Consider the following 269,739-nt stretch of genomic DNA (forward strand, 5'->3'; position numbering starts at 1 on the left):
CATGGGTTCTTATGAGACTCCCTTGGGATGCTTGCACAAGATGGCAGTTATACATGACTCCTTATGAGATGCCCTAGGGATGCTTGCTCAAGATAGTGGCTGCTCTTATAGGACGGCTTAAGGGTCCTTGCACAAGATGGCTGAGACGCCCTAAGGATGCTTGCGCAAGATGGCGGACACAAGATGGCGGCTATACACAACTCCTTATGAGACGCTTTAAGGGTGCTTGCGCAAGATGGCTGCCACTCTTATGAAGAAAGCTAGCTTAGAGATTAACGTGTCGTGCTAGTTCGATTCATTAAATTTAGGGCTTAAATGCAAAATGTTAAATATCTCGAAAACGGTGCACCGTAGAGCAAAACGGACAAAATTTTTCCGCCCAACACGTAGGTTCGCAGTATGAGGAACAAGAAAACCATAGTCTAATGATGGGATCAACGGTTCGGTTCCTACTTAGGCCCTTTGGCATTTGCTCTGTTTTGCTTGTATTGACGCGAGTCTTCGTAACATGATCAATTCTAGCTATGGTAGAGAGTATAAAGTACCGTGCTGGTTCGATTCATTAAATTTGGAGGCTTAAATGCAAAATGTTAAATATCTCGAAAACGGTGCATCGTAGAGCAAAACGGACAAAATTTTTCCGCCTAATACGTACGTTCGTAGTATCAGGAACAAGAAAAACATAGTCTAAGGATGAGATCAACGGTTCGATTCCTACTTAAGCCCTATGGCATTGGCAGCTATCTATTTCTACAAGATGGTGGCTGCTCTTATGAGACACAAGATGGCTTGAGACGTCCTAGGGATGCTTATGCAAGATGGCGGACACAAAATGGTGACTATATATAGCTCCTTGTGAAACAGCCTAGGGGTGCTCGCACAAGATGGCGGCTACTCTTATGAAGAAAGCTAGCTTAGAGGCTACTGCGCAAGATAACAGCTGCTGTTATGCATGCGGTGGAGGGCAATTTGAAATTCTATGTGCTTAATCAACAGAGCACCCTGCTGCCCTCTTTAGCTGATATGTGGTGGCGGATAATTTGAAAAATTCTTTTGACAGCTGTCATCTTTAAACAATGGCGACTATACATAGGCTGTTAAGGCCTTATCATTCTCCTCCTCATCCTCCTTCTCTACCTCCTCCTCCTCCCCCGCCTCTTATGTCAAGGCATAGCTTTATATCGAACAAGTTTAAACCTGTATCGCGAAGGTAAGCGTGTGCAGCGATAACATTATTGTGCATGTTTAGATTTTCGAAACATAAGAAGAGTAGAATCAAACGTTGTACTCGATACAACATGTGATCAGAACATTGATTGATGTATTCAGAACACAAAATAAGTGATCATGACTAGAATCGAACACTGTACTCGATACAACATATGATCAGAACATTGATCGATGTGTTCAGAACACAAAATAAGTGATCAAGACTAGAATCGAACACTGTACTCAATACAGCATGTGTTTAGAACATGTTAGGGGGTACCCTTGTTCTAAGAAGATCAGAATGAAACATAAGAAGACTAGAATCGAACACTGTAATCGATGTTGTTAACTTCAACATATGATCAGAACATTGTTTGATGTGTTCAGAGCAAAAGTACAATTTTGATGATTTGCTTAGTGTAGAATAAAAACTATGGAAACACACTGTGCACATATCGCGTAGCTAACTCGCTCAGTAAGCAATATTGCAAAACTACAACTTCAATGATTTGCCTAGTGTAAAAATCAAAAACACACTGTACCCATACTGCGCAGCTAACTCGCTCGGTAAACGATATAGCAAAAGTATAACTTCAAATTATTTACCTTCCATCATTCGTCTTGTGTGAAAATCAGTCGAACAAGTTATCGCATAAACATGTAACGTGAAATATCAGTCAATCTGTTGGCATGGGTTACAAGCATGTAGCTTATGCGGGAAGTAAAATTAAACAGAACGCTAGTACTATAAGAAATACTCTGCTTACATTTAAGTCCCTAGCTGTTGAACAAGTTATTACATAAATATGTAACATGAAATATCGGTTCGGAAACATATTGTTTCAATCTGTTGACATAGATTACAAGCATGTAGCTTGTGCAGGCGAGGGCTACTATGCAAAATACTAAGCCGAAAATAAAATCGTGATAGGGTATGGAACCCAGGGGTTACATCTTATCAGAAGGGCAAAATGGATGAAAGGACTCATCCTCCTACTTACCGCACATTCCTTGTAGGGCTAATTGGCTAAAGGGCTAATGGGCGAAAGGGCTAAAGGGCTAATGGGCTAAAGGGCTAAAGGAGCAACAACCTCATCGATCGCTATCAGCAAGAACGCTTGTACTTTGTTAAGTGTAGAAAATTAATCTTTATTGGTAAATGGTTTTATGTTCAGAACAAGGAATGGAACCTAGGGGTTACGTCTTACCTAATAAAATCCCCGAGGTGCGATGAGTTACGTTTTTCTAACTAGTGTTTGGAACACTGAACTTTTCAAGATGGCAAGAGTGAGGTTAGCAATGTTCTGTTGTTGGATTTTAAATTCTACGCTATAACATGCATAAGGTGGCAGCCTTGAGGTTTACCGCCGTAAAGATGGCAGCAGTGAGGTTAGCGACGCTCTATTGCCCTCCAAAGTGAGTTTAGGGTTCGTCAAGGAGACAGCTGTCAAAAAAGCACGTGGCTATGTTTACCAAACAATAGCACGTGGCTGTGACGTCACGGTCACGTAATCAATCCTTAGCTCTACGTCGTTAAAAGCAGCATTAGGATTAGCTATGTTTATAAAACTTGGGAACAGAGCAGCAGTATGAATAGCCATGTTTTAAAGCGTGTACATATCACCTATCGATTTTACATGCATCGACTATCATACTAAACTTCTTCCACTAGATTGTGCTGCTATCTTGGCATATCCTATACCCATAAATTTAAAGTACAAAGAATAGCCATGTTTGAAAGCCTGTACACATTACCTATCGATTTTGCATACACCGACACTCGTACCAAACTTCTTCCGCTAAATTGTCCCACTATCTTAGCATAACCTATACGCATGAACTTAAAGTACAAAGAATAGCCATGTCTCAAAGCGTGTACGCATTATCTATTGATTTTGCCAGAATCGAATATCATACTAAACGTTTTTCACTAGATTGTACTGCTATCTTAGCATAACCTATACGTATGAACTTAAGGTACAGAGAATAGCCATGTTTCAAAGCGTGCACACATTACCTATTGATTTTATATGAATCGACTCTCAAGCGTGCACACATTACCTATTGATTTTACATGAATCGACTATCATAGTAAACTTTTTTCACTAGATTGTACTGCTATCTTAGCATAACCTATACGCATGAACTTAAACTACAAATAATAGCCAAGTTCAAAGCGTGTACACATCACCTATCGATTTTGCATGCATCGACTTTCGTATTAAACTTCTTCCACTAGAGCGTGCGATAACCATATAACTATGCTGCTAACTTAGTATAACTTATACGCATGAACTTAAAGCATAAAGAATAGCGATGTATAAAAATCTTGTGAACATAACAGCAGCAGTAAGAATACCAATGTTTTAAAAGCGTGTACGCATTGCCTATCGATTATACATGCATCAACTAGAGTACTAAACTTCTCCCGCTAGAGTGTGCTGCTATCATAGCATAACCTATGTGCACGAACATAAAGCACGAAGAATAGTTAAGTTTCAAGGCGTGTACACATCACCTATCGATTTTGCATGCTTCAGCTATTATACCAAACACATTCCGCTAGAATATACAATGTTCACATGTGTTTGCGCTGCTACTTTATCATGACCTATGCGCAAGAAATTAAAGCACAAAGAATAGCGATGGTTAAAAATCTTGCGAACATAGTAGCAGTAAGAATGGCAAGGTTAAAAAGCGTGTACATATCACCTTTTCATAATGCATACATCAACTATCGCACTAACAACTTCTACGCGAGCGTGCGACCATTGTTTGTACGTGTGCTGCTATCTTAACATAACCTATGTGCACGAACTTAAAACATAAAGAATAGTTAAGTATAAAAATCTTGTGAACATAGCAGAGTGTTAACTACATAGGTGTAGACATTGAACTTTGCATGGTGAAGCAGCATACTTCGTGACCGTGACGTCACAGCCACGTGCTCTTGTTTGGTAAACATAGCCACGTGCTTTTTTTTCTGACAGCTGTCTTCTTGACGAACCCTAACCTCACTTTGGAGGACAATAGAGCGTCGCTAACCTCACTGCTGCCATCTTTACGGCGGTAAACCTCAAGGCTGCCACCTTATGCATGTTATAGCGCGGAATTTAAAATCCAACAACAGAACATTGCTAACCTCACTCTTGCCATCTTTACGGCGGTAAACCTCAAGGCTACCACCTTATGCATGTTATAGCGTAGAATTTAAAATCCAACAACAGAACATTGCTAACCTCACTCTTGCCATCTTGAAAAGTTCAGTGTTCCAAACACTAGTTAGAAAAACGTAACTCATCGCACCTCGGGGATTTTATTAGGTAAGACGTAACCCCTAGGTTCCATTCCTTGTTCTGAACATAAAACCATTTACCAATAAAGATTAATTTTCTACATTTAACAAAGTACAAGCGTTCTTGCTGATAGCGATCGATGAGGTTGTCGCTCCTTTAGCCCTTTAGCCCATTAGCCCTTTAGCCCTTTTGCCCATTAGCCCTTTAGCCAATTAGCCCTACAAGGAATGTGCGGTAAGTAGGAGGATGAGTCCTTTCATCCATTTTGCCCTTCTGATAAGATGTAACCCCTGGGTTCCATACCCTATCACGATTTTATTTTCGGCTTAGTATTTTGCATAGTAGCCCTCGCCTGCACAAGCTACATGCTTGTAATCTATGTCAACAGATTGAAACAATATGTTTCCGAACCGATATTTCATGTTACATATTTATGTAATAACTTGTTCAACAGCTAGGGACTTAAATGTAAGCAGAGTATTTCTTATAGTACTAGCGTTCTGTTTAATTTTACTTCCCGCATAAGCTACATGCTTGTAACCCATGCCAACAGATTGACTGATATTTCACGTTACATGTTTATGCGATAACTTGTTCGACTGATTTTCACACAAGACGAATGATGGAAGGTAAATAATTTGAAGTTATACTTTTGCTATATCGTTTACCGAGCGAGTTAGCTGCGCAGTATGGGTACAGTGTGTTTTTGATTTTTACACTAGGCAAATCATTGAAGTTTTAGTTTTGCAATATTGCTTACTGAGCGAGTTAGCTATGCGATATGTGCACAGTGTGTTTCCATAGTTTTTTATTTTACACTAAGCAAATCATCAAAATTGTACTTTTGCTCTGAACACATCAAACAATGTTCTGATCATATGTTGAAGTTAACAACATCGATTACAGTGTTCGATTCTAGTCTTGTTATGTTTCATTCTGATCTTAGAACAAGGGTACCCCCTAACATGTTCTAAACACATGCTGTATTGAGTACAGTGTTCGATTCTAGTCTTGATCACTTATTTTGTGTTCTGAACACATCGATCAATGTTCTGATCATATGTTGTATCGAGTACAGTGTTCGATTCTAGTCATGATCACTTATTTTGTGTTCTGAACACATCAATCAATGTTCTGATCACATGTTGTATCGAGTACAACGTTTGATTCTACTCTTCTTATGTTTCGAAAATCTAAACATGCACAATAATGTTATCGCTGCACACGCTTACCTTCGCGATACAGGTTTAAACTTGTTCGATATAAAGCTATGCCTTGACATAAGAGGCGGGGGAGGAGGAGGAGGTAGAGAAGGAGGATGAGAAGGAGAATGATAAGGCCTTAACAGCCTATGTATAGTCGCCATTGTTTAAAGATGACAGCTGTCAAAAGAATTTTTCAAATTATCCGCCACCACATTTCAGCTAAAGAGGGCAGCAGGGTGCTCTGTTGATTAAGCACATAGAATTTCAAATTGCCCTCCACCGCATGCATAACAGCAGCTGTTATCTTGCGCAGTAGCCTCTAAGCTAGCTTTCTTCATAAGAGTAGCCGCCATCTTGTGCGAGCACCCCTAGGCTGTCTCATAAGGAGCTATGTATAGTCACCATTTTGTGTCCGCCATCTTGCATAAGCATCCCTAGGACGTCTCAAGCCATCTTGTGTCTCATAAGAGCAGCCACCATCTTGTAGAAATAGATAGCTGCCAATGCCATAGGGCTTAAGTAGGAATCGAACCGTTGATCTCATCATTAGACTATGTTTTTTTCTTGTTCCTGATACTACGAACCTACGTGTTAGGCGGAAAAAGTTTGTCCGTTTTGCTCTACGATGCACCGTTTTCGAGATATTTAACATTTTGCATTTAAGCCTCCAAATTTAATGAATCGAACCAGCACGGTACGTTATACTCTCTACCATAGCTAAACCTGATCATGTTACGAATACTCGCTTCAATACAAGCTAAAACAGAGCAAATGCCAAAGGGCCTAAGTAGGAACCGAACCGTTGATCCCATCATTAGACTGTGGTTTTCTTGTTCCTCATACTGCGAACCTACGTGTTGGGCGGAAAATTTTTGTCCGTTTTGCTCTACGGTGCACCGTTTTCGAGATATTTAACATTTTGCATTTAAGCCCTAAATTTAATGAATCGAACTAGCACGACACGTTAGCCTCTAAGCTATCTTTCTTCATAAGAGTGGCAGCCATCTTGCGCAAGCACCCTTAAAGCGTCTCATAAGGAGTTGTGTATAGCCGCCACCTTGTGTCCGCCATCTTGCGCAAGCATCTTTGGGGCGTCTCAAGCCATCTTTTGCAAGGACCCTTAAGCCGTCCTATAAGAGCAGCCACTATCTTGAGCAAGCATCCCTAGGGCATCTCATAAGGAGTCATGTATAACTGCCATCTTGTGCAAGCATCCCAAGGGAGTCTCATAAGAACCCATGTATAGCAGTCATCTTGCGTAAGCACCCTTAAGGAGTCATGAATAGCCACCATCTTATGCAATTAGCGTCGAGAGATGGCTGCTGTAGAATTTTTCTTTTTCAATTATCCACCACCACATTTCAAAGGTATCTAGCTAAAGATGACAGCACGGTGCTCTCTTGAATAAAGATGGCGTATGACAGCTGACGAAATTACCCGCATGATAGCAGCACGATGCTCTGTTGATTAAAGATGGCAGATGACACCTGTCAAAAAAGCACATGGCTTTGTTTCCAAACAAGAGCACGTGGAATTTGCCGCCACCACATTTCAAAGGTATCTAACTAAAGAGGGCAGCACTATGCTCTGTTGATTAAAGATGGCGGATGTTAGCTGTCAAAAATAGCAATTGAGTTTGTTTCCAAACAAGAGCACGTGCAATTTTTCAATTTGTCGCCACCACATTTCAAAGGTATCTAGCTAAAGATGGCAGCACGGTGCTCTCTTGATGAAAGATGGCGGATGATAGCTAACAGAACTTTTCAAATTGCCCGCTACTACGTGCTTAAGGTAGTAGCCATAAAGAGGGCAGCATGGTGTTCTGTGAATTAAAGATGGCGGATGACAACTGACGAAATTGCCCGCATGATAGCAGCACGGTGCTCTGTCGATTAAAGATGGCAGATGACACCTGTCAAAAAAGCACATGGCTTTGTTTCCAAACAAGAGCACGTGGAATTTGCCGCCACCACATTTCAAAGGTATCTAGCTAAAGAGGGCAGCACTGTGCTCTGTTGATTAAAGATGGCGGATGACGGCTGTCAGAAAAGCGCGTGAGTTTGTTTCCAAACAAGAGCGTGTAGAATTTTTCAAATTGCCGCCACCACATAGAGGGCAGCACGGTACTCTCTTGATTAAAGATGGCTGCTGTCATGTGGAATTGCCTGCCACCGCATTTCAAAGGTATCTAGGTAAAGAGGGCAGCACGGTGCTCTCTTGATTAAAGATGGCTGCTGTCAAAAAGCATTTTTCAAATTATCCGCCGCCACATTTCAAACGTAAGTAGCTAAAGAGGGCAGCACTGTGCTCTATAGATTAAAGATGGCGGATGACAGCTGTCAAAAAAGCACGTGGATTTGTTTACCGATTCAAATCTCGCGCTAGTGAGGTTAAGTTGGTAGCACTAATGTTTAGGCCCGTAAAGATGGCAGCACTGCGGATGACAGGTGACGAATTTGCAGCTACTGCGATAAAGAGGGCAGCACAGTGCTCTGTGGTTTAAAGATGGCGGATCACATCTGTCAAAAAGCACGTGGATTTGTTTACCTATTCAAATCTCGCGCTAGTTAGGTTAAGTTGGTACTACTGAGGTTTAGGCCCGTCAGGATGGCAGTACTGAAGTTAGCGATGCGTTGTTGTCTGTCAAATAGCACGTGGCTGTCAAAAAACACGTGGATTTGTTTACCAATTCAAATCTCGCGCTAGTTAGGTTCAGTTGGTACCACTGAGATTTAGGCCCGTCAAGATGGCAGCAGTGAGGTTAGCGATGCGTTGTTGTCGATGACAGCTGTCAAAAAGCACGTGGCTTTGTTTACAAATTCAAATTTCCCGCGGGAGGCGGAGGATGCCTCTGGGAAAGCCCCTCGGGAGGCGGAGGTCGAGGAGGCCTCTGGGAGGGCCTCTCGTGAGGCGGAGGCGGAGGGGCCCCTGGGAGCCCTGAGGCGGAGCCCTCGTCAGAACCCGCTTATTATTGACGACCGAAACGGGGGAGGAGCTTACGGTCAGCTGTTTCCAATATGGCGACGAGATATTGACGGGAAGTAAACACGACAGTAATCGGGTGTGCGTCTGTAGGGTTTATTAAGTGTTTTAAATGTCTTTGGTGTCGTATGCGCAACTGTTGAGAGTTGTCGGAGATTTCACGCGTCCGTTAGTGGAAGGGGAAGAAATATTCAAGCGTAATTACTTGATATGTGTAGGTAAAAAGTTTGAAACAGAAGATGAAACTGGTGTTGTAGCGTTGTGTTTACAATCATCTCACATCGATTCAAAACCCTACAAAGTTAATGTTATCTTGAACAAGGGGGTGAAAATGTGAAGTGCAACTGTACATGTAAAGCGGGTTTGTTCACCTTAACAGTTAAGCTACTGTAATTTTCCACTATTAGAGGTTATGGAGTGATTTCTTGATCATTTGGTCCATGCCAAAGCCTTAGCCAGGTGACGGGGGAGTTACCTGTTTTGTAAACTGTAATATTGGGGAAGAAAGAAAATAATAATTCTACTAAGTAAATGTTGTAAAGCAAATAAATCCTAGGCTTTATACAGGCTTGTGTTGGAACAGCCCCCATGAACTTAATGTTCTTCCATTTTTACCATCAGCACAAAAGTTAGAACTCAGAACCGATAATAAAAAGTAAAAAAATTATAACTACCTACAGTATATGCAGAGCAAAGTTGGAAAATTATAATTTAAGAGTACTATAACCTCTACAGTCACAGCTGTTTGGGGTTGAAGAATACTTGGTTTGTCCAATTCTACCAAATAATTAGGTTATGGCTTCTAATTTATGAAGACCGGGCGAGTTGGCCGTGCGGTTAGGAGCGTGCAGATGTGAGCACGCATTCGGGAGATAGTGGGTTCCAACCCCACTGTCGGCAGCCCTGAAGATGGTTTTCCGTGGTTTCCCATTTTCACACCAGGCAAATGCTGGGGCTGTACCTTAATTAAGGCCACGGCCGCTTCCTTCCCATTCCTAGACCTTTCCTGTCCCATCGTCGCCATAAGACCTAATTGTGTCGGTGTGACGTAAAACAAATAGCAAGAAAAGCTAACTTATAATGGCAAAATATTACATATTTTCTTTCATTGATAGAAGTATTTTATAGGCAATTTAAATGTAGTGCTTAATTACTACCAGTGAAAGATATTACTCACATGTAGATAGTTAATTTACTGTCTGCTGTTACACATATGAAGAAGTTTACAAAGAGCGGATTACATTCTATGTGCAGCACAGAAGTATTAGGCTACAAGTTTCAGTATTTTTGATGTAGCTAAATCTTTGTGAATACAAATTAGAGACAATAACTATCAATGAGTACAATAAACAGTACCGGTACCTACGCTGTGGAAAGAAGTCGTCTTCACGAAAATGCAGACTGCAGACTGTCATGTACCGCGTAACGCGTTTTCCAATTGACAGCGCGGAAGCCCATCTTGATCTCTGAACTTTTTGTATAGGAAAGTAGTGAAGAGATTTCGCATCCGTTTTATACGATTTGCAACCGTATACAGAGCAGTACCTCCTCAAATTTGACAATTTTCTTTCTGTTTCCATCACGACGTCAATGCTTCGCCATGTAAAGAAACCTCACCAGTCACTATGTTGCAGCTTCAACATTCTACCGCGTGGCTGCGCCATCCAACTTTTCTGATGACAATACTACTTCTCTGGTAAGACCCCTACTAGAGTATGGTTCCAGTGTTTGGGACCCTCACCAGGATTTCTTGATTCAAGAACTGGAAAAATCCAAAGAAAAGCAGCTCAGTAGTATAATTGGATGGTTCGGGCGCCTCCTCCTCCTCCCGCGGGAAATTTGAATTTTGGCGGGAGATTTGAATTTGTAAACAAAGCCACGTGCTTTTTGACAGCTGTCATTGACAACAACGCATCGCTAACCTCACTGCTGCCATCTTGACGGGCCTAAACCTCACTAGTGCCAACTTAACCTAACTAGCATGAGGTAAACAAAGCCACGTGTTTTTTGACAGCCACGTGCTTTTTGACAGACAACAACGCATCGCAAACCTCAGTACTGCCATCTTGACGGGCCTAAACCTCAGTAGTGCCAACTTAACCTAACTAGCATGAGGTAAACAAAGCCACGTGCTTTTTGACAGCCACATGCTTTTTGACAGATTTGTAAACAAAGCCACGTGCTTTTTGACAGACAACAACGCATCGCTAATCTCAGTACTGCCATCTTGACGGGCCTAAACCTTAGTGGTACCAACTTAACCTCACTAGCGCGAGGTAAACAAAGCCACGTGCTTTTTGACAGCCACGTGCTTTTTGACAGCTGTCATCCACCATCTTTAAACCACAAAGCACTGTGCTGCCCTCTTTATCGCAGTAGCTGCAAAATTCGTCACCTGTCATCCGCAGTGCTGCCATCTTGACGGGTCTAAACCTTAATGCTACCAACTTAACCTAACTAGCGTGAGGTAAACAAAGCCACGTGTTTTGTGACAGCTGTCATCCGCCATCTTTAATCTATAGAGCACAGTGCTGCCCTCTTTAGCTACTTACCTTTGAAATGTGGTGGCGGATAATTTGAAAAATGCTTTTTGACAGCAGCCATCTTTGTACACCGTGCTGCCCTCTTTAGCTAGATACCTGTGGTGGCAGACAATTTCACGTGACAGCAGCCATCTTTAATCAAGAGAGCACCGTGCTGCCCTCTATGTGGTGGCGGCAATTTGAAAAATTCTACATTCTCTTGTTTGGAAACAAACCCATGCGCTTTTTTTGACAGCTGTCATCCGCCATCTTTAATCCAGAGAGCACCGTGCTGCCCTCATTAGCTACTTACCTTTGAAATGTGGTGGCGGCAAAATCCACGTGCTCTTGTTTGGAAACAAAGCCATGTGCTTTCTTGACAGCTGACATCCGCCATCTTTAATCTATAGAGCACAGTGCTGCCCTCTTTATCGTAGTAGATGTAAATTCGTCACAGCTGTCATCCGCAGTGCTGCCATCTTAACGGACCTAAACCTTAGTGCTACCAACTTAACCTCACTAGCGTGAGATAAACAAATCCATGTGCTTTTTTGACAGCTGTCATCCACCATCTTTAATCTATAGAGCACAGTGCTGCCCTCTTTAGCTACTTACCTTTGAAATGTGGTGGCGGATAATTTGAAAAATGCTTTTTGATAGCAGCCATCTTTGAGCACCGTGCTGCCCTCTTTGTGGTGGCAGGCAATTCCACGTGACAGCAGTCATCTTTAATCAAGCGAGCACCGTGCTGCCCTCTACGTGGTGGCAGCAATTTGAAAAATTCTACATGCTCTTGTTTGGAAACAAACTCACGTGCTTTTTTCTGACAGCTGTCATCCGCCATCTTGCATCACAAACCTCTGTGCTGCGCTCTTTAGCTAGATACCTTTGAAATGTGGTGGCGGCAATTTGAAAAAAATCTATGTGCTCTTGTTTAGTAAACAAAGCCACATGCTTTTTTTTGACAGCTGTCATCCACCATCTTTAATCAATAGAGCACTGTGCTGCTATCATGCGGGTAATTTCATCACCTGTCATCCGTCATCTTTAATCCACAGAGCACCGTGCTGCTCTCTGTAGTAGCGGGCAATTTGAAAAGTTCTGTTAGCTGTCATCCGCCATCTTTAATCAAGAGAGCACCGTGCTGCCATCTATGTGGTGGCGGCAAATTCCACATGCTCTTGTTTAGTAAACAAACTCACGCGCTTTTTTGTCAGCTGTCATCCGCCATCTTACATCGCAAACCTCAGTGCTACACTCTTTAGTTGAAATATGGTGGCGGATAATTTAAAAAGAAAAATTCTACAGCAGCCATCTCTCGGCGCTAATTGCACGTGATGGTGGCTATACATGACTCCTTAAAGGTGCTTATGCAAGATGGCTGCTATACATAGACTCCCTTGGGATGCTTGCGCAAGATGGCGGTTATACATGGCTCCTTTTGAAATATGGTGGCGGATAATTTAAAAAGAAAAATTCTACATCAGCTATCTCTCGACGCTAATTGCACAAGATGGTGGCTATACATGACTCCTTAAAGGTGCTTATGCAAGATAACCGCTATACATAGACTCCCTTGGGATGCTCGCGCAAGATGGCGGTTATACATGGCTCCTTATGAGACGCCCTAGAGATGCTTGCGCAAGATGGCGGTTGCTCTTATGAGGTGGCTTAAGGGTCCTTGCACGAGATGACTGGAGACGCCCTAAGGATGCTTGCGCAAGATGGCGGACACAAGATGGCGGCTATACACAACTCCTTATGAGACGCTTTAAGGGTGCTTGCGCAAGATGGCTGTTGCTCTTAGCTTAGAGGCTAACGTGTCGTGCTAGTTCGATTCATTAAATTTGAGGCTTAAATGCAAAATGTTAAATATCTCGAAAGCAGTGCATCGTAGAGCAAAACGGACAAAATTTTTCTGACCAATGATTTAACAGCTGCTGTTATGCATGCGGTAGAGGGCAATTTGAAATTCTATGTGCTTAATCAACAGAGCACCCTGCTGCCCTCTTTAGCTGAAATGTGGTGGTGGATAATTTGAAAAATTATTTTGACAGCTATCATCCTTAAACAATGGCGACTATACATAGGCTGTTAAGGCCTTATCATGCTCCTCCTCCTCCTCCTCCTCCTCCTCCTCCTCCTCCTCCTCCTCCTCTACCTCCTCCTCCGCCGCTTATGTCAAGGCATAGCTTTATATCGAACAAGTTTAAACCTGCATCGCGAAGGCAAGCGTGTGCAGCGATAACATTATTGTGCATGTTTAGACTTTCGAAACATAAGAAAACATAAAAAACATGTAAGTATCTCGGAACATTCTTATCCGTGTGTGTTGCAATTACTAAGCGAGTGAGCCGAGCGAGTTGGCTACGCAGTGTGCTTTCTTGATTTTCGTATGAGTGTATTCACAATTACTAAGCGTCTTAGCAGTGTGATGAACGAGTTAGCTACGCGGTATAGATTTTTTTCGTGCCGAGCGAGTTGGCTACGCAGTGTGCTTTCTTGATTTTCGTATGAGTGTATTCACAATTACTAAGCGTCTTAGCAGTGTGATGAACGAGTTAGCTACGCGGTATAGATTTTTTATTTTTATTTTCGTACTAAGCAAATCATTTGAAGTGTTAGGTATGCGATATGTGCACAGTGTGTTTTTAGCTATGTGATATGTGCACAGTGTGTGTGTTAATCATTGAAGTTGTACTGAACACATCAAACAATGTTCGATTCTAGGCTTCCTATGTTTCAATCTAAACAAAGGTATCCCCTAACATGTTGTATCGGATCACATGTAACGACATCGAGTGCAGTGTTCGATTCTAGTCTTGTTAGTTTCAATCTAAACAAAGGTATCCCCTAACATGTTGTACAGTGTTCGGTTCTTAGGATAAAGGTATCCCCTAACATGTTGTATCGGGTCACATGTAACGACATCGAGTGCAGTGTTCGATTCTAGTCTTGTTAGTTTCAGTCTAAACAAAGGTATCCCCTAACATGTTGTACAGTGTTCGGTTCTACTTGTTTCGTGATTGTGCTGCTATCTTAGCATAGCCTATGTGCATGAACTTAAAGAATAAAGAATAGTTATGTGTAAAAAATCTTGTGAACATAGCAGAATGTTTACTACGTAGGTGTAGACATTGAACTTTGCATGCTGAGGCAACATACTACGTGACCGTGACGTCACGGCCACGTGCTCTTGTTTGGTAAACATAGCCACGTGCTTTTTTTTCTGACAGCTGTCTTCTTGACGAACCCTAACCTCACTTTGGAGGACAATAGATGTCGCTAACCTCACTGCTGCCATCTTTACGGCGGTAAACCTCAAGGCTGCCACCTTATGCATGTTAGAGCGGAGGAATTTAAAATCCAACAACGGAACATTGCTAACCTCACTCTTACCATCTTTACGGCGGTAAACCTCAAGGCTGCCACCTTATGCATGTTATAGCGTAGAATTTAAAATCCAACAACAGAACATTGCTAACCTCACTCTTGCCATCTTGAAAAGTTCAGTGTTCCAAACACTAGTTCGAAAAACGTAACTCATCGCACCTCAGGGATTTTATTAGGTAAAACGTAACCCCTAGGTTCCATTCCTTGTTCTGAACATAAAACCATTTACCAATAAAGATTAATTTTCTACACTTAACAAAGTACAAGCGTTCTTGCTGATAGCGATCGATGAGGTTGTGGTACCCCCTAACATGTTCTAAACACATGTTGTATTGAGTACAGTGTTCGATTCTAGTCTTGATCACTTATTTTGTGTTCTGAACACATCGATCAATGTTCTGATCACATGTTGTATCGAGTACAGTGTTCGATTCTAGTCATGATCACTTATTTTGTGTTCTGAACACATCAATCAATGTTCTGATCACATGTTGAAGTTAACAACATCGATTACAGTGTTCTATTCTAGTCTTGTTATGTTTCAATCTGATCTTCTTAGAACAAGGGTATCCCATGACATATTCTAAACACATGATGTATTGAGTACAGTGTTCGATTCTAGTCTTGATCACTAATTTTTTTTTCTTTTCTGAACGCATCAATCAATGTTCTGATCACATGTCGTATCGAGTACAGCGTTTGATTCTACTCTTCTTATGTTTCGAAAGTCTAAACATGCACAATAATGTTATCGCTGCACACGCTTGCCTTCGCGATGCAGGTTTAAACTTGTTCGATATAAAGCTATGCCTTGACATAAGCGGCGGAGGAGGAGGTAGAGGAGGAGGAGGAGTAGGAGGAGGAGGAGGAGGAGGAGGAGGAGGAGGAGGAGGAGGAGGAGCATGATAAGGCCTTAACAGCCTATGTATAGTCGCCATTGTTTAAGGATGATAGCTGTCAAAATAATTTTTCAAATTATCCACCACCACATTTCAGCTAAAGAGGGCAGCAGGGTGCTCTGTTGATTAAGCACATAGAATTTCAAATTGCCCTCTACCGCATGCATAACAGCAGCTGTTAAATCATTGGTCAGAAAAATTTTGTCCGTTTTGCTCTACGATGCACTGCTTTCGAGATATTTAACATTTTGCATTTAAGCCTCAAATTTAATGAATCGAACTAGCACGACACGTTAGCCTCTAAGCTAAGAGCAACAGCCATCTTGCGCAAGCACCCTTAAAGCGTCTCATAAGGAGTTGTGTATAGCCGCCATCTTGTGTCCGCCATCTTGCGCAAGCATCCTTAGGGCGTCTCCAGTCATCTCGTGCAAGGACCCTTAAGCCACCTCATAAGAGCAACCGCCATCTTGCGCAAGCATCTCTAGGGCGTCTCACAAGGAGCCATGTATAACCGCCATCTTGCGCAAGCATCCCAAGGGAGTCTATGTATAGCGGTTATCTTGCATAAGCACCTTTAAGGAGTCATGTATAGCCACCATCTTGTGCAATTAGCGTCGAGAGATAGCTGATGTAGAATTTTTCTTTTTAAATTATCCGCCACCATATTTCAAAAGGAGCCATGTATAACCGCCATCTTGCGCAAGCATCCCAAGGGAGTCTATGTATAGCAGCCATCTTGCATAAGCACCTTTAAGGAGTCATGTATAGCCACCATCTTGTGCAATTAGTGCCGAGAGATGGCTGCTGTAGAATTTTTCTTTTTAAATTATCCGCCACCATATTTCAACTAAAGAGTGTAGCACTGAGGTTTGCGATGTAAGATGGCGGATGACAGCTGACAAAAAAGCGCGTGAGTTTGTTTACTAAACAAGAGCATGTGGAATTTGCCGCCACCACATAGATGGCAGCACGGTGCTCTCTTGATTAAAGATGGCGGATGACAGCTAACAGAACTTTTCAAATTGCCCGCTACTACAGAGAGCAGCACGGTGCTCTGTGGATTAAAGATGACGGATGACAGGTGATGAAATTACCCGCATGATAGCAGCACAGTGCTCTATTGATTAAAGATGGTGGATGACAGCTGTCAAAAAAAGCATGTGGCTTTGTTTACTAAACAAGAGCACATAGATTTTTTCAAATTGCCGCCACCACATTTCAAAGGTATCTAGCTAAAGAGCGCAGCACAGAGGTTTGTGATGCAAGATGGCGGATGACAGCTGTCAGAAAAAAGCACGTGAGTTTGTTTCCAAACAAGAGCATGTAGAATTTTTCAAATTGCTGCCACCACGTACAGGGCAGCACGGTGCTCGCATGATTAAAGATGACTGCTGTCACGTGGAATTGCCTGCCACCACAAAGAGGGCAGCACGGTGCTCAAAGATGGCTGCTATCAAAAAGCATTTTTCAAATTATCCGCCACCACATTTCAAAGGTAAGTAGCTAAAGAGGGCAGCACTGTGCTCTATAGATTAAAGATGGTGGATGACAGCTGTCAAAAAAGCACGTGGATTTGTTTATCTCACGCTAGTGAGGTTAAGTTGGTAGCACTAAGGTTTAGGTCCGTTAAGATGGCAGCACTGCGGATGACAGCTGTGACGAATTTACATCTACTACGATAAAGAGGGCAGCACTGTGCTCTATAGATTAAAGATGGCGGATGTCAGCTGTCAAGAAAGCACATGGCTTTGTTTCCAAACAAGAGCACGTGGATTTTGCCGCCACCACATTTCAAAGGTAAGTAGCTAATGAGGGCAGCACGGTGCTCTCTGGATTAAAGATGGCGGATGACAGCTGTCAAAAAAAGCGCATGGGTTTGTTTCCAAACAAGAGAATGTAGAATTTTTCAAATTGCCGCCACCACATAGAGGGCAGCACGGTGCTCTCTTGATTAAAGATGGCTGCTGTCACGTGAAATTGTCTGCCACCACAGGTATCTAGCTAAAGAGGGCAGCACGGTGTACAAAGATGGCTGCTGTCAAAAAGCATTTTTCAAATTATCCGCTACCACATTTCAAAGGTAAGTAGCTAAAGAGGGCAGCACTGTGCTCTATAGATTAAAGATGGCGGATGACAGCTGTCACAAAACACGTGGCTTTGTTTACCTCACGCTAGTTAGGTTAAGTTGGTAGCATTAAGGTTTAGACCCGTCAAGATGGCAGCACTGCGGATGACAGGTGACGAATTTTGCAGCTACTGCGATAAAGAGGGCAGCACAGTGCTTTGTGGTTTAAAGATGGTGGATGACAGCTGTCAAAAAGCACGTGGCTGTCAAAAAGCACGTGGCTTTGTTTACCTCGCGCTAGTGAGGTTAAGTTGGTACCACTAAGGTTTAGGCCCGTCAAGATGGCAGTACTGAGATTAGCGATGCGTTGTTGTCTGTCAAAAAGCACGTGGCTTTGTTTACAAATCTGTCAAAAAGCATGTGGCTGTCAAAAAGCACGTGGCTTTGTTTACCTCATGCTAGTTAGGTTAAGTTGGCACTACTGAGGTTTAGGCCCGTCAAGATGGCAGTACTGAGGTTTTCGATGCGTTGTTGTCTGTCAAAAAGCACGTGGCTGTCAAAAAACACGTGGCTTTGTTTACCTCATGCTAGTTAGGTTAAGTTGGCACTAGTGAGGTTTAGGCCCGTCAAGATGGCAGCAGTGAGGTTAGCGATGCGTTGTTGTCAATGACAGCTGTCAAAAAGCACGTGGCTTTGTTTACAAATTCAAATCTCCCGCCAAAATTCAAATTTCCCGCGGGAGGAGGAGGAGGAGGAGGGAGGAGGAGGAGGCGCCCGAACCATCCAATTATACTACTCAGCTCGATTTGTTCTGGGTGATTTCGGACAAAAGAGTAGCGTTACAAAAGTGTTGCAATGTTGTAGCTAGGAGGAATTGGGAGAAAGAATGGGGGCTGCTCGACTATGTGGTATGTTACATGTTAAAAATCTCATGTTGTGGTCCTATTGAAATGTACTTATTGTCAAGTTATAATACTACATTATGAATTCCATCTGTTCAATACATAAGAGTTTTTTATTTTAATTTAAGAAATAGTTCTTAACATATTATATATCAGGCGCAGTTCTGCCGTTAGGTCACATGGTCATGTGCCCCTCTACCGATTAAATCTATTATAAAATCAGAACATTACGCACGATTACTGTCACGGCCACCTTCAATGAGTTCAAGAGGCTATCTTTCACCATGGTTGTTATTGTTCTAGCAGCCCTGGACTAAACTAGGCAACATAGTAAAGGTCTAATCCTGGATGGGACCGACTCGATCTTATACCTGAACATCGTCCCCTCATTCTGCGAGCTGTGAGGGGTGAAGGAGATTGTTGAGTTTGTAACATATTTTAAATTAAATTTAATATGATGGGGTTGGCAGTAGAGAGAGATGTCTGGGTTAGAGAGTGTGTCTGGGTGTTGAAAAAAAATGTGAATGGCTGACATATAGAAGTGCTTGTTTTTTCTTCTGAATAAATAGTAAAACTATATGATTTCAGCGGGGTATAGAAGTGCTTGTTTTTTCTTCTGGATAAATAGTAAAAAATATGATTTCAGCGGGGTGTTTTCTGATCTTTAATTGATGAACCTAACATTTACTGGCGACCGTGACAGGACACCATTAATAAAGGAAGACCCCCGTGAAAAATAAAAAAAAAGATGGAAAACCTCACGAAAGCAAGGACCGTAAAGCGGCGGTTATTTACACGAGTATACAACGAGGTTATGTCATCATTAGAAGACGGTGAACCAGACACAGAAGAAATTCAGGTACAACTAGAAATCCTTCAAGAAAGGTATGATACTATCGCTAATTTCGATGGATTTTTATTTCAACAGATGATAGATAATAATTATGAGGTTGATCAAATAGGAGATGAGGAAGAATCAACTGATGAATATAGACGTAAATTCTTGAGCTGTAGGGCTAAAGCAACAAGATTTTTGAATACCACTGTGCCGGCTTCCTCTACCCAAAGTGTAGTAAATGAAAATATAGCTGAAAGAAAGAAATACAGGCTTCCAAAAATAGAATTGAAGAAGTTTTTGAGGAAATAATTGACTGGTTATATTTTTGGAGTCAGTTCCGTAAAATACACGAAGATGAGGACATGGGGGAGGAAGATAAATTCCAGTATCTCATTCAAGCTATGATAGAAGGTTCTAGAGCGTACGAGTTAGTCACAAGTTTCCCCCCGACTGCCGACAATTATCATAAAGCGATAGACAGTCTTCAAGCTCGATTTGGTAGGGAAGACTTACAGGTAGAAGTTTACGTTCATGAAGTACTGAAGCTAGTTTTAACCAATGCAGTAAATTCTACAGAAAAACCAACACTTAGTAGCTTATATGATAAATTAGAATCACATCTCAGGTCTCTGGAAAGTTTAGGAGTTACTACAGAAAAGTGTACTGCAATGCTATACCCCTTAATTGAATCATCCTTGCCAGAAGACTTACTAAGGGCCTGGCAAAGGAATACTTCTTTCAGATGTGATTCTGTCTCCAAAGATCGTTTGAAATAGCTTATAGCTTTTCTCCGAAGTGAAGTTGTTAGTGAGGAAAGAATTTCATTAGCAATGAAAGGGTTCAACATTAATACATCCCAAGGACTCAAGATTAAGGGAGGCAAAAAACCAAGGGAAGCCTCTGAACCAAATGTCCCCACCGTTTCTGCCTTGTTATCTACTGATATTTCTAAAAGACAGGAGTGTATATTTTGTCTTAAACCTCATTCAAATTCAGAATGCATTAAAGCTCAACAAATGACTGTGGAGGAAAGAAGGAAAATCTTGAGTAACAAGCACTGTTGTTTTAATTGTTTAAAGAGAGGTCATGAAAGTAAGGCTTGTAAATCCATTATTAGATGTATTGTTTGTGGTGGGAAGCATGTGGTACTAATGTGTTATAAACTTGGTAACAAAGACAAAGAAAGTGTTTCAAAAAATAATTTTGAGGGAGAAAGAAAGTCGATTAGTGAGGATGCCACTCATGTAGATAAGTCTATGGCTAACGTCTCTTGTTCTCCTGAGGTATATTTGCAAACTCTGACGGTTGTTGTTATGGGTAAGAGTAAACAAAAAACAGTGCGAGGGATCATTGATACCGGGTCTACTAAATCTTACATTGTGCGTGGCTTAGCTGAACAAATGGGGTATCAGTCAGTCGGAAAGGAAACTCTAATACACACTTTGTTTGGTGGAGTACGTTCCCAAGAGGTAAAGCATGATTGTTACAACATAAGTTTAAGAAGAGTAGAGGGAAACTATTCCAAGGAACTGCAAGTTTTGAGCCATGAAATAATTTGTGAAGATGTCCCATATGTTAGGAATGGTACTTGGAATGATGAGATAAAGGATCTGAAGATTTGTTTAACAGACGTACAAGACCGAGGACCCATACAGATTCTACTGGGGGCAGATGTCGCAGGTGAATTGCTTACTGGGAGGACACATCAACTGTAGTGTGGTCTAGTTCTCGTTGAGACTGTTCTAGGGTGGACACTAATGGGAAAAATTATAATAAACCTAGAAGGGATGCGGCGTCACTGTTGGTGACATCATTGTTTTCAAAACAAACAAAAATTTGTGATCTCTGGGATTTAGAAATTCTTGGAATTACTGATCCTGCAGGAAAGGAATCTACCATCGAGAAGAATGAACGAGTTAGGAAGAATTTCCTTGAGACAGTGAGGCTGAATGAAGACAACAGATATGAAGTGTGTCTACCTTGGAGCGAGCAACATCCACCTCTTCCGGACAATAGCGAAATAGCTCAGCGCAAATTAGAAACAGTCACAATGAAACTACAAGCTGAGCAACATTATGGAGGATACGTTGACGTCTTACGAGATTGGATGGGGCAAGGAATTATTGCAATGGTATCCGAAGAAGAGCTGGCGAATGGTGGACACTATTTACCACATCGACCTGTCTTGAAAGAGAACAGCACCACCAAGATAAGACCTGTATTTGACGCCTCTGCGAAACAGAGGAACGCTCCTTCTCTAAATGATTGTATTGAAAAAGGACCTAACCTTATAGAGTTGATTCCTAGTTCATTACTGAAGTTCAGAGAAAATGATATTGGAGTCATCGCAGACATAGAAAAGGCATTTCTCCAAATAAGCGTCCATCCTGGAGACCGTGACTTTCTAAGATTTTTTTGTGGGATAAGGGAAGTACAGAAAAGATGAAAGTGTTTCGTCATAAAAGAGTTGCTTTCGGTCTTGCATGTTCTCTTTTCTTGCTGTCGGCAACAATAGAATTCCATTTGCACGAGATGAAGAGAGAAGCAGTTGATAACAATCCCTACTTGGTTCCGACAATAGAAAGGCTGAGAGAATATTTCTATGTAGATAATTGCACTACAAGTGTTAACAATGAAACTGAGCTCAGTTCATTCATGAAAGAGGCAAAAATAATTATGGAGAAGGCATCTTTCAACCTGCGAGGGTGGGAGTATTCTCACGACAAAACAACTGAAAACCTGTCACAAGTGTTGGGACTCGTTTGGAATAAAGAAAACGATACTATTGAGTTGAATCTGGCACATGTCATTGATATCATACCTGATGTAATAACAAAGAGGGCAATACTAAGAGCTGCTCATAGATTATTTGATCCTATTGGTTTTTCATGTCCTGTATCTCTGTGCCCTAAATTAATTCTGCAGGAACTTTGGGCTTCTGAGTTGGACTGGGACACTGAGGTAAATGAATTGACAAAGAAAAGGTTTCTGAAATGGTTGACAGAACTACCTCTCCTGGCTGAGATTAAGATTCACAGATGTCTGATTGGAAGGCTGCAATCGGTTGAAGATATCTCTATACATATATTCTGCGATGCTAGTCAAACCGCATATGCAGCAGTTATATTCTTGCGAGTACAGAGGATTGTTAACGTGGATCTACGGCTTGTACAAGCAAAAGCACGAGTGGCACCCAAGAAGTAGATCACCATACCACGTCTGGAATTATTAGCAGCTACTATAGGTGTTAGACTTGCCACGTCAGTGTTACCATCATTAAGGTCAAAAGAAATTATTGTTCATTATTGGAGTGACTCATCGACAGTGTTATCCTGGATAAAATTAGACGAACCTTGGGGAACTTTCGTATGGAATAGAGTTCAAGAAATCCGAAGATTATCCAGAACTGAACAGTGGCGACATGTTCCTGGAACCATGAATCCAGCTGACCTGGCATCAAGAGGATGTGATCCAAAGCATTTACTGGAACAGAGATGGTGGGAGGGTACGAAATGGCTGAAACAATCCCCTACTCAATGGCCCTGCTCCGAAGTTACAAGAAACGATGAAGAAGTGTTCGAAGAAAAAAGAAGAAAAGTCAACACTATGATCGCAATAGAAAAATAAGTCGAATACGCAAGAGTGGCACCTCGACTATTTCTCGAGTTTTCGGAAAACAGTTCGCATGAGGGGTGGATCTTGAGATTTCTCCACAATTGTCGACAGCAAAAATTAACTAGGATATATGCAGAACTATCAGTTGAGGAGACGACCAGAGCGGAGAAAATTGTGATGAAGTTCATACAAAAAGAGTGTTTTGTAGATGTAAAGGACGAGAGATTTAGCACACTCTGTGTTTTCACTGATGACGAGGGAGTGATGAGACTGAAAACAAAGATAATAGCACGTCGGGATGATTACGCTTTCCGCTGTCTATTATCCTTCCTGCAAAACATGCTTTAGTTCGTGCTCTCATTAAGGAAAACACAAAGAGTTATGTCATGCTGGTACACAGATTCTGCTCAGCGGGCTCCGACAGAAATACTGGATCCTCGGTGGAAGAAGAACTGTGAAGAGTGCAATCGCATCATGTGTTGTCTGCCGAAGATACCATGGAAAACATCTTGAAGCGGAACAGGCTCATCTACCCGTTGACAGAGTGAGAGAGGCTTCGGTTTTTGAGATATCAGGGGTAGACTTTGCAGGACCTTTGATTTTGAGAGGAGTAGAGAAAGCCTGGGTCTGTCTGTTCACGTGTGCTGTTTTTCGTGCGGTCCATCTGGAGCTTGTGACATCTTTGGCTACCTCAACATTCCTAGAAGCTTTTCGCTTTTCGACGCTTTGTATCCAGATGTGGAAGGCCAGAGATAGTCTACAGTGATAATGGGACGAATTTTCATGGCGTCTGTAATGCCTTGGAGACGATTCAGTGGGATAAAATTGTTGAATATTGTTCTGCAAATGAAATTGAATGGAAATTTAATCCTCCCGCTGCACCATGGTGGGGAGGTTGGTGGGAGAGGTTGATTGGTGTTTTCAAACAAATGCTCAAGAATGTTCTGGGAAATTCGTGCTTTTCGTACCAAGAAATGATGACAGTGTTGTGTGATATCGAAGCTGTGATGAATTCTCGGCCGCTTACCTACCTGTCCAATGACGGGAGTGACCTGATTGCAAAAACCCCTGCAATGTTTCTGCAAGAGGTCAAGGAGGTTGGAATGCCCGATATCGACATGATAGAAAATGTAAGATTCGACCAAAGATACAGATATAGACAGAAAATAAAATAAACTTTACGGTTGAGGTTTAGGAATGAGTATCTTGGACAACTAATTGAGAAGAACCACCCTACAAAAAGTCGGTACAAACCCTTCGTGGATGAAGTAGTACTAGTAGACAATGACAACCGCAAGAGACTGAATTGGCCGTTGGCAAGAGTGATGGAAGTTATCCCTGGCAAAGGTGGTGTTGTGAGACTTGTTCGTCTGAAGACTGAAAGAGGGGTACTCGTGAGACCGGTGCAGAAGGTATACCCACTCGAAGTGACATCTGCAGAAGACCACGCCTTCAGACAATTTAAGCTGTGTGAAAAGAAAGAAAGTGACCGAAGGACAGTTAAATCATCGACCGATAGCTCCAAACTGAAAACTAGTAGTGGGAGACTGGTGATTAAACCCAAAATATTTGAGGATTGAGTGATATTTTTTCACAAGTGTTCATTTATTCTATGTGATATTTATCTCAAGTGTTTTTATTTATTTTGAGTTCCAAAAGAGACAAGAAATGGGAGAGGTGATCTTGCTGTTTTGTATTGTCATGTGGATAAATGAGGTGTTGAGTTGCTGGTGGGAGGATGTTGAGTATGCAACATATTTGAAATTAAATTTAATATGATGGGGTTGGCAGTAGAGAGAGACGTCTGGGTTAGAGACTGTGTGTGGGTGTTGAAAAAAATGTGAATGGCTGACATATAGAAGTGCTTGTTTTTTTCTTCTGAATAAATAGTAAAAATATATGATTCCAGCGGGGTGTTTTCTGATCTTTAATTGGTGAACCTAACAGGGATTATGGCAAATTCCATTGACCCGGTCACAGTATTTCTACGACGTGACACTTCAGCGCTAGTTCGTATTTTGAACTTACTTCTCCTACAGCCTACTAGATAGCACCCAGCTACACTTTCTTGTCGGCATAGGTATTATTAACGCGCGCAGAAGTAGTGTTTGTAGCGAACCTGTGCTTACCTTGTACGTCTGTTAGATTATTCGTGTCAATCGGTGTCGATGTTCATTGTAAGTCTGAAAAGTGTGTGAAGATTAGTGTGATGCATCTGAGTGTATTCCTGTACGAGTATAAGTGTTTTTAAAAAGAATCAAGTGAGCTACTTACAAACAAAATCTCTTAATTACGAAAACAGATTATTAGCTAAAGGAATGAGTGGACCAGGACCAGAGCTTAGCATAAATCAAGTGTTCAAAGATAAAAATAGAACCTACAATCACAGTTTTATATGCAAGAAATAAAAAGGTAAGATTAATTTAATTGATTTAATTGATTCCTAGTGTTCCTAATATGTTGAATGTGCCCCACCCATTTTTATCATCACGAGCCGCTGTTATATATAGGGACATGTTTCACACATAATGAGGGCATCATCAGCCTAAAAATCTCATACCTGTAAGAAAGATAAATCAGGATCCTGATTGTTCTTGTATTTAACCAAATTGACATCACAACTGTCGACGGGGTAAGTAATCTTCATATACATTGTTTTTCTTCGTACTTTCCTTAACATTTCACTCTCGTCTTATTTCAAACATAACACCACAAGCTCTACACAACCTTCTACCAGCTATTTATAAATATAGCTACGTTTTCTGACGAGCACCTGTCCTCGCTCCTTATTGCTTCAAGAAATTTGTCGTCTTATATTTTCATATATGATTAACAACTTCAACAGACAAACAACTTTGGATTTTATCTTATCTTTAACCAAATTAACATAACAACTGACGAAGAGACATAACACCACAAGCTCTATTCAACCTCGCACATTTTCCTTTCGACTTTTAATACAAGAAGCTACAAACACGTCTACCAGCTAATTATAAAAATAGCTTCGTTTCTGACAAATACTTATCCTCGCTTTTAAGTGCTTCAAGAAGTTTGTAGTATTATATTTTCATATAAAATTAACAACTTCAACTTTGTATTTAAATTTAACTACCACTAAGAGTGACTTTTATCCCAAATATTAAGGCACCATATTTACCAAATTTCATTTCAAATCAGCAATTTATCTGTTCTGTTCGAACTTATAACTAACTAATTGCTACCACATTTAAAAAACAAGACATTCGTAAAAATTGATTATAAGACTTTGTCATAAGAGTGCTTATAACTAGTATATTCTACTTGCTAGTCATTTTAAACACATTTGTACCTAAAAGAGTATCCTCTTATTTACGTATAAGAACAATCAGGATCCTCATCTATCTTCCAGGTATGAGATTTTTAGGCTGATAATGCCCTCATTATGGGTGAAACATGTCCCTATATCTAATACGTTAAGACGTATTTCTTAAATTTAAATAAAAAACCCTTATGTGTTGAACAGCTGGAATTTATAATCTAGTATTATTATTTGACTTTATCTGGTATGTTCCGAGATTTCAGCCAAGACATGGCGTGGAATGACATTAGTAAACGAATAAGTTTGATTGACATCTTTTAAAGTAGGAAAGATCACAATATGAAGGTAAAGTTGGAATTCGAGAGGACAAATTGGGGCAAATATTCATTTATAAGAAAGGGAGTTAGGGATTGGAATAACTTACCAAGGGAGATGTGCAATAAATTTCCAATTTCTTTCCAATCATTTAAGAAAAAGCTAGGAAAACAAGAGATAAGAAATCTGCCACCTGGCCTACTGCCTAAATGCAGATCAGTATTGATTAATTGAATGAAAGATGTCCGCCCAGGGACAACAGTTGGTTCATTGCGAAATCCCATTAAAATACACCCGGAAAGGCCCTGTTTTCCATAAAGAAAGGGAAATTAAAGTCCCCATATGAATAATATCAATTTCTGGCATTACTTATACGTCAATTGTCTCTTCTGTGAGGAAAGTCCAATACATTCACAATACATAAAAACACTCGTAGAGAATTATTAGGCCAGAAACACAAATCAGCTCCTCTCTCTCCAGCAGGCCCGAGTATGGTCTCCACCGAGAACAGGCACGAGGTAGAATAAATAGTAGTTGGAGAGCAGGCGTGGCGAAGGCGAAACACTGATACAGATGCGCAAATGTACAAATGAATAGACTGGACGTATGAAGAACCTTGTGGAATGATCAGTGTGACGTCACAGGCTTCGATGTATGCATCCAGTGAAAGAGTAGTGATTGAGTGATGCTTGAGTGAAGATATGGGGTAGGCTTTAAGAAAAAGTGGACAGATGACAGAATAATTGGTGACAGGTGAGTAGGGTCCATTTCAGCATTGAGCCACCCCCCCCCCCCAAAAAAATCAAGGGATTTATTTTGTCGACAAAAAAGTCAGGAATAGTAAGAGCACAGAAGCAAACGGCTGCCGAGGGATCCACTGTGGGGGGTAACCACCCGAGGAAATCCAAGATCTGGTGATCTCGCAGGCCACGGCAACTGGTCAACACATGTAAACCACGTTGGGTGATAGCACCGGTTTGAGGAAAAACGTTATCCCGTTGGAAGACATCCCCTTGAATTCTTTTAATCATTAAACGGAAAATCCTTCCATAAAAAAGTTATATTTTCGGTGTTCTCATTTCATAGAACGAGGAACGTCATAATGATAGCCTAGATTTAGATAATAATTAGTAGTGGTCTCTTTACGTTAGTCGAGTCGACATAGGGCCAGCCATACGATTCTGTGACCCAGCTCAAGAACTTTCACCTCTTTTGAGTGGAGACTCATGTTTCTCCGCATACCACTGGCCGAGGCGCAACCTGAACATCGAAAACCCTAACCTGAGATATTCGTGAAAGGTCTCAATATGAGATTCGCCTTAATTTTCGAGGATACAGCGCTGTTATCGTCGTGAGACAGTGTATTTTTTGAAAAAATAGGGAAACATTGTGTAATTCAGGTTTTCACCACTATACCCTATAGAATGCGCTGTAATTGCCCCATGTCAATCTCAATTATGAAAAAGTATTACCGTTCTAATTCAACTTCCACCACTATCACACATTGAATGAATGCGCTACTATCTCCCGAACCCTATCCTAACACGAAGCATTGTGGGCAGGAGTAGTATAAGTCAGGGGTTCTGCGGCCTCCACCTCCGCACCCTCCGCAGAGGCCTCGTCCGCATTGACTGCACTGGCCAAGACTGCATGCTTATCCTCACATCCGCCATCTTGGAGGGCCTTAACATTACTTTTTACGCGTAAGATCGCAAGCCTAACCTAATGGAGGGGCCTAATCTCAGTTTAACGGCCCGATGGCCTTTCCAAAGCTATTTTGAGTAGTATGGCAATGGGTATTCTCGAGACGTTATTTTGATTAGTAGGGCAATGGAGATTAGCATAAGAGAGCACACCTTACCGCATGGAGGAGGTTAACCTCAGTTTTAAGGCCGGATGTTCTTCCCGACGCCAATTGCATAATATGGCGGCTCTACAGAGCTCGTTATGAGACACCTTAAGGGCGCTTGCGCAAGATGGCGGCTATCTAATTCTACAAGATTGCGACTATGCATAGCTTCTTATGAGACGGCCTAGGGGAGCTTGCGCAAGATGGCTGCTGCTCTTATCAGAAAACCTAGGGACGCTTGCGCAAGATGACGGTCGTACATAGGCTCTTATGAGACGGCCATAGGCGATCGCACAAGATGGCGACTATACATGGGCTCTTATGGAGAAAGATGATGGCTGTGGACGCTTGTGTAAGATGGCGGCCATACACAGGCTTATATGGAGAAAGCTAGCTTAGAGGCTACTGCGCAAGATGGCGGCGGCTCTTATGAAGCTAACACCTAGAACGTGGGCCAGAGCAATACCGCGACTATACATGGGGTCTTATGGGGAAACCTGGCACAGAGGTGACATAGGAATTAAAGTGACGGCCTAAAGCTGATTGCGCAAGATGGCGGCCGCGTATAACTTCCTAGTGCTAGGGACCCCGAAGCAAGATCGTCGCTATACATTGGTTATATGAGACTAATTTTAAGGAGATGGAGCTGGAACTAATGGCGATACATTGTTCTTATAGGCCTAATTCCACAGAGCTGCCTCAGGGACTCACAACTTGTAACTAATGACCTATTAGATTGATCAGCTTACCATTCGAGAAATGAGACAAGGGCTACTATGCAAGATGACTGTTATACTGCATTCGTATAGGCCTTAAATAGAGGGCTGCATCAGGGGTTCACAATTTGTAACATATAACCTATTAGTTTGATCAGCCTGAAATTCGAGAAATGAGGCAAGGGTTATTATGCAAGGTAACTCCTATACTCTATTCGTATAGACCAGATGGTGACTGCTCTTATGGAGAAAGCTGTCTGAGGAGGCCTAACTGTACAAGATGGCGGCTATACACAGGCTCTTATGAAGAAAGCTAGCTTAGAGGCTACTGCACAAGATGGCTGCTATACATAGGCTGTTATGACTTCCTGCTCCTCTTCCTCCTCTGTCAAGGCATAACTTTAGGTCTCTATCAAACAAGTTTAAACATGCATTCTACTGCGCAAGATGGCGGTTATACACAGGCTCTTATGAAGAAACCTAGCTTAGAGGCTACAGCACAAGATGGCGGCTATATATAGGCTGTTATGACCTCCTCCTCCCTTTCTGTCAAGGCATATCTCTATCGTAGAAGTTTTAACATGCATTACTATAACGACGCGAAGGCAAGAGTGAGCTCGTGCTATTATTCTGTTTTTAACCTGCAGCGATGACGTCAGCATAGTTGCACATGTTTAGACTTGATCGTTTTCTCAAGCCTTTATAGATAGAATGAGTAGGTGTAAGGAGGCAAAGAATGCAATAAGTACAACATTTTGAATGCAATAAAATATTTATTTACAATGTACTACAACAGTTTTCGTTTTGCTGCTGACAAGGTTGCTATGCTTCTTAACAGGTTTCTGCGAAGAGATAGCATGCTTCCGAAATTGTAATACCTCCTGCAACATTGAAATTGAACAAAACATTTAAAAATATATCATACTAAGTGTGTTATGCTTTACAAAGAAGATAATGCACTTCTTACCTTGTTGTTATTCATGTTGTTTGTTCCCTTTCTGAATCATCATCATCATCATCATCTTGTACTAGGAAAAGTTCATCCATACGCTGTGTGCAGTGTTCAATCCTCTGATTTGGTCCATTCCAATCATCATCACCATTTTGTCCTCGATGCTTGTAATGACGTTGACAGGTTTTGCATAAAGCTACCTTGATTGACATCTTACTATGGAGGGGAAGGATGTCTCGAAAATTATTTTTAAAATGAGCAGCGTACGTAGATTAAAATCCTGGTGGTTCTGACGGTATTTGAAGAGTTTAAAGGTATCTGAGTACCTGGGGATGGACTCATCTAATCAAAGTCAACTTTCCAACAACGTCACGCCCCGTTGATTGTAATGGAACATCACTTTAGATTTTGCATGTGCCCGCAATCTCTTGAGATCTGCGTGATTCACGGGAGCCGTATCCTGGCGTGAGACACGCTATCTGCATCGGTCTGCCATCTAGCGGCATTCTCCGTACTCAACTTGTTCTCGTGATCTCCGACCTCCGTGGATATCTATGTACACCGAGCGGTCTTTGTTTTTGGTTATTGTAGTGCTTGTTGAAGTTTGTTGACTAAAAGATTGGATCTCATCGCTGCTGGTGAAAAAGGATATTGAAAATTAAGTGAAGAAGAAGCAGGAGTCATGGTGTTCGACACTGGGTGAATTACTCGCCATCCGGCGAGAACCAAAATGTCTGCATTTCCTTTTGTTTTCTTTATTATATGTTCGGCGAGACTGTGAGTATTGATAACCCTAAAGTCTTGATCTGGGGTCTGGATTCATCTCAAGAAATGCATGCTAACTGAAAGTCGAATTGTTTTGGTCCTTCGAAGTGGGAAAATTCTTAATTATATCGTGCATGATCTTTCTATAACCAAGGATTTACATTTGAATATGTTTCGACATGATGTTACACTTCGTAATAACGATATAATTTAAGTTATTGGGGTTTTCTTTAATGTAAAATGTTGGCTATGTTTACGCCTATTAATCATTTCAAAACGAGTTATGTTGTACTTTTCATCATAAAATTCAAATGAAATGTAACTGCTAAAATCTGATGTTACTCATTGACTGTGGCATCTAAATAGTATTTTTCAAGCATTATATTATGGGTGGGTTTATTCTTATTGTTTTCGATTTGTGTGTATATTAGCAGTTCATTCTGGAAAAAGGTTAGTTAGTGAGAAGAAAACGGTTCATTTGACTTCCTTGGTTGTTGATGAGCAGCCATTTGCCTTGGGTCATGTGACGCGGTTACTATGACTGCAACTTGTAAACATAACTGTGATGGGAGCTCTCTGTTAAGGGGCTAACAGCTGACTCGTTGTCTGTCGTGAGTATTATTTGGGGTTGTCAAGGATATGATGTTGATTGATATGGATGATCGTGAAGACTGCTGAGTCAACCGCGGGATCCGTGTTACGAGTTTAATGTTTATTTCCTTTCACGTTTCGTTCTTGCTAATTCTTAACTTGTGAATTAATTCTATTTCTCTGTTTGCCCTTGATGGAACTTATTCTGAAGAGATATTGCTTGGAGTTTACTCTTCTATACCAGTGATTGTCTCATAAGGAACCGTTTTCTCCTCTCGTGTTGCAGTCAAGTTTTACCTTTTGCTGCATTAATTTACTGTAATTTACTAGCTGTAGTTCTGGGATCCCAAGGTCTGTTTAAGGGTTTTCTTACTTTTTACCCTTTTAAAAGGGAGATCTCGCCACATTTTATCTTTAATTTTTTTTTAAAGAATTATCTTAATGAAAGACTTTTAAACGTTTCTTTTCCAATTAAATACCTAATTTCCTTCAAATCGTTGTTTTTATTTTAGTCGGTAGTAATTTATTTTATTTTCTGGTAATTTATTTATTCTTTTCCCACCTGTCCTCGGTGGGCCCTAGTAATCTTCCACGTCTTGCTACGACCTTCTATTGGGAATTTCCCTGTTCTTACTGCCCTGGGTCGGGCAAATACTATCGTGCTATACCTCCTTGAAAGTACGCGATATGGTAAACATTGAATCAGATGTTTCGGGATCTGAGATAAGGTTCCATGTTTATAGAACATGTTAATAGCCTTACTTACTCGTGTGAGATAAATAAGATATTGCGTATGAGCATGCGAACAGCATGCACATTGACAGTTTTGCTTGTTGCTCTCTTTCTGTTCCATAGCGTGCGATGTCGAAGCACACACTAATGTTGATGATAAGGGGCTACTCCGTAGGAGGAGGGATTGAGCTTACCTCAGTAACTGCGACGAGGAGGAGGAACGTAACTGACCTGTGAGGAGGAGGAGAAGGAACACGGCTATGTCCGGGAGGAGGAGGAGGACGAGGACGAGGAGGAGGAACGTAGCTGACCTGTGAGGAGGAGGAGAAGGAACACGGCTATGTCCGGTCGGAGGAGGAGGAGGAAGAGGAGGAGGAGGAGGAGGAGGAGGAACGTAGCTGACCTGTGAGGAGGAGAAGAAGGAACACGGCTATGTCCGGGAGGAGGAGGAGGAGGAGGAAGAGGAAGCTCTTGTCTTAACAGCCGATACATTTAAAGAAATAGTGTCGGGAAGGAATTGTGTTACACAATAATACGCTTACGGCGTAATTCGTCTTCTGTTTCTTGAATCTCTCGTTCATATACTGTGCATCCAGCAACTTGATAAGTTATAGGAGTTGTAATCGTTCAACGATTAAGTTAACGTCTTTACAGAATCTTACGTGTGCATAGAGTAACGGAGTTTTGCTAATACGTGTAGATAGTTGATGTGTAGAAAAGGAAAGAACTTGTTTTGATGCGGTATGTGCTCCGCAATGTTATCAGCAGATAAACACTTAACACGGTTTATTGAAAAGAAGCGGTTAAATCTTCTTCTTCATTTCTCCCACTGATGCACCTTGCTTCTCTTCTTGAGATGTTTGCTTAGCTACAGAACTTGTTTCTGGGTTAGAAAGTAAAGTAGAATGAAAAATCTCTGATGCAATAGAAACGTTGTCTTCTTCTTATTCGTTATGCATCTCCTCTTTATCTGGTAGTGTGAGGTTAGTAACAGAAGTTGTAGTAAGCTCTGACGATGTTATATTGTTTCGATCACGCTTCTTTATACAGCGCTTTTGACATTTAGTTAATGTTTCTATGCGTTCTACTGGTAAATTACTTAAACAAATGTGTTCAGAATTTACGTGTCGTGTGAGACTATCACGTCTGTTGAATATAGCAATACATTGTTTGCATGCATATATTTCGAAGTTATGCTTTACAACTTTATGTCGTTCAAGATTGTCACTTCTTGAAAAACTCGTACTGCAAAGATCACATAAACATAATAGATGTTTTACAGGTAGATATGATGTATAGTTTTACACTGCAACCGGAAAATAACAACACCGGCAAATAACAACTGCATATCTATCTATCTGTAAAACTCCATATAATATAGAGGAGGAACTATGTCCTGTCAGAGGAGGAGGAGGAGGAGGAAGCTACTATATTTACAGCTGTTTAAGGTACGCCCTCCTACACCCGTCGTTAATACCGCTAGAGCGTGTACACATCACCTGTCTATTATGCATGCATCGACTAACGTACTAAACTTATTCCACTAGAATGTACAACGATTGCATATGTGCGCCGCTATCTTAGCATAACCTATGTGCACTAACTTAACTACGTAGGCGCAAAATTTAAAATCTATGTGCTTTTTGACGAGTTCTAACTATGCAGGCGCGGATTTTGAACTTCACGCGCTGACGTAGCATACCACGTGACTGTGACGTCACGACCACGTGCTCTTGTTTGTAAACAAAGCCATGTGAATTTTTGACAGCTGTCATTTTGACGGACACTAACCACACTTTTAAGGGCAATAGAGCATCGCTAACCTCACTGCTGCCATCTTCACAGCACTAAAGCTCATAAGCACGTCGTAGCGCGGAATTTAAAATCCAAGAGCAGAACATCGCTAACCTCATTGCTGCAATCTTGAAAAGTTCAGTGTTCCAAACACTAAAATGCTATCAAGCAGATACTGATTTCTGTTAGAAAAACGCAACTCAGTGCACCACTACTAGGTCGGGGATTATATTCTTTATTAGGTAATTCTGATAAGACGTGCCCCGCAGGTTTCATTCCTTGTTATGTGTGGCATGAGTTTCTTCGTTCTGATCACAAAATTTTAACTCATGATCATTAGAACGGTAACTTTTCGTTTTAGGACGAGACAGTTATAAGATTTTCCGCGTACTTGTAGTAAGAATAATACAAATGTTAAGCAGTTTAGGTTGTAACTACTCATCGTAGAAGGACTATAACAAAACTAGAAGTGTGTAGATCATTCAATGCAGTAGTTTATTGAAGAATAACCACAAATACACAACGCGAATAGATTACATTACTGTAAAATACATTGTAAACAATCATTGATCATAAACAATAGAAGTTAAACACCGTTGCGAGTTTGAAGTTAGAAAAGATAAACCATTTACCAACAGAGATTAATTTGCTACATCCAACAATGTAGAAGCGTTGTTGCAGATAACAATCAATGAGGGTATTGCTGCTGTCAAAAATGTACCAACTTCAGCTAACTCCTTCTGGGAGGAGGGGGTCTCGGTAAGATAGAGGAGGAGGAGGAGCCCTTTAGCCCTTTAGCCCATTAGCCCTTTATACCTAGGAGGAGAAGGAAGAGTCCTTTCATCCTTTTGCCCTTGTGATAAGACGTAACCCTTGGATTCCATTACCTATCAAGTGTGTAGCACGATTATTTTTCGGTTCAGCATTTTGCAATCATCTTGCACAGTAGCCCTCTCCTGCACAAGCTACATGCTTGTAACCCATGCCAACAGATTTAAATAATGTGTTTCCGAACCGTAATTTCAAGTGACATGTTTATACGATAATTTATTCGACTGCTAGGGGCTTAAATGTAAGCAGTGTATTTTGTATAGCAATAGGGTTCTGCTTAATTTCACTTTCCGTGTTTGGGATAAGGGAACAGGGTTTGAATCTATGTTCTTTCTATTGTAACTAAATCAGAGTTCGGAATCTATACAGATTTTTCTGTTGCATGTGTTCGAATCCCGGAAAATTTATCTCCTTAAGACAAAAGTATCCACACAAAGTAAAGTAGTAAAATCATTTTATCTGCAGTGAATATGAAGAAGTATGTCGGATAGAGGCATACAACATTTGCATTTCTATGTGAGCGCGCTGATTGCATAAGAGTGCGACCGTATCAACACAGAGATTAATCTTATAATGTTTTGCGTTATAAGTTTTTTCTGTTCCGAACATTGATAGCAACATGTTTCGTCTTGTTCTACAATCAATTCTAGTGAGTGCTAATTGTAACTTGTCTTGACGAAGCACAGCAGCGATAAACGTTTTCTGTTTAATAGTTCACATGTTTTGTCTTGTCGGATAAAGACATTCTGCATGTCAATTCTATTTAAAATATATCAGCTGTTGAGATAACAGCTTCCTCCTCCTCCTCCTCCTCCCGGACATAGCCGTGTTCCTTCCCCTCCGCCTTACAGGTCAGCTACGTTCCTCCTCCTCCTCCCGGACATAGCCGTGTTCCTTCCCCTCCGCCTTACAGGTCAGCTACGTTCCTCCTCCTCGTCCTCGTCCTCCTCCGACCGGACATAGCCGTGTTCCTTCTCCTCCAACTCACAGGTCAGCTACGTTCCTCCTCCTCGTCCTCCTCCTCCTCCTCCCGGACATAGCCGTGTTCCTTCCCCTCCGCCTTACAGGTCAGCTACGTTCCTCCTCCTCGTCCTCGTCTTCGCAGTTACTAAGGTTAGCTCAATCCCTCCTCCTAGGGAATAGCCCTTTATCATCAACATTAGTGTGTGCTTCGACATCGCACGCTATGGAACAGAAAGAGAACAACAAACAAAACTGTCAGTGTGCATGCTCATACGCAATATCTTATTTATCTCACACGAGTAAGTAAGACTAATAACATGTTCTATAAACATGAAACCTTATCTCAGATCCAGAAACATCTGATTCAATGTTTACCACCAGGATTTTAATCTACGTACGCTGCTCATTTTAAAAATAATTTTAGAGACATCCTTCCTCTCCTTAGTAAGATGTCAATCGGGGTAGCTTTATGCAAAACCTGTCAACGTCATTACAAGCATCGAGGACAAAATGGTGATGATGATTGGGATGGACCAAATCAGAGGATTGAACATTGCACACAGCGTATGGATGAATTTTTCCTAGTACAAGATGATGACGATGATGATGATGATGATGATGATTCAGAAAGGGAACAAACCACATGAATAACAACAAGGTAAGAAGTGCATTATCTTCTTTGTAAAGCATAACACACTTAGTATGATATATTTTTAAATGTTTTGTTCAATTTCAATGTTGCAGGAGGTATTACAATTTCGGAAGCATGCTACCTCTTCGCAGAAACCTGTTAAGAAGCATAGCAACCTTGTCAGCAGCAGAACGAAAACTGTTGTAGTACATTGTAAATAAATATTTTATTGCATTCAAAATGTTGTACTTATTGCATTCTTTGCCTCCTTACACCTACTCATTCTATCTATAAAGGCTTGAGAAAACGATCAAGTCTAAACATATACAACTATGCTGACGTCATCGCTGCAGGTTAAAAACAGAATAATAGCACGAGCTCACTCTTTCCTACGCGTCGTAACAGTACATACATACAAACATGCATTATCATTATAGACTGTTATGCCTTTCAGCGTTCAGTCTGCAAGCCTCTGAGAATTTACTAAATGTCTCCACAATCCTCGATTTGCAACTAGTGTTGTGGCCTCATTTAGTTCTATACCTCTTATCTTTAAATCGTTAGAAACCGAGTCTAACGATCGTCGTCTTGGTCTCCCTCTACTTCTCTTACCCTCCATAACAGAGTCCATTATTCTCCTAGGTAACCTATCCTCCTCCATTCGCCTCACATGACCCCACCACCGAATCCGGTTTATGCGTACAGCTTCATACATCGAGTTCATTCCTAAATTAGCCTTTATCTCCTCATTCCGAATACCCTCCTGCCATTGTTCCCACCTGTTTTACCAGCAATCATTCTCGCTACTTTCATGTCTGTACTTCTAACTTATGAATAAGATATCCTGAGTCCACCCAGCTTTCGCTCCCGTAAAGCAACTTTGGTCTGAAAACAGACTGATGTAAAGATAGTTTCGTCTGGGAGCTGACTTCCTTCTTACAGAATACTGCTGATCGCAACTGCGAGCTCACTGCATTAGCTTTACTACACCTTGATTCAATCTCTCTTACTATATTACCATCCTTGGAGAACACAACCTAAATACTTGAAATTATCGACCTGTTCTAGCTTTGTATCACCAATCTGACATTCGATTCTGTTGAATTTCTTACCTACTGACATCAATTTAGTCTTCGAGAGGCTAATTTTCATACCATACTCATTGCACCTATTTTCAAGTTCCAAGATATTAGACTGCAGGCTTTCGGCACGGTCTGCCATTAAGACCAAGTCGTCAGCATAGGCGAAACTGCTTACTACATTTCCACCTAACTGAATCCTTCCCTGCCATTTTATACCTTTCAGCAGATGATCCATGTAAACTACAAACAGCAAAGGTGAAAAATTACAGCCTTGTCTAACTCCTTTAAGTACCCTGAACCAAGAACTCATTCTACCATCAATTCTCACTGAAGCCCAATTGTCAATATAAATGCCTTTGATTGATTTTAATAATCTACCTTTAATTCCATAGTCCCCCAGTAATGTATGTTTAAAATTCTTCGATAGAGATATGCCTTGACAGTGGAGGAGGAGGAGGTCATAACAGCCTATATATAGCCGCCATCTTGTGCTGTAGCCTCTAAGCTAGGTTTCTCCATAAGAGCCTGTGTATGACCGCCATCTTGCGCAGTAGAATGCATGTTTAAACTTGTTTGATAGAGAACTAAAGTTATGCCTTGACAGAGGAGGAAGAGGAGCAGGAAGTCATAACAGCCTATGTATAGCAGCCATCTTGTGCAGTAGCCTCTAAGCTAGCTTTCTTCATAAGAGCCTGTGTATAGCCGCCATCTTGTACAGTTAGGCCTCCTCAGACAGCTTTCTCCATAAGAGCAGTCACCATCTGGTCTATACGAATAGAGTATAGGAGTTACCTTGCATAATAACCCTTGCCTCATTTCTCGAATTTCAGGCTGATCAAACTAATAGGTTATATGTTACAAATTGTGAACCCCTGATGCAGCCCTCTATTTAAGGCCTATACGAATGCAGTATAGCAGCCATCTTGCATAGTAGCCCTTGTCTCATTTCTCGAATGGTCAGCTGATCAATCTAATAGGTCATTAGTTACAAGTTGTGAGTCCCTGAGGCAGCTCTGTGGAATTAGGCCTATAAGAACAATGTATCGTCATTAGCTCCAGCTCCATCTCCTTAAAATTGGTCTCATATAACCAATGTATAGCGACGATCTTGCTTCGGGGTCCCTAGCACTAGGAAGTTATACGCGGCCGCCATCTTGCGCAATCAGCTTTAGGCCGTCACGTTAATTCCTATGTCACCTCTGTGCCAGGTTTCCGCATAAGACCCCATGTATAGTCGCGATATTGCTCTGGCTCACGTTCTAGGAGTTAGCTTCATAAGAGCCGCCGCCATCTTGCGCAGTAGCCTCTAAGCTAGCTTTCTCCACATAAGCCTGTGTATAGCCGCCATCTTACACAAGCGTCCATAGCCATCATCTTTCTCCATAAGAGCCCATGTATAGTTCCCGTCTTGTGCAATCGCCTATGGTCGTCTCATAAGAGTCCAAGTATAGTCGCCATATTGTGCGATCGCCTATGGCAGTCTCCTAAGAGCCTGTGTCTAGCCGCAATAATGCTCAAGCCTCCCTAGTTTGTCTCATAAATGCAGAAGCCATCTTGCGCAAGCACCCCTAGAGCGTCTTATAAGAGCTCATATATAGCAGTTACCTTGTGCAATTAGATAGCCGCATTTTGCGCAAGTGCCCTTAAGCGGTCTCATATCAAGCTGTGTATAGCCCCCATCTTGTCGAATTAGACAGCCGCCATCTTGCGCAAGCGTCCCTAGGGAGTCTCATAAGAGCCTACTTAGAGCAGCCATCTTGCGCAGGCACTCCTTGGCCGTCTCATTAGAAGCTATGTATAGTCGTCATCTTGTGCAATTAGATAGCCGCCATCTTGCGCAAGCGCCCTTAAGATGTCTAATAGGGAGCCCTGTAGAGCCGCCATATTATGCAATTGGCGTCGGGAAGGGCATCCGGCCTTAAAACTGAGGTTAGGTTCCTCTATGCTGTTATGTATGCTCTCTTATGCTAATCTCCATTGCCCTACTACTCAAAATAACGTCTCGAGATTACCCATTGCCCTACTTCTCAAGATAGCGTCGGGAAGGGTATCAGTCCGTAAAACTGAGGTTAGGCTCCTCCATGAGGTTAGGCTTGCCGTCTTGCGCGTAATAAGTAAGGTCAAGCCCCTCCAAGATGACGGATGTGTGGTTAAGCATGCAGTCTTAGCCAGCGCACTTAATGCGGAGGAGGCCTCTGCGGAGGGCCTGTGGAGGTGGAGGCGGCAGAATCCCCCAAGCAGTCAATGTGGAGGAGGCCTCTACGGAGGGTATGACGGCTGTGAAACGACGCGACATGTTGCGGTGAAATATTTTGTCTTCTGCTATGTAATGGCGGAACGAGTCGTGTCTTTGAAGAGCTGTTTTCTAGCCGTGTACTTATAAAACTCACCGTGATAAAGACGTGTGATCACATATTCCTTTACTTTATACTACAAAACTTGTCCAAACTACGTACGGTAATCACGTTTTATAAAAATTGTGTTCAGAACACTTGATTGTACAAAATATATTGCTTACAGTATACCTCCTCTCTTATTAGTGCACATATTGAGTGTGAGGGAAGATTAGGTACATTCTTTGTAGCAATAGAGAATTTAATAACATTAATTAAAATCAGCATACTGTCTAAAAAAGTCAATGTAGGCGATATGTACAGTATTTAATAATACAATTAAATAAATAAAATAAATAAATAATTAAATAATTAAACAAATAAATAAATAAATAAATAAATAAATAAATGGCATGGGGCCTCCGGAGAGGCCTGGTTGAGGTCTTCCGATTTGACTCCTGATAGGCGACCTGCGCGTCTGTGAGAATGGAGCCCTACCTGTCATGAATTCTAATGCTCAGGACGGCACACACACCCAGACCCCGAACCATCGGAATTAACCCAAGAATGTTAAAGTCCCCAACCTGGCCGGGAGTAGAACCCGAAATCCCTTGTACCAAATTCCAGCACTTTAACCATTTAAGCATGGGACTGGACAGTATACTGCACACAAACTACGCTAGATATACAGTGTTTAATAACATTCATTGAAGTAATCAGAGTGTGCAGAAAAGTGCCGCCTGTGAATACATTACAATACAATGGATTTATTTTGTCTGGCAAGATTAAGGCCATTAGGCCCTCTCTTCCATCTAACCAGAAAATACAGTATCTACATGTGCAAAATTGAAATATACTGAAGAAAATGGAAATTGCAACACCCAGAAGGAGTGGTGCTACAATGCTGCAATTGAACATGGAGGACGAGTGTTCGATTGTGATTCGATGATTACACTTTCAGGTCCCTCTGACTGCAAGTTTGGACAACAATCAATACAGGATGCGCCCACCACGAGCTGCAATACATTGATGAATTCGTCGAGCCATGGAGTCAATAAGGCCCCGGATCGCTTCCTGAGGAATTGTGGCCCATGCTTGCTGCACTGCACGGGTAAGCTGTTCCAGAGTTGTGGGTGGCTGAGGACGGTTGGCCAGTTGTTGACCCATCATGCCCCACACATGCTTAATAGGACTGAGGTCCGGGGATCTGGCGGGCCATTCTAAGGTTGTGATGTGGAGAGCTTCTCTGGAGATGCGCGCAGTGTGAACCCGGGCATTGTCCTGCTGAAACATCCCATTAGCAATGTTCACCATCATAGAGACAACCACTGGATTGAGTACCCTATCAACGTGCTGTCGAGCAGTCATAGTGACCTCAACAAGCACTAATTGTGATTTTACATTAAAGCCAATAGCTCCCCAGACCATAATGCTTGGTGTTGGCCCTGTGTGCCTCTCGACAATAAGATCTGGGTGGCCACTCTCCCCGGTACGTCGGCGCACACGATTCCAGCGATCACTGCGGGCAAGACAGAAACACGATGCATCACTAAAGACGACCCTATGCCATTCGTCGACCCACGTCGATCTTTCTCGACACCAGGCCAGCCTTACACGTCGCTGTTGTGGGGTCAATGGAACACCTTCTGCAGGGACATAGGCTCGTAAGTCAGCTGCACGCAGGCGATTACCAACTGTCTGTTGTGTAACGTGGGGTGCCACAGCTGCTCGAATTTGTGTTGCTGCTGCATGGGGTTCCATCCGGACCATCCGAATGATGCTGCGATCCTCTCTCATAGTTGTCCGCCGCGCTGGGCCTGTGCCAGGTCTACGAGTGTGGGTACGTTCATTTGACCACTGATGCCATACACGTTGTACCGTAGATGCCTGTCGGCCAACACGTGCAGCGACAGTCCTTAGCGATAATCCAGCCTCACACAGCCCAATAATCCGAGCCCTCTCAAACGGCGACAGTTGTTGATAGCGTGCTCTTCTCTGTCGTCGAGGCATCTTTGACGGGGAACACTTAACTGCACAGACTGCAAGTCAACTACGATACACCAAAGTCCGTATACTGGAGTTGATTCCTCCGCGACCAATCACGTGGGGAGACCTGTAGCAACAATCCAATGGGTCTGAAACTTTGATCGCTTACATACTTATATGGCATCGTTCCATATCTTGAAAATCAACACAAACGAAGAATGCATTCATGGTGTTGCAATTTCCATTTTCTTAAGTGTAAATACACTTACAATTGAAACATCTTGCAACTACTAAACAATACAATATTATGATAATAAAATGAAAATAGAAAAATAGGAGAATGATGATGATGGTGATGATGATGATGAAGATGATTATTTACACAATTATGACATGATTAGCTAATTTCAATTTTCCTGGTTAATAACAGTGGGATTCTGTAAAGTCTATAGTTTGAGGAAGGCTAAATCTACAATATTTCCGTAGCATTACTTAGTAGGTAGCGGTGACAAAGTTGCCTAAAACTAGCAGGTGAGGTTCCTCTGACAGATACGGGTAGTGCATTCCATTTTCGTGCCGAAGAAACAACAAATGAGTTTGTGTATCGTGTGGTACGGTGAGGTGGAATTTATAAGAGTGTATCAGATTTTGACCGTGTTTCGAAACTGTGATTGGATGAGAGGTGATGAAATTGCCTGTACAAGTAGGGAGGTGAGCATGAGGAGAGTATTCGACGAAGAAGGTATAAGGCATGAAGATTACGGCGCTGTTTGTGTTTTAGCCAACCGAGTTCATCGTAGGCAGGTGTAACATGGTCAAACTAACGTAGGTTATATATATATATATATAGCGAACACAGACGTATTTCGCGCGTTGTTGTTTGTCGTTAAGAGTAGCAGTCAGGTCGTTGTATACGGCGTCACAGTAGTCGAAATGAGGTAATACCAGAGTGCAAATGAGGCGTTCTTTTAATACTCGAGAAAATATGTTGCGGAATTTTCTAAGTGAGCTAAGTGTCGCAAATACTTTCCTGGAGATGCTTGTAACCTGCTGCTTCCAAGAATGATGTTCGTCTATCATAACGCCGAGATATTTGACATATTCACTGAAATCAATGGGTGAATTTTGTAAGTAGAGTTTTAGTAAAGTGAAGTTGCTTATGGTTTTTGAACAAAGCCGAGGATGTGAAATTATTATAGCTTGAGATTTTACGTTATTTAATCTAAGTCCATGCACGTCAGTTCATCACAGATTTCTTGTAAGTCTCTACTGAAATTTTTAATTTCATCGGTTAGTCTTTCTGGTTCACAGTGCAAGTATAATTGTATATCGTCAGCGTACATGTGGTGTCTGCAGCTGTTTACCAACGACGTAATATCATTGATGTAGACAGAAAATAGAAGCGGTCCTAGGACAGACCCCTGTGGATCACCAACCTCTACGGATCGCCAGGATGAATATTCGTTATTGTTATTTCTTACACACTGCAGACGACCGCGGAGATATGAATTCATCCACTGAAGACTGTTTGTCGAGAACTGGAGTTTTAATAGATAGGAAAGTAGTATGTCTATGTCAACTGAGTCAAAAGCTTTAGAGAAGTCAAGAAGAGCTAGGATGGTAACTTGTCTTTTGTCCATCGCATTGCGAATGTCGTCTGTAACCTTAAGTAGTACAGTACTAGTGCTGTGGTTACGTCGAAAACCACACTGGTGTTCGTCAAGAATATCGTGTATTTGCAAGTAGTTGTTGGCGTACAATGAATTCTAGGGCTTTTGAAAGTACCGCTAATATGCTGACAGGTCTATAGTCAGTTACATCATCAGGCGGTGTTTTTAGCGAGTGGGGCGACAACGGCAGATTTCCACAAGGAGGGATACGTGCCAGTCATTAGTGAATGGTTAAAGATGTGAGTTATAGTAGGTAAAATTATGTCAATTATTGTCTTAATAAGTTCTATTTCTATGTTGTCTATCCCTTTGGACTTTGATTTTATTCTAAATATGGCTTGTTTAACTTGCGAGGGTGTCACATGTGAAAAATAGAATTTTTCTCTGTCAGGTGCAGGGGAGTTGTAATTGCTGTATATGTTTCCTTTCTCTGTCAATGGTATGTCCGGGAGTGGTAAAATACGTATTGAGGGAGTCCAGGGATATGTCAATAGGATGATCGTCTCTTTGTTTACCTGTTCCCGTGTGTCTTAGTTCTTTCCAAGCCATAGCAGGTCTGCTTGATGATGCTTGTTGTTTAAAGGGGCCTAACATCGAAGGTCATCGGCCCCATAGCAGGTCTAGTATTTTATTTTAGCCTTATTTGCCTTCATGGCTGACGGACGTGCGTGAGATCAGCTCCTCAGTCAAAGTGAATTAGCAGTTGTTATTTCCTAGTAATATATACCAAACTTTGTGCTAAAGTGTTCAAACATAGCCTGAAAGTGTTTAAAGTGAAAGTGTCTCCCTGTTGTGGCCATATTTTTATCAATTCATTAAAATATTCCATTGTAAAACAAGATGACCAGGAGCAACAAGCGCAACAGCAAGGAAGCGAACGGTAGTGCCAACCTCGTGGAAGAGACCGTCACGAGGATCCTGAATGAGACTCTCAGCTCGGGTAAGTTTCTGGACAGAATTATAGAGGCGATATCGTAGCGAGTGACCACACTCGTTGTTAAGGAACTAGAGAAATCTCTCCAGTTCAATGCTGAACTTGTAGCGGATTTAAAGAACAAACTTGAGTGTCGGGACAAGGAAATCCAGGCACTTAGGTCAGAATTCGAAGCTAGAAGCGACTCTCTCGAACAATATAGTAAGAGAAATAACCTTAGAATCTTTGGAGTGCAGGAGAGCTCACAAGAAAACACTGACGAACTTGCAGTAAACGTCTTCATAGATATATAAACATCAATTATATTGATAGAAGTCACCGTGTTGGGCCTAAATCAGTAGGGAAAACTCGGCCTATCATTGTCAAGTTTACTTCATATCGTACACGACAAGAAGTATTCCGCAACAAAAGGAGACTAAAGGGCACACATGTTACCATCCGCGAAGATCTCACTTCTGCTAGACTCTCCATACTGAAGGCCGCCATTCACCGTTTCCATGTAAGCAACTGTTGGACTGCAGACGTTGATATCATCATTAAGAAACCAGATGGGGGCAAAGTGCGCATTAAGCGGCTGTGTGACTTACCGGAGGATAGATATAGCTACTAAACGGACAATTCACTTGAATGTTCTGATCTCTATTTATTATATTTCATTTTATTTAAATACCACCTTTGTGTAATTTAATTAGATCAGCTCACTATAGTTAGATTATTCCATTCACATAATATTAATTTTTCGTAAGGTAATTAGATTAGCTCACTATAGTTAGATTATTTCATTCACATAATTATTAACATTTCATAAGGTGGCTACGTGGACTAATGGGTTACTCTCCTCTGGCAGTACCGGACATTCCTTCCCAGCCACAATCCCTTTCAAGGCCTCACTCACCCTTCCACTCTCCACAAACAGAACACGACCTTGTGACAACTGTCGACTGACCCCTCCTGGTATAACCCGCCTTCATTCTCTCACAACTAGAGACCTGCTCCTAGCTATAGTTTCCTCTTTCCCTAAAGGTTTCCATATAGCTCATCTAAATGTACATTCATTGTATGCCCATTTCCGCGAACTTAAAGAACTTGTCCTGGACGTATTTGATGTTTGCCTTCTCACTGAAACCTGGCTACATGGTTTGATCCCTTCAAAGACTTTCAAAATACCTGGCTACTGCTTACTTCAGAACGACAGAGCTGGAAAGAGGGGAGGAGGTGTAGCAGCGATAGTCAAAGCCAGTTTAAAGCCTAGGATAATTGCATGTTCAGATATCGAATACAATAGACGACCCGAATTCCTGCTCTTGGAAATAATCGAAGCCCATCAGAAATGTGCTGTCTGTGTGGTGTAAAAGCCACCTGCGATTGGACATTTTGAGGACCTAGAGAACGCATTTTTACGCGTACTCCCGCAATGTGAACATGTACTTGCCATGGCGACAGACACCCGAAACAACAATGCCGAATGTCTGCAGCTTATAAGCATGACTTCATCTTGCGATATGAGCATTTTTCAAACATTTCTTACTCACCACACCGCCACGTCACACACGACAATCGACTTAATGTCGATTGGTACAGACACCTGTACCAGGAATTTCAGCTCATGATATAATATATATATCCTACTCCTTAAAGATCCGAAAGACAAAACCAAGGACTATTACTTTCAGAGATCGCTCTCTAAAATTGACTACAGCATGTTCACTGAAGACGCACTAGATGTTCCATGGCACCATATACTGACAGTTGACGACATTGACATAAAAGTAAACATATTTAACGAATATCTGACAGCGCTCTATGATCGACACGCCCCACCAAGGACAGTACGGGTAACACGAGCCCCAGCACCGTGGCTAAACTTAGAACTAAAGGAGTTAATGGCAAGACGAGCTGACGCACATAGAAAGTTCAAACGACAACCGACACAAGACAATTTTGACGCATTTAAACGGCTACGAAATGAAACGTCACAGGCAGTACGCAACGCAAGAAATAGACATGCACATGCATACATACATTATCATTATAGAGTGTTATGCCTTTCAGCGTTCAGTCTGCAAGCCTCTGAGAATTTACTAAACGTCGCCATAATCCTCGATTTGTAACTAGTGTTGTGGCCTCATTTAGTTCTATACCTCTTATCTTTAAATCGTTAGAAACAGAGTCTAACGATCGTCGTCTTGGTCTCCCTCTACTTCTCTTACCCTCCATAACAGAGTCCGTTATTCTCCTAGGTAACCTATCCTCCTCCATTCGCCTCACATGACCCCACCACCGAAGCCGGTTTATACGTACAGCTTCATCCATCGAGTTCATTCCCAAATGAGCCTTTATCTCCTCATTCCGAGTACCCTCCTGCCGTTGTTCCCACCTGTTTGTACCAGCAATCATTCTTGCTACTTTCATGTCTGTTACTTCTAACTTATGAATAAGATATCCTGAGTCCACCCAGCTTTCGCTCCCGTAAAGCAAAGTTGGTCTGAAAACAGACCGATGTAAAGATAGTTTCGTCTAGGAGCTGACTTCCTTCTTACAGAACACTGCTGATCGCAACTGCGAGCTCACTGCATTAGCTTTACTACAACTTGATTCAATCTCGCTTACTATATTACCATCCTGGGAAAAAACACAACCTAAATACTTGAAATTATCGACCTGTTCTAGCTTTCTATCACCAATCTGACATTCGATTCTGTTGGATTTCTTACCTACTGACATCAATTTAGTCTTCGAGAGGCTAACATTCATAACATACTCATTGCACCTATTTTCAAGTTCCAAGATGTTAGACTGCAGGCTTTCGGCACAGTCTGCCATTAAGACCAAGTCGTCAGCATAGGCCAAACTATTTACTACATTTCCACCTAACTGAATCCCTCCCTGCCATTTTATTCCTTTCAGCATATGATCCATGTAAACTACAAACAGCAAAGGTGAAAGATTACAGCCTTGTCTAACTCCTGTAAGTACCCTGAACCAAGAACTTATTCTACCATCAATTCTCACTGAAGCCCAATTGTCAACATAAATGCCTTTGATTGAATTTAATAATCTACATTTAATTCCATAGTCCCCCGAACATCTTTTCCCTCGGTACCCTGTCATATGCTTTCTCTAGATCTACGAAACATAAACACAACTGCCTACTCCTCTCGTAACATTTTTCAATTACCTGTGCATACTGAAAATCTGATCCTGACAGCCTCTCTGTGGTCGGAAACCACACTGGTTTTCATCCAACTTCCTCTCAACGACTGATCGCACCCTCCCTTCCAAGATACCAGTGAATACTTTGCCTGGTATACTAATCAATGAGATACCTCGATAGTTATTGCAATCCTTCCTGTTCCCTTGCTCATAGATAGATGCAATTACTGCTTTTGTCCAATCTGAAGGTACCTTACCAACACTCCACGCTAATTTTACTAGTCTATGAAGCCATTTTATCCCTGCCTTCCCACTATACTTCACCTTTTCAGGTCTAATTTCATCTATTCCTGCTGCCTTATGACAATGGAGTTTATTTACCATCCTTTCCACTTCCTCAAGCATAATTTCACCAACATCATTTTCCTCCTCCCCATGAGCTTGGCTGTTTGCAACACCAAAGTGATGATTTCCTTTTACATTGAGAAGATGTTCAAAATATTCCCTCCAGTAGTATAATAAGCGGGTTCTGCCGCCGCCTCCGCCTCCGGGCTCCCAGGGGCCCCTCCGCCTCCGCCTCACGGGAGGCCCTCCCAGAGGCCTCCTCCGCCTCCGCCTCACGAGGGGCCTTTTTAGAGGCCTCCTCCGCCTCCCGCAGGAAATTTGAATTTGTAAACAAAGCCACGTGCTTTTTGACAGCTGTCATCGGCAACAACGCATCGCTAACCTCACTGCTGCCATCTTGACGGGCCTAAACCTCAGTGGTACCAACTTAACCTAACTAGCGCGAGATTTGAATAGGTAAACAAAGCCATGTGCTTTTTGACAGCCACGTGCTTTTTGACAGACAACAACGCATCGCTAACTTCAGCGTTACCATCTTGACGGACCTAAACCTCAGTAGTACCAACTTAACCTAACTAGCGCGAGATTTGAATCGGTAAACAAAGCCACATGCTTTTTTGACAACCACGTGCTTTTTGACAGCTATCATCGACAACAACGCATCGCTAACTTCAGCGTTACCATCTTGACGGACCTAAACCTTAGTGGTACCAACTTAACCTAACTAGCGCGAGATTTGAATCGGTAAAAAAATCTACGTGCTTTTTGACAGCTGACATCCGCCTTCTTTAATCCATAGAGCACAGTGCTGCCCTCTTTAGCTACTTACCTTTGAAATGTGGTGGCGGATAATTTGAAAAATGCTTTTCGATAGCAGCCATCTTTAATCGACAGAGCACCGTGCTGCACTCTGGTGACAGACAATTCCACGTGACAGCAGCCATATTTAATCAAGAGAGCACAGGGCTGCACTCTATGTGGTGGCGGCAATTTCAAAATTTCACATGCTCTTGTTTGGAAACAAAGCCACGTGCTTTTTTGACAGCTACCATCCGCCATCTTTAATCAAGAGAGCATCATGCTGCACTCTCTAGTTGAAATGTGGTGGCGGCAAATTCTACATTCTCTTGTTTGGAAACAAACCTATGCCCTTTTTTTGACAGCTATCATCCGCCATCTTTAATCCAGAGAGCACCGTGCTGCAGCTACCATCCGCCATCTTTAATCCAGAGAGCACCGTGCTGCACTCTCTAGTTGAAATGTGGTGGCGGCAAATTCTACATTCTTTTGTTTGGAAATAAACCTATGCGCTTTTTTGACAGCTATCATCCGCCATATTTAATCTAGAGAGAACAGTGCTGCACTCTTTAGTTGAAATGTGATGGTGGCAAATTCTACGCGCTCTTGTTTGGAAACAAACCCATGTGCTTTTCTGACAGCTGTCATCCGCCATCTTTAATTCAGAGAGTACAGTGTTGCACTCTTTAGTTGAAATGTGGTGGCGGCAAATTCCACGTGCTCTTGTTTGGAAACAAATTCTACGTGCTCTTCAACTGTCATCTACCATCTTTAATCAAGAGAGCACCGTGCTGCCCTCTTTGTGGTGGCGGATAATTTGAAAAATTATTTTTTGACAAGCAGCTATCTTTAATCCAGAGAGAACAGTGCTTCCCTCTTTAGCTACTCAACTTTGAGGCGGTTAATTTCAAAAATTATATTTGACAAGCTGCCATCTTTAATAAAAAGAGCATCGTGCTGCTATCTTGCGGGTAATTTTTACGTCACAGCTGTCATCCACCATCATGCATTGCTAACCTTAGTGCTGCCCTCTTTAGCTACTTACCTTTGAAAAAAATTTATTTGACAAGCTGTCACCCGCCATCTTGCATCGCAAACCTCAGTGCTGCACTCTTTAGTTGAAATGTGGTGGCGGATAATTTGAAAAATCTTTTTGACAAGCAGTCATCTTTAATCCAGAGAGAACAGTGCTGCCATCTTTAGCTACTGCCATCTTACATCGCTTACCTCGGTGCTGCACTCTTTAGTTGAAAATTGGTGGCGGTAAATTCGAACAAGTTTAATCATACTCGGGGGAGCTAGAGTAAGCACGTGCTGCAGTGATGACGTCATCAGGCATGTTTAGACTTGTCCGTTTTCTTAAGAGTAAGTCGGTGTAAAGGAATGCGGTGGCGGTAAATTCGAACAAGTTTAAACATGCATCGGGAAAGCTAGAGTAAGCACGTGCTGCAGTGATGACGTCATTGTGCATGTTTAGACCCGTTCGTTGACTAAAAACTTTAGTCTTCGAGAAACAGTGATATAGAGAGTGGAGTGCAAACTTGACGAAAACTTTAATAGTTGATGTGCAAGGCTTTAAAGTAAACGGAAACAAATTTGTGTTTAAAGAGGTGGCTGTGTTAGATTGCAGTGTGTTGTGGGCATCAAAACTTGTTAGTTTAGTATTTAGTCCACCGTTCCCTTACTGTTTGCAAACAGATGAAGATAAAAAGCAGACTCAGTGGATTGAAAACAATTTAGGTTCGAAGTGGGAAGAAAAAGGAATATCTTATCGTTTTCTACCTTTAATGATGAATGCGCATTTGTCAAGAGCAGATCTTGTTCTTTTAAAGGGTTGTGAAAAGAAAGAATGGTTGCGTGATTTTCTATCATCATCGTGTGAAATTATCGACATGCATGAATTGGGGTGTCCATCATTTAAAACTCTTCCGAAAGAGCATAGTAGAGAAACAAGTAAACAGTCTTTACAACATGTATGCATGCTCTTTGATTGGTTGTGTTGCAGTGCATGTCGGGAAGTGAACAACATATGTAAACTGCAGTGTCGAAATAACCTTAGTGTAAAAGAAACATTTGTAGAGTAAAGACATCATGTCATTTCTAACAGATTCTAAGTGTAACGCAGTTGAAAAGGCGATAGTAAAGTTTTATGCATGCAAAAAGAAACTAAACACTTTTACTGAAGAAGAGTTAAATGCATTACCAAAGGCATTTTTGGTTAATGTAGCTGCGAATGCTGTAAAGAAGATTTGGGATAAGGTGCCTCGTGAGTGGACTCAAGATCCTGTTTTGCCAGAGCTTCAAATGTGTAGTTTACATCATGAACACGTGAGTTTAGGTAGAAGACCTTCTGTGAGACAGTGCCGTACATGTCAACTAATTAAACTGTATCACGGACCTAAAACTAACGAGTTGTCTTCGCTCATAAACACTTTTCATGGCTGTGGAGAGAGTAAACAAGGAAAAGGTGAAGAAACGTGCTGGGAAAAAGATGAGGAAGCATGTTGGGCGTGGACTCATCAATAGAGTGATTGATCTTTTCTTCGTGATTCATCTCGCCTGCGGCCCTAGAACACGTTCGCCTGACACGTAGTTACTTGCTGCCTGCATAGAGTATGTCGTGTAGCTGTTAAAATCTGCTTCGTACAGTTATGCTGTGTGTGTGTGTGTTATTACCTAGTGATTTAGCTGCTCAGAAGAATATAGCAGCACTTGTCGTTGTTGGTGTAATAAAACGAAAACTGAGTGACAAAGACCGTAAAATAAACAAAGGATAAAAATGTATATATATTCTAAAATAAATATGAATTGTCAAAACATATTACAGGTGTTGTTTAATCCTACAGCATGTCCTAGTGACTTAGAAGAAAGGAGAGGTAGAGGATTAAAAGAAAACACACATAAGATTTAAAGTACATCCTCTTTATTAATCCATGAATTAAAGCTGTTATTAAAACCAAGCCATTTAACATACAGTTTATTGCCACGACGTCGAATAACACGTTCAACTAAATAGTGATCAGGATATTTTGTTTTCTGCAGTTCTTCAATGTAGAATCCTCCTTCAATAGGCTGTCCTCTGAGATCGCGAAGTAAATACGTAACTGGATTAGTAAGCTTAACACTTCTGATTTGAAAAATTTCAGTACTCCAGTTAGGTGTGTATCCTTTTGCAAATATAGACTTGTGTTTGCTGATGCGAACAAAATCACCTTCTTTAAAGCGATGGCGACGTGGATCAGCTGTTTTAATTACACGATGAATAGCATTTATACGAGGTGTATTCTTTGTAACAGGACGTGGCTTTGTTCCGATAGTGCGATGAGGTGTATCGTTGTAGGTAGATAAAAGTTTAAGTAGCAGATCAATCCAACGATATGAACCTTGCGCTGTAAATTATCGACACATCGTTGTTTTGAGTGTACGATGAAAGCGTTCTACAACACTTGCCTTGAGATTGCTGAACGTAGAGTAGTGTTGAATGTCGAGTAACTTATGTAAGAAGAAAAATCCTTGTTGTAAAACTCTTTATCTTGATCAGTTTGAAGAAGCCTTGGGCAGCGTTTCGATTCTTCAACAATATGTTTAAATGCTTCTTTAACTTGAGCTGCTGTTTTAGAACGCACGGGTTGTGCAAAAGCAAACTTCGAGTACACATCGATAACAGTAAGTAGATACTTATACCCCTTATTACTAGAGGCATATGGAATCATTTCTACTAAGTCTGCTTGCCAGAGATCATCTTTTCTTCGTGTAATAACGCGTCTGCGACAGTAGGTGCGACGTGCTGGTTTATGTAATTCATGTGCGATGTTTACCTTTACAGGTGAGATCTTCTCTTGACGAGCCATTACAAAATAATACCGGCATAACGTAGTTCTCTTTCTATTTCTAGAATTTCTGATCCGTGTCCAGTGTGACCAGCCTCTTGCGATGCTCTTAAAAGTTGTAATCGTTCAACGAGTGAGTTTGGGTCATTCCAGTATCTTACATCCACATACGGCAACAAAGGCTTGTAGATAACATCAAGTCTACGTGCAGTCGGAAAGAGCTTAGAAATAAACTCACGATACTTATAACTCTTATTCGCATTTACAGCTTCTGTTTTCTTGTAATTACGTCGTGTTGCGTCAGTAGCAAACAGTATTGCTTTATATTTTTTAAGATCATCTTGTAAAATTATATCCTTGTCAGGTATTCGTGAGAAAAGAAGTTCTAAGAGTCCTTTTGTAGGTTTATAGGTAGCACCTTTTACAATGAGTTTGTTGTTATTAATCTTAACATTTGAATTTCCTATCCGGAAACAGTCATCTTCGTAGCGAATACCGTAGGTAGTGTCAGTTTGTCCTGTAAAAAGTTTTTCTATATAAGGTGCAAAGAGAGATCCATAGGTATTTTGAATAAAAGTTCTAAACTGATTGCGATACTCTGGTGTAATCATAACCTCAGACAAAGATGGTAGATTTTGCGTCGATGTAGTAGGTGTTTCAGCAATAACATCTGTAGTTAAAAACTCAACACGCTTAGATGGTGATGTATCATTAAGTTCTTCTTATTATTATTATTCTTCTTCCTTATCTCCCTCTTCCTCTTCTTGATCTACATCCTGCTTCTTCTCTTCCTTATCTTGTTCATGCTCTTCTTCTTCATGCTTCTCTTTATGATATGATGTTTGCATAGAAGCCAAACTTGAAGTAGACTGCGGTAATGAAGTAGAATTAAAAATTTCTTTGAGTGGTGTACTTAGTTGTGTTTTTAAAAATAAATCCGTGTCTGCTTGAATACGTTTAAGCTCTTTAAATTTCCGTCGAATATTGTTTCGAGCTTGGATGATATGTTTTGTGATCTCCTTGCTAGATGTTAATATGATGATGGTTTTTAATCAAGTAGTTACTGTAATTCTGTGTTAATGCATATAAAATGATCGAAACCCATGCGATATCGTCCATGCTGTACATCACTTTCTTTATCAATAACTAAAAAGCTGTAACGGTGTAATGACCAACATTTAGCACACATACGTTTAAAGTCATCCAATGTCATATCAGTGTTAACATGATCGTTATACACATGTCGCATGTTGTGCTCATCTTGCCGAAAAAGCACAATAACATTTGCGTTGTCGCGTATCAACTGCTTAGGCACACGAGAATAGGTTTGGCACAAATAGAGCAATCAACATATTTATGCCGACCCATACTAAAGAATGCACGAATAACGTTTTGCTGTTCTGTTGCGACATCATCAAAGATCATAAGAGAATTAGGAAGCACATCGTCTGGTGATGGTACTTGCTCATGCGAATTAAATTTAAAATATCTTATTCCATCTTTAACTAGATCGTGCATTACAGTTTGTAGAATAGTATATAGCGGCTGATAGAGTGACTTTGCGAAAACGTAAATATTCTCGAAGCGTACACCATTTACAGAAGTAATAAGTGTGAGTAAAAGATTTTTTTCCCCGCATCCCCACGGACCTGATATAATACATCGAACAGTAAAAGGAAACAACGTTCCATGACGTTTTCTTGTAGTTGTACTAGAACAAGGTAAGAGATGTGGTACAAAGTCGGTGACAGGTAGTGTGTTTTGCTGCTTTATAATCTTCATGATAACTGAATCATAAAGTACGTAATAGTAATATATATATTAAACGAAACAAGAGGCAACGGTTAGTTTATGATTTGCTCTTGACTAGTAAAGTCGTGTACAGCATGGTGAAACAACGATATCCAAACGACATGAAGAAGAAGAAGAAAGTAAAAACTGTTGGATGGAAAGATGTTATAAAGGCTGCGCAAAAAGCTATTCGAGGGGAATACAATCCTCGTGTAGCTATTAATAAGGCGTTACGCGCAGCAAGAGCGAGAATTTCTCCAAAGTGCAGAGCAATATTTTGTAAACGTGCATGAATTATTCCTGTACCAAAACGAGGAGGATTTCTTCCTGCGCTGTTTATTGGCTTAGCAGCTTTAGGGTCATTGCTAGGTGGTGCTAGTGCTGTAGCGAGAACTGTCAAAGCTGTAGAAGAAACGAAACAACAGTTGAAAGAGAGTGAACGTCATAACAACACGATGGAGGCAATTGCGTTACGAGACAAAGGTGTGAACATGAAGCTAGCGCCATACAAGAAAGGGCTCGGTATCTACATTTCTCCAAAAAACGTCTACTGAATGCACTGCCATATCGAGCTCTAACGCATGATGAAGTTTTTACGTTTGCTAAACAACTAGGAATTCATTATTTTCGAGGAGTGTATATGCGCGATCAACTACCAGCGCGCCCACGTGAACGTGAAAGTGCCGTAATTAACTTGGACGACAGTCGTGGACCTGGAACTCATTACGTTTCTTATGTAAAACGTAAATCTAAAGTATGGTATTTTGATAGCTATGGAGACTTACCTCCTCCTTTTGAGCTCATACGTTATTTCGGAAGCAGTGCAGACATTGTTTACAATAAAAACCGTGTGCAAAACTTTAATACACGCATGTGCGGTTGATTATGTCTTATGTTCTTATATCAAACCCAGACAGTAGAGAAAGTGCATTAGTGTCTACGTGACGACGAACAGTGAAAGAACGTTTGCTGTACGTAGAGAAGGACCTGAAATAACCGTCTATTTTAATCCACCAATCGAACTTGGTTATCAGCCGCATAGTCTTGGACTAGTATCGTTTGAAAGCTACAATAAAATCTATAATGTGCGTGATGGTGTAAACAAGTTCCATTACGATGAGTATGTGCTAACACTACCCTCAGGTAGTTATACAGTAGACGATATTCAAGACTATATTGAATGTACGTTAATTGATCAGTTTGGGGAAGATAGTTTTAGTAATCAATTATAAGTTCTCAATCACTATAAGCAACATTACGCATAAATGTGTTATTGAATCATCATTTAAGATTGACTTCAAATCACAACCTGATTCGACTGGACCACTGCTTGGATTTTCATCGAGGGAGCTCCTACTGAACGTACGTTACGAGTCTGATCACCTATAAAACTCTTCGATGATTATAATGTGAACATTCTTGTAATATTATTACAGACTTGAATAGTAATCTACAAACTTCGCACGTCCTGCACGACTTTATTGTTACAGAGGAACGTGGATATACTATTTGTGAGAAACCAGCAGTAGTTCTTTATCATCCTGTGTCTGTAAAACACATTAGCAACATTACTCTTAGACTTGTAAATAAACATAATCAGCTTATTCATTTAGATCAGCACGCGTACGTAGCTTACAAACTACATCCTAAACCAGTATGAAAACCATCTATAAAACACGGTGTACATTCCGAAGACTCGCGATCTCAGAGGACAGCCTATTGAAGGAGGATTCTACATCGAAGAACTGCAGAAAACAAAATATCATGATCACTATTTAGGTGAACGTGTTATTCGACGTCGTGGCAATAAACGGTATGTTAAATGGCTTGGTTTTAATAACAGCTTTAATTCATGGATTAATAAAGAGGATGTACTTTAAATCTTATGTGAGTTTTCTTTTAATCCTCTACCTCTCCTTTCTTCTAAGTCACTAGGACATGCTGTAGGATTAAACAACACCTGTAATATGTTTTGACAATTCATATTTATTTTAGAATATATATACATTTTTATCCTTTGTTTATTTTACGGTCTTTGTCACTCAGTTTTCGTTTTATTACACCAACAACGACAAGTGCTGCTATATTCTTCTGAGCAGCTAAATCACTAGGTAATAACACACACACACACACAGCATAACTGTACGAAGCAGATTTTAACAGCTACACGACATACTCTATGCAGGCAGCAAGTAACTACGTGTCAGGCGAACGTGTTCTAGGGCCGCAGGCGAGATGAATCACGAAGAAAAGAAGATCAATCACTCTATTGATGAGTCCACGCCCAACATGCTTCCTCATCTTTTTCCCAGCACGTTTCTTCACCTTTTCCTTGTTTACTCTCTCCACAGCCATGAAAAGTGTTTATGAGCGAAGACAACTCGTTAGTTTTAGGTCCGTGATACAGTTTAATTAGTTGACATGTACGGCACTGTCTCACAGAAGGTCTTCTACCTAAACTCACGTGTTCATGATGTAAACTACACGTTTGAAGCTCTGACAAAACAGGATCTTGAGTCCACTCACGAGGCACCTTATCCCAAATCTTCTTTACAGCATTCGCAGCTACATTAACCAAAAGTGCCTTTGGTAATGCATTTAACTCTTCTTCAGTAAAAGTGTTTAGTTTCTTTTTGCATGCATAAAACTTTACTATCGCCTTTTCAACTGCGTTACACTTAGTATCTGTTAGAAATGACATGATGTCTTTACTCTACAAATGTTTCTTTTACACTAAGGTTATTTCGACACTGCAGTTTACATATGTTGTTCACTTCCCGACATGCACTGCAACACAACCAATCAAAGAGCATGCATACATGTTGTAAAGACTGTTTACTTGTTTCTCTACTATGCTCTTTCGGAAGAGTTTTAAATGATGGACACCCCAATTCATGCATGTCGATAATTTCACACGATGATGATAGAAAATCACGCAACCATTCTTTCTTTTCACAACCCTTTAAAAGAACAAGATCTGCTCTTGACAAATGTGCATTCATCATTAAAGGTAGAAAACGATAAGATATTCCTTTTCCTTCCCACTTCAAACCTAAATTGTTTTCAATCCACTGAGTCTGCTTTTCATCTTCATCTGTTTGCAAACAGTAAGGGAACGGTGGACTAAATACTAAACTAACAAGTTTTGATGCCCACAACACACTGCAATCTAACACAGCCACCTCTTTAAACACAAATTTGTTTCCGTTTACTTTAAAGCCTTGCACATCAACTATTAATGTTTTCGTCAAGTTTGCACTCCACTCTCTATCACTGTTTCTCGAAGACTAAAGTTTTTAGTCAACGAACGGGTCTAAACATGCACAATGACGTCATCACTGCAGCACGTGCTTACTCTAGCTTTCCCGATGCATGTTTAAACTTGTTCGAATTTACCGCCACCGCATTCCTTTACACCGACTTACTCTTAAGAAAACGGACAAGTCTAAACATGCCTGATGACGTCATCACTGCAGCACGTGCTTACTCTAGCTCCCCCGAGTATGATTAAACTTGTTCGAATTTACCGCCACCACATTTCAACTAAAGAGTGCAGCACCGAGGTAAGCAATGTAAGATGGCAGTAGCTAAAGATGGCAGCAGTGTTCTCTCTGGATTAAAGATGGCTGCTTGTCAAAAAGACTTTTTCAAATTATCCGCCACCACATTTCAACTAAAGAGTGCAGCACTGAGGTTTGCGATGCAAGATGGCGGATGACAGCTGTTAGAAAAGCATCTAGAGATTAAATTGCTCGCTACTACGATAAAGATAGCAGCACGGTGCTCAAAGATGGCTGCTTGTCAAAATAGAATTTTTCATATTATCCGCTACCACATTTCAACTAAAGAGTACAGCACTGAGGTTTGCGATGCAAGATGGCGGGTGACAGCTTGTCAAATAGATTTTTTCAAAGGTAAGTAGCTAAAGAGGGCAGCACTAAGGTTAGCAATGCAAGATGGTGGATGACAGCTGTGACGTAAAAATTACCCGCAAGATAGCAGCACGATGCTCTTTTTATTAAAGATGGCAGCTTGTCAATTATAATTTTTCAAATTAACCGCCTCAAAGGTAAGTAGCTAAAGAGGGCAGCACTGTTCTCTCTGGATTAAGGATGGCTGCTTGTCAAAAAATAATTTTTCAAATTATCCGCCACCACAAAGTGGGCAGCACGGTGCTCTCTTGATTAAAGATGGTAGATGACAGCTGAAGAGCACGTAGAATTTGTTTCCAAACAAGAGCACGTGGAATTTGCCGCCACCACATTTCAACTAAAGAGTGCTGCACTGTTCTCTCTGAATTAAAGATGGCGGATGACAGCTGTCAGAAAAGCACATGGGTTTGTTTCCAAACAAGAGCGCGTAGAATTTGCCACCACCACATGTCAACTAAAGAGTGCAGCACTGTTCTCTCTAGATTAAATATGGCGGATGATAGCTGTCAAAAAGCGCATAGGTTTATTTCCAAACAAGAGAATGTAGAATTTGCCGCCACCACATTTCAACTAGAGAGTGCAGCACGGTGCTCTCTGGATTAAAGATGGCGGATGGTAGCTGCAGCACGGTGCTCTCTGGATTAAAGATGGCGGATGATAGCTGTCAAAAAAAGGGCATAGGTTTGTTTCCAAACAAGAGAATGTAGAATTTGCCGCCATTACATTTCAACTAGAGAGTGCAGCATGATGCTCTCTTGATTAAAGATGGCGGAGGTAACTGTCAAAAAAGCACTTGGCTTTGTTTCCAAACAAGAGCATGTGAAATTTTACAAATTGCCGCCACCACATAGAGTGCAGCCCTGTGCTCTCTTGATTAAAGATGGCTGCTGTCACGTAGAATTGTCTGTCACCAGAGTGCAGCACGGTGCTCTGTCGATTAAAGATGGCTGCTATCAAAAAGCATTTTTCAAATTATCCGCCACCACATTTCAAAGGTAAGTAGCTAAAGAGTGCAGCACTGTGCTCTATGGATTAAAGATGGCGGAAGTCAACTGTCAAAAACACGTAGATTTGTTTACCGATTCAAATCTCGCGCTAGTTAGGTTAAGTTGGTACCACTAAGGTTTAGGTCCGTCAAGATGGTAACGCTGAAGTTAGCGATGAGTTGTTGTCTGTCAAAAAGCACGTGGCTGTCAAAAAGCACGCGGCTTTGTTTACCTATTCAAATCTCGCGCTAGTTAGGTTAAGTTGGTACCACTGAGGTTTAGGCCCGTCAAGATGGCAGCAGTGAGGTTAGCGATGCGTTGTTGTCGATGACAGCTGTCAAAAAGCACGTGGCTTTGTTTACAAATTCAAATTTCCCGCGGGAGGCGGAGGAGGCCTCTGGGAAGGCCCCTCGGGAGGCGGAGGCGGTCTCTGAGAGGGCCTCCCGTTAGGCGGAGGCGGAGGGGCCCCTGGGAGCCCGGAGGCGGAGGCGGCGGCAGAACGCGCTTATTATACTACTCGCTCCACCTCTCCAGTAATTCCCTGGGATCTATTATGAGTTCACCTGAATTACTCAAAACACTGTTCATTTCATTTTTCCTTCCCTTCCTAAGATTCTTTATTACTGTCCAGAAAGGTTTCCCTGCTGCTTGACCTAGCCTTTCCAGGTTATTACCGAAATCTTCCCATGACTTCTTTTTGGATTCAACAACTATTTGTTTCGCTCTGTTTCTTTCATCTACGTACAACCCCTGTCTGCCTCGGCCCTTGTTTGGAGCCATTTCTGATAAGCCTTCTTTTTACGTTTACAGGCTGCTCTCACTTCATTATTCCACCTAGATTTTCGCCTTTTCCCATCTTTACACACAGTTGTTCCTAGGCATTCCCTTGCTGTTTCTACTACAGCATCCCTGTATGCCACCCATTCACTTTCTGTATCCTGAACCTGCTTACTGTCTACTGTTCGAAACTTCTCACTAATCTTATCCACGTACTTCTGTCTAATTTCCTCGTCCTGGAGATTTTCTACCCTTATTCGTTTGCAGACAGATTTCACTTTCTCTACCCTAGGCCTAGAGATACTTATTTCATTACAGATCAGATAGTGGTCTGTATCATCGAAAAATCCCCGAAAAACTCGTACATTCCTAAAAGATTTCCTGAATTCAAAGTCTGTTAAGATATAGTCTATTGTGGATCTGGTACCCTACGCTCCCATGTGTAGCGGTGAATAGCCTTATGCTTGAAGAATGCATTCGTAACAGCTAAGCCCATACATGCACATACCCTGCTAAAAACAGGGAGTTGTCGTACGAGGCCACTAAAACGGACGCCAGTGGCTCCTAACTCGGGAGCCTTGGTTGGCGACCAAAGGCCCATTAGACGAATCGTGGTGGGAAAAAGAGTCTGTATTTTCACTGCATACCTCAAGAAACTCTATGAGCTTGTCAAGAATTGTAATACATTCCTTTGTACACATTCAACACTAATACTACTAGAAGTAGCTCCTGTACAATTTAATAAATGTGCATTTCGTTGAGATCGCATGGATATTTCACCATCTGCTAAACATTTCATTTCTTTTACGAATATCTGATAACTATTAACATATACATATGGCTTATATATGGCAAATCATCCATCTTCTTATGTTTCCTATCCTTCGTTTTACGTCTCCTCTCTTAGGATCTTTTCATTTAACACTTTTCGATGACGAATATTTTGACAAATGAGGGAAAATACTTGGCATGCATCAGGAAGAAGCTCATTAGGTGTAGATGGTAGTATAATTACGTTGCCTTTACTGTCACACATTGTTTTCCCTGTTGAAAGTCTTTCGTCTGTAGAATATTTTATGCAAACGATTATTCACGATTATCCCGTTTGAAGAGAAAAATGGCTTTTTGTTATTTCCTCGTCTGAAGGAAACCTAAACTAGGTAACAAAGCTTTTTAATGATATAGTTGCTACGATAAAAATTCAGTAATACTATTATTGATTTAAACTCCAAATAACTAATTTAACTGTTTCGGGAGACACCAATATGCCTGCATTTTGTCCCACAGGAGTTTTTTAACGTGCCAGTAAATCTACCGGCATGAGGTTGACGAATTCGAAAACCTTCAAATACCACTGGACTGATCCAGGATGTATCTGCCAAGCTACACAGTCCTGTTGCTCCTTCACATAAGCTTACTTCGATCATAGGTTCTATGCATTCGTATTCAATCACTTATCTTGTTATATACACTCGAACATATCCGAGAAAAATTAAACGAAACACAAGACTAAGTTCGCTACACATCAACATACGCGGATAGCTCGCACGCTTTCACTTTGGCCTCTGCTGCACGTAGCCAAGTTTGCATGGCTCCGTTTTGTTTCTGTACACTAAGTTCCCTTCCTCTAAGCGAATATTTGCCCCTATTTATCCTTTTGAATTCCAACTTTATCTTCATATTGTGATATTTCCTACTTTTAAAGACACCACTCAAACTTATTCGTCTACTAATATCCAATGCCATCTCTCCACTTACAGCTCGGAACATACAATTTAATCCAGCAGGTCGTATCCGTTTTCCCAACTGGTGAGGTTGGCAGCCTTATCGATCCCACTCACCCCGTCTCCGGCCACGTCCGCCACAAGAAACCGCAAGAAGGTAACGAAAGACATTCCATACGCTGATGGGTGGAAGTAGCTCTTTTGAGGGAGCTAGCTCATTCGCTCCCGCTTCCTAACTGAGAGTCGTTCAAAAGAGTCGACTCTTGGGAGTAGGAAGGACAGGGGCGAAGCGTCAGGGGAGACAGGGTAGACAGCGTGTACCCTTAATATTTTGTGAAAGAAATATTGTCTAGTTAATTCAATTACCTTTTAGAACATTAGATATTTCCAGATTCGTGACATTATTGTATTCCCCGTTTTACTTATTTTCGTCTCACTTCGGCAATGCTAAGGCTCGCGTTAAGTTACACGAATCACGTAGGGAAAGTAGACTCTGTCCATTCTGTGTATTTTCCCTTCGATTTTCAAAGCTTTCAGATAGAGCAACACTAACGCTATCTGTAGGTGCTGACTGTAGAACTATGACTTTCCTATAGCGAGATGTCTTCGTCCAGTAGACAGACTTACCAGCGTCTCTTCTTGCTCTCATTGGCAAGTATTTGGATCTCTCTTATAAAAGGTGCTCTTATTGGCTACCATCTTAGACATGCTTTTAACGTTATTAATTTGAATTTAATTTATTATAAGACACGTCTAAAAATAAATTAATAATATTTAAATACGAAGTATAGTAAACTTACACCTAATAAATGCCAGCATCAAAACCCTTCAAGTACGTGCATTTTCTTTCCCGCCAATATTAGTTGCGGTATTATAACCCCAATAACTATTGGCTTCCAGTCTTAATAAGGTACTCCAGAGTACGCATACGGAAAAAATTGCTTAACGTGATGCTGAATATTCCGTTAAAGTCAGTTTCTAGTGAACGCGCTATGGGTGCATTCAAACGAATTAAAACGTATTTAACGAATTGGATGACCAACCAGAGACTGTCTAACTTGGGAACTCTAGCTATAGAGAAGAAATTTCTGTGGAATCTTAGCAAGACGCCTGACTTCAAGACGAGAGTAACAGATATATTTGCCGAAATGAAGGACAGGCGGATTAAACTCATTTACAAGAATATTGTTTAAGTTGACTAATTATTTCTTATTTCTCTTATTAAATCTACATAACAATGAAATATAGTGCTATTTTTATTCCATAAGTACATTGTTATTTGACAACTCTCGCGGCCTATTTCGTCTATATTTAAAAATAAAGTAAGTGCACGTAGGGTTATAGGTTGTTATAGGGTTTGTCTTATTTTCAGAGTCATTAATATAATACTGAATACAGATGTATGCGTCGAAAACAAAATTCCATATAATAATATGATTAAAACAGTTTAAATAAGAGAAATCTCTGTCTACCCCCTTACGTGGTTCACGCTTCGCCACTGAGGGAGGTTGGAATAAGACTAACTAAAACATGTCAGACCTTAATGCAGAATCCACATTGGGCCATTCTCTGCTGTGGGACGCAGCTGGGCATTAATTCCTGATAATATAACCTACGCCGATAACATTCATAATCTTCGTAAAGAAGATGTGGAATATAAATCACGCTTCCATAGTTAGAAGGCACGAAACGGTCTAAAATAATATACTAAAAAACTATTCGACCGACTTACGTAACCCTACACCAGTACATTTGGCAATGGAGCAAGAACAGCTACAATGATATCAGACCTGAATGCATATGTCGGTACCTACTCTCCTGAACTACTGATATGGACTGCGACATTCTCGTATTATACCAAACGTCGATAGAACATTTGCTGTTTTAAGTGAAGTGGTAAATGTTGATATTGGTACACAGTCATTCTGTAAATTTACAACTACTGAGGCCAAAATTTCAGACCTTAAAGAGTTGTTGCTAAAAATGGCTCCCAATTTGTCTAGAAAGCCTTTGTACGATATCCAAGAAAAATACAGAGAGAATTGATCATTAGCAGTAAAGTCTTTGATCATAGTGTTGATTGTTTGGAAATGCATAAAAGTTAAGGTGTGGACGTTTCCGATTGCACAATCTAGTTTTTAAATTAATTTAGAAGTGGTGGTCAATCTGTAATGTACAGCATCCCAGGTACATATACCAGAAATGATGATGCTAGTCCAATTACTGGTCCTGATGACATAAAACTTTCATTCTTTACATGTTTAAAAACAGACATACACGTATGGTACATGTCATAAACAGAAGGAAGATTGACAAGTGAAACATACACTGCTTTGACTGTTGACACACACACTCTCTCTCTCTCTCTCTCTCTCTCTCTCTCTCTCTCTCTCTCTTACCATAGTGATGGAACTATGTAAATATATTTTCAATAAGTACCACTAGTCTTATGTGCTTATCTGGTGTCTACCAGAGATTGAGTGGTTGCACTTATGACGCTTCTGTGGAAAAAAATTCTAGTGTCTGAAGGAAGAAATAGTTTTATGATCATGAACTTCTCTGACATTGCACTACCTGTTGCGAGTAAACGCAACACCTACACCTACTGTAACCTGTACAGTGTTTGAGGGAGTCCTATCTTCTGTGAGAATGGGTGTTTGGGTGTATTATATGAATTGTATTAACATTTTCAGTAATCAATGATGCATTTCTTAATAGATGTAAATTTACATTAAAATGCGAAAGCTGAAACAGCGATACAGGCGAGCGTAATATGTGGAATGCCAACATAAAAATACGGTAATTGAAATGTACTTTCCTAGTAAAAGACGGGAGAAGTTTGTTATAATACTTTCCTACCGAAATGCAATCAATGTCTCTATCACAATTAAAATTTTAATCAAGTACCGTAACTGTAATTATCCATTTTATTACAAGGTACTATCGTGGTATTTATTTCCTTATGTTGGCTAAGAAAAATGTGTCTCTGCAGTTTCCATGACCTTTTTTACTCAGAGAACTTTATTATACAGGGGTGGCGGATCTATTTCTCTTATATGATCCTTGGTTACATTCAATCCCAACCAATCTCTTCAAGAAAGAAAGAAAGAAAGAAAGAAAGAAAGAAAGAAAGAAAGAAAAGGAAGAAAGATTCTTGGTTCGAGCAGGCAGTGGTTGGTATAGATGGGAGCTGAAGAGAAGAGTTTCGCTAGGAATGTCGCCGGGAATGCATTAGCCCTCACTTCTCCCCTCGCCTATGGCTTCTCGTCACCAAGCTTGTGTACGTACTTGCGTTTCTGAAAACGTTCGCCCTCGCAGTTCCAGTGTCCTCAGGTGGTCACTTCCTGCAAGGCACTCGATGTATTTTTGTATATCGTAGGTGGGTAACATTATTCATCTATTAATAGACTACATCTGAACAGCGAAATATTAAGACAAGGCAGTTTCCAACTAATAGTAATCTAGGTGATTTTCCACTGACACTGGGAATTTATGCCATCTTCAACGTTAGATTTAATCACAGGCAGAGTCCATCCTCAAGGTGCAAATCGAAAGAGCTTCTGTTATTATTTTAATTTATATATATATATACACTGTATTAATTATTATAATATTTGTACATAGTTTTACAAAATGATCGCCAGTGTCCTATGCCGGTTACAGTACTAGAAGAAGACGATATTTATTTCCTATATTTCAAATGTAGTAAGTTACATGAAGTGAGCTACAGGCAGGTCAATTTCGTTCGTCAGTGTGCCGAGTTACGAATGCATTCTCTCTCACACACATGTCCCGGCGTGTTCGTTACGTGAAGATAATAATAAACCAGATTGAATATGTGCGCGTATAACAATTTTATGATTACGATCCAATCATGCAACTCATTCAGACATGCAGTCATTCACTCATTCAGCCATTCAGTTAACTTATAATGTCTATTGTAAGCTAAGGAAAAATCTGTTCGGACTCTTAAAAAACCTACACGCATTAATAATAGGAGTACCGGTAAGATATATGTTGTCCTAGACAATATAACACTATTAATGTCTAGAACGAAAAGAAAAAAAGAAAAAACTGCAATTTAGAGATTGGGTGTAAATAGTGATTAGGAGTAATTATAATGTTTAATGTAGTAATAGATACAAGGAAAGAATTCATATAAAAAATAGCAATAAATGATTACTCTGTCCCCAGTTCCAGGCGATCCGGAACTCGGGGATGGGAGTATTCTATTCTACTGTTCTGTATAACAATGTTCTCGCTTGTGCGTCACGAATTCTGTGCCGCAAGGGTTATTTTACGTGTCGATAAAACTGTCCACATGAGCTGACGTAGTTCAGCACCTTCAAATACCATTGCACTTAGACGAGAATGAACCCACCAACATAAGCTCAGAAAACCAGTGCTGTACCGTCTGAAAAGGTTGAGAAAGGGGAGAATTTATTCATTATTCGAAGATTTAGTTTACTGAAGAACTCAATTTTATAGAATTTTATTTAATCACAAAATATTTAAAAATACTGTAGGCCTAATTAGCTTCATCAATCCTTGTCTCCCTATGTCACTTTACTTGATGAGTCACAAAACTATGAAATAAAACTACATTTAAAGCAATAGACTGTAAGCCTAAATTAGTTTCAATTCCTGTGTCTCTATGTCACTTTTCTTGATGATACACAAAACTATGAAATAAAATAACATTTAAAACAATAGACTGTAGGCCTAAATTAGCTTCATCAATCCTTGTGTCCCTATGTCACTTTTCTTGATACACAAAACGATGAAATAAAATAACCTTTAAAAGAATAGACTGTAGGCCCAATTAGCTTCATCAATCCTTGTGCCCCTATGTTACTTTTCTTGATGATACACAAAACTATGAAATAAAATAACATTTCAATAGACTGTACACCTAAATTAGCGTCATCAGTCCTTGTGTCCCTATGTCAATTTTCTTGATGATACACAAAACTATGAAATAAAATAATATTTAAAACAATAGACAGTAGGCCTAATTAGCTACATCAATCCTTGTGTTCCTATGTCACTTTTCTTGATGATGCACAAAATAATGAATTAAAATAACATTATAAACAATATTTCCTAAGGTGGAGACGGACTTAAAGTTATGTTTCTACACGAACGAATAACCAGAAACTCTACGAAGAAGTGTTTGAAGAACATCTTCGATGGGTCACTCACTGTCTGTTAGGGGATGAGCAAGTTCGGATTCGGACGAGGAAAACTGGTCATCACTAGATTCATTGGCGTCACTATCCAGAGATATGATGAATTCTTCGAGCGTGTCTTCCATCAGTCCATAGTTCTGCCAGTACTCTTCCCACGAACGTGGGAACAATATCCTTCCCAGTCTTCTTTGCCAATAAGAGAAATAGCAGTTCTCGTTACGGCTTCGAGCTTTGTCATGGAAATATCATCGGTAACATTGCTTTCCCATACAATCCTCTTTGCCTTCGCCCAAGCCAGTTCAATGTCATTAAAACTCGTACATGTAAGGCGGCAAACGAATTACGTTATGCCCATGCGACCTTAAAAGCTCATCAATTCGGAAAATTTTCTCCGGACCATTATTAATTTCAATCAAATGAAAGAGTTCCGTTTTTCTCATGTCCTCACCGTATGGCACATTGTTCCTTTCTAGCCAGCTTTTCATTTCCTTCTTAACAGCATACTTCGTGGGGGTTTGTTCTGTTGCACACAATTATACGAAGCATTATCTAACACTATAACGCTGTTCTTAGGGAGGTTAGGCAACAGCTTCTTACGAATCCACTTCTCAAAATTCTCTCCGTTCATCTGGCCATGATAATCTCCTGACGATTTCCCGGCCTTAAAAAGAAACAACGCTCCTTCCAGGAACCCATCTTCACATCCCGCGTGTTCGATGAGCTTCTGTTGGTCATAACACCAGGTTGATTGTCACTTTGCCAACACTTATTAAATGTTAAATTATTATCTACCCATGTTTCACCTATATAAACAATGAAACGATTATCTCTTCTGTAACGCCGCATAGCTCTTAAATACCTGCAGCACCAACTGACGATGTTTGGGCGCTCCACCAAATTTTTTCTGAAATTCTGACACTTCTTCCACTTAAATCCCATATCTCTTAAAATTCGCCTCAAGGTATGAACGCCCCACGGAAATTCGATTTTCTCCTTGATGGCACTCAAAAGCTTGGATCATGTAGGCACTTTCTTCTGGACTACATAAAAGTCTTGAATTGCTTCCCTTATTACCCCTCTATTAAACTCATCACACTGCACTATTCTTTCTTCGGGCTGTGGGTGATGTTTATCTGGTGTTAGTAGTGACGTATCGCCAGCTGCTGTACTTTCCTTACGAATTCTTCTCACTGTGCTGACTGAAATGCCTGTGTAATTACATACACGCAAAATAGTTTGCCTCAGTAAGTGTTTCAGTTGCCCCTCTCGTGCCTCTTCATCACATTCTTGGATAACATGTCTGATAACCTCCCTAGCTTCGCTGTGGATAGTCTTTCCTTTCTTCCGACAGGTTTCCATTCTAGTAATACAAAGTAGCACTATTAACACAGTTATGTAAGCCTCAATATATAAATCGCTGATCAACACTTACAACACACAGACAGGATCAACACTACCGAACTGTTCGGCTGGCCACTTGTATCATCAAAGGGAGACTGGCTGCTGGCTGGCTGACGATACTTTTAGGAAGAGCCATAGCCGAGACGACAGAGAGAGAAAGCTGCTCCCCAGTGTCCCACCTCACGTCCCGCTAGTCTTCTCTTCAGCTCGCATCTATACTTGGTGTGCGCGTTATGAAGTACCGATCAGTTTCATTGATGTCATGCTATCAATCAATATTTGGATGACTCTCATATTCATTTGTAAATTACTGTCTTTTTATTGTTCGCACGTTACATACTCCTGCTTCCACTGTTTTTTTTTTTGCTTCTGCGCACTTCCTTTGTTATGTTACGCGCTACTTAAGATGTGTACTATCCGCACACTTTATCTTGGTGCATTTGTATACGGGATGAGGAGTAAGGAGGGAGCTGTCCCGGTATCGATAGTGCTGCCTGGTGCTGCCAACTGAATGAAAATGAAATCTTAATTGAATCGAGAATATGATCGATCGATATGAAATTTCTAAACCGTTATCATCTTAAGCCAACAACTACGTCACATACACATTATATAACATTATAAAACATTTCTCGATGCGAATAGTGTTCCTAGCATGAATTCTATACTTTGGCTTTGTTGTGTAAACAACAACAGTACTAGTACGTAAAGTGTACGCCAGATGTCGCACAACGATGCTTAAGCGATTCATAGTTTGTGTTTCAAAGGTTGCCAGTACGAATCTCGAAGATCGCCGAGGTCGACCGGTTCAGCACTGGGGTGTAACGGCAGTCACGCAGTGACCGTTGTACGGTACACTACCTTAGTTGTGCGAGTCAGTGGTGCGCGGTTGTGGTAATCACTTGTGTTTGCTTAAGTGTGGTGAAGAAGTGAGAAGTCATGGAGACCGATAGTGGCGGAACGTTGAAAGTGGCCGGGCATAATCTACGAGTGGAGCGTGAGATTGTCGTCCCCATGGATGAGGAATCCATAACTGATTCACATAGTAATACGACACAACAGCAAGGTTCTCAAGCATCTGATTCTACTGAACAGAGGCGTAGTACTGAAGTGGCAGACCGTTCTAATCCAGAACAACTTAACAATCAATCCGAGGCGTCCCCAGTAACTTCTCCCCCGGAATATTATAATCGCTTTCATCATGGACCCTTCTTTGTGTTCGTTGAATCCATTAACGATCAAAACATAGGCAGCTTACACCCTATGGCACTTGGTCGCCGATTCTATGAAACTAAGCTCAACGTCAAATCTATCCAACGTAAGGGACGCAATAGACTACAAGTCACTTTCCATACGGCTTCTCAAGCCAATGCCTTTTTGAGTAACCCCATGCTTGAAACCCTCAAAATTAAAGCCTATATTCCATCTTCACAAGTGTTAAGAGTAGGAATTATTCGTGGAGTTGAAAAAGGCCTATCGAATGATGAAATTTTACAGTATCTGGAGTCTGAGGCACCGGTTAAAAGCGTGCAACGTCTTAATCGTCGTGCAATTCAAGATAGAGAAACCCAATACCTTCCTACAGGTTCTCTAAAAATTGTTTTCAGGGCTCAAACACTCCCATCCCATGTGGCCTTATATAAGGTGTATTTGGCTGTTGAACCTTACATCTTTTCACCTATTCGCTGTCGTAAATGCCAGCGCTATGGACATACAATTCGGCAATGTCAAGCCAAAAACGCCCGTTGTGGGAAATGTTCGCAGCAACATGAAACCCACGCTTGTACTGAGCAATTCACGCAGTGCGCCTACTGTAAGAAAAATCATGTTACGGGTTCCTCAACTTGTCCTGAACACAAGTATCAAGTTAACATTAAAAGGTTAATGAGTACTGAATACCTGTCTTTTCCCGAGGCTAAAGCTCGCATTGCCCTTCCAATTTACCACTCCGAACAACAAGAACATCAGTTCCCTCCACTACCATCGAATCCCTCATCTCCTCCGACACAAAACCCCCGTAAACGAAAGTTTACTCAAGTCATCATGCCATCACCCCCTCCTACACCCGAGCCAGGCTTCGATCGGCAAGGATACGTGGCCATCCTGCGAAATGAACCTCCGGTTCCAGTAAATTCATTCCCGTCAACGAGTGCCATGCAACAACCTCTGCACTTATCATACCCATCAAGTTCGTCACCTTCTAATGGGCAGCAACCTTCCGCAGCCCCCAAGACATAAGCTATCCTCCTACCAAGGAACGACTTCAACAAGAAATCCAGCAATTGCTGGTAATGTTAATCCAAAGTATGAGCCACGAGCCTCAGATTCACCATGTATTATATAAACTACGAGATTCTATCATGAACATCCTTGCATGATTACAATACTCCAATGGAATTGTCGAAGTGCCACCTCTAAACGACATGAATTACAAATATTAATAAACGAAACGCAAGCTAATATTATTTGCTTACAGGAAACGTGGTTTCAACCACATTTCATTTTCAGATTACGAGGTTATCAAGTATTCCGATACGATGGTAACGGTTGTGATGGAGTCGCCACATGTGTACAAACTTCATTACCCTTTACACAATTCCCTTTGCAATATTTCATTTCACACACTTATGCAGTAGGGATAGTACACCATAATACTTCTTTTATAAATATCTATCCCCCCCACATTTACATTACTCAGAGTCAATGGACGCAATTTTTCCAACAATTTGCAACATTCCAACACCTTTTCATTCTCGGTGATTTCAATTGCCATCACACTGAATGGGGGTGTATCATAGATACAATAAAAGGCTCCAATTTACTTGCTACCTCAAATCATCAGAACCTGTTTATTTTAAGCGATGGTTCCCCGACCCGTTTAACTCCGCCTGGATCTCCACCCAGTGCCGTTGACCTTACATTATGTCGTCCAACCATGGTCCCTGTCACCACCTGGCACACTTTATCCGATACCTACACCAGTGACCACTTCCCCATCATCATAACATATGGTAATCGCCCAATAATTTCCCAGTTTAAGACACCTTCATGTATACGTAATGTCCGATCTTATAAAAATTTCAATATTTCAAACTATCAATCATATCTCAATCATATCTTACAGCAGGAACACGAGTCATCTATTACCTTTATAACCTTATTCCCTTATTTAATTCAATATTTAAATATGTTTCATCCGTGTCGACCGCTTAACGTGACGACCCACCCACAGAAATACGAAATAAAATGGTGGGGGATAAAGAATGTCATGATCTCATTCAACAACGAAAAAATTATTTAAACAATACCGCCAATCAATGACTCAGCAGCATTATTTCCAATTGCGAAAGCATATTGCAAAAACAAAGCTTGTCTTTAATGCCAAAAAACGAAAAGCTTGGCAGTCTTTTTTTTTCTACATTAACTCCTCAATTACCAGCAGCGAAATTTTGGAACGTGATCCGTATGATAACGCGAACATTCCAATACCAAACGTATTATTCCTATCCGCGACAAGTTTTAGAAGATTTTTTATATACCCTCACCCCAGTATCAGTAAACCCGCCATTTCTACCCACCTCACAGGACATTTCTCGTTCTTTTACTTCATTATTAAAGCCATTTACATATAACGAACTACAATCTGTATTATGTACCATTAATAGCTCGTCCCCAGGACCTGATGCAATTACTTATCTCATGCTCAAGGCCCTACCCCCTCACGCCCAAATTTATTTACTACAACACTATAATAGTATTCTTGAGACATTACACGTACCAACAACATGGGACGATTTTTTCATAACTCCTATATTGAAACCGTTAAAACGACCTACCGAACCTGCAAATTTTCGTGGCATAGTTTTGGGATCATGTATACAAGTCTTCTGTAAAATCCTCATGAAACGAATGGCGTGGTTATTGGAATACCACTCGCTATTACCTACGTATCAGTTCGCTTGTAGACGTGGTAATAGTACACAGGAACCTATCATTATTTTCCTACTCGACATCTTATTGGCAAAATGGCGGAAACAATCTACCGTGGCAGTCTTTTTGGATATTAAAGGTGCCTATGATGCTGTGTTATTGCATATTCTCTGGGAGAAATTATTTATATATGGATTTCCCATTAAATTCCTTTCTATTTTAAATCAACTATTTACCAATCGCCGGTTAACCATTAAATCAACTCAACACACAATTGAAAGCCGCTATACATCAAATGGATTACCACAGGGTTCGATACTAAGTGGAATTTTGTTTGCCCTTTATATGAAAGATCACAAATCTATTGTGACTCCATACGCTCGAATTCTAGCTTACGCGGATGATTATGTTATTTATTGTTCTCACTCCAACATTGATCATTGTAGAACCACAATATCTCGCGTTTTAAGTTTAATCCTTCGGTGGCTAACAACCCATGGACTTTCACTTTCACTCGCTAAATGTGCAGCGATGATCTTTACAAATAAATGAACCTTTGATAAAAGCCCTATTAACTTTGATACCTATAGCATCCCCTTTGTCCCACAACACCTATATTTAGGCATATATATCGACCAAAGACATACATGGCAACCCCAAATACAGTATTTAATTCGGAAATCTTATCGTTATATTACTATCTTACGAACAGTAACGAAACGTGCATGGGGTGCTGACCCCTTGTCAGCAATACAACTATATCGGGCAACCATTCGGTCCATACTTGACTATAGCGCCCATATTATTGATTTAACCGCTAAACACAGTTTACTAGCTTTGGATCGTCTTCAATTTTCAGCACTACGTATCAGTGTGGGTGCCCTCCGAACGACACCAACTAACGCTTTACTAGTAGAAACTACAGAAGAACCACTGTATATTCGCAGGATAAAAATTTCAAAAAAAAAATTCCTACTCAAATATATTAGCAGATCGAACTCCCTTATCGTACCTAAATTAAAATTATTATATGAGTATTATCAACAGCGTCCTCCACCTTATCATCAGTACCCCGCCATATATATGGCGTATGCTGAACTCCACCATCTTACTGAAACTATACTTCGCACACCAAGCGTAAATTTGTATTCATATGACTATGATATTCAAACATTCCGTCCTTCTATTATCATTGCACCTTCTGAATCATTAAAACAATCAATGTATTCACCTCATACCAAATTATACGCTCTTAAGAAATTTAAAAGTTCAATAACCTCACCAAATTATCACCTTTTTACTGATGGGTCAAAATCGACTACTGGAGTCGGAGCAGCATTTTATGATCCACAAACACAAACTATCTTTAAATATCCGTTGCCTAATAATTTAACTATCTTTACCGCAGAATTAAATGCCATATATCAAGCTCTTTTATATGTCCAACAGTTACAATCCAAAAAAATAAATATATTCAGCGATTCCCAAAGTGTATTACAAGCTCTCCAATCCTTCGCCCACAGTCAAAATACATATGTCTACGAAGTTAAACACCTTATTTTACAACTCGAAACATCCGGTTTTGGTATAACGTTAATGTGGATTAAAGGGCATAACCGACACGCAGGCAACGATATGGCCGATATAGCAGCAAAAGAAGCCAGTGCAGATACCACAAACTTATTACAAATCAAAATCCCGATTTCTGACTTCTTTCCATATATCAAAAATGAAGCTAAACACACATGGTGTACAAAATGGCGTTTATCAGCTAGTACGAAAGGCCATTATTACTATCAAATTCAACCGAATATTCCCACACTTCCGTGGTTTGCAAATGGTACGTATACACGACGTCACATTACTAACATCAGACTACGTTTTAATCATGCCTTAACCCCGGTACCTATATTTATCTCGATTTCAAATTACGAACGATCCAACTTGTTCCTGTGGCGAACCTCTGGGCGATAGTGACCATTTGTTTTTTCATTGCCCCCAATATGCACGCCAACAGGCCATTTAATGCAGAAATTAATTCATGTCCACGTACCTTTCCCTACACGACTTTCAGCTTTGTTGTATCAACCTTCGCCTAAGATCATTGCTATCTTAAACGAATACCTTGATAACACTCACATCAAATTGTAATTACGATCTAGATTTTCAGTTGTTTTTTCCGACATGTTGGTGAAGTGGCATTTCTATATGTTCCGGGTGAGTGGATCTCGTGCCAAGAGTTTTATTACTCTCCAATCTTGTACAGTGCAACACGTTTCTATTGCTCAAGATTAATAGGTTATCTGTGTATTCGCCCAGTGCAGATAGTTTACTACTTTTATGAACTTACATATACACGATATCATAGTGCTTCGTTCAGTTTATCTATCTAAGTGTAATCGTGCTAAAACTGGTTATTAATGATGTAAACGTGTGCTGTTGTGATACAAGTGAAAAAATTTCATTGGACTCGTGACTGGGAAAGAATATATTTGGTTCCCAAATAAATATCCGCAAGACAAGACAAGACAAGACACTAGGGTGTAAATGCACCAAGATAAAGTGTGCGGATAATACATAGACATGATGCTCAACTCTGTTCTTGTGACCTCCGTACTAGTGCTGGGAAAGGAGCGGTAGGAGCGGAGCAGTTAAATAAATAAATAAATAAATAAATAAATAAACGTTTCAGTCAAGAAGAAATGAAGTTCAAGGCTATATGCGTTACTTGAAGAAATATTTTGAGTTTCCACGTAAGAAAAGCAAAGTGTTTGCTCGTTCTGGCGATAAAGTATTTCTTCTTGCTGTGATTATTTGTCCGGCAGTAGAAAACATTCTCTCCGCTGCGACAGAGGTGGCTGGAATACAAAGGTAGTATTCAGCTATTTCATGAAGCGGATTCGATTGGTTCGCCATTTGAGCCCAGTACTTGACAGGGTCAGTCAACCTATGCTCTGGCTCTAATTCTACGTACTGCCTTAGGGGTATCGTGGTATTCGACGTAGGCGTCGCAACACGTCGCTTTTGGGCCAGCTTTGTATCCAAAAACGCTAAGAGATTACATCTGCCTTCGTTTCTTCCTGCAACAGGCTTTTCTTCCAACGATGTTGAACTTTCTGCTGCTGCTTGTAGCCTATCACGCCTTTGGATCGTAGTCCTTAGCTCGACTTCAACCTTAAAAATTGTCACATGCTTGGTTTTGTGAAAGGGATAGGCTGTATAGACAGTGAACACATCGTGCTTTTGTTCCATTCAAAATAGTAACACTAACCTGTTTTCGTGCTTCTTCTGCATGATCTGGTATTCGAAATCCATCCTATTTGTACCTAGGATCAAGGAAAGTTGCCGCCCTTGTCACAGAACGAGTTTCATATGCAAAAAGTCGCGTTGCTACGGCTTCCAGACTTGCTTCGAGGACCATCTGTCCGACAGTGGTAGCTGGTTTTTCTACTTCCGTAGAAAGAGAGAGAAATAATCCTTGTACCAAAGGGATCACGTGAGAACACGTGGTGTATAGTTCTCCGGATAACATGGTAGTCATCGTTTCGAATCGTTCTAGAATTGCTACACACTCCTTTAAGGTCAACCATTCGTCAGCTGGAAAAAGTTGAGGTCATACATTATATTCAAATGTTACAAAAAGACAGAATTTTCAATACATTACACTGTATTCGTAGTTCTCACCTGTTAGCGCTTGCGGCGCATTCACAAGTTCCGACTGAGCCACTATGAGTTGGTCCTTTACCTCGAGCAGACGGCGCATCATGGCAAGCTGACTGTTCCATCGGGTCGAACAGTACTGAATAAGCCGGAGTGGCTGCTTACCGGACTCTAACTGTTGATGTTTTAATTTATGGCTTGCAACAGTACTTTGCCTAGAAGAAAAATTAGGAAACAAAAACTAGCAGCGTTGCAAGAAGGCGTGGAGCAAATATACTTTTATAAGCCATAGTTCGGCAATACCTTGAGTTTAACATTTCAAAACTTAGAACCCTAATCTTACTTTTACTTCTGTTGTGGGCATACTTACTTGAAATGCGTGACAATATTTGAACAAGTATCCAAAAGCGTACGAAAAGGGAACGTGCTCTTTACCACATCACTTATGGCCAAATTAAGTGTGTGCGCTACACAGGGAACATGGCGGATATTTAACTTTCGTACCGCAGCTACCATATTTGCAGCGTTATCTGTAGTAATTGCTGGCACTTTACCAGACAGCTGCCAAGAATTAATGATGTCTGACAAGCGGCTAGTGATATGCTCCGCGGTATAACTTCCTTCCAGAATTTCCGTTGCCAGACATGCGGACATCAGTGCATTTGACGCCTCTGATATAAAATGGGCAGTCACAGTTATGTTACGGGTCTTGTCTATTAGATGTCCAACAGTCCGTCGTTAAAGCGATATGTTTTGCTGCCAGTTCTATGTTCAGCTTATTGCGGACTTCGTCATATATTTCGCCTAGAATTCCCTAAGAAAAAATAAATATAACGTAGGTATCGATCACAGAAATAGCTGGCAATTAATTGTAATACTGAACAATAAATGGTGCAATATGAGTTCATTTTCCACCTACCTCAGACAGAGTTCGGCGACATGGTAGTTCATGCCTCGGATTTAAATCGTTAACAAACTTCCTGAAGCCTTCATCCCGGACAGTGTCGAGCGGTTGCATATCTATAGAAACAAACATAGCCAAACTCCGATTCAACCGCTTATGCTCTTCACTGCCTGGGGCGTACACCTCGCTACTTTGCTCAGTTGTTGGTTCCAAACACTGCTTATGACTCCTCTTTAAATGATCAAGTAAATTAGATGTGCCGCCTCCCGTTGAAAAACTACGCACACATAATTTGCACTTGGCAGATTTCTTCCGATCGCCTTCTGCATCGAAAAAATTCCAAACAACTGATGGTTTTCGTGGCATTAGCTACACAGTGAAGTTAACGGTGCCAGAAAGTTCACCCGTCACACGCAGCAACTGAAAGCAAGGAGTGTTTTGTCTGCATGAGCAGAGCACGTTCGCTCCGTTTCTTCCGCCACCCTCCGTATACCTCCGCAATTCTCCGCAGTAGTACCGGAGAATACCGGTAGAGCGCTTCACTTGCTACTACCGATTCAATCACTCGGAGGACTGCCTCCTCTCCCAGCACTACTCCGTAGTGCGACTCATTGCGTGTGACCTTCGTAGTGTGAATAATTGCGTGTGATTTCGCATTATAAGTGTAATATCACGATAATAAGTGTAGTGCCTCAGTCTTCGTTTGAACGTCGAGGTTTCTGGACTGTTCCGGATCTTGGCGTGTACGTGTTTCGGTCGTGCATCGGTGGTGTTTTGTGAGAACGTCGATGTGTGTGACGAGTTTTAGGCAATGGATGCTGAAAGTGGGGGTGGCGGGACATTAAGTCCACCTAAACTTCTGGTGAAGCGGAAGGAAAAATCAATTAATTCCAACCCTACAAAACCTGATTTAACATCTCCTACTAACCTCAGTAGCACTCAGCTAACTAACAGTATGGATTTGGCTACTAATACCCCGAGTGACATTGGAAGCACTCAACAACCTAAAAGTATGGATTTGGATACTAATACTCAGGAAGAGGTTCAGGAAACCTATTCTCGCGAACATTTTGGCCCTTTTTTGGTTATGGTAGAATCCATAGATCAAAAAAATGTGGCGGGAATTCACCCTATGGCTCTAGGGAAATTATTTTATGATAAAAAAATTCCAGGTGTTAAGAAAATCGTTAGAAAAGGGCGCAATAGAATACAAGTTGTTTTACTCAAGCAGCAAAAGCCAATGAGTTTCTCAATAATCCTCTCTTACAGGAGAAAAAGCTAAAAGCCTATATTCCTACATCCAATGTCTATAGAGTTGGTTTGATAAAGGGAGTTGATAAGGATATAACAGTACCAGAGATACTTGCGCACATTGAGTCCATCTTCCCAGTGGCCAAAGCGCAAAGGCTTAACCGAAAAGTTGTCACAGAAAATGGAATAGAATACCTACCAACTGGCTCTGTGAAAATTACATTTCGGGTACAAAAGTTGCCAAGCCAGGTCAGTCTCTTTAGTGTGGTTCTGGAGGTCCAACCATTTATCTTCAACCCCTTAATCTGTAAAAATTGCCAGCGTTATGGCCATTTAGCAGCTTATTGTCGTGCGAAATCACCTCGATGTGGACGCTGTGCTATGTCACATCTTACCAAGGATTGCCAACAGGATTGTTTAATATGCTTCCATTGTCAAGGGAATCATCAAGTGGGATCGAAAGACTGTTCGATGCATGAATATCAGGTACATATCAAAAAAATAATGTGTACAGATAACATCACTTTCAAAGAGGCAACTGAGCAAATACAACCTGCAACATATGCCCCAACCTTACATCCTCAACACTTCCCCCCACTTCAGGTACCAGCATCCCAATCAGCAATTGATACACCCAGGAAAAGAAAATTTACCTCCATAGTGGCTAGGGAGCCTCGACCTATTCCGAGGCCCGGCTATGATAAAGCTGGTTATCATCGTATTCTTTTTGGGCAACAGCAGCCATATAGCCATTCGAGTACTTTTCCACCAGCGACCCAGAATGAAACTGCGTTTGTTACTCACGAGGCCTCAGCCTCACCTCTGCCAGTCACACTACCTCAAGTAGGTACAGCATCTACGTCTATGACACAACATAAGCAGTTGCAAACAGAAATTATTAACACTATTTTGCAGCTCCTACAACTCCTAGGGCCAAATGATCAGACCTTCCCCGTGGTAAATAAGCTGCGGGACACTGTCACTAATTTTTTCAAGTTAAATGCTCAGAATACTACAATGGAATAGCAGAAGTATCCTGCCAAAACAAAACGAACTACGACTCCTTATACAGGAATATGTGCCGCATATTATTTTATTACAAGAGACTTGGTTTCAACCATACTCCAACTTTAAGCTGAAGGGCTATAACATTGAAAGGATAGATGGATATGGATGTGATGGAATAGCTACTTTCATAGCAACCAACTTGTCTTACAGAGTGATTTCATTTCCGACTTCTATCCCCAATCTATATGTCCTTGCGATCCAGCTGCTTAATCTACTAGTTGTTAATATTTACTGTCCCCCGGACATATATCTTACACGCGCTCAATGGACCACCATGCTTCATCAATTTACACCCTATCCACAGCTTATAATTGCTGGTGACTTCAATGCGCATCATACTTACTGGGGTTGTGTAGACAACTCATCAAAAGGCAACAATCTATATCATATGTTAGTTGAACAACAACTCATAATCCTGAATGATGGCTCACCTACCAGGTTATCTGCCCCGGGATCTGCCCCAAGTGCAGTTGATTTATCTTTGTGTTCAATCCCTCTCGCTCATAACATATCATGGACAACCATTAAGGATACGCACCTCAGTGATCATTTCCCTATCCTTATCTCAATTGGTGTCAGCAACTCGCATCCGATTAGAGCATGCCAAACATATCATTCTTACCATCGATCACTCACCAACTTCGATCCAGATAATTTTCGAAATTATATTTGGGCTCGCATGACTGAAACCAGAGAGGATGTCCTCACTTATGACTGCTTATTAACTATGATCAAGCAATATTTGGATCTTCATCACCCTTTGGTGATGACTATTCCAAAGTTTGTAACAGCCTCCACAAAAATTCATTGGTGGGATCAACAATGCCATAATTTAGTCCAAATGAGAAGGCAGCTCTTCAAAACCTATAGACATGAATCTACTCCCCAAAATTATTTTGTCCTAAAGAAACATCTTGCTGTAATGAGACGAATCTTTAACAACAAGAGAAGAGAAGCCTGGAAAGCTTTCATTTCCAACCTTACGATGAAGACCAATGCCAAAATCATCTGGAAGGCCTTACGTTCTCTGACCCATAGAAATCATTCCCCAGGAGCTAACATAATTGAACCACATACACTTCAAGAGTTCTATCAGCAACTCACGCCCGACACAGCATTACCTATATCTCCTCTCATTTTACAACCGTCGAGTAGCCACTTCAATACTTTATTGCATCCCATATCCCTTCGAGAGTTGGATTTCAGTATTATTCACAACAAATCAACCTCTCCGGGACCTGACTATATAACCTACTCCATGATACATGCTTTGCCTGTACCAGCCAAGCAGACTTTGATTGATCATTTTAACTTTATTCTAGTTACTACATTGATTCCCACTGAATGGAATAATTTTTTTCTAGTCCCGATACCAAAAACAAACAGATATCCACCGACCCCAGCTGACTACAGGGGAATTGTTTTAGGTTCTGTTTTGCGAAAAATTTTCTTAAAGATTTTACTCTATCGACTGTTATGGTGTCTCAACTTCCACAACCTACTTCCTCGTAGTCAATATGCCTTCATTCCAGGAAGAAGCACTCAAGATGCACATAATGTGCTCATAACAGATATCCTACTAGCAAGAGCTCGAAAACATACCGTCATGGCAACTTTTCTCGATATACAGGGAGCGTATGATAATGTCATACTTGATCTTCTCCTACGTAAGCTTCAAGATTTACTGCTCCCCTACAATTTCCTCATCATTTTGAGTAAGTTGTTGATGGATCGACGATTATTTATCAAAACTCCCTGCTCCCCAATGCCACTCCGGTCCTCCTCTAAAGGCTTGCCTCAAGGAGATATTATGAGTGGGATCCTTTTTGCATTATACTTACATGATCTAGAACGCTTAGTTCTCCGGACATCACGTATTATCTCATATGCTGACGATATTTTGATTTATACTAGTCACGCACATCTGGACCCATGTAGGAGAATATTAACAAATACTCTACGGGAAGTTCATATATGGCTAACGGATCATGGATTGCAGCTCTCTCCTTCCAAATGTGCCACGATGGTTTTTACACATCACCGGCAATATGACACCTCCCCTATTACTTTAGATAATATCAACATTCCGCTCACCACCTCACATCGCTATTTGGGACTAATTTTGGATAATAAATTATCATGGAAATACCACTTTCAAACCTTAACCCAACAGGCACAACATTGTTTACATATTCTGCAAGCTGTAGTTAGAAGGCAATGGGGAGCGGACCCCGTTATTGCCCTTGCATTTTACAAAGCTACCATCCGCTCAAGATTAGAATTTGGTGCTCATCTTTTTGACATAGCTAAGAAAACTCAACTTCAAAAACTAGAGCGTATTCAATTTCGAGCCCTAAGGTTGTGTCTAGGAGCCCTCAAAACCACACCCACCAATGCTCTGTTGGTAGAAGCAGGAGAACAACCACTACACATACGCAGATTATTTTTAGCTAAAAAATATATCCTTAAGAAGATGGCCCTGACTAACACTGGTATTCTGCCCAAACTCCAACTTTTGTATGAAATCCTACAGCGCACTAAACAGAGTAACTTCCCTCAGCCGGCTTTGATTCAAGCATTCTCCCAATTGTTGCAGTATGAAGGTGATATTCTAAAGTGTATGTCCCAGCCACATTTTGCTTTTAGTTTACATATGTATTTTTATACTCCCTCGATCATTTTTCCTTCAACAAATTACAGTCATACACCAAACAAATATTTTCCACTTCCACCGGCATCTACAAAGCGATTGCGGGTTGCTAACCCGTCCCCCAGTCTGGAAATTTACACGGATGGTTCAAAAACTGCGACGGGAGTCGGAGCAGCAATATATATGCCCCAAACGAAAACCCATCAAAAGATGTCACTACCTCATACAATATCCATTTTCACTGCAGAACTATTTGCTATAAGACAGGCTATTTTATTTTTCAAACAATCACGACACAATAAAGGTCATATTTTTACCGACTCACTGAGCTCACTACAGGCCATATCGTCCTTAAAACCCTCTACCAACTGGTACGTGTACAACGTTAAAAAACTCCTTTATGACTTACAAACAGCAGGACGACACATCACGTTAGTATGGATACCCGGACACTCGGGAATAACTGGCAATACCATTGTCGATCAACTGGCTAAGGATGCGGCACATGCGACAGATAATATCAGAAACATTGCCCTGCCATATTTGGATTTACTAACCTCACTACGGATTGATAGCACCAATACCTGGAATGAGCTTTGGCAGGAAACATCCAAATATAAGGGTCAATTTTATTATCAACTTCAACCGCAGGCAGGGAAAAAACCCTGGTACTATACCGGACACTATACTAGAAGACATATTATAAATATCATACGATTACGTTTCAATCACGCCCTCACACCTCAATATAAACACAGGTTTCATCTTCCACCACATGCTAGATGTTACTGTGGTAATATAGCGAGCGACGCTAATCATATTCTTTTCAACTGCACAAGTTTTCATACATCTCGGCAGAAATTTCTGTACAATTTAACACAATTAAACATTCCGTTTCCTACAAGTTTATCCTGTTTATTATATAAGCCTTCTCCGCAAATAGTTAATGTCATCAATCGCTTTCTTGATCAAAACAAGATCCACGTATAGTCAGTAGTACCAACATGATTCGGAGGTAAACTTCGTGAGGATTAAATCAGTATTACGTTTTCGGCGCATTTCTCCGGCTCGATATATAATTACGTTTTCGTATTATATTGCAGCCACGGTACCGTGTGAATAAATTAATTAATTTCATGCTTTTTACGCATCCCAATCTTTTCCCCGGTAGTTTGCTAACTTTGTGTCTTTGAGTGTGTGTTTTTGTGTTTTTGTTCCTCTACCCTACACTTTGTATCCCTTCTTCATTAACCGTCCCTAACCTTTCTATGTAGGCCCGGTCTTGTGTGTGAAAGTAGAAAAGACGTCGAGACGGGTCACTCTGACGTGAAGACTAGAACCTTGTGTCCCTGTTATTATGTGTGCTCCTTTAAGACTATCTCGTATAATCCCCACTCTGCGTAATGATACAATAATTGGGTTGGCATTCCGATAGGAAGACAGATGAAGAAGAAGTTACTCTTGCGCAAGTGCTACTAATGTTTCGCTTTTCCTGTGTATCTTGCATATCTAACTATATAGTTTCCATTCGTAGTGACCATAAGGACTCAATTGCATGTTTTTCTTTTCTGTTGCTACCTTAATGGGCATAAATGTAAACCAAGAAGCCCAATATATATCAAGAAGAAGAAGAAGAAGTGTAGTGCCTGGGTGAAATAATAGAGCCATAACCTCTCCAACAACAACAACATCATTTATGTTGGTGTAATATCTTATTATATCCCTATACTGTGTATATCTTTTGTTGTGTGTGGAATAAGTAATACCTGTACTAGAGCCATAACCTCTCCAACAACAACAACAACAACAACAACAACATCATTGATGTTGGTGTAATATCTTATTATATCCCTATACTGTGTATATCTTTTGTTGTGTGTGGAATAAGTAATACCGGTACTATTTGCATAGATGTTCTCAATGTTGTTTTATTTAATATATGATTATGTGTAAATATTCCATTATATTTAGCTGTAAGTATAGTACAGTACATTCCAAATCTACAATACGTTTGAGCCTAATACAATTTGACAGGCTATTTGATCCGCATTTTATTTTTGGAATATTTTAGCTGCTGTGATTTGAAGAGTGTTCTAGAATATTGAGTGCGTGCCATTACTACTATAATGCTTTTCTATTCCGCCAGATTCGTTAAAAAGAAATATATATATATGACGCCATACTTGAGGGTTTGCGTGGCTGGTAGTTGGTTTCAGGTGGGGAGAAAGCAAACTATCGTAGTTATCACTTCACTCTCCTTTTCCTGCCGCCTTCAGTCCAGCTGCCTCCTTTTGTTCCAACTTACTTTTATTTACATTAATGTACATACATTTGCATTGTATACAAATTTAACTTTATTTCTAACCTGTCCTGACTGGAGGTAACTTGAATTATCATTAACCTCTTGTTTGACAACGATCCCAACAGGTAGTATTGTTATAATTCCAACAGTAGGCAGTGATGATAATTACATATAAAGCTAATTTCGATCGTGCAAATTTAAAAAAAAGTTCTATTATGTCACATTTCGGACTAATAATCGGAGATAGGCATGTGATTCGACTTAGAAGCATTGTTATCAGAGGTAGGCCTATTGCACCGTCTGCACGAAATGTAACTTGGAAGATTATATCATTTTACGGTTAAATTAAAGAAATATTGAATTTCGTCCACTGTTCGGAAAGAAAGGAGAAGTTTCCATCTCGAGCTTGCCGTTATGCTGTTAACCTTCCAATCAATCAATCATTACTGATCTGCATTTAGGGCAGTCGCCCAGGTGGCACATTCCCTATCTGTTGTTTCCTAGCCTTTTCTTAAATGATTGCAAAGAAATTGGAAATTTATTGAACATCTCTCTTAGTAAGTTATTCCAATCCCTAACTCCCCTTCCTATAAACAAATAGTTGCCCCAATTTGTCCTCTTGAATTCCAACTTTATCTTCATATTGTGATCTTTCCTACTTTTAAAGATGCCATCCAAACTTATTCGTCTACTGATGTCCTTCCATGCCATCTCTCCACTGACACCAGGGACAGCTGATCTCTGTTTACCTACACCAGCACCGTGTAGTGTACGAACATATCAAACAGCAGAAGTCATCACACTATGTACTTCTGTTCGTCCTGCCTGTATATCGCAACGCGTATATCAATTGTCAATCTCTTGTTCTGTGTGTTCATTCGCAGCAGTCTAATCACTAGATTTGAAGTCTTCTTTTAGTAATTTAGTAACATCATTCCAAAGATAGTGACTAGTGACTTTTCTAGAGATTTTAGGAGCCATTTGGAGGCAAATCTGGCAAATTTTAATTTATTGCTTGACTAGCTGTTACCCGCGGTTTCGTTCACATGGATTTCGTAATTTGATAATGGTAATCGTTCCACGGTACTGCACTAAGACATTATCTGAAAATCCCTAAAATAGAAGTTTTTGAGATAAATGTATCGGAATTCAAGCCCTCCTTCACATCTTATCTCCCCCTTATAAGTGGATTTTCTTTATTATTAAGGGAGATTCCAAATACCAATTTTCAATATGTGTTACTTTTTTGAGATATCTGTAAAATAGTCTCATTTAAAAAATGTACCCAATTTTTCAATTATTTCCACCCCCTTAAGTGGATTTTCCGAAAACAAAAAAGTAGGTGTTTATTTTAACTCTTTCGCTGCAGAAGTCGACTTTTGTCGACTTACTTCCCTATAGCATTCGCTGCGGTAATCTACTTTTGTCGACTTGGTATTTTCCTGCTATAGATTCCGTGCATTTCTCTAATAAAGGCACATTTAATAATACTAACATCTATAGTCATGTATTGACTATGTACTAAGCATTGTTTGAAAACGTTGCTGCCACTACTGGACCTATGTTTATTTGTAATATTTTACCCGCCCACCCGCCAACATTCCTGTCAGCTGTCTTGCCGATAGCAGGCTTCACTCAGCAGCTATGAGCGCACAGAACAACATTAGTAATGACAGTGAAGTAATCTTCAATCTTTTAGTGGGGGATTCTGATTCAGACTGTTCAGTAAATTTGGACAGTGAAACAAGTGATGATGTGCATAGTGATTGTTCGGAAGAAACTGCCAACAAGGAATATCCTCATTTTGTGTCAGACTAGCGGGTTATTAGTGATGATGTTGAAACGGCGCTAATTAAAGGAAGAATATTGTTCAATAAGCTTCAAAAAAGAGTAATTATTGCTCCTGACTTCAGAAATTCTGTCATAATGGGACTTCTACAAAAGTATCAGCGCAGTCCCCTGGCGAAACAAGGAAGACCATCTGATTATATACCTCAAGTGCGCCTGATGGAGAGGCAATTTCTTGGGGAGCAGCAGGATAAGAGTCACAAACCTAATTGTGTTGTTTGTTCCATCAGTAGCCATTGTTACTCAGTATGATATATATTTGCAAATACTTAAGGTTATAATTTTAACAAGAATAAAATTTTTTGCTTATGATTGAATTTCCTCCTATGCAGTCATTATTTAATTAATTTATTGATTTAAAACTTTGTATGTACAAAGTGACCATGTCGTACTAAAAGCACAGACTGGCAACTTTGTCGCGTGACAGTCAATAGCAACATAACAAGCAACCGTTTTATTCCCACCCAACAAATCTCTCATGTTCTTTCTGATGAATACCAAACTATAATATCTGCATTCTTACATTTGATCATTTGTTTTGCAAGAACAGTATTTAAATGGAGAAATATCAACATCTTGTCAAAAAATGCTTTCACAGCCGCAGATCTTAAAATCACAGCAATAGAACCAGCTTTTGGGTGGTTAGGCCGTGTGCATTATGCAGAGTTTCGTCCAGACGTGCCATTTGGACTCATCAGCTGGAATGGCACGCCCCTCCAGGACTCTGCTTAGCAGGCAGACCAAACTGTGTGGCCCCGCCGAGTTAGCAAATCAAGTTTGCTAACCTGCTAAAGGAGAAATCATTTCTCCGTTCAAAAAATGCTCCCCCATTGGAGATACAATGTCAAAAAATGCTTTCACAGCCGCAGATCTTAAAATCACAGCAATAGAACCAGCTTTTGGGTGGTTAGGCCGTGTGCATTATGCAGAGTTTCGTCCAGACGTGCCATTTGGACTCATCAGCTGGAATGGCACGCCCCTCCAGGACTCTGCTTAGCAGGCAGACCAAACTGTGTGGCCCCGCCGAGTTAGCAAATCAAGTTTGCTAACCTGCTAAAGGAGAAATCATTTCTCCGTTCAAAAAATGCTCCCCCATTGGAGATACAATGTCAAAAAATGCTTTCACAGCCGCAGATCTTAAAATCACAGCAATAGAACCAGCTTTTGGGTGGTTAGGCCGTGTGCATTATGCAGAGTTTCGTCCAGACGTGCCATTTGGACTCATCAGCTGGAATGGCACGCCCCTCCAGGACTCTGCTTAGCAGGCAGACCAAACTGTGTGGCCCCGCCGAGTTAGCATTTTTTGACATTGTATCTCCAATGGGGGAGCATTTTTTGAACGGAGAAATGATTTCTCCTTTAGCAGGTTAGCAAACTTGATTTGCTAACTCGGCGGGGCCACACAGTTTGGTCTGCCTGCTAAGCAGAGTCCTGGAGGGGCGTGCCATTCCAGCTGATGAGTCCAAATGGCACGTCTGGACGAAACTCTGCATAATGCACACGGCCTAACCACCCAAAAGCTGGTTCTATTGCTGTGATTTTATCAACATCTTGTTCTTGGAACAAGATCTAGTGAATCTTCATTTTATACATTGTTGTAATGTGTGTTGACACATTTAATATCACATTTCAATTTGTTTTGATTTACACTGCAGCGGTATTTAGCTAAAATTCTTTATTAATTTCTCATTCCTTTCTAGGTTTCATCCATGAATAAATTTCCTGGTAATGACAGTACTTTAAACGCTGAACCTCTGACTACACATGTTCCAAAGACAGTGAATGATGCGTTAGCTCCTAGATCTGACGATATTGTAACAATAGTAAGTTCAGTTATAAGAAGAAAACTTGTACCTTCTTCCTTGTTTTTCAAAGGGCTTTTATTTTCCTGGATTTTTTCACAGTTATTCTTTCGATATACTCAACATGGCAGTAAACAGTGATCTATTTTTCTTTCCAAGTGAAATATTCAATAATAATGTGTGTGTGATAGGTAGTGGAACCAAAGGTAGAAGTTATGAGAGTCTTAATGCTTGTTATGCATGCGTATTTAAGAATATGTTTGGTAGCAATGTGTTGGATTCGGCAGACGATCTTGTTTCCGAAAACCTTACTTTGGACTCCCCGTATTTGAGGTTCAGGATAAGATCTCTGGAACTTGAACTATCATCTAAAGATGAAATAACCAAATGTTATCCATTGATATATAAAATGCACTCCTTGAGTTGAAAAACCTAAAACTATATAATGTTGAAATGCCAAGACAATGTGGAAGCGACTTTGAAGAGGTTAAGTCGAAGCTTTTAGGCATATCCGGCAACATGTTGCATTTAAAAATACTGTAAGTAATAATTCAGTGACACAAGACAGTTTTTAAATGTTAGAATTTAATGATAAAAAGGTAAACATAGAATGTGACTCAGCCGCAGTGCCAAAAAGACAAAGAAAATCTCATCGGCGACCAAAACAGAAACAAGTCCGTGCATTAATAGCAGGGTACTCTATGAAATGTTGGACCTGAAGATGAAAAGGTTATTGTGTACTGCTATCCAGGCAAATGAGTGGGTCAACTTGCAGAACATATGAACAGTGATAGTATTAAAGAAAATCCTGACACCTCGATTGTTCATATTGGCACAAATGATATTTACAATTGCCAGGACCCAGTGACATAATGGCTGAGACTGATACACTTATTACTGCAGTAAAAGGGAGGTTTATAAGTCAGAACTTTGTCTTGGCACCATTTTATATAGGAACAATGTTCATTATCATTATATAGATGCTGTAAACTTCACTTTTGACTGGTTACACCATAATGGGGATGTCCTCTAAGTCGATTCTAATAGTTGGCTTAGAGGCAGTGATTTTGGAAAAGATGGGTACATCTTAACAGAAAGGGAATCTTTAAGTTTGGTAAATTTCTGAATAGAATACTAGGAGAATGCTTTTGGGAAACAAATGAAGAAAATGATAGGGGGGGGAGGGAATTGCAAATCCTAATGGCCAAAACTTAAGTGATACAGTAAATGATTAAAGTAAATACAAAATTTTAATATTCCACCTTCTCAATACTAAAAAATCATGTGATGTTTTTACAAAAACATTACAATGACATTAAAAGGTACTAGTTTCGGTCCACTGTGGACCATCATCAGCCTAGCCAAATTACAACAGTAAAAGACATAGTGATAAAAATAGTATGGAGAAATGAGAGGATCTAAAGGATGGGATGATGGTGGAATGACAGATTAAAGTGAAAAAACCGTATTTGCAAATAATGATAAAAGTAACAGAAGTGTTCACAATGACAAGTAAAATCTTGTGAAGTCATGTAAAAACTCTTGATGAGATAGTCAGGTTGGCAGTTGCTCCTCTGTTGCACGATTGACAAATATAACTACGTATATGCTTCTAGAAAGTTGTAGATGTGAGTTCCACTTTTGCGTAGAGGGAAGAATTGTCCAATGAGACTAGCACCAGATTAAAATTGGCAAAGTTGAACCTGTTCTATGGTGGAATTAAAGGCTTTCTGTGTTGAACAGAAGTCTCAGTTCAATCGGGACCCCAATGAACCTGGGGAAAGAAGATAGTATTAACGCGGTAATCGGATAGAGAACAAGCGAGGCACCGGAAAATATAAACGATGACTCACCTTGCGCTGCGTGGAACAAACTTGCTGGATTGAATGCAACTTACGGAGTGAGCGTGGCGCGGAGTAGATCAGCAGGAAAGGGGTAGGTGAATACGGAGGGGAGGAATGACGTAAGTAGTGGAGGGTGGGAGGGATGGGAAGGTTCAAGGCGGGGTGGACGGGAGAGGAAGTGAAGGTGTTTGTACTGTAGGGGGACCCTTGATTGACTTAAAGAAAGAATTTTGAACGACCGATTTGTTTTTTCTGTAATAAGTAATGAAAAGGTCAAATAAAATATTGGGTTTCTCAGTTATTTCGTTGAGGTTATAGTTGGCATTAAAGTATTGATCTAAATTAATGTAAAAGTTCTCTGTTATATTGAGTAGAGGTCCTTTCTTAGCTATTTTGAGAATGTCCATGTCTGTTTCAATATTCGTGAATTTGTGGTTATAGTCGACCATATGTTGGCCGATAGCTGAAAATTTGTTGTATCTGACTGCATTGAAATGTTCTAAATATCTAATGTTGAAGCTCCGGCCGGTTTGCCCCACATAAGAAATATTAGAGCATGTATTACATTTAATCCTGTAGACGCCTGATTTTGTGTACCTATTTATTTTATTAACACGTGATGTGTTATGTAAGATTTGTGTGTTGTTGTTGTTGGTTTTAAAGGCTATTTTCATACCTTTTTTCTTTAAAACGTTGGTGATCTTGTGAATTCCATTGACGTAAGTGAAGATGGAAAAAGAGTCATGTTTCGGTGGTTCTTTTTTAAGTGTGGTTTTGGGGCGAAATTTATGTTTGTTAATGATGTTTTCTATGAAATGGCTATTGAAGCCATTGAATCTGGCGATGTAGCGGATAGTATTCAATTCGGTATGAAGATCATTTTTATTCATAGGAACGTTGAATGCTCTATGTACAAGACTGTTATATGTTGCTTTTTTGTGGGGGAGGGGGTGAGTTGAATCTTGTCGGATTGTGACGGCTGATTGGGTGGGTTTTCTGTAGATCTTGTAGGTTAAAGATTCCTGTTGTCTAGTGATTGTAATATCCAGAAAATTGATTTTTTGATCTACTTCTGACTCCAATGTGAATTTAATATGCGGATCGACGTTATTAAGTGTTTGGAGTGTGGTGTGAGCATCTTCCAAGTTCTCGTTGATAACTACTAGGACATCGTCGACGTACCTAGCCCAAAGGAGAATATTGTTGAATTTATTGTCGATTTTAGTGTTCTCGAGAAAGTCCAGATAGATTTCTGCGAGAATGCCTGATGCAGGTGAACCCATTGCCAGACCGTTTTGTTGATAGATGGTATCATTAAACGTTAAAAAGTTGTTATTTACGACTAATTTCAACAATGTAATGTATTTGCAAATACGGTTTTTTCACTTTTATCTGTCATTCCACCATCATCCCATCCTTTAGATCCTCTCATTTCTCCATACTATTTTTATCACTATGTCTTTTACTGTTGTAATTTGGCTAGGCTGATGATGGTCCACAGTGGACCGAAACTAGTACCTTTTAATGTCATTGTAATGTTTTTGTAAAAACATCACATGATTTTTTAGTATTGAGAAGGTGGAATATTAAAATTTTGTATTTACTTTAAGCATAGTCTCAACTCAATACGGAACCTAACAATGAAGTTTATTACTTTTAATACAGTAAATGATTTAGAAAGTATAACCTATATCAGGAATGAAAGACAATATGTAGAATGGGAATCAGTTTACAGAGGTCAGATACACAATCCTAGGAAAACACCGAAGTTATCAATAAAAAGTTAAGTTGAACGCTTTAGAGGATACTATCAAAATGCAAATGGACACTGAAACAAATTAACTGAATGTGGAATTTCTTCATGTTTAGCTTACTACAACTTCATGATATTAACCTAAACAAACTTAAATGATGAAATTAGTGATGAGGAACTCGGACTCGAGACATATTCAATTTTCAGATGTGATAGGTCTTCTTTAACAAGTATGAAGGTATCCCAGGGTGGTGTAATGATCTGTATTAGCAAGAGGTTTAAACCTACTCTGATACCGTGCATTAGCATAGTTGAATAGTTGTTTGTGTCTCTGAATTAACATCATTGGTGCTGTATACATTCCATCCAGGACTCTTGTCTAAAAATATTTCGATCATTGCATTTATGTTGAAGAAATGATCTCAAATCTCGACAACCGTTCATTGCTCCTTGCTAGCGACTACAATCTACCACATCTTAATTGGATAAAAAATGTAGAAACATTTTCTGGCCTTGTGTCAGTAGGTAACCACAGGATGCATTCCAGTTAAGTTATAGACGCACTTTCCTATCTCTGTTTAAATCAGTTTAATGATATCCAAAATTTTCTGATTTCTTGATTTGCTTTTCAGTTACTACAGTGCCATTGAAGTAAAATCTAGTAATTAAAGTATTGTCTCCCTTGATATACTCCACCCAGCATTAGGGATTTCTTTTACCGAGCTCGATAGCTGCAGTCGCTTAAGTGTGGCCAGTATCCAGTATTCGGGAGATAGTAGGTTCGAACCCCACTGTCGGCAGCCCTGAAAATGGTTTTCCGTGGTTTCCCATTTGCACACCAGGCAAATGCCAGGGCTGTACCGCTTCGTTCCCACTCCTAGCCCTCTCCTGTCCCATCATCGCCATAAGACGTATCTATCGGTGCGACTTAAAGCAACTAGCAAAAAAAAAAAAAAAAAAAAAAAGATTTCTTTACCTACAAATGAGCTATACAGTTCCTTACCTGCTGATAGGTTTTGACTTTTAAAAAGGTGATTATAATGGACTAAAGAATTACCTGCCACAGTTCAGCTGGAAGGTGAAATGAAATGGCATATGGCTTTTAGTGCCGGGATGTGTTCAAGGACTTCGGCACACCAGGTGCAGCCAGGTGCAGGTCTTTGTATTTGATACCCGTAGGTGATCTGCACGTCGTGATATTTCAGAATGTATAAATTGATAAAGCTGTAGAATCCTTCTATTCAATACTGCATTATGGTGTGGAATTTTACATCACTGTAGCAAATTTTAAGTCTCCCAAATTCCCAAAGTGGTATTATCATAAATTGAAGTCACTGATTATTTGAAAGAAGAAAGCAAACAAGCTGTACAAAATATCAGGTCTCAATAGTGATTATCAGTAATTCTCGAAATTAAGAAATGAATGCAAGCCTGAGTCCAAATCTTGCTATGCAGACTATGTCTCCAACTGTAAACAAAGTATTAGTTTCAATCCACAAGAATTCTGGCAATATCTAAGTTGTAAAAAGTCATGTAATAATATTCCTTCAACAATGCATCTTAATGAAGTTACAGCAGGTAGTGGAGAAAACATTGTGTACCTTTTTGCTAAACACTTTTCATCTGTTCATTCCTCTTATCAGAATAGTAATAGTATGCCATACGATTATCCTTTTTCTGCCAGTCTTTCATTTATCAACATTGTCAAGCGGAAATTTACAACAAACTGGTATCTCTGGAATTAAAGAAAACTGTATGCCCTGCTCAAGTACTGCTTCATTTATTTTATGTGAAGCACTCTTTTATCTGTTCATCTTATCAATAAACCAAGGTATTTTCCTGAGGAATTGGACAAAGGATTTGTCAGTCAAGTTTTCAGAAATGGTGATAAAACTGACATAAAACAATATAAACCAGTAACAATTTCTTCTCATATTTCAAAATTTTTGACAAGATCACAGATCGTTATTGGAACATCATCATAGATGAGCAACACAGATTCTTTTCAAGACTGTCAACCTGTAGCAGTCTCCTTTTATTCTATCAGTTCCTCTTAGATGCAATAGAGAACCACTCTCAAGTGGACTGCATATATAAAGACTTCTCAAAAGCTTTTGACATTGTTGACAATGATATCTTGCTGCAAAAACCAACAGGATATGGAATTAATGGACGTATGCTCTCCTGGTTTTAATTGTATCTTAAAAATTGCCTACAGATTGTTAAAATAAGGAATAATTTTTCTGTGCCTATTATTGTTACCAGTGAAGTTCCTCAAGGGTCTCACCTTGTGCTCTTACTTTTTACTCTCAACATAAATGACATTAGAAATTCTGAATTGTTTTTGTTTGCTGACAATGCAAAAAAATTTATTCAAATTAATTGTTCACTTGATTTTTCAAAACTTCAAGAAGATTTACATCATCTGGAAAAGTACTCTATTCAGCATGGATTGAAACTTAATCATGAAAAATGTAAAATAACATTGTTTTTTAAAACAAGAAGAAAATATCATTTCAGTACAAATTTAGTTATGACAAAATTCTATCTCCCGTGTTACGACCTTGTGGTTTTATTCCGTTATAATATAACATTTAATGAACATATTAAAAATATTTGTAAGAAATCATTACAAAACTTTGTTGCACTACTAGATATTCCAGAGAATTTTCAATTGCTGTGTGTATCTATGGTATGCCCCATACTTGAATACTGTACACCTGTATGGAACTCTTCTCACGAGACCTCTATCCATAGATTAGATTCAGTACAACGTAAATTTCTTAGTTTATAATTAAGGGCCTTATTTTTTGGTGAAATAAAACTGTTGATTTCGGTGTTAAAACTAACACTATTTCGGTAGGTATTTCGTGAAATAAATTGTCATACTGATCGATGTTTCTTGTGGAATATTCCTTATGGTATGGGGTAAATCTAACCAATTTTGTGATTAGTGGTTTTAAAGTGAACACTTGTAATGTATTAAATTGTTATTAAACCTTAGAACAACCAAATATACAAAATGTTATAGAAGTAAATACCGCTAGGCCTATATAAATCACTGAAACCTCAAAACGAAGTTAGGCGGAAGTTAGGAATTTATACATAGCCTACACTTTTTTGCCGGTCATGTGGTGTAGGGGTTGCGTGCCTGCCTCTCGCCAGGAGGCCCCGGGTTCGATTCGCGGCCAGGTCAGGGATTTTTCTCTCGACCTGAGGGTGGTTCGAGGTCCACTCAGCCTACCTGATTAGAATTGAGGAGCTATCTGACGGTGAGATGGCGGCCCCAGTCTCAAAAGCCCAGAATAACGGCCGAGAGGATGTGTCGTGCTGACCACACGACCCCATCATAATCTGCAGGCCTTCAGACTGAGCAGCGGTCACTGGGCGGGCTAAGGCCCTTTCAGGGCGTTAAGTGCCGTGGGGTTTGGTTTGGTTTGGTTTTACACATTTTTACATTTTGAATGACTTGTCTCCAAAGTAAAAACTACGCATGGTTTCAACATTATCAGGATTCAGAGTTGTGCGACAGTCAGAAAGTATATTTTTGTAAACAAAGCAGCCCCTATCACTGACCCCATTAGACGTCGGAAACCATAATGCTTGCGAACACTTGGTGCAAATTTACTGTAGTCTTCTGTCGAACCTCCTAAAACTTCACTAACATTCTTTCTTCTCTTCTATTAGACGTGCTTTCACTGCATTTTGCAAAGCCATATATCCCTGGAGGATATTTATGGATATGCTGGTGCTGCCCGGCCGGGAATGAGTAACTCGGACAGTTAAGGCGTTGGCTTTCTGAGCCCAAGTTGGTAGGTTCAATCCTGGCTCAGTCCGGTGCTCAAATACGTCAGCCCCGTGTTACTAGTTTTATTGGTGCGTAAAGATTTCTTGTGGGACAACATTCCGACATCTCGGCGTCTCTGAAAACTGTAAAAGTAGTTAGTGGGACGTAAAAATAAAAACATTATTACAACTCAACCAGTTTTTTTTTGCTATTTGCTTTACGTCGCACCGGCACAGATATGTCTTACAGCGATGATGGGATAGGAAAGGCCTAGGAATTGGAAGGAAGCGGCCAAGGCCTTAATTAAGGTACTGCCCTGGCATTTGCCTGGTGTGAAAATGGGAAACACGGAAAACCATCTTCAGGGCTGGCGATAGTGGGGCTCGAACCTACTATCTCCCGATTACTGGATACTGGCCACACTTAAGCGACTGCAGCTATCGAGCTCGGTGCGATTTCTTTACAATAGACCTACTAATATCGTCATATTTTATAATAAAGTCGATATTATTTATCTTTCCTTTTATATTCATCCATGTCCTCATGCCAGGATTATCCAGTTTTTCTATAGAAATGCTGGTTTACATGAATGCTTTTGTTATGTCTATTACAAATTGCTCTCTACCACTTTTCAACTCCTTTGCGATGTGTAAAGTATCTCCGATTGTTATTTGCCGCTTAAAATTATGTTCATTTGCTTCATTCTTCTTCCTTTTGTGTGTTTCTGATTCTCTACAGTATTTATCGCACGTGTCTCTTCGTTTTCACATAATGCGAACATTACAGTACTTACATATTAGAATCTTTCTTGCAGTATCAAATACACAGAAGGCCCCACTGTTGTATTCCTCGGCCCTCGGAAAAACTGTTGTGACTTTCGTTTTCAGCATTTTTGTACTTAAATGCTGGACATTTGCTGATGAAGTTTCATAAGCGGCGAACTCTCACTGCGAAAGAGTGTAATGCCCACTTCTGTATCTACAACCGATCTTGCTACGAACACAACGCCATTTGCTGTAATCGATAACAGATATAGATTTTTTTAAATGATTGCCTTAGAGATCGCGGAACTGAATACACATACCTCCGATACACAGGGCTCATCGCTTTGTGTGCATTTGTGTAGACAATCTACAGCGCTATCAATCAACTGAGAAGGAAACTACTATAGTCAAGTTCTCAGAAGCTTTTAAACATTTATTGAAGATCTTTTCCGATACGATTTCGCTTTTTTCGTACCAAGTGGGGTATATTTCATGATTATTTGCGTGATTTGCATAATAAATCAGATTTTGCGATATTTTGCGAGTTCATTTTGCTAAAATACGTTACGGTACGGTACCTACAAGGTCATATATAGGCTAGAAAGAAGATATGAAAAATTTTGTGCGTATCGCTATTACCAAAAAATACGGCCCCTATTTATAATCATTTAGAGCAGCATTCTTGTATGAAAATATTGATTATTCAGCTCTACAACAGTTTTTAAATCTGCATTTGTTTCTATTCAGATTGCAGCCATATTTAGCTGAAATCTTATATTAGTTTTTCATTCATTCCTAGGATTCATCCATAAATAAGACAGCTGGTAAGGACAGTATTGTAAAGGCTGAACCTCACGCTACTGTCGTTACAAAGACAGAGAATGAAGCTTTAGCCCCTGGAACTGAAGACGATATAACAATGGTAAGTTCATTAATCATAAGGAAACTTCCACCACTTGTTTTTCAAAGGAAGTTTGTTTTCCTGCATGATTTTTTTTTCTGCTTCCACAATACTATTTTCAACTGGACTGATCATTAGTACTTTTCTAGTTCAGGTTAGGTATGCAGAAAGTTTTGTGTGTGTGAGTTTTTCACACTTGGTGTCTTTTGGTGGAGAAAACAAATTCTGTTTTCAAGTTACACGGTTGATGAGAATATACAGTTTCTGAAATATGGCACAACTCATTAAATGCATGATGGAAAGGAGTAAGGGAAATTTCTATAATATTATCTTCCTACCATTTGTCAGTTATGGTGTAAAACTTCAGTGATGATTTATTATTGGTGAAGAGCTATGACATTTATTAATATGCGTAATTGTCTTCTTTGCACGTTTGCATACAATTACTCCATTTGAAAATGTGTGTGAGAGTGCAATTGTATCTCACTAGGGTTAAGACTGTTAGAATAATTTATGAAGCAGATTGCATTCAAGTAACAATATTCTGGGATTCTTTTTTAGCTTCCTAAACTATTCTTAGGTCTTAAATTCATTAATAGGGACTCTGCCACCTTAATGACAGCCCTTAATGCAGATCAGTTGTAATGTATTTAAACTACCTGAAAACATAAAAGCTGTTTCTGTGAACATAAACATGAACAAAATATCAATACTGCAATAATCAGTAGTAATAGAAACACACCTAATGTTACATATCATACTTGTGTTTACTGTTTGATTTTTGTGATTTGTTAATCCTTGTATTTTTCAATGTTTGAAAGACTTTATGATTTAATTTATTTGGTCTCTTTTGTTTCTCCATCCTGAACCTAACCATGATATGTATTGCTTATCCTGCCAGTATGTCATCTTGTACTTGGACTGTTGTTACGTAAAATGCTGTCTTCATCTTTGACATCAGAAGTAGAACATGCCTTAATTCCCTGTAATTAATATCATCAAAAAATGTGTGCTACTTATAAGTGCTTAAAAATGTGTTTCAGCTACCAAGAGCAAAGTATTTTAGTTGATATAAGTCATGCCTCATGGTAATAATATTTTATAACAGTCCACCTTGAACCCAACATAAGATTTGGTCCGACCGTTCTGGTTTTGACTTACAATAATCGTTCCATGCAAATGTTATTGCATGTGTGGGGTTATAAATATTTCCTCATGAATGGGAAAAATCAACCTACAATGGGTTGAACTTCATCAGTTGGATGGACAGGCTGCATCATTGTCTTACGTCTATATCAACACAGCACATATGAACTGCAGGCCAGCTAATCTTCATCTGTCAGCCTTTAATCAATCAATCAATCACAGTCACTACTGATCTGCATTTAGGGCAGTCGCCCAGGTGGCAGATTCCCTATCTGTTGTTTTCCTAGCATTTTCTTAAATGATTGCAAAGAAATTGGAAAATGATTGAACATTTCCATGGTAAGTTATTCCAATCCCTAACTCCTCTTCCTATAAACGAATATTTGCCCCAATTTGTCCTCTTGAATTCCAATTTGATCTTCATATTGTGATCTTTTCTACTTTTAAAGACACCACTCATACTTACTCGTCTACTGATGCCCTCCCACGCCATCTCTCCACTGATAGCTCGGAACATACCACTTAATACCAATATAAATGATCCGTTATTGGACATTATAAATTTTCCAGCTAACTCATTCCTGGTTGTCAGCTTTTCGCCCTTGTGTGCTATGTTGGGCTCATCAGTTGGTTCCTAGCACACCTACCAAGACGCTGGCTAGTGCATACCGTGGAGGCCACTGCGTAGGCTACTTAGAGCCACCGGCAGTGGCAATACACTATGAGAGACTTTGTCTCTCTACCAAAAATTGATGCCTGCTTGGCCATCAGATGATCAGATCAATCACATGATCAGATCAATCACAAGGAAATCGACACTGAAAAGCAGCCGCTGTATGCAAAACAATCTACAAAGAGTATTTTATGACAGAACTAACTAGTATTGTGCAAAATTTGTTGTGTAATATGAAACACTTCAGAATAGATTGTTGTCGTGAAGGGCAAAGAGGATGTCATTATCGAGAACGTAGGTGATACTTTGGATTTGACTCGAAAGTTCCGGGGTAGAATGGGGGGGATTACTGAAAACCCACTTCAATGGTTGGCACCTCTGATATGATTTAACCATTCATTTAAATTGAGACATTCTAATATCGTTGCATTGACTATTATTGAGCTTTGGTCTGTTAAACGTTCCTAACTGCAACCCATTTTGACTTTTTCAATTTTCTTTCCTTAGGGGTTTTTAGAATGTGAATATTATTCTTGAGCATAGCAATTTTAGACATCATTTTTACTATATTTAGAAGATAATCTTGGTTAAAAATTAATTAGCTAACAGAAATACCGTATTCCATGACATGCAATTCCTAACTCATATAGATATGAATTATCAATCAAACATACCTTTTTTACAGAGTTATAAAACAATATACAGTATATGTACTCATTGTGCTTACATTACAATTAGGGTTATTCCCTGGACAGTGACATAGTTACCAGCATTCAGGGCTGAGTACGGCAACAGCGTAGTTAGCCATCATTGTGATGCTGCTCAGATCTTGCATTACAGCACAGCTTCCTGTTTTAGCACTTCACTTTTCATTAGCAAATAAATATTTATATTACAATATTTTAAATGACACATGTAATATTTTACTACTTCATTTACACTCACATGCATGGAATCACTATATAGGACCTCTTGCTTGACTGCTACACCTATATGCTGCTTGCCTTCCTGTCTAAAGCATTTGATAGGGAGGATCATGGAAGACTACTGGCAAAAATGAGTGCAATTGGACTAGACAAAAGTGTGACCGAATGGGTTGCTATATTATTAGAAAATAGATCTCAAGGAATTAGAGTAGGCAAAGCTTTATCTGACCCTGTAATAATTAAGAGGGTAATTCCTCAGGGCAGTATTATTTTTTTCTTTTTGCTAGGAGATTTACATCGCACTGACACAGATAGGTCTTATGGCGACCACGCAGTATTATTGGACCTTTAAGTTTTCTTATATATATAAATGATATGAGTAAAAAAGTGGAATCAGAGGTAAGGCTTTTTGCAGATGATGTTATTCTGTATAGAGTAAGTAAGAATAAGTTACAAGATTGTGAGCGACTGCAACGTGACCTCGATAATGTTGTGACATGGACAGCAGGCAACGGTATGTTGATATACAGGGTTAAAAGTCAGGTTGTGTGTTTCTCCGTTTTAATTACTGCATTGATTGGGTGAAGGTTCTTTCGGGGATCATTATAGGTATCTAGGTGTTAATATAAGGGAAGATCTTCATTCGGGTAATCACATAAATGGGATTGTAAATAAAGGGTACAGATCTCTGCACATGGTTATGAGGGTGTTTAGGGGTTGTACTAAGGATGTAAAGGAGAGGGCATATAAGTCTCTTGTAAGACCCCAACTAGAGTATGGTTCCAGTGTATGGGACCCTCACGGGTATTTCCTTATTCAGGAACTGGAAAAAATCCAAAGGAAAGCAGCTCGATTTGTTCTGGGTGATTTCCGACTAAAGAGTAGTGTTACAAAAATGTTGCAAAGTTTGGGGTGGGAAGAATTGGGAGAAAGAAGACGCGCTGCTCGACTAAGTGGTATGTTACAAGTAACTAATCCCATTTTGGTCTGTATTGAAGATAAAATAAGTAAAACAATTTTAATCTTGAAAGTGTTCAAAGGTGGACACAATTTTAATCTTGAAAGTGTTTTACTTAAGTGGTATGTTTCGAGCTGTCAGCGGAGAGATGGCGTGGAATGTCATTAGTAGACGAATAAGTTTGAGTGGCGTCTTGAACAGTAGGAAAGAGCACAATATGGAGATAAAGTTGGAATTCAAGAGGACAAATTGGGGCAAATATTCATTTATAGGAAGGGGAGTTAGAATTGGAATAACTTACCTAGGGAGATGTTCAATAAATTTCCAGTTTCTTTAAAAATATTTAAGAAAAGGTTAGGAAAACAACAGATAGGGAATCTGCCACCTGGGCAACTGTCCTAAATGCAAATCAGTATTGATTGAATCAGAAACTATCCAAAAACTCGTACCATATAAATGCACGTTCTCCTAAACCAGATCTGTGACCTGTTTAGCCCTCCTATTATAACTGCTTACTTGTTGCATGCTTTCATTGTCCATTCAGCTTTGTTGTACATATATTTGACTATTTTAATATAATATTTTGACAATGGTGATTATTTACTTACTTTTTTTTTTTTTTGCTATTGGCTCTACGTCACACCGACACAGAAATGTCTTATGTGACGGTGGGACATGAAAGTGCTAGGACTGGGAAGGAAGTGTCCGTGGCCTTAATTAAGGTACAGCCCCAGCATTTGCCTGGTATGAAAATGGGAAACCATGGAAAACCCTCTTCAGGGCTGCTGACTTTGGGGTTCGAATCTACTATCTCCCGAATACTGGATACTGGCTGCACTTAAGCGACTGCAGCGATCGAGCTCAGTGATTTATTTACATTAATCACTGTTCAAACGTTAGCAAACTTAAAGAAAAACTGTTCATTTGGTTTACCTCACTATCTGAGAATGTGGGGTTAAGAATATGTTTGCAACTAACTTTGTGACATAACCTCAAAATATCACTAGTAAGCTGACCGACCACTAAACACAGGGAATTATTGTCAATTTATGTTATTATACTCCCCTGTAGTATCGGTTTCATTCCGTTATCAAAATGTCATTCTGATGGCTACTAGCAAATTAACTCTTTGAAATGCAATTTTTTCAAAATAAATATAGAGTACATTGATTGCAATTTAATCCAGCTTAAAAGAGAACACTTTTGCTATAAGTTAACACACTGAAGCACAGTTCAGATTCTAACAATAGTTCAACACAGTGATGTAGATCTTAAAACATTCATCTACAACATGATTCACCTGTGTTCTTTCCCTTGGGATTATTTCCTCTGCAGTCATCTTTCCTGATGGAGATGCCTTCTTTGCTGTTACTGTTATTTTAAGAGGGAAGTGACTCCAATTTTTCCCTTTAACCTCACTGGTGTACTTCCTGCACTGGGCCAGCCTCTGTTTGAATAATCAGGCAGAACGACACCCTCCAAAATTTGCTCCGCAACATCAAACCTGAAATTTGAAAAGCTGGGCCTCCTTTTTTCCAGGATTCAGCATGTGATGAATGATGCTAGCATTTTGCTTTGCCTTGTCGAGCACATAGAAGTACATTTTCTTATTCCCTTGGCATATTGTCTCATTAGGGGTATGATGCAATGTGATGGTCATGTGAATCAACACCACCCATTCCAGAATTGTAGTCCACAACCATGTTTGTTTTCAGAACAAGTTTGCCCCTTTTGTTTCTAGTTTCCACAAAAATCTGGTCTTTGATACACTGTTGAAAGAAGATGTACATTCCTTTTTAACCACCCATTTTGTGATAAGGATGGCATTTGCTGAGACAAAAGTCAGTTCACCTTTCTTGAGGTTCGTTGCTGCAAGATGGGGTGGCATTAATTTGCAGTTTGGACGTACAGTTCCAATGGCATTGGAATTTGTCACTATAAGGTCCCTGAAAAGAGTAGGTGAACTATACCAATTGTCCATGTAAGCAGACCTGCATGATCCTAGCAATTCGTCACACAATAGGGAATATGCATAATTTTCAAAAATATTTTTTTTGAAAAGTAGACCAATGAAATAGTACGTAAACGTATTACATTGTGGTAAGTTGCCTTGTTTTCTACCATTAAAAAAATATTTAAAAGTGCCTTTCCGCAAGGCGAGTGAAACGGCCTCTGACGTAAACGGCGCGCTGTGACGTCACGATCCAGTAACTCATGCAACTCTACCAGCTATTGTGCATCAGCCATTACTAAAAGCCAATTGTTTATTATTCGTGATCACGAATAAGTTCAAAATGACAGAAGAAAGGTTCAAAACAGCACAGTCAGACAATCGACCATGTGTAGATGACATCATTCTTGAAAAATAGTGACTTTTGTGGCCTCAGAAATTCGCGGATAAAAAGCAAGTTTGTAAGTGGCATCTATATACGTGCAATGTACCGTAACTCATAGTATTAGGATAACAACGAACCTGGATAGAAATCACATCACTTTCAACATTTCCTTCTAGACTGATTCCCATATTAAAGAATAACATTACATTTTCGGGCTTTCACCATTAGTAAAGTAAGAAATCGGATTTCAGCACTAACATAAACATATAGATAGCATTATAGTACTATTCCGCCTCTGTGGTGTAGTGGTTAATGTGATTAGCCACCACCCCCGGAGGCCCGGTTTTGATTTCCGGCCCTGCCATGAAAGTTGAAAACAAATAGTACGACGGCTGGAACAGGATCTACACAGCCTCGGGAGGTCAACTGAGTACAGGGGTTTCGAATCCCACCTCAGCCATTCTCGAAGTGGTTTTTTGTATTTTCCCACTTCTCCTCCAGACACCCAAGGCCACGGCCGTTTCCTTCCCTCTTCCTAGTTTATCCCTTCCGATCTTCCCATTCTCCAACAAGGCCCCTGTTGAGCATAGCAGGTGAGGCCGCCTGGGCGAGGTAATGGCCCTCCCACCAGTTGTATCACCATACCCAAAGTCTCACGCTCCAGGACACTGCCCTTGAAGCGGTAGAAGTTAAATCCTTCGCTGAGTCTGAGGGAAAAACCAACCCTGAAGGATAAACTGATTAAGAAAGAGAGAAAGAAAGAAGGAAGGAAGGAAAGAAAGAAAGAAAGAAAGAAAGAAAAATCATAGTACTATAGGTCTATAATCTATCATTCCCGAAAATATATATTTTTATGGTTGGGGCAACTGGCCTACCACTTCCGGGGCGCATGAAAGAGAAACATTAAATAACTTGGTGGAGGGAAAAGTTAAACATGATAAAGATAAATATGACTTCATCTAGTTTTCATTAGTCGGGCTGAGTGGTTCAGATGGTTGATGTGTTGGCCTTCTGACCCCAACTTGACAGGTTCGATCCTGGTTCAGTCCGGTGGTAGTTGAAGATGCTCAAATACGTCACCCTCGTGTCGGTAGATTTACTGGCATGCAAAAGAACTCCTGCAGGACTAAATTCCTGCACATCGGCGTCTCCGAAAACCGTAGAAGTAGTTAGCGGGACGTAAAGCCAATAACATTAATTACATTTGGCTTTTAACAAGCTGAGCATATCACTTAAGGAAAGTGTCTTGGTGACATTTTAGTCATTCAATACAGGAATGTCTTTGGGTGCTGTGACTTTTACTCTTTTTTTTTGCTATTTGTTTTACGTCGCACCGTCACAGATAGGTCTTACGGCGACGATGGGACAGGAAAGGCCTAGGAATGAGAAGGAAGCGGCCGTGGCCTTTAAGGTACAGCCCCAGCATTTGTCTGGTGTGAAAATGGGAAACCACGGAAAACCATCTTCAGGGCTGCCGACAGTGGGGTTCGAACCCACTATCTCTCGGATGCGAGCTCACAGCCGCGCGCTCCTAACCGCACGGCCAACTCGTCTGGTATTTTCACTCTTCGGTTTATTGACTTGGCTTGTATAACCTCAAACTTAGACCAAGTTGGATAATATTTTAAACACCAGCATCACTATTTTCACCTGTGTGCGATTATGTTATTTCATTGATATTATGATAATTAATTATTATTGTAATTGAGCATTGTTCACTTATAAGACCCCAACAAACAAGCATTGGTTTTGTGTAGAGATATACATTGTTACATTCACGTTGTTTTCTTTTATGATGTACACGCCCATTTTTGTTATATTATAGAGTATTTAGGTATAACCTAAATTTCTTTACAAATGTAAGCTCTTCAATAAGGACATAAATAACTGTCGCATGCCAAGATAAATTGGTATAATTAGAGCTGTCAATGTGGTTCATAGCCCCTTTGATTTATTACCTTGACATGGATCACCCAAAACATAGGTTAGGTTTGGAGAATACTTTAATAATCAGCATTAATTAATGCACTGTTTATTACTTTCATATTTCAAGATGTAATTGAAGCATTTAAATAAAGCATCATACATTAAAATTTAAAGTTTTACCACTAGAACAGCTGGAAAAGTGATTGAAAATTCAAACAAATTCAACTTATAAAATGATCTTCAAAAAAATAAACTGTAGACTTTTCCCATATATCACCAGCATTTCTCCGGCTAGCCAAAATACTTTTCTCCCTATTTTTAGCGTCTTTGGAACATTTATAAACAATTTGTTTGGAGGAAAATGTTGTTGGTGAAATTATGTTTGAGGAAGTGGAAAGGATAGTAAATAAACTCCATTGTCATAAGGCAGCAGGAATAGATGAAATTAGACCTGAAATGGTGAAGTATAGTGGGAAGGCAGGGATGAAATGGCTCCATAGAGTAGTAAAATTAGCGTGGAGTGTTGGTAAGGTACCTTCAGATTGGACAAAAGCAGTAATTGCCCCTATCTATAAGCAAGGGAACAGGAAGGATTGCAATAACTATCGAGGTATCTCATTGATTAGTATACCAGGCAAAGTATTCACTGGCATCTTGGAAGGGAGGGTGCGATCAGTCGTTGAGAGGAAGTTGGATGAAAACCAGTGTGGTTTCAGACCACAGAGAGGCTGTCAGGATCAGATTTTCAGTATGCGCCAGGTAATTGTAAAATGCTACGAGAGGAATAGGCAGTTGTGTTTATGTTTCGTGGATCTAGTGAAAGCATATGACAGGGTACCGAAAGAAAAGATGTTCGCTATACTGGGGGACTATGGAATTAAAGGTAGATCATTAAAATCAATCCAAGGCATTTATGTTGACAATTGGGCTTCAGTGAGAATTGATGGTAGAATGAGTTCTTGGTTCAGGGTACTTGCAGGAGTTAAGACAAGGCTGTTTGTAGTTTACATGGATCATATGCTGAAAGGTATAAAATGGCAGGGAGGGATTCAGTTAGGTGGAAATGTAGTAAGCAGTTTGGCCTATGCTGACGACTTGGTCTTGATGGCAGACTGTGCCGAAAGCCTGCAGTCTAACATCTTGGAACTTGAAAATAGGTGCAATGAGTATGGTATGAAAATTAGCCTCTCGAAGACTAAATTGATGTCAGTAGGTAAGAAATTCAACAGAATCGAATGTCAGATTGGTGATACAAAGCTAGAACAGGTCGATAATTTCAAGTATTTAGGTTGTGTTTTTTCCCAGGATGGTAATATAGTACGTGAGATTGAATCAAGGTGTAGTAAAGCTAATGCAGTGAGCTCGCAGTTGCAATCAGCAGTATTCTGTAAGAAGGAAGTCAGCTCCCAGACGAAACTATCTTTACATCGGTCTGTTTTCAGACCAACTTTGCTTCACGGGAGCGAAAGCTGGGTGGACTCAGGATATCTTATTCATAAGTTAGAAGTAACAGACATGAAAGTAGCATGAATGATTGCTGGTACAAACAGGTGGGAACAATGGCAGGAGGGAACTCGGAATGAGGAGATAAAGGCTAATTTAGGAATGAACTCGATCGATGAAGCTGTACGCATAAACTGGCTTTGGTGGTGGGGTCATGTGAGGCGAATGGAGGAGGATAGGTTACCTAGGAGAATAATGGACTCTGTTATGGAGGGTAAGAGAAGTAGAGGGAGACCAAGACGACGATGGTTAGACTCTGTTTCTAACGATTTAAAGATAAGAGGTATAGAACTAAATGAGGCCACAACACTAGTTGCAAATCGAGGATTGTGGCGACGTTTAGTAAATTCTCAGAGGCTTGCAGACTGAACGCTGAAAGGCATAACAGTCTATAATGATAATGTATGTATGCCCGATGAAGTTTATTTGCCCAAAACTGTGATCTTTTATATATTCAACTTGCTGGGCATGAAAATCACATAAGCGGATCCAATTTCTAGCTTGCGTAGTGCGCAAAATTTGACTATTAGCGTCCCTTGAACTTTGCCTAGAACATTAGGCCTCTTGGAGTTTAAGTTGTGTTACAACATTGTTCATAAAATTATGAGATAACTATTGCACTGCTTCAATACCTTGAATAATATTCAAATGAATATATTTTCATTTATGAGGATCCGCGTAGCTGAGTAAGTCGGCGCGTCATAGCTGCCACGCTGGCATGATTTATATTAACATCGCTGATTTCAGTATTTTAAAATGTTGAGGATTAGTCCGTGAAACGCATCATATTTATATATTTCATGCCATCATTAGTCTTCGTAAAATTGTACTTGCTGAGCTACTGTGTCAAAATGTGAGTTGGTAACTGGTGACATATGTGCATGTTGATTGGATGATAAAAATATTGCCTGATAACCTGAGATTTCAGAATTGGAGTGGACACTAGGTTATGGCCAGAATTATCCTTCACAGAGTAAACATTATCCTAGTTAGAGGGTGCACTACCTAACATTTCAACACCTAAGACCTTGTTCCCTTGGTATTTTACCACTTTTAGTCACGTGAACCTAACGTGTATTGTCTCCTAAACAAAGAACATGCTGGTATCAGTCTCTATGGGTCAAAGAGATCCATGTCTCAAGGACATGAAATTCATGTTTTTCAAGATATTTACTAACCTACCTTCACCTAATGGGTGCCAGAATTCTATAATCTCTTTAATTTTGCTACTCTTCATATCATTTGTATGTTGAGTATGATATGGTGGTATCCTCTACATTTTCTCTTGTTAATGTACTTCTACTTAGTAAACCTATATCTATTAGATTACTAGTTTCTGCCTTGCATCGGATAAGTTATGTGAATCTAGGTGACATGGAACAAAAGATGTACTCTCTAAGTTAGTTAGAGAGAAGAGAATGTGGAGTTACCTGGCAGTCTCATTCACATGTGCAGGCCTTGAGTAATTTCATAAGACAACAGACATTTTTGTCTCTTTTTCACATTCATTTATCTTTCTAGTCTAATCTTCATGTTTTTCTCATATCTGCAGTATGAGATACCATTCTCAACTATCAAAATCCTATTCCATATCAATAACTTGTAATGGGAGTGATGGATGAGATGTATTTCATGCTGAGCTGTAGTTGCTGGTGTTTCATGTAAAAGATGTCAGTAGTACATTGTGAAATCCTGAATTTTTGGGTAATATTATGTGTAGGACATGTAGAATAACTAGTAGCATTATAATTATCAGCAAAAGTGTGTATATTTTTGTGATATTTCTATATCTTACAAGCTTTTGTGTGCGATGCAGTTGCATCAATCTAGAAGATTATCCCTGGGAATTCAAACAAGACACTTCTCTTCTTCTGCAAGACTCATGCTAACATCCGTTTAACACTTTCAACACTACCCTATTTTAACATGGATCCTGGCTGTGAACTGGGTCTTTTTGCTAAAATTTACCGCGTTATTATGGAACAGCGGAACATATTACATGCCTGATTTTTGTACCATATGAAAGTGTCAACCATCCAAAATGAAGATGTTAATCGACAAGGTAATATCTGAAGTAATTTAATTATACTATTCTTATGAAAAACATGAAAAAATAGTATAGAAAAAGTTTACATTGAGGTTATACCAATAAGCTTGCTCAAACAATAAAATATAATCATTTAATGTGACTACTTAGGCCACAAATAAACACAAATGCAGTGGAATAAAATATTTACCTATTTAGGAATAGTTTGTTATCGTATGGTAGTCCTGAAAACATTGGACTGTACACAGTCCTACTTTGCACTCCTTGCTCCACCATCTACTCTCTTTTCTGACGCGCTTACCACTTTCCTCCTTGCCCCTGTCAAAGCATAGCTTGCAATAACGAGTAGCTTTCACACATATGCAAAATGTTTGCAAAAAACCAATACATTTTGTGAAGTTTTACTGCATACCACCGGTGCCACATGGAATTTTCCTTCAGTTTGCCCTGACGTTTCATTGCCGCAATTGTCGTACCTGCATATCTCTTAGTTCCTGTTTTTATATTTTTGATCACATCGTCACTAAAAAACTTACTGAAACAATCCATTCGGTCACTTCCCGCGCAAAACTGAGTAGAACCAGATGCCGACTGGAAGACAGGTAGCTGTAATTGATCATCTGTTTCTGACCATTCATCATCAGGTTCAGATGATCTAGCAGATATTCCCGGCACAGGTGAATCATCAGCCTGCGTCCCTTCGTCTAAACGAAAAAGGTAAACCCAAATTTCTAGGCGAAGTATTTCTATCGTTTGTAGGCCTATTCGGAGTAAAATAATACAGCTAAACACTTCCGTTCCAAAGTGACGTAATAAATAAAAATCTTACCTGAACTATCGCTTGATACGTTATCCGGTTCGTAAGCAGGGTCGTAATCACTTTCATCCATCTCTGAACCCGCTTCTCCCGATAAAATGTCACTATCATTGAGCCAGCGTGAGACATGTTTACACAGTAACACAGCTGACAGCGTGACAGATTTGGCGCGCGCAGTACACGGCACACCGAGTGCTTCGGTAGAGGTCACGGCAAGGAGAAAATACCTTGTTCATCGTTTCATTTCGAAATTCCCGAAAACTGCTGCATTCTAGTGGTCACTAGATGAACTATTACCTCCAACCAAGTGACGGGAACCGTACGTGATACGTGCAGTTGGATATAAACACACGAGAAAATCACGCCCGTATCAAAGACGGGCGCCGTCCAGAAGCAGGAAAGCAGCGCGCCCGTATCCTATACGGGCATAGTGTTGAAAGTGTTAAGGATACTCCAGTGTAGAAATTTATTTAAAGCATAATTGAAGCTGTGAAACTTACTGCAGTGTTATGAATTCCCATGCTCATTTCTTGGCGGCTAGGTTGCCAGTTGTAAGTGAAGAGGAAGCATAATTTAAAAACTTTCCCTCAGAAAAATTTAGAACTTCTGTCGGGAATTACACCTTTGAAAGAACATATCATATATGAGTTGACAGTGCCAGGACATAGACAGAAAAGCACATTTCAAGTAATTTGTGTATGTGGTGTGGCCAAGTAAAACATGTCATAATTCTCTATGATATAATATTTATAGTATTTTTTTGTCTCTGGTTATATTAATATCTTATGTTAAACCAACCTATATCCATTGTTGATATTCAGAAAGACATAATAGTACACTTTGACTGAACTAGTGGCTGTTGGGTCACGAAGCTACCAGTTTGCATTCAGGGGAGAGTGGGTACAAAGCCTACTGTTGGCAGCCCTGTACATGGATTTCCTTGGGTTTCCCATTTTCAAACCAGACAAATTCTGGGGCTATACCTTCATTAAGACCAGAGTCTCTTCCTTCCCACCCCTAGCCCCTTCCCATCCCATCATCGTTGTAAGACATTCCTGTGTTGGTGCGATTTAAAGTAATATGTAAAAAAGAAAAGGAAAAAGTACAAGAGAGTCATACATTTAATCATAATTTGTTTGTTTCTCTCATGTACATGTCACCTCGCATTCTATGTCACTCATTAGTTTACTATACAAGTTTTCTAACATTGCAGATATCAGTGCACCCTGAGTATTATGTGTTTCCTGTGGTTTACGGGTGATCAAATACTCGTTTCTAATCTCATCCATTTATTCATCTTCAAATGTCAGCCACCTTTTCTGTGTACAATATTTCTTCAGTGCAGTAGTCAGATGCAGGCCCTTATTGGTTGCAACTTGACTGCTAATAATGTGTTTAAAGATATAAGCTTCATTGTTGTTTCCATATCGAACTGAGATCTCAGAGATAAGTTATTTATAAGGTTCAGCCGTTTCAACACAAATTACGTGTTTTATAGATATTATTTACAACATTTATTTAATATAAAATTAATTATTAAATTAAATTAAACTTCTAACAATAAATTAAGTAATATACAAGCTGTGAATGATTTGCACGTAAACGCTGTTGGAAATTTCACAGCAATGAAATCTGTTAGACAACTGTGCGATATACTTAGAACACGCGAATTTGAAGCCTGGTGTGCATATCCACAGAAAGGAAGACGTGTTGAGTTATTTGCTCAAGTTCCTGCTGCTAATTCTTGGGTTACCAGAAGGGATGGTTTAACTTGTTCGGAATGGAGGGGGATGCTGAAGATGACTGTGATGGTTGCAGCAGTACGTACTCTGCCAGGGCATTCTACCAGCACAGGACACTGCAGTGAGTATGAAACCTTGCCACATGTGCTGGGGAGTTGCCCTCAAGGAGAACTGCTTAGGATCAAATGCCCTAACGCCATCTGAAACTTGATTGCTAATGCTCTTTGTCTCAAAAATCTAGAAGTGTATGAAGAAGTCCACTGCATCACCGATGGAGGCAGCACTCGCAGGATTGATATAGCGATTGACAGACGGAGGAACGAAGCAGAAATTATTGATCCTACGGTACGCTTTGAATCTTCAGCTTCTCAGCCGACTGACGTAGACAATGAGAAAAAGAATATCTATAATCCAACCATCCCTTTCTTTCTTGAGTCGTATAACCTTAAAGAAATTATTGTGCGAGGAGAACAATACCCAAATCTTTCGTTACATTGCGACAGAAATATAAACTAGCGAGAATGCTACAAGTTGAAATAGTCGTCTCGCTCATCAAATACTCAGTTTCGATTCTTCGATACCATTTATATGGAGTTCATGCCATTTAATATGGTTAATTGTAACCAATCATTTAAAAAAAAAACATTAATCTTCTTTATCTTCCCTCAAAATTGTTATTGTGTATTATTCTGTGTCTTACGGCAAATCTAGGGTGTCCTGGATCAGATTAAATAAATAAAAATCTCAATAAAATAAATGCAAATTTACGTGAACGGCACAAATAGAGGAAAATTCAAGTAAATACAACAGAAGGGACAGTGGATGCAAGATCAATGGGAGAAAAGTTATGATGTAGACATCATTCTCATTTCTTGTTTGAAATTAATTTAATATTAATTTCCATATTAAATAAAAGTTGTAAATAACATCTATACAACACATAATTTGAATTGAGAAGGTTGAACCTTACAAAATAACTTATCTCTGTGATCTCAGTTCAATACGGAAACAACAATGAAGCTTATATCTTTGACCTTATTAAATAAATGTTGTAAATAACATCTATACAGCACGTAATTTGTATTGAAAAGGTTGAACTTCATAAATAAGTTACCTCTGCGCTGATGAGGTGCACGAAAAATTAGCCTCGGAGCTCTTTCAGCCAGAATGATGGTACCTTACAAAGTTCGTAATTTTGTTTGTAGGTCACTTAATTCATTTCTTTCTTTCTCCTCCAGATCCCTTCCCGTAACACTAGATAGTAGCGTCCTTCCATATTTCCTACTCCACGTTTATGTTAAGAGGGAATTGGATTGCTCCTTATCATATCTTTCCTTTATCATAACTTCAGTTTTCTTCCATTGATCATGCATCCACTGTCTCTTCTGTTGTATTCACTTGAATTTTCCTTTATTTGTGTAAATTTTTCACTGAGATTGTATACTTGATTTTCTGTATGTTTGTGTCGTTTGTTTATTACTCAATTTATTGTTAGAAGTACGGTACTTTACATGAGAGATTTATTACAAATCTATATTTCAGTGAATGCATTTTCTGCTTTCAATCTCACAATACTGTACTTTGTTATTGCTATTCTATAATTACATAAACTTAGCCTAATGTCTACTTTAGACTTAGTTTAATGTCTAATTACTACATGTTTCATCTCAATCTGCAAGACATCTTCACCCAAAAAGTGTGCATGCAAAAAAAAACTGACACAGACAATGGAAATATTAGGTCCGCAAAATACCTTCTGCATGGGATGGGAGTTTGATAATGTTTCATTGATAATATTAATCATAATAGGTATTTGTTCTTGTATTGACTTGTGTAAGACATTAAACACTAATTAATATGGTGTATGTTTGAATCCACCTTGTCTACACACTTTTATCATTGAAATCAATTGATTCCATCCAACATGTTTTGGGAAACTTAATGAAGTCCCTTCATCAGTAATTATTAAAGTCCAACTTATTTACGTATATCTAAGAACAAAAACAATATAGTGTTTTCTTTTGTTTAGCCCAAAATTTAAGTAACTATTATATCATAATTCACCATATCTATAAATGAACAAATGTTTTATACTCATTATTTTAATAGATTTTAACATATACTGTGTATTTCAATGTGTTTAATGTATTTGTAAGTTAGATTTAAGCTTAGGTTAGGTTTCACAGACAAATTCTAGTCCTGAAGAAGATAGCTTTATAGCCAAGTACCTGAATGCCAAAGTTATAATATATAATCATTTTACACTTAAAATGCCCAATTTGGACACTCGGATGTGATGCTTTCCTACAGCATCTCCCTTTAGAAAGGGCAATACCAATTAATGCTTGACACATATGTAAAGGTATTTGTGTTCAGCTGATGATGACTTTTTAAAGTCGAAACCGGTCCTGTAAGCTAATTCTTACAATAAAAACTGTATTCATAAGGTGGAACCCTTTCTTGTCTATACGTACATACCACTTAATCGAGCAGCTCGTCTCCTTTCTCCTAAGTCTTCCCAGCCCAGATTTTGCAACATTTTTGTAATGCTACTCTTTTGTTGGAAATCACCCAGAACAAATCGAGCTGCTTTTCTTTGGATTTTTTTCCAGTTCTTGAATCAAGTAATCCTGGTGAGGGTCCTATACACCGGAACCATACTCTAGTAGGGGTCTTACCAGAGACTTATATGCCCTCTCCTTTATATCCTTACTACAACCCCTAAATACCCTCATAACCATGTGCAGAGATCTGTACCCTTTATTAACTCTTACAGTGCCAAGGTGCCGATGCATCAGCACTTACATTCTGTACGAAAAATGCCAGGATGCCGATTCGATCGGCACCCTCTTATAAGTGGTGTAGTTATGAAGTAAGGTGCTAGATTGCACCACAAATCAATTAGAAATAAGGTAGAATGTTTGTAATTTCTTCTTATGTCATTAGGTGGCACTGACATAGCTTAATTTTTGCTAGTTTACTCGTCGATTGTGAGTGTATGATCTGTGAGCGCTTGACGTCTATGATCCAATATGGCAGCCTCCTTGTTTATGTCCGCTTGTTGTGACTTGTTTTCAATAATTTTACGTTCTAATTGACGCATTTGAGTTACTTATCGTAATATATTAAGTTTATTATTATTTCTACTGTAGTTTAGTTACTTAGCAATTTATTTAGGTCGTAGTAAAATTGTAAATAGTTCATTTATCACAACAAGGCATGTCGTCACATAGGCCTAATTCGGGAGAAGAAATTGAGGAACTTTTGGGTTGCTTTGAAGATGTAAGCGACTCTGATTTTAGCGGAAGTGATGATTATGATGTTTTTGGGGTCTTCAGATAGCGCACCAGGGAATGATGGATCCGTGCCATTGGCTAATGGGCTTACAACATTTCGTGAAACGTCGAAGAGTTATAGTGACAGCGCTAATGAAAATGTCAGTGACAGTGAATTAGATGATTCTTAGACTGAATGCATATTCCCTGAAAGTAATGTTGTCCATCCCCACCATTTTTATCAAATCCCAGGGACAAAACATGTAGGCCTACCTCATCCTGATGCTCCAACCATAGAATATTTCAATCTGTTCTTTACACTTTCATTCCTGACACTATTAGTTGATTTTGTATGTTGTTCTGATCTTCTGAACTGTTCTGTAGTAACAAATACTGCTACTAGACACAGTTCTCTCAAATGATTACTATTACTCTCCCAAAATTCATAAAATATCCAATCGTTGACAGGTTACACTGTTGGTGTCTTTCTCTCCACATGTTCAATGTTTTTGGAAATTAGTTTATAAATTGGAAAATAGACCTACATTAACAATATAAATTGGTATATAGGCACCGTGCGCGTCGCTCTAGCGGCCGGGCGGAAAACAACACGTGAGGCAGACTCCAAACTCGCAGTAGCTGTTCTGTTATGACTGAGCGTGTAGTCACTCAGATGATAATGGCAGAGAATAGCAGATCAAGTAAACGCAATTATTGTGTTGTCAGATGATCCAATACTTATGCAAATACGGGAAGTGAAGTACAAATTTATTGTTTTCCAAAACGAGCGATAGATGTGGACCGAAGGAGGCGATGGATAATACAAGGAGTTAACCGAACGAAGTAAGTAGGCGTACACATACGTATTGCACATGTTTGTAATAAGTTCAGTAGATCCGATTTAATTGAACTTTTAGCACTGATGGATCACTTTGGCAACCTCAAGAATATGTAGTTCACATTTTATCGGAAACAAAAGATCTGGACACCCACTAAGTCCAGCCTATGTTCCGACAATATTTCCGGATGAATCCAAGAAGAGGAATGTGTCGCCGGGACCCAGCTTACAGCGCTTTCACTGACAACTCAGGCGATTAAAAAAGGAAGAATCAGACGGAAAATTTTCAAGTACAGTTTGCCCAAGTAACATAACCAAGGATGCATCTGTGGGAACAGATGCATCTGAATTTCATTGTTCAGACTTCATGTTTTCTTGTTCAAAAAATGAAACCGACGTAAATACACAAGCATTTATTCCACTTAAGTCTGGGAGGGGACATTACGAAACATGATAAAATGTGTGGAACGGAAGACGATCATGCAGACATCAAGGGTCCAGGTTTCCAAGGCTACAGTTCCATAAGGAACAATACACAAATGCGTGATTTAACAGGTGTGAACTTCAACGTCTTTGCCTTGCGTTATTACCAAACTGTAATGTTTCGAAATTATGTAAAGAAACCAGATTATTCATTTTCCAAATGAAAATCGGACTGTCCTATTCTGCTTTGAGAATGTTCACAAGACAACAATTTCATGTATTTTTACGACCGTGCTTATGCAACTTGCACTGCGTATGAAACATTTCATATTCTGGCCTAGTAAGGAAAGTGTTCAAGAAACAATGTCTCCAGCATTTAAAAGAAATTACGGTAATTGTCGAGTCATTATTGACTGCACGGAATTTAGAGTTGAACAGCCTCCCCAAGTAGATCAAGAGATTGTATTTCTATTCTCAATACAAGGGTAGATACACTGCAAAAGTTTTAATTGCAATCACGCCTAATGGTATGATCGCTTTAAATCTAAGTGTTACGGTGGAATAGCTAGCAACTCATTCACAACAACCGTCAGTGGTTTACTTTCCTTCAACCTGGCGATGAGGTCATGGCTGATAAAGGATTTAGGCATCAGAACTAACTTATCTGGCCACGGTATCATAATCGTGACACCACCGTTCTTACATGACGGGAGATTAACAGCTGAGGAAGTTGAGAGTACTTACAATATTGCGAGTGTTAGAATTCACGTAGAAAGGTGTATTCAAAGAATCAAAATATACAATATATTACAGAAATTGGCAACAGAACTTTTTCCACACGTGGATGACATGTCTGTGTGTTGCATGTTAACGAATTTGCAACCTCATCGAATAACACGAACAACAAATGAACTTCCATAGCATTCTATTGCTTCACTTTCCATTTCACTTCCGTAAGAATGTTCAAAGCAGCTCCCCCAATTGGAGATTCATTTACAAATGCGAGAGCCTAGTTTTGATCCGATTTGCTTTCGTGCTAGCAGATCTTCTTATCTTTTTTTTTCTTGAAACCATCGAGGGCTTCCTGATTGAGATAGTGTCCAAGGAGATTTTTATTATATGATCTGTATCAAACTGCACTTTGCTGGTAAAAAAAACATTTCGTTACTCACAGTGCGAAAGGTGTATTTGTCTGGCAAGCGCACGTCGTTAGAGACTTGTAAATGTAATAGCTGTGTCACAATTTCCTCACATTCTTCTCTCTCCAGTCTCCACATCATTCACTACCCTGTCTATCAATAAGGTGACTACGGCTCTGTACGGTTGTTCGATTTCAGTACTAGCTTCTGCTCGATGCTTTTTACGAAGACTGCAAGGGATGTGTTTTAAAATATCCTCAGTTGATTCAAAGGGGGAACGAGATGTCCTCAAAGTCTTTTTACCAAACAGTTCTTCACGCGTTTGCCTTTTCTATATTTTTCTGTTGACATTGTTTTCGGACTCGGTTTTCCCCACTGTTGCGGACGGTCTGTTTTGGAAACAACACTTTCATTATTAATATAATACACTACCGCAGCTGCGCGTTTGCAAGTTCTTCTGGCGCCGGCAGGACAGGAACATTCGCTGGTAGAGACATTACGATTCTGGTCAACCTGAACACAAAATAAAAATGCGTACAACTTAGCAAACATGCATCAATTAGTCCTTACTAAATAAACTATATAAATTTTTACCTAACTACACCTTGCCTACCTCAAGTTTCACGATATAAGGCGGCAAATTGCCAGATGTTTGTCGGGTGACTTTTCCTGTGATCTATCCGAAACCATTCGAAATTAACTCTTCAACGCCGTTCACGTGGCCGCTGACAACAAGGTTTCTTCCTTTATTGCATGATGATTCAGTTAGATCCCCGAATTGAATCGCTTTAAACCCACAACTTGTTCGAATGTTACACACGTACTGAGACTCTTGCACTGCGCCTCACCTCTTGTTTCAGAACAGGCCACTATGTAGCGCTAGTAGTAGCATTTCGATCTATCTGCACGGTGCCTATATCATCCCAGATAAGAGTGAAGATGAAATATCTTCATTTAGTCACTTTGGATTTAGTGTAAAACGTGCTAATTACTTTCAAATTATGTTTTTCCTTTTTTTAAATAAAAAATAATATTTTTGTGCACAATATTCCACAAAATTTTGTTTTTTGAAATGCAAGTCACATGATTATATTCCTTGGAGTATGTCAAGCTCACATATCAAATTTTACCTCCATATCTTTTAAAATGAGACGTAAATAACAAATTTTATATAGTAATGGAAAATCCATTGAAACATGCTTGGCATTCTATGCATATCATGCCCTACCTATTATGGGTGGCATCCAAAGGGTTAACAATCATATTTATGTGATTACCCTAATGAAGGTCTTTTCTTATATTAACACCTAGGTACTTACAATGATCCCCAAAAGGAACTTTCCCCCCTTCAACGCAGTAATTAAATCGGAGAGGACTTTTCCTATTTGTGAAACTCACAACCTGACTTTTAACCCTGTTTATCATCATACCATTGCCCACCATCCATCTCACATCACTATTGAGGTCATCCTGCAGCTGCTCACAATCTTGTAACTCATTTATTACTGTGCAAACAGCCTTATCTCTGATTCCACTTCTTTACACGTATCATTGATATATATAAGAAGACATAAAGGTCCAATAATACTGCCTTGAGGAATTCCCCTCTTAATTATTACAGGGTGAGATAAAGCTTCGCCTACTCTAATTCTCTGATTTCTATTTTCTAGAAATATAGCCACCCATTCAGTCACTTTTTTTTTTCTATTCCAATAGCACTCATTTTTGCCAGAAGTCTTCCATGATCTACTCTATCAAATGTCTTAGATAGGTCAATTGCAATACAGTCCATTTGGCCTCCTGAATCCAGGATATCAGCTATATCTTTCTGAAATCCTACAAGCTGAGCTTCAGTGGAATAACCTTTCCTAAACCCAAACTGCCTTCTGTCAAACCAGTTATTAATTTTGCAAACATGTCTAATATAATCAGAATGAATGCTTTCCCAAAGTTTACATGCAATGCATGTCAAACTGACTGGCCTGTAATTTTCAGCTTTATGTCTATCACCCTTTCCTTTATATACAGGGGCTACTATAACAACTCTCCATTCATTTGGTATAGCTCTTTCAACAAAACAATAATCAAATAAGTATTTCAGGTATGGTACTCTATCCCAACACATTGCCTTTCCCCAGAAATTCAATTCCAGCTGCTTTTCTAGTTTTCAACTTTTGTATCTTACTATGAATGCCATTGTTATCATAGGTATATTTTAATACTTCTTTAGTATAACTCACATCCCCTACCTGGACCTTATTCTTGTAACCAACAATCTTTACACACTGCTGACTGAATACTTCTGCCTTTTGAAGATCCGCACATACACACTCCCCTTGTTCATTAACCACTTGACGTACTTTGACAGATCTCTCCGCCCTGGCTCTCAACCGCACTCCGGTACAAAGACGGATCTCTCCGTCTGCGCGTAGTGTTAATTTCCGGACACACTCCAAGCTGGTTTCCTTTGTGAAAGGATTTGATATTAGTAAGGTAACCTCTTGACAGATGGAAGCACTGTTTTATTCCATTGATGCATTCGATAAACACTTCTGTGCAGTTATTCCGTGGAAAGAATAACCTGTAGCTTAGCAAGCTCATCGTAAGCGAAATCATGGCTGCCTCCAAGTTGAGTGACGAAGTGCGTATAGGGGAATTTTTAGAAGAGAGTGACATTGATATTGAAATAAGCGATGAAGAATTTAGTGGAAGTGAATGTAGTGAAAATAGTTCGTGTGACAGCGACATGAATGCTGGTTGGGGTGAACAAAGTGCTGTTTTGCCGTCAAATGTAACACTGAATTTTAGGCCTACATCTGATGCAACACCAACGGCTTCTAATTAATCTTTCACTCGATAGGGAATGGAACTGGGAGCATGTAAGTAATACTCCCGACTATCATTCGTGCATCACAACTGGTGAAATAAAGTGTTGTTCAAGGGTGCTTATGACAATGCCCTAACGAACTGCAAGTTGTGAATGAATTTCTAACAGCAGACTTTTGGGAACATCTAACAAACGAGACAAATGCTAATGCAAGTAAATGTCTTGTGTCTGCTGTTGAGGATACAAATAGGGTAATGTCATATGAAAAGGAACACTGGTTGCCTGTATCTGTGGATGAAATGAAGGCCCATTTTGCTTCTGTGCATCCTAACACCACAAAATAAGAAGCCCGTACTCCAAGACAATTGGTCTAAATGCAGGGTTATGGTGACTCCAATTTTTGGAGTAACTATGCCTTTCAGGAGGTTAAAATCTATAAATAAATTCCTTCACTTGTCCAGTGATTCCCCTGAAACTGCTGGTGATAAACTTAGGAAAGTAAGGCCTGTGCTTGATTTACTTTTAGATAGATTTCAAAAGGTCTATATGCTTGGAGAAAAAGTGTCTACAGATGAAAGTCTGATTAAGTTCAAAGGTAGGCTTTCATACGTACAATATAACCCATCAAAGAGGGCCAAGTTTGGCATAAAAATATACAAGGTGTGTGCATCTGATAATGGGTACTGTTGGAACTTCAAAATTTATACTGGGAAGGAGAATGGCAGTGAAGTACCTACAGTGGGATTACTTTCAAGTGAAAAAGTAGTTATGGAAATGTGCGGAGAGCTTTTGGGTTGCTGAAGAACGCTGTACGTGGACAACTGGTACAGTTCACCAACATTATTCAGAAATCTACTGGATAATGGGACTTATGCTGTTGGTACAGTGAGACCAAATAGGAAGTTCATGTCCAAGGAACTCAGCAGTACAAAGCTGAAAAGGGGGGAACTCACCTTCGTTTCTGGTAATGGGGTTTTGGCTGTGAAATGGGTAGACAAGAAAGTGGTGCACATTCTCTCTACACAACATAGCAGGCCAGATTACCTTGAAGTGGTGAAGTATGGTGGAAAGAAGAAGTTCAGCCCCAATCTTGTTGACTACAACTGTGGAATGGGTGGTGTTGATTCTCATGACCAGAAACTCTTATCATTCCCCTTGAAGAGGAAGTACAGTAAAACCTCGTTAATTCGAAGTCCCTGGGACTCAAAAATCAGACTTCGAATTACGTGATTTCGAATTAACCGCCAATTCGCAGTTCAGAAGTACCAACCCTTGTCACGTTACAAAAGGCCTGTTACTGCATGCAGTTAACCTTGATTCACAGTTTATACCTTTCAAATGCTATGAAAAAAGAACTATTTCCGAAATGTATCGAAGAAGGTGCATTTACAGTATTCAAATAATGCACTCGGATATCTCACTGGTAAACATAACCTCACGCAATGAAAGAAAGAAAAAAAAGCACGATTCAAAGACGAGGAGTAATCTATGCTCGCTCCCATGTGCAAGTGCTTTATTAATTGGATTACTATACTGTATGCATTTTAGATGCCTTGTATTTACACAGAAAGTACCCGATGCCCTTAAAATAGAACTTTCCTATGACTCTATCCTTGTACGATTTCCCGCCATGGCACTTCTCTCGTACTTCAGAAATGTAAACACTTGCCGCGTCACGAAGTATTCTAACACCCATTAATACATGCAATCACCTCGATTCACAGTTTAAACCTTTCAAATGCCATGGAAAAAAAAACTAGTTCCGAAATGTATCCAACAAAGTGCATTTACAATGTTCAAATAATGCATTTGGATAAATCACTGACAAACATAACCTCACGCAATGAAAGAAAAAAAATCGCACAATTCAAAGACGAGGATAAATTATGCCGGTTCCCCTGTGCAAATGCATTTTTTTTGGATTTCTTTACTGTTTGGATTTTTATTATAGATGCTTTGTACTGGCATGGAAAGTGTCCGACGTTAAAACACCGTGGCTTATCAAAGTTTCCTATGACGAGGGGATAAACTATCTCGCTTCCATGTGCATTGCAACGCACTACTATGACCCCCATCCCTCACACTGTACGATTTCCCGGCTGGCAATTTCTCCTTTAAAACCATAAGACCGTTTGGGCTCGCATTAAAATAAAGCAATGCAGTTTCACCGGCAATGACAATATTGTTCGGTGCCTACGAATTTATTATATTTGCCACGTTTTTTCATCAACTGTAGGCATCGCCAGTGTTTGTGGATTCTGTTTTACCGCACACTGCCTGTTGCGAGATATTACGTCGTTCCTTAAAAGGTTGAACACAAAAGAATTCCGATTTCATTCAACTTAGCAATCATGAAGCGCACTGTACACCCACCGAAGTGAGTGTAAGTGCGAAAGCTACCCCTCCACGTTCCGGAACGCACGTTCTATTATGACGCGGAGCGGATAAATTTTGAGTTGAAATTGCTCTGTGACATACTATTGTTTTAAAATGTAAAGGCAGTTTCGAATTAAAAGTCTGAATTTCGGTAATGGGGCCGATATTGTACTTCGAATTGCGAATTATCTGTATTTCGAATTAAACAATTGAAATAACATGAAAAACTCTGTCATGTTTCCGGGAACGAGAGCTTCTTCTAATTAGGCGGGATTTTGATTTAACCGATTTTGAATTATCGAGGTTCTGCTGTATGTAAAAGGATTCAAAAAAAATATACTTCTACATACTAGACATGACACTTCTGAATTCCAACTTCATCCTTCGCCTCCTCAACCCTGAGAAGAAGTGAGTAGGCTTTACCAATTTCCAGATCAATTTGGCCGAACAGCTGTTGGCAAGTGTGACCTTGCTTGACTATCCAAAACAAGGACGACCAAGTCCTGGGAATACACCACTGAGACTTCAGGGAAGGCACTGGGGACACTTTCCAACCATAATAACCCCAACAACGAAGAAGGTTATCCCGTCACGGAGATGCAAAATCTGTGTGACACCGGGTCTGCGGAAGGAATCTTCATTTGAATGCCACCGGTGCAAGGTGGCACTCCACGTAGATGAATATTTTATGATCTACCATACACGTAAAGACTTTACAAAGTGCAACTGACAGTAGTTTGAAAATTGCCTCTCATTAGGTTTCTGTAAAATATTCTTTTTCAGTGTCAGTGATAATATGTAATGTAATAAAAATAATTGGTACACCAAGGCATAAATAAGTTGAATTAAATGTGAATGGGTTAATAATTCCTGGAATGTCCTTCTTTGAAAGTGTTTCTGCCTTAAAGTACCTATACATACCCTTCTATTTTTCACTAAAATTTGTATGACCACCAATTATGCTTGCCATCATATTATCCTTAACTGTCTTCTTTGCTAGATTCAATTTCCTAGTAAGTTCCTTCCATTTCTCCTTACTTCCATAACCATTTCTAACACTATTTCATTCCAACCTGCACCTCCTTCTTAGACTCCTTACTTCCCCGTTATAATATAGTGGATCTTTACCATTCCTTACCACCTTTAAAGGTACAAACCTATTTTCACATTCCTCATCAATTGCTTTAAACCCATCCCAGAGTCTGTTTACATTTTTATTTTCCAGCGATCATAGTTACTTTTTAAAAACTCCCTTATGCCTGTTTCATCAGCCATATGGTACTGCCTAATAGTCCTAATTTTATTACCTTCCTTTCTTTCACATTTATTTCTAACTACGACAAAAACAGCTTTGTGATTACTAATGCCATCTATTACTTCGGTTTCTCTATAGAGCTCATCTGGTTTTATCAGCACCAAGTCCAAAATATTCTTCCCTCTAGTTGGTTCCATCACTTTCTCAATCAGCTGCCCTTCCCATGTTAACTTATTTGCCATTTGTTGTTCATGCTTCCTGTCATTTGCATTACCTTCCCAATTGACATTTGGTAAATTGAGATCACCTGCTACTATCATGTTCCTTTCCATATCATTTACAACATAGCTGATCATCTTATCAAATAATTCTGATTCTGAATCAGCATCAGCGCTACCCTTTCCCGATCTGTACACTCCAAAGACAAAGTTGCCTATTATCTTTAGAGATGAGCCTTACACCCAGAATTTCATGTTTTCATCCTTAACTTTTTTGTAGCTTACACATTCTTCTTTCACCAGAATGAATACTCCCCCTCAGTAGTATAATTGGATGGTTCTGCCGCCTCCTCGCGCGGCGCGGGAAATTTGAATTTTGGCGGGAGATTTGAATTTTGGCGGGAGATTTGAATTTGTAAACAAAGCCACGTGCTTTTTGACAGCTCTCTTCGACAACAACGCATCGCTAACCTCACTGCTGCCATCTTGACGGGCCTAAACCTCAGTGGTACCAACTTAACCTAACTAGCGCGAGGTAAACAAAGCCACGTGTTTTTTTGACAGCCACGTGCTTTTTGACAGACAACAACGCATCGCTAACCTCAGTACTGCCATCTTGACGGGCCTAAACCTTAGTGCTACTAACTTAACCTAACTAGCGCGAGGTAAACAAAGCCACGTGTTGACAGCCACGTGCAGCTGTCATCCGCCATCTTTAAACCACAGAGCACTGTGCTGCCCTCTTGCGTCACCTGTCATCGGCAGTGCTGCCATCTTGGTGGGCTTAAACCTTAGTGCTACCAACTTAACCTCACTAGCGCGTGGTAAACAAAGCCACGTGCTTTTTTGACAGTTGTCATCCACCATCTTTAAACTACAGAGCACTGTGCTGCCCTCTTTAGATGTTAAATTCTTCACCTGTCATCGGCAGTGCTGCCATCTTGGCAGGCCTAAACCTTAGTGCTACCAACTTAACCTAACTAGCGCGAGGTAAACAAAGCCACGTGCTTTTTGACAGACAACAACGCATCGCTAACCTCAGTACTGCCATCTTGACGGGCCTAAACCTTAGTGCTACCAACTTAACCTAACTAGCGCGAGGTAAACAAAGCCACGTGTTTTTTTGACAGCCACGTGCAGCTGTCATCCGCCATCTTTAAACCACAGAGCACTGTGCTGCCCTCTTTAGCTAGATACCTGTGGTGGCGGCAAATTCCACGTGCTCTTGTTTGGAAACAAAGCCATATGCTTTTTTGTCATCCGCCATCTTTGAGCACAGTGCTACCCTCTTTAGCTACTTACCTTTGAAATGTGGTACGTCACAGCTGTCATCCACAGTGCTGCCATCTTAACGGGCCTAAACCTTAGTGCTACCAACTTAACCTTACTAACGCGAGATAAACAAATCCACGTGCAGCTGTCATCCGCCATCTTTAATCACAGTGCTGCCCTCTTTGTGGTAGCGGATAATTTGAAAAATGCTTTTTGACAGCAACCATCTTTGAGCACCGTGCTGCTCGGTGGCGGTAAATTCCACGTGCTTTACAAACCTATATGCTTTTCTGACAGCTGTCATCCGCCACCAGAGAGAACAGTGCTGCCCGGTGGCGGCAAATTCCACGTGCTCTTGTTTGGAAACAGAGCTATGTGCTTTTTTGACAAAAAATTCTGCTCTCGAGATACTTACCAATCTAGACGATACTATACTTACAAATCTGCTCATCACCTTCTTTCTTCTATGAGTAATAAACAAAAACTCTATCTTGCAAATAAGGAGCGGGAGGAAGGTAATACCTAACCCAAAATAAAAGAATATGCCAATTCTACATTATTTATTTACATCTTGTATGTACAAGTTTTATCTTGAATCATTTTACCCTAGTGATGTCTGCGTACTTCTCGATGCAATTCTTGAATGTACAAGTTTAAACTCGCCGTCCTACTCTCTCTCAGCGTACCTCTCCCCTACAATATGTACAGTGAATTGTGATGTAAGGCAGCGTAACGTAAGTACACACCTCTAACATAATGTTTACATCTGCTTTATGTAAAGTAGTACCTATCAATACTACTATGCCCCCAGGCTAGCGTGTTGGTAGAATTTGGAATGACAAACCGTTTACAATCATCGCTATTAAGGGCTACCTTACTAATTAAATGAGTGTACAACTGGTGCTTCTTGCTTCTAATGACAGACATTTGCTTATGCAAAACAGGCGGATTACTTTTAATGCAATTGTTATAGTTTTCAAAACTTAGCTGATTCTGAACGACATTCTTTTTAACCCCCTTCAATCTCTTTATTTGTAATTCATTTAAGAGTTTTATGCAATATGACTAGGATTTAGTACCTACAAATGAATCGATAATATTCCCAGCACATTCATCTTTCATTTTACCTAGAACCTTTTTGTTCACTAGCGGTAGATGATATTGATTATCTGCAGGATAGTTACTTGTATCAAACCTACCCAAGTCCGGCTTTATATCATTGTAATAGTCATCAGTTTTGATTAGGATAAATAAACGAATCGGTATCTGTGTAGAGCAATTGCGCATTATGCGCGTACTTCTTCATCATATAATCGTAATGGAATTCATACATGAGTGTTTTAGCCAATTCAAGTACTGCAAAGCCGACGTAGGTAGGTTTGTCATACTTAACCTTAACACGATTCATCTGTATAATAACTAAATTCTCATGTATGATGGTGCAGCTGTGGAAATTTGGTTTACTTATTAAATAGTTAGCACCATACCTTTTCTTAATATTATCCCAGTTTGTAATCAATTTTACATCAACGCGTTTGTCAACATTTTCCATAGTCTTACCAAACACACTGTTATTCATGAGTTTGTAGAAATCTTTTTCAAACTCGTTAACCGCATTCGTTCTTAAATTATTGTTCAGATCGATATATGGCTTTAGCCACGGTGACTGATTAAATTCTAGTACGCGATGAATTTTGGATAACTTCAAACCATGCTGCAAACACTGTTTTAAATTTCGGTAATGAATGATATACTTAGATTTATCGCACAAATTAGCAATGAGCATTTTCGTCGTTGATGCGATGTACGGGGGCTTCATATTTTCAGGGCAGAACGGTAGGTCATTATGAGAAGTGTGTAACTCTTTAGGATACTGTAAGTCAACTTCGAGGAAATAGCCTTTATCAGCTTCATCACCTAGGGCGTGTAGCTGTAAAGCATCAATTTCGCACTGCGTTAGCCAGCGGAAACCACTCACCGGTAGATGCTGACTCATCGCCCACCCATACTGATTATTAGCATCGAGGTAAACGATATACCGAGATTCCTGACTAGAATCGAAACTCGGCATGTACTTATTATTCGCCTTCGAATACCGCCCGCTGCACTGACTTAGACCACCTCGAATAGATGATTTTATAAAGTGCACCATATCAATATCAGTTAGCAGTTCCAAATTCACATGCGTGTGTTTTAACATGGCATCCCAACTTAACCCAGGTGCAGTAAAATACTGACATGGGTCAAGGCTGTAGGTGTTCATGCAAACACAGCGAAAATTTTCAAAAACATCAGCTAACAAAAGTACATCTGTCTTTAAATATAAATCGGAGTATTCACCCAGCGTTTGAATGTGGAACTGCTCCCAGATATGTTGTGCATGTAAATAGTCATCATCACTAATATCTGCTGAATTCAGCGAGCTGTAAAAGGATTGTTTCGATGGTAAGGCACGTTCTTCGAGGCGGTCTAAGCAGTCGAGATATTCATAACAAAAAACACCCTTACGCCGAAGTAAATTAAACTGCGCTTCTTCGGGAAAAACGCGTCGAATTTTCGTAAATTGTTCAGGTTGTATATGACTAGAAAGTTTATCGAGGCTACTCGCCATAAAGCGAAACGAGTCAAGGAATCTCAGTTTTATAGAATGCTCAGCATCTACTTTTACAGACTTTGCAAACGCAATGTACCGCTCTTTATTCTGAGGGATTATATCTACTTTTTCATCTGAAGCTCCAAATTGTGAAATGATGAAATGAGAGTCGTAACCAGATAAGTTATGAAAAATTACAGGGATAAATTTAGGAACTCTATACTTAAGATTACAGCTATAATGAGCGGCACATCTGTAGAAACCAGTTAAATGATCATGATCAAAAACTTTAGGGTCATTTTCGGAAAATTCCCCATCACAAATGCTACACTTTGTAGCACGTTCATGATCATTTAACTGAATTTCGGTGAGTGGCTTCATAGGAATATTACTATTCAGAATACGACCAAGACGAACTGCATCACTTTCAAGTCTTTCTAAAAATACTTTAGCAGCATCATGTCCTCGATACAGCTCTAACTTGTTAAGCGTACTATCGTAACTACACTTGATGTAATACGCGAAGCTATACGGGACATGCATGTGCGTAGTATTAGTGAAAGAGTTGTCAGGATTAGGTGAGCATGTGGTGCATGGCGTGAGGATGGCTTCAAAGTCTGCATAAATCACGAACGGTACCCACATCTGCTTGTGAAAATTTGTAAATTTTAAAACATTAGTGCCTGTAGTAGGTATCTCTGTACGTACATGATTGCAGTCATTCTTGGAATGCTTCGTTAACTGATCTTCAGTTCTAAAATACTGCAAGCATCCATCACATAGCCACTTTTTGTTACACCTGTTTGACACCTGACTGCTAACAAGTCTACTCAGATTTTTAATCCAGCAAAAGTGGCTATTTTCTCTGTTTTCAATATAGAGTAAATTAACATGAGTACTCTTCTTATGACATGTATAATACAGAGGACCTACTACAGACTTTTCTCTACACCATACACATTAATACTAATGTTATTTAGTTCCTCAAAGCCCTTAATATCCTTTATCTGCACAGAAAATTCTATACTATCGAAATTTAGCTGCGTTGAATAGTGTGGATACGATGATGTTCTATTCGCTACATTCGATTTAGCAGGATTTAAAGCTGACATCTCCGCCCATGCAAAACATGCTTCGTCATTGTTTTGGATGTTTACAACAGCTTTTCTTTGCTGAATCCATGTCGGCAGCTCGATGTGCGAAGATCCGCGCATAGGATTGTACTTATTGATAACTTCTAGATACATTATTTCAACTAAAGCCCACCCTGATTCCTTTTCCTGAAATTCCTCGCTCTTAGTTGAAATAATGTTGGAGACATCCCTAAGTACATCACCAAAATTAGTCGACTGACTTATGACAAAATTCTTCGTATTAAATGATTTAATGTCCGTTATTTCAGATTCATCCGTGCTTTTAATGTACAAGGCGAAAAGTTCAAAATCAACTTTAAATAAATTATGATTGGACAAAGATTTAGCAAGAAGCTGTTGTACATCCGGTTGAACGCAATTTAAAAAGTTTGAAGTGCTCTGAAACTTTTGACTGGTGCGAATTCTGTAACTAGCAATCCTACTTTTAAATGCTGTATTAATTTCCTCGATGTTTGCGTTACTATCACTTCTACACGCATTATTTTTATGTGCATTACTCCGTAAGTGTCCCTGAAAATGCGAAGATGGTACATCAGTGTTACAGTGCTCGCAGTGAATAGTTTGAAGTTCATGATTTTTTCTAGGTTTTTTACTACTAGTACTTTCTACAGCTACATCAGTAGCTGCACGCTTTTTCCCTACTACTACCTGAGGGCAAGTAGATATTTGATGTACCTCTGCTAAGTGAGCCTCGTATCGCACTACGTTAGCGAAATACACACTACAAACTTTACATAAAGCAGATGTTATGCTAGGGTGTTTTGATTTCATATGGCGCATGAAGTTATCACGCCTTGTAAACGATACATTACATTCCTCGCAGCAGGGGAACATCTGAAAAGAGAACGACCTATAGAGATTAGGTGAAAGTTACGGAAGAAACCAAGTTTCAACGTATAGAGGTTGGATATGGCTGTGAGTTAGGCCTATAGCATGAGGATTGAAGAGAACGACTATTTATCAATAGACTAAAGTTACGATGTTCGGAAGAAACCAAGTTTCAATATATGGAGGTCAGACATTGCTGTGAATTTGAAATTAACCACGTCTATAGTATGAGGATTGAAGAGAACAACTATTTATGATTAGCTTAAAGTTACGATGTTTTAGAAGAAACCAATTTTCAGCCTGTTGAGGACAGACATAGCTATGTGCGCCTGTTTGAAATTATACCTCGTCTATAGTATGCGGGTTGAAGAGAACAACTATTTATCAATAGCTTAAAGTTACGATGACTGGGCGAGTTGGCCGTGCGCGTAGAGGCGCGCGGCTGTGAGCTTGCATCCGGGAGATAGGAGGTTCGAATCCCACTATCGGCAGCCCTGAAAATGGTTTTCGGTGGTTTCCCATTTTCACACCAGGCAAATGCTGGGGCTGTACCTTAATTAAGGCCACGGCCGCTTCCTTCCAACTCCTAGACCTTTCCTATCCCATCGTCGCCATAAGACCTATCTGTGTCGGCGCGACGTAAAGCCCCTAGCAAAAAAAAGTTACGATGTTTTAGAAGAAACCAAGTTTCAGCCTGTTGAGGGCAGACATAGCTATGTGCGCGTGTTTGAAATTATAACTCGTCTATAGCGTGAGGATTAAAGAGAACAACTATTTATCAATAGACTAAAGTTACGATGTTTTAGAAGAAACCAAGTTTCAGCCTGTTGAGGACAGACATAGCTATGTGCGCGTGTTTGAAATTAACCACGTCTATAGTATGCGGGTTGAAGAGAACAACTATTTATCAATAGCTTAAAGTTATGATGTTTTGGAAGAAACCAAGTTTCAGCCTGTTGAGGGCAGACATAGCTATGTGCGCGTGTTTGAAATTATACCTCGTCTATAGCGTGAGGATTAAAGAGAACAACTATTTATCAATAGACTAAAGTTACGATGTTTTAGAAGAAACCATGTTTCAGCCTGTTGAGGACAGACATAGCTATGTGCGCGTGTTTGAAATTAACCACGTCTATAGTATGCGGGTTGAAGAGAACAACTATTTATCAATAGCTTAAAGTTATGATGTTTTAGAAGAAACCAAGTTTCAGCCTGCTGAGGGCAGACATAGCTATGTGCGCGTGTTTGAAATTATACCTCGTCTATAGCGTGAGGATTAAAGAGAACAACTATTTATCAATAGACTAAAGTTACGATGTTTTAGAAGAAACCAATTTTCAGCCTGTTGAGGACAGACATAGCTATGTGTGCGTGTTTGAAATTATACCTCGTCTATAGTGTGAGGATGATAGAGAACAACTATTTATGATTAGCTTAAAGTTACGATGTTTTAGAAGAAACCAAGTTTCAGCCTGTTGAGGGCAGACATAGCTATGTGCGCGTGTTTGAAATTATACCTCGTCTATAGCGTGAGGATTAAAGAGAACAACTATTTATCAATAGCTTAAAGTTACGATGTTTTAGAAGAAACCAAGTTTCAGCCTGTTGAGGGCAGACATAGCTATGTGCGCGTGTTTGAAATTATACCTCGTCTATAGCGTGAGGATTAAAGAGAACAACTATTTATCAATAGCTTAAAGTTACGATGTTTTAGAAGAAACCAAGTTTCAGCCTGTTGAGGGCAGACATAGCTATGTGCGCGTGTTTGAAATTATACCTCGTCTATAGCGTGAGGATTAAAGAGAACAACTATTTATCAATAGCTTAAAGTTACGATGTTTTAGAAGAAACCAAGTTTCAGCCTGTTGAGGACAGACATAGCTATGTGCGCGTGTTTGAAATTATACCTCGTCTATAGTATGCGGGTTGAAGAGAACAACTATTTATCAATAGCTTAAAGTTACGATGTTTTAGAAGAAACTAAGTTTCAGCCTGTTGAGGACAGACATAGCTATGTGCGCGTGTTTGAAATTAACCACGTCTATAGTATGAGGATTGAAGAGAACAACTATTTATCAATAGCTTAAAGTTACGATGTTCGGAAGAAACCAAGTTTCAACGAAGACTAAAGTTACGATGTTTTAGAAGAAACCAAGTTTCAACGAATAGAGGTCAGACATACCTTAAAATCTTCGCGCTGCAAACTGTTACTCGGATGAATAAAATGCGTGCGTTCAAGCATGAAAGTCGAATGATAATATTCTGGTCGTACCTAAAAAGAAGAAACATATATGAATGTAGTGTAGGGTACATCATCTAACCTAGTTATCTTTACAACTGAAAGTTCGAAAACATACCTTTAAAAAAATGCACGTGCTGCAGACTGTTACTGGGATGAATAAAATGCGTACTTTCGAACGGTACCTAAAAGAACAAACATATATGAATGTAGATGTCTAGTGTAGAAGTTGCTGTGCAAAAAAGTAACTAACAGTTCTACCTTACCTTAAGATAAAGGCTGAAGAATAATATTCACAGCAGACGGGAGATGTGTGTACGTAATAAACACATACAGAGAACTGTGAGCACTTCGCGCAGACTGCAGCGAGTAAATATGCTGCTTGTTACCAAGCGGATGTGAAAAATCGCTGACAACTGCAGTACAGTCGGAACGAAGTGTTTATGCAACAAGAGCTCCCCTGTAGTCCCGCAGGCTAATGTATTTAAGCCGGAATCGAACCTCCTGTTGATGCCGAGGTGTCAGAATTTAAGAGTTCTGCAGCGGATCGAGCCTTGGAAAGTTAGCGCGCGATCCTCGACTTCTCGAGGGTACTAAGCTACATACGCGGTATTCCTTACTTGTAGGCACTTAAAGGTATTGAGCTAAAACTACATTTAGCTAGATCATGTAATGACGATCGCGCAGGCCCCCTCGCCTAGCATTTGCTATTTTTCACGGCTTCTAGTTCGAACCCGCTATCTTCCGAAGTAGCGAGAATGATTGAAGAGTGTTGAGGGTGATTCATTTGTCGGATGGAGGCGTTAAACTATGTGCAGGCTTCTTCGGTAGGAGTAGGCTATGTCGGGACATCTAGTTATCGATTTAAAATCCTAGTCAGGAAGGGCAACCGGTCGTAAAACTATGGTGTATGATCTAAGAGGCGGGGTGTGCAAAAAAAGCCAGCAATAAGTGAGGGCTGTTGATAGGGGGTGTTAAACCTTGTGCAGACTCCTTCGAAAATGATTTTTGAGTACAAGACGTTGATGGTGATTCATTTGTCGGATGGAGGTAATAAGCCTTGTGCTGGCTTCTTCAGTAGGAGTAGGCTATGTCGGGATATCTAGTTATCGATTTAAAATCCTAGTCAGGAAGGGCAACCGGTCGTATAAAACTATGGTGTATGATCTAAGAGGCGGGATGTGCAAAAAAGCCAGCATTAAGTAAGGGCTGTTGATAGGGGGTGTTAAACCTTGTGCAGACTCCTTCGAAAATGATTTTTTTGAGTACAAGAGTGTTGAGGGTGATTCATTTGTCGGATGGAGGCAATAAGCCTTGTGCTGGCTTCTTCAGTAGGAGTAGGCTATGTCGGGATATCTAGTTATCGATTTAAAATCCTAGTCAGGAAGGGCAACCGGTCGTAAAACTATGGTGTATGATCTAAGAGGCGGGGTGTGCAAATAAGCCAGCATTAAGTAAGGGTTGTTATGGGGGCGTTAAACTTTGTGCCGGCTCCTTCGAAAATGATTGTGAGTACAAGAGTGTTGATGGTGATTCATCTGTCGGATGGAGGTAATAAGCCTTGTGCAGGCTTCTTCGGTAGGAGTAGGCTAGAATCGAACTCGGACCTCCGGGGGTAGCAGCTAATCACACTAACTACTACACCACAGAGGAGGACTATTTCAGTTTTACAGAACAGAATATTTTACAACCTTAATTGGTACTGTGTTTTAACCTCTCCGTACAATCATAATATGTTAAGAGCTAGAATGCTACTCAGCTAAGAAGACGTTCGTGAGTTACAAGTCGCTTATCAGCACACCGTGTCTTCGTTCAAGGTTAGTCGAGCCGGAAGATACGTGTACAATTTCAGCTAACACATGCATTCCACAACTCGCTCAGAATGACTGCGTCGATACAACTTTAAAGACTGTAGAACAAACCCATAGCCTACAGTATGCATGCCTCTCACCCGGTAGTCTCGGGTTCGATTCTCTTGGGAATAAAAATGTGTTTTACAGATTTTAAATAGCAAGAATTTGTTGAGTTGTCCTTCCTGACGCAAAACTAGCAGTATCTAACCTCTTACATCATACACTATAGTTTTCAACCGGTTGCCCTTCCTGACAACTCGGATTAAGAATCTGTTTTGTTTTAAGACTAGTTGTCCTTCCTGACGCAAAACTGGTAGTATCTAAGCTCTTACATCATACGCTATTGTTTTCGACCGGTTGCCCTTCCTGACAACTCGGATTAAGAATCTGTCGAGAATCGGGGGATTTACAGCTAGATGCTCTTCTTAGATTTTAAATCGCTGTATCACGAACTATTGTTTTACTGCCGGATGCCCTTCCTGACTAAGATTTTAAATCGGAAGAATTTGTTTTAAGACTCAAGTCTTGTTATGTTTCTTTCGTAATCTGCAAGTCTAAACATGCATATCGCTGCACACTCTTGCCTTCGCGATGCATGTTCGATAATTGTTTTCAACCGGTTGCCCTTCCTGACGTCAAAGAACTCGGATTAAGAATCTGTCGAGAATCGGGGGTTTTACAGCTAGATGCTCTTCTTAGATTTTAAATCGCTGTATCACAAACTATTGTTTTACTGCTGGATGCCCTTCCTGACTAAGATTTTAAATCGCAAGAATTTGTTGAGTTGCCCTTCCTGATGCAAAACTGGCAGTATCTAGCCTCTTACATCGTACACTATTGTTTTCAACCGGTTGCCCTTCCTGACGTCAAAGAACTAGGATTAAGAATCTGTTTTACAACTCGAGAATCGGGGATTTACAGCTTAAAGATGGCGGTTGACAGCTGTCAGAAAAGCATATAGGTTTGTAAAGCACGTGGAATTTACCGCCACCGGGCAGCACGGTGATTAAAGATGGCGGATGGCAGCTGTTAAAAAAGGGCATGGCTTTGTTTCCAAACAAGAGCACGTGGAATTTGCCGTCACCACATAGATTGCAGCACTGTTCTCTCTGGATTAAAGATGGCGGATGACAGCTGTCAGAAAAGCATATAGGTTTGTAAAGCACGTAGAATTTACCGCCACCGGGCAGCACGGTGCTCAAAGATGGTTGCTGTCAAAAAGCATTTTTCAAATTATCCGCTACCACAAAGAGGGCAGCACTGTGATTAAAGATGGCGGATGACAGCTGCACGTGGATTTGTTTATCTCGCGCTAGTAAGGTTAAGTTGGTAGCACTAAGGTTTAGGCCCGTTAAGATGGCAGCACTGTGGATGACAGCTGTGACGTACCACATTTCAAAGGTAAGTAGCTAAAGAGGGTAGCACTGTGCTCAAAGATGGCGGATGACAAAAAAGCACATGGCATTGTTTCTAAACAAGAGCACGTGGAATTTGCCGCCACCACAGGTATCTAGCTAAAGAGGGCAGCACAGTGCTCTGTGGTTTAAAGATGGTGGATGACAGCTGCACATGGCTGTCAAAAAACACGTGGCTTTGTTTACCTCGCGCTAGTTAGGTTAAGTTGGTAGCACTAAGGTTTAGGCCCGTCAAGATGGCATTACTGAGGTTAGCGATGCGTTGTTGTCTGTCAAAAAGCACGCGGCTGTCAAAAAACACGTGGCTTTGTTTACCTCGCGCTAGTTAGGTTAAGTTGGTAGCACTAAGGTTTAGGCCTGCCAAGATGGCAGCACTGCCGATGACAGGTGAAGAATTTAACATCTAAAGAGGGCAGCACAGTGCTCTGTAGTTTAAAGATGGCGGATGACAGCTGCACGTGGCTTTGTTTACCACGCGCTAGTGAGGTTAAGTTGGTAGCACTAAGATTTAGGCCCACCAAGATGGCAGCACTGCCGATGACAGGTGACGAATTTTACATCTAAAGAGGGCAGCACAGTGCTCTGTAGTTTAAAGATGGCGGATGACAGCTGTCAAAAAAGCACGTGGCTGTCAAAAAGCACGTGGCTTTGTTTACCACGCGCTAGTTAGGTTAAGTTGGTACCACTAAGGTTTAGGCCCGTCAAGATGGCAGTACTGAGGTTAGCGATGCATTGTTGTCTGTCAAAAAGCACGTGGCTGTCAAAAAACACGTGGCTTTGTTTACCTCGCGCTAGTTATGTTAAGTTGGTACCACTAAGGTTTATTCCCGTCAAGATGGCAGTACTGAGGTTAGCGATGCGTTGTTGTCTGTCAAAAAGCACGTGGCTGTCAAAAAACACGTGGCTTTGTTTACCTCGCCCTAGTTAGGTTAAGTTGGTAGCACTAAGGTTTATTCCCGTCAAGATGGCAGTACTGAGGTTAGCGATGCGTTGTTGTCTGTCAAAAAGCACGTGGCTGTCAAAAAACACGTGGCTTTGTTTACCTCGCGCTAGTTAGGTTAAGTTGGTAGCACTAAGGTTTAGGCCCGTCAGGATGGCAGTACTGAGGTTAGCGATGCGTTGTTGTCTGTCAAAAAGCACGTGGCTGTCATAAAACACGTGGCTTTGTTTACCTCGCGCTAGTTAGGTTAAGTTGGTAGCACTAAAGTTTAGGCCTGCCAAGATGGCAGCGCTGCCGATGACAGGTGAAGAATTTAACATCTAAAGAGGGCAGCACAGTGCTCTGTAGTTTAAAGATGGCTGATGACAGCTGTCAAAAAAGCACGTGGCTTTGTTTACCACGCGCTAGTGAGGTTAAGTTGGTATAAGTAAGGTTTATGCCCACCAAGATGGCAGCACTGCCGATGACAGGTGACGCAAGAAGGCAGCACAGTGCTCTGTGGTTTAAAGATGGCGGATGACAGCTGCACGTGTCTGTCAAAAAACACGTGGCTTTGTTTACCTCGCGCTAGTTAGGTTAAGTTAGTAGCACTAAAGTTTAGGCCCGTCAAGATGGCAGTACTGAGGTTAGCGATGCGTTGTTGTCTGTCAAAAAGCACGTGGCTGTTAAAAAACACGTGGCTTTGTTTACCTCGCGCTAGTTAGGTTAAGTTGGTACCACTGAGGTTTAGGCCCGTCAAGATGGCAGCAGTGAAGTTAGCGATGCGTTGTTGTCGATGACAGCTCTCAAAAAGCACGTGGCTTTGTTTACAAATTCAAATCTCCCGCCAAAATTCAAATCTCCCGCCAAAATTCAAATTTCCCGCGCCGCGCGAGGAGGAGGAGGAGGTGGCAGAACCATCCAATTATACTACTCCCCTCCTACCATTCCTATCCTATCTCTACAATACTCACTCCAGTTCTGTGAGAATATTTCTGCATCCATTATATCATTTCTCAGCCATGATTCAACTCCTATTACAATATCTGGTAAGTATATACGTATTTTCTCGCATATTAAACCCCTTTTTTTCCCCACTTTTACAGCCAAAAATAATAAAGGGGGGTCCAGTATGCGATAACCTCAAAATTTTGTGCAGCGTACACATGACTTCTAGGTTATAAAGAGCTATAAATTGTGCGTGTAAACATTCTATACTATTATTTAACAAAATTACTTAATTCGATCCCTTTGTTTACAATGCTGCTACAATTGAGCACTAACATTTTTATGTCATCCCTACTTGATTTCCAGTTCCCTGTTCACTTAAAACCGCTTCCTAGGCCACCCCGTTTCCCTGAATGTACCTGCCTATAACCCTTCTAAGTAAGTTTCCTAACTTATATGTACTGCTGCGGTTTAAGTGAAGGCCATCTGAGCGCAGATCCCTGTCTCCTACCCACCCATTAGGATCTAGAAATCTTACTCCCGGTTTCCTACATACCTACTCCACAGTTTCATTTAAATCCCCAATCACCTTCCACTCAGTATCCCTTCTACCCACTTCCTTAAACTTTATCCGTGCTGCATTTACCAGATCCCACATATCCCCAACTATGTTGGTACTTATACCTGCTTGCCTTACGTTGTTAGTACCAACGTGAAACACTACCACCTTCTCCTTTCTCTCTTCCTTCTCTTCTACTTTCCTCAACATCTGCCTCAACCTAATTCCTGGATAATACTCTACCCTGGTTCCCTTTCCTCCATACACTTTCCCCACATGTCTAAGAATGAAATCCCCCATGACCAGAGCCTCAACCCCACCCACCTCCTTGTATCCCCTCCCCTCCTGGTCAGCCCTATCTTCTCTCACTGCTGCAGAAGCTACTTCCTCCTGCCTTTTCTCCCTCCCATGACCCTGTTCCTCCTGTCTTTTCCTTTCCACTACACTACATTTCCCTTTCCTCCCTTTTCCCTTCCGCCTACTTCCACACATCTCGGAAACAGTTCCCTGTTCTTCATCTTCCCTCAGTTGTTCTACCTGCAGTGACTCTTACCGATTTCTCACAGACAACTGTCCTGAATTCTGATCTTGAACAGAGCCCTTAGCCTGCAATCTCCTTCCCCTTAAAACATTAGATCAATTCCTGGCCAGGTCAGGGATTTTTACCTGGACCTGAGGGCTGGTTTGAGGTCTACTCAGCCTATGTGATTTGAATTGAGGAGCTATTTGGCGGTGAGATAGCAGCCCTGATCTAAAAGCCAAGAATAACGGCCGAGGGGATTCATCGTGCTGATAACACGGCACTTCGTAATCTGCAGGCCTTCGGGCTGAGCAGCGGTTGCTTGGTAGGCCAAGGCCCATGAAGGGCTGTAGTGCTATGAGGTTTGGTTTTTTATGTTATCATTAATGTTTCTTTAGAAATTATATTTTCAGGTGTTCCTTTGTTTTGTACTAGAGAAGGAGAAGTGCTCTGTCCCAGATCTACCTGTGTGTTGAGTGGTGTCTGACTTTTCAACACTGTGTAGAGGATATTGATGGAAGCAGAAGCATCTAACCAATTCCAGGCTTTGATATAGATTTTTATCAATAGAACACTATATCAAAGCCTTGTTACCAGATCCCTTCTGTACATATGATAGGTGATTAAGCTTAGCATATTAGGCTTGTTAAACATTGGCTCAGTACATACTGTATCTTTGTACATGTGCTGGACTTACGATTCTGTGACTCAATCAAGAAGGTAAGAAGGTAAAAATCAGTTACAAAGATAATAGTTTTGATTAACTTAAAAAGCCAAACATACAATTTCCTGAGCAGATATTCTTACCCTTGAAACATACCTTAGCTGTAGGCTTCATTATGAACCCATTGTTCACATTACTGCAAGTGAATACAGATTTACCGAGCAAGTGGCATGGTCTGCAACACGAGGAGCCAGTGTGCTTCGTTCAAAAATGACTCTGTTAGTGTTTTGAGTTCTCTGGTCTTGAATTGAAAGCTGTTTAGTTAGTTTCAATTCTGTGTAACTTTCTTATGCTGTATTACTATGATTTTCCTTATGTGTGACACATCTTCCCCACCTGACGGCAGCAATTCCAATTTGACAGATAATTCCTTCTCATCACTGTTGTAGTAATTCTCGGGGGATTTCTGTCTACGGTTTTCAAAGAAGGTAAAAATGGATGCTGTACTTTATAAGGTTGCATTTTTTAAGCTATCATCCTATTTTCTCACTATTTAAGCAATTTCTATGTTGTTGCCTGCATGTACTTGCTAGTTGTCTGCTTTTTCAAGTTTTGGAGTATTGTAAGCCTAGTTGGAATTTGATTTCAATGCTTATTTAAAATATCCTCAGTTATTTTTGTTGTGTTTTGCAACATCACTGTAAATAATACGTAGGCACAGTAATATGGCATATGAAATATTAATAGTAACGTGAGATGTGGCAGTTAATAACAAATAGTGGTAGAGAAATAAACACAGGACAGAATGAATTAAAATAGTAATGTGGTTGTTTAAAAAAAATTGTGACGCCTCACCGAGCACTGAGACGGCAAGATAAAATTAATACACCATACAAATACACTGACAGTGACACCGAGAAAGAAAGTGAACAATAAATTGTAACACAGTGTCACAAGACCCAAAGCAGTAAACAAATAAAGAACAGAAGTGGAATGGTACATACAAGGTGAAGCAATAGGAACCATTTTACCTCAAAGGGGTAAATACGTGGAAGACAAGCTCATGCATGGATCATTGCAAATGTAACCTTAAGTGAAGATTATCAGTAAGTCAATTTTCCGTTAATTTTAGAGAATAGTTCAGAACCGTTATTATGAAAGCATAACACCTAGTTTTGAAATAGTAAAATTTAATAAACAACAGTATATCAGTATAGAAATAGGAAACCAACAAGCTTAAATAATATTTAAAAAAATTTAATATCCCAAATAGAAGAAGAAAGGAAATGGTTGTTTTAACAATACAAGGATAACTGATAGAGATAAATGTAGAGAAATGAAACTAATATTTCAGTACGGTATTAACAGTAAGTGCAGTTTCCAGGGAGCAGAGACCTAGAAGGAAAAGTCATCAAAAAATTATTCACATGAAAATCAATAGCACAATGGGAATCAGATAGAGCCCATACCAAATTTGCAATTACGTTAGAAGTGAAGAATTAATTAACTGAAAAATTCCGGACAGCAAGGTGAATTTAAATATAATTGAACTGCAAATGAGGAGTAAGTATTTGCATGACCAAATGTCAAGTAAGGTAGAGTAAATTTCACCACCAACACCTTAAGACTCAGTTCAAGTCAATAAGGAATAAATCCTTAATGAAATAAATTTCTAATTGTAATTTGACAGAGTGAGATAAATGAAAGACATCATCAAGCATCCAGTGAAGTAGTAAATATTCCCACGACCAAACGTGAAAGTAAGGTGGAGTAGATATCATCACCTTAAGACCAGGGTCAAGTCCGTAATGCTAACCTTGAAATCCGAGACTGATTCCATGTGCAGCACCCATTTCTCGTTCTTTATAACACAGCATTTCATGAGAAACGGCTTATCTGACGTTGCATAAAGAAATCATGTATTTAAGCAGATCCTCCTCTACTTACGGAAACTTTCTGCTTTTTGATCCGTGAAATGCTATAAGACTTGTTGGTCACTGGAAGTGCACTTCTGTTAACATGGTAGAGCATGTTGCATTCAGGCACTGAATACTAGCGGTCCGCTGCCCCATTCCTGTATGTTTCGGCGTAACTGATCACCCCGAGGTTATATGATGCAGTATTAGGTTGACTAGCAAACAATTTTGAGATCACAGGGAACTCATGTCCTGTACCTGAAACACTCATAAAATATGTTTGTATCAGACTGGAATAGAGCGTCACTAATCACTTCTGGGCTGATTCTCTCACTGAACTAGTGCAGTGGGATTTCCTGCTGGCAAATAACAGCACGTTTCCCTGTATTTGGAATGTCCGCTTTCGCAATAGGAAGGCTGCTACTTGAGTAGTTGACATCTTCATTTTCAAACGCATCTAGAGCTGCGTGATGGACCCAAAAATATTGGGATGCATAAATTATGCAAGAGCGTTAATTATGCGAGAAAGTACGGTAGATAGAAGGAATTTAAAACATACAGGAATAATAACTAGACGTTGGAAAAATACCAACGGATACCGAAAAAGAAATGGTAAAGAACAAAATGATAGCCTTCGTAACAGAAGGACAGAGACAAGATTAGTGACCACAGGGAGTGAATGAAACCGAAACAAGGAAGTATAATAGGATTTAGGAAGAAAGTCAGTAATGAACTAATGGTAAATATTTGCTCCCTGTGACTAGCAAGTATGACGATAATACATGAGTAAAAGGAGAAGTAGAGAAGCCATATTTTGAACTGAAAAATATTAACACAGAAGGTCAATTTACCATCAAAGAAAAAACTAGAAGGCAGAAGAAGGTAATATAAAAGGGACTTAACAAAACATTTCTCCCAAAGGGGATGGGAACCGGGAAGATCCCTGGTAAATATAGAGACTTACATCATCGCATGTGTATACCATGAAAACCAGACAAAGACTGCAAAATGGCGTCCAATCTCCCGCTAGATGAAACAATTTGATTAGTAAGTACATTAAAATCTTAAATTACTTTCCCATGGGAACTTATAATTATTGCTTAAACCGCTTGAAATTTGGGAGAGGGGGGGATAAGTTGGGGGGATTTTAGTGATGTGGTGTGTAAAAAGGTACTTAAATTACAATTCACATGTATGGTAATATTAACAAATTTATTCTAATTGACCATATTAAAAAAATCTTAAAACATCTGTAATTGGGTACTTTTTGTAAAAACACAAGGTGGCCTGATCTTGCTCATGTTAAAGTCGATATGTATAGCGGTCTTCAAGTTTCTAATTGATTGTCTGTTGTGTTGATTATCTTCCTTTAATGTTGCTTTTTATTTTTAGTTCCAGGTTGTGTTGAACTGTTAATTTACAATGGTCCTATGGTGACTGTAGGAACTGTTCCAAGGGGGCAGAGTATAAACATCATTCCATAAAGAGCATGAGGCAAGCTGCCCGTTATTTGACGCAACTTAATAGAGAAGTTAGATTTTTTTTTTTTTTTTTTTTTTTTTTTTTTTTTTTTTTTTTTTTTTGCTGATTAGTATGATAACATTTTTCCTGGCCATGGAAATGGTATTTGTTATCCCTTGTGATAGGTGCTAGATTTCCAACTAAGGGTAAGAGAGAGTTGTGTGATATTGGGAAAAAGACCTTGAAATCCAGAACTTCACACGATAAATTGTAACTCGGGGGGTAAGCCGTTAGCTTCAGGAATCTACAGTTTTGCTTGCTGCTTAGCAGCAAGATTCCTGAACAACACAGCAAGCCTGTTTGTGCTTGCGTTTTGCATTCCATTCAGATATTAGGAATTTATATTGTTTTGAGTGGTACAGTGAAGGGTAGCGAATATTTGTCATCTGTTTGCCTACATCTGGATTAGGAACATAATCGTATGAAGTTCATTAGTGTGGTGCATATTTGTCTTATGACACCCCTGTTATGGATTCTGAAAAAATTGTGAAAATCCTTTGAAAATCTTTACTAATGAAGACAAAATTAAAAACCATCATAAAGTGGACTGGCATCCTCATCTTTAAGCGCACAGAGGTGTCGTGAATATTGAAACTCGCACCTTCGAGTTTCGACTCCATTGAATCAAAGTTTTGTCTATTCAAAGCGGCGCCCAAAGTCGCAGTGGCGTATGGTCAAGGTCGAGTGCAACATCCAATTAATTGTCTAAGAGTGTGACCAGAAAATAATGTTTAATAACCTACTGGTCAAAAATAACAGGCTTCTACTATCATGTGTTTTAGAAACAGTGTAATCTGCAATAATACTTGACATTTTCATGGGCCCCCATGCAAATGTTTTCATATTTGTTGTGTGGTATTTCTTTTTTTATACCTTTTAATATTCTCCTCTCATGTTTAGTGGTGGTGGTTACAGTTTTTTCTGTAACTGCGGATACACAATGTAAAATGCCATCCTATTGGAAAATATCGAATGTAGTGTTTCCATATTCCGGTTGAATAGTTGTATATTCAATAGTACGTTTTCTCGCTTAACATGTTCTTTTCCCGTGTCCACTGCAGAAACATCTTTACAACATTTTACTGTATTCAGGTGAATACGGTATGTTGTAAAAAGGGTAAAACTGTCTTTTGTAGTTATTAACCACATGTTTCTTCTCATAGCGGTGGATGTTCACATGTTGTATAGTACCTCTGCCTGGGGTGTGGGAATGTGTAAGCATGTTACCAAGGAAATTTAAGAGTTTGAAACTATATCTGAACCATTATTTCAGTATAGCTGTTTCATCAAGACATCATGGCTTGAGGAAGTTGTCTTATTCAGTAGCTGTTGTTACACAGTACGATAGATATTCGCAAATAAGTTTTAACCTACACGAGAATAAAATGTTACTTACGATGGAAAACTGATCCTATGTTGCTCAGGCGGCAACGCTTTGGCCTCTCACCGCTGGGTTCCGTTGTTCATATCCCTATCACTCTATGCAAGATTTGCCCCGGACAAAGCGGAGGTGGGACAGTTTTTCCCTGGGTACTCCGGTTTTTTCTTGTCGTCTTTCATTCCAGTATCATTTCATTTTATTGGTTAGTCATTAATGATTGGCCCAGAGGAGTGCAACAGGCTTTGTAAACCAGCACATATTCTATCTTCACAGCTAGATGGGGCTTCATTTAATATTCATTCACTGGCCGAGTTGGCTGTGCGATTAGGGGCACACGGCTTTGAGCTTGCATCTGGCAGATAGTGGGTTTGAACCCCACAGTTGGCAGCCCTGGAAGTGGTTTTCCGTGGTTTCCCATTTTCACACCAGGCAAATGCTAGGGCTGTACCTTAATTAAGGCCACGGCCGCTTCCTTCCGAGTCCTAGCCTTTTCCTCTCCCAATTGTTGCCATAAGACCTATTTGTGTTGGTGCGAAGTAAAGCAAACAGCAAAAAAGAAACAATCTTCATTCATTTGTTCATTCTTTCCAATTTTTGGCCCATTCAGATGATGGGAAACAGCTTCTGTATCATCATTTTTGTTTTGGAAATTTGGCAGAATTTTCACCTGCACATTCAAAGATTAGTTAATAATAAAATCTTTGTAACTACGAAGGGACCGTGTGATACAGCACAGACTGGCAACTCTAGCACTTGACAGTCAATAGGAACTTAGCAGGCAATCATTTTCAGTAACACATAACAAATATGTCTTATTCCTTCTTATGAATACCAGATGATACTATTTGCATTCTTACATTTAATAATGTGTTATGCAGGAATGTTATTTGAGCATAGAAATATGAATATCCTGTTCTTGGAACACAATGTAAGGAATGTTCAATTTGTGGATTGTTATGATTTCTGTTTACACATTTAATATCACAGCCATGGATTTGTTCTCATTCATATTACAGCATCATTATCTGAAATACTCTATTATATTTTCATTCCTCTTTAGGATTCACCCATAAATAACGCTGGTGGTAATGACAGTTCTGTAAAGGTTGAGCCTCAGACTTCAATTGTTCCAAAGACAGAGAATGATGCATTAGCCCCTGGCTTTGAAGATGATGTTACAATGGTAAGTTCAGTTACAACAAGGAATCTACCATCAGTTTCTTTCTTGATTCTCAAAGGAAATTTATTTTCCTGCACATTTATTTTACATTGTTGAATGCACTTGTGAATGGTCAGCTCTTGCATTGTTGTAGTGATAAGGTAGTTAAAAACATATTGAAGTTGTGTAATTCTGTGTGTGTGCAATCCATTTAGTGCTATTTATATATTGGTGTTTAGTGCTTATTGGTAAAAATTGGGAGTGGTGATATTTATTTAAATTTTATGTCAAGTAGTTCAGATGATGTTCAGTAGATTATGTTTTCTGGGTTAGGTAGGCTAGCTAGGTGTACTTTGTTTCAAATTTAGGTTTAGAAAATAAGTTAAGTAATAATATTAACTTTAAAAATATATATGTATCTGTAGGTTCATTGCTATAATACAAAGGCAGATTATCAAAAGGAGTTTTAACTTCCATGGCTTTCACATTCAAGCAGACAATAGACCCGATATTTTGTATAGATATCCATCCAAACTGTCATGAAGGTAATAATTTATTCAATTAAATAACACAATATGCTTGTAAACTTAGATTTTTTTTAAAGAAGTTAACGAGAATACACAGTATTTCACTGGAGAATCACTCGAAAGTCTTTGGATTATTGACGATTGTTTTCTGCATTCCAATGAGATCAAAAAAATAAATATAAAAGAATCAGCAGATAACTGTATTCCAATAATTTGTAGTTTTAAATCCCCGGCATACTTTGTACTCTGCACTTTCGTTTATTCATTGAGTAAAAGTTAACAAGTTAATCAAATTCCTTTATCCCAATAATATTGCAGTCCAAGTCCCCAGCGTAGTTTTGACAGAAATTATTGTAGACAGCCTCTTAGTTTTCAGCATTTAAGGACACTTTTGTTCTCCATCCTGCATAACAGGGAAAATAATAGTAATCCACCAGTTATAAAAATCATAGACCTATAGTGTTAACACATTTAAGTTGAGAATTGTGTTATAGATGTATTAGATAGATAGTAGATAGATAGTATCTTGCCCTCTATATTCGTGTGTGTCTTTGTATGTGTATCTTTCATGTGTGTCTATTAGAGTGTAGTAGGACAAATAATAATCTGTCTACGCATTTATCTTTGTTGATAATCTTTGAGTATTGCTTGCAGCTTTCAGACTTGCAGTTTTTATTTCTGTTTGTGCTTAGTAATAACATATTGTAATTAGGATACTTCTGAACATAGTTAAAAATTATTGTAGTGTATTGTAGTATCTTATCAGGCATTAGCATGCTTATTCTAATATTGTCAAATATTTGTGTAATATAGTAGTAGTGATTATAAAAACCCTCTAACTAGTATTCTGTTGTAGTAATTCAGATAGGCTTAACTGCAGTTTAGAATTGTGTATTCCTTATGGTGTTCAGTAATTAACAACAGCTTTTTCCTGTTAAGGTGCTGTAGGGAAGAAACGTATTACGACTAGGTAGTATTGTAGTATATTAATTACGGGGCCAATGACCTTCGATGTTAAGCCCCTTTAAACAACAAGCATCATCATCAGTATATTGATGACCATATTGTTGTGTGATTCATGTGTACTATCCTAGACTGTATTTCTTTCCTTTCATTTTTTATGCACAGAATAAGTTATCTTAATTTTCCTTTTTCTTTGATTTTTTCATAAAGAATGGCTAAGGAGTGCAAGTGTAGGAACTATAAATGTGGCCAGGCATCAAGGGGTATGAGGGACAAGTTGGAGAGTTTAAAAGAGATAATTAGAATTCTCTCAGAAGACAGGACAGAATGTAGGCCTCCCTGAAACAATGCACAGGATGCAGTAGATGTGAAAGAGGGACGGAAAAGAAAGGGGGGAATTGTAGAAGACTGGTGGTCTAATGTTTTAAGGGGAAGGAGATTGCAGGCTATGAGCTCTTTTTAGGATCAAAATTCAGGAAAGGTGTCTGTCAGAAATCTGTATGTCACTGCAGGTAGAACAACAGAGGGAAGATGAGGAGCAGGGAATTGTTGCTGAGAAGTGTGGAAATAGGTGGAAGGGAAAAGGTAGGAAAAGGAAGCATGGAGTAGAATATAGGAAAAGACAGGTGGAACACGATCTTGGGATGGAGAAAAGGGAGGTAGAAGTAGCTTCTGCTGGTGTCAGGAAAAATAGGGCTGACTAGCATGGGAGGGGATCAGATGAGATTGGTAGCGTTGAGGCTCTTGTCATGTGGGATTCCATTGTTAGACATGTGGGTTAAGTGTGTTGAGGAATGGGAACCAGAGCAGAGTGTTACCTGGGAATGAGGTTGAGGCAGATGTTTAGGAAAGTATAAGAGCAGTAGGAGGGAAAGGAGAAGGTGGTAGTGTTTCACGTTGGTACCAACAATGTAAGGCAAGCAGGTATAAATTCCAACATCGTTGGGGATTTGTGGGATTTGGTAAATGCAGCACGGGTGAAGTTTAAGGAAGCATAGATTGTTATTAGTGGAATACTGTGTAGGAGGGATACTGACTGGAAGGTGATTGGGGATTTAAATAAGACTATGGAATGGATAGGTGGAAAACTGGTAGTGAGATTTTTAGATCCTAATGGCTGGGTAAGAGATAGGGATCTGTGCTCAGATGGCCTTCACCTAAACTGCAGTGGTACGTATAAGTTAGGATTTTTGTTTAGAAATTTTGTAGAGAGAGACATTCAGGGAAACAGGGTGGTCTTGGGAGCGGTAATAAGGGTCCAAAGATCTGAAAGTTGAGTAGGGGTGACATAAAAATGTTAAAGTTGAACTGTAGAAGTGTAAAGAAAGGAATAGAATTAAGTAATGTAATAGATAGCCTAAATACTTACCAGATATTGTAATAAGAGTTGAATCATGGCTGCGAAATGATATAATGGATGCAGAAATTTTCTTACAGAACTGGAGTGTGTTTCATAGAGATAGGATAGGAATGGTAGGAGGGGAAGTATTCATTCTGGTGAAAAAAGAATTTGTAAGCTACAAAAAATTTAAAGATGAGAAATATGAAATTCGAGGCGAGCGGTTCATGTCTAAGGATATTAGGCATCTTGGTGTCTTTGGGGTGTACAGATCAGGAAAGGGTAGCGCTGGCACGGATTGATAAGATAATCAGCTATGTGGGAAATGGTATGGTAGTGAATGTGATTGTTGCAGGTGATGTCAGTTTATCAAATGTCAATTGGGAAGGTAAAGCAAATGACAGGCCAACAAATGGCAAATAAGTTAATATCGGATGGTCATTAGATTCAGGAAGTGAAGGAATTAACTAGAGGGAAGAATATTTTGGACTTGGTGCTGATAAAACCAGATGAGCTCTATAGAGAAACCGAAGTAATAGATGGCATTAGTAATCACAAAGCTGTTTTTGTCGTAGTTAGAAATAAATGTGATAGCAAATAAGGTCTTGAAAGTAGGACTATTAGGCAGTACCATATGACTGATGAAACAGGCATAAGGGAGTTTTTAAAAAGTAACTATGATCGCTGGAAAATAAAAATGTAAACAGACTCTGGGATAGGTTTAAAGCAATTGTTGAGGAATGTGAAAATAGGTTTGTACCTTTAAAGGTGGTAAGGAATGGTAAAGATCCACTATAACAGGGAAGTAAAGAGTCTAAGAAGGAGGTGCAGGTTGGAATGAAATAGTGTTAGAAATGGTTATGGAAGTAAGGAGAAATTGAAGGAACTTACTAGGAAATTGAATCGAACAAAGACGTCAGCTAAGGATAACATGATGGCAAGCATAATTGGCAGTCATACAAATAAAATAAAAATGGAAGGCAAAAACAGGTTCTAAGAAGGACATTCCAGGAATCATTAATGGGCAAGCAGAGTGTGTATGTGAGGATCTTCAAAAGGCAGAAGTATTCAGTCAGCAGTATGTAAAGATTGTTGATTACAGGGATAATGTCCAGTTAGAGGAGTTGGCTAATACTAAAGAAGAATCAAAATTTAATTATGATAACAATGATATTTACAATAAGATACAAAAGCGGAAAACCACAAAATGGCTGGATAAGATTTCGGAGGATACACTAAAGGCAGTTGGTTGGGATATAGTGCCATATCTGAAGTACTTTTTTGATTATTGTTTGCATGAAGGAGCTATACCAAATGAATGAAGAGTTGCTGTAGTAGCCCCTGTGTATAAAGGAAAGGTAGTTATACATAAAACTGAAAATTACAGGCCAGTCAGTTTCGTATTCATAGCATGTAAACTTTTGGAAAGCATTCTTTCTGATTACATTAGACATGTTTGCAGAATTAATAACTGGTTTGATAGAAGGCAGTTTGGGTTTGGGAGAGGTTATTCCACTGAAGCTCAACTTATAGGATTCCAGCAGGATATAGCAGATGTCTTGGATTCAGGAGGTCAAATGAACTGTATTTTGACTGACCTGTCTAAGACATTTGATAGGGTAGACCATGGGAGACTACTGGGAAAATTAGTGCAATAGGACTAGACAAAAGAGTGACTGAATGGGTGGCTGTATTCCTAGAATATACATCTCAGAGAATTGGAGTAGACGAAGTTTTCTCCGACCATGTAATAATTAAGAGACAAATACTCAAGGCAGTATTAGTGGACCTTTCTGTTTTTATATATTTAAGTGATATGAGTAAAGGAGTGGAATTAGAGATAAGGCTTTTTGGGGATGATGTTATTTTGAATAGAGTAATAAATAAGTTATGAAATTGTGAGCTTACCGAGCTCGATAGCTGCAGTCGCTTAAGTGCGGCCAGTATCCAGCATTCGGGAGATAGTGGGTCGAACCCCACTGTCGGCAGCACTGAAGATGGTTTTCCATGGTTTCCCATTTTCACACCAGGCAAATGCTGGGGCTGTACCTTAACTAAGGCCACAGACGCTTCCTTCCCATTCCTAGGCCTTTCCTGTCCCATCGTCGCCATAAGACTTTAAGGCTGCAACATCTGAAGAACAAAAAAGAGATAATTTCACCGTTAGGTACTCAAATTCTTTATTGGATTAGAGGTAATAAAATTTGTGCACTTAAAATACATGACAGGCTATACAGGCTTACCTCTGTGTCGGTGCGGCGTAAAACAAATAGCAGCAGCAGATTGTAAAAAACTTCAAAATGACTTCACTAATGTTGTGAGATGTTCAGTAGATAATGGTATGATGATAAACGGGAATTGAAAGTCAGGTTGTGAGTTTCACAAATAGGGAAATTCCTTTCAGCTTTAAGTACTGCATTGATGGGGCAAAAGTTCCTTGTGTAAGTACCTAGGTGTTAATATAAGGACAGGTCTGCATTGCATTAATCACATAAATATAAGTAAGGGGTACAGATCTCTGCACATGGTTATGAGCACGGCCCGGAATTTGATAACCTAAAAATGTTTAAAAAGTGGCCTATAAGATGACTGCAAAATATCCCATAAAATGACCCAAAAACTGAAAAGAAAAAAAACCCCTAAAAATTTGGATTAATCTGGCATAACATGATCACACAAGAAATGTTAACAGGCTACATCATTGTATGTTGAAATGGTTTCAATAGGTTGCTAATATAATTTAATTATTAACAAATTATTGGCACAGAAATATTGGTTATTATTTCGGTCTGTTGTTTGGCACTCCAAGTTCTATGTTCTTTTCTTCAAGGTAAAAAGCACTTCATGCATGGTATATGGAACTTTAAGGCTGCAACATCTGAAAAACAAAAAAGAGATAATTTCACCGTTAGGTACTCAAATTCTTTATTGGATTAGAGGTAATAAAATTTGTGCACTTAAAATACATGACAGGCTATACAGGCTTACCTCCCTCTGTGTTACAGTAGATGACTGTGACCATTCGTAGATTATCACAGGAAAAAGAATGACAGTTGTCAACCAGCTCATTTTTGTACTTTGAAAAGCTCCCTTCAGTGTGTACGGATGCTATAGGAGCATACTTCATGTGCACAAAATCAATGGATGGAAGTTGTTCTTCAATGACAATAATGCTGAAATCTTCACCTGTCAAAATCCAACAGATGGAGCACAAAACATTAAAACTTGATTTCTTGTCAAGACCACATTTCAGTTTGTCTGACACTGCCATACCAGAATCACCATAATTACATTTTAATTCATCTGTGGCTGTTCTGACTAAATTGATCATTTTTTTTCTAGAGCCACGCCTCTCTCCTCTAGACATGTAATAATTGATGAGAAGGAACTGAAATTTGCTCTTATGTACACTAGTTTTCCCTCCATTTGCATATCCGGAAGCATTTCTTGAGCCAACTGATTGGCCTGGGCATCTTGTACGTCGAAGGAATCTATTACATGATTCACTGTCTGAAAGTGGTCACAATAGTAAATACAGATGTTGATCCACATCCTCCACCATGTGATGCAAGGTTGCGGTAGTAATAGGATGTCAAGTGCTCGGGATCTGAAAAGTTCCCAGCGTGAAGGAGCCTTTGTAAATACCTTCTTAGTTAGGGTGTTACAGTACATTGAGGCGAAGTCTGAGTTCAGTGACAGAGTTCAGGTTTAAGATCAATATAATTGACTACAATAGTGATAATAATAATAACAACAATGAAACACTATTGTGTGCAGTGGAAAACAAAGCCCAGAAGGATCTGGGACATAAAAGGGTGGTAGCAATGTATACTATTAAAGGAAAAGATCAGTTCGACAGCGATAACAACTACCTTTACTTCAATAAATATATGTGTACATTACCAACCAGCGGGGTACAAAAGAATAACATAAATAATTCGAAAGGGAATTTGAGACAATTTTCACAATCGATGTTTAGTGAAAATAGTTTAAATATTTGATTCAGATCCCTAGATGTATAAAGACTAATGCCAAAAATCGTTCACAAAGAATAATCTACCAAGAGAATGTATTTTAAATAAAGGTGGAATAAAGAGCAAGAAAGTTTAAGTGAACAAATGTCCCTGTTCAAAGAGATTGACAGTGACATTAATTAAGATAGTTAGACAACGGAAGCTAAATTGTTATAAGAGTCTATCATAAATATGAGCAAGATACGGGGTAGAGGCAGGACGGGAATGAGGGAGACTGAGAGACACGGCCAATAAGAAGAATGTTCTGATTAGATGAATAGGATGTACCCTACAAGACTTTTCATAAAAAAGCTCATGCCAGAATTTTACGCCAAATGACGATAACTGCCAATGAGTTGAACCAATTGTACTTATATTTGATATGCCTTTTCAATGTAAATGAATTGTAAATAATTTTTAAATATCTGACTTCATTGAATAATTTACGCATCTGATGTTTTTACCTGTATTTCTCGTCAAAAATGTGTGTTAATTACGTGAAAAAATATAGTAAATAAAATTCAGAAATTATCTGAAAAAGGAAACGTATAACAAGACAGTGAACCTCAAAAAGAGTGTTACAAGGGAGGTTACATTCTTGAAGGAATGTCGTCAGTTCTATCAAATCACAAACTTCATTTTTAATAACATATGAAATGATTCATTTTATTGATAAGTGTAAAACCATTTATGTTGAAGCATTTGTCCACTTTTACAGTAATTGCTGGCATTGTATCTGGCGTTCAATGCTTCTTCCAAGGCTTTCATTGCTTCTGTTCTCAAGAACACATTCGAGGACTACTCTGTCCAGGTCTTAAAAACCGCTATCCTTTGGACTATGAAATACCTTCCACAATGTACTGGCATATTTTAATGTTTCCTTCATCTTTTCTAATGTCAAAAATAAGTTTCTGTAGCAATGCAAGTTTGCGAGCACCTTCTGTTGTTCCTATCCGAAAAAAGTTGTTACTGTTAGTTTCAAGTTTGCATCGTAACTGCCACACATTGATTTATGTAATAGCAAAGCTACAGTAGCACTCTTCTCAACGTGAACACCCAACAAAAAAAACACACACACACACGCACGCACGAATGCACGCATGCACGCACGCACGCACACACACTCTCTCTCTCTCTCTCTCTCTCTCTCTCTCTCTCTCTCTCTCTCTCTCTCTCTCTCTCTCTCTGCTTCCATTTCTGGCAGAAAGCAGATACAGGAAGGCACGCCACAGGCTTACGCTACATACTTCTGATTAAATGGGTGATCGAGATAGTTAACGTACCTAATCAAACAGTACAGAACTCTGCCAAAATATTTATGATCCTGGAGTGGAATCTAACAGATTTATTAACATTTATGCAACTTCATTGAAGAACACGATATTTTGTTCCAATGATTGGCGGCAAATGAATATCAGTTCCAGCTGTTATTTTGTTGAAGTAAATCGCCTCATGAATAACAGATACCGTCAAACGGGACGATTTCGGACACAGAGGTGGTTTCGGACAGTATGGTAGATTTGCCGTATTTTGTCGCATAGCAATGAGCCGCCGTGGTTTGCACTTCCGCGCACGTTTTAATTTGACCTTGAGGTTATGTTTCCCACGTTCTGTGCTTTTTATTATGAATCGATTTCATACTTTGGAAAAATTCCCGTGTGCACTGGCATTGTTTAAAGTTCATGCATTATAATTAAGTGGATACTTTCGATTGTCGCGGTCGGAAGGAACACATTATAATTATGGTTCTTAGTGAGATCAACTGACTGAAGTGTTGATAAACGATTGCTGTGGAATTTTGGTGCGATTTGGTGAAGAATAGTGTTTTACGCACATTTTACTGAAAATTGAAAGCAGTCTGGGTGATTTCGGACAATGCCTGGAAATTATCAGAGGCAGAAAGAAGCTGCTTCGAGGGGTAATTCCAAACCAGAATTATTAGAAAAAGTCGTACGTGTTATTAAAAGTGGCAAGTTGTCTTATAGGAAAGCATTTGATTTCTATGGTATGCCTTGGTCCACCCTACAAAATAAAGTGCGGAATGTACATCCAAAAAATGGGAAGCTAACCAATGCTAAATGAGGAAGAAGGAAATGCTCAAGGAAGCTTGTCACCCTCCAACCATACTCCAACCCAGCACAACCTGCTACTTCCCGCCGCCGCCGCAAATAAAATGTTCTTTTTGGGAAGTTGATTTTTGGCCGTGATTTCCGCTGAGATGAAAGCAGTGCAGAAACAAGTGATGGCGCTCGCAGCAGCAGTGAAAAAGAATGCGATGAAGCACACAATGAATGTAATGACTTCCTGGTGTTGCAAGAAGAGGCTTTCCTTGTTGCAGATTATAAATACAAGTTGAGGAACAAAGAGCATACAGGCAGTATTTTGGCCTGGCCTGAAATATTCGTTCAAGGGATGTGGATGTCAAATACTTGCTCCCATATAAAAACAGCAGAAAAGTGTTTGTGTTCCCTAACATGCCTGCTGAAGATACAATAGCTAAAGAACAAATTTTGAAAATATTTCCAGTCCAAGTTGAGAAGAGAGGAATGTTTATTTTCAAAGAAAATGTATTTTAGATTTATAGGCTATGGCAGCTACATGTTCATTGTATCAACCTTTTTTTGCTCTGAGATTTGTATCGTTTGTAAAAAAAAATTAAGATTTCTCAGTAGGATCTCTGTACAGTTTATAACTATTAATATTTCAATTTAGACCAGAAAACTTTACATTTACCTTGTCAGAAAAAAAAAGGATGTATCAGTAACACATTACATTTATCACCACAATGATTTTAACTAGCTAGTCATATTTTGGACACCCTCAGAACCCTTTAAATATCACAAAACTAAAGCAAAAAGAACAAAGAATTGAAATAAAGGACTTTTTATGACCGAAATCACTTAATACGCTTTGAAACCTCGGACAGCGGTTTAAAATGCATGTGTGTCCGAAATCACCCTGAAGTACGGGGTGAATTCAGACATAACTTTATGTTTTCTCAGGAAAACCTGCGTTGGCGTATATTTTTCGTTTGTAGGGTATGGCATTAATTGGATATATTCCTCATTATTAGGATGATAAACAATACAATTTAAGAGTCCCTTCATGAGTTAAAACGAAAATAACCTCAAAACCGTCCGAAATCAACCCGTTTGATGGTACAGAAAAAGTATTAACTTGTAGATGTGGTATGGGCTTTTGGGCTGATGGATTGTCGAGAAAACAAAGTGGACCTCTTTATGTTTCACCGAGAATTTCAAGGGTAATGGTTACACCAATTTACAGATCTCTGCATCCCAGAGGGACAACTAAGCTAAGCTGACAGAAAGAAGTAGTGAAGGCCTACCTGGCTTACATTCACAACGCCACAGACAGAACTGCCATGGTACTACACAAGCATGATCCATAAACCGTGTTTGGCACCATCACTAAAACTGCTCATAGTTTAGGTAAACACAAGGATAAATTGTCCCCACTATTACACCCTGGGGTGTACAAAATTTCCCGTACTTGTGTCAAGGTATACATTAGCCAAGAATCCCGGTCCATTGACATTCGCATTACAGAGCACCAAAAAAAATCCATCTCAACCCGCCAGAGAAGTCAGCAATAGCTAAGCATGCCCTATCGTTGGGTCATGATGTCGTGTTCCAAGATGTTCGAGCTCTTACCCACACTAAACACTACAGGTCTAGGATTATATGGGAAGCTATGGAAATTGCAAGTAACTAATCACATCTTTTAATCCATACTGAAAGTCTGTTTAATTACAACAAACAATGTTTTGTGATAAACCACCTGTTCGATACATCAAAATGTTATTACATTTAGAGTTTCCTCATTAATACGAAGTCACATGTGGGACATGTTTTGCACCTTTATAGATCATCATCAGCCAATCTAGAATCTCAAAGGCTGGTTTATGTTCGTAACTAATCCTGGCTCAGTCCGGTGGTATTTGAAGGTGCTCAAATACGTCAGCCTCATGTTGGTAGATTTACTGGCACGTAAAAGAACTCCTGCGGGACTAAATTCTGGCACATAGGCATCTCCGAAAACCGTAAAAGAGTAGTTAGTGGGACGTAAAGCAAGCAACATTATTATTATTATTATTATTAAAAACTAGCAAGATACCCGTGCTTCGCTACGGTATTATATTGAAATTTATAATTGAATTCTTATTGTTTTAGATATATAATCTGCCGAAATTCGCGATCTGACTCGTTTCTTGCGAGAATCCACCAAAATTCCCGATCTGACTCGTTTTCTATTAGATTATGGCACGTTTCCTCCCATTTTTCAATCTTCCTTTCCAGCAATCCATTTCATACTTCCCGGGCTAGGCTCAGGTATTCCTCCTGGTCAGTTGGGTCCGTAAATCTTTGCCATCTCTTCCTATAATCATTTTTAATATGGATAAAATCCTTCAGAAGATACGGCGTGGTGTCATATTGGGTGCCTTGGCGGCACTGAACCCACGACTGGACTTCATTCTTAGTCATTACCCATCCAGGAGCCGTTTCTAGCGCGGTCCGCACATTTGACGACGGTTCGGTACATTCTTCTTCTTCTTCTTCTTCTTCTTCTTCTTATTATTATTATTATTATTATGTGTTGCTGGAATGAATGATGACAGGGAAAACGGGAGTATCCGGAGAAAAACCTGTTCCGCCTCCGTTTTGTCCAGCACGAATGTCACATGGAGTGACCGGGATTTGAACCACGGAACCCAGCTGTGAGAGGCCGGCGCGCTGCCGCCTGAGCAACGGAGGATCCTTGTAAGTACATTAAGGACAGTAAAATCAATTGGTCTCACCTCCTTTTACACCCCACCGCCGTTAAGTTTATTTACAGCCAATCTCCCCCACCGCCAACAAAAACACTTAAAAGAAGGCGTGTTTTTTTAAGTTTAAAGGAGATTCCAAACACCAATGTTCACGTCTATTACCTCCAGTTTTGAGATATATGTATCCCCATAAAAATAATTCACTTTTTTCACTTCATTTCACACTGCTCCCCCCTCCCCCTAAGTGAATGTTCCCGCAAGAAATACTTATTTGTTTAATAGTAAAGGATCTTCTAAATACCAATTATTGCGACTTTAACTTCTTAAGTTTTTGATTTATGTGTCCACATGAAAGGAATTCAACTCCTTTACACTCCCGCCCCCAAAAATGGTTTCCCACCAAAACACGTTTTTCTTTGTTTTTAAAGGAGATCCAAATACGAATTTTCACGTCTGTAACAACTTTAGTTTTTATTAGATGTATGTATTCTCATACAATTAAGTCAATTAATTTTTCAATTCTTTCAGCCCCCCCCCACTTCATTGGATTTTCCGAGAACACGTGTTTCTTTACTTTTAAAGCAGATTGCAAATATCAAATTTCACGTCTGTAACATCTTCATTTTTGAGATATCAGTAGCCTAATTAAAAGGATTCAACACCATTTTCAGTCACTTTTACCCCCCCCTCCACCCAAGTGGTATTTCCGAAAACTAAAAATACACGTTTCTTTATGTTTAATAGAGATAAAAAATACCATTTTTCACTTCTGTAACATGTTAAGTTCTTTTAGATATACTGTAAAAATTCTCATTTTAAAATGTCACCCCTTTTGAGTTCCCCTTCAGTGGAGTTTCCAAAAACAAATCACCTATGTTTCTTTACATTTACAGGAGATTCCAAACACCCACTTTTTACGTCTGTAACATTTTAAGTTTCCAAGATATTCTGTAGATATAGTCTTTCAAAAAATTCACCCCAATTTGTCACTCCTACTTAACCGCCATTAATTGGATTTTCCAAAAACTAAAAAAATATGTGTTTCTTTATTTTTAAAGGAGATCCCTTATACAAATTTTCAGTTCTGTAATATCTTCCGTTTCTGAGATATATGTATCCCCACTAAAAGTATTCAACCCATTTTTCATCCTTTTACACCCCCCCCTATTGGGATTTACAGGAAACAAAAAAAATACGCGTTTCTTTATTTTTAGAGGAGATTCTAACTACCAATTGTTACATCTGTAAATTTTAAACTTTTAAGATGTAGACACACTCATTTCAAAAAATCAACCCCCTTTTCACCCCCCAATATTTGGATTTTCCAAAAACGAAAAAATATGTGTTGCTTTACTTTTAAAGTAGATCCCAAATACCAATTTTCAGGTCTGTAATATCTTCAGGTTCTGAAATATAAGTAGCCTCATTAAAGGCATTCAACCCATTATTCACCCTTTTACAGCCTTCCTATTGGGATTTTCCGAAAACAAAAAAAATACGTGTTTCTTTATTTTTAAAGGAGATTATAAATACCAATTTTCACATCTGTAAACTTTTAAAATTTTCATATGTAGATACACTCATTTTAAAAATTCACACCCCTTTCCCCCCCCAATTACTTGGATTTTCCAAAAACGAAAAATACCTGTTTCTTTATTATTTTTAAGTAGATCTCAAATACCAATTTTCAGGTCTGTAATATCTTCAGGTTCTGAAATATAATTAGCCTCATTAAAGGTATTTAACATATTTTCACCCTTTTCCACCCTTCCTATTGGGATTTTCCGAAAAGAAAAATATACGTGTTTCTTTATTTTTAAAGGAGATTCTAAGTACTAATTTTTACATTTATAAACTTTAAAAGTTTCGTGATATGTATAGATACTCTAATTTTAGAAATCACCCTCTTCTCACCCCCCATTAATTGGATTTTCCAAAAACAAAAAAATACGTGGTTCTTTATTATTAAAGGAGATACAAAACACCAATTTTCAGGTCTGTGATATCTTCAGTTTCTGAGATATAAGTATCCTCATTAAATGCATTCAACCCCTTTTCACCCCTTTCCTCCTTTCCTATTAGGATTTTCCGAAAACAAAAAAATTAGTGTTTCTTTATTTTTAATGAAGATTCTAAATACCAATTTTTACATCTGTAAACTTTCAACGTTTTGAGATATAGATACACTGATTTTAAAAATTCACCCCCCTTTTCACCCTCCCATTTACTGTATTTACCAAAAACAAAAAATACGTGTTTCTTTATTTTTAAAAGAGATCAAAAGTACCAATTTTCAGGTCTGTAAAACCTTTAGTTTCTGAGACATAAGTACCGGTATCCTGATTAAAGGCATTCAACCCCTTTTCACCCTTTTTTGCCCCTCCTATTGGGATTTTCTGAAAACAAAAAAATACGTGTTTCCTTATTTTTAATGAAGAGTCTAAATACCAATTTTTACATTTGTAAACTTTAAAAGTTTTGAGATAAGGATACACTCATTTTAAAATTTAACCCCCCTTTTCAACCCCTTAGCGACGGAATATCAAAAAATCCTCTCTTAGCGAGCACCTACATCTTAATATGAATGTATATCCAAAATTTCATTTCATTATGTCCAGTAGTTTTGGCTCGGCGATAATGAATCAGTCAGTCAGTCAGGACAAGTTATTTTATATATATAGATATGGTAGAATAAGTTTGCTCTCAAATATTTGCATACAGTTATTATGTCTAAAATCTTGAGGAATGACTTGTGATTCAGTCTTAAGAATTAATAATTAGGGTATAGTTATTTGAAATTTGAAAATGACATTGAGCTGAATTTTTATGTTATCCTTTGAGGATAAGAGTCTATAAATTTCTGAGATCTCGTCACATTGATAATTGGAACATGTGACGTTCGAAGGGCATACTATTCTTCTTTTATCGATTTTGGCCAGCTGTGGACTACGTAAATAACTCCTCATGATTTAAACTTTCTTTGGCGCCAGTACTCCTTCATCCTCCTGCTTGCTGCTTCTTTTCTTTCAGCCGTCCATTGTTGTTTCTTCTTGGTCGCTGTTTCTGGCTCTAGGAAACCCTTAAATGAGTGTAGCTTTTTTCTGAAGGTGGTTCTATTGCAGATGTCTTGTTGTGTGATGTTTATTTCTTGCAAATCCTTCTTCGTGTTAACAAACCATTTTTCATAAGAGCTGCCTTTCCTATTGGGCTTATTGAAGTGGTTAAAGATATTCTTGGCAAGTCTGTCATCAGGCATTCTTGAAATATGTCCAAAAAATTTAACTCTTCGCTTTCGAATGACATCTGAAATCCTACTGCATGTTTTATATATTTCTTTGTTACTGCGTAATCGATATGTGTCAGTACATTTCTTTGGACCGAGGGCGTACTATATTTTTTTACACTTTATTTTTTCCTACCCAAATGAGGTACATTACACATCAGTTGTTACGTCCACCTTCTCAACATGATCTCCTTGTAACTGTATCCACTTTTGCCATCGATATGTCAGTCTCTCCAGACCTTCCTGAAACCATTATTCTGGAGTGCTGTGTACCCATGCATTGACAGCTGTGTCCAGTTCTGCAAATTCCACAAAATGGCAACCATGCAGAGGTTTCTTCATGTTCCCGAACAGGTGATAATCACTTGATGCAAAGTCGGGAGAGTATGGTGGGTGTGCCAGCACCTTGAATCCCATTTGATCAATGGCTGAGGTCTCTCTGCTAGTGTGGGGCCGGGCATTGTCATGTTGCAGAAGCACAGCTTTAGCCCATTTTCCTAGCCGCTTAGTTTGAATGGCACGACATATGCGCTTAAGGGTTGCCACATATGCTGCATTGTTAATCATGCCCCAAAATTCCAGCCAGTCAATGAGGATGATGCCCTTTGTGTCCCAGAACTCTGTTGCCATTCGCTTGCCAACTGATGTCAGTGTTCGACAATTCTTTGGTGGTGGACTGCCCTTATGGTTCATTGCATCGATTGTTTCGTTTGTGGCTCATGGTAATGGAGCTATGTCTCATCACCAGTCAGAAGCCTAGCCACGAAGTCAGCTGAATCTTGATCATGGTGTTGCAAAAGTTATGTGCACAACTCCACACGCCTCTGCTTTTCGTCTGCAGACAAGAGTCTAGACACCCATGTGTATGACACCTTCCCCAACTGTAAGTGGCTCTGTACAATCCGCTGCAGGGTCTTTGGGCTAATTTCTGTGGCTGCATCCATTTCCATAAGTGTCATGCATTTGTTTCCCTGTTGGCCTGTTCGATCCAGACAAAGTTGGGTGGTGTCGACTCTGTCATATTCCTTCCAGAACTAGTTCACTTTTCCACCGATTTCCGCCCTGTTTTCCAACCTTGCACACAGTTGTAAACTGTCTTCAGTGATGGCGCATCTTCTCCACAGACTACCAGCAGGTGCCGATGAATTTTGGCAGTGGTCATGCCTTCTTTCCATAGGAACCAAGTCGTATAGCGCTGTCCCTGACGATTGCTTTCCATATTGTTTGCACCTACGCTGACAGTGTTGTTATGAAATGGCTATGGCGAGTGCATTCATTGGCCCCTGTGCATGTGCTGCTACCAAACTCTGGAACAAGACACTAGTTACATGTCAGCACCCTTCAAAAGTGAAATTTGAACCATACACAGACATAAAAAAATAGCATAAAACAATTTAGTACACCCATCGTATATAATTTATTAAATCTAGTACATGTGAATAGAACAGGAATGTGGCTTGTTTACAGGTCTCCTTCTAAGAACTTATACCGTAATTTATTGCCCAATTGTAGCCGCTGAAAGCACAAACATTTCATACAGTGTCGGTCAACCTCATACCCATAGTTCCAGCCATAGTAAAGGCCAGTGACAGCAATGCTAATGCTGAGTAAATTGAAAGGTTTATAGACAACAGCTCCATGGACATTGGTGGTGATTATGATCATATTGAAGAAGTGATTTCAAGTGAAAGTGACAATTCATCTGATATGAGTTACTGTGAAATCATAGCTGATGACCCGCATGCGAAAGCAAAACATAGTGACTGGGTGTGGGTTAATAGTAGTGATAACCAACACTTAACAGGCTCCCCAGGAGTGTTAGGAAAACTGAGATATAAATTTTTACATAATTCTGTATTGGTGTTGTCTGCAGTTTTGGAGTTTATGAACCCGTTGTTTTGTAATGTGCGGGAAACAAACATTTATACTACAGAACAATTATCAGACCCAAATGGGAAGAAAAAGAATAGCTGATGACAAGTGGTATGATGTAAATGAGGATGAAATTAAGGCCTACTTGGCCTCTGCATTCTGACGTTCCAGGTTCATAAGCCTCGCATCAAATTGCATTGGAGCAATGATAAATATATTGAGACCCCAAAAAGTGTGAAGTGCCTTTACAAATACCCAAATGTTTTAGGATATGCCGCACAGCATATTCGTTCTGACATCATTGATGGCAAGTAAAATAATATTTTAAATCCTTTACTGAAAACTGTGCATTCAAATTCTGGTTGCTCTTCCCTTTATGGCATTTATTTCAGAGCGTAGTGGAGTAGTTCTGATGGGGTTGGCTTACTCATGTTATGGGGCGATTTAAATCTGTTTCTAACCAAGCGAGCAGGACAATTAATCCTGAAGCGATTCAGTTAAGCACAGTAGCAAGGAACAGTAACATTTCCGAAGGTTTCTTGGAAATATCTCTGAAGCATATTTTTAAATGAAATGTGTCATTGAGCCATTATGGCTCGAGGAGTACCTCTCATTCGGATGGTGAATTTCACCCGTCCTTCTTCAGCAGCCATTGAAACTCAGTACAATATATTCACATATAACACGTACACTGAGTGGCCAAAAGTCATGAGAAGGGGTGTCCCGTTAGAAAATATGCCGTGTATGACCCCTGAGCATTGTGGATAACTATGGAGTAGTCCAGCAGTCTGTCACAGACACCAGTGTCGTGAGAATAGAAACCTGTCGCGAGTTAACTGACTTTTAACATGGGATGGTCAATGGCGCACAGCACATGGGTCATAGTGTTGCCAGGATTACACACGATTTCGGGTTTCCGAGGTCAACAGTGTTGAGGGTGGATCTTCAATATCGCAAAGAAAATGTTATCACCCACATAATCCATTACCGGTGCACAGAAAGACCACAGATGTGTAACCAATGGGCATCCCGTTGCCTCTGCAGAACCATACTGGGTGCTTGATGGGCTACTGAGAGTCAGATCACCGCCCAGTTGAATGTTGGGAGTCAGGAACCTATTTCTACCAGGACTTAAAGGAGGCAACTGCACCTCATAGGCTTCACCAGCTGATGACCAACTCGTGTCTATTTCCTGACACCTCCACACAGAGCCCAGTGAAGTGCATGGGCCTGCGAACATCGGCAGTAGACCATGGAATAGTGGTAGCATGTGATATGGTCGGACGAATCCCGGTTCTAGTTGTATCAAGCTGATGGAAGCGTGAAAGTGTGGTGTAAGCCCCATGAAGCTGTGGACCCTGAATATCAAAAAAGTTGTGTCCAGGGGGGTGGTGGCTCAGTTCTAGTCTTGGTGGCATTCTCAAGGTAAGAATTAGGCCCCATTGTCCAACTGCAGGGAACGCCTGTTGTAGGGCAGCTATCCTAATCATGATAAAACCTTCAATAATCATATTTTTTATAATAGAAAAATATTATCACCGAACGTATATGAGTGGAAAGGAGTTGCTCTGAAGACTTGTAACATAGCAAAAGATACTCAGACATCCAATATGGCGGCAGAAACATCACCATTAGGTCTCTGATATGAAACATGTATATTTTCTTTGTAGATTGTTTTGAGTGAACAATTGTTTTCTTCTTCTGGCAGGAAGGAAATAAGGTTAGGACTGTGGTGTTTTAAAAGAGAGTTTGACGAGACTAGGATATGTTTCATAGTGATAATAAAGTTGTTTAGAAATAAATAAACATGTTCTCGTGTGATATTTTTATTTCGTAAAATAAAAAATCGCATATAGAGAACGATAAATTGGCGACCGCAACAGGATTTCTGAAACTTAACGATGAAAATTGATCAAGTGACCATATTGATTTTACGAAAGGTGCTGATATCCCGAGGGTTACCGACGGCTGGGATGCACCCCACACACACCCGACCACACACACTCACTCATGCCTTACACACACTCTGCTACCGTAGACACGCACACGCACATACGCACACACGCACGCATACACACACCAACAGGTCCGTGAATACTTGCCAACTTACCTCATGAGACGAGGCCGTGGACGGGCTGAAACAGACTAAAACAGTCTGGAGCTGGACTCGAACCAAATTAAACTAAAGGGAGGAACGGGAGACGGAAAGAACCCAGAACCCTTCCCGATAAATGAAAGAACGGGGTCAAAATACATGGGGGTTTATTAATGAAAATAAAGCAAGATAAGGCAATAAAAAAAAATCAAGTTTGAAACATTACTCACGGAGATATGCGTAGAAACTTATCGTGTAGGTTATTCATCCAATCATATCAAGAGGCAGATGAAAACATACAAAACATGGCCACACAAGCTTCTTACAATCACAAACTTGTAACATACGATTTACTTCCTCCACATAATTTCATACACGTGACGTATGACACATTCGTCCTCGCAATGAACTAATATCAGTGGACATACATCGAAAGAACTTACACGCACATCAAATAAAAACATACACGTTACATCTCACACATCTCCATGTATATGAACCAGCATCCCAGGGAAGAGATCCATCACGCAACAATCCCCCATTTAAAAAAACACAGCATCCCAGCAAGGAAGAAAAATCAAAGAATAAATATGGCTGCCATAGTTACGAGGCGAGTAAACAATGCTAACAATGAAAGAAGACTCATTCAAATGAAAGCAACAAACTTAAATATATAATTAGGCCAGCAAATAGCCCCATGAATGAAAATAAGAAAATGTAAATAAAACCAGGAAAATTGGCAACGTCGGCGGAATGAAAACCGATCTGAGTATTCTGAGCAGGCTTACATTTTTGGCAAACATCACAGGTTTTGACATACTCGAAGACTTCCTTTTTTAAGTTCGGCCAGTAATAATTCTGAGAAATTTTACGAAAGGTTTTTAACTGACCGAGATGGGCGCCTAAATGAGAATCGTGATAATAATTTAAGATCATGGGTCTCAGATTCTGGGGGACAAAAATTTTAGAAGTACGGTTGTGAAGACTTTTGTGACACAAAAGGCCCCTTTTTATTTCAAAGGATTCCCAACCTTGTTCCTTCTTCGAAAGTCTATCGGCTAGACGGATATATTCATCGTCTTTCTTCTGGAATTCAGACAGTTCGGTAAAACTAAAGGGGTAGTTTCGAAGGATGCAGACCGGGAGATGATTATCGGGGCTGCACCCGATCTCGTAATCAGTTGTCTCGCCACCTTCAAACATGCGCGACAAACAATCGGCAACAATGTTATCTTTACCTCTTACATGAACAACAGTGAAATTATAAGACGACAGTCGGAGAATCCAACGAGCAGTCCTCCCTAACCTTTTGACATTGGCAGCCATCCAAGATAGTGCTTGGTTATCAGTATGAATCCAGAAATGTCGGTGTTCGAGGTACGAGTGAAATTTCTTGACACCAAGGACAACAGCCAGACATTCTTTCTCGTACGTGGAGTACCTGGTTTCAGAGTCGAGCAATTTCTTACTGAAATAAGCAATGGGGGCAAGATGATCGTTCTCCAGCCTTTGGTTCAATACAGCAGAGACAGCAATATCACTAGCGTCACACTGAAGGACAAATTCCCCGTTAAAGTTAGGGTTGTGCAATACGGGAGCTCGACAGAGGGCATCTTTAAGTTGGCAAAAAGCTTGCTCTTGAGCATCGCTCCAGAAAAAACGAACATTTTTCTTTTTCAGCGAGTTCAGGGGGGCTGAGATTTCAGAAATGTTGGGGATGAATCTAGAATAAAATCCAATCATGCCAAGAAATCTATGGACAGCTCGTAGGTTCTTTGGCCTGGGAAATTCACGAATGCATTTCACTCTCTCAGGATTAACAGATATGCCGGAGCCGGAAATGATATGTCCTAAAAACTTTATCCTTCTAGAACACAAAGATGCCTTCTCAGGATTGACAGTGAATCCGTGCCTCTTCAACCTAGTGAAAAATTCGCGAAGATGAGCGACATGTTCCTCGAATGTGTCAGAAAAGATCACGACGTCGTCTAAATACGAGAATAAACAAGAGAACTTTAAATCACCGAAGACGGAGTCAAGAATGCGTCTCAGCGCTTGGCCGCCTACTGAAATACCCATGGGAACTTTATTAAATTGATATAAGCCAAAGGGGGTGGCAAAAGCCGTAAATTCTCGGCAACTAGGGTCGAGAGTAATCTGGAAATAGGCAGAATTGAAGTCGAAAACAGAGTAGAACTGGGCCTTCCCGAAGGATTGCAGGGCAGATTCGATGGTTGGGAGAGGGAAACTGTCAAATATAACATTGCGATTCAAAGATCGATAGTCAATCACAAGACGAGGTTGGCCATCCTTTTTGGGAATCAGAAAGGCGGGGCTACTAAAAGAAGACTTTGATGGGCTAATGACGCCTTTCTCCAGCAGTTCATTGATACACTTTCTCATAGCAGCGAGCTTGGGAGGGGAGCAACTGAAAGGTGGGTGTCTGACGGGAGTACGATCTTTCAGTTCGATGCAGTACAAAAATTCTTTCGCACACCCTAATTTGGCAGTAAGTACCTCAGGGAAATCTTTTAGAAGATCATTGAGCACGGAGACTTGGTCATTGGAAAGATCAGATGGATCGATAAGGGGAACGCCGTTCGATACAAGGCATAATGGATTATTACCAGAAGGAACCTCAAAATGGAAGTTTTCATTGGATCGAAAGTGAAAGGCAAATGAACAGCTGATAAAATTGATAGATAACCCGGCGGCTAACATGAAATCAGATCCAAGGATGAAGGGAACAGTCAAATCGGGAACAACGTTAAAATTCCAGTCCCAGGAAAAGTTGTGAATTTTGAAATGGATACGAACACGTCCGGTGGGACACATACGATGGCCATTGGCAGACACGTAAGTTGCGGAACATTCACTATCTCGAAGATGTTTCAAAGCCATGCCTTCTACCACAGACTGATTTATGAAAGAACTCGAGGATCCGGTATCCAAAAGGGCATATAGCGAGCGCGAGCCGGAAATAATTTTGGCCCAAGGAGACGCAAAGGGAAGACCACAAACTTTGCGATTAGAAGAGGTTTGGGGCACCAGCGGCGGGCCTACACGCTGGCGCGGGATCAGTTTCCCTGGTTTCCATTGCATCGAGGACAGATATCACGAAATACGCCAACTAGGCCACACTGACAGCATTTTACTAGGGGCTTCGAGTTACACTGCATGAAGACGTGTCCATCTTTTCCACAATTCCAGCATTTAATGGACCTAGACGTACTCCTACGGGGTACGTTTTGATTTTGAAGACTGCCTGCCATATTATTTAAAGAGTGAGGAGGTTTTGACCGATAATCAGAACGATCAGTGCATGACGCAGAAGAGAGCGGTCGGGCAAAGGAGACCGATTTAGACACAGAGCGACAGGCGGTATCGGGCGGAGGAGGGGGTTGGTATAGGTGATTCAGTTGAAGAGTAGACTCATATTCGCGCCCTAGATTGATTATATCATCCACACAATTTACCTCAGATCTCTTTATGAAGAGTTTATAGTTAGGAGCCAAATTACGGTAAAATGTATCAAATATTTCAGTCTCATGAATGTCAACATCAAGACGGTTAAACAAGGTAAGGATACCAGTCGCATATTCATCAATAGGTTCGTTAGGACCTTGGGTTCTCCGTAGGATCTCTTGTTTAAGAACAAAATTCATGTCTGATAGACCAAACCTAATTTTAAGTTCCTTCCAGAAATCGGACCAACATTTGACTTTAAATTTATTTAATCGGAACCATTTACTTGCACGCCCCTCTACCATACCGGGGATGACAGTGACAAATAGGTCTAGGGACATAGAAGCACACCGAGCGACGTCTTCGACTCTCTCTAAGAATTCGATCACGGAGAAACCTTTTTCTTCGCCGGAAAATTTCAAATTCCATTTTCGAACAACATCAAGTGCAGGATTAAATTGAGATGGCCCACTCGCAATAGGCTGAGGAATGCGATTTACAGTATGAACATCCATGCTAGAGATAAACTCATTAGGGCAATTGTTTACAGCAATACTCGCATTGTTGTAATCAGAGTTTGAATGAACGGAATTACCTTCCATAGATGTGCCTGAATTATTATGCATATCAACACTGGGGAGATTTTCACCTGCATTGTCTTGTATGTTCTCCATTGTTTACAGATAAGATAAATAATGCAAGAGCAACAGTCAACAATGACAAAATCACAACCAAAGTTATACACAAGATTTAACGAAGGTATGCTGTGAAATAGCATCAGTCAATATATATATTATTCATGGCACAGTATAAACACAAAAAGGAGGACTTAATTTTAAAAGAATCCAGCTCTGCTCCACCGAGAATCAGCCCCTCGTTGAAACTTTCCAGCCACGAACCACGCTCTGCATAGCATCTGCACCCACACACACCCGACCACACACACTCACTCATGCCTTACACACACTCTGCTACCGTAGACACGCACATACGCACACACATACATACGCACACACGCACGCATACACACACCAACAGGTCCGTGAATACTTACCAACTTACCTCATGAGACGAGGCCGTGGACGGGCTGAAACAGACTAAAACAGTCTGGAGCTGGACTCGAACCAAATTAAACTAAAGGGAGGAACGGGAGACGGAAAGAACCCAGAACCCTTCCCGATAAATGAAAGAACGGGGTCAAAATACATGGGGGTTTATTAATGAAAATAAAGCAAGATAAGGCAATAAAAAAAATTCAAGTTTGAAACATTACTCACGGAGATATGCGTAGAAACTTATCGTGTAGGTTATTCATCCAATCATATCAAGAGGCAGATGAAAACATACAAAACATGGCCACACAAGCTTCTTACAATCACAAACTTGTAACATACGATTTACTTCCTCCACATAATTTCATACACGCGACGTATGACACATTCGTCCTCGCAATGAACTAATATCAGTGGACATACATCGAAAGAACTTACACGCACATCAAATAAAAACATACACGTTATATCTCACACATCTCCATGTATATGAACCAGCATCCCAGGGAAGAGATCCATCACACAACAATCCCACATTTAAAAAAACACAGCATCCCAGCAAGGAAGAAAAATCAAAGAATAAATATGGCTGCCATAGTTATGAGGCGAGTAAACAATGCTAACAATGAAAGAAGACTCATTCAAATGAAAGCAACAAACGTAAATATATAATTAGGCCAACAAATAGCCCGAGGAATGAAAATAAGAAAATGTAAATAAAACTTAAAAACAAAAAACACTGTAAGAAAAGGAGAATGCTGTTAATCAGGAAGCCATACAGCACAACCACACATACACACACACCGTAGAGACCCAAAATAAATGTATACTGGTAGAATAATCCGTTTTGTCCAGACACATAACGAACACAGGGAGATCCGCACAGCAAGACAAGTGCTTTCATGGACTCATGAGCTCAATACAAGACGCGTAATATAACGAAGGATTGCCGCATCATGGCAAGGCATATCCCCACATAATTCACAGTAGCTTCATCGTAACCATCACGCTTGCAACGTATTCATATCGCCTCACCATGGACGAACACGAATACCAGTCATAGCGTCAAACACAACGTCACGCATCAAGAGCTCGGCCATGAGAGAATTGACGAATTTTTAAAAAAAGGAATAGGTCTCGAACTTCAGATCACATACACGCCAAACAAACACACCACTGACTAAAACCATCCTCCATTCTTACAGGTTTAAGTCACACAAAAACAGAACACACAAGATCAGAGAAAACTAGCAATAAGGCAAAATGCAGCATTAACGGTTAAATGTACATAAGTAATACGCCCACGCAACCATAGCAAGCCAAAGAAAAAGGTTACCTTAATAGTCGGGCGTTGCTCAGAGCATTAGGTAGTCACAAAATAGCGACAGAGATAAAGAGTCGGGCATTCAAGTAGGTAAATCCACTGCATTAGAAGTAAACGGCACAGGTCAAAGATCACGTATCTCAAAATGTTCATTGTTGTATCGACCGCCATGTCGGCTACAACCGTCCCGCAAACTTATTTCAAAGAAGGCGAGCACAAGACTGACTGAAGAGACTTCGGCTGATGGCCGGAAGCGCACTCTGTCAAGGAGAAAATGAGTCATACGTCACGTCCAGGGATAAATCGACCGAAAGGTCGATAGTGGTCAAAGAATGTATTACATACAGAGGAGTGCGCCACCAAGGGAAGCTTGGTGCGGCACAGGGAGCAATGATATAGATTTTGATTCCCATAGGGAATCTGAAATATTTGTCCTGAATGAGTAAATTTATAATACCAATATAAATGGTCCGTTATTGGACATTATAAATTTTCCAGCTAACTCATTGTTGGCTGCCAGCGTTTCGCCCTCATGTGCTAGGGTGGGCTCATCAGTCGGTACCTAGCACACCTACCAATACGCTGGCTAGTGCATACCATGGAGGTCACTGCGTAGGCTAACTGGAGCCACCGGCAGTGCCAATGCACTAAGAGACTTTGTCTCATCGCCAAAAATTGATGCCTGCTTGGCCATCAGATGATATAGATGTTGATTCCCATAGGGAATCTGAAATATTTGTCCTGCCGGTGGCTCCAGTTAGCCTACGCAGTGGCCTCCACGGTATGCACTAGCCAGCGTATTGGTAGGTGTGCTAGGTACCAACTGATGAGCCCACCATAGCACACGAGGGCGAAACGCTGGCAACCAAGAATGAGTTAGCTGGAAAATTTATAATGTCCAATAACGGACCATTTATATTGGCTGGGAGCAAGTCGAAACTACAAGAGAGGCTACGCCAGGATCTGATAGAAAATGAGGAAGACCCAGGCAGTTTCGATTTTCAAGTCGTTTTGGGGAAGGAAGCCAATGACCGGGTAGGCATTATGCTAAAATTATAAAATCCTTTTAATCACAACCACCTACTCAATACATTATATTACTCATTGAATTATAAAACAATCATGAGGTGTCTTAAATAAAGGAACATGTTTCGTTCGACATAGCGAACATCATCAGCCTTAATTTACAAGGATTAGGTCAGGGCCCTGAACTGAATGATAAAAATTGTTAAAAAGTGACAATACCATAATAAAAAGTAAAATGATAACATTAAACATGAAATTATAACGATATGTACAGATTAACAGCAAGAATGCAGGGGAATACTTTGAATGAAGGTAGTCTATAGAGTTAAAACAAACATGAGGTTGTAAAAGTAAAAAGATACAGATGTAGTAGATCCCAAATTATAAGTCAATGAGTGAAGCGTGGACCAATCGCCGACCATGGAGCTCCTAATTGAGCAAACCAAAAGTTAAAATAGAGTCTACTGAACAGCGCGAGCCAAGCTGAGTCAGTCAAAAGGCGCAAAGCGACGAAGCTAAGGTTGAAATGACGTAAACTTCAGTAGTTAGGAATTCTGTAGGAGAGCCAACACAATGCCAGAAGGAAATACAGGTTGAACTAGTCCGTATTTACACGCTAGCAGTAGAATTAAACTTATACAACGTAGGACACCAATGTGGACTCGTTAAGTAACTATAACTTGAAAGTAGGGAGAGTTCCAGCAAACCAGATTGAATGGAGCAGATTATGGCGCAATTGGAGTTAGAAATCTGAAAAGAAAGAAAAGGGAGGAAATATAAAAATATGTTATAATGAAAAAAAGGTTAGTAAAAGTTAGACGGAGGCTTACCCTTGGGACTAGTGTGAGGTGTTCACTAACGTTGGCTGCGCGAATCAAACTGGCGAGTAACCTTATTGCTGCTTCTAGTATTGTATGTATGTATACGTAGAGGCGGGGAGTGAGTCATGTGAGGAGAAGGGGTGACCGATTCCTTAGGCGGGTCGGGTAATCGTGGAGGGGGTGTCGCATGAGAGGGCAGTAGAGTAGTAGTTGTTGTAATATTAACAGTTGTATAATTAAAGATTCTCGTAAAGTTATTATTATTTATATTGAAAAGAGAGAGTAGTTCTGGAATTTTCTCGATTATTGGACTTTTAATTTCTGAAGTATCATTTAAATTTTGATGCCCGTTGAAATGCTGGTCTAGGAATATGTAAATGTTCTCAAACTCTGTCATAAGTTTACTTTTATTGACGTATTTCAAGATTTGAAGGTCTTTTTCAATTGTAGTAAAACTGTGGCCAGTCTCTTCCATATGGGTGCTCATGGCGGAATACTTTTTATGTTTCGAAGCGTTGTAATGTTCAAGGTATCTGGTCAAAAAGCTACGTCCAGTCTGTCCGATGTAGGAGAATCCACAATGGGTGCATTTAAGCCTATAGATACCAGAGTTCGAGAATTTATTGTGATTAATGTTAACTATATTTGAATTGAAAAATATGTTACGGTTCGTATATCGGGTTCTATAAGCGATATTAATATCGTATTTCTTTAGAGGGTTAGTAACTTGAAATAGGCCTGGATTTGTGTAGGTGAAGGGAGCATATTTCGTTTTTTTAGGCTTGTCTGGAATCAATTTTGTTGCAGTTTTTAATTTTATCTTGTTAATGATTTTATTGATCATTAAGGGGTTATAGCCGTTAATTCTGGCTAAATCCTTAATATAGTTTAGTTCTTTTTTGCGATTATCAGTTGTCAGCGGGATTTTTAATGCTCTATAGACAAGACTAAAAAATGCAGCCTGTTTATGAGATTGCGGATGTAAGGAATCGTTTCTTATAGTGATGGGGCCACAAGAAGGCTTTCTAAATATTTGAAAAATGAACTTATTATTCTCTCTTGAAATGTTTAAATCCAAAAAGTTTAGAGAACCATTGATCTCATCTTCCTTAGTGAATTTGACATCATTGTCAAGCTCATTAAGGGATGTTAGCACACTATGACTATCGTTTTTCTGTGTATCTATAATGGCAAAAGTGTCATCAACATACCTTAACCATAATTGAAGACCATTAATATTATTGATTATTTTGTTATTTTCCAAATCATCCATAAAGATATTAGCTAGAATGCCCGAGATCGGGTCACCCATTGCTAGGCCCTTTTGATGATATATTCTATTATTGAAGGTGAAATAGTTGTTATTAAGTACAAATTCTAACAGACTGATGAAATTATCTATTTCGCATTTGCTAAGGTTACTGTGTTTTAAAAGGTTTGATTTAATAATCTTGACAGTTTTGCTTACCGGAATATTGGAATACATATTGGTAATATCATAGGATACCATTATATGATTATGCTCAAGATTGAATTTCGATAATTTCGATAAACTCCAATTGCGCCATAATCTGCTCCATTCAATCTGGTTTGCTGGAACTCTCCCTACTTTCAAGTTATAGTTACTTAACGAGTCCACATTGGTGTCCTACGTTGTATAAGTTTAATTCTACTGCTAGCGTGTAAATACGGACTAGTTCAACCTGTATTTCCTTCTGGCATTGTGTTGGCTCTCCTACAGAATTCCTAACTACTGAAGTTTACGTCATTTCAACCTTAGCTTCGTCGCTTTGCGCCTTTTGACTGACTCAGCTTGGCTCGCGCTGTTCAGTAGACTCTATTTTAACTTTTGGTTTGCTCAATTAGGAGCTCCATGGTCGGCGATTGGTCCACGCTTCACTCATTGACTTATAATTTGGGATCTACTACATCTGTATCTTTTTACTTTTACAACCTCATGTTTGTTTTAACTCTATAGACTACCTTCATTCAAAGTATTCCCCTGCATTCTTGCTGTTAATCTGTACATATCGTTATAATTTCATGTTTAATGTTATCATTTTACTTTTTATTATGGTATTGTCACTTTTTAACAATTTTTATCATTCAGTTCAGGGCCCTGACCTAATCCTTGTAAATTAAGGCTGATGATGTTCGCTATGTCGAACGAAACATGTTCCTTTATTTAAGACACCTCATGATTGTTTTATAATTCAATGAGTAATATAATGTATTGAGTAGGTGGTTGTGATTAAAAGGATTTTATAATTTTAATATATTGTCCTCAATACGGTTCCATTATGAGATTAATTACATGTAAGGCATTATGCTTACGGAACTAACTACTTTGATTGGGACACAATCTGACAAACTCGAAGGGAAAATCGAGGCCCAGGCTCAAGAGATAAAAGGCCGAATCGATTCCTTAGTAAGAGATCTGACAGGGGATATTTCAAAAATTAATGATAAAATCAACAGCGTAGAATTAGATGTAGACAAAGTAGTAAATGATATGCATACCTTGGAAAACAAAGTCGAAGAGAAGATTGGAGAAATCGAGCGGGAATCCAACCAGTTTAAAACCGAAGTAGGCCAGAAACCTACGAAGTTTGAGGTTTAGAGAAAAATTGCAACCCTGGAGGAAAACATTTCTGTAGGCAGTGGTCAACCTAACAGGGGTAGGGACCTCTCCCTTGGGATACCGGTCGATCCCAGAGTAATCAGAGATGGCCTACCAGAATTTCATTGGAGACTGGAGGAAGAGTGTCCTAAAGCATTTCTAAAGACATCAGAATCTACTAGGTAGGACAAATATACCTACGGAGATATACTTACAAATTGTCAGTCAACAACTAAAGGCATCAGCACGGACTTAGTGGCAGAATATAAAAGGACTCAGCCTCGACTGGGAGGAATTTAGGAAGGAATTCATCCAGAGATTTGACTCGGAGTCTGTCCAAAAGTAGTTCCTCACTGAAACGCAACCCAGTGGGATGAGAGCAGAAGCTTTCGTAATTCAAAAACTCCAACTATTTAAGCGAGTCCATGAAAAGGAAAATATTGATACGAGCATTCCTTATATAATCAAGCTGCTACATGCTAAGGTACGATCACTTGTTAAAGTGGCACAACCAAAAACTTTTGAAGAGCTCCGTCACATCATAGCAAAACTGGACGAGGAAACAAGTTACCATTCCTCAAAAATGAAAACCTCAACAGCGGAGGAACCCAAGAAATGTTACCGTCGCGGGCACTTCGGGCATTTTAAGGGACAATGTCCAGAGAACTAGCTTGGGACTGTTCGAGCTGGCGGAAGGAGGGTTCCGGAATGAAGAAGCCCCAGATACATGGCACCTGGCTGGAAGGTAAACATATTGGTCAAATCTATAGTGACGATGAGCCCACCCGGCTATTAATTTGACGATTGATGATAAGCCTGTAATCGCTATCCTTGACACTCAAGCTTCACACTCGTTTGTGAGCATGAATGTGGCTGAACCTATCTGTCCTGATTAGGGGGTAACAGTCAGAGGGGCAATTCGCCACATACATTATCAGATTGAGGGTTGTACTTTTCTTCAAGCCAAATGCTCCACTGAAGTCGTAGACATACCGGTGAAGGTTACCAAGGATTTGATACCTGACATAATATTAGCACATGACTTCTTAACTAAATATGGGGTAGTGATAGATTACACAGCTAATGAAATATTCTTTGGTAATAGGAAAAGATGTAGACTGGCATGGGTTGAAAATAAAGCTCTCGAGTCAGAAACATTAGAACCCAAGGTATGGGCGAAACTGAAAACAGGACTGTTGAGGGTGGAGGAGAAGGAAGATCTTGAGAAGTTACTGAATAAGTTCCCTGAGGTCATCACTGATAAAATCAGGTTTACCACAACGGTAAAACATAAAATAACATGCAAGGATAATACCCCAGTTGAACAAAGGCCCTACCCACTTAACCCAGATAAACGAAAATTTGTAATAGAAAAGGTCAAGGAAATGGAGAACCAGGGATTGATTGAACCTTCACTATCAGGATGGGCTTCTCCGATAGTATTACCTAAGAAAAAAAGTGGGGATTACCGACTTTGTGTAGATCTGCGTCAGGTAAATAACAAGACTATATCAGATGCCTACCCCATGCCGGATCTACACCACCTGATAAAGCAAGTGAGTGGGGCAAAAGTCTTCAGTACCCTCGATTTGAACTCTGGCTACTGGCAAGTAGAAGTCGAAGAAGGATCTCGACCGATGACTGCTTTTTCTACCCCGAGAGGACTTTATCAATTCAGAGTCATGCCATTAGGTCTTAAGAATGCTCCAGCCACCTTTATGCGTCTGATGGACGAAGTCTTATCAGGATACACAGGAGAATTCTGCCAGGTCTATTTGGATGACATTCTCGTGTATAGCAAGACATTTTCGGACCATTTGGAACACCTAGCTAGAATATTAGAAAGACTGAGGATTCACGGACTTACTTGGCAAGTCAAGAAGTGTCAGTTCGCATCAAACTCGGTTGAGTGCTTAGGTCATGTATTGACGGACAAGGGATTAGAGAGACAAATTGAGAAGAATAGGGCCATTCAGGAACAAGAAAGACCTCGAACAAAACGCCAGGTACGTCAATTTTTAGGCCTCTGCGGGTGGTACAGTAGTTTTGTGCCGCACTTTGAGACGAATGCTCCGTTAACCGACCTCCTCTACAAAAACTTGCCATTTAAATGGACTCAGAGGGAAGAAACAGCCTTCCAGGAGATAAAAAGATCTATTTGTGATGCTCCATGCCTAGCCTATCTAGATATGAACCGGGAAGTCTGCTTACAGACGGATGCGAGTGACATCGGTCTTGGGGCTGTACTGTTCTACGAGAGAGAAGGAGGAAGCAAGGATATAACTGAGTATGCCAGTAGGAAACTTTCTGCTCCCGAGAGAAACTATTGTACAGCCGAGAAGGAAGCATTAGCATTGGTGTCGGCTGTCGGGAAGTTTAGAGGTTATCTAGAGGGAAGGAAGTTCAGGCTATTTACGGATAACTCTTCACTTCATTGGTTGAACCAAGTATCTGGATCGAAGTCCAAACTGATGCGATGGGTGTTGATCCTTGCCGACTCTGACTTCAAGATTTGTCACGTTCCTGGGGCAACCAATCAAGTAGTGGATAGCCTATCAAGAAATCCTGAGGACGGGCAGGTATCAGCGACGAATTTATTAGAGAGAGAAATTCCTATGCCAACTAAGAGGCCCCAAACCGATCATGTGCTTCTTGCTATCCAGCGAAGGAATAATGAGATCGATTTAGAATTAATAAGGAAATGGCAAACTGAGGACATGTCCTGTAACCGAATGAAATCCTGGATCAGCAAGTGCAGCACTAATTGTCGATCTATCCCAGTTCAGTTTAAGATGTGCTACAAGAACTTTTGACTCGAATACGGCGTACTTTAATACATTTCACATCTGCCTGGATCTTCTCCGGTCATCGCCATCCTGAAGTCGCAAACCACGAGGATTTTGAATAAATATCATGATGATCCAGAAGCCGGACATCCTGGTCAAGAGGAAACATATTCTTCGATTTGGCGACGTTTCTTCTGGATACACATGCGTCAAGAAATTAAGAGCTACGTCCAAGCATGTGATATCTGTACTCGCACTAAGGTGAACAATCAGAAGGCGAGTACCAGCATGAGAGGACGCCGACCCCATTAACCTTGGGAGGTACTCGCCATTGACCTTATGGGACCCTACCCTAGGACATCTCGGGGAAAAAACGGGAATTCTCATGGTGATTGACCTATTCACCAGATGGGTGGAAGCATTCGCCATCCCTGAAGCTACATCAGGACGTATCATACAACTCTTAAAGACAGGAATCTTCAGTCGTTATGGATATCCTCGGTGTATACTCACAGATAATGGTAGTCAATTCACTTCGAGACAGTGGTTGCAAACTTTGTCAGATTGGGGAATCGAACACTGGACGACACCGATCTACCACCCACAAGCGAATCCAACCGAACGGAGAAATCAGGAGCTGAAGAAGATGTTTCGAATTCACTTGGTTGACAAAGAACATACCAAGTGGGACCAACACCTACATGAGTCCCTTCTGGCCATCAGACAGCAGATTAATCGCGTCACAGGTTTCTCGCCTGCAGAACTTTTTCTTGGATGTCCAGTCAAGAGAACCGGCGACTGGAACTTCATCCATGGGCGAGAAGAAGAACTGGAGGGTCTTGATACATGGCATGTGCAGAACCAGCAGCGAATTCAACAGGTGCATAGCCAAGCCAAAGAGCGTTCCAGGAGAGAAGCTGAGAACAATGATACACCGGAAGAAACAGAGTTCAGACCGGGAAAACTAGTTCTTCGTCGAAACCAACCCCTCAGCAACAAGCTTCAAAAGTTCCACGTTGGGATGGCTCCAAAATGGCTCGGACCTTTTGAGGTGGAGAAAAGGTTGGGAAATGGTGTGTACCTTTTGAAAACTATTCCGCCGACAAAGGTGCATACGTCAGAATTAAAGGTATTACCTCGACCCCTAAAAGAAGGTGGAGGGACTGGCGATTGGGCTCTCTCTAAAGGACCCCAGAAGGACACGGACTCCAGAGAGGATCAACATATATCGGTACCTACCTCGGAGGATGAGAGAGCTGAAGACATGGAGATCAGGACCCCTAGGTATAATTTAAGACCTAGAAAAAGAAAGGTCTAGGATAGGTATTGAAGGTTTTAGGGGGAATAATTGTCATAGGGCAGCTATCCTAATCATGATAAAACCTTCAATAATCATATATTTTATAATAGAAAAATATTATCACCAAATTTATATGAGTAGGTCCAGTGGAAAGAATTTGCTCTGAAGACTTGTAACATAGCAACAGACACTCAGACGTCCAATATGGCGGCAGAAACATCACCATTAGGTCTCTGATGTGAAACATGTATATTTTCTTTGTAGATTGTTTTGAGTGAGCGATTGTTTTCTTCTTCTGGCAGGAAAGAAATAAGGTTAGGACTGTGGTGTTTTAAAAGAGAGTTTGACGAGACTAGGATATGTTTTGTAGTGATAATAAAGTTATTTAGAAATACGTAAACGTGTTCTCGTGTGATATTTTTATTTCGTAAAATAAAAAATCGCATATAGAGAACAATATGCCGTCAGGTGCACATTATGTGGACATTCTTTCAGACCATCTCCATCCCTTTCTTACTCTAGCATAACCTGATGGAGATGCCATGTTTCAGCAGGAAAATGCGCCATATCAACGCTCTGTGGGGGCATGCAGGTGGTTGGAGGAGCACTCTAGTGAAGTTACGACCATGAATTGGAACCCAGATCCCCCGACGTTAATACAATTGAGCATCTATGGAATGCTCTCAATGCTGGTGTATGCTCTATGAATCTTGCACCAACTGCACAAGACCAGTTGTGGGTAGCAGTGCAAAATACGTGGGTCCAGACCACTCCAGAATGATTCCTACACCTTGTAGATAGGATGCCTCACTGAATTGCTGCTGTTTTGAGGGTTCGTAGAGGAGTAACTCAGTATTAACATCAGATTCAATTTCTTCCCAAAACTTTTAGCCTCTCAGTGTACAGCAGAAAGCTTAACTTAAAGATAAATGTAATTTCTTACGTGTGATGAAAAACTGCAGAATTTCTCATTACACAGTCAGTAACTTTTTAATTAATGATAACTTTGTACCTACTAAGTGACCACGTCATACTAACAGCACAGACAGGTGACTCTGTCACCGGACAGTCAGTAGGAACATAGCAAGCAGCCGTTTTAATCACACCCAACAAATCTATCATGTTCTTTCTTATAAATATCTGTCTATAATATCTACGTTTGTATATTTGATCATTAGTTTTGCAGGAACGGTCTTTGAACAGAGAAATATAAACATCCCGTTCTTGGTTCACGAGATAGTGAATCTTCATTTTATACATTGTTATAATTTCTGTTAACACATGTAATATCACAGCCATGGATTTGTTGTGATTCATATTGCAGCAGTAATTTAGATAATATCCTCTATTACGTTTTTCTTTCCATTCTAGGATTTATCTGCAAATAACTCTGCTGGTAATGACAGTATTGTAAAGGTTGAGTCTCAGGCTACAGTTGTTCCAAAGATAGAGAATGATGCATTGGCCCATGGATCTGAAGATGACATAACAATGGTACGTTGAGGAATCTTCCACCAGTTTCTTCCTTCTTTCTCAAAGGAGATTTATTTTCCGCATGATATTTTACAATTCTCTCACAATACAATTTTAAGTAGACTGATCATTGTATACATTTCTTTCGAGTAGTCAGGATAGCATGAAGAATGTTTTATGCATGAGCGTTTTTCATGCTCAATGTCTTTTTTTGGGGAAGTAGAACTCTGCTTTAAATTGCAAGGCTAATTCATGGGTATAGGACCAGAAAGCCTTATCTACAATAACTTTACCTCCCAGGAAGCAAGAATTGATTTGTGTATAACTGATTTTGTATATATCAACAACATATTCCCAAATCATTTTATGTCCTTATTTCTTACATCCAATGTTACTTGCTATGGTTTAGAATTTTTTTAGTTCCTATAACAGAGATATGATACTTTGGTTCTAATAATGTTTCAATTGAAATTATTTTACACTAGCCTATATAAGATACATAATCATAAAACAGTCAAGTTCAGTGCAAGTGTATATTTATTATGAATCATTTTATAACCACGAAGTATCATTTGACATTATCTCTTAAAAATGCAAGTGTAATAGATTCCAAATAAACAGTGTATCATGAAATTAACTACAATGCTAAGTGCAAATGTATTGTTTTATTATTTCCAAAGACTATTTATTATAACACACATTATTATTATCCTCTGGTCTCACGTTTGGTGGTATACATGTATCACTTTCTGTGTGGTCTACATTGACCGTATTTCTTTTACTCAGTGCAGTTCTCACAAACATTTCACTCATGTTTATAGTTGCTATGAAAAATGCTTGGTAAACTTGTATCCAGATGGTATCCTTAATCATGTGATAAAAGAGTGTATTTTGCCTCATAACACCGCAGTCGTCCTCTGAGTACGACGTGATCTACCTGCACTGCTTATGCACATCTGATAATTTCCAAAATGAGAATATTTTTTGTCTACTTTCTTCATTAAAGTTACTTGTACACTTTCTCGGGCAACTCGAACAGTCCCTTGGTTTTAAGAACCTACCTGGGTTTAGAATGTTCCCATCACTTTTATAGGGCTGTCAACTTTGCCTGTTCATTTTTCGTTTTTTTCTTTTCCAACTCAGTTGAGCGATTTTTCTTCTTGTCCTTTTCATGATAGTATTGATGTTATGACTTTCTGGAGTCATAGTCTGTTCCTTAATCTGACGTACATTTCTGGGAGTGCTAATTGTATCACAACTCCTACCAACCAATGAAACATCAGTACTGATTTTTCTTTTCCTCTTAATAGTGTGGTCTTCCATATCATAAATTTCATCATTTGTTGTAATACTGTTAGAGAATGATGGCATAAGTACGTCTTCTGAAGTTTCTGACATTGCATCGTGACTTTTGTCATCTGAATGAATACTAATCCCTTCTCCAATGGCAATTTCCGCCCCTTGTTATCGATCTGGTAATGTATTGCATTTTGTAGTACTTATTGTTGACTAACCACAACACACGAATTTCCTTCCCTAGTCGAAACTAGTCCCTGTTGTATAGGATAATATACAAACTAATAGTATTGAATAGGTGGACCCTTCCTACCCTTTGATAGTGATCAATTGTCAATATGGACCATAATGAAATTCATAACTTATGACGAGTAATGAACTCGCAATCTTGAATGTGTACTCAGGTAGAACTTAGAATACAAGTGTTAAATTTGCCAGTTTCCAGTGCGTTATGGACTTTGCTAGTTCGATGTATATTTGAACTCTGTCGTCATCATGTACGGTGATAAGAATATTAGATGAAATATGCGCGATAAATTAAACTCATGACTATTGACAAATTCTTGAATTTTGAGCCATGTGTTTCATTTGTAAGTACGATTGTTAACTATTTAAAGTGTTAGAATTGTCTGTGATTAATGAGATTAAATGTAGTCAATTTTCACGTATTTTCATGAATATTTGAACAGTATTGTTAGAAAAGGGACTGAACATTAAGGACATTTTATGCCGACAATAGGAAATATGAACCCTTGTTATGAGAATTCACACATAAAATCCACTTAAGCAGTGAATGCTAGAATTCTAGAGACTGTTGTAAACATTGTGTTAATTGAATTTATGCATGAATTTCATAGTCTGCGACACTAATACTCATGCAGAATTTACTACATGATTTGTGAATATTCTGAACTGTGCCTAGTGTCTAATTCCATGTCATACGAACTGTGTAGTTAAAGATTGTGCTTTTGACTTCGTAACTGAAGAAGTGATCTCATTTTTATCGTAAACATTTCCACAGAGACCTGACGTGTAGTTCAGACTGTGATAAAATACGGTGCTATTACGAGTCACCTATTAACTGCTACATTATAAAGTGCAAGTACGAACTATGGTTTCAAAACCATCCAAGTGTAAAATGCAACTCATTACTATTAATTGACAGTGCTACATCTTTCATTATCATGCCAATTGAACTTTCCCGTGTGTTTTTATTTCTTTCTAATAAACACCAGAAATCTTGGCGAAGTGTCGTAACCTCACATTACTTTAAACATCGTATCCAGCGTGGTACAGAAAAATCAAAGAAAACAAAATATGTCCACCCACATTCTGGCTAAAAGCAGAAGTATAATTTCAGTCGACCAAGACAATAGGATACGCCCACATAAGCAGAAAACAAAAGAAGGAAGGTAGTGGGCAACAATGTCAGTAAACAGCAAACCATGAAAGGCAAGCCTGTCAAGACTTACCAGGAAGCTGTGGCGAATGCCAACTCAATCATATCCCTTGATAATATGAAACACCCTCAATAACTCACATGATCAGATGATATGATTTACTGCGCAGGTAACAAAATTTATTTTAAAGGAATTCAGGGAAAATTTTTAAAATAAAATAAAAGACTAGCTGGAAAAGAAGTACATTAAATCAAAGGTAATGCAAAGAACATGATGGGGAAGTTATGAAAGTGAACTTAATATTAGTACCTCATTCATGGCAGTTCAAAGGGAATGCGGAGGAAGTAAATAGGAGTATAATGCCCGAAAGCAAATTTAAACCTGCTCTAATGTAAAGCTTCCAACATTGACTAATATCTCACCAACAGCGAAAACAGGAAACGGATATCACGATACGTGGATAACCATATTATTGAAAGAGATAATTGTATAAGTTATACATTAGAGCTACTGAGTAACTAAATATTGGTAGTTGAGTAAGCTAGTTACGAGACATTCCATGTGAGGTTAAAATAAATAGATGCTTAGATATTTCTCATACCATAAGAAATATACGAAGGTGATAACCAAATATCTTTAGTATAATTTAGGATGTAAAGTCTTAACTCATTATGAAGAAAAGGGTAAGGCAACAAGTCTGCAGTCCCTACTTAGATAGTAGTGGGGAGCATCCACACACTTTTGAAGTAAAATAGAGGAACTAAATTAAATAAAAATATTACATATTCTCTAATTGAAATTATTAGGAAATCAAACCGAGTAAATCATTCATAATAGGTTAAAGTATCCAGTAGAATGAACACAATTGGCACTGGCTCTCATTGCTAATAATAACATCCCTTCTTGGCGCTAACTGGCTTACATCTGTCAGATACGAAAATGATACACCAGTTTAAGTGATCCTCTGATTAGAAAAGTAAAATTCATTTGAATTTAGTCGCAGTACATTTAGTGATTAAATAAAATGTAATGATGCCTTACAAGAAGTAGTGAATGAGTTTTCACATTCACTTATCTATCTTCTTCAATCGTTTTTTTCTTACTTGTAAGATAAGTGTTGTATGAGAATCCTTCTCCATACCAATAACATACAACAGGAGTGATGGAAGCGATGTGCTGTACTCACTGGTGTTTCACGTAAAAGATACCATTAGTACAGTGCAAATTTCTGATCTTTTGGACATGTAGGTTTACGATATGTATAGAGTTCGTGGTTTATAGCATAAAAAAGTCAGAGATTAACATTTTGATTTTTAAATTTAGATTTTTGTCGCACCTGTACTTCTCAAATTTAGTGTTTTGTAGCAAATTAGTTTAGAAGAGGCGTAATTTGCGAAAGTGCGCACGCGCGCACACACACAACAGTTAGGAGTAACAACACGATTTTAAACACACGTTGCTTGTCATGCAGTTTTGAATAAGGTAAGGTAAGGGTTTGTTCTGCCCGAAGGCAGGTCCGAACCTCTGCAGAGGTGTACCTGAGCCGGAGTTTACGTACGAGTTTTGAATATACTATGGAAAATATGACAAACATCAACATAAGACTGCAAGAAGTATTAACACACACACACATATGAATAAGCAAATTTACACATTTACAAACACAATTTCAAAGTGAAAAATGCAATTCTGAACGTATTCATTTATCACAGTATAACAAATCTACAAGGAAGAGAATATTCAGTTACAGTCATGTTGTACTGGCTAAAAACACTCTCTATCAACACTATTCGTAGGGGTCCAAATGCACTGCAGTGCTGCCGAGGCAAAGGAAGGGAACATTAACCTAAGTGCCAACAACATTTTAAGAGTGTGAGTGTTCTTTCCCATTTTAATGTTTAGCAGCATCTGTTGGTGATGTGCTTCGCAGCCCTTGACAAACTGATCAGTGTTGACATTCCTAAAAATGGCAACTTATGCTTGAAAGACACATGTGATTTGGGTTCCAGAGTACTGTTTGAGCTGCAACTGCAGGATTAAATAAATTGCACACTTCGTTGAAAAACGCGGTAGTATCACTGACACTCGTGTACTTGGAGAGCCTAGTTATGCATTTAAGCATACACTACTTAAATTGCACATTAATTTCTGTGTATGCAGTGCGGCTTAGGAAACCATGCCACATGTCAGGTAACCCCTGTATGTGGTGCGGCCTAGGAAACCATGCCACATGTCAGGTAACATGTGTATGTGGTGCGGCTTAGGAAACCATGCCACATGTCAGGTAACCTGTGTATGTGGTGCGGCCTAGGAAACCATGCCACATGTCAGGTAACCTGTGTATGTGGTGCGGCCTAGGAAACCATGCCACATGTCATGTAACATGTGTATGTGGTGCGGCCTAGGAAACCATGCCACATGTCAGGTAACATGTGTATGTGGTGCGGCTTAGGAAACCATGCCACATGTCACGTAACATGTGCATGTGGTGCGGCTTAGGAAACCATGCCACATGTCAGGTAACGTGTGTATGTGGTGCGGCTTAGGAAACCATGCCACATGTCAGGTAACCTTTGTATGCGGTGCGGCTTAGGAAACCATGTCACATGTCAGGTAACATGTGTATGCGGTGCGGATTAGGAAACCATGCCACATGTCAGGTAACCTGTGTATGTGGTGCGGCTTAGGAAACTATGTCACATGTCAGGTAACCTGTGTATGCAGTGCGGCTTAGGAAACCATGCCACATGTCAGGTAACGTGTGTATGTGGTGCGGCTTAGGAAACCATGTCACATGTCAGGTAACGTGTGTATGCGGTGCAGCCTAGGAAACCATGTCACATGTCAGGTAACGTGTGTATGCGGTGCAGCCTAGGAAACCATGTCACATTTCAGTTAATCTCTGTATGTGGTGCGGCCAAGGAAACCATTTAAGGACTAGTATCAGTTTTAATGGTCCACCCAATCAATATGCTTCATTTTACAGGTAAGCTGTATCAATGCAGATCTATATGTCGAAGTTTGTAAGTTGCAATAAGGAATCCATGCCGCATTTCAAGTAATCTGTGTATGTGGTGTGGCGTAGGGAAACATGCCACAATACCCCACAATTGCCAAACCAACTGATATTAACTTTTAATAATCAGATAAACTTGTATTACACTTTGATGTTAAATTAGTGTTTGTTTCTCACATATACTGAGTCACCTCGCATGTCATGTTACTCGTTGGTTTACCTTACAGCTGTTCTGACATCGCAGATGTAAATGCCCACCCAGCATTGCACTATTCCTATGATTTATTGTGGTCATATATTCCTCTCCAGTCTGGTGTGTGTGTATGTATATATACAGTAAAACCCCTCTTTTGTGTTTTTACAAATATTTGAATTTTTTTCACCTTAAATGGTGGTTTCAGGGTTTCAGTAGAAAGCACACCTTTCCCAGAAATATTTACCTTTATTATTATAACTTGCTTCATCACACATTATTTACACAGGTGCTATTCGAGGATCCAACCAGCCTCTGGGCTGATGACCTAACAGACAGACAGACAGATGATAGTAATAAACAAGGAGATATCTACCCTACAAACTATACTGTAGTTACATCTTGTACTGTTTGTGCTGAAGATTACTCACTTGTTAACCTGCCCTGCTATCTAAACAAGAGACCTATATTGCACCAAAACTAGCTTTGGCTCAGATCATTCTTTGAAAATAAATAAATTAATTACATACATACATACATTATCATTAAAGACTGGTATGCCTGTCAGCGTTCAGTCTGCAAGACTCAGTGAATTTACTAAACATCATCATAATCCTCTATTTGTAAGTAGTGCTGTGACCTCATTTAGTTCAATACCTCTTATCTTTAAATCATTAGAAACTGAGTCTAACCATCGTTCTCTTGGTCTCCCTCTACTCCTCTTATCCTACACAACAGAGTCCATTATTCTCCTAGGTAACCTATCCTCCTCCATTTGCCTCACAGGACCCCACCACCAAAGTCGGTTTATGCGTACAGCTTCATCCATTTAATTCATTCCTAAATTAGCCTTTATGTCCTTATTCTGAGTATCCTCCTGCCATTGTTCCCCCCTGTTGGTACCAGCAATCATTCTCACTACTTTCATGTCTGTTACTTCTAAGTTATGAATAAGAAATCCTGAGTCCAACCAGCTTTCGCTTCCATAAAGCAAAGTTGGTCTGAAAACAGACTGATGTAAAAATAGTTTCGTCTGGGAGCTGACTTCCTTCTTACAGAATCCTGTTGATCGCAACTGCAAGCTCACTGCATTAGCTTTACTACACCTTGATTCAATCTCACCTAATATATTACCATCCTGGGAGAACACACAACCTAAATAGGTACCTGAAATTATCGACCTGTTCTAGCTTTGTATCATGAATCTGACATTAATTCTGTTGAATTTATTACCTACTGACATCAGATTAGTCTTCGAAAGGCTCATTTTCATACCATACTCATTGAACCTATTTTCAAGTTTCAAGACATTAGACTGCAGGTTTTCATCACAATATGCCCATTAAGACCAAGTCGTCAGCATAGGCTAGAATGCGTACTACATTTCCACGTAACTGAATCCCTCCCTGCCATTTTATTCCTTTCAGCAGATGATCCATGTAAAGTACAAACAGTAGGGGTGAAATATTACAGCCTTGTCTAACTCCTGAAAGCACCCTGAACCAAGAACTCGTTCTAGCATCAATTCTCACCGAAGCCCAGTTGTCAACATAAATGCCTTGGATTGATTTTAATAATCCACCTTTAATTCCTTAGTCCCCCAACATGGCGAACACCTTTTCCCTTGGTACCCTGTCATATGCTTTCTCTAGATCTACGAAACATAAACACAACTGCCTATTCCCCTCAGCATTTTTCAGTTACCTGGTGCATACTGAAAATCGGATCCTGACAGCCCTTCTGTGGTCTGAAACCACACTGGTTTTCATCCAACTTCCTCTCAACAACTGATCGCACCCTCCGTTGCAAGATGCCAGTGAAACTTTGCCTGGTGTACTAATCAATGAGATACCTCGATAGTTGTTGCAATCCTTCCTGTTCCCTTGCTTATAGATAGGTGCAATTACTGCTTTTGTCCAATCTGAAGGTACCTTACCAACACCCCATGCTAATCTTACTACTCTGTGAAGCCATTTCATCCCTGCCTTCCCACTATACTTCACCATCTCAGGTCTAATTTCAACTATTCCTGCTGTCTTATGACAATGGAGTTTATTTACCATCCTTTCCACTTCCTCAAGTGTAATTTCACCATCAGCATTTTCCTCCTCCCCATGAGCTTGGCTGTTTGCAACACCACCAGGAATATCTCCTTTTACGTTGAGAAGATGTTCAAAATATTCCCTGCACCTCTCCAGAGATTCCCTGAGATATTTTATGAGTTTACCTAAATTACTCAAAATACTGTTCATTCTTTATTACTATCCAGAAAGGTTTCCCTGCTGCTTGACCTAGCCTTTCAAGGTAATTATCAAAATCTTCCCTCGACTTCTTTTTGGATTCAACAACTATTTGTTTCGCTCCGGTTCGTTCATCTGCCTTGGCCCTTGTTTGGAGCCATTTCTGATAAGCCTTCTTTTTACGTTTACAAGCTTCTCTTACTTCATCATTCCACCAAGATGTTCGTCTTTTCCCATGTTTACACACAGTTGTTCCTAGGCATTCCCTTGCTGTTTCTACTGTGGCATCCCTGCGTGCCACCCATTCTCTTCCTATATCTTGAACCTGCTTACTGTCCACTGTTCGAAACTTCTCACTGATCGTATCCATGTACTTCTGTCTAATTTCCTTGTCCTTGAGATTTTCTACCCTTATTCGTTTGCAGACAGATTTCACTTTCTCTACCCTAGGCCTAGAGATACTTAGTTCACTACAGATCAGATAGTGGTCTGTATCATCGAAAAATCTCCGGAAAACTCGTATATTCCTAACAGATTTCCTGAATTCGAAGTCGGTTAAGATTAGTCTATTATGGATCTCTTACTCCTAGCCTTCCATGTGTAGCAGTGAATAGCCTTATGCTTGAGGAATGTAATCGTAACTGCTAAACCCATACTAACACAGAAGTCCATGAATCGCTTCCAATTCCCATTAGCTTCCATATCTTCCCCACATCTACCAGTTACCCTTTCATATCCTTCAGTTCTATTTCTAGCTCTTGCATTGAAATCGCCCATTAGCACTATTCTATCCTTGCTGTTGACCCTGACCATGAGGTCATGAGGTCACTCAATGCTTCATAAAACTTGTCAAATTCATCCTCATCTGCACCCTCACGTGGTGAATACACTGAGACAATTCTCGTCCTAATTCCTCCAACTGCTAAATCTACCCACATCGTTCGCTCATTTACATGCCTAGCAGAAACTATGTTGCGTGCAATGGTATTCCTGATAAACACCCCTACCAAGACTCTGCCTTTCCCTTTCTAACACCCGTCAAGTACACTTTATAATCTCCTATCTCTTCCTCATTATCTCCCCTTACCCAAATATCACTTACTCCTAGTACATCCAGATGCAACCTCTTTGCTGAGTCAGTCAGTTCTACTTTCTTTCTTTCTTCCATAAACCCCATTTGTATTGATAGCTCCCCATCAAATTCCATTTCTTTCGCCAAGTTGTTTGCAAGGAGTCCCTCGCCTGTCAAATGCGAGTGGGACTCTGTTACACCCATAGGTCTGAGGCTTGCTTAAAATGTTCTGAGCTCGTTAAATTCATGAAGCAGGATGCTACCCTACTTGCACATCGTCCAAGTGAGGATCTCTCCTCTAATGGGTTGTAGACCACCGGTGGATTGTATAGTCCTAGCCGCCTGAGCACAAGGAGGGCCATGACTCAGAATATGTCTCAGATGCCCACTCCCATTCCATAACAACTGATATCCCGACTCTCAGGACCACTTACTAGGCCACTCAGCCGTTGCCCATGGTTCACGAACTAGGACATGACTACAGTAACCCACACCATGAACCATAATAATTAATTAATTAAATAAATAAATAAAAAGCTGGGTTACAGCTGAACAGATTTATTCCTTTAACACTGTTTTCAGGTTAACAGACCTATGCTATTTTCAAATCCCAACTGAATGCTGAATCCTTATCACATACATAGGGAATTCTGGTTCCTGGATGTTGGATCATCATCTCATTGATCACTGTTATACCTTTTAGCCTCTGTGAATTAACGAAGAGCTTTGTAACCAGCTCTTTTAGTTCCGCACCTCTTAAAACTGATTGCCTTGGTCTCCCTCTACATCTCTATCATTACTGATAATTGTGAGGCCATGGTTAACCCTTCTATTTGACATTAAATTTTGTCATTGAATGCAGAACTATTCTGGTTTAAGGTTGTACGTTTTCCATAAAAGTGATAAGATACCTCATTCACATAAAAATATGTAAATTGGTATGAAACAGCTATCAGTTTGTTAAGAACATTTTGCCGATGTTTTCCATATAACTGCTTACTAATTAGTACCTTATTTTCTAATTCTGATAGTCTGTGAACGGGCATGTTTAGTTCCATTCGTAAGAATTATCATAGCATCTCTCCAAAGGCTATTGTGGCAAATGTTTCCTTTTTCAAGTTGACCCTGTGGATAGGGGCGCGCAGCTATGAGCTTACATTTCGGAGATTGTGGGTTTGAACCCCATTGTCAGCAACCCCAAAGATGGGTTTCTCATTTTCACATCAGGCAAGGTCATGGCTGCTTTCTTCGCACTCTTGGCCCTTTCCTATCCTAGCATCAGCATATTAATTATCTGTATCGGTGCAACATGAAGCAAGTAGTAAATTGAATTCAATTTTCTTATTTCAAACATTGTCACCTAACGTAGGTTTATATTTATTATGAAGACATATTTCAAGCCTCCTGTGGAGTATTAATAACCTTTTCACTACATAGTCTACCATATTTACCCTTTCTGAAGTATAACCACATGAGAGTATACACTGACTGACAGAGCAAATGCAACACCAAGAAGGAGTGGTTCGAAAGGGATGAAAGTTGGGGAAAAAACAGAGACGGCACGGACGAATAATTGATGTTTATTTCAAACCGATATGCAGGTTACACAATGCGCACGGCATCGACTCAGTAGGATGTAGGACCACCGCGAGCGGCGATGCACGCAGAAACACGTCGAGGTACAGAGTCAATGAGAGTGCGGATGGTGTCCTGAGGGATGGTTCTCCATTCTCTGTCAACCATTTGCCACAGTTGGTCGTCCGTACGAGGCTGGGGCAGAGTTTGCAAACGGCGTCCAATGAGATCCCACACGTGTTCGATTGGTGAGATATCCGGAGAGTACGCTGGCCACGGAAGCATCTGTACACCTCGTAGAGCCTGTTGGGAGATGCGAGCAGTGTGTGGGTGGGCATTATCCTGCTGAAACAGAGCATTGGGCAGCCCCTGAAGGTACGGGAGTGCCACCGGCCGCAGCACATGCTGCACGTAGCTGCACGTAGCTGCACGTAGCGGTAGGCATTTAACGTGCCTTGAATACGCACTAGAGGTGACGTGGAATCATACGCAATAGCGCCCCAAACCATGATGCCGCGTTGTCTAGCGGTAGGGCGCTCCACAGTTACTGCCGGATTTGACCTTTCTCCACGCCGACGCCACACTCGTCTGCGGTGACTATCACTGACAGAACAGAAGCGTGACTCATCGGAGAACACGACGTTCCGCCATTCCCTCATCCAAGTTGCTCTAGCCCGGCACCATGCCAGGCGTGCACGTCTATGCTGTGGAGTCAATGGTAGTCTTCTGAGCAGACGCCGGGAGTGCAGGCCTCCTTCAACCAATCGACGGGAAATTGTTCTGGTCGATATTGGAACAGCCAGGGTGTCTTGCACATGCTGAAGAATGGCGGTTGACGTGGCGTGCGGGGCTGCCACCGCTTGGCGGCGGATGCGCCGATCCTCGCGTGCTGACGTCACTCGGGCTGCGCCTGGACCCCTCGCACGTGCCACATGTCCCTGCGCCAACCATCTTCGCCACAGGCGCTGCACCGTGGACACATCCCTATGGGTATCGGCTGCGATTTGACGAAGTGACCAACCTGCCCTTCTCAGCCCGATCACCATACCCCTCGTAAAGTCGTCTGTCTGCTGGAAATGCCTCCGTTGACGGCGGCCTGGCATTCTTAGCTATACACGTGTCCTGTGGCACACGACAACACGTTCTACAATGACTGTCGGCTGAGAAATCACGGTACGAAGTGGGCCATTCGCCAACGCCGTGTCCCATTTATCGTTCGCTACGTGCGCAGCACAGCGGCGCATTTCACATCATGAGCATACCTCAGTGACGTCAGTCTACCCTGCAATTGGCATAAAGTTCTGACTACTCCTTCTTGGTGTTGCATTTGCTCTGTCAGTCAGTGTATAACCAACACCAGCAACTTCGGTCACACCCGAGCAGAACTTGCAGCCCTTCCTTCTGTTTTCTTCTATGTTGCATGACATATCAGCTCACAGATGTCCACATCTAAGTCATGCACATTTTGCAGACTGTGTTCCTCATTTCAGTTAGACTTAAGAATAGAGCAGCATGGTGATAATTTTTTGAAGCGTATAAGGGATCAATTTGCAGGCAAAGATAAGTACATAGTCGCCATGATGGATAATATTTATGTGAAACCAATACTGGATTACGAGGAAGGTAATGTTGTTGGCAAAGCATTTCATAATGAACAGCTGGCAACAAGTGCTTATTGCTTTATGGTTGCTAGCCTGTTGTCACATTTTAAGGGTGTTGCACGAGTATTACTTGTTAAAGCAGTATCAGGGGAGCAGTTGTACTGTGTGTTGAGGAAAGTAATTGTAAGTTTAGAGGATGCTGGATTTCAGGTTGTGTGTGTTGTGAGTGAGAACAGTACTGTTAATAGGAAATAATGCAATTCTTTCCACCAGACAGAGAACTGAAATGTGTTTATTCACATCCTCCTAATCAAACCAGACCACTCTTCTTAATCTTCGATAGCATTCACTTACTTAAGAATATACATAATAATTCGATCAATAATGATGAGAACATGGATATGAATTTCCCAGATTTAGACTCGGCTGATAACAGTGAACCATTAGAATATTGTATGATCTGGAGTATGGTAAGCTCATAAAATATGGTTATGGTTTGTGTCTGAAAGCTCTAATTCCTTTTTATCTTGAAAGACAGAATGTAAGCTTAGCTTTACACATTTTTAATGAGGATATTGTTGAAGGTTTGATAGTTCTAGGAGGGAAACATAATTTAGTGCACTGTAGAGAAACTGCCGTGTATATTCCATTAATGTTAAGTTATTGGGTTGTTGTTAATGTTAAAACACCAGGTAAAGGATCAAGACTGAACAACTCATTAATGTTTCATATATCATCAGTTTCAGATGAATGTGTGAAAGAAATTCTTACACTGGTTAAACCGGACGAGTTGGCCGTGTGGTTAGGGATGCGCAGCTGTGAGCTTGCATCCGGGAGATAGTGGATTCGAATCCTACTGTTGGCAGCCCTGAAGATGGTTTTCCGTGGTTTCCCATTTTCAGACCAAGCAAATGCTGGGGCTGTACCTTAAATAAGGCCACGGCCGCTTCCTTCCAATTCCTAGGCCTTTCCTATCCCATCATTGCCATAAGACCTATCTGTGTCGGTGCGAAGTAAAGCCACTAGCAAAAAACACTGGTTAGAAAAGTGGAGAGATCTTCATCGTATGGGATCATAGTCTTCTGAAACATTGACTGCTTTGGTACTGACAGTCAAAGGGTTTTTAATATTACTGGAGTAATGCATGTCAGAACTTAAATTGTCATATGTCCTGCTAGGGTAATTCCAAACAGACCTATTAGATGACAGGTTTGGAAGATATAGACAGTTGACTGGAGATCAGTACAATATTTCAATCAGACAGGTGTTAGAATTTGAGAAAAAGCTCAGGTAACAGTCATCAGTGTCACTAAAGATAAAATCAGATCTATTTAGTCAAATTGAAATAAGTGAATAGTGTGACCCTCCTTCAGAACCTTCAGAAACAACTAGCAATAAATATAGGTTTGCTGATTCTTTATATGTAGATGACAAAGATGTTGAGAGCTGTAATAATGACTTAAACAATTTTAGTGTACCTAGCAGGATATTACTTTTATAGTGTTTCAAAGCATACGACGTGTGATCAGTGGAAAGAGATTCTTGTACCAGGTGAATTTATTGATGCTGACAATGAGTCATATAATCTCATAAGAGATAAAAGCAGAGGTAGGCTACTGTATCAAGAATATTTGTTGTCAATATCATTGTGCGTATTTAGTTAATAGTAACAAAATTATGTAGCAACTGCAAAGCAGAGTTTCTCATAGTGGACAATCATAGGGGGCTATGTGTAACATCATCATGAAAATTGTCAATTGTGGTAGACAGAATCTTGCAGAAATGCACATACCCCACAATGCGTGTGCAAGAACAATTGTTGTAAGAGAAAAAGTGCTTTCCCAAAGACTCAATTGACAAGAAAGCCGACTATTTTTCATCAACACTGAAATTTCTCAACTCAATTAATTTAGGTGCCTGTAGACAGTGGTAAAGCCAGAAGTTTTGTCAAGAGCATGGGGGATAGTTTGAAAAATTGTTTACATTATTGGTATTTCAAATTGTTATTATTAATGTTAAGTTTATTGTCACACTATTATTATTAGAACATTTACATAAATTGCCTTCAAAATAAAATTCCTTTCGGGCCAGCCATTTTTATTAACTCTTTTAATCTGTATTTAGAATACTGCAGTATGCATATAATGATAGAAATCCTTTGCTTATTTTCTTGTATTGCAGGAATAATTCAGATATTATCCTTGAATTTTTTTATTTTTTTTTGCTTGATTGAAGGGCTTTGGACATCATAGGTCATCAGCCTGCTGTATAGGTGCATGTTGAAAGCTATCTGCTAAATGATGTTAGTGTGTGGGCTGTAGAAGTGCATGTTGTTGTATTTTTGGGGATAGGGATTTAGGGAAGTTCCCCATGACTTGAATAAGGCACTATCCCAGCAATTTTCGTTTTTTTGTTTTGCTAGTGGTTTTACGTCGCACCGACACAGATAGGTCTTATGGCGACAATATCCCCACATTTGTCTGGAGGGAGTGTGGGGGGAGAAAACATGGAACAACTGAACAGGAATCAAACTTACTTGTTTCCCAAATCCGAACAGTCACAACTAGTGCTATTATGCTCTCGGCTTAACAGGTTGGGATCATTTTTTTTTTTTTTTTTTGTCATAGAGAATGTTACTCTGATGGTGGAAATTACAAACGGAGAGAAATGTGAAGTATACAAGTAATGTTCAAATCTAAGTATGCGTATTCATATTATTAAAATTATTTTCAATGTGTTGTTCAGAAATTCAAGATGGATGTTTAAATCTGGTAATCCTTCCCCCCATTTTGCCCACACCACCATCTGTAACTATAATGTCTTATTTTATTATTACAGTTAATTATTTAGTACGTTTCTTGTGACACTAAAATTAATAAATCTTGTCTTATTGGCAGCATTTCAGGTTTTTTCCTTAAGCCTAATTTATCTCTTGATATTTGCCAGAAAAATTTAATGAAGCGAGTAATCAATATTGAGGATTATTGATCGCATTCACATACCTGTCAACCCTTCCAGTTTACCAAGAAACTTCCCTTTTTTTTTTTTTTAAATTTCTTCTAATTTTCCAATTTGTTTTTATTTCTTCCAATTTTTAACCAATATAACTTCCAGTACAGTTAGTACTCTACCCCTAGGATGAATTCTTTGTACTTGTGTAATTTGTACAACCTCATTTTCAAGCGTATTTATTTGGTGAGTGTATCATGTTTCCCGCTCACTGCAGCAGCTTGTGTGCTTTACAGCTGGGAATTCAGGACAGCAATCATCCTACAAGCGAGAGAGTTTAGCTCGCGCTGGCGACTTTATTAATCGGGACAAAAGAATGAGTTTGTTATTGTGTGGCTCGCACGCTGTTAAAATTGTTTCTGTGCTTAGTTTCTTTGGAGTTGTAGGCCATGTGTCTTTTCCTCTGGTTGTATGCCTTTCCCCTGTCTAAGTCGTATGAGATGTTTTCATGTGTTTTGTATGTGGTAGTTTCACGTATTTCAGTGCATTTTTGTTCATTCTTACTTAATAATTTTATTGCAGTGATTGTATTTCAGAGAGTTGTGTCGGTGACAGTTTCTGGTATTTTCTCTTTGCATTATGGCTACAAAACATAATAAATGTTATCTCCAAGTGTTCAGAGATAGCTATAAAATTGAATTACCATTCATTTTACAGTCTAGTAACGGAAACTATAATGTATTTTGTTCTGTGTTTGTTACATTTTCTTGTAACCATTTTTTTGTTTTCTAAGATTAAGATTTTAAGTTTAATGGGCAATTCGCATTGTAGCTCTAGATGTGTATGCCTTTTATCTCACCACTTTTCACTGAGACCGTGGCGCAATATACGTAATGTAATCCAAGAATTAAAAAGACCTTCCTATTTTTGGTTTCTAAAAGTTGGTAAGTATGCATTCTATGTAAATGCTGAAGGTGGATGTATGAATACTGATGGCGGTAAAACTAATGAGCGCACGTTTGCTCATAATAATGGATGAATCGGCAAAAGGGTTCTCATTGTAACTGAGGAATATTGCACAGAGTACCATATAGGAATTTCCCAAGGGCATAACAATATTGTCATTACAAAGGGGTTCTCTTGTGTTGTATTACAGCATCTGCGGTCAGGTGTGTATATGAGCCTGACATCTCACTTTAGCGTTCATTGCCAGCACATTTAAATTGATCTTCTGCCTTCAATAATCCTTAGCAAGATTATGATATCTTTTCCTATGTCTTAATGTGCCATAACCATCACGAATAGGAATAAACACTTCGGAATTTTAACATTCCCTAACGATAAATGCAGGTTCTGCCCTAATGTAAATTATGTTAAATCGAATCTAAAATTGCATTGCTCTTACGGAATAATTTTCGAGGCTTGAAACTTCTTCCATTAAATGTAGGCTTACACTAAATCTGTCACGCAAAATTGGGATTATACTGTATATATATGTAAACACTTCCCCAAAGTACACCGATTACATTAATGACTGTATGGACGATGCCTCATTGTTGATAGTGAGTCTTTCAAGTCTTTGAGAACCGTATTCTTCGTCAACTATGCTGTTAGGTTGAATCTTTATATTTCTTTTCCGACGTCGAACATTCGTTTCTGTAAACAGTATGATTACACTGCAAAGCTGTTGTTTGTTTCTGCAAATCTCACCACTTAAAATTTCAAGGCTGCATCGTAACTGCGATGCATTGTTTTATGTAATGGCAACACTACAGTAGCGCTCTTCTCAATGTGGTCGCCCATATCATTGCGTATACTAAGGGAATCACAAATTATTACAAATAATTTGGATACAGGTACTGGATATGAATCACTGTTAAAGGGACGAAAGTCCTCTTCGCTGTAGTTTATAATCCTCCAGATATAGTGAACATGATGGAGTTGGAAGGTTGTTTATTCAGCCTAGTACCAACTTACATATTGTACTATTAGGAGACGTAAGTATAAACTTACTGAAGGAATCAGCTCAGAAGGACAAACTACTTGATATACTATTTTCCTGTAACCTTGCGATTCTCCCATTTAATCCTACCAACCATATATATAGCAATAATCACACTTCACACTCACTAATCGATCTAATCATAACTGACCATCCTCAGAAAGTCTTAAATCATGGTCGAATTCCTGTTCTATCGATCTCAACATATGACCTAGTTTATTTATCCCATTCTCTTCGCATACCCAAATACAAACCTAAGTTCACCACTTGTAGGAATATAAGAGATATTTATTTAGATCACCAAATTGTGCACGTGATCACTTTGGGTTAAATCGTGTCTGGAGCCAGGACGGTTGCATCGTTGTGCTATGTGACAATGGACGAAAAGTGTTTGTTACTACAATGGTACAACTTATTAGTTATATGTAAAACACGAGTGTTTGTTACTACTATGGTACAACTTGTTAGTTTAATATAAAACACGAGTGAGCATTGATACGGGCTCATTTATGAGATGCCATTAATGCGTAATGTTATAGTTTTAATTAAATGTGCGTGTATGTGTGTGAGTGAATGTGATTTTACCCCTGCAAGTACTTGTGGAGAAAACAAGGTGAGTAAGCAGAAGTATTTTCTAGACAATGGCTAGTCACAATACAAGTGTTATTTCTACCAATTATAGTGCCCTTGATGTCAGTGACCCACTCCCGCCCCCTCCCTAGTCGCCCCTCTCACCCTACCCTTCAACAGCGCCAGTGGGAAACATTCTCAGAGAAAGTCTGCAAGCTAACAGCGAGCCCTACAGTGTTGTCATATTAATGCGCAATCGTTGATGGCTCACATTGACGAAATACAATTCCTCATTGATGATAGTAATACCTTGCACTGCATATGTGTAACTGAGACTTGGTTGCAACCTTCACTAAATTCAGGCCTTGTTGAATTAAATTATATGGCTTTACACCGTCTAGACTGAAGAAAATGTATAGGGGGAGGGTGTGCTATTTACCGTCATTATGATCTCAAAAGTAAAATAGTGGCTACTTCAGACCAGACAATTCCCAATCGACCAGAGTTTATGTTTGTAGAAGTTTCGGCTAACAATCAAGAAGTACTGATCGGAGTAGTTTATAAACCCCCAGACGTAAGACATATATCAGACCTTGAACTTTACTTAGCTAATTCCACTGTACAAAAATATAATTATACTGGGAGATTTTAATACAAATCTGCTGACTGTGACAAACGACACATTACATTTACAAAGTCTCTCATAGTGCATTGGCACTGTCGGTAGCTACAATTAGCCTACACAGTGGCCTCCATGGTATGCACTATCCAGCGTCTTGGTAGGTACCAACTGATGAGCCCAGCCTAGCACATGGGGGCGAAACGCTGGCAACAAGAATGAGTTAGCTGGAAAATTTATAATGTCCAATAACGGACTATTTATATTGGTATTATAAATTTACTCATTCGGAACAAATATTTCAGATTCCCTATGGGAATCAACATCTATATCATCTGATGGCCAAGCAGGCATCAATTTTTGATAATGAGACAATGTCTCTCATAGTGCATTGGCACTGCCGGTAGCTACAATTAGCCTATGCAGTGGCCTCCATGGTATGCACTATCCAGCGTCTTGGTAGGTGTGCTAGGTACCAACTGATGAGCCCAGCCTAGCACATGGGGGCGAAACGCTGGCAACAAGAATGAGTTAACTGGAAAATTTATAATGTCCAATAACGGACCATTTATATTGGTATTAAAATTCATCTCTCACGAACAGCAATTTTGTGGATGGGTACATCACCCTCTCTCATGCCAATAATATGCCCTCTTTCAAACACACTCATTTGATGGTACGGTTCTGGCATACATTTGCGAGGCATCCTGCACATCTTCTCAGGTCACACTGATCCATTCATCGCCATAAGACCTATCTGTGTCGGTGCGACATAAGGCAACTAGCAAAAAAAAAAAAAAAACATTGATTCATTACCTTTGGTTTATAGTGATAACGAGAACAGCAGGCACATTTTACCAGTTGGTTGTTATGCGCAGAGATATCAATCATTTCATCCTCATCACAATGCACAGGTCGCCTATGGGTGTCAAATCAAAAGACCTGCACCTGGCGAGGCGAACATGTCCTCAGACACTCCCGGCACTAACAGCCATACGCTATTTCATTTCAAGGTGTTCTGGTTTTTATGATAACGAGTGTAGTTTCTATACCTCCGATGGAGAAATTTTTAATCACCATACCAAGGAACAATAACAGTTCAAATCCTTCTGCACAATATATCTAAACCATTATTTTCAATAACCGTGTTTCTTGCAGACACTGGTATGAAGAATATCTCGCATTCACATTCAGATGACAAATTGTACCCCTCTGTGTACAGCAGCCATCATTACACAATGCGATGGATATTCACAACTAACAAATATATGAAATGATCTGTCTTAAGCAAAAATATAATTCTTTTTTGACAAAAACTGACACAATTTCCATCTGCGTAGGCAGTAATTACTTAATAATGACTTTGTACCTGTGGCGTGACCACGTAATACTAAGAGCACATCTAGCAACTTTGTCACTCAACAGTCATTAGAAACATAGCAAGCAACTACTTTATTAACTTGCAACACATCTGTTACGTTCTTTCTTATGAATACCAGACTATACTTTCTAACATTTGATCACTTCTTTTGTAGGAACAGTTTTTGAATGGAGAAATGTCATGTTTTAGAACAAGGTCTAGTGAATCTTCATTTTATACATTGTTGTAATTTCTGTTAACACACATATTATCACAGCCATGGATTTGTTTTGATTCACGCTTCAGTAGTAATTTTGCTGAAATCCCTTATTACTTTTTTCATTCCTTTCTAGGGTCCATCTGTTAATAAGACTGCTGGTAATGACAGTAGGCCTACTGTAAAGGTTGAGCCTCAGACTTCAATCATTCCAAAGGTAGAGAACGATGCATTGGACCCGGGAAATGAAGATGACATTACAGTGGTAAGTTCAGTCATAAAAAGGAAAATTCCACCACTTTCTTCTTTGTTCATCAAAGAGAACTTGCTCTTCTGCACAAATTTTTGTAATAACTCTCTTTCACAATACAGTAAAATACCATTGTAACAAACACCAGTTTAATGAAATGTTCCGAATAGCAAAATTATTTTCAGGCCCCTTCCCTTTTCCCTATTTAATATGTGTTAAAATATTTCATTGTAACGAATTTCATACTTTCCAGTATAATGAATTGACATGTATCTGTTTTGCTTATATTTTACATCCTTTTTCTTCAAAATATATTTGTAATTCATCCTGTTTTATTCACTGGGTATTTTGCACAACATGTCTCCATGCAGCTAATACCAGACGGCACATTCTATACAACACACAGGTGAAACTACCAGACTGCAAATCAGGGGAAGATAAACAAACACATCACAATTCTGAAGAGCAGGTTACCTACCCAGTAGCACATGAAAACTTATTCAGTTTTGGTGTACCGGTACTGAATGTCATTATGCATGATTAATTTCTTACACATACAAAGCAAATTAAAGCCAATTTTCTGTTAATAAAAATATCTTCAAGTATGGGAGTGCGCAGATTGGATTACAATATTCGCGTTTAGAGGATACAGTTCAGATAGCCATTTTCATACATGTATGTGATTGGCCGAGCAGTTTATTGATTTCAAAGTAACCATTACATAAGAAGTATTGCTGTTGGCTGGGAAGGAACGCTATATTTACAATCGACCACATCTTTACCTTCAGTACTGCATTTCATTTATTCATGTCTCATGACGCGTTCGTTGTTTATCTTTCATTCATGAAGCAATGTGTGTATTAGTGTGCCAGTTAACTCTTTCGCCAATATGGTTCAAAAGAAGCGAAAGCAGTTTTCTTGAAAAGAAAAATGTTAAATACTTCAGGAGGTGGAGAAAGGAGAAATGGTGAAGAAGTATGGCATTATCCCCTCACAGTCGTGAAATTTGTTACTAATGAAGACAAAATTGAAATGTGTCATATGGTGGATTGGGCGTCCATGTCTTGAAGCATGCAGAGGTCATGAATATTGAACTCACATCTTTGAGTTTCAACCCAATCACTCAAATTGTTTGGAGCAAGAACGACTCCAGTCCTCAGACATTAATCAAGACCGACTTCGAGTCAGTCTTGGTTAAAGTTTTGTTCAATTGAAAATGGCAGCCAGAGTCAATCCTGCCAGTTTCACATTGTCTAGTCTAACCTCCATTTCATTGTCAAAGAATGTGAGAATAATGTGTAATAACCCCCTACTTCGAACTAAGAGACTTCTACTAACATTTGTTTTTAGAAAGGGTGTGATCTGCAGTAATACTTCGATATTTCTATTGACCCCCATGCATATGTTTCCTTCTTTGTTGTTTGGTGCTTTTCACAACTTTAAGTGCACTTGTTATTTTATAAGCCCCAGCAGAAAAGGTTTTCGTCTTTGTTCTCTCATGTTTTTCACATCTTCACTTCCCTCTCATCTTTAGATATGGGAAATATCTTTCATTTGTGAAGTAACGTGTTGTATTAGTGTGCCAGTTGACTCTTTCGCCAATACGGATCAAAAGAAGCGAAGCATTACCCACAGATACACAATGTAAAATGCCCTCATAAATTGCATACAATTTTTATTTTTGTTTTCCACCTAGTCAATACATAATTGGTTTTTTGCTAGAAATTCTTTCTCCTAAATTACTACATTAACAGGGACATGTTTCGCTCGGTCCTGGCACCGTGTGATGATTAGGAGGAAGAAGATGTGCCTCACAGTTTTGAACAGAGTTTGACTCTTGTGCAGACAACAAACATGGCATGTAGTCTTCAGGATTTCCTTCCGTTATAAAGTGATGTGCCAGAATTTTTGTGAAATACAAGTGCAGTGGCTGCTGACTTCCTTGAATATTTGTTTGTGTTTGGGATTGTTCAGAAGAAAATCAAGGACTTTTTCAAAAAATAAAGTCGAGGACATAATGTACCAGTACAGGGTAAAATTTGAGTGCTGAAAACTTCTTGCAAGTACCTGTACTTTTATATCATTACTTCATGTATAGATATATGTATCCTAATTTTCCTCACATTTAATAAATACATTATTAAGGTTTTTTTATGTGTAAATTCATGTTGAAATAACATAGATTCTTCAACAGGTTTAGCAGTGGGCAAGTTCTTAAGACTTGACTTATTTCAGTATAACATATTTATATGTTCACATTTGTGGGACCGGTTTCGGCAATAAGGTATGCCATCATCAGCCTAGCAAAATATAACAAAGAAATTGAAGAAAGCTACATTAACATAGGTTCTTAAAAATAATATATACAAATAATATTAAAATATTCGTTTACGAACTGAAACATTTGCGTATTCATTAATTCATTAATCTTTCCAACACTAACTTCAATGATGAGGAAATTGCAATTCTGTCTAAAGCCCCTAAGCATAATTGGCCCAGTTATATTACATCGAACGTTGTTAAAAAGCTAGTAATAGAAACAAAAGCAGCTATCAATAAAATGCCCCATGATACCCAAGATGAGCTCAGACATGAAACTAAAAAACAACTAAATAACATTTTCAGTTCACCTGTTCATACCATAACCACATCACGACTCGCAGATAGAAAAAAGATTCTTCAGCTTAGAAATAAAATTAAAAACACAAAAAGGACTGTTGCCAAGGCAGATAAAAGCAACACTACTGTTATAATGAACCAAATAGATTACACCACAAAACAAAAAACTTGTTCGCAAATAGTACCTTTACAGTAATCGAAAAAGATCCTACACAATCCATTCTAAGACAGCTTAAACAGACACTTAAAAATACATCCTTTTAGCTAACTCACAGTGAAGAAAACAAACTCATTAACATGAACCCACGACTACCCACCATCAAAGCACAACCCAAAATTCACAAAGCTGGAGTTCTTATATGACCTATTGTAAATTTTAGACTAAGCCCCTTGTATAAAACAGCTCATACCATTCTGTCGTCAAGATGGCGGCTACTGTGTGTGAGTCTGTATTATCCGTAGTGGATAACAGTGTAAGATGAAATGAAAAATGTGGCAAATGCAGAAGAGTAGTAAAAAATGGGATTCTGTGTCAAAAGTGTACTGAATGATACCATTTTTGTTGTGCAAATATTGTAAATAGGATTGATATAAAGAATGTGTGTGGCTGTGTCCAGAGTGTAAACAAACTGATAGTGAGGCAGAGCAACAAGAAAGAGAGACTTACGAAACTATACTTAAGATTTTAGGCTTGCTACAAGAAGACTTAAGTGCTCTGAAATTTGAAAATGAAAGTTTAAAGGACAGAATAAAGAAACTGGAAGATGAAGAAGGAATTGGAGAAGAAAGATTGCCATGGACAGAAGTGACACGTAGCCATTTTAGGCCTAATGTTAAACATATGGAAGAAACTACGGACCACTTAAAACCGGGAAAAATCTCTTTGCAGTGCCAAAATATATTTCAGGCATTGAAAGAAGTCCCAGAAGAAGACACATCAAGTTTTCCAAATAATCTTAAATCCAGTGGAGGTAACCCACAGAAGAAGAAAACCAATGGAAAGTCAAGATTGCCAAAAATTCATCTCTACACAGACAGTCAAGGGTGGGGTATGGCAGAAGGCATCAAGGATGAGCTGCAGAATTCAGAAACTGAGGTTTTAGGACTAGTAAATCCAGGTGCCAAAACAGGAGATGTCCTTTCAAGTTGTGATCCAGTGTTAGAGAAGGACAGTTATATGGTGATTGTGAGTGGTACAAATGACATTGCTGCAAATGAAGGCGAGGAATTAATTAGGACCCTCAGAGGTAAGATTTCCAAACTATCTGACTCAAAAGTAATTGTAATTAATGTTCCACTCAGGTATGATGTGTTAGAGGACTCGTCTGTGACAAAGCTGTACATGATGTAAATATAAAAATCAGGAGATTATGTAAAAGTTTTAGAAATGTCTATGTAGTAGATACTTTAGGTCTTGGCTGGCAAATGTTCACTAGGCATGGGTTACATCCGAATGGTAATGGAAAAGCAACTCTCTGTAGACAAATTGCTACATTTATCAACAGAGATTTACAAACTTATTTGCACTTAAGAAAACCTGTACCAGTAAACTGGCATATATAGGAAAACCGGCCAGGAAACCCAGATCCGTAAATCAAGAGCTGTGTACAAGGATCTGTGTTCCAGGGAAGGTCTCAACTCATGAGTCAAATGTAACACTAGGAAATACCATGAATATTAATACCAGACAACATCTTTCGGTAGACCAACCTATACCAGCAGTCAAGGTTTCAAGAAAACATTGTTTTTACAATGCTTAGTAAAGCTAAAGGTTCCACCTATTCAATATGTTATCGTAATGGTCTACTTGGAACATCACATATTTATTTAACTTATCATAAAATACATCTTTGGGACCGGTTTCGGCAATCCACTATGCCATCATCAGCCATTGAGGTTTTTTTTTTTTTTTTATAGCAAGGAACATTCAAAAATTTAAAAATATGCAATAGCAAGTCCTATTCTTACATGAAAAACATTAAAAATATAGCTAAATAGCATAGGCCCATTGGTACTATACACATAACATGTCTTTTTTGAAAAATACAATATTGTTTAGTGCATCTAAATTTATTTTTTATATATAATTGGTAAAGTCTATGATTTGGTGTAGCTTATGTACAATAGAATCATGTAAAATTGATAAAAGAATCTATCTTTGCCATTTAAACCACAGTAAAAAAAAAACAAGTCCCATTTTACATGGAAAATATTAAAATTGGCTAGTTAGTATTAACCTTTTTTTATGTTATACAAGTAACATGTCTTTTTTAAAAAATATAGTATTATTTGGTGCGTCTAGAATTGTTTTTAGGTGCTTAAAAAGACTATGGTTTGACATAGTTGATACACAGGAAATTTTCTATAAAATTGATGAATGATTCTATAAAAACCTCTGTCATTTTTTAAACACAGTTTTTTAGTTCCTCATAATATGCGACTTGTACTGTTTTAGATAACAAATACAGGTTCTTCTTCCTTAAAACTTATTGACATAACAGTCTGTTTGACTATGTAAGGAGTAGCAGATTCTGATGTGTTTTTTCTTGTTTGAGTATTTGAACCATGCTTCTAGTATTTTCCAATGTAAATAACTGAGTGGCTGAGGCCGAAAATATGGTTAAGATCTTGAATATTATTTTATGTGCCAGATGGAAATGGGCCGTAAATAGTGTTAATCTCGAACCAGTACGGACCTCAGGTTGAATGTAACAGCGTGCAGAGAGAGTGAGGAACAACTGTTGAATGTCAAACGCCAACCAGCCGGCTCAGCTGTAAGGCGGGGCGTATTATGTAGGGGAAGGGGACGCAGGAGAGGTTGCGTTCGCGTGTGCCTGTGTGTCAGGGGGGCGTGGGCTTTGCCTGGGATAGTAGGCTAGCGCGCTACGTAATATTTTATGTACTGATTGATGTTTAGGAATTTTTAAACTGTTAATCAATGAAATAAGCATGTCAAATAAAATTGTAGGTTTTTCCGAAATATCATTTAGATTGTAGTTGGGATTATAATATTGATCTAAAGTAATGTAACATTGCTCTGTTAGGGCTAGGAGTGGGCCTTTATTTATTGTTTCGATGATATCCAAGTCCTTGTTGATACCTTAAAAATTGTGTTTGTATTCCTGTATGTGCTGACCTATTGCCGAAAATTTTCTATATTTTATGGCATTGACATGTTCATTGTATCTGATATTAAATGATCTACCGGTCTGTCCAAGGTAAACACTGGTACAGTCGTTGCAATGAAACCTATATACACCTGATCTATCGAATGGGTTTTGTATATTAACCGATTTGGAATTGTAAAAAATATCTAAATTTCTATTATTATGGGTTTTGAAGGCAATATTGACATTTCTTCTTTTAAAAATATTGGTTAAACAGAAAATGTCAGAGTTAAAAGTAAAAGTAGCATATGTTTTTGTTTTGGGTGTTTCTTTTTGTAATTTAGTATTGGGTTGATGTTTAAATTTATTTATTATGCTTTCTATAAAGCATTTGTTGTAGCCATTATAAGATGCGATTTTGCGTATAGTGTTGAGTTCCTTTTTACGTTCTATATTGGACATGAGTACATTAAATGCTCTCTGTATTAAATTACTGTATGTAGCTCTTTTATGGCTAGGAGGATGTTCAGAATCATGTTTGATGGTCGTGGCTGTATGTGTCGGTTTTCTGTAGATTTTGTATTCAAAAGAGGATGGGCGCCTGGTAATGGTTAGATCTAAAAAATTTAGGGTTTTATTGCTTTCAGATTCTATTGTGAATTTTATATCATTATCGATGTTGTTGAGATGTATTAAGGTGGAAGGGGCGTCGGTAGTGCGTTGATCCATTATTATAAATGTATCATCTATAAATCTGGCCCAGAAGTCTATATTATTGAATGTCTTATTATTTATGATTTTAGTGTGTTCCAGAAAATCTATATAAATGTTAGCTAAGATACCTGATGCCGGCGAACCCATTGCTAGTCCGTCCTGTTTATAAATTACTTTGTTGAAAATGAAATAATTATTGTTAGTTAGGAACTTCAAGATTAGTATGAAATCGTCTATTTCAAGTTGACTAAGTTTGCTGTGAGTGCGCAAATTTTTTAGAACGATTGGTATAACTTTTTCAGGTTTGATGTTGGCGTACATATTGGTGATATCGAATGAGTGCATGGTATGATGTGCCTGTAATTTGAAATTTTCTAGTTGCTTAATTACTTGTGAAGTATTTCTTATTGATTTCTTAGCTTGAAATGTATAATGCTTGCTTAAAAATTGTTGTATAAACTGCGCTGTTTTGTACAGAGGGCTAGGTCTGAAGTTTATTATGGGGCGTATAGGAACACCATTTTTGTGTATTTTAGGTTGTGCTTTTACTGTTGGTAGACTTGGGTTCATATTAATTAATTTGTTCTTTTCGCTGTCAGTAAAGAGGCATGTTGTATTTTTAAGAATTTGTTTAAGTTGTCTTTGAATAGCTTGCGTTGGATCTTTATCTATGATTGTGAAGGTTTTGTGTGTAAAGAAATTCTGTGTTTTTGTAATGTAATCTGTTTGGTCTAAAACAACAGTGGCGTTACCTTTATCTGCTTTTGTGATGACAACATTTGAATTTTTTATTTTGTTTTTAAGTTGACAGATCTTTTTTTCTATTTTCAAGCTGTGTTGTGTTAAAATCTATAGCTGGTGTGCTAAAGATGTTTTTAATTTGTTTTTTAGCTTCATACCTAACTTCGTTTTTGAATGTCTGTAGGCATTTTACCGATGGCTGCTTCTGTTTCGATAATTAGTTGTTTAGCCTTATTGGCGATGTTGTAATTAGGCCAATTATGTTTAGGTCCTTTGGAGAGCATTATTATTTCTTCTTGTTCGAAGTTAACTTTTGATAGGTTCACAAATGGCTGATGAAATTGGGCTAGATTTTGAGGTAGACTTTGAGTTTGTATATTATATAAGGATGTGTTTCTAGATGGCGCTTTGTTCAAGTTGGTTTCATTGAGAAGAGTCTGGAACTTTCTATCTAGCATGTTTTCTTTTTGAGAAAGTATTTTATTTAATGCATTTTGTACTGTATTTTGGAAAATATTCCACTGTGCAGCTGGTAATAATTTAGTTACTTCGAGATGAGTTTCATATAATCGGTTATTTAAAAAGGATTTTTTCTTGTGTAGAAATTTCAATTCATTTTGAAGCCAAAGTTTGTTGGTATTTTCCTGTACCTTTCTTTGATGTGTTGAAACATACTTCCTGTTCTTTAGAAATTTTGGAGTTAATTTATTTGCAATACACTTTTTAATAAAGTTAATATCCTTGCTCAATTTCCCTATTTTAATATGTAAGCTCTTATAAAGATAGGCTTTTCGTTTTGCTTAGTAGGCAGACTTATTTAGTATTAAAAACTTCATTTTTTGTCCGTATTGACTCAAGATTTTACAATGCTTAGTAAAGCTAAAGGTTCCACCTATTCAATACGTTATCGTAATGGTCTATTTAGAACATCACATATTTATTTAACTTATCATAAAATACATCTTTGGAACCGGTTTCGGCAATCCACTATGCCATCATCAGCCATTGAGTTTTTTTTTTGGTGTAAATTCATACATTGTTCTTCATATCAATCTTCAATCGTATGAGCCTTCATGGCTCAGGCGGCAGCGCGCCGATCTTTCACCGCTGGGTTCCGTTGTTCAGATCCCGGTAACTCCATGTGAGATTTGTGCTGGACAAAGCGGAGGCGGGACAGGTTTTTCTCCGGGTACTCCGGTTTTCCCTGTCATCATTCTTTCCAGCAACACTCTCCAATATCATTTCATTTCATCTGTCATTCATTAATCATTGCTCCAGAGGAGTGCGACGGGCTTTGGCAGCCGGCACAATTCCTATCCTCGCCGCTAGATGAGGGCTTCATTCATCCCATTCCTGACCTGGTCGAATGACTGGAAACAGGCTGTAGATTTTCATCAATCTTCAATCCATTAGAAATAAGGTAGGTCAACATGAAATATTCTTGAATTCATCTCCAGTTGATATTTTATGCATTAATGAACCTTGGCTTGTAAAGGATGAGGTTGGTTTTTATATCCCAGCAGGATATGAGATAGTTACATATTTTTGTAGAAGTAAGACTTCAAATGGGGGAGTTGCAATATATGGGAAAATAACTGTAATATCAAACACACTGTTTTAGATTTAGAGGAGTACTGTATAGAAAAGTTACTTGAAGTGGCAGGGGTGATATTTACAAACACTAAATTGATTATTATTTCCCTGTACTGAACACCAGATTCTGAACGTGTGGGATCATTTTGCAGAGTACTTAGCAAGGTATTGGAATTACAAAGTCTATTGCATAGGTGATATTAATATTAATATTTTAGTTGAATTATCCATCAAAAAACAATTTTGTGATATTCTCGGGTCTCATTATTTCTGTCTTGCCAATGATCAACCCACCAGGAAAAATTCTTGTCTGGACAACGGAATCACTAATGTTCGAAACAGTGACTTCACATGTGGTGTTACAGAGCATATGTTGTCTGATCATAGTAGTCTCTGGCTAAAATTAAAAACTGATTTGGAAAAGCAACATGACAATAGGCAATTTAAACATTTCAGGAGGTGGGAGAAAATAACACTTTAAAGCTAAGAAATGCATTAGTTCACATCAATTCTGAAAACATTATACTAAACTCTAATAATGCCTCGGAAGCAACTGAAAATTTTATACAGTTACTAGGTTACTGTGTGGAAGGGTGCTGTCCTAGAACTACAAAGGTAATTCTTTGTGACTGAAGTAATTCAAGGCTTTGGGTCTCACCTCAGCAAAGCTTTTGATTCAGTACCGCACAGTATACTAATAAGTCAGCTTAGCTACTATGGCATGAAAGATTTAGAGTTATTATTAATTACATCCTACCTCAGTGACAGGTATCAAATTGTACTGGTAGAAAATCAATGATCTTGGACTCTCAAAGAAAAAAACCGGAGGTGTTTCAGGATTTAGTCATAGAAACTTTCCTCTTCCTTGTGTATATAAATGATATTGTTAGTAATTTACCCTGTAGGTCAGTGCTCTATGCAGATGATATTACTATCATAACAAGCAATAGAGACTTACAACATGTTGAGGAGGAAAGGATAGAAATGCTACACAAATCATCCTCTTGGTTGCAGGCAAATAAACTTATCCTAAATAATAACAAGACAGAAGTGATCTACTTCCATTTAATTAATTCAGGTCTGGGTAATAATGATCAAAATTCTGTCAAATTATTGGGATTGTATCTGGATTGTAAATTAACCTGGAACACACACATGCAAAAGTTATGTACAAAACTCGCTACAGTGATATTTTTGCTTCGCAGACTTCAAGGATCAGTTAGTAGTAGTCAGATGATGAATGCAGACTATGCCTTCTTTTACTCGCACTTATCATCTGGTACCATGTTATGGGGTAACTCAACAGTGGCTCAAGATGTGTTCAAGTGGCAAAAGAAGGCAATAAGATGTATTAAAGGTAAGACCACAAGGGAGTCTTATAGACCTATGTTCCAACACCTTGCAATTATGACTCTTCCTTCATTATACATTTATCATAGTATACTCAATACTAAAGAAAATCTCATTGACCTAACAACTCGCAGCAATGTACACTCATATGGCACAAGATATAGGAACGATTTAGATTTATCACATGTTAGGCTGAGAAAAACACAAGAGAACTATAGGTATAATGGTATTAAATTATTCAACAAACTACCTGCCCAAGTAAAGGATATGCCCCTATGTAACTTCAAAAGAAACCTTAAAAATTGGTTGACATCCAATAGCTTCTACTCAGTATCTGAATTTGAAGAAAAAAGAACACTGTTTCAAGGGGGGTAATAAAGGCTAATGCCATCCTAACACAGTAAATTAGTAGTTAGTTATCACTCCCTTGGACGAATAATGTTTATTTTAGCTTTTGTGTATATAGTTGTATTTATTTTCTGCGTGTAATGAGATACTTATAATATTTTGTAACTATGTACCTATGACTCTGTCCATTGCAACTGCCACCTGCCTAACAACAATAAAAATTATTCTATTCTATTCTATTCTCAATTCAATCAACAATTTCTTTAAAAACACTACACCTTTTAATCAAACAAATCCATCAAGTATACACTAGAACTAATTAAACAATTAGATAATTTTAAAGTTCAACCATACCATTCAATACATTCCTTTGACATCACTAATATGTATACAAGTATAAAATCAGAAAAAATCCTACATATCATCCTAAAAATCTTATGTACTCATAGCCAACTTAGACAACTAGAAATAGCTGATTTCATGTCCACCGGGCGAGTTGGCCGTGCGCGTAGAGGCGCGCGGCTGTGAGCTTGCATCCGGGAGATAGTAGGTTCGAATCCCACTATGGGCAGCCCTGAAAATGGTTTTCCGTGGTTTCCCATTTTCACACCAGGCAAAAAAAAAGATTTCATGTCCATCTTGAAGCTTATAATTAATAGTAATTATTTCACTTTCAACAAGCTAATATACAAACAAGACGGACTAGCCATGCGTTTACCAGCATCTGGTATTTTAGCCGAAATATATTTGGTATTTTTTATAATGCACAAACATAGAAAAAATGGAAAATTTAATACCATACACTTTTGGTCCAGATTTGTGGATGACATATTCTTTATTACAGACCAATGCACCACTGATGCATCTACCACTTTAGCACACCTTAATAACATTGATACAGATATCAATTTTCAATAGAATCTGAAGTTAATAACACCATTAACTTTTTAGATCTAACTATCATTATGCTCCCGTTTTCTTTTAAATGCAAAATTTATAGAAAGCCTACACACACTGCTACAACTATTAAACAAGACTGTGTACACACCCCTAATCATAAACGTGCTACCTACAGTAGTCTAGTATTACAAACCATTACTCTTGTCATTATTCCGTATTGTAAAATAGCTAATCACAAAGTTTATTCAAGGAGTAATTTTAACCTTCTTGGAGCCAAGAGCCGATCTAGTCGGCCGCTCCCCATCAGCTGGAAGAGGCCAGAGCTCCGCCTCCACTCTACTACTGTAAAGTGCCAGGCCGTTTTCAGTGGAAATACATGTATTTTAAAATTTGCGTATATCTACCGGTGCATAGCAAATACCGGCATGAAATTTTCTACATACCGACTACGTAGAATAAGAAACTGGTTTGAAGTGATATAAAGAGTCAAAAATGTTTTATTGTTGATTTATAGTTGTCGAAAACGTTTATTTTTAGGAAGAGAAAAATATTTTCGCACTTTATCTCTCAATATCTACTTTGAAAAAATAATTTTCGATACAAAAGAATATAAGTAATTATGTATAATGTATTTCTAAATACAATTCTATAGAATAACTAATTTGAATGAGAAAAATAAAAACGTAAAAAAAAATAAAAATTCAAACATATGTCACTAATAAAAACAAGACAATTTTATTCACCGATAAAATTCGCGTGTATGTATCGATGTTTGGCAAATCCTGACAACAAATTTTCTATGTGTGGACAACAGAGTATTAAAATAATTCTGAATTATTAAATAAGTAAAAAAATAGTAGTTATTATAGTTTTTGTTTTCAGAAAAAATAGTTTCTCGTTTTCGGTTCTGGTATATATTAGAAAAATAATTTTACAATACAATAGAATTTAAGAAATTAAGAAATGTATGGCACTAAAGCCGTGATTTGCTTTGACCTACTAAGCGACCGCTGCTCAGTTCGGTACCTGCACTTTACGAGGTGAATCATGGTCAGTCAGACATATCCTCTCGGTAATTATTCTTGGTTTTCCAGACCGGGGTCCTCTCACCCTCAGATATCTCCTCAATTGCAATCACTTAGGGTCACGTAGATTGAGTGAACCTCGAACGAACCCTCAGGACCAGGCAAAAATTCTTGACCTGGGCGGGAATCAAACCCATGACCTCCGGGTGAGAGGCAGGCACACTACACTTGGCCTGTGGAGACCGGCATTTAGGTAATGATAGATGACTATATGTGACTATAAGGTTTAGCAGAGAGTAAGTGAAAAGTAAATTGAAGTGTGATATGGGCGGAGAATCAGACGGTAGGGCATGTTTAGGTCCAAGAACTTCCTTGAAGGAGACAGGAGGTTGAGGAACGTTGTCAGGTTCATTGGGACAAATTTCCACAAAATGTTCTCCAGAGACATCATCATCATCATCATCATCATTATCATCATCATCATCTTCATCATATTTGTTATCACTAGTTTCATCCACCACCATATTCAGAGTAGCTTTAGTGCTGTTAGACACAATTAAACGTCTCTTCTTTAGCTGCGGTGATTCCGCGGACGTGTCCGGTATAATTTCGTCGCTACTCTCTGAACTAAATTCCCTATCGCTATCCGATAAATCATCAGCGTTAACTTTGCACTGTTCTAAATACTGCATTAATTTATTGTCATCAATACCTGCTGAAAAATTATCACGTGAACAACATGCCATTTTCCTGTCACAAATCCACTCACTGCAAGGAGCAATCTCTTACTGACCAGTTAGCGGTATTTGTAAACGACTCTTGTGAAAGGTATGACACCCTCTTAGAACTGCCAAAGCAAGGCCAGGCACACAATAATGTGTAGCCCCTTTACTACAGGTTATAACAAAAGTATGCACTTCACTATAGGTTGCCTCAAAATTGCGTATATCACAGAATTTTAAGCCAGCCGATGTAATCGGCTCTGGCAACTTCCAACTGGATTGTTAACAGCCGACCAGATCGGCTCTGGCAATTTAAAGGGCGGATGCTCGCACTACCGCCTGGCACCAAGAGAGTTAATACCACCTATTCAATACAATTTACTCCACTATTGTGTGGTTAAATACACATAGAAGTTACCAGAAATTTGAATGGTACATGTTTTGCCCACTATTTATTGGGCTTCATCAGCCTCAATCAATCTTAAAACACACACTGGTCTAAGGAATCATAATAGTTTACATAAAACGTATTGATGAATATTTACAAGTGTTGATACTGTGGATGCAAAATGATTACAGCACAAAAATATTGAATAAAACAGAACTTATACTTAAAACATTTGAAAAATTGAAATGTTCTTCTAAAAGTAATTGTCACACATTGTTTTTAAAAAAGTAATCCATGTCTGACACTGAAATGGATCTTTTTGATAAAAAGCTTGATCAATATAAAGATCACGTTTGGAAAACAGAATATCGAAACTAAAGCATCACAGGTCAAGAACAAGACAGTTAAAAGATACAGTATTTGATTATGTCTGAGTCCAATATTTAAAATTAGGATGAAAATATGTAGTCAAATTGGAGGCGGTATAGATTAAGATGTCTTGGAAAGCTGGATAAAAGTCATCAGCCTTTCTATGATATAAAGTCATAGTATGTCATGAAGTGCTAAAAAACATTGAAGAATTTGCTGAAAATGCTCTTAAAATTATCCAAATAAAAGAAGGTAGGTCGGGCGACAATTTCGTGTAACAGAAAATGCCTCATGTAGATGTGGATATCCGTAGTAAACAATGTTGACAATTCGTTCTCGAGATGTAACGTATGTCCTAACGTATCTGCAGCGTTAATCTGTTTGAAGTTCCTACTTCTAGTGTAGTGTCGACACTGTACTTCTAGTTAAATACTATATGTAATATTGCACTTCACAATGGCTAAATCCATAGCTTTATAGACCACATAATTAATAAGTTTAGGCACTGGCCGAAATCTAATTTACAAAAAGAAATCACTAAATCCAAAACTTTCTCATCCTTCACCTTCAATTCCAATATTTATAGGGTCACAAACATATTTAAAGAACAAAACATTACAATTTCCTTCAAAACCAATAATAGAAACTTCGACATATTGCACAACTCCAACTTAATTAACACTTCTAACCCTTTTGATAAGTCAGGTGTATATACTGTAGATTCCACTGTAATGACTGTGACAGCACATACATCGAACAGGCAGGTAGATCCTTTAAATTAGATACATGGAACATGTAAATGCAATTAAATACAGGAAATTTTCTCCAGTAGGTCAACACACGAATGACTATAAATATGAATTTTGCAGCATCAGTCATGATGTAGATAACATTGAAATTATAAATAAGGCATTTTACTCAATCTAACTGAGCATTGTTTCATCCTACTTGATCAGTACTATAATCCAAACCTTAATCTCAACGACTTATCTGAAAAACCCAGAATTTTGTTTGATACACTCATAATCAGTAACTCAAAATACATAAAAATCGATCATTTCACAAAATATTACATAACACGCTTGCATATTACCCCTGGCACAGTCCACGCCTTCCCGATTAGTGCCCCTCCTCTACCGCAACCTCCCCTCCTCCGACCTAACACCTTGCCCCTCCCCACCTTCTCTGGCAGTCTGCTGCCTGTCACTCAGCTCGTCAGTTCCTCTCTAACTTTTCATCCTTCAACTTGGCGCTCGAAGTGAGTTTCTATTTACAAAAATTCCCCCTGTCATTTGCTTCTTCCGTCGTGCTAACACCCGTCTTAATTTCCTCTTTTAGGTTCCGGTTTTGGTTCGAGATCTTCCCAGAACTTGATAAGATCCACTTGCAATACTACTTCTTTCAAGAACCTTGTCTGTCCCTTATATTAATTTACATCTACCAACTTCGCCATATATTTACTGACACAAAAACTAAGCCATTTACCTATTTTGCTCATTGATAATTTTTATTTATATAACACCTGTGATACATACTCCAAGCAAGTCTATTTTATCTATATAAGGTGTATTGTATTTAAAATTAATACTTTAAGTCCAAGTTGAATGCTCTAAACAATTAAATAGCGAATATTTTTATGAGGAACTTCTGTTACCTAAAAACTGGTTGCTATAATTAGCCCGTTGACCTATTTACAGTGATTATAAACATTTTAAAATGAATCAAGCTGTTAAAAAGATAAACCAAATCCTTTATATATTACATTGACTGTAAAGCAATTAACGACCTATATTGTATATTTCTCTATTCAATATGGAACAATCATGACATTTTAAACTTTATATTGTAATTACATAGTGAAAAGTCATCTAGTTTTGGTATTTCTTAACTGTGTAAATATTATGGTGTATACCTCTCTATGTAAATTCTCTTACGACAAATCTTGTAATATACGCAAATGTTTCAGTTCGTACACAAACATTTTGAAATTACTTGTATATGTTATTTTTAAGAACCTATGTTAATGTAGCCTTTTATCAGTGTCTTTGTTATACTTTCCTAGGCTGATGATGGCATACCTTATTGCTGAATCTGGTCCCACAAATGTGAACAAATAAATATGTGATGACTTAATAATTATCGCTATTTTTAGTATTGAACAGGTGGATCTCCATACCTAATATTTTTGAATGTACTCTTGTTAACCCATAACTTGTGTTTCTCCAATTTACTTACTGAATTTCTTACTCACAGCCTTTTGCAGAGGATAAGGATAAAGCATTCATTGGTGAACATACAGTTGAACTGGTTCCATGTTTCAAAGATGAAAGCAAGTAAGTACAGCTTTCTTTAACTATTCACTGCCATGCTCAGTGGTGGGTAATTGATCTCTGTGCGTTAGCTATTTTTGACATTACCAGTCGAACCTCAATATCTTGAACCTCCATTACTCGAATTATCAGCATCTCGAACTAACTTAACTTTCCTGGCCGTTTGACCTATTCTTCATGTTAATTTATTTCTCTATTACTCGAAATTTGGTTAAAGAAATTTCTTGATTTCTCAAAGCAAAGATTTCCTCCCTTGATGCAAAAAATACTCTGTACCTCAAATTTTGTACATTAACTGTGCAATACGATATTTGTGGTTTGATGGGAAACAGTTAACAGGCAAAGTGATGCTGGGAGCTAATATGACAACTGAAAAAGTAAAACTTCTAGTGATTGGAAAATTGGCAGAGCCTTTCTCTTTCTTGGGTATGGAATTAGTTACAGTCAGATACAAAAACAACCCCCAAAATCGCGGATAACAAGCTTCATTCACATATCTCGGCTGTGTGGCATGGACGAGAAGTGTGAATGCGAAGAGAGGAAAATCCTCCTTTTTGTAGACAACTGCCATTCAGGAATTAAAGGCAGTGCGCATGGTCTTCTTGCCATTGAACATAACGTCCAAACTACAGCCCATAGTCCAAGGGATGATTAAAAACTGAAGATTTCAATAGGAAGGTGGCTGTTCAGAGAATTCTGTGAGAAATTGAATCCGAGGAGTCATGAATGGACATTAATCTACTACAGTCGATAACAATGCTGAGTACTTTGTGGACTGATGTGAAACAGAATACAATTATAGACTGCTTCCGCTAAGCATAATTTTATAAAGGGGACTCGGGAGCTTCAGAACACGAAGAGGAGGAACTCACTCTTGTTCTTGAAGAATGGGTGGAGTATGAGCAGCTTGTTAACTGCGAAGCTGATTTTGAGGCTTATATAAATGTGGACTCTGACGTAATAGTGACCGAGGCTCCTACAGACACCGTCAATGTTGAAGAAGTAGAAGTTGAACAAGAAGAGTTGGAGCTGCCTCTCCTGTACCATCAGCATACTAGGCATTAAGTGCAGAGGCTATAACAGGGTCAGTTGAATGTAAATGAGTGTTTTCACAACAATAAATGTTATTGGAATGTGTGTGGAAGAAAAGAATGTTAACAGCAAGAAACAGAAGAGAATAACAGATTTCCTCAAAAGTTGTTAATGGAGCTATAATTCTTGTTCTGCTACTGTATCTTGTCTTCGAAAAAGTTGCTATAATAAGCGTTTAAGTTAAAGTGATCCCATAAAAGAGAGTTAATTTGTATATTTTGAAATATTATTAAAAACAATGTATTCAGTATTATGTAGCTTGTAATCTGAGTGTGTTTTCACGATTTTAATTATCCTAAAAATTGACATTTCTCTCCTAATTTACCGAGTTGAATTATTACAATTTTTATCTTTCTTCTATTTACTTATTACTACATAAAAATTATTTTAAGTTGTTATCCCAGTGCGCACTCATAGTATATTTTGCTTAAAAAATTGATTTTCATCTATAATTTAAAGGCATTATTTACAAATTTATTATTTGTTCTACAGTTTCATTCCTAAATTCTGTTTAAATTTTTCCTAATTTTAAGTAAAGTTCAAGTTATTTAAACATTAGTCTTGCTTTCATTTGGCAATGTTGACCTGGCTACCCCTCAGGTAGTTAGTTCGATCCAGTCCTTTCCCTTATGTTCTGTGCCCTCCACGGTGTTTTGTTAATACTGCTCCTGCTCGATGGTAAGTATTTTGCTTCTTGTGCTCATTTGGTAATATTTATGGGATTTTATTATCATTCCTGTTTTTATCTTTGTCGGGTTGCAATAAGAATCAATTATGTGCTATACATGCTCAAAAATGGTATTCTCTATATCTTGAAATTTCAATAACTCGAAATAAAATTTAGCTCTCAAGGTGATTTGAGATATCGAGGTTCCACTGTATTCAAGAAAGGTTAAGAGTATCTGTTTGTATAAAATATATCTGTGGTAGACCAGTATATTGTTAAAGTGGGTTTTATCACAGTACCTTTAAGCAACAAAACAATTTCTTCATTCTTTCATTCCCACAGCATGATTGAATATTGTTATATCATATATTCTCATATAATTGACGCCCTTGCATAATTTACTCATCCCAATATTTTTGGGTCCAAAGTGAGGGTAAAGAAATGTTCCCATATTTGACGCACTCATTTCTTCAATCATCCATCGCAGAGATCTGGATGCGTTTCGAAATAAAGGTATGAACTACTCACATAGCTTTCCTATTGCAAAACTGGGTACTCCAAATACTGCGCAGCATGCATTTATCTGATGGTAGGAAGTAAGTGAATCAGCATGGAAGTGACTACTGACGCTCTTTTCCAGTCTGGCACAAACATATTTTATGAGTATTTTGGGTACGATACATGCATTTTCTGTGACCTCAGAATTGTTTGTTAATCCACAATGAGGAATTATTCGAGTGATACTGCATCATATAAAATCACGGTGGTCAGTTATGCCGAAACATGCAAGACTAGGGCAGGGGCTGCAAGTATTCAGTCTCCGAATGCAACAAGCGACCAAAAAGTCTCGCAGAGCATTTCACGGACATTTTCGCAAATAGAGGAGGATCTGCTTAAATATATAATTTCATTATGCAAGAATGGATATGCAGTTTCTCACGAAATGCCGTATTTTAAAGGATGAGAAATAGCTGTTGCATACAGAATCAGTGTCAATTATAAGGTTAGCCACGGCTGGATGATTAATTTTTATGAAGGGAAATGAATTTTCCCTTCGATGAAGTGCAACATAATGCCTAGGAATACCAAATGATATCTACCAAAAAGTAATTGATATTCATCACTTTGTGATTGAGAAGCATAAAATGAAGGATTATTTGCTTTCACTAATAGGAAACGTTGATTGGACGCCAATGTTTTGATATGCCACAGAGGCGAACAATCGATAGAATGGAGACATCGAGTGTTTCGTACACATTACTTGAAGTGAAAATCAATGATGTATAGTAATGCTTGCTGTAACAGTTGATGGCAGAAAGCTTGCACCTTACATTGTTCTAAAACAAACAAAAAAATGTCTAATGTAAAATTTCCACGTGGGATCCATGTTCGCATAAAAAAAAAGTGGATGGACCCGTCACTCGTACAAGATTGAATGCAACCGGTTTTGGAAAAATTGAGTAGGATCCCTCCTTTGATGCTCAGCCCTTCTCATAGTTTTCATGGCCACCTGACGGAAGACACTAAGAAATTATTGGAAACCATGAAAACCAATTTGGCAATGTTTCCTGGTGGACTGACTTTGGTACTTCAACCCTTCAATTTTTCAAAAAAAATATTCAAGGACAGCATGCGAAAACTATCACATTGCTGGATGGGGGGAAGTGTGTACACCTTTCTAAAACAGGCAAGATTTGTCAACCACCTGTGGAACTCCTCTGTCAGTGGATATTGTGCTCTTGGGACCTGATTTCTTGGAAGGTGTTTGAAAAGTGCTTCAAGGAAGCAGGAAACTTGAATTCATTAGACAACAGTAAAGATGACTTCTTATGGAGAGATATGAGCAGTGGTAGCAATAGCAGCAATTCTTCCTGCAGTGCTGGTAGCGAACTCAAGGATAATAGCTTATAAAAGGTTTTTATTGGTATGTCATTATTATGTACTTACATGAATTGTTCTTTTATTAAATCAATATTTATTTCACTTCAGGTCATGTTGTCAGCTTGTAATGGGAAGAATATTTTCCAGTGTTAGTACCTCAAACCCACCTGTTCAACTTACCTGATGTACCCTATTTGACTTTGCAAATTATAAATTTCATATTTTTTTTGTTAGAGGCTTTACGTCGCACCGACACAGATAGGTCTTATGGCGACGATGGGATAGGAAAGGCTTAGGAGTTGGAAGGAAGCGGCCGTGGCCTTAATTAAGGTACAGCCCCAGCATTTGCCTGGTGTGAAAATGGGAAACCACGGAAAACCATTTTCAGGGCTGCCGATAGTGGGATTTGAACCTACTATCTCCCGGATGCAAGCTCACAGCCGCGCACCTCTACGCGCACGGCCAACTCGCCCGGTAAATTTCATATTGGGATCTGTACTGAACTGTGTATAAGCTCATTAAAGAATTGTCTCATAGAAGTCCACCTCTTCAATGTACTTCATTATTTATTTAAAATCAAAGTTGAAGTTACATGTTAAAATTATGGAACATGTTTCACCTATAATAATAATAGGTATCCTCAGCTGTATTTTCCTTAACATTAAAATTTAAGTGGTAGACTAGACATAAGGCTACACATAAAATGGCTTATAACTACCGCCTGGATTAACAGATATATTTTTCTCTTATGTGTGATCGATTATCTAACATTTCTTAACAAAATGTGAAATCTAATGAATTCTATATGTTGTACATCCCTTGGCAACATGAGAAGCCTTCCCTGATCAAGGAAAGTGCTTTCAGTGTCGCAATACAAACAGAGGATGGATAATGACCCCTTTTCACAACAACTATTTACTTCTTTATTACATTCCTGGTTGCAGTAGCCTCCCAAGGTTTCATCTCAGGCATTCATCTCATAATTTATTTTTCATCTATTTTTAAATGCCTAAAGATTAGAACTCTAGGTCATTTTTAATTTAACAGTAGATATCAGAAAATAGTGACTGTACAAGTGACAGTGATGTAGTGTACTGAGATAAGTTTCAACCTTTACAATACAAATTACGAGTTTTATAAGATGTTATCTACAACATTTATTCAATAGTGGTATCGATTTTGACATAGACAATTTTCGTCATCAGACTACATCACACAAATTGAGCAAGTATATATTAATTAATATTGCCGTGGTGACACATACGGATACACATCTTTATATGCACTATTTTTTCACCAATTAAATACATTGATTAAAAGTTTTAATATGCTTAGCTGTACCTTCAATCTTTTTTATTTTTATGCTCTGAACATGTGAAAGTCTTTAGAAGTTTCTTTTTACTGTGTGTTAAGATTAAAGAGATATAGCAAATACATAATCTGATCTTGCTGATCTGTTTACATGCAAATACTCAAATCATCACACGTCATTTTTCAATTGCTATTAAAATCTTTTGTGATTATTTGTCAAATCATTAAAACCACTTGTCCAAGTATGAACAGAAATTTAGTCAATAACACATTGCTCGTGTAATGGACCTTGTGGAACTATGCGTTTGTATATCTCATAAGCCATGTTGCATTTGAAAGGTTTGTTACACTTGTTAAAATTTGCACTGAGACATATATAAAATTGTATATTATAAAACGGTGTCGTCTAAATACGGCAGTTGTTTGCCCTTGCATTCTTCTCTTTGGGCGTAATACAGGTGATCTAAAATTTCTCAATCCAATTGGGAAGATTTAAAGAAGCCTTGGACAGCATGCTGCGAAGTTTTGACCTGTGAAGCGGAGGTGCAAACAGATCAGCAAGATCAGACTATTATGTATTTGCTATAAGTATATCACTTTAATCTTAACACACAGTAAAAAGAAACTTCTAAAGACTTTCACACATTCAGAGTGTAAAAATGAAAAAGTTCAAGTTACAGCTAAGCATCAATCAGTCAATGTATTTATTTGGTGAAAAATAGTGTATGAAGATGTGTATCCCTACATGTCACCACGGCAATTTTAATTAATATGTACTTGCTCAGTTTGTGTGATTTGTATGATTTAGGCTGATGATGACATTTCTATATGTCGAAACCGGTACCACTATTGAATAAATGTTGTAGATAACATCTTATACAACTTGTAATTTGTAGTGAAAAGGTTGAACCTTACAAAAACTTATCTCTGTAATCTCAATTCAATATGGAAAAACAATGAAGTTTATCTCTTTGGATGTAGTGTACTATCAAGTGTGCGACAGAAGTGTAAAATGCTATTAAAGAAGTTCATATTGACTAGAATTCGAAAACAACTTCGCATTTCAGATCAAAAGAACGGAGTTAGAATACACAACAGCTATCTTTAACTGGCGTGAAAACACGGTGAGTGCATTTTCTGTTGATATTTGTTAAGTTTTTGTATGCAGCATCATTCATCATCATTTCCCTTTATCCAGCTGTAGCCGGGTAGGGGCAAATATGGTTCCTCTCCACTTTCTGCGGTCTTTCCACCACTCCTCCTCCAACACTGTGTCCCAGTCCAGGTTTCTTTCTATAATGCTGCGTTGGATGGTATCCTTCCATTTCAATCGTGGTCGTCCACGCCCTCTCCTTCCTTGGATTTACATTTCCATCACCTTTTTTGGCATTCTTTCATTGCTCATTCGCTTTATGTGCCCAAACCATCTTAGTCGGCTCTTCTCTATTCTATCATTCAATTTTTCCACTCCAATTTCTTCCCAGATTTTCTCATTCCTTATTTTGTCTCTTCTACTCTTCTGTATCATACTCCTCAAGAATTTCATTTCGGCTGCCTGTATTTGACTCTCATCCTTCTTTGTCATTGTCCAAGTTTCTGCTCCGTAAGTTGTTATGGGTAAGTAATACATCTTGTACATAGTATCCTTTGCTTCCGTTGGCACATCTTTGGCCCATAACATGTTTCTTACACTATGATAGAAACAACTTCCAGCTTGAATCCTTTTACTAATCTCAGCATCCAGTCGAGCATTCTCCATTAATTCACTCCCCAGGTATGTAAACGTTTCCACTACTTCCAGGGGCTTGTCTGCAAGTCTAATCTGACCTTTCCCTTCTTTCTCCCCTCTAGTCATAACAAGAGTTTTACTCTTTTCTGCACTTATTTTCAATCCACATTCTTCGATCTTCCCATTCACCACATTCAACTGTTCTTGAACCTTCCTGTCGTCTTCTCCCCAAATCACAATATCATCTGCAAATAACATCATGTTCATTTCTCTTCCTCCATATGCTGCTTTTGCTGTTCTCATGATGTTATCCATTACTATTGTAAACAGGATTGGTGATAGAACACTTCCCTGTCTCAGCCCACTAGTTATTTTGAACCAACTTGTCCTGCCAACTTGTGTTTGCACGCAACTACAACATTTCTTATACAATGCCATGATCATCTTTATTAATCCCTGTCCAATTCCTTTTTGCACCAGACTGTCCCAAACCTTCGTCCTGGGGACACTGTCATATGCCTTTTCAGTGTCAATGAATGTCATCACCATATCATTCCCATACTCCCAATGCTTTTCCATCAGTTGTCTCATAATGAAAATGGGCTCTATTGTTGACCTTCCACTTCTGAAACCAAACTCATTTTCCTGTATCTGATTCTCAACCCGGACCTTATTCTACTTTCCAGTATCCTTTCCATTATCTTAGCAACATGGGATATTAGAGTAATTCCCCTGTAGTTCTTCAAAACTTTCTTATCACCTTTCTTGAAAATTGGGATGATTATTCCTTTTTGCCAATCCTCAGGGACCTCCTTATTCTCCCAGACATTCCTGAGAACCCGATATGTCCACTGCAGGCCTACAGCTCCAGCTGCCTTTATCATCTCCACTGAAATTTCATCAATTCCAGCAGTTTTTCCATTCTTCATCTTTCTTACTGCCATTTCAATTTCATTCATTGTAATTTCTTTATCCATTTCTTCATCAACTAATTGCCTTTCCTGGTCGTCCATTGAATGACTGTCATCCGTTCTTATGTTCAGCAGCTTCTGAAAATACTCTCTCCATCTATTTCTTATTTCTTCTGGCTTTGTTAAAATTATGCCACCTTCATCCTTCACAAATCTGGTGTTTACTTGATCTCTCTTTTTGTTTTTTAAGATACCATACAGTAATTTCTTGCTGCCCTGCGTATCATCTCTCAATTTCTGTGTGAATAAGGCCCAGCTTTTCTTCCTCCACTACTTTCTTGGCCAAATTCTTTGCCTCCACATATTTTCTTCTACTTTCTTCAGTCTTAGATGTTTTCCATGCTTTCCATGCCATTTTCTTTTCCTTCACTTTAATCTTTACCCTATCATTCCACCAGTGTGTTTCTTTGTCTTTCACATTTCCTGATGTTCTACCACACACCTTTTCTGCACATCCAACCAGTGCTTCCTTAAATCTTTTCCATTCCTCTTCAACATTCCCTACCTCTGTCCTGGGTACCAAGGGTATTATTTCCCTTTGAAATTCTTCTTGTATGCTTTTCTCCTTCAACTTCCATACTTTAATTCTTTTCTCTCTTCTTAATTGAGGTTTTTCAATCTTTCCAACTTTCAATTTTCCTATCACAACTCTATGATCTCCACCAAAGGCTTCTTCAGGCATGGCTGTTACATCTACAAGGTTCTTCCGGTGTTCTTTCTCTATGATTATATAATCAATCATGGTCTTTGTTCGTCTGTCTCCCCAACCATACCTTGTAATCTTCTGACTGTTCTTCTTCCTAAACCAGGTGTTTCCAACAATCATTTGATTCCTCATGCAAAAATCCACCAACAACTCGCCTTCTGGATTTACATTTCCATATCCAAAGGGCCCTACAACATCTTCCTTTCCTTGTCTTTCCATTCCAACTTGTGCATTTAGATCTCCCATCAACAGTACTTCCTTATCTTCTATCTGTCTCTCCACTTCCTCTAAGAAGTCCTCTAGATGTTCATCTATGCAACCAGTTTGTGGGGCATACAACTGAAATAGATCTTTCACGCCATTTCAAACTGGAGTCTCATCACCATCATCCTATCGCTGATGTACTTCGTATATTCCACATATTCTTGGATTTCTCTTCTAAGTATGATGGCCACTCCATTTTTTGCTTCAGGTCCTCCGCTGTAATATAGCCTGTATCCTTCTCTCAGAGGGATCTCCCCTGTACCCCTCTTCTTGGTCTCGCACAGTCCAAGTATGGCTATATCTTTCTCTATCATGAGTCAACCAGTTCTTCTGTCTTTCCCGTCAGTGTCAGTACATTTACTGTTGCAATTTTGATGTAGTTTGGTGCTGGTTTCCCATTCTTCACAGTTCCCCCAGCACCTGAAGAGCTGTGCGTCGCTTCTAGCAGGGGACGCCCTAACCTTTTCCGAGGCGCCATATCTGCTCTGTCCATATAGGCTATTGTTACGATGGGCTCGCCACACCCAAAGGCATTTTATACCTACTGCCAGGTTCAAATTAGGCTGCCCCTAACATGGAGACAGACGCCTTTTATAGCCGCTCCTCTGGAGTACAGACGCTACGGGTATGCCCCTTCCGCCATCTCCGCCGTACCGAAGTCCACCTTCTCCGCCGTAGATGTCGTTGAGGTCTTCACTCGTAACCCTGAGCTGGGACCCATACCAGATGTTACACACCGGGTCAGTGTGCTCTGGGACTCACATAGCTGCTGCTTAAATTGAATAATCCACATCTACACTCGTTCCTTGAAAAATATTGTGCTGAATGAAAGATACCAGATGAATCTACCCTTATGAAGAACTATTTACTTTCACTGCACACTTCTGTCATGGATTCGATACGGTCTGACATGGGAGGGAGGTTCAGATATGTGTCTGGATATCGGTAGATGAAACAACCGATTCCTGTGTTCTGTTCACTGCGAACTTCATAGTGGGTAAATTATGTAAAAAAAAAAAACAAAAAAACTGACAGACCTTATTTACATTCATGCAAAGAGCTAGAAAAAAACAATCTCGCTAAAGTTGCAACATTTGTTGATGATTCCCTACGACTTCTGTGGCCTAGTGAGTTGGAGAGTGATTGTTACAAAGGGCGCCTTTTAGTCCCAGATGCAGCTTTTTACATGTTGAAAGTTGGTCAGTATCTTAAGAGTATTTTTTCAAATATCATCTATGTCACATGTCTGGCTCATGGATTGCATCGTATTGAAGCAGAGATACGTACCCTCTTTCCATCTGTCAACAAAGTCATTTCAAGTAGAATAAGAACTGTTCCAAAAGCACCGGCTCATGTACATTTGTACAAAAACTCATCCGCCTCAGGTTTCTCTTTTGCTGGAACCTGTTCTCACAAGACAGGGAACTTGGTTATCCGCAGTATTGCTCTACCATGAGAGAAAGGTGTAGTTAAAAGTGGCTCACAGTTGAGGTGCTGGCCTTCTGACTCCAACTTGGTAGATTCGATCCTGGCTCAGTACGGTGATATTTGGACGTGCTCAAATACGACAACCTCATGTCGATAGATTTACTGGCACGTTGAAGAACTTCTGCGGGATTCAATTCTGGCACCTCGGCGTCTCCGAAAACTATAAAAGTAGTTAGTGGGATTTAAACCCAATATCATTATTAAAAAGTAGTAATGATAGCCATACTGTGTGTGTTCGTGAAGTGAAATGCGCCTTTGAATCTGAAACGGTACATAAAGGTATTGGTTTCATCCATGTACATTATACGTCATTTTCAGAGGCAATTATGGGCCTAGAAATTTGCGGTGCACTCCAACACGAATCCCTTCAGTTAATTCAAAACACCATTAGTGTCCCTGGTGAAACTGGAGAAAAATTTGAAAGGAAACTCAGTGCAGTGTTGGACTCAAACTGAAGGAGATTCAATCCATAAACAACTACGTACGTGGAATCAGGGAGCCTTTGCTAGAAGAATGTTCTGGGCAGTCAGTACCAGTGTACAAGTATTGCCCAGTTACGTCCTTCGATGTACAACAATCATGTTCAGTGTGAAAATTAACTTTGTCTCCCAGCAGAAAGTCCTCGACTGCTGAAAACATTGAAAAACTGCTGATGACCTATTGCCAGGCGTCATTTTGCAAGGAATTAAACATGTTTATCAATTTAACACTGAGTTAAAATTAAATGCATATGGTAAGTGTACTTTTTATTATTTTTAGTGCATATTTTCATGCATACTTTCAATATTTTTAGTAAATATGAATCCGGGCCCTACTTATAACATTAGGAGAACTATTGCAAGAACACGCTCATTTATATAAAATGAGTACTTGAGTGCAATTAACAGTTTTGTTGTGTTGTTAAAACTTCATAGTCTGTGATATAAGGTGGACATCTATGAGACAATTCTTTCATGAGCCTATTTGACTTTTCATAAAAATTGCACGCTGTATTTTTATGCAAAATAACTATAACTGCTAATGAGTTTGGCCAATTGTGTATATATTATGTTTGATGAATCTTTGAAATGTAAATAAATTGTAAATAATTATTTAAATATCTGAATTCCTTGAATAGTTTATGCTTCCAAAGTTTTGCTTGTATATTTTGTCAAAAATGTGCAATAATTATGCAAGAAAGCACAGTATTTTCAGTATCTGTAACATCATCTCCAACTAATTCTTCCAGAACGTTTTGAATTTTCTCATATAAAATAGGCCTAAGCTCTTTATAGTACCAACTACACACAAAGAAAGTCATACTGATAGAGTGTAAACTAGTTTTAGAATGTATTGAAATTATTGTAATATTTTCTGAAGTAAGAATGGAAATGTATAGATCAAATCTTCATTGATCCATATAGTAGGTTTTCCTGCAAAGATGCCATTAACAGAAAATACAGCTAACTATTTGAACAAATGTTCTAAAAGTTCATTTAATGCGCTAGGCTGTAAAAATGTTTGTTCTAGTAAAATTCAGGTATGTTTAATAAGTATCTCATAAAAGATGTAAATTCTAATTGTTTTAATATCCTGCCACGCAATTTACAATAACATTTTCTTTACATTGCACCTACACAGATAGGTCTGATGGTAACGATGGGATAGGAAAGGTCCAGGAGTGGGAAGAAATAGAGTGTGGCCTTAAGGTTCAGCGCCAGCATTTGTCTGGTGTGTAAATGGGAAACCGCAGAAAACCATCTTCAGGGCTGCCGAAAGTGGGCTTCGAATCCATTCTCTGTCGAAGCAAGCTCACTGCTGCATGATCCCAACCACACAGCCAACTTGCTCTATATATCTACCTGTTCCAGCTTTGTATCCCCAATCTGACTTTCATTTCTCTTGGATTTCTTACCTACCGACTCCAATTTAGTCTTCGAGAGACTAATTTTTGTACTGTACTCATTGCACCTATTTATATTTTCCAAGAATTTAGACTCAAGGCTTTTGGCACAATTTGACATTAAGACTAAGTTGTCAACATTGGCCAAACTGCTTACTACTTTTTCAACTAACTGAGTCCCTCCGTGCCACTTACTACCTTCCAGCAGATGATCCATGTGAACTATGAGCAATAAAGGTAAAAGATTACAGTCTTGTCTAACCTCTGTAACTATATTGAACAAGCAACTCTTTCTACCATCAGTTCTCACTGTACCCCAGTTTGTCAACATAAATGTCTCTGACTGATTTGAATAATCTCCCTTTAACCTTTTCACTGCTAATATGTTGAGTGATTATCAGAACCCTCCGTGCTGAATTAGGTTTTTGTATATAATGTCTAAAATTGTATGAAATATATTAAAAGTGTGCAAAAATAATAAGAAATGTCATTTGAATGGACTAAAGAATCCCAGAATATCTTTCAGTTTCATTTTATTTTTGGACAAAATTCAAGGAAGAGAGTAAATTAGGGTTGTTCATTAGAGCCAAAAGCTCTAGCCTACGAAAATTTTGATATTCAATCATTGATATCTGAGTACTCATCTTCAGATTTCAGAGTATTCACAGCTTCTACAACTTTGAACTCTGAAAGCACATGCCGTCCACTACTTGAAGCCATTCTTACAAGCCCTGGACACAGGTGCTTTGTGCGACTGCTAACCTAGGTTGTGTACTGAGCTGAATGCATTATTTGAGATATTTAACTGCAGATAGCATTGAAAGGCAGTTTGCATTTTGACTCTTGGTCTGTTATGTTGGTAAAGGATGTAGGTTGTTGCCACTCAAGTTTAAAAACCAAAGGAAACTCCAAAGGTATCTGTTTACTATTCAGAAATGTAGCTGAAGTTGCTGACGAGATATCTTGGGTGTAGCAGTGTAAGGGTTAATCCCATAGCCCCCCAGTATGGTGAACATCTTTTCCCTGGGTACTCTTGTCATATGCCGTCCCTAGATCTACAAAACATAACCATAACTGTCTGTTCCTCTTGGAGCATTTTCAATTACATGGATAATATTTAAACTCTGATCCTTACAGCCCATCTGTTGTCTGATACCACACTGGTTTCTATCCAATTTACACTCAACCCCACTGATTGCACCCTCCCTTTCTCAATCCCAGTGATCACCTTGCCTGGTATACTGATCATTGAGATACCTTGATAGTTGTTGCAATCCTCCCTATTCTCTTGCTTGTACCCTAGTGTCCAAAAGTAAAGCATAAGTTATGAGTAAGCAGGGCAACAGGAAATAGACCGCAAATCACATGACATATTCACCTACCAACCTTACGTGTTCACTCTCTATAGGAAAGGAGTGTTCCCTGCTTTGACTAGTGGCGTAATCGCAAGGTAAACACAGACAGTGCCTGTGCCCCATATTTCCTCAGTTGTGCTTGCCCTGTTATAGTGTGCAGAGTGTAGCCTCGTTGTGAACGTGACAACATAATGGCACAACGATGCCGTTTGGACTCCGTTTTTCAGGGTAGAATACTTGGCTACCTGGAAGCAGGCTAGACACAGACCAAAGTCACCCGTATCCTTGAATGTGCCCCAAAGTGTCATTTTCAGGCTTTGGAGATGATTTCGAGACACAGGAGATGTTAGTCATAGGCCAGCACCAGGTTGACCAAGGGTAGCCACCCCACAGCAGGACTGATATCTGGCCTTAACTGCCCAACAAAATTGGAGTGCATCTGCAAGACAATTGTTGGCGGAACTTGCAGCCATCACAGAGGTTGGCTTTTCCTGGCAATCTATGTACTGGATGCTCAGAACAGCGGGGCTGTTTGCCTGACATCCAGCGGTATGCATCCCGCTCACTCCAACACAGAGGCGGGCCTGTTTACTGTGGAACCGTCAACATCGAAACTGGACCATGAATGAATGGAGGCATGAGCTCTTCACAGATGAATCCCACTTCAGTTTGCAGAACGATTCCCATCGCACATTAATCTGGAGAGAACCTGGTAGCTGATACAACCAAAGGAACAACGTGGATAGGGGCATCATGTTGACTGGCATACGAACCTGCACATCTTCATGGGTGGTCCTAGGAACACCGTTAACGCTCAGAGATACAGGGATGAGGTACTGAGACAACATGTTCAACTCTTCAGTGGACTTCCTCTTAATGGATGATAATGCCCGACTGCACTGCGCTGCTCTGGTGGATGAATTCCTGGCTGGGGAAGACATTCGTTGGATGGACTGGCCAGCGAGGTCTGCAGATCTGAATCCTATAGAACATGCCTGGGATGCATTGGGGAGGTGAATTGCATCCCGTCAGCCTCCACTAAGGACCGTCCAAGACCTTCACATTGCCCTTTTGGAGGAATGGGACAGACTGCCACAAGAGCTCTTGGACCATCTGATAGACAGCATGCAACGTCGCTTCGTAGCATGTGTGGCCATTAGGGGGTAACCATACGCCCTCTTAACAGCATATTTTGTTATGGAAGGCATTGTGAAATTTTGTTGGTTGTTATCAAAGGAGTACCTTAGCTATCAGAACCTTTCTCTCACTGTTTTTCTGGACAAGTTGTGTGACATGGTGTGTAATTCAGCCTCCATTTGTTCAGCAATCCGTGTTGCATTCCTGTCAGGTGGTATGGCCTTATTTAGTGATTATGCTTTACTTTTAGACTCAAGTCTAGATAGGTGCAATTACTACTTTTGTCTAACCAGAAGGTACCTTACTAATACTTCATGCTAATCTTATTACTCTACGAAGCCATTTCATCCCTGTCTTTGCTCAATATTTCACCATTTCAGTTCTGATTTTAACTAGTTCTGCTGCTTTATGACAACGGAGTTCATTTGGCATCCTCTCTACTTCCTTAAGCGTAATTTCACCATTATCACTGTCTTCCTCCTCCTCCTCATGAACTTGGTTGTTCATGACATCACCAGGAAGATTTTCTTTTATGTTGAGAAGATTTTCAAAATATTCTACATTCTCAGCAATAAGTTTAACATCTTACTAATGAATCGTACCTTACAGTACGAGAAATTTAAAATATGAATTAGGTGTTTCAGCCAACATACATTTTCTAAATTAATCCATATACAGCTTTGATTATTTCCTTTTTTCCTTCATCTGAAATGCCATTGTAGAATATAATAATACGCCTTTTTTGCAACTATATCCACCTTATGCTCGACACACGGAAAACAGAACCGCTGATTTTCAATAAGATTGAAAAACAGATGGAGAAGTTATGTTTTGTGCCAAATGATGTTCAACAATTAATAATTTGTATAAATGAATATTTAGCTGTATTCTTGTTTTACAGTTTACCAAACATCCAACAGGAAAAATGGAAAGAGAGTTTCCTTCTGAAGCCATTAAAGCACCTTTACATACTAAGTATGTTAAGAATTTTGAATGTATCAGACTACAGATCCTGGGATATAATAAATTATTCATTCTACAACTTCAACCATTCCTTAATCATTTTCGATCACATCGTCACATTCCCATGATTCTTCATTAATTAAACTGTCGAGTTTCTTCTTAAGATCAGCAGTGAAAGTGGTTTTGAAATCTTCCAGTGTTATGTATGGTTTACCATCAGGAGGTTTTGTGCTTCACAGTTTCCAAATTTAGGTAGTTTCAGTAGAATGTAGATGGAACAGCTCTAATAATTCCACAAACCTTCTGTAAGGGATCATGGTTAAACTTTACCGAGAGCACATAACCAAAATCACAGGAGTAAAGCAAATTTTCTGCCAGGACAGTGATTGTTAGGGATCTGAAAATTTAGCATCTATTATGCTTTAAAATAGGATTTATTAATTTATTTTTCCCTGTTTAGCATCTACTTTTGGATACTTACAGGCTATATTATGTCATTGGTGACACATTTGTCTTGACTTTTACATTTTAGGCTTAAAGAAAAATGCAAGCATTGTAAATAACACTGACTTGCACTCTTTCAAGTTACACTTGTCTGTAACAACTGTACTTTAGTGCAATAAAGCATGCTTACTGTCCACAGTATTAGTTACACTAGCATATTTACCTGTGCTTTGCTACAGTTTTCTAAATTGTATACAGATTTGTATGTAAATTACTGGGCATGCAACGAGTAAGATTTTATTAAAATCCATATCTCTGAAAGTAATACGAGAAACACAACATGTTGTTCTGATGTAAAGTGTTTCTTGTGGAATTTTGATGATAAGGGCAGGCTCACTTGCCTACTACCATTCATCACATGCAGTTTTCTTCCAGGACCCTAGCAGTTGTTGACATTAGATTTACTCTTAACCCAGTGAGGATTTTTAGTTATATATATACTTTTACATACATCTGTAACTTAAATGTATTTTTTCTTTACATACCTATTAATATTGTATAATAAAAATATCAGGTATTTTATAATCTGTTTATGAGCTATTATCGGGTATTCTCATTATCCCCTTGGTAGTTTGTGCTATGAAAATACCAGTAATTAATTTCCTTCTCATAACTTACATTTTAAATTTCCGAGCCTGTGAAAATGCAATATGTTTAAATTATTTGATAGCTTTCATTGCAATTGTTGCGCTGAAGCACTCAGTCGTCAATATTGAACAACAGCCATTAGGGTGGCATTGTTTTGAGGCAGTCAAACCTTATACTTTTCATGAGTTTGAACATGGTTAAGTATTACAATATCAAAGAATTTGAGAACAATTTAATTATTGATAAACTAGATGATTGTCTCTTTCAAACTATTATGTCCTAGTTTCATGATATGTTCATGAGACACAAATGGCTTCATCATCATCACATCTCCCTGAAGCAATGCATCATGGGTCATCAAAAATGGCAACAGGTAAAAGGAGCGCAATATATCCCAGAAATGAAATTGGGAAAACAAGGTCCATGTGCACACTATGCAAAAGATCAGTGTCTTAAAACCATAGAAGGGAGGCGTCTTTGAAACCCGTAAAAGTAGTTAGTGAGATGTAATGTGCTTGAAGTGTTAAAAAGATTTGCATCTAGCCCCATAGTAACAAACTTCGTTTGCTGTAACTGCCATATAATTTTTCTTACCCCAGTAAACAGTGACTATTTCAGATAAAATTCTGTATTAAAAATAATTTTGTGTTAATAATTTTGTGTCTGCATTAATTGATTACTGTATGCCCAGTTAGAAAGCTATTGATGTGGTAATTCCATTAACCCCCTTGATAACAGTAGAAGTAAAAATACCTTGGTGGCAAAAGGTTTAACCTCTGTGCATGCTTCATATCAAAAAATTATCTTCACATATTCCTCCTGTAGAGTTCATTTTCCTAAGAATTAGGCCAAGCCAGTTCTTTCTCCAAAGTATCACACTCTGGGCTGTTTGGGTTGGTAAATTCAATCATTGCTTCAGTTTCTTCCAACCCCTTAATATTTCTACTGGATCAATGTTTAAGTCCACTAACAGTTGTGTTACTAGCTGAGACATGCATTTTATACTCATGTTCTCTCCAGGCAAATTAGGATAAATATGCAAAGTGAGTTTCCAACACAAATAGAGATGGAGGGGATGTTGTGTGTCGGCCACAAACAGATTCTCATAATGTCCATTTTACCTGCATTCCATTGAAGACAAATAGTTTTTTTTGGAGGAGCTGATTTCTTATGCATTTCAATAGATGTAGTGCATCAGAAAGAACATACACCTTTCTGTTAGCATGTAGTGAATGTTGGAATAAATTACTTGGGCTTTCATTCTTCCCAGACATGCCTAACTCACTTCATACATCATAATTGGTTTTAGCTCTCTCGGCAACAGTTCTATGGACGATTACTCCAGCATTTTCTCGATGTGAAATGGCCTGCAGTATAAGCTGTGGTAGCACTATTGGTCGAGTTGTACAATGGGAACCAAGTGTAGCAATAGGCTGTGCACGGGAGTTAGCTAAACCTTGAGACATAAACACTGGGAATTATCTGTATCTTGATGGTTGCCTTTGGCTTTTTCTCCATTGTCAAGAAGACCACTATATGTCCCTACTGCTTGTCCTGAATGCTCACAGCTAGCTCCCTCGGGAAAGTGGACCATCTGGAAATGGGCCTTGAATCTATTCTATGTATCTTTACGGACAACAGGACAAGAGCAGAAGGCATGTAAATTATGAATGTGAACCAGATAAAATAGAGAAAATCATAATTTATCATAGTCAAGGCAGAAAGAATAAAACAAAAGAAAAAATAGAATCGTGTAAAATGCACACAATTTACAAACATTTTGGGGTCTTGCATCCCTCTCACTTTTAACATTAAGAATTTCATATTTAGGTTCCGTATTGAAACAAGATTTACATCTTTGATGTATCCCTCTCACTTGAATTAACATGTTCATTCTAAATTGGAATATGTTATTTCATGGCACTGGGTAAATAAATCAGCTCTGTCATTTCCTCTGTCCTCAGATCCCTCATTTCATTAATATTATGAAAGACATAAATAAGCTTTGCACCAAAGAAGTATTTTACCGTGGCTCAGTAAAGAAAGAGGACGTTTGCGCAAGGTTATGCCCCCTCGTAGGGAAGAGGCTGGAGCCTTTCTCTTCCATTCATTTAACTTCCTGGTTCACAATCAGCTGTAGGACTGTCCTAGGGGATGGGACCGACTCCGCATAGCCCACTGACAATTTTTCTCATTCCTCCCGGCGGGGAGAAATGCAGTGCATACCTTCCTTTTGTTGTCTGCGAACAATACAAATATTTGGGCTTTCGATCTGGCACAGGTGAACTGTATACTAATTCTCTCTTGTACGTCACTTTCGTTTCAGAACATTTACTGGCACTTAAAAGAACTTCTGTGGGAATAAATTCGGGCAGCTTGGCATCTCTGAAAGCCATAAAAGTAGTTAGTGGGAAATAAAGCCTGTAACGTTACTTTATTAGAAACATTTTGAAACATCTGTTGATGCATTTTGTACTTGCATGTTGGTCAGAAAAACCAAAAGACTTCTTTGTTTCAGTGTGAAGAACCATGGAATAATGACCAAATCTTCGGTGATGGCTAGCGAGGGCTGCGATCAAACATTCAACCAAGGACAATGCCTGAAACGCCATATAACATCTCACACTAAAGATAGGCAGATCAAGTGCACAACATGCAACAAAAACTTTAAGAGAAAATGTTACCTAAATGCCCATCAAGCTACTCACTCTAAAGAAAGCCCGTTCTGTTGTTCAGTATGTGAAAAGGAATTTCGAAGGAAAGGTCAGCTAACGGCTCATCAAATTGTTCACACTGGAGTCAAGGAGTATCAGTGTTCAGTATGCGAGAAGAAATATGCTTTTAAGGGAACCTTAATAATGCACCTACGGATTCACTCTTCGGAGAAGCCGTACCATTGCACTTTCTGTAATTACTCTTGCGTGCAATTTCCGCAACTTCGAAGCCATCTTCGAACTCATTCCGATCACAGACCCTATAAATGCTCAAAATGCGACAAACGATATTTTACAAATAGAGATCTTTCGGCGCACCTTAAAACTCACAATGGTGAGAAATATCGTTGTTCGATATGTAATTTTACTTTCTCATCGAAGAACAGTTTAAGGAGCCATTTGTCAACTCACTCTGGTACTAAAATTTTCGGATGTGCTGTCTGCGATAAGAAATACAGGAGAAAGTCGGACATAATAAACCATTTTAAAACACATTCTGGTGAGAGACCGTACTGCTGCACAGAATGTGAATCCAAATTTGCCAGTAAACAGGAACTCGTCATCCATGAGCGACGTCATTCAGGACAGAGACCGTATCAATGTGTGACATGCGGCCATACGTTTGCACAACATGCACACCTAAAAAGTCACCTGCGTACTCACACAGGTGAGAAGCCTTACCAATGTTCAGTATGTAATCGTAGGTTCTCAGAAAGGCACCACTTAAGAGATCACCTGCGACTACATACTGGAGAGACGCCATATCATTGTTCTGTATGTGGTAGGGCATTTTCATTGAACCATCACCTAAAAAGTCATATGCGAATACATACTGGAGACAGGCCTTATCAATGTTCAATATGTGACGGTAAGTTTTCAATGAAGAGTACACTTTTATCACACATGCTTATTCACACCGGAGAGAAGCCGTACTTTTGTCCTATTTGTAAACGAAGATTTGCTAGAAAGGATAATGTACAATCACATCTGCATACTCACTCTAAAGGGCTGTATCGTTGTGCTGTATGCGACAGAATGTTCGACAGTAAGGATGGTCTTAACAAACACTTCAGAACTCACGTTGGAGAGCGAACATGACATTAATGCGGTGGTAATCTTCCTATTGAGCATTATGTTAAAAGGTTTTGAGAATTCACTCTTGAGGAAGACTTTTCTATTCGTAATACTATGGTTATTTGAAGGCTAGCGCTTAAAACCCATCTGCGCAGTTATTCTAGATGTCATTGTAATGGTTAAACAATGCAATGAATCATGTTAATCCTTAACTTTGACTGTTGACACATGCTTGAAGGAGAAACTGTGCAAGCTTAAAAGTAACATCTGTCACCCTTTCTCATTAAGGACATTGATAAGTTTCAAACTTGGGAAAGTCTTCAATAGTTAATTGAGTTTTGGAAGAATTTAATAAAGCACACTTTTAAAGTAGGCTTTCTAAAGAAACAGTTGGGGGCGAGTTGATCTATATTACCATTTACGGGTTGGTTTTCAATAAATATTACGCTATAAATAAGTTCTCTGTAAGTAACGGTTGAAGAGGTTTTCAATTTTCACTTAAGGGTTATTTTAACAACTGACCTAAAGTAATTTAAAGTGTCCTCTGACACACTTCTAAATTATTTTTATCCTAAAACTTTCAAAACAAACAGTTGGGGAGAGTTGATTTATATCACTGCTTACAGGATAATTTTTTGAAAAAATTTTAAGCTAAAATGCAGTTTCCCGCAACTAACAGTTAAGTAAAGTTTGTTTTCACCCCACCTATACTTTACTTTAAATGTCATTTAAAGTATCCTCCAAAGCTTTTAAAGTCATTTACCCCAGAACTTCGGAAGGTAACAGGCGGGGGCAAGTAGATCCACATTATCGATTACATGACAGTTTTTTATAAATTTTAAGCTAAAAATCAGTTTTCTGCATCTAGCCATTTAGGAGACATATAATTTTTATTTTATGAATTGTTTCCCCCCTAACCTACTTTTTACTCTGAACGTTATTTAAGGTATGCTCCAATGCTTTTAAAGTTTTGTTTACCCTAAAACTATTAAACAAAGCAGGGTTAAGTTGATCTGTATCACCCATTAGAGGACAATTTTTGATCAGTTTCAAGCTGATAAATCAGTTTTCTGAAATAACTGTTTAGGAGATAATAAATTTTAAGATTTGTTTTCACCCCATCCTCTATTTTACTTTAAATGTCTTTAAAGTATCTAGGTACCTTGCCTGGTAGCTTAAGCTTGTGTATTGAAGGGCACATGGTCATCATAACATTATTCTTGAACCCGTAGCTATGTTCAGTTAAGTCTGCGCACATAACAAAGCTCTTCACCAGTGTAGCCAAGCCAACATGCTGGTGTAGTGAAGGACAGCCTGTTAGGTCAGTGTGAGGTTAAGACTGTATATAAGCCATTGTATATAGGTCTGTATAGCACCTACCCAGCTTTAGTAGTCCAAGCCAGTGTAGGGAAATACAGCCAGTTAAATCAGCTTGAGGTTAAGCTTACACTCTTACTAATGTGAGGTTAAGCCAACTCTGTAGCCCAGCTCTAAAACTCTAATTTCGCTTAGACTTGCCCAAGCCAGTGTAGGGAAGTTCAGTTGGTTCAATTAATGCAGTGTGAAGTTAGGCCTACACTCTTACCTAGCATAAGGTTACTTTAGCTTCTTTTCAAATCACCTGCACTGCGACATCACTCCCCACTGTCAACATCATAGCAACACCCTCTTGAGGATCAGGCCCAATCCTCAGCATGCGGATCGCGGATGCTGCAGAACTATTCAAAACTAAAATAAATATTTTGGAAGAATTCTGTTCCTTATAACCTCCAGGATTGTGTTTACTATTTCTGAGGTGTCTACCACTGTGAGCTGAATTGAGGAGATAGTGGATAGTGGATTCAAACCCCAGTGTCAGCAGCTCTTAAGGTGGATTTCTGTGATTTCCCTTTTTGACAGCAGGCAAATGCTGGGTCTGTGTTTAATTTGAAGAGGCCATTGCCACTTTCTTCCCTCTCCTAGGCCTCTCCTGTCCCATCATCGCTATAACACGTATCTGTGTTGGTGCAATGTAAATCAACTTGTAATAAAACTATTTGTTACAATTTCATTTGTAAGTTCTTTTATAATACAATTTAATAAATAAGTCAAACAAAATTTCGTGTATTGTTACTTTTGCGTTATTATCACAACAGCTTTGCTGCCAAATCCTGGAAATGTTTGAATTTGTGGGAGCGAGCCCCGGGATTCAATCTGGCAACTCCACGAAACCCAATAGCAAGACACGGACATTCGAAAGGTGAGGTGGTTTTACTTATATAACTTGAAACCACAAGTAATGATGGGTGGTTATGGGCAAAGAAGAATGTAGAATATGGTAGATTTTAGTGCACATATAAGTGGCTGTGATTTCAGTATCAAGAATACTAAATATAGCCATATCATTCTGGAGAAAAATTATGTGTAGTGTGATGTGGTGTAGAAAAATTGGTTGCAATGCAGGCAGAAGAACACTAGTATGTTGTATTGTCTCTGTATGCCACATATCCTCCAAGGATATCCAAATGAATTTGTTTCTTATGTTGACAGCCAGAAAGTGGAACCAAAATATGCCAACAAACACTATGCCTGGTGACGGAAGGTGGGGCCTGCCCTCGGGACTGGTGACCTGGAAGATCAATCAGCTGGAACAACAAACATAACTGGAAGAGAAATGGCATCCATACGAAACAGCTCTATGCAAATAACAGTATTGGAATTCAATTATTAAAAGTATATATGTATGAAACGACTAGAACTATTGAGGATTAAGACATAACTAAGGCAGGTTAGAGGAGAGGTTTTGCAGTGGTCCAGGAGGAGAAGGAAAAAAGAGCAGATGTGGGAATGTAAAGAGAGAATATATAACTTAATTTACCACTTGATATAGACTGTATGTTTCGTAGATCCAATGTAGACCCTATGCCAGTTACATTATAGAATGTCTCTCTTTGGTAGAGTTCATGTTCTGGCTATTCGAGGTGAGTGCGATCAAGACAATAAAAGGCAACTGAGATATGAAAGTTTAACTAAATGAATTTCAATAGTGCCAATTTCATATATTAAAAATAGCAAGGGGCCAAAATAAAGTAGATTTAGAACATTTATTGGAAAGAAGAGATAGATAATCCAACTGATAGCCACCCGTATTAGGGAATCAAAATGAAAGGCCCCAATAATTCCTTTATCTGTTGTTTGGATGTAAGTGGGATTTGAGTTTCAGTTCAAATTTGTCAACCTTCAGGGAGATTCGAGTGAAGCTACACAACAAAGAGATATATATGCAGGGTGTTTCAGGTTAGGTAGTACAAATGGTGTCTATCAATCAACAACTAATTTTTCAGCACGTCTGCTATAATCTGGATGATGCCCGGAAATGTTTTATTCTTAGAAAGTTCAACATCTCGTTTAGAATTGTATCTCATGTGCCAATGCCCATTGACTTCCCAAATATTCTGGCAGTTGATTACCAATATAAATGGTCCGTTATTGGACATTATAAATTTTCCAGCTAGCTCATTCTTGGTTGCCAGCGTTTCGCCCTCGTGTGCTAGGGTGGGCTCATCAGTTGGTACCTAGCACACCTACCAATACGCTGGCTAGTGCATACCGTGGAGGCCACTGCGTAGGCTAACTGGAGCCACCGGCAGTGCCAATGCACTAAGAGACTTTGTCTCATCACTAAAAATTGATGCCTGCTTGGCCATCAGATGATACAGATGTTGACTCCCATAGGGAATCTGAAATATTTGTCCTGAATGAGCAAATTTATAATACCAATATAAATGGTCCGTTATTGGACATTATAAATTTTCCAGCTAGCTCATTCTTGGTTGCCAGCGTTTTGCCCTCGTGTGCTAGGGTGGGCTCATCAGTTGGTACCTAGCACACCTACCAATACGCTGGCTAGTGCATACCGTGGAGGCCACTGCGTAGGCTGACTGGAGCCACCGGCAGTGCCAATGCACTAAGAGACTTTGTCTCATCACTAAAAATTGATGCCTGCTTGGCCATCAGATGATACAGATGTTGACTCCCATAGGGAATCTGAAATATTTGTCCTGAATGAGCAAATTTATAATACCAATATAAATGGTCCATTATTGGACATTATAAATTTTCCAGCTAGCTCATTCTTGGTTGCCAGCGTTTCGCCCTTGTGTGCTAGGGTGGGCTCATCAGTTGGTACCTAGCACACCTACCAATACGCTGGCTAGTGCATACCGTGGAGGCCACTGCGTAGGCTAACTGGAGCCACCCTATGGGAGTTGAGCTAGCCTGCTTAAAGGATTGTCATGGATTCGAGTGAAGCTACACAACAAAGAGATATATTGATGTTTCAGGAGGCGAAGGGAAGGACAGTTAGGCGATACAGATAATCTTAATTTGTTCAAAAAGGTGTGTGTTAAGATAAGAACAATTTGAAATAAACATAGACGTAGTAGACATGTAATACCAGATAATTCCAATATTGAGGTATTAAATAAAGCATTAAAAATAGGATGGATTTTGATCGCCTCTACATTGGGCTAGTTAGCCATGTGGTTAGGAAGCACAGCTGTGAGCTTGAAACGTGGAGATAGCGGGTTCGAACCCCACTGTCAGCAACCCTGAAGATGGTTTTCTTTGGTTTCCCATTTTCACACCAGGCAAATGCTGGGGCTGGTTCTTAATGAAGGATATGGCTGTTTTCTTCCTATTCCGACGGCTTTCTTATACCAACATCGCCATAAAACCTCTGTGTTGGTGCAACGAAAAGCAAATAGTAAAGAAATCGCCTTTACAAGAAAATCCATTATGATTTATGAGAAGGAGGGTGAGACATAAAAGAAGAGCGTGGAGGTCTTGTGCATCACAAAATATTTAACACACTGAGACTCACATGGCCTCTAATTCAACGAACTTTTGTGATCTAGATTGAAAGCACTAACAGGAACGACAGGCAGGTGAAATGGCCTCAATCACAGTAGCAAATATTTGACCCTCAGAATAGTTCGAAGCAAAGACTCTAGTGTTATAAGTAATGTCTTGAATTAAATTTGGGAGATTTTCATCTGGATGCTGCACACAAAAATAGAATGTTTGCACGAGGGATGAACGTGACCTGTGGGAAAAAGGAGATGTGCATTGCAGTGCTCGAGTGAACTCTTACCTAGCAGTGCTGTCAGAAAGTACACCCCCCAGTATAAAGGTAAATGAACTGAAAATTTTACATAGGAGAAAGACCAAACACCGTGCGGGGTGCCCGTGTACTTAAGAGGTGCGCAGCTGTGAGCTTGCATCCGGGAGATAGTGGGTTCGAACTGCACTGTCAGTAGTTCTGAAGATTTTACCCTTGATTTCTTATTTTTACACCAGGCAAATGCTGGAGCTGCATCTTAATTAAGGCCAACTAACTTTCTTACCGCTCCCAGCCCTTTCCTATCCCTTCATCGCCGTAAGAGCTATCTGTTTCGGTGCGACGTCAAGCAAATAGGAAACGTTGCTACCATTAGCCCCAATCAATAAAGAGCTCACTTGAGGAGATAGTGAATTGGTTCTTGCTAATAATGCTACAGCCGTCTCATGTAGCTGAAAAGTTAACTTACGAGACAGAGGGTCCTCAATGCGGTTAAGATAACACAAATCCTGGGCTTTGTGAAGGAAGAATGTAAGTTCAAAGAGTATCGGTACTGTACTAGCAACGTGTAACACTGGCACCAATGTAAGGAACGGTAAGTGAGCCAAAAACTTACCAATAAAGAGAAGGAAGTGGGTAATAATCCGCGTAGGTACAATCAGTTTTGGTAACCCACTAGCAAAAAAAAGCACACGAGAATAAAGAATCATCCAAGATATTAATATTAACAAGAAGAATAAAGGTAACTTACGCTGATAAAATATGAGCCAAGAATTTACGAACAAGATTATAACACAAGCGATTATTCAGTATTCATAAAATGTTACAACTTACAAATCTCCTTTTTTGTCCCGTATTGACATCAACTCAACTAGAGTTACTTGTTTGCTTTTCTACTGCTATTCTATGTTATTATGTAAGATAATCCAGTTTAAAATTTAATTACATTATTTAAAAAGTACATGTTTCTTTCCTAATATGGAACATCATCTGCTAAAAAACATACAAAAATTGGCGTAAAGGAAATAAAAACACTTATGATGATGTTAATAATAAAAATAAAATGTTCCTTCATGTTGAGTTAAAACTTCAACAAGTCAACGTTCGAGTTTGAGATAAAATTTTCACGCAACGGATCTTCTCTTCTCGAAAGCTGCAGATGTATGTACAGTTAATATCTTGAGGACAGAATTAAATTGTAAAATTTTAAAATATGATGATTGGGGGAAACTCCTAAAGATTAACTGAAGTTGAGGCTGATATTATATTTTAATGTTTTAAGATATTGAAGGGAGTCGGTAAAAAAAGAAATGAAAATTTGTTTTAAAAAACTAAATAAGTGGTGAGGTGTCTAAGGAAGAACAAAATTGCTTACCTCCTGGCCGGCGCTGCTATGTTTACTTCTTCCCTTACGCCGTCAGCTGACTGGGTGTGTATGTGTATGGCCGTGAGAGGAGCATGAGGCGACAGAGGGGTAATGGAGGGGAAAGTGGGGGGGAGGGAGATGTCCGGGATTTTCTCCGGATCCTTTTCGATGGCCTTCCTGCGTAAATCTAGGTTGGAAGCCTCTTGAAATAGTATATTTTATTATCTGCTATTTCATTTACATTCTGACCAGGGTTTTGGTTTTGATCGATCTCAATATAAATGTTTTCAAAAATATTAATCAATTTACCCTTATTTAAAGTTCGCAAAATGGTTAAGTGTCTATTGTAGTAAAACTATGGTTATATCCTGTCAGGTGTAAGCTTATGGGCGAATATCTCTTGTACTTTCTGGCATTTACATGTTCCTGGTATCTAACTAGGAAATTTCGTCTCGTTTGTTCGCCACACGAAATCGCACACTCTACACACTTGAGTTTATATATCCCTGAATATAAAAGTCTATTAATACTCCTAACAATTTGATCATTGAATATTGGACGTTGGTTATTATTACTGGTACGAAAGTCTATATTTAAAAAAATAAATATATTTGCATTAACACAAGTCGAATCTTGCCTTCCTCTTTACAAGTAAGCACTTTCAAAATGTACCTTGTTATTTTAGTTAGTATCCAACAATTTTAAAGATAGGTAAAAATGACCTCGAACAGATTACCAAAGGAGAAATAGAATCACTGAGAAAATTAAAATTCAAACAAAACAAAAGAACCACGCTAACTGATACCAAAAACACTATCGCGTACTTTCAAGGAGGTATAGCACGACAGTATTTGCACGACCCAGGGCAGTGAGAACAGGGAAGTACCCAATAGAAGGTCGTAGCAACACGTGGAAGATTACTAGGGCCCACCGAGGTCAGGTGGATTAAGAACAAACAAATTACAACTAAGTAAAATAAGTTACTACTGACTAAAATAAAACAACGATTTGAAGGAAATACTGAATTTAATTGGAAAAGAAATGTTTAAGTCTTTCATTAAAATAATTCTTTTGAAAAATTAAGGATAAAATGCGGCGAGATCTCGTTTTTTAAAAAAAAGATAAAAGGTAAAGAAAAACCCTTAAACAGACCTTGGGATCCCAGAACTACAGCTAGTAAATTACAGTAAATTAATGCAGCAAAAGGTGCAACTTGACTGCAGCACGAGAGGAGAAAACGGTTCCTTATGAAACAATTACTGGTTATAGAAGAGTAAACTCCAAGCAAAATCTCCTCAGAATAAGTTCCATCAAGGCCAAACAGAGAAATTGAATTAATTCAATAAATTAAGAATTAGCAAGAACGAAACGAGAAAGGAAATAAACATTAAACTCTTAACACGGATCCCGCGGTAGACTCAGCAGACTTCACAATCGTCCAAATCAATCAACATCATATCCTTGACAACACCAAATAATACTCACGACAGACAACGAGAGTCAGCTGTTAGCTCGTAACAGAGAGCTCCCATCACAGTTATGTTTACAAGTGCAGCCATGGAAACCGGGTCACATGACCCAAGCAAATGGCTGCCCAGTAACAACCGAGGAAGTCAAATGGACCGTTTTCTTCTCACTAACTAACCTTTTTCCAGAATGAACTGATAACTTACACAAAAATCGAAAACAATAAGAATTAACCCACCCATAATATAATGTTTGATAAATACTATTTAGATGCCACAGTCAATGAGTAACATCAGTTTTTAGCAGTTACATCTCATTTGAATTTTAAGATGAAAAGTACAACATAACTCGTTTTGAATTGATTAATAGGCGTAAACATAGCCAACATTTTACATTAAAGAAAACCCCAATAACTTAAATTATATCGTTATTACGAAGTGTAACATCATGTCGAAACATATTCAAATGTAAATCCTTGGTTATAGAAAGATCATGCACAATATAATTTAGAATTTTCCCGCTTCGAAGGACCAGAACAATTCGACTTTCAGTTAGCATGCATTTCTTGAGATGAATCCAGGCCCCAGATCAAGACTTTAGGGTTATCAATACTCACAGTCTCGCCGAACATATAATAAAGAAAACAAAAGGAAATGCAGACATTTTGGCTCTCGCCGGTTGGCGAGGGATTTATCCAGTGTCGAACACCATCACTCCAGCTTTTTCTTTACTAGTTTTCAATATCCTTTTTCACCAGCAGCGATGAGATCGAATCCTTTTTAGTCTTGTCTTGTCTTGCGGATATTTATTTGGGATTCAAAAGACTCTTTCCCAGTCACAAGATCGTTAATATATTACACTTATATCACAAAAACACACGTTTACAACACTAATGCCCGATTTTAGCATGATCACACGTAGATAGATGCACTTAAAGAAGAAAAAGTATATCGGGTATGAAGAGGTTCATGGAGGTATTACATTCGGTACGGAGCAAGGACACAAAGAACTTAGTAAGCTGGAATAGGAGTAACGTGTTACACTGTACAAGATCGGAAAGTAATAAGAACCTTGAGACAATATCTACTCACCAGGGACATTTAGAAGTGCCACCTCACAAACATGTCGGAACAAAAACAACTGCAAAACTAAATCATAATTACAATTTGATGTGAGTGTTATCAAGGTACTCGTTTAAAATAGTAATGATCGTAGGCGAAGGTTGGTGCAACAAAACTGAATGTCGTGTAGGGAAGGATACTTGAACTTTGAGTAATTTCTGCATTAAAATGGTCTGGTGATGTGCATATTGGGGGCAATGAAAAACCAGGTGGTCACCATCGCCCTCAGATTCTCCACAAGAACAAGTTGGGTCGTTCGTAATGTGAAATCGAGTTAAATATACTGGGGTTAAGGCATGATTAAACCGTAGGCGGATGATATTAGTAATGTGACGTCGTGTATACGTACCATTTGCAAACCACGGCAGTGTGGGAAAACTCGGTTGAAGTTGATAGTAATATTGACCTTTCGTACGAGCAGATAATCGCCATTGTGTGCACCATGTATGTTGAGCTGCAGTTTTGATATGTGGAAAGAAGTCGGGAATCGGAATTTTGATTTGTAATATATTCGCGGTATCTGCACTGGCGTCTTTCGCTGCTATATCGGCCATATCGTTGCTTACGTGCCGATTATGCCCTTTAATCCATATTAGCGTTATAACAAAACCGGATGTTTCAAGTCGAAATAGAAGAGACTTGACTTCGTAGACGTATGTATTTGTATGAGGGGCGAGTGAATGCAGAGCTTGTAAAACACTTTGGGAATCGCTGAATATATTTATTTTTTTGGATTGCAACTGTTGAGCATATACAAGGGCTTGGTATATGGCATATAATTCTGCTGTAAAATAGTTAAATTATTAGGTAACGGATATTTAAAGCTAATGAGTAGTTGTGGATCGTAAAATGCTGCTCCGACTCCAGTATTTGATTTTGACCCATCGGTAAATAGGTGGTAATCTGGTGTAGTTATGGGACTTTTAAATTTCTTATGAGCATATAATGTGGGATAAGGTGCAGACATTGATTGGATTGATGCATCGGAAGGGGCAATGATAATAGAAGGACGGAATGTTTGAATATCATAGTGGTATGAATACGTATTAAGACGTGGTGTACGAAATATAGTCTCAGTAAGATGGTGGATTTCAGCATAAGCCATATATATGGCGGGATACCGATGATTGGAAGGAGGACGTTGTTGATAATATTCATATAATAATTGTAATTTAGGGACAATAAGGGAGTTCGTTCGACTAATATGTTTAAGTAGGAATTTTTTGGAAAGTTTTATCCTGCGGATGTACAGTGGTTCTTCCGTAGTTTCTACTAATAAAGCGTTAGTTGGTGTTGTGCGGAGGGGTGTTGTGCGGAGGGCACCCACACTGACACGTAGTGCTGAAAATTGGAGACGATCCAACGCTAATAAACTATGTTTAGAGGTTAAATCAATAATATGGGCGCTATAATCAAGTATGGACCGAATAGTTGCATGATATAGCTGTAGTGCTGACAAAGGGTCAGCACCCCATGCACGTTTCGTTACCGTTCGTAAAATGGTGATATAACGATCAGATTTCCTAATAAGGTGTCGTATATGAGTTTGCCATGTGAGTTTTTGATCGATATATATTCCTAAATATAAGTGTTGTGAAACCAAGGGAATGCTATAAGTGTCAAAGTTAATAGGGCTTTTATCAAAGGTTCGTTTATGTGTAAAGATCATTGCTGCACATTTAGGTATAGAAAGGGAAAGTCCATGGGCCGTTAGCCACTGAAAGACTAAACTTAAAACCTGAGATATTTTGTCTCTACAAAGGTCAATGTGGGAGTCAGCACAATAAATAACATAATCATCCGCGTAAGCTAGAATACGGGCGTGTGGTAACACAAGAGATTCGAGCTCTTTCATGTAAAGGGCAAACAAAATTCCACTGAGAATCGATCCCTGTGGTAAACCTTGTGATGTGTAACGGCTATCAATTGTGTGTTGAGGAGATTTAATAGTTAACCGGCGGTTAGTAAATAGTTGATTTAATATAGAAATGAATTGGAAGGGGATTCCAGCACTAAATAATTTCTCCCAGAGGATATGCAAGATTACAGCATCATAGGCACCTTTAATATCCAAAAACACTGCTACGGTAGATTGTTTCCGCCATTTTGCTAATAGGATGTCGAGTAAGAAAATAATGATAGGGTCGTGTGTACTATTACCCCGTCGAAAGGCAAACTGATACTTGGGTAATAACGAGTGATGTTCTAATACCCACGCCATTCGTTTCATAAGGATTTTACAAAAAACTTTGCGTATACACGATCCCAGTACTATGCCTCGGAAATTGTCAGGTTCAGTAGGCCGTTTTGTTGGTTTCAGGATGGGTGTGATGAAAAACTCGTTCCATGATGCTGGTACATGTAATGTCTCGAAAATACTATTATAATATTTGAGTAAATAAATTTGGACATGGGGGGGGGGGTAAGGCCTTGAGCATTTGATAAGTAATTGCATCAGGGCCTGGTGATGAGCTATTGACGGTACATAATACAGAGTGTAATTCATTATATGTAATTGGATTCAAAAGGGAAATAAAAGAACAAGTATTATTCTGTGAGGTGGGTAGAAAGAGTGGATTTGCGGTCACAGGGGCAAGGGTGTATAAAAAATCATCTAGAACTTGTCGCGGATAAGCAGAAGAAGTTTGGTATTGGAAAGTTCTCGTGATCATGCGGATCGCGTTCCAAAATTTCGTTGCTGGAAGCTGTGGAGTTAATTGAGAAATAAAAGATTGCCAAGCTTTTCGCTTTTTTGCATTAAAGACGAGCTTTGTTTTCGCGATACGGTTTCCAATTGAAAATAATGCTGCTGCGTCATCGATTGGCGATATTGTTTGAATAATTGTTTGCGCTTATTAATAAGATCATGACATTCTTTGTCCCACCATATTAGTTCGTATTGCTGTGGATGGGTCGTCACTTTTAATGGTCGGCACGGATGAAACATGTTTAAATATTGGGTTAAATAAGGGAGTAAAAGGGAAAAGGAAAGAGGGGACTTGTGTTTCTGCTGCAAGATATAATTGAGGTATGATTGGTAATTAGAAACATTGAAGTTTTTATAAGATCGGACGTTACTTATACAGGAGGGTGTCTGAAACTGGGAATGTGGTGGGTGAATACCATATGTGATGAGAATGGGGAAATGGTCACTAGTGTGCGTATCAGATAATGTATGCCAGGTGGTGACAGGGGCCATAGTGGTGCGGCAGAAAGTAAGGTCTACTGCGCTGGGTGGAGATCCAGGCGGAGTTAAACGGGTCGGGGATCCGTCATTTAAAAGAAACAAATTCTGATGAGTTGAAATAGTAAGTAAGTTGGAACCTTTGATTGTATCTACCATACATCCCCGTTCAGTGTGGTGGCAATTAAAATCTCCGAGAAGAAAAAGATGTGGAAATGTGTCAAATTGTTGGATAAAATGCAACCATTGGTTCTGAGTAATGTAAATGTGGGGAGGGCAATAGATGTTGATGAAACAGGTGTTATGGTGTACTATTCCTACAGCATAAGTGTGCGGGATGATGTATTGTAAAGAGAAATGTGTAACTGATAAGGAAGTATGTACACATGTGGCAACTCCATCAAAGCCGTTACCATCATGTCGGAAAACTTGATAACCTCGTAAACGAAAAATGATATGCGGTTGAAACCACGTTTCTTGTAAACAGATAAAATGAGCTCGTGTTTCATTCAGCAAAATTTGTAACTCATGTCTTTTAGAGGCGGCACTTCGACAATTCCATTGAAGTAAAGTAATCATGCTAGTATGTTCACGATAGAGTCTCGTAGCTTATGTAAGACATGGTGAAGTTGAGGCTCGTGACCCATACTTTGAATTAACATTACCAGCAATTGCTGGATTTCTTGTTGTAGGCGTTCCTTGGAAGGAGGATAATGTATATCCTGAGGGGTTGCAGAGGGTGGCTGCCTAGCAGTTGTGGGCGCACTTGAGGGATATGCTATTGACAGAGTTTGTTGCATGGCACTCGTTGATGCAATCGAATGTACTGGAACTGACGGTTCGTTTCGCAGAATGGCCATGTATCTTTGACGATCGAAACCGGGTTCGGGTGTAGGAGGGTGGGATTGCATGATTACTTGGGTGAACTTGCGCTTACGCGGATTGGGAGTCGAAGGGGATGGGGGATTGGACGATAGAGGAGGGAACTGAAGGTCTTGTTGCTCGGAATGATAAATGGGGAGGGCGATTCAGGCTTTGGCTTCGGGAAAGGATATGTGTTCAGTACTCATTAATTTTTTAATGGTGACCTGATATTTATGTTCTGGACAAATTGATGAACCTGTGACATGGTTTTTTTTACAGTACGCACATTGCGTAAATTGCTCCGTACATGCTTGGGTTTCATGTTGTTGAGCACATTTCCCACAACGAGCATTTTTCGCTTGACATTGTCGAATGGTGTGGCCATATCGCTGACATCTGCGGCAGCGAATAGGCGAAAAGATGTAGGGTTCCACTTCCATGTACACCTTATATAAGGCGACATGGGAGGGTAATGTTTGTGCTCTGAAAACAATTTTTACTGAACCCGTAGGCAGGTATTGGGTTTCCCCATCTTGGACGGCACGGCGATTAAGTCGTTGCACACTTTTCACTGGAGCCTCGGATTCCAGGTACTGTAATATGTCAACATTCGATAAACCCTTTTCAACTCCGCGAATAATGCCAACTCTTAACACTTGTGAGGATGGGATGTACGCTTTAATTTTGAGGGTTTCAAGCATGGGATTACTCAGAAATGCGTTTGCTTGAGAAGCCGTATGAAAGGTAACTTGTAGTCGATTACGTCCTTTACGTTGAATCGACTTGACATTGAGTTTGGTTTCATAAAAACGGCGACCAAGTGCCATAGGATGCAAATTGCCGATGTTTTGCTCGTTTATGGATTCAACAAAGACAAAGAAAGGTCCATGATGAAATCGATTATAATATTCCGGTGTAGGAGCCACTTGGGGCGTCTCGGATTGGTTGTTAAATTGTTCAGAATTAGACCGGTCTACCACTTCGGTATTACTTCTCTGTACATCAGACTCAGTGGACTGAGAATCTTGCTGTCGTGTCGTATTACTGGATGAATTGGTTATGGGTTCTTCTTCCATAGGTACTACGATTTCACGCTCAACTCGTAAGGAATTCCCAGTTACCGCCGACGTTCCACCACTGTCAGTCTCCATTGCTTGGCACTCCCGCACCACACGCGAACGAAAAGACAAGTGGTTACCACTACCGCGCACCTCTAACTCGCACAAGTAGAGTAGTGTACCGTACCACTGTCACTGCGTGACTCCAATCCTTTTTAGTCAACAACCTTCAACAAAGACCACGATAATCAAAACAAAGACCGGTCGGTGTACATAGATATCCACGGAGGTTGTAGATCATGAGAACAAGTTGAGTACGGAGAATGCCGCTAGATGGCAGACCGATGCAGATAGCGGGTCTCACTCCAGGATACAGCTCCCGTGAATCACGCAGATCCCAAGAGATAGCGGGCACATGCAAAATCTAAGGTGATGTACCATTACAATCAACGGGGCATGACGTTGTTGGGAAGTTGATTTTGATAGGTGAGTCAATTCCCCGGTACTCAGATACCTTTAAACTCTTCAAATACCGTCAGAATCTTATTCTTAATATCAACATCATCATCATAAGTGTTCTTTTTTGTATCTTTTTGATTAAGACGTTCCACATTAGGAATTAAACATGTACTTTTTAAATATTGTAATTAGATTTCAAGCAGGATTATGTTACATAACTGCATAGACTAGCAGTAAAAAACAAGTATTGGAAGTTGGGATCCTCCAGTCAATCTAAACTTAGTCATAAAACCTTCCAAACAGCGAGTATATTCAAGAGGGATAATGATAAATTAATCACACTAGTACAGCATAACAGCAAGTGTGAACAGCGCCAGTGCATATGGAAATATGACTTAATAAAATTTAAGTACAGAAAAGGACGGGTAACACTCGGAACATCATCCACAAAGTGGAAGTACAGTACCCATTCTTGTGTTGATTAACGTAGTGAAAACAGGTTTGTACCTTTAAAGATGGTAAGGAATGGTAAAGACCCACATTATTATAATCGGGAAGGAGACTATGAAGGAGGTGCAAATTGGAAAGGAATAGAGTTAGAAATGCCTGTCGAAGTAAGGAGAAATTGCAAGTGCTTTCTAGGAAATTGAATCTAGCAAAGAAGGCAGCTAAGGATAACATGATGGCAAGCATAATTGGCAGTCATACAAATTTTAGTGAAAAATGGAAGGGTATGTATAGACGCATAAAGGCAGAAACAAGTTCCAAGGACATTCCAGGAATAATTAATGAAAAAGTGGAATGTGTGAATGAGGATCTTCAAAAGGCAGAAGTATTCAGTCAGCAGTATGTAAAGATTGTTGGTTACATGGATAACGTCCAGATAGAGGGGGTGACTAATGCTAAAGAAGTTCTAAAATATACATATGATAACAATGACATTTACAATAAGATACAAAATTCGAAAACTAGAAAAACGGCTGGACTTGATAAAATTTCTGGGGATATGCTAAAGGCAATGGGTTGGGATATAATACCATATCTGCAGCACTTATTTGATTATTGCTTCGTTGAAGAAGCTATACCAAATCAATGGAGAGTTGCTATAGTAGCCCCTGTGTATAAAGGAAAGGATGATAGACATAAAGCTGAAAATTACAGGCCAGTAAGTTTGACATGCGTTGCATTTGGAACTTTGGGAAGGCATTCTTTCCGTTTATATTATACATGCTTGCAAAATTATTAACTGGTTTGATAGAAGGCAGTTCGGTTTTAGGAAAGGATATTCCACTGAAGCTCAACTTGTAGGATTCCAGCAAGATAAAGAAGAAATCTTCGATTCATGAGGTCAAATGGACTGTAATGCGATTGACCTGTCTAAAGCATTTGAACAGGCTGGATCGTGGGAGACTACTGCCAAAATAAGTGCAATTGGGCTAGACAAAAGAGTGACTAAACGGGTTGCTATATTTCTAGAAAATAGATCTCATATAATTAGTGTAGGTAAAGCTTTATCTGACCCGGTAATAATCAAGAGGAGAATTTCTCAAGGGAGTATTATTAGACCTTTATGTTTTCTTATATATATAAATAATACGAATAGAGATGTGGAATCATAAGTAAGGCATTTTGCGAATGATGTTATTCTGTATAGAGTAATAAATAAGTTACAGGATTGTGAGCAACTGCAACATGGCCTCGATAATGTTGTGAGATGGATAGCAGGCAATGGTATGATGATAAATGGGGTTAAACGTCTGGTTGTGAGTTTTACATACAGGAAAAGTCCTCTCAGTTTTAATTACTGCGTTGATGGGGTGAAAGCTCCTTTTGGATACCATTGTAAGTACCCAGGTGTTAATATAAGGAAAGAACTTCATTGGGGTAATCACATAAAAGGGAAAACGATGAAAACAGCTCGATTTGTTCTATGGGGTTTCCGACAAAAGAGTACGTTACATAAATTTTGCAATGTTTGAGCTGGGAAGAATTGGGAGAAGGAAGGCGAGCTACTCGACTATATCGTATATTCCGAGCTGTCAGCCAAGAGATGGCGTGGAATGACATTAGTAAACGAATACCTTTGATTGGCGTCTTTAAAAGTAGGAAAAATCGCAATGTGAAGATAAAGTTGGAATTCGAGAGGACAAATTGGGGCTGTATTCATTTATAAAAAGGGGAGTTAGGGATTCGAATAACTTACCAGGGGAGATGTTCAATAAATTTCCAATTTCTTTCCAATCATTTGAGAAAAGGCTAGGAAAACGACAGGTAAGGAATCTGCCTCCTAGTCTACTGCCTAAATGCAGATCAGGATTGATTGATTGATTGGTTGATTGATTGATTGATTGATTGATTGATTGATTGATTGATTGATTGATTGATTGATTGATTGATTGATTGATTGATTTCCGTCCAGGGACAACAGTTGGATCATTACGAAATTCAATTAAAAGACATGAAGAAAGGCTCTCTATTCCTTAAAGAAAGGGAAATTTAATTCCTCATATTAATAATATTAATTTATGGCATTGCTGATACGTCAAGTGTCTCTTCTGTGAAGAAAGTTCAATACATTCACAAAACATAATATCACTCGTAGGGAATTATTAGGCCAGAAACACATCAGCTCCTCTCTCCAGCAGGCCCGGGTATCGTCTCCACCGAGAACAGGCGCGAGGTAGAAAAAATAGTAGTTGGAGAGCAGGCGTTGCAAAGGCAAAACATTGGTACAGATGCGCAAATGTACAAATGAATAGACTGGACGTATGAAGAACCTTGTGGAATGATCAGTGTGATGTTACAGGCTTCGATGTATGCATCCAATGAAAGAGTGCTGACTGAGTGATGCTGGAGTGAAGATATAGGGCTGGCTTTAAGAAAAAGTGGACAGATGACAGAATAATTTCACCATTCGGCCACCAAACCCCCCAAAAATTCAAAGGACGTTTTGTTTACACAAAAGTCAAGAACAGTAAGAGCACAAAGCAAACGACTGCCGAGAGATCCACTGTGGGGGTGATGCCTACGGAGGAGATCCAACTTGGCTGTCGATGAAGATAGGTGCAGAAGAAATGCAGGGGAATCTAGAAGAAACAAGCAATACAACTCAGAGACAGTGGACTTAAAAAACATTTTAAGATGTTTGTTCTAGGTGGTTTCCGACAAAAGAGTATCGTTACATAAATGTCGCAATGTTTGAGCTGGGAATAATTGGGAGAAACAAGGCGAGCTCCTCGATTATACGGTATAATCCGTATTGTACCCGTTTCTACCATCAAGGTAATTCACCCCAGACTAGTCAGCCACTCCCAGGGGTGCTCAGTTCGAACTATGATATAAAATGGCCCTAAATTTGCATACACCCTGGATTTGATGGGAACATATAACTAATATGGACACGGTGAGATCAAATAAAGCTACAAATAAACCAAGGCGAAGCATGACGTCAGATTTGGAGGGAAAACTGTTTATTAAATTAAAGAAATTTTTTAAAAAAGCAAAGTGTACCAAATGATCCAAATGTTTACATGACTCAGATTTTTTCTTTCAGCTTGATAAAGTCCATCTTGAGAATCATAAATATATTACAAATGTACAAGGTATGCCGACACACATACTTAACATATCAAATCACATCAAATCATGAAGTTTAATTCATTTTAGCAAATTGGCTTGCGGTCTCACACCACGCACCTGGCTTTATATTTTGTTAACATTTTGAACGGTAGATGAGTACGTTCGCCTTTCCTGCACATTTGACATTGCAGTGGGGTCCCTAACCTTAAGAAAAGACGTGATTTAATGCGCAAAGCGGAGACGGAAAATCTAACTGTAAAGTATATAACACGCTGAGTGGTAAAACATCCTACGCACAAATATACCTATACACCTCAATCATGAGCGACCTCATGAGCACAACAGAATACTGTGGGTCGGAACCATACCCAATAAAATCACAAAGAGGCAAACATGTACAATCAAAGACACAAAAACATGATCTCATGTTTTCCGGGCTCACCAAGGAAAGCATGCGGCATTCACGCAATCCTCACTCACTCAAAGATTCAATGGAAAATGTAAGTAGATAAATTTACACCGTAAGCAACAATTCCTATTCAACGTAGGTTCCTAAAATTAATTATATAAATTAAATAGGCTTCTGATAAGTTCACCTGCATACATCCCAGCGTCAGTGGGTAGGGTCTGACACATCCCACTCTGACGAGTCAAGTGGCAGACCTAAGACGAAACGCTGGTTAATACAGCAAACGCATGAAAAGCCATAAATTATATGACACAAAATTAATCAACTGATGGACTATAACGACACGCACAAATCAACGTGGATTCCTGAAATATATTGCATGACACAAATTCATAAAGAAAGTACAGAGTATGCTTTAACTTTCAACACATATCTCAACGTTGGTTCCTGAAATAAATCACATGACACAAATGTGCCTCAGCGCAGTTATATCATAAAGAAATTCCCAACTAAGCGTCGCGATATAAAAATATCACTACTGCAACATGTTGTGACATGGACAAAAACCAATAAAATCATCACGATCTATAGGTCGTTAAACAAAGTCTCCTCGGTAGACACACATTTCACCCTCGCCAACACACGGCGGAATAACTCAGAGTGGAGATTCAGTCTCCCGAAATAATGCAGCAATCATCAAAAAACACAGAGTCCAACCCTTTACATACGCTGCTCAACAGTCTACCCGAGGCAAGTCACAAGAAGAAGAACATGCAGGCCTTTCAAATGTGGAAGGCGTCCTCTTACTCAAAATCACACTAAGCCATATCACTTATCCTAAACGTGCCAAAACTGAATAAGTATATGAAATGACGTCGTCTAACATTCGCTGGCATGAAAAGAACCAAGACCGCGCTGATCACAAATCAAATTACTTGTGCTCGTGAAGCTAAACTTGAATAATACAGTGGCCACATCTGTAATAATATCATAATCTGAAAATAGGAAATTGCCACATAGGCAGTCGACCGTTTCCGAACATTGAAATGTTACTGAAGTATCTCAATCTTACAACTCGAGAAACTGGCATTAATAATAATAATAATAATCATAAATTACAAAGAAAATTGTTTCTAATTATTCGGAACTTGGAATATGAAACTGGGTTCGAGGAACTCGGGAGTCAAACACTAATTTACGCTCATCTTGATACTCAAAATGATCAAGAAGATGACGCTATCAAAATTTGTGGATCCATACTCCACCATCTCACGCATACTCATTCACACATCATGCAAGAAAAACCCAGAAAACGTGATGGCATGTTTCCGTACACTTTGAGCTCCCCGTAATACTTTAATCTAGTTCTTCCTGACTTTACATTCTTATTTATATTACATTTAAGCCCCTAGATGTACACTGCGTCTCGAACATGAAAGCGAAACAAATCAAAATAAATGAGGCTAAAATAAGAAACTGACTCGAAAAAGGAATGACACTAACCACTCAACTAAGAAAACTGCATAAAATGGAAGGAAAGCAAGCTGTGAGCTTATGCGAACGGTCCACATTTACGTTACAATTATATTTACATTAACAAGCTTACTAACATTTATTCTAAATAGGAAGTAGTCCATCCAAACAAAGCAAAATTTAGTGAAATTAAATATTAAAAACTAACTTATCCCCTTTTGCAACATTAAAACACGTTCACACTCGCATAATTACATTGTAAATTCTGTACTCATCTATTTCGTTGACTTATCCCCGCCAGACTTTCAGGACATCCAGCACCCTATCGTTTTAGCCAGCCATATCGAAAGTGGTGCCTTCGGTAAAGAACCGGATCAGTCCTTGGGTCTCCATTCTCCTGGCGTTGAAGTAGTGATCTCGTAGTCTCCGTCGCTGCTTCTAGATGTTGTTCTTAAAACATCCCCTCGTCTACAACGTAGAAAACTAGGTCAAGATTAATCCACCAGTTACTAGGATACTACAGCCGGGGTAATTTCCACTGACCATGAAACTAGTTTCCATTCAGTCGCGGAACAACTTCTCTTATCTAATCCCGTAACAAGTTCAAATATTTCCCATTTAAATGCCGAACTGGAAATTACTGAGTTTCATGTCCTCGTAAAATCTGTTTACACCGGCAAGCTACTAAACTTTGAATGACTGTCTGGAAACTGTTCTTCCCTCCGGAAATCGAAAAATAAAAGCCATTCTCTAATGTTTAACATCTTGAATAATTTAAATGCAGACTGAGCGTCTTAAACTAAAGTTCAAGTCGTCACACGACAAGAAATATAAGGTCTGACCCAAACTCGCGTAAATAATACTTCTCTCGCGATGTTATCTGCTCAGAATCTCGCCGAATAATAGGGTTGCTTGCCAACGCGCTCATCGCTTTTATTAATTCGTCCTCTAAGACGCCGTTGTATCCTCGCAAAGATCAATGCCTAGCCAAATTGACTGTGGCTGTATCATTTCATAGGCTCAACATAACGCATACCCGACGCTCATTTCAAACCTATATTTGCGGCTCCTCTAGCCAATCGCCGGGCCTCCGAAATGTTGTCCGTTGGTCTGGCCGTTTGAGTTCTGTTGTTTCCTTGTTCTGCTTTGTGTTCGTCATGTCAAAATTCCTCCTTCTGAACTTACCTGGCTAGTAAATAAATCTGAGCTCCAAGGTCCCGGCAGAAATTGCGATATGTGCTGCTAAATGTGGATGTTCCCTGCCAGTTACTAGCACTTTATAAAAATGAAATATTCTCTGTACATTCCAATAAATGACTGATTAATTAAATGAGCACTTCAATAAGGACTCAATATGATAAGAACGAGAGTATGGATAGCAGACATGGGAGGAGATGATAAGGGATCGAGTACTTAAGAAAAATAGGAAAGAGTAGTTACGTACCAATATCAGATATACAATAGTATTAAAATTACAAAAAAGGGAATGTGGTTGGGAAGTAAGTAAAAAAAAGGTGAGTCTCTTATTACAATTTTGCTTAAAGCGTAGGGGTGGGGGATGGATCTGACCTGCTGGATAGGGAGAGCGAGAGGGGCGAATGAGGCAGAACAAAACAAAATTCAGTTTGAAACAGCAGTAGACTGAAGGTAAGCTTCCAATTGAGATATATGTGCCCTCCGAATGTCAGAAGTAGTGACCAAGTGTTGAAGAAGTAAAGTTAATGTAAGGGAAAAGAAAATCATTTTATAGGGTCCTATTATTATGAGCGTATGGCAAGGAAATTATATACATAATATACAATATATACACAATAACAAAAACATTGATTCAATTCAGACATTAGTGTTATCTCTTACATCTGAATGTCCAACTTTTCAATCCACTGTAGTGCTTCCGCTATCGGAGATAGGAAGTCTTCCAAACTACCTGGATAAGCCCGTAGTTGAGACTCGCTTACAATGTGGGGTATAGTCCGGCGAGGGGCTCCACAGTCACATTCTGGAGATGGTACAAAGTTCCACTTGTAGAGGGACCCTGCACCTTCCATGACCTGTCGTGATCCTGTTCAGTCTGGAGCAAATTGCACTTGGCAGTTGGGATCCATTTGCAATATTTTCCCCTCTGAAGATGTTATGCAGGGGCACGTCGGGAGAGTTATTCCAGCGGCCTTTACACTCCTCCAAAGCATTGAAGTCGGTGGACGTCTTCAGAGCAGCATCACAAAGGGGTGGATGACGTGATTTCAGTCTTTTGATACTAGGAGCTGGTATGTCATTTAGAACAGGTAGCAGAGGATTCTTGCAGATTTTGTTGTACTCTCGAACAAGAGCTCTGTATCTTCGTAAGCAGGTGGCATTATTCCTGAAAATACTGGGAGCCAGTGAACTGGAGTTGATCTGATGGTGCCAGATATAAGACGCATGCTGGTATTCAATTGTGGGTCGATATACTTTGTATTCGGACTATTAATCCACACTGCAGCACTGGTTTTCTCTGCTGCTGACTACTGTGTAGGGTTCTGTCCAAAGGGGACATAACTTAGCAGAAATAATAACTGCCGAGCCTTGAGCATGATTCCTGAGTTAAGAAAAGGTTCCATAGTTTAAATGTATATGATCTGTGCTTTTTTTATAAGTGGATTGGTAGGTACGTTGAGGTTGGTAAAGTTGCTGTAAAGTTGACTTCCATGTTAAATTATCATTGTGGACGAGAGGATCTGATAAAAGCATAGGCAAGTCCCAAGAAAGGTATAGCGGAGTATTTATGGTTCGGCCTAGAAATATGTGGGCAGGATTCTGCCCGATGACAGAGCTGGTAGAGGAGTAGAAAACAAGGGCAAAGGAAAGTGATTCGTTATTCCAAAATTTCTGATGGTCTGAGCGAAAAATAGAGCAGACGACTTCCAAATAGAGATGGTATCGCTCAACCAAATTGTTTTGAGGGTGGTAAAGTGTTCTGAATTTTTAGGACCCAAACCAAAATTAGTCATAAAATATTTTAGATGTAAAAATAGAAGCGTAGTCTTAAATTATGGCTTTAGGAGTGCCAATAAGGGGAAATATTTTCCTGTAACGTTTGGATCAACATATTGGAAAATAATTTACGGAAAGGATGAGGAACCTAAAATTTTCAGAAACTGTCCAACAAATTAAAATTGTAATTATTACCGGAGGGGAGCGAGTGAGTGGACCTACCACATCGATGTAGTAGGTTTCATCAGGAAAAGTAGAAGGGGAGGCAGCGCATAGACCTGAAGGCTTAGACATCCTGCAGGCAGTAGAAGTTTTAACATACTCAAATATGTATTGGTGCATCTGGGGCCAATATAACTGACAAGAAATGCAGGAATATGTTTTGGAAGATCCAAGATGACCTGCAGTGGGAGAACTGTGGTAATTGTAAAATCTTAGGATGAATAATAGATAGGAAAACAACTTTGGGAGCAAGTTTGGTTATAAGATTGTATAGTAATAGATCTTTAAATAACTTAAATGGGCACTTAGATCAGCCAAAGAATGGAGACTGACTTGGCAGTAAGGATTATTCTGCCGAAGAGAGTGACAAGATGTAAATGCTTAGGGAAAATCAATTAAATTGGAGACATAATCTATCCCTAAATCAGATGTTGGAAGTTGTAAAGGAAATGTAGAAGAAGTGAATGTGTCAAAGAGACAAGATAAGGTATTGGTAACAGGGTTGTCAAGTCATTTTACAGAGGATAGAAGTAACTGGAATCGTGATAACCCCAAGAGACAACGTCCTATAGTCCAATTTTTGGAGCCAAAAGAGAGCTGGTTTACCAGTCTTCACAGTGAAGGATTTATGTTCGAGATATTCCGGAAAGTATTTGAGATTTAACAGAAGGGTTAAAGTCTCTTTTTTGTTCCGTGTATGTGACAGGAGACTACTGAAATAATCTATGGGAAGAGCAAATCCATCTGCATTTTGACTTGAAATTCCAGCAACAGTAAAGGGGGAAGCATCAGTATGTACATCAAAGGGAAGAGAAAATCTGGAAGTTGTAAAATGGAGGTATGTACTAAAGCAGATATCACGTGTAAAAACTTGTTGCCGAGTGTCCGTCCAGTGGAACGTAATGGCCTTACATTTCAACACATTAAGAGGTTCAGTAATATGAGACAAATTTGGAACAAACTGCTTGTAAAAATTCCCTATGGGCCGATGACCTAGATGTTAGGCCATTTTGAACAACAAACATCATTATCAAGCAAAACTCCCCATACGTAAAAATTATGTAAGTTGTTTAAGGTTCTTGGAAACGGGGGTGTTGGTGGATTTTATGTATTGCAAATACTCTATCAGGATCAATGGAAACACCCTGTTGAGGGAGTATATGGTCGAGAAATTTAATAGAGGGGCTAGCTAAAGTATCTTAGAAGGATTAACTGTGAGATTAGCAGCTCTTAAATGGGGAAGTACTTCTTTAAGGTGTACTAGAGCTAGTTACAAGGAGAGAACAGATAGGGAATCTGCCATCTGGGCAACTGCCCTAAATGCAGATTAGTAGTGATGGATGGATGGATGGACGGACGGATGGATGGATGGATGGATGGATGGATGGATGGATGGATGGATGGATGGATGGATGGATGGATGGATGGATGGATGGATGGATGGATGGATGGATGGATGGATGGATGGATGGATGGATGGATGGATTCAAAATCTGGGCTAAAAGTAAGGTGATAAATATAGGGACTGATATATTTGAATTTAATATCTCTGAACAAGTTATCTGCCAAACGTTGCATGGTCTGGGAACGAAGATTAAGTCCGAAGGGGACTTTCATGAACTCATAGAGACCGGTAGGGGTTATAAAGGCAGTTATCTTACAGCTTTCCTTATCCAAAGGGTTTGATTATAAACGGAGTTGAAAAAATACTTGGCATTGGAAAAATGGTGGAACGCGATAATTACCGTAGTTCAGGGATGGGGTAAGAATTATAAACAATCTTGGCATTGACCTTACGATAGTCAACTACGAGGTGCGAAGTTCCGTCAGACTTATCGAGGAGAAAGGCCGGAGAAGCAAAATTTGATTTAGAAGGTACAATTCTGGAGTCCTCAATTCTGGAGATGTTACATCTTGTTGATCAATTGATTCATCATGTGCATGCGAGTGATATTAGATGGTATGGAGAAAGAACTGGAGTGGGTCGGAGAGGTCAATATGTGCAGTGTAATGGCAAACATTACCCAAGTTAGTGGTACTAACATCCGAAAAGGTGTTAAGTAACTGGTTAATCTGGCAATTATGTAATGAAGGAGACTGAAGTGCATTATAAATGTTACGGAACCACATTTATTCCATGGACTGCCGTGTCATATGGTATATCCATGGACATTACAAGTGACACAACACTGTTTATCTTGTTTGCGTATTCTTTGGTTGTGGTGTAGATCATGACGTACAAGTTATCTCTTGGTCAGCACAGTGAATTGTAACTTGTTTTATGTCAATAAACTGGAGCAATTGTGTTAAAATTACATTATAAGCACTTTTCTCAACATCTGGCGACCGTGACAGGATTAGTTTCTGCGTAAATATGGCAGACATTACGAAATTGAAAAGTGAACGAACACAATGCGCCGATTGTTTACACGTGCTGGCAATGACTTTGAACAGAAGTTAAATGCAGAACAACCCACAAGAGAAGAGGTCTCCGCAGGATTCAAGATCTTCGAGGACAAAGCTGAACGATTATTCGTGCTTGATCAAAAAATTCGTGATGTTTGGTACGCCGGAGAGCACGAAGGAGAAGAAGAGATCACTGTCGAATACGAAATCATGGAGGGATACCGCGAAGGATGGTTAACCTTAAAGACCAAGTATGAGAATTTTTTGCATGATGACACACTCACTGACAATGGGGCAAATAGTATTGCTAGTACTAGTTCTAGTAAATCAATAAGTAAAAGATATTTAAGATTGCCTAAATTAGAACTTAAACAGTTCGATGGAGATGTGCGCAACTGGATAGCCTTCTGGGGGCAGTTCAGAAAGATACACGAGGATGACGAAATCGAGGAAGAGGATAAATTCCAATACCTTTGCCAGGCTACTGTACCCGGGACATCAGCTAGAGAACTCGTGGAAAGTTTCCCACCCCCAGCATCAAATTATCAGAAAGCTATAGAGCAATTAAAATCGAGGTTTACAAGAGATGAACTTCTGATTGAGATTTATGTTCGTGAACTCTTGCAATTAGTACTTCAAAAGAGTAACATGCTAAGTGATATAAGTCTACGGAGTCTTTTTGATAAACTGGAGACCCAGTTAAGGGCACTAGAGTCACTCGGGGTTACTAGCGATAAATATGCGGCAATGCTCTACCCGCTTGTAGAATCAGCACTACCAGATGACATTTTGAAAGCATGGGAGCGGTCTCGTATGTCGCAGGCATGTAAGAAGGGTGACCAATCTAATTATCTCGAGACACTTTTGAGATTTTTGAGACAAGAGGTAGAAAGTGAAGAACGTCTCCTTCTGGCTCGTTCTAATTTCCTAGGTGGCTGTGGGAGTGCATCGCAAAACAATAAAGAAAAGCTACCGAAAGCAGCAGTAATTTTCTCGAGTGAAGGGAAAAGGAGTGATAGGGCATGTATTTGGTGCGATAAAGGGAACCACATGTCTCAGGACTGTTCTAAAGCTAGAGGTCTTACCACAGATAAAAAACAAGAAGTTTTGAAAAAGAAAGGATCATGTTTTCATTGCCTCAAGTTAGGCCATGGTGCAAAAAAGTGCAAAGTTGTACTCAAATGCTTGATTTGTTGTAAGGGGCATCACACTATTATGTGCAAGGGTTTAAAGGATATAATTCCAGTCGATAGCAGCAAGAAAAGTTCAGTTGAGAAAGGAAACGAACCAGGTAGAACAGAAAACTTACTGTCTCATCAAAAGGGTCAGACATTGTTGCAAACTTTGGTAGATAAAGTGTCGGTGGACAAGGTTGTTAAGTTGGCAAGAGTGTTACTAGACTCAGGATCTCAAAGATCGTGCATCACGAAGGACAGTGTTCACAAGCTTGGGCTGAAGAAGATAGGGGAAGAGACGTTAATTCATAATCTGTTAGGTGGAGTAGAGACAGGGCGAGGAGTGCATAGTATTTATGAGGTTACTCTTAGAAGTTTAGATGAAAAATTTGAGTGCACCATTCCTATGTTGGACCAACAGAAAATTTGTAATTTTGTACCCCGATTTGAGACCCAGCAGTATTACCCAGTGCTTCTAAACCACAACGTAATCTTATCAGATGTAGGCTATAATGTTCCTGAGGTAAAGATATTACTTGGGGCGGATGTAATGGGGCAACTGCTAACAGGCTGCAGATTAGTTTTAGATGACACGATGGTTGCTCTTGAGACTAAGCTGTGCTGGACGGAGATGGGACAGCGTAGAATATTCAGCAACTGCAATACAGTAACTGACCTCTTTTGTATGGCAGGTTTTAATGTAGCTGATTTGTGGCGTCTGGAAACCATAGGCATTAGCGACCCAGCAGATGTAAAAACCAAAGAAGTTCTGGAAGCAGAGACACTTGAATTCTTCGAGAAGACAGTGAAAGTTGACCAAGAAGGAAGATACGAGGTTTGCCTACCCTGGAAGGAGGGGCACCCGCAGCTGAGGGACAACTACGATCTAGCGGAGAAGAGATTGTTGGTGTAAGCAAAAGACTAGAAATCATTGGCAAGTTGGAAGAGTATGAGGAAATCTTTCGTGAATGGCTGCGGGGGGGGGGGCATAGTGCAAATGATACCCTCTGCCAGCAAGAATGATGGTCACTACCTCCTTCACCAGCCAGTAATAAAAGAATCTAGTATTACCACCAAAATTGGGCCTGTGTTCAATGCCTCAGCCCAAGATAAAAGAGGTAACTCACTTAACAGCTGTCTGGAAAAAGGGCCCAATTTGGTGGAATTAATACCCAAGCTGTTGATACACTTCAGAAAACATGCTATTGGAGTGATAGCTGACATCAGAAAGGCATTTCTACAAATCAAGCTAGCCCAAAGTGACAAGGACTTTTTTAAGATTTCTTTGGTGGAAGGACTGTGGCAATCCTCAGACACTGCAGAGTTGTTTTTGGAGTGTCTTCTAGTTCATTTCTACTGGGTGCGACTGTATCACATCACTTGAGACATGCGCCTGAGGAACTGAGTAGTACCGCAGAGCGACTCAGAGACTCTTTCTACGTGGACAATTGTGTTACCAGTGTAGCCAATGTAGAACAGGTACAGAAATTTGTGAGGGAAGCTACTGCACTGATGTCTACGACACAATTTGATCTTAGCGGATGGATCAGCAGCCCCGTTCATCAAGAAGATAGAGCTGCGATGCAAGATGGAGTTGTTCCGGTCCTGGGTCTCTTATGGGATGTCACTACAGATGAGCTTCTCTGTGATGTCAAAACCATTGCGATGACCACTTGTCGAGTTACCAAGAGGAATCTGTTGTCTGTGGCTCAGCGAGATTTCGACCCAATTGGCTTCACACGTCCGCCTACCTTACTACCAAACCTGATGCTGCAAGAAACATGGAAACACAAATTTCGATTGGATGAGGAGCTTCCGGATAGCATTACAAGTAAATTCAAGAACTGAGTGGAGCAGATGCAATGGTTAGCTAGATGCCGCCTTACAAGGAGAATGGTACAAGTGGACTGGGCAGCGGAAGATATCAGTTTTCATGTATTTTGTGATGCGAGCAAACTTGCTTATGCAGCTTGTGTATTCTTGAGGGCAAGGAGAGGCGCAGAGGTATCGGTCCAGTTGGTCCAGGCTAAGGCGAGGATTGCTCCTGTCAAACATGTCACTATACCACGTTTGGAACTGTTGACAGCAGTCATTGGTACCAGAATTTATACCCAAGTGAAGGAGGCGTTGGGACTACAACGGTGCGGAATATTCTTTTGGAGCGACTTGTCAGTAGCCTTGACTTGGATGAAGCGGACGGACAACTGGAGTACATTCGTGGGTAACCGTTGTCATGAAATACGACAGAACACCAACACTGATGATTGGCGCTACCTACCGGGGACTCTGAACGCAGCAGATCTTCCATCAAGGGGTTGCAGTCCCAAGGCACTCTTTGAGAGCAAATGGTGGGAAGGACAACGGTGGCTAAGGGATAATCCAGAGCAGTGGCCGTTTTATGAAATTGCCGCACCTGAAGAAGAAGTCAATATTGAGAAACGGAAGACAGTTATATCGAGTGTGGCGTGTAGTTTTCCTGACTTTTGTTCGCGCCTCTTTTATTTCTCAAGTTATGTCAAGATAGTCAGAATGATTGGTTGGATCATCAGATTTTTCCGCAACCTTACTAAGCAAGAAGAGGTGAACTCACTGGTGAAGAAATGCAACAGGCGAAAACACCTTGTTGAGAGTTGTGCAGCAGGAATGCTTTCGAGATAACGAGCAGGAACTTGAGAAGAAAGTCAGGGTATTCAAGGACGAAATGGGAGTTCTGAGGGTTGAAATAAAAATTACCTTTGGGGAAGAAAGTGAAGCATTCACGAAACCCATCTTGTTGCCGTCAAACCATGCCATCGTGACCAGATTGATTTGGGACGAACATCATCGGTCACAGCATGCAGGGCTCCTGACGCTGTTAGCTAGACTCAGGGAAAGATTCTGGATTCATGGAGTTAGGAAAGTGCCAAAACGAGTTATTGCAAGATATGTCAAATGTAAAAGGTACAAGGCTAACCCTACAGCAGCAGCTTTTGCTCCTTTGCCCAAGTATAGAGTGGGGTCAACAGCAGCTTTCGAGGTCTCGGGAGTAGATTATGCTGGACCGCTGTATCTAAAGTCTGGAGAAAAGGCGTGGGTTGTATTATTTACTTGTGCGGTGCATCGTGCGATACATCTGGAGCTGGTGCAGTCTTTGACAACTGATGCTTTCATTCTGGCGTTAAGAAGATTCATTGCCCGGCGTGGAAGAATTTCTGTGCTGTACTAAGACAACGGGACCAATTTCATAGGACTTAATAATGCCCTGAGAATGTTGGATTGGGATGAGATTGTCACCCACTCAGCTCTGAGAAAGATTACTTGGAAATTTATCCCACCTACAGCAGCCTGGTGGGGGGGATGGTGGGAGAGACTAATCAGAGCAGTGAAAGAACTGCTGCGTCGAATCTTGGGACGAGCCTCTGTGTACTATGAAGAGTTATATACTGTGTTGTGTGATTCAGAGGCGACGATCAACTCTAGACCTCTTACACACAATGCAGACCATTCGGCTGAACTAAAGCCTTTGACGCCAGCAACATTTCTGCAGGGTATTCCTACAAATGAGACTCCAAATTTGGACGCAGTTGACAATGTTGACTATGTTAAACGTTGCAGGTACTCCAGAAACTACGTGAGGACCTACGACAAAGATTCAGGAATGAATATTTGGCGCTCCTAGTTCACCACGGCCAGAGGAAGACCAACAGCATCAAGGTGGGAGATGTGGTATTGATAGAAGCAGATTCCACAAAATGCATCAACTGGCCCCTCGCGGTCGTCTTGGAAGTGTATCCAGGGACGGACGAAGTAGCAAGAGTAGCCAAACTGAAGATATCTGAAGGAGAGCTGATCAGACCACTCCAGCGTCTCTATCCACCGGAGGTGCACACAACTCCAGAGGAGTGGAAGCAGCCTGAAACTGTGACTATCAATTCGCCTGAGACGAAGCCTCCACTTGAAGAATTCAAATTGTCAAAAGGGGGGCGGAGAATTGAAGTGCCATCGAGACTTGATTTGTGAATACGCTTGATGTGACCTTGTTTTTGTGTTCACTTATTTATTGTGTTATGTGTTTGTGTTTCAGTTTCTGTACGGGGTATTTTGCAATTGCAAATAACAATTGCAAGGTGGGATGATGTTACGGAACCACATTTATTCCATGGACTTGGTATATCCATGGACATTACAAGTGACACAACACTGTTTATCTTGTTTGCGTATTCTTTCGTTGTGGTGTAGATCATGACGTACAGTGATCAGTACAGTGAATTGTAACTTGTTTTATGTCAATAAACTAGAGCAATTGTGTTAAAATTACATTATAAGCAGTTTTCTGAACAATAAGAATTAACTTGTGAACTGAAAATGGATAGTCAAATTTATTGACAAGGGGAATATGAATGTCTGAATGAAAGTCAAAAGGAATTGAGGAACTAGCAGAATTATAAATCGAACCAACATGTTGAAAAATCTAAGCCCAAAATAAGAGACTGGGGAAGTTTTTGACGACGCGAAGAAGTAGTGTCACTAGACTCTGAAGGTAGAAATGTGTGAATAACGGGCAATTAGAGGTTTATTGCATTTAAAAATTAAACATATCTATATCTTCCTCCAAGGAAGGTAATGCATCAGGAAATGTAGCCATAATTAACAAGAATATATAGTAAAAACAAGAAAGAAAATCCACAACCAGTGGGGACACAGAAAATGAAGTAAGAACAAATGTCCTAACCTAACATGTATTGAAGATAACGTGTCGTCAAAAGACATTTTTTAAATGACGACAGTATGTTGCATCAAGTTTGGAGGTTAAGGGTAAAATTTGTCTCTGCTACCAATTTGTGAAGGCAGAGTGAAATACAAATAGTATTGGTAGTGTGCTGGTACCAGTGTAAGGAACAGTAATTGAGTCGACAACTTACCAAGAAAGTGAGGGGAGTAGACAATAGAGCATATGATTCGAATCAGTGTATCGATTCATTCAAGTGTTCGAGTGAATCGATTCACAGGAACGGCGAGCTCACGGCACACGATTCAGCTGATTCCCAGTAGACAGGGCTGAGTGGCGCAGTCATGGATCAGTGAGACACAACACATGCACGGTTCATTATCGGTACTGGACTTCCGCTGCAGCGAAATATACAGATCCATGGTACACTGAAAGAATCATACGCTATAATGTACTCTTGCTCTTAGCTGCTATTAAAATAATTAGGTAATTATTGGTGTTATTACTTTCTGAGAACTGTGAAAACCCAAGCCTGTGTAGAAAATGTGAGTTTTATTATTATTATTATTATTATTATTATTATTATTATTATTATTATTATTATTATTATTATTATTATTATTATTATTATTATTATTATTATTACCGTTGTTGCGTGCAGCGGAGAGGTGAAAGAAGGTGCAGACCTGAATGGGTCTATGTGAGGGAATCAGAAGACTGATTTAAAACTTTGAGATTAAGGTTATATTTCTTTCTCAACCATGTTTTTCTTCTTTTTAGAAATAAGACTTACCAAAATTCAGGTACAAAAGGTCGTAAGATGGGGGTAACAGTTTTAAGAAAACAAGTAACAATGAATTAACAACTATGAGCTTTAAGCGCCGCGGCTCCTTCCGAAATCAGTCTAGGAGACGAAACTCCCAATTTCTTTTTAGAAAATATACAGTGTTTCAAGAGCATCTTTTGCTCCATAAGATTATATAGGAGGCTACTCCCCGAACCGCATACCAACACCAGACTTCCAAAGGCACTATTCAACCATTACAGGGAAAGAGCGTCTTTGTTCTATTAAAATGTTACTCTTGGAAACCTATTTCCAGAAAAATCCAGGCCTATCAAAGGCACAACCTACATCTTACATTTCAAACCGTATTGACTTGTCTTAGACACTCAACAGTCTAACCTCTTAACATACAAAAAAGAAATAGATTTTTTTTTTTGCTAGGGGCTTTACGTCACACCGACACAGATAGGTCTTATGGCGACGATGGGATAGGAAAGGCCTAGGAGTTGGAAGGAAGCGGCCGTGGCCTTAATTAAGGTACAGCCCCAGCATTTGCCTGGTGTGAAAATGGGAAACCACGGAAAACCATTTTCAGGGCTGCCGATAGTGGGATTCGAACCTACTATCTCCCGGATGCAAGCTCACAGCCGCGCGCCTCTACGCGCACGGCCAACTCGCCCGGTAGAAATAGAATTATAGAGGGGTATCGAATACCCATTCTACCGGGCCTTTATGAAAAACAACAGGTAAAAATTTACTGGCCCAAAATTCAAAATGAGGCAAACACTTGCACTCCTTGAGATTCGAATTAAAAGATTAATACCATATTCGGGTTTCTTGCCCGAAGTTACAAAGGCTAAGCCTGTATTACTGAGGTGACTAGTTACAAGATATAGACATAAAACGGTTACAAAATTATAGTCACCTCAACAAGTTGAAAGGGAACTTGAGAGGGTACCTCACTATCTATTACCTAATTTGAGAGGGTACCTCACTGTTTATTACCTAATTTGAGAGGGTACCTCACTGTTTATTACCTAATTTGAGAGGGTACCTCACTGTTTATTACCTAATTTCGAGAGGGTACCTCACTGTCTATTCCCTAATTTCGGTGAAGTTACTTTTACGAGTTTGAAATTTACATAGAATTTGGACCTTACATTTCAGGAAATTAAAGTTACATATTTAAAAGTCCGAAACCTTCCCCTCGAGTTAGCTGTCAAAAACTATTAGTTAGTTTAAAGGCGTGTCATTGCCTTGAGAAGATGGACATCTCTACGACGAAAGCTGCAACCCCGCCGCCCCTCACAACCACACACAAATATGGAGCGATGAATAAGACAAGGTGCTCGAAAAAGTGTCAGCTTTTGTACCCGAGAGGAAGATTCTAGAGAGCTCTGGGCTAAGGCCCGACACACTCCCAATTTTTATTGGGTAATCAAATAGATACAAGACGGAACCTAATGGCTAAAAAATACATATGCAAAATTTTCTATTGGTCAATATTTGAAGTTGGCGGACAGAGATAGAAATGTAGAAAATATTAACACACCAATACCAAAACATAATCAACACAGTTTATGAAACCCAGGAAAACCAAACTACTTTTAAAAGTGCTGTTCACACCAGAGG

At 39.4% G+C, this 269,739-nt stretch overlaps 1 protein-coding gene across 1 annotated transcript; it reads left to right on the top strand.

The window, feature by feature from the left end:
• Positions 1-83,233: 83,233 nt before the first annotated feature.
• On the top strand, positions 83,234-238,582 carry LOC137498991 (uncharacterized). The gene is made up of 7 exons (XM_068226975.1): positions 83,234-83,461; positions 96,657-96,779; positions 144,026-144,148; positions 199,116-199,244; positions 215,359-215,438; positions 237,897-238,000; positions 238,291-238,582. The coding sequence occupies exons 2-7, from the start codon at positions 96,777-96,779 to the stop codon at positions 238,401-238,403; spliced, it is 552 nt and encodes a 183-aa protein (XP_068083076.1). The 5' UTR covers positions 83,234-83,461; positions 96,657-96,776; the 3' UTR covers positions 238,404-238,582.
• Positions 238,583-269,739: the final 31,157 nt, after the last annotated feature.

Source organism: Anabrus simplex, chromosome 3, assembly GCF_040414725.1.
Source record: "Anabrus simplex isolate iqAnaSimp1 chromosome 3, ASM4041472v1, whole genome shotgun sequence".
In the NCBI taxonomy this organism is placed as follows: domain Eukaryota; kingdom Metazoa; phylum Arthropoda; class Insecta; order Orthoptera; family Tettigoniidae; genus Anabrus; species Anabrus simplex.

Excerpts from the sequence above, each read along its gene's own strand:
- LOC137498991 (XM_068226975.1), top strand. Across the intron at positions 215,439-237,896 it reads TGTTTCAAAGATGAAAGCAA|CTTTGCTGCCAAATCCTGGA; the intron begins GTAAGTACAGCT and ends TTATCACAACAG. Across the intron at positions 238,001-238,290 it reads AAGACACGGACATTCGAAAG|CCAGAAAGTGGAACCAAAAT; the intron begins GTGAGGTGGTTT and ends TTATGTTGACAG.